Source organism: Notolepis coatsorum (genome assembly GCF_963971535.1).
Source record: "Notolepis coatsorum genome assembly, chromosome: 14".
In the NCBI taxonomy this organism is placed as follows: Eukaryota; Metazoa; Chordata; class Actinopteri; order Aulopiformes; family Paralepididae; genus Notolepis; species Notolepis coatsorum.
The window spans coordinates 60,405,997-60,685,047 of NC_140178.1; the positions used below are offsets into that span (position 1 = coordinate 60,405,997).

The 279,051-nt window shown below is 43.6% G+C and overlaps 2 protein-coding genes across 4 annotated transcripts; both read right to left on the reverse strand.

The window, feature by feature from the left end:
• Positions 1 to 13,521: 13,521 nt before the first annotated feature.
• LOC311240540 (uncharacterized protein) lies at positions 13,522 to 16,696 on the reverse strand (the record flags this gene model as incomplete). The annotated part of the gene is made up of 5 exons (XM_084329119.1): positions 16,493 to 16,696; positions 15,980 to 16,080; positions 15,616 to 15,775; positions 15,125 to 15,248; positions 13,522 to 14,728 (listed from the first exon to the last, which is right to left on the reverse strand). The coding sequence occupies exons 2-5, from the start codon at positions 16,070 to 16,072 to the stop codon at positions 13,522 to 13,524; spliced, it is 1,584 nt and encodes a 527-aa protein (XP_084185245.1). The 5' UTR covers positions 16,073 to 16,080; positions 16,493 to 16,696.
• A 4,555-nt stretch (positions 16,697 to 21,251) lies between these two features.
• ap2a1 (adaptor related protein complex 2 subunit alpha 1) lies at positions 21,252 to 229,916 on the reverse strand. Of its 3 annotated transcripts, XM_084329591.1 has the most exons (22): positions 229,092 to 229,916; positions 218,850 to 219,061; positions 169,295 to 169,488; positions 168,760 to 168,889; positions 154,444 to 154,545; positions 152,660 to 152,919; positions 120,150 to 120,318; positions 113,014 to 113,151; positions 112,653 to 112,835; positions 101,618 to 101,715; positions 100,983 to 101,214; positions 98,795 to 98,983; positions 74,846 to 75,000; positions 71,991 to 72,053; positions 71,403 to 71,474; positions 70,950 to 71,032; positions 70,705 to 70,796; positions 55,051 to 55,172; positions 34,920 to 35,036; positions 34,086 to 34,155; positions 28,587 to 28,721; positions 21,252 to 23,631 (listed from the first exon to the last, which is right to left on the reverse strand). In XM_084329591.1, the coding sequence occupies exons 1-22, from the start codon at positions 229,156 to 229,158 to the stop codon at positions 23,554 to 23,556; spliced, it is 2,961 nt and encodes a 986-aa protein (XP_084185717.1). In that variant the 5' UTR covers positions 229,159 to 229,916; the 3' UTR covers positions 21,252 to 23,553. The 3 variants fall into 3 exon arrangements, with proteins under 3 accessions (XP_084185717.1, XP_084185718.1, XP_084185719.1); XM_084329592.1 differs by lacking the exon at positions 71,991 to 72,053; XM_084329593.1 differs by lacking the exons at positions 71,403 to 71,474; positions 71,991 to 72,053.
• Positions 229,917 to 279,051: the final 49,135 nt, after the last annotated feature.

Here is a 279,051-nt window from a genome sequence, read left to right on the forward strand (position 1 = left end):
GGTAGTAAGTATCATATCTAGTAATACAGTCAGGGAATTGTACCCCTCAGTTACAATTGGTCCTTCGAGCCGGATGGTAATTAGTGTAATATTAATATAGTGTTATTAATATTGAAATGGCCTATGATGAACACTCCACGAAACGATCCTCCTAACCAACGCCCGCAGCGCGAACGACGGCTCCCTCAGTACTTAGAGGCTTACGCTGTCAGTCAACAACCTAGTCTTCTACTAACAGTAAACGCGGTAAAACTAGAAAGTAAAAGTATGTCTAACCCCAACGCCCAGACTACCCCGACCATAGAGGCCCCTACGGGTTCTAATGTAACTGACCAAGTTCACGGTGGGGACCAGTGGGAACCAGACATGACTTCACACCCCGCCAGTACTGAAGAAGTAGTCCCCGATGAGTCCCGGGAGGAATACAACGCTACCGAGAGAGAACTCGGCACGGAAGAAGACGGGGAGAGCACCGTGGAGATAGAGCTCCAAGGCTCCGCAAGGAGTACCCCGAGGGAAGGCTCCCCTATACAACCGCCTTCTCCCAGCGAGGCAGAGAGGACCCTACAGCAGGCCTTCCTCATCAGCCTGAACGCCGCTGCTGAACGCGACCGACTGCAGATCCAGCAGCGGAGCGAAGAAGAGCATATACGTCTAGAAATAAGACGCATTCAGATGGAAGAGAATGTGGCCCGAGACCGAGCAGACAGCCAGCGAGCATCTGCTGGTGCTCTACGGGACGCAGAGCGCGACAGACAGCAAGCGCAACTAATAGAACAGCTGATCAGACGGACAACACCCTCTCCCTCCGCCAGAGGCTCCAGGAACTCGTCTAGACACACCTCCAGGGCGGCATCCCCTAGCCGAGTAAACAACCCTGAACTTGACCAACAGACGAGGTCTATACCCCCCACAGACCACCTCCCCCCACCGGTCCAAGCGAGACCTAGCAACCGGGAAGGAGCAGCATATCCTGTGGAGAGGCTAAACCAGAGACTACAAGCACTGGATGACCTAACTGAAGACGAAGAGGAAGAGGAGGAGAACCACGCCCGATGACAGCACAGTACTCTACCGGACCAGGAGGTCCGGTACAGCCCAGGCTATACTCCCGCGGAGCTGCGCTACAGACCCCCGACTCTATACACGGGTGAGCACAACGCACGACCCGCACCGAGGAACAGCACCTGGACAAGCGGGCCATGGTACACTGCCGGTACCAGCCCATACCAAGGAGCGGGAGGAGACTCGCCTAGGAGGCCTCTCCCCCAACGCTCGCCGATGTATCCACAGTCAGCGTCATACATTGGCATGCCTATGGTACCCGACTTCACCCAAGAGAACCGGGCCCAGTATACAGAACTCCGCATGTGTCTGGAGACCATGTTGGTGGATGTATTGGATGAACGCCATAAATACGCCATCCTACTGAAGCACTTAAAGGTACCCCGCGCACATAATATAGCGCTCGCCTACGCGACTTCCACCACCCCATACACAGCAGCGCTGGTAGCATTGGACCAGAGGTATGGGCGCATATGGGATTACGTGATCCAGGAGATCCGACACATCGACCGCTTACCCCCAGCAATAGACAATCGAGCACTGGACGACCTGTCCATCAGAGTGCAGTCCCTGGTAGGGATGTTGGGAGCGCAGAGAGAGAAGGGGAGGCATGAACTTTACGCCAACTCAAATGTGGAAAGGATCTTGGAGAAGCTGCCGCCCGCTCGACAGGAGCGTTTTAGGCGGCAGAGAGACCACCGAGACCCGAATGGCCCCGAACCGAACCTCCTCGATCTAGCAGACTTCCTGGCGAGAGAAGTCAGCAGCCTACGGCTAGATACATTCGGACGGAGCACCCCTGGCTCCAGAGAAGGAACCAGACGACTAAATGATGGAAGAAGATCGGTGACTGTGATGCACCACTCGGAGTCAGTACCGAGCAGCAGGAGCCACAGTACCCCCTCCAGAACGGAGAAGTGAAAGATAGTGTGCCCCTACTGTGAGAAAGAACACTGGCTAGCGCAATGTGACTCCTTCCCCAAGCTGAACGCGGAGGAAGCAAGTCAATGGATAAAGTCCAACAAGCGCTGTTTTCGCTGTGCGCGCTCACACATGGCAGCCGAATGCCGCTTAAAGAAAAGGTGCACCAAGTGCGATGGAGCCCATCTGGACATACTTCACGACAGTAACAGACGGCGCCCTTCACCCGCACCATCCAGCAGCAAAGCGAGCGTCATGTACATCGATCCCGCCAGCAGCAGTGGAGCCCGAGTACTCCTAAAAGTAGTGCGTGTGACACTAAGCTACCAGAATAAAGTCCTGGACACTTACGCCGTCCTCGATGACGGGTCAGAGAAGACCCTTCTGCTCGCCTCCGTTGCGGCCCAGCTAGGGCTGCGGGGAAGCGAAACCCAAATGACAATTCGGACAATAAGACGAGATTTGAAGACGATAAAGGGCGAGAATGTCTCATTCTCTATCGCAGCAAGCGGCCAGCCTGAGCGACGGTACCAGATTACAGACGCTTTCACCAGCCAAGAAATAGGACTGTCGCGGTACACATACCCCGTCGCCAAGCTGATGGAGAAATATGCACATCTGCGCAAGTTACCGATCCCGCTCATAGACAATGCTATGCCGACCCTGTTGATAGGCTCCGACCATGCAGACCTCATTGTCCCGATAGACCGGGTTCATACCGGACCCCGAGGCTGTCCTGCAGCAGTCGAGACCCGTTTGGGATGGACTCTCCAAGGCCCGCTCGCCAAATCTCTCAACCGAAGTACAGCCACTAGATGTCTCCACTCCCGAGTCACAGAGGGAGAAACCGCACTCCTGCAACACGTAGAGCGGTTATGGACCTTGGAACAAATGCCCTTTAAGAACGGAAAGAAAGACATTCGCTCTAAAGATGACATTTACGCCATTCACCTCCTCGAGACAGGGACCAAGAGAGTCCCGGTCAACGGCGTGTTGAGATACGCCACGCCACTCCTGCGGCGAGAAGGAATGCCTACTTTCCACGCCAAGACAGACGCCACAGAACGGTACCTGCTGAACACGGAGCGGCGCTTAGCCAAGAACCCCACCCAAGAGAGTGTATACCGCGCCGAGATTGAGAAGCTCATCACAGCGGGACACGTCACAAAGATGGACATTAAAGAGGCTGACCAGACCACTGAATCGTGGTACGTGCCTCACCACAAGGTCCATCACAACGGTAAAGACCGCATAGTATTTAACTGCAGCTACCAGATCGGATCCCAAAATCTGAATAAAGAGTTACTGCCCGGTCCCACACTCGGCCCCTCCCTACTCGGCGTTCTACTCCGCTTCCGCCAGGAAAAGGTGGCCATCAGCGGGGACATTAAAGGAATGTTCCTGCATGTGAGATTAGTAGAGGAGGACAAGCCCCTGTTGCGGTTCCTATGGAGAGAGAAGCCAGGAGATGAGCACCCAGCCATCTACCAATGGGAAGTCCTCCCCTTCGGAACGACGTGCAGCCCCTGCTGTGCTACATTTGCACTACAGAAACATGTAGCAGAGGACCCAGCAGCGGACGAAGAGGTCCGACACAGCGTAAAGAACAGCTTCTACGTAGACAACTGTCTACAAAGCCTTTCAACCCAGGAAGAAGCCGAGGCTCTCCTGATTAAACTCCGCGCCTCATTGATCAAAGGCGGCTTTGATCTCAGGCAGTGGGCCAGCAGCGATCCGCAAGTACTGCGCAGCCTCTCCTCCGAGGACAAGGCAGCCAGCAGCGAGACCTGGATGGCTACAATCCCGGGAGAAGCCCAGGAGATGACCCTGGGATTGGTGTGGCGATTCAAAACAGATTCGCTTCACTACAGACACAAGCCCCTGACTACGGAGCAGGGAAGGCCGGCGGCGGCGCCGACCACCAGACGGAGTGTGTACACAACACTCGCCCGACAATATGACCCGCTAGGATGTATTCTACCGTACACCACCAGGGCAAAAATGATTGTACGAGCATTGTGGGACAAGGACCAGGGCTGGGACGACCCCATTCCCGCACACCTTAGATCCACCTGGAGAGAGTGGGAGATGGAGCTCCACTCACTCCCAGGCGTTAATATGCGCCGACGCTACTTCCCACCCACGGTGAGGCCAGAGACATGTAAAATGGACTTACACGTCTTCAGTGACGCCTCAGAGGTCGCATACGGATCAGTAGCCTACTTGCGGGCCCAAGAAGAGGGGGGAGAGATCTACACAGCATTTGTCCTCGCCCGCTCGAGAATAGCCCCACGCAAGCAACAATCTATCCTACGCCTAGAGCTCTGCGCAGCCCTAGCCGGAGCGCACCTAGCCACGCTCATCCAACGTGAGCTCACCATACCGGTGTCTAGAACAATCCTGTGGTCAGATTCCACGACAGTACTCGCCTGGATCAAATCGGACTCATGCAAGTACAAAGTCTTCGTGGGAGTCAGAGTCACAGAGATTCAAGACTTAACCGAAGAGTTAACCGGAGAAACAGAGTGGCGCTACGTTGATACAAAACAGAACCCAGCTGACGTCATCACCCGGGGAATGCCCCTAGATGACCTCACCCGTCGCAATGTCTACAGTGACGGCCCAGCATTCCTAAAGCTCCCGGAAGGAGAGTGGCCCACGCCTATCGCGAGGGAAGCCAGTCAGGAGGAGGCTGAGAATAAGAAGCCTGTGTTCTGTGGATTGAGCACTGTTATCTCCGCAGACCCCAACATAGATGGTTGCACTACCATAGAGAGTGCACAACAAAGGACATTCCTGCGGCACCACCCGGAGTGTAAGTCCCCCGCTGAAATGTCAGCAGCTAACTACGAGGAAGCAGAATTGCTTCTACTGCAGCGAGCCCAGAGAGACTCGTTCCCCGATGAATTGGCCTGTCTACAGGGAGGAAAGCCCGTCCCATCCGACAGCAGATTAATTCATCTGGCCCCCGAGAGCGACGCTCATACCCTCATCAGAGTGGGTGGTCGCCTACGCAGAGCCCCCAATCTACCGGATGACATTAAATACCCGATCGTATTGAACAGCCGACACAAGGTCACAGAGCTGATTATAAAGAAATACGATGAGGATGTACATCACGCAGGAGCAGAAAGAGTCTTCGCGGAAATCAGACGTCGTTACTGGATCCTACAAGGAAGAGAGGCGGTACGACGCTTCCAGCGAACATGTCTAGACTGCCGCAAGTGGCGCGCGCAGCCCAGCATACCAAGGATGGCTGACCTTCCTCCATGTCGCCTCCGAATCGGTGACAAGCCATTCCACTCAACGGGTATGGACTGCTTTGGCCCGCTGCACATAAAGAAAGGAAGAGGAACCGAGAAGCGGTGGGGTATTGTATTCAAATGCATGACCACCAGAGCGATACACATCGAGCTTCTCCCGACCATGAGCACAGACTCATTCCTTATGGCCTTCCGTAGATTCACATCACGGAAAGGAAGACCGTCTACACTATTGTCCGATCATGGGACAAACTTCAAAGGCGGCGAAAGAGAGCTGAGAGAGAGCTTCCAAGCTATGGGCCCAGAACTTAAGACCCACCTCGCTCCAGCACAGATTGACTTCCAATTCAACCCCCCAAACGCACCCCACTTCGGTGGTACTTGGGAACGGGAAGTGCGTTCCATAAAGACAGCCCTGTACGCAGTACTTGGGGCCCAGACTGTGGCGGAAGAAGTCCTAATGACAGTCCTCACGGAGATTGAGGGAGTAATGAACTCTAAGCCCCTCGGCTACGTCTCCAGCGATGTGGCGGATATCGACCCAGTTACCCCCAACACACTCCTGATGGGGCGGCTAGATCCCGCGTTACCCCAGACAATGTACCGGCCTGAAGAAGCGAACGGCCGACGAATGTGGAGGTACAGCCAAGTATTAGCCGACAAGTTTTGGAGCAGTTTCCTACTGCACTACCTACCGTCTCTACAGACCCGCCAGAAGTGGGTAAAGGAGAGAGACAATTTGACAGAAGGAACAGTCGTCATGATTATTGATCAATCACTGCCCAGAGCTATGTGGCCGGCCGGCCGCGTAAGCAAAGTGATCACCGGTGCCGACGGCAAGGTCCGAGCAGCTGAAGTGCTTGTCCAGGGTCGCACTTACACCCGTCCCGTGGCGAGGCTCATAGAACTGCCCCGACTCCCAGACACAATCGATGATGACCATGACCCTATAACCCTATGACTTTGTGAAGTTGACTGACCCCTACAGCAAACCCTTATGTGTAAATAGACAACGCGATTAATCTGTCTCTGCTTAACTGATTAGGTCTGGGACCAATCAGGGGGTGGCTGTTGTGAAGGGCCAGATTAAACCGAATATATATATTTATTTATATATATATATTTAATTGTATTTGTATATTCTCTAATATTCCCTGATATCCCTTGTATATTCCTTGTACAATATGCATTGAATATCCATTCTAGCCTACTGAACATCCCATAATAGTCTCCATTCTACTATTGGTCGAGACCTTGGTGCCAGGCTGCCATACCCCCCAGACCCAGTTCAAACGTACCGCTCAACATGTACGAACAAGTCCTAGTTCCGCGTAGGAATCTGGCTACCGCACCACTAATGGGACTATTTGTTCATAGTGCGTATATATACTGCGCTACTAAAGTAGGACTTCCTTTTCAGTCCAGTTTCTTACCCTCCAATAGAGTCACAGACGTAAAGCCTCCCCGCGACGCCACGTGTGGGAGTAAGGCCAAGTTCGGCCTACCATCGGTATTGAGACATCGTGTATATTAATATTTGAATAGTCATATTTGGCACTATATCGTCGAGTTGGACGTAGTCTATTAAGCTAATAATAGTCTGTTAATATATAGTGCTTCGTGCGGTGAGAATACTACCGTAGTCAGTACCCCATCGTTTCGGGCAGAGAACTGGCTGCTTATCCAGGATGGTCGACCCCATGTGAGACTGCATCCGAGGAGCCCCAGAGCCGACGAGCGAGTGGACCTGTATACCGGATTATTCTACCGACGACAGCCCGCCTTCCCAGGCACGGATTATGCTTTGTGTACAGTGATTATTCCATGGATAAAGACCCCCGACACTGCCGTGTGTTGGAACCCCCCCCCCTGGAGAGGACGCAAGGTGAGGAGACGCTCTGCAAGACGAGGTCGCTTCACGTCTCTCCCCCGTGGACCGGAGAGAGCCGGCTCACAGAGAGTCCACCTGCTTTCATCTGTGGTCCAAGGATCGCTGGCGCACCGAGCTGCACAACTGTGGGTTCACCCAGGATACCCTTGGCCGGACGAGGCAGCCAGACTCTACCCCCCCCCCCTCCTACTCCTGTTGTCTTACAAGCGACCGGATTAACCCCCCTAGTGTATCCAGTTCTATAATCATTAAAGTATCATTGCTGTTATTCCTTAACTATTCCAGGTCGTATATTTACCACCTGCGCCATCAGAGATTGGACATTCTCTATTGATATACCGACGAATACTCTTTGCCATAAAAGTGCATACTATTTCAATTCATAAATGTAATTAAGTGATTAAGTGCTTGCTCTACACACCATTGCTGTGTAGTAATAAATACATACTTCGACTTCGTACATTTGTGTTGGATCCGTTTCATCTACGTGAGAGTGTTTATCATAATATATTTATGCCGAGTACTGGGTGGCCGAATATTAAGTACAAAGGTAGTGGTAGTAAGTATCATATCTAGTAATACAGTCAGGGAATTGTACCCCTCAGTTACAATGGTCATCTTCCTATCATTTCCCACTGGAGTCATGGATCCAATAAGACGCTCCCCACTCCGACCCCCCTCTAGATAAACCCCTGATTAAACCCCCACTAGTCCAATAAACACAAATAATAATAAAAATAAAATTCAATAAAGATATCGGTCGAAAACCACCTGAGCCTTGGCCCTAACATGAGATAACCATAATGGAAAAAATAGCCATTATTATATAATAACTCAACATCACCCCTGCAACCATCTATTTCCGAGTCTGCGCATCAACGTCGCAATGTTATAGCACAAATGGATAAAGGAAAATTCAAAACAAAATTAAATTAAAGCATACCAGCAGATAGTCTAAGGCAGGATCAGATCACAGGTAAATTGTGCAAACAGATGTCATTTAAACAACGACAATAATAAGAAAGGGAAAAAAGGGGGTTATGGTCAAAGTGCACACCTGTAACAGCCCCTCTGAACAGGCACAACGGTTGGAATGACATAACCTATGTAAGAATAGAATTAAACACATTCATTAACCCGGGAATGGTAATAAGCAATACCTGACACAACCTGTTATCATATATTGTTTCAATAAAGATATCGGTCGAAAACCACCGTGAGCCTTGGCCCTAACATGAGATAACTATAATGGAAAAAATAGCCATTATTATATAATAACTCAACATCAACCCTGCAACCATCTACTTCCAAGTCTGCGCATCAACGTCGCAATGTTATAGCACAAATGGATAAAGGAAAATTCAAAACAAAATTAAATTAAAGTATACCAGCAGATAGTCTAAGGCAGGATCGGATCACAGGTAAATTGTGCAAACAGATGTCATTTAAACAACGACAATAATAAGAAAGGGAAAAAAGTGGGGTTATGGTCAAAGTGCACACCTGTAAGTGCCCCTCTGATCAGGAACAACGGCTGGAATGACATAACCTTTGTAAGAATAGAATTAAACACATTCATTAACCCGGGGATGGTAATAAGCAATACCTGACACAACCTGTTATCATATATTGTTTATATATATATTCAACCGATCTTCTCCTACCGGAGCCCAAAGCTCAAAACAGCCTGGATATAAAAATAAAATAATACAAGAAGTTAGTTAAGGACCCGATCACCGTTGAATTGTGCGAACCGATGACACTTAAACAGCAACAACAACCAAAGTACGTAAATATTAACGGGTCTCGAATGTCTCAGCGCAGACGTTAGACGCAGCCCGCTAGCTAGCCCGAGGCTAGCGCGTAAACTAGTGATGAATCCAGATAGCACGTTAGAGTCTGTTATGTACATTGTTCAGCTAGCTCGTTAGCTTCCAAAGAGGCGATACACAAGTACGACCATGAGGTCAGCATTAGCAAGTAACAGAAGTCATTGGGAAGCCCCGCTAGTTGGATGGGCAGTGGACAGTTAGCATGTCTAGGCATGACAGCATGAATAGCCGGCCCTATCAATGTATTCAGGCCCACATCGCCAAGTCACTCACCCGTCATAGATATCAAGCTACAGTCTCGGCTATCCCCTCGAGATATTCCTTCGCTTTAGCCAACGACCAAAATGAACGCCGACCATCGACCTTATCCAACACAGATAATTTCGCAGGAGCGAATAGTGTGGGCCTCAGGCCTAGTTTCCATAGCTTGGACAGGACCACTTTGTATTCGCCTCTCTGTGCTTGAACCTCCGGCGTAAAGTCTTCGAAAATGGCCACTTTGTGATCGCCCAGCCTTAGATTACCCCTTCTGGCACGAGCCGACCGCATGATGAGTTCTCTCTGCTGTAGCCTGTTCAGCTTGACAATGATGGGCCTCGGTTCCTTGTTCACTCCAGGAGTGGTCCTGCCCGCTCTGTAGGCCGATTCACATACGGGAGGGGGGGGGGAGGACGTCATTCCCCAGTATTACTTGCAGCAATTCCGGCATGGTCTCAGAGAGACGGCCTTCCCCGCTGCTCTCCGGTACTCCAACAATCCTGATGTTGTAGCGTCTCTCCCGGGACTGTATTTCCACAATTACCGACTGTAGTTTGGCAACTTCGGCCTGCCTAGCCAGCAGGGAGAGCTCCAGATCCGCCATCTTCTCGCCCTGTAATGAGGCCTCCGTCGTTAGCGCAGCTAGTTCGATAGCATTAGCCGAGGAGACAGCGTGCAGCGACTCCATCTTGTCTATCAACGGGACGACCGCCAACCTTATTTCCTCTGATATCTCTCGATGAAGGTTATCACAAAAATCCGCCAGCACTTTTCTTTGTGTTTCAGCAAAGCGTGTCTCAGATTCTGCATGGAGCTTGGTCATGACCGAGAGCACAGCTTCGCTTATCTCCCCGACACCGGGCGATGGTGCGGCCAGGCCCGGTGGTGGTTTTCTGGCTGGAGCGCTCATGGATCTGGTTTCCACCACCGACATCACAGAAAGTCGAAAAAAGTTGACGACAGTAGTTGAAACTTGACGACTTAACAAGCAGACAAAAAACAAATAAAAATAAAATAAAGACTAATGGGGAAAAACGTATATTCCGCACGGTAGAAGGGAGCTCACGTGAAACACGTCTACTCCATAATCGCCAAGCTCCGCCCCCCCAATTCTAAGGTAGTTTTAAGTTATTTCTCTGGCAGCGTGCGCATGGCCGTAGCCAGCTATGAGGTCACCGAGGTCCGGACCTCGTTAACTATTTGCGAGTGGGCCGTTTGGTCAACGACCGGCCCATTTGGTACTGACTGACACTCGGCCGGCCCAATAATCACATCTCTTACTAAGCCCCTCCCCCACTAGGCTGGGAACAGCGGCTCATTATGTGTGCTGCGGCCCAATCACATCTCTTAATAAGCCCCCCCCTCTCTCACCTGTTTCTCGTGTTAGAAGAACAGATGCGGAAACAGGAAAAATGGATAAACTGCCGGCAGAAAAAATCTGAAAACTAGAGGTGGATGGATGCTGAAAAATATAATAAAATCACAGACATGTTTGCTGCTTCAACGTCGTCATCCACAATAATACTAGTGCAGGTGCAGCAACAAGTTCAACACAGCCTCAGGTAGCCAGCCAGGCAGAAGGGCCGACGAGGGACGGTGAGCTGGAGGAACCTGAGGTAGTTTGTGTGTGCCATCTCTGCCATGGTGATGTCGATAATAATATTAATTATAATGTTATTTGGTGAGCATCGCGTTGGCTAAAATAAGCCCAGGTTACTGTGAGTGACCGTCACAGTGATCAGCACTACTAATGAGACGCTGCCCCCTAGTGGCCGGCTGTAACAAACAAGCACACCATTGATTTAATTGCCATATAACTCACATACAAAGATCTAACTTACTCCTAAGCATGAATATAAAACAAACGGGTGATAACTGTGTAAACCTTATGCAATATTCATCATTGATATTTGGATACTTGAAATCTGTATGAACTGAGTAGTTAGTACCAAATGAATGAATTAATGAAGTTAGTATAAAATGGAACAGCTCCATGCATTAATTGAATAAACAACTATTTGCTCATTACCAGTATGGTATTGTTTAAATTGTACAGCTTTTTGCACATCTTTGTCAGGGAATTCCAACAATTCTGGACCTGAATGTACCAGTTCATTGTAATCATCTCTCTCTCTCCTTAATGTCTAGTCAAGCCAGAAATGGACCTCCCTAATTTCTAAACCCTGGCTGGGTGGTGTCCGACCGATTATAGTGGGCCGGTCTGGGCCAAAAAAAATAAATGGACCTCCCTAATTTCTAAACCCTGGCTACGGCCCTGAGCGTGCGCTAATATGGATTCCGGCAGAGTGCGCGCAGCACAGCACCGTTGTTGAATTTTTTTTCAGGGGAAACACTGGATGTAGTATACAGTGTCTATATAAACAGGAATATATATATATTTATATTGTGGCACCCCTGTGTTTCTGGCAGAGGGAAATGGCCTACATCAGAGACCCTTCCCCCAAACCAGGCCACTGGGGAAGGTAATTGAGGGCAGGTACCTCCCCAATTACCTGCTCACACTGTGGAACAGGTGAGCTGCAACACCAATTAACTGGTGGGGTTTTAAGCAGGGGCAAACAGCAAGAACGGGGAGACTCTAGACGACGGTCATGCAGAAGGAGCTCTCCACCACCCCTGGAAATAACCCCCCCACCCTTGGGTCGCGAGTAAATGCTGGGCATTGTCCTTTAAATGTTTGACTTGAAGATGGAAAACTATATTACGTGTAAAGACTGTGCAGAATTGGGGAAGATTATCAAGAGGATTATTTTAATGAACTGGAAAGAACGCAAACTGAACTGCTTCAGTTTGGAGAACTGAACATGGACTTGATATCAATGGAACAGGCTGCTCTATCTCTTCAAGAAAGTGATAGGCCCGATGGCCTTCTAGGTCCCTGGAACTTTATTAGATCACTATCTTGAATGTTTGTGTACTACTGAACCTTTGTAACACTCTGCAACCCCCCCCCCCCCCCTTGTTGTTATTATTATTATTATTATTTTTGTCTTAGTTTGTCTTGTCATGTATGTATTGTCTTGCTTGTGAAAAATAAAAACTTTAAATATGAAGAGGATTACTTTGCCACACCTGAGTGTTGGAGGACCTGGATACTTAGTTTTTTCTGTCTAAAGACTATAGAAGGACCAGAGCCTGGCTTAAACCCTCACCGTGTCTCCTCTACTTTCTCTATTTAGGCCAGGTGAAGCCAATACCCCGGACGGGAAGGATTTGTGTTGCGTTACGTCTCCCACACTCCCATTCCCCTCACAATAAATATAATTGGGGTCTTCTTATTTTTAATTGTTGGTTTAACTTGCCTCCAGCTAGGCCAGGTGCCCCACACTATAAATAGAATAGAAATACTTTATTTATCCAGAGGGAAATTCAGCTGGAATATATAATATATATAAACAGGAATATAAGGCAGATATAGACACATATATATATATATACTTATACGGTATAGTGTTATTGAGCATGATTACAGTGTAAGGCAGTTGTAGTGAAGGTAGTCAAGGCATAAATCCTTATCTTGGAATTATGAGGTTCCATCTGACATGGTCAACATGAGACGAATGTAATTCTACAAAACAGGTCTTTACATGTGGTTGAAGTTAATATTTTGAAATCATTATACTGGATATACGAACACCTTGAATAGCAAGTGGTATAGTGGAATAGCAACAGACAAAAGACAAGGCTTGGGCAGATTAAAATAAGTCATCTTTAATGAACACTGGGATCTCATTACAAGCCATAGTGCTAAAATACCATCCTCAAAATATTTGCATCATATAAATAACATGACAAACACTTGACCGACGTCAGCCAATAAATAAGAGATGGAGAGGATCAAGACTATTATGCAAGTAATAGTGGGCATAATCTGCTTCATAATCAAGTCAACAACAAATAAATAGGCATTAGACAAAGCATTCCTTCTGAGCTCCTGATGAGCACAGGGTCAAAGGTCATAGACAATACAAATGTTATACATGCAGTTTGGTTCTTCAGATGGGTCACACACACACACACACACACACACACACACACACACACACACACACACACACACACACACACACACACACACACACACACACACACACACACACACACACACACACACACACACACACACACACACACACACACACACACACACACACACACACACACACACACACACACACACACACACTTCATGAGTTCAGGCCCTTTCCACAGTCCTCACAAGCAATATCCTCCCACCCCTCAGTTCTCCTGTTAGCCATAGTTTCCCCCACTAGCACCTGTACGGCAGCGCGGCCTGTCCCATTTTAATTCGGGGTCCAAGCAGCACCCCCATGAGCATTCTCTCGCCCCAGCCCAGCAGCTTGTTGACAGTTAGGTTGAGAGGGGACAGGGACCCCTGGTCCTCCACCGAACTCTCCTCGGCCTCCACGGCAGACGGGGCCGGCTTGCTCTCTGGTGCCGGCTGCTGGTCCACCACGGCACTGCACCGGCTCTTGCTACAGCTGCCGTGCTGTCCGTCACCCTTCCCTCCACTGCGATCCCTCCCCGTCTCCTTCTTCCTCGCGCCGTGCGGGCAGCTTCCGTTCCTCTTCCCCCGGGCCCTCCCCTCTCTCTCTCCCCTCACCATGGCTTGGGATGAACCACCGTGAGACGGCCTGGCGGTCTTGGTGCGGGATGAACTCATCACCATCTGCTTCGCCTCAGCCTGAGCGGAGGAGTCGACGCTCACTGAAGGCTTGCTGCTGTGCCTCTTTGCTTCACACTCGGCTCCCATCTCCCTCCTCTGGACAGTTTTGGAATTGGCTGTGCATGCTGACAGTTGGTTAGCAACACTGTTAGTATAGTTGCTCAAGGGGCTTCTCTGTAGGTCGGTGGGGGAAATGCTTCCCATTGGGGACAAGGAGAGGGTGAGGCTCTTGCGTTTCTCTGACAGAGAAGCGTGGCCTGTTGGGATTAGTAACTGCATGGGCTTTGGTACAGGTGTAGCTGGCTCATCTGGCCTCGGGAGCGCTGCCTCTCTAGGCACCTGGGCTTCCCTTTGGTTCTGGTTGAGTGTGAGGGTGAGAGTCCTGAGTTTGCCAGAAAGAGACAGCATCAGTGGCGAGGGATTCCTCTGTTCGTGCTGCAGGTTTCCTGACAAAGTGGAATTGTTCACAGTTTCACCTGAACGGGAATATCTGGGCTCTACTTTGTCTGCACTGTGATACGAATTCTCACCGCACACTTTCTCGCCCGCTGTAAAATCATTAGTAACACAGTTGCCCTGATAATTTACGCTCTGATTGGTGGACAGCAGGCCCGTGGAATAGCGGTTTATGTTTTCATTGGCAGACTGCAGGCTCGTGTCCAGAGATTTGCTTGACCGGATGATGGGGTTACCGTCGGAGGCTTTCTGACTGAGCGTGCCCTGGAAAAGCTGCAGTTGGCCCAGGAAGTTAAAGTTTGGCGAGATGGAGGGTCTGCGCTCTTTTACAAACCTTTGAGATGAGGGGAAAAACGAGATGAGGTCAGGCTCTAGTTCCACAGTTCTTATTCTCTAATGTCACACCCCATTCATACTCTCTAATGTCACACCCCATTCATACTCTCTAATGTCACGCCCAATTCTTACTCTCTGTCACACCCCATTCTATACTCTAATGCCACACCTCTAATGTCAACCCCATTCAATGCCACACCCCATTCATACTCTCTAATGTCGCATACCATTCGTGCACCCCACAGTTGTATGTGACATTAGAGAGTATCTCCAATGTCACATACAACTCACAGAGTAGGTTGAATAAATATATATATTCCTATGCATACACACAATGGTATACTACATGCACGCGCACACACACACACACACACCTCCCCCCGGCCCTACCTACCTGTAGGCATGGTCAAGGTCCATTCCCAAGCTATACATAATGTAGGCCACAGCCAGGGCAGGGGAGCGAGAGATTCCTGCAGCACAGTGAACCAGCACTGAACCACCAGAAGACATGGCCCCATCTGAGAGAGAGAGATAGTAGAGAGAGAGAGATTCAGATAGTAGAGAGAGAGGGAGTAAGAGATAATTGACGTCAATGTTGTGTAATTGTTGTAAAACTATACTAGAGTGCCAGGCAAAATCAAGCAACAGTGTAAACTCAAGAGGTGTATAGGAAACTGATATTCTATATGTAAACGCATAATACAAAACATGTTCTTCTAATTGCAAGAATTCCTGCCAAGCATGCAAGGTCAGTGGTGATGAATTCGAATCTTTATTGTCACACCGCCATACTTTTACAGCACAGAGTGAAATTATTTGGTTTTGTATATAGGCTACTACTAGGCTGTTGCGCTGAAAACGCGATGTAATTAGCGCCATCCTCACCGATGAAGCGCAGCGCCTGCGGGATCCAGGGCAGCAGGTCGTCTCGGAGAGAGTCGTCGATGGGGATGCGCAGGTACTGTGACCGAGGCAGGAACGTCGGCTGCGGGCTGCAGCGGCTCACACTCAAGACGTAGCCGATACCCCGGGCACCGAGGCAATCCTGCATATACCAGACAAGGAGCTGAATGAATCATTCATTATTTTCATAAAGGAAAGGAATACCCTTTCTTTTGGGTATGGTATGCAGGGGGCGATCCCAATAACCATATGCAGGGAGGTATGTGTGTGTGTGTAATGTGTGCGTGTGACTGTGTGTGATTAATATAATTCAAGAGGGCTATCAACTGAAGATGATTGCTGCTACCTGCGTAACGTCACTCTCAGCTCCCAGGTACAAATGCGGCAGAATGAGGGAGAGCGGCGGCCGCTCGTTGTCCCTCTCTCTGTAGAGCACCATCTCTATTTCTGAGACAAATACATTCCAACATGTGATTAACTTTTTTATTATTATTATTATTATTATTATTATTATTATTATTATTATTATTATTATTATTATTATTATTATTATTATTATTATTACTAGATCTATATATTTTTTTCTTTGACACAAATGTACCTTCAACATGTTTACGATTCCAAAACGTTGCAAGTATATAGGCTATGGCAAATAATGCAAAGTAATGCAATTCATATGTAGCGAATAGACTTGTTATCAACATTGCAACAAAGTAACGATACATTGATATGCATGGATTGGATACATTGAGATATGATACATTGTTGCAGTAAGACTTTGCGTCATATCTTTCGCCACATTACCATAACAATCAGGGCAAAGTTATGGACCATTTGTTTATTTTAGATTCATACTTACGGTTGAGAATTTCCTTTGACCAAAACTGGAAATGATGCACAGCTGAATACTTGCTTGATAAATGTTATAACCGGATCATGCAACCCATGAACGTTTGATAGCAAATGCAAAAAAAATAACTCGTTCCGGAATTCACAGTAAAATTCCGTGTTTGCAGAGAAGAACAGCGAATATCTTGCAACGAATCCAGCTGGACTCCGTGTCGTTCTGTCCCTTCCCCTGCCTGGTCCTTTCTGCGACTGTGGCTGGGATTTGTTGTTGTGCGCCTCTATACCTGCTGAGGGGAACAGATGAGGTAATGCTCTTTCTGGACGCTAAGAATAGTGCCGTTGGATGTGATGTCATTTTCAGCCAATCGGTGCCCGTGACGGACTCTGCCACGCGCACTCGTGCACGCGCTCCATTTGTCCCCATCATCAATTCGCCCCGAGAGGACCTCGGCGGCACATTATTGTGATGAATCGTACCTTTTGATTGAGCACCGTATTTCCCTGACACTATTGTTGCAGAGGCATTTCATTTATAAAAAATAAATAATCAATCCACCCACCGACACCCAAAAACCTGTATCTGACATGGCCGAAGTCCTTTGGCTTTGTTTATGTTTCACTTCACAGAAATCCTTTGTTTTCTCATTGCATGGGCAGTCAACCTAATGCATTATTAAAGTGTGACGATTGCACTCGCTGCTCTATTTTCAAGGACGTTTGTCATGTTTCTATTTGCAGGATAAGTGCAACACGACTGCATAATTTTAATCAGCTGTCAACGACATCCATCAATTTATCAAACCTTCATTGCATGCATAACAGATTAGGTTAAATTATGATCACAGATCGCATTCCTCCCATCGATACATTTGGTTTCCACCATCGCACATTTTTTTTATTAGACAGGTGCTCGGCCGGTGTTCTGAACACCGGGCGTCCTGCAGAAATGGCCTAGTCCCTAGTATAGTTCATGTGCCTTGTTGGGGGTTTGGACCATAGATATATAGATATCTATGGTTTGGACAGGCCGCTCCTCCCCCAGGAAAACGATTCCCATTCGGATTGGACATAGGATACCGGGCGTGGAAGAAGTAAGAACCAATCGCGTGGAATAGGGCTTATATAATTATTGGTGCTGTCAATCGATTAAAATATTTAACTCGATTAATCGCATGATTGTCCATAGTTAACTCGCGATTAATCGCAAATTAATAGCATTTTTTCCCTACCTTAAACAGATCTTTTTCAAGTTCCAAGTTTTAATACTCTTATCAACATGCGAGTCAACAAATGCTTGCTTTATGCAGCCATTTAACACAAAAGGATGACCCTCATGCATTGCAAATTTGCATCAAATTCAAAACAGAGTGATGCACAAAATAACTTAAAAGAAAATAATAATTTAAAACAATGAATAAAGTGTGCTTGAAATAATAGGGGAAAGAAAACGTTAGGAACTTGTTACATTCACCCACACAAGGGCTGATTAATCACACTCTCCCAGCTCTATTTCTTGCCCCTTCCTCATCTCTCTCACCCCCCTCTCTCTCTATATCTCTCTCACACACACACACACTTCAGAAACAAACATGGTATGAATGAGAGCATCAATAATACACCTGAGTGAAGTCTAGTTAAAAAAAAAAAATCTTAAAAGTTAATCGTGAGTAAAAAAATATATGGCATTAATAGAATCGGGCGATAACACGTTAATACCGCGTTAACAATTATATGATGCTGACCTGTCGCCGTGTGGTTGCTGTTCCTCAAGGGGTTAAGACCAAAGTGTGCAAGAGTTATGAATAAAGTACATAGTGCTCACACATATTTTTAGCAGTGCAAGCTTGAGTTGGTGGGCAGCAAATCAACCTCTCCTGCATACTAGAACCGTAGCGTTCCAAATAATCACGACTGTAGTAAGGTTGCAGAGTGAAATGTCTCGTAAAAAGGAATGCGCCTACCGTCTTCCCCAGAGTCATACAAGATAGATACCAATTCCCTGTGTTCAGTAGAAAGCTATCCGGTTGCAAGCTAGCCTAGCACAGCACAAATGAGTGCGTATCTCTTACACACACACCAATTTCAGCTTTTCACCTTGCGAAGTTACAGCCACATGTCCTCAGTAGAACGGTAGGCTCAGTCCTTCATAAGTACAACTGTACCCTATAGTAGTGGTTCTCAACCTGGGGTCCAGGGGTTCTTGAGAGGGTTCAAGGAGGTCACCAGAGAAATGGAGACACGTTTTATTTCACTACGTTATTCGTTGAGAAGTAAGGAAAATGAGAACATACAAGTGACTACTCCCATCATACAATGGGGGAAATAAGTATTGAACACATCAACATTTTGTTCAGTAAATGTATTTCCAATGAGCGTATTCAAGCGAAATTTGCACCAGACGTTTGTATTAACTCAAGAAATCCAGACAAGAAATCTAAACATTAAAGTCCATATGGAAATAAAGTTATGTGTAATAAAGTGGAATGAAACAGGAAAAAAGTATTGGACACACTAAGAAAAAGCAGTACACCACAGCAAGGAACTGTTACTAGCTGAAAACCAAAACGAATTAGGAGGCAACTCTACCTCCTATCTGTGCTAATAATGTCAACTGGGTTAGAATATATTGATGGATTATTAAAAAAAAAAATTGTTACCAAGGTGCCACACAAGAAACATCAAATGATGGGTAAAAGAGCTCTCAAGACCTTCACAAACTGATTGTTGCAAATCATGAAAATAGAATGGGCTAAAGACATATTTCACAACTTCAGAATCTTCCAGTAAGCACCATTGGGGGCATTATCCGTAAGTGGAAGCAACATCACTCCATCATCAACCGGCCACGCACAGGTGCTCGTCGCAAAATGTCTGATCAGGGAGTCAGAAGGATACTTAGAAGAGTAGCCAAAGAGCCATGGACCACTAAAGAGCTCCAGAAAGACTTGGAGGCAGCAGGTACAACTGTGACAGAAAGGACCATAGGCAATGCAGGCTATACTATGCTATACTATGTTATTTGATACTATGTTGTCTAGCACAGTCTCTGGAGCGTAACAGTAAGAAGCATTTTGTATGAAAGTATTCTGTACTTCTGTATGACAACTATTAAAGAAACTTGAAACTTGAATGCACTCCACGCTCAGCCCGCAAGACTCCACTACTGAAGAAAAGACATGTTGAAGCTTGTTTAAAGTTTGCCAAACAACATTTGGACAAGCCAGTGAACTACTGGTAGCATGTACTCTGGTCAGATGAGACCAAAATTTTACTTTCTGGCTGTCACACAACACACCATGTTTGGAGGAGAAATGGCACGGCACATTACCCGAATAACACTATACCAACAGTGTTTGGAGGTGGAAGTACCATGGTGTGGGGCTGCTTCTCCTCTTGTGGTACTGGCAGACTTCATATCATTGAAGGAACAATGAATGGAGCCATGTACAGAGAGATTCTTGAGAGGAACCTGCTGCCATCCACAAGGATGCTGAGGATGACACGTGGGCGGGACCTTCCAGCAGGACAACGATCCAAAGCATACAGCAAAGGAAACTCGCAGTTGATTTCAGAGAAAGAAAATCAACTTGTTGGAATGGCCCAGTCAATCACCTGACTTAAACCCAATTGAACATTTGTGGAAGCATCTGAAGATCCAGATTCACAATCGCAATCTTCAAGATTTAAAGACAATCTGTATAGAGGAATGGGCCAAAATCACACCTAAATACTGCGGGTGATCATACAGAAAGCGTCCTTGAAGCTGTCATTACAAACAAAGGCTTCTCCACTAAGTATTGAATTAATTTCAGTTAGTGTGTTCTTTTTCATCTACTTTTTCTCCCCATTTTTCTGTTTTTTTTCTCCCATCCCCAATTTTCGTATTGTCCAATTCTACCCTCCCGTCTCGAACGTTGTTAGGTCATGCCTCCCACAAGCCGGCTGCAATGTGGACGAAGCCTTGCATCACGTGTCCCCTCCGGTACACGAGGAGGCAGCCGTCGCATCTTTTCACCTGCACAGCGCGATCTCTCAGCGGCGAGGGTCTGCGTGGGAGGGTCACACCGCCCCTGTTGCTTCCTGATTCTGCTGCGCAGGCGCACCAACCGACCTGTAGGAGTCACTGTCCACAACGTCCGATCCCCACCCACCAGCTTCCCACCCCTAACACTGCCAATTGTGTGTTAGTATGAACGACCAGCCAAGCTGGTAGCAATGCAGAGAGCTGGGCTCGAACCCAGCATCTCCTGCATTAGTGGCGAGGGCCTTGCCCACTGCACCACTTAGCCGCCCTCAGTTAGTGTGTTCAATACTTTTTTCCTATGTGATTCCACTTTATTACACATAACTTTATTTACATACTTTACTATTTACATACTTTATTATGTATGGGCTTTAATGTTTAGATTTTTTGTCTGGATTCCCTGAGTTAATACCAAAGTCTGGTGAAAATGTCACTTGAATGGCCACATTGGAAATATATTTACGGGACAAAATGCTGATGTGTTAAATACTTATTTCCCCCATTGTATATTTGATGTTCTACACGGGTATCTCGGCTATAGAATTCTGGATTAAATAATATCTTATCTAATAACAATTTTTATCAGATGGGAGTCCCTGAAACAAAATCTTATCAAACAGGGGTCCGTGGTCTAATGCGTGACAAATCGGGGGTCCTTCACATGAAAGAGAGAACCATTGCTCTAGAACTCTGAGCTATACCTGTAGGTACACACACACCAAAGAAAGGGAAAGGAGACCTTGCATGGAGTATATGGCATAGTTTTACTTTCACATTATTCAGTACAGAGTAAATCTTAAATCTAACAGGTATCTGACAGTTTTTTTTAACACCGATACACAGGGCTGCATTAGCTAGCGGATACTGCATAGACACACACACTCACACAGAAGACAAATTACTACATATTCCACTACAATGATCAATGTCCTGTGAGTGACACACAGGACCTGATACCGGCTGAACTAAGATGCCCATGTCTCATAAATGTCATTAGGTTTTATTTCCCCCCAAAACGCTATTACATAGACAATCGCTCACATACTTCCACACACACGCACGCCAACACACACACACACACAATGCCCACCATTAACAAGAATCCCCTGTAGTTGCGATTGGGTGCCACATTGGATCTTGTGCCCTCTCCTCACGTAAGAGGGTATGTGTGTGTGTAATGCATGAGGGGTTGAGATCAGTCTTAAACCAGTCTGAAATGTTTAATAGAAATAAGTGCTGTAAGGTTCGCAGATGAAGAGGTGCAGAGTAAAAAGAAAAGAAAATTGCTTCATTGCATTGATGCACTGACTTCTCCAACACCCGTCTGTGTGTGTGTATGTACTGTATGTATGTGGCTGTGTGTATGTATGTATGTCTGTGTAGCGGTTCATGCACATATAGAGATCATATTCTACAGTACTGTTTTTTATCAGTCTGTTCCTTCTAAGCCTTCAGCGTCAGCCAAAACTAATGTGCAACACAGACCATAACTCAGTCCATGCACTTTCGCTCCTTTCAGCTTTATCTCAGCGCCGAAGCCCGCTCAACGGTCTCTCTCTCTCTCTCAATACCCGACCTGGAATATCACGGCTGAGATCAACTTGTGACCAACGACAGTGAAAACTTTGTTGTTGCCTTCCCTGCCCCCCCCCCCCCCCCGACACACGCCAGCTGCACCAATCTGGTTTTTAACACTGTAAACCCAGGCCAGAACTTCTTCTTCCATCCTCCCCTTCAAAAGTCAAACTGGACGGGCACACCTGCCTGCCGGCCCTAATCATAGACACTAGGGACAAGCCTGACAGTCATGTCCACGAAAAAGCGACATGATACACCGATTTGGAGACACTTTTACAAACACATCAATAACACATCAATAATTCCACTACGAACCCCGCCCAATAAACAAACAAAAAAACATGTATAAAAAAAAAAAAAAAAAAAGGCTACTTAATTACACGATTTCATAAGATTTTCACAAACACGAACGGAATCATTAAGAGTTTCTATATAAAGTACTATATAATATATATATGCTTGCGGGGGACAAGGGTGTAATGTTGGGATTTAAGGATTTATGGAAGTCTCCGAAAGCCACCTAAAGTGCACTGGCCATTTCCATTGGAATTGAGGCGGTAGACTGGGAATGTAGGGCTTTGGAACTCTTTCAGAATATCTCTGTGTTAGATGGTGGACCTATGTACAGTCTGAAAGGGTAAGGAATGAGACGTAAACCTAGTGGATAAGCAGGAGAGTACAAGTGCGTACATTTTGGACCTCTGAAGTCCTACTTCATTAATGTAATTATTTAGTCCCCCACCCACGATCATAATCCAGCATGTAAAAAATATACGCCCAATAGTAAGACTATATATAGACTATGTGTGTGTGTGTGTGTGTGTGTGTGTGTGAGCATTTGTGTGCGTGAAACAAGTTCTCCCAAACGTCTTCAAGGAATGGTTCACCATTGAAATGATGTAGACTCTACAAACTAAATGAAATATGCCCAATACCTGACTCTAAATGTGCGTGCATGCTCATACACACACACACGCACACGCACCAGCTGTCGTCACAACTACAGGGAGTGCTCGGGACAAGTGGGACGGAGCACGACAGGACACACCGGCTACGACTCGAGGGGAAGGGGGTGGGGGGGGGTGGGAGACACATACGCACACACTCATGGCCACACACGCACGCACGCCACAGGTAAACACCGATTAAAAACAAGAATCGTAGCGCAGATGATAATAATAAACAGGAATAATAGGTAGAACTGGATTCATAATTTTGTGACAATAATAATGACAATAATAATATGGCCGCCACGGCTAGACGGCTGCTTTTCCCTTATTTAGGCTTCTTATTTTTTCTTCTTCTCATAGATTCTTTATAGGGGGAGAGAGGGGCGGGTGGAGGGTAGAGGGGTGGGGGTCATGGAACTTGAAACGCTGGTCTTGTGGTTGGTTTTGTTGCCAGCGGAAGGAGGAGGGGTACAGAGTGTGATGGATGCACAGGGCAGGGGGCAGTGGGGAGGAGGAGCTCTAGAACTGTTCCGCCAGCAGCTCACACAGTCGCTTGGAGACCGAGTCCTTACTGCAGCGCAGTGTCAGACGGTACATCTTAGGAGAAGAGAGAGACAAAAAGGAGATGGATACGTTAAGAGAGGTAGTGTCAGACGGTACATCTTAGGAGAGAAGAGAGAGAAAGGAGATACGTTGAGAGGCAGCACGCAGGTGGGAGCATGGCTCAAGGTGGACACTTGTTTGTGAATATTCAGGGATTTTAGAAAGCATATCCTGCTGATATCACCTACCAAGGACCCCTCTTAAGGCATTTCAAAGTTTTCATGCAGTTTGGTTTAATATCACACTTTACATTATCGTGCAATTAAATGCGATGATGATTTTCACATTAGTGTATCTCGAATAGCTTTCTTAATAATTAATGGGTGTGTACTTTGATAGAAAATAGTTCCTACATGAAAGTGCTCACAACAGGGTTTGTGGATTATCTTGAATAACCTGGTCATGATTTCAGGTTTATTTTCCAAATAAACCTTGTTGGCACTTGATGCGCCACAAACCGAGTGCCATTCAGCACCATTGTATTTGAGTGATGGCAGACATCTTTACAGCAAATATCTCCAAAACTAGATAAATCACACTGAAACCATTTGGATGGATAGATAGTAAGGGGGAATATATTAAAAAAAAAATATTTTGTGTGAACTGCCCCTTATAACTAGCAGACTGGGGTACACCACCCAAATGTACTAATCACAGCTTTAATTTTGGTAGCTCAAAAGTGTAGTATAGCATGTAGTATGTGTAAGTGTAGTATAGCAAAGCTAATGCTAACTGTTTCATGTAAGTGAAGGGAAGGTATAGTTAAATCAAAACTAGTTTTCTAGTTAGTAGATTAGTCAAGTTTTCTAACCAGTAGGATTCATTTGATAGATTTGGGAGTTTATAGCTAAATACGCTATAACGCTAACGCTAATGATTTTGTTTTCATTCGAAGTAGGCCAAGCATTCCTAGCATTTCACAGAAACAACACCGGCATGAAAACCTTTTCCAATCCAATAGGAGGGAGTCTGGTCATCAGTAGGATAGGCTTCTAAACGATCACCTTCACCAACCCACATTTCATACATATTCCCCATCCGTTTACAGCCATACAGGATAACACCACAAAATATGCATGGACTGGAAAATAGTTTGAAAGAATATCAAATATGGAAACAGTGGGAAAGGGATAGGTACAATATATATATATATATTCTCCTTCATACATTCATTAATCTATGGGTGGTCAGTTCAGTTTAAACACTGGGACAACTACCATAAAATTACACACCGACATGGAATGTGAGAGAGAGAGAGCGAGAATGAAGTAGGGAGTTTTTTAATTTAGGGTGTAGAGTAGACCAATGAATGAAGAGGTGACTAGGGGAGGTACAGGGTGGGTGTGGTGTACTTTTCTGTTATTCAGCCACTTTGGCAGTTCATCTACATTAAGAGGCCCCATTCTATTCCACTGGTGAACTTGAGGATTTAGCAAACACTGTGGCTAGTAGATAAAAGAAGTAATTTGTGAGGAGAAATAACGGTTTGACTTTAAATCTAGGTTCAGTCGAAAGTAAAAAAAAAAAAAAAAAAAAAAAAAAAAGAAGGAGGGCCATGGGCGTACACATCGCTTTCCTTTTGGCTCAGGCATTAAGGGACAAGGGTGGGAGCTAGCTTTCCGAGATTCACGTTGATAGCGGCACCGTGTGCACTTATATACACATTCATTCATATCTTAAGATAAGATATTCCCCTTGGGGAAATTCGCAAGAGAAGCTAGCTAGGTAGCTAACTTATAGACAAAGGTCATAGACAGAATAAGGTGTTTGTTAAGGGTAGACCGGCTGCTGATATTGGGCCGATATTGGCGTTTTTATCAGTCCACTGACATCGTCATGTTTTTCCATGGGGAAATATTTTCCAAATCCAAAACAGGCAATGCACAATTAGGCTGCAACTATCATCGTTGGAATAATCATGTATCCGGATTAGTTTCGTTTTGAACAATCAATGGATTTCTGGAACGGTGTTTGAAGCTAGAAGATACCTAAAAGGTCACTATTTCACTGTCAGGGTTAGAACAATATGTTTCTGGAACAGTGTTCATAGGTAAAAGCTACCTAGAAGGTCACTATTTCACTATGTTAGGGTTAGAATAGGTTTCTAGAACGGTGTTTGAAGCTAGAAGCTACCTAAAAGGTCACTATTTCACTGTCAGGGTTAGAACAATAGGTTTCTGGAACAGTGTTCATAGGTAAAAGCTACCTAGGTCACTATTTCACTGTGTTAGGAACAGTGTTTGAAGCTAGAAGCTACCTGGAAGGTCACTATTTCACTGTGTTAGTGTTAGAACAATAGGCTTCCGGAACAGTGTTGAAGCTAGAAGCTACGTAGAAGGTAATTGTTTCACTGTTGTTTCTAGTTGTAGCACTGGGAATTTAGGGACACACGATTTATGATTTATGTATTTTCATAAATGGCGGTTTTATGTATTTTCCCTCCCAAAATGTTCAGTATAATAACAAAACAAAAAAATTCAAAAAGAGTGAGTTTTCGCCTCATTATTTTCTTTCTGTATTGACATTAGGACGGCTGAGAGGGAGACAGAGAGTAGGGGAGACACAGGAGTGAAGCTTATAGCAGGATATCATCCTCTGCCAGTAGTGAAATGTGTAGTTCCTCAGGGAGGGGAGGAGGTTCTTAACCATCTCTGGACACCACTTTTTAAATCATTCATAATTTAGTCTGGACCAAAACAAACACAGGAGAATAGAAATATGCCCCTTGTTTAACTGGGTAAGCTGGCTGTATTGAGACAACAATAGCCTGGTGTATGGATGGACTGGAAGCTACTGTAGGTATGACCGGGAGCTACAGCGAGGTGTCGAAAACACAGAGTCATTGTGGACAAACAACCATCCCCGGGACGCCTGAAACCAGAGGACTAGGACTCAATCTTCTGATAAGAAGTGTTGAAACTGCTCCACAGAGATTCATTGAGAAAAGGCGGGGTTAAACTACCCAGGGGGATTTCCTGGTTCAGGAGCTAGGAACCCGACAATGCTAGAATAAAAGCACATTTTGTGATCAAAACCAAAACATTCCGTGGGTCCACAAATCAGTCTATGGAGCAGCTCCAGAATTTCATACCCGATGTCACAAGTTTGAGTCTTTGTTCTCTTGTTGTTTTCTGGCTCTGGGACAGAGAGAGAGAGTTGTTCATACTCCCACATACTGATTGGACTGTTCTACACCATGGGGGGGGGGGGGGGGGGGCAACAACGACGATGACACACAAGGGTTCTTAAAGTGGGTGGTACCCCCCCGCCCCGCTAATAAGACTGTGTATGAAATGTGACACAACAGCTGGTGGGGATAGGGGGGAGTGAGTTACCTGCACGCCAGGCTGGATTTGCAGCAACACAGAGAGACACATACACACACACACACACACACACACACACACACACACACACACACACACACACACACACACACAGCAGTGAGTGATGCCATGACAACAGACAAGGACAGACAGACTGTGTCCACAAGAGCTTCTGTGTGTGTGTGTGTGTGTGTGTACAAAAAAAATAAAAGGTATAGTCCACATTTCTATGAAGCCTGATCTGATTTGTCACAAACTAGCGAGTGTCTTCCATCCACCCAACATTTTATACCAATCTACTGCCTTCACTGTAATCATAATACCTGCATCAAACTATAGTCTACCCATATAAGTGTGATAATAGCAGAGTACAATAATACTGTATATATATATATATAATTATATATATTTAAAGTATATATACCTATCCACACCTGTCTGAATATATTCCTGTTTACATACCTGTATATACTCCCTCTATAATATATATATATATCCCTTACCGACTCTGGCCAGTATGGCTTACTACCATAGTGCATTTATACCTGTATCACTGTATCAGATTAGCATTATTACCCTGTAGTACACATTTATATATATTCCAGTTTAATCACTTCTTAAACTGTATATTGTTATTGCACTTTATTGTTACATTTGCACTCTGGTTAGATGCCAACAATATTTAGTTGTACTGTACTTGTGGTGTATGATGCCAATACATTTGAATCTAATCTAATGTAGGTTTTGTGCGATATCGGAAGCAAACATTTTTAGCATTTGTTAGCATCATGCCAACACTGCTAGCGACAGCGAAGTCAATCAGCGTCATAAAGCATAACAAATAATTTTGACCATTGATGTCCACTGGCTTGCTTAAACTTAATCTGACAAATGCAAAAGAATGTCTGCTTCGGATATCTCAAAAACACTGGTGGAAGAGTCTAGATGAATTGTAATTGTCATCAGACAGGCTTCCTATAAACATGCACTATCCCTTTAAATGCCAGCAATCAGTCAAATGTTGATACAGTACATGTTCAGCTGTTGCTGGTCTACTCTTACTGTGTGAGACACATCCAACACTGAGTAGGTGGCATGTAGTCATACATTGTGTTTACAAGGGATGTGCAGAAAAACTGGATTTGTCTAGTGGACTGTTCTGTACGTACTCTGATGCAATAATTGATTATTTAGCATGTGTCTGTGTTTGATGGTCTGCTGATTATTTAGCATGTGTCCGTGTTTGCTGGTTTGATACTCATTCCAGACATTTCCCTTTTCATGATCTAGTCAATTATATACACTATTTTATTTGTAGTCTAATCCGTTTGCATTTACAATAAAAAAAAACACGGGAATACCCCCCAAACACACACAGTATATCTATTTATATATTTTTAGAGGTCGACCCGTTCATTGATTTGGCTGATTAATCTGCACAGTTAGGATGATTTACAAACTATCATTATCATATTGGCCTTTAAAAATCCACTATCGGTCGACCTTTACTTATTTCGAACAGTAAGGCTAAAATCAACCTTAGAATCTGAAAGAAGATTGAATAATAAATGATCCGGACACATCCCTTGTGTTTGTGTGTATATGTTGTGTGCATGTCCTTACCTGAGCCTGTGCGTTGGGCTCCAGTCGGAGCAGACAGCCCACCTGTTGGCCCTTAGTCTGGATGACCCCGGCACACACATAGTTCTCTGGGTTCGGATCCACGTTCTCCAACAGGGCCGTCCCCAGACCCAACAACTACACACACACACACACAATGAAATTGGCGCTATAGAGCACAGTAGGAGAAAATGGGTTCCTGAAAACTGTATCATGCGTTCTTCGGCAAGCGCAAGAGGACGCACAAGCACACCATGAGCATGGGGATGAGGTAGAACACAGAGAGGGCGCTAGACTCTGCTAGAGGCTTGTAAACATGCCCTTGTGCTTCACATCGATTGGTCTATGATCTTCCTTGAAATCTAACAAGCTAACTGCTGGTCAATCAAAAGAGGTCCGACTCATTATAACTTTGCAAAAACCGAAACTTCACACGGATGGGATATAAACATTAAGAAAAGGGGCACAAATGTACATAGCAAAGGTTATACGAGGTAGGAAATGTATTCAGAACACTGTCTATTTGGGTGGAGATGGGAATATAAACAAAAGTTAACAAGAAAACTCCAGAAAACTGTGTGTTTAACCCTTTCACTACCACTCTACGAAAGGGTTAACCCTTTCACTGCGACAATACAGAAGGTTAACCCTTTCACTACCACACTACAGACAGTAGTGAAAGGGTTAGGAAGGTATGTTGAGGTCAGACAAAATGTACTACAATGCATGCACATACAAAGAGAGAAGCCTCACTCCAGAAAACAGTGTGTGTGTGTCAGTATGTAGTGTTAGTATGTACTGTGTCAGCATGTACTGTGTGTGTCAGTATGTACAGTGTGTCAGCATGTACTGTGTGTGTGTCAGTATGTACAGTGTGTCAGTATGTACAGTGTGTGTGTGTCAGTATGTACTGTGTGTGTCAGTATGTACAGTGCGTCAGTATGTACAGTGTGTGTCACTATGTAGTGTTAGTATGTACTGTGTCAGTATGTACTGTGTGTGTCAGTATGTACTGTGTGTGTGTGTCAGTATGTACTGTGTGTCAGTATGTACAGTGTGTCAGTATGTACAGTGTGTCAGTATGTACAGTGTGTCAGTATGTACAGTGTGTGTGTGTCAGTATGTAGTGTTAGTATGTACTGTGTCAGCATGTACTGTGTGTGTCAGTATGTACAGTGTGTCAGCATGTACTGTGTGTGTGTCAGTATGTACAGTGTGTCAGTATGTACAGTGTGTGTGTGTCAGTATGTACTGTGTGTGTCAGTATGTACAGTGCGTCAGTATGTACAGCGTGTGTCACTATGTAGTGTTAGTATGTACTGTGTCAGTATGTACTGTGTGTGTCAGTATGTACTGTGTGTGTGTGTCAGTATGTACTGTGTGTCAGTATGTACAGTGTGTCAGTATGTACAGTGTGTCAGTATGTACAGTGTGTCAGTATGTACAGTGTGTGTGTGTCAGTATGTACAGTGTGTCAGTATGTACTATGTGTGTCAGTATGTACAGTGTGTGTCAGTATGTACAGTGTGTGTCAGTATGTAATATGTGTGTCAGTATGTACAGTGTGTGTCAGTATGTACTATGTGTGTCAGTATGTACAGTGTGTGTCAGTATGTAATATGTGTGTCAGTATGTACAGTGTGTCAGTATGTACAGTGTGTGTCAGTATGTACAGTGTGTGTCAGTATGTACAGTGTGTGTCAGTATGTACTATGTGTGTCAGTATGTACAGTGTGTGTCAGTATGTACTATGTGTGTCAGTATGTAATATGTGTGTCAGTATGTACAGTGTGTCAGTATGTACTATGTGTGTCAGTATGTACAGTGTGTGTCAGTATGTACAGTGTGTGTCAGTATGTACAGTGTGTCAGTATGTACTATGTGTGTCAGTATGTACAGTGTGTGTCAGTATGTACTATGTGTGTCAGTATGTACTATGTGTGTCAGTATGTACTATGTGTGTCAGTATGTACAGTGTGTGTGTCAGTATGTACAGTGTGTGTCAGTATGTAATATGTGTGTCAGTATGTACAGTGTGTCAGTATGTACAGTGTGTGTGTCAGTATGTACAGTGTGTGTCAGTATGTACTATGTGTGTCAGTATGTGCAGTGTGTGTCAGTATGTACTATGTGTGTCAGTATGTACAGTGTGTGTCAGTATGTACAGTGTGTGTCAGTATGTACAGGGTTCCCACGCTTGCCTTGAAATTTTTTTCCATACTACCTACTGATTTTCCAGGTACCATATTAAGTGATGATCTATAGGCCCCTGAAGTTTTCCGCCCCCATCCGCGCCCCCCTCCCCTCACACACACAACCCCCTAGGACACCTGACTACTTACTTGATTTAAAAGATGTGCCAGTCAAGTCTACATTGTAAATGCTTAGAGATTATGTCTTATTGATAATATCAATGCATGAAATAATGCAACAAGCTGTAGATGAACAACAATTTATTGAACTGGAACACATGAGCACTGGGATTGATATATGTTCTCTCTTCCACTCCTCTCCTATCTCATCCTGTCCTCTTCTCTCCACACCTCCCCTTGTGTCCGCTCCTGTCTTCTCTTCCTACTCTTCTCAACTCCTCTCCACTGTTCTCCCTTTTCCTCTGTCATCCTTCTCTTCCATCTTCGCGGCCTCTTCTCTTCATGGCTAACTGGCTCGTTATGAGAGCTAACGTTGGCTAGCTACTGTACCCGGGGCTGGCTAACTGGCTATCGTTATGAGAGCTAACGTTGGCTAGATAATGTACCTGGCGCTGCCTAACTGGCTCGTTATGAGAGCTAACGTTGGCTAGCTACTGTACCCGGCGCTGGCTAACTGGCTATCGTTATGAGAGCTAACGTTGGTAGCTACTGTACCTGGCTCTGGCTAACTGGCTCGTTATGAGAGCTAACGTTGGCTAGCTACTGTACCTGGCGCTGGCTAACTGGCTCGTTATGAGAGCTAACGTTGGCTAGCTACTGTACCTGGCACTGGCTAACTGGCTCGTTATGAGAGCTAACGTTGGCTAGCTACTGTACCTGGCGCTGGCTAACTGGCTCGTTATGAGAGCTAACGTTGGCTAGCTACTGTACCTGGCGCTGGCTAACTGGCTCGTTATGAGAGCTAACGTTGGCTAGCTACTGTACCTGGAACTGGCTAACTGGCTCGTTATGAGAGCTAACGTTGGCTAGCTACTGTACCTGGCGCTGGCTAACTGGCTCGTTATGAGAGCCAACGTTGGTAGCTACTGTACCTGGCACTGGCTAACTGCCTCGTTATGAGAGACAACGTTGGTAGCTACTGTACCTGGCGCTGGCTAACTGGCTTGTTATGAGAGCTAACGTTGGCTAGCTACTGTACTTGGCACTGGCTAACTGGCTCGTTATGAGAGCTAACGTTGGCTAGCTACTGTACCTGGCGCTGGCTAACTGGCTCGTTATGAGAGCTAACGTTGGTAGCTACTGTACCTGGCGCTGGCTAACTGCCTCGTTATGAGAGCTAACGTTGGCTAGCTACTGTACCTCACGCTGGCTAACTGGCTCGTTATGAGAGCTAACGTTGGCTAGCTACTGTACCCGGGGCTGGCTAACTGGCTATCGTTATGAGAGCTAACGTTGGCTAGATAATGTACCTGGCGCTGCCTAACTGGCTCGTTATGAGAGCTAACGTTGGCTAGCTACTGTACCCGGCGCTGGCTAACTGGCTATCGTTATGAGAGCTAACGTTGGTAGCTACTGTACCTGGCTCTGGCTAACTGGCTCGTTATGAGAGCTAACGTTGGCTAGCTACTGTACCTGGCGCTGGCTAACTGGCTCGTTATGAGAGCTAACGTTGGCTAGCTACTGTACCTGGCACTGGCTAACTGGCTCGTTATGAGAGCTAACGTTGGCTAGCTACTGTACCTGGCGCTGGCTAACTGGCTCGTTATGAGAGCTAACGTTGGCTAGCTACTGTACCTGGCGCTGGCTAACTGGCTCGTTATGAGAGCTAACGTTGGCTAGCTACTGTACCTGGAACTGGCTAACTGGCTCGTTATGAGAGCTAACGTTGGCTAGCTACTGTACCTGGCGCTGGCTAACTGGCTCGTTATGAGAGCCAACGTTGGTAGCTACTGTACCTGGCACTGGCTAACTGCCTCGTTATGAGAGACAACGTTGGTAGCTACTGTACCTGGCGCTGGCTAACTGGCTTGTTATGAGAGCTAACGTTGGCTAGCTACTGTACTTGGCACTGGCTAACTGGCTCGTTATGAGAGCTAACGTTGGCTAGCTACTGTACCTGGCGCTGGCTAACTGGCTCGTTATGAGAGCTAACGTTGGTAGCTACTGTACCTGGCGCTGGCTAACTGCCTCGTTATGAGAGCTAACGTTGGCTAGCTACTGTACCTCACGCTGGCTAACTGGCTCGTTATGAGAGCTAACGTTGGCTAGCTACTGTACCTGGTGCTGGCTAACTGGCTCGTTATGAGAGCTAACGTTGGCTAGCTAGTTAGCAAGATTGCACTGCTTACTAACTAACGTTGATAAACCCAGGTTTACCACACAGTTAAAACACAGCTACTTACATTTGAGGATAAACTTGCATAAGAAGTTTCACTCAAGTTTCACTGTAGATGCCAAGGCTCCCTTGGCTCACCAAGTTGCCTGCATCAAATTCCAACATATAGGATGCCAAGAGCATGCTCTACAACATGGGATCATCCATTTCTATCTACAGTAAAAGCTGTTCACGTGTAAAGGGTTTTTATAAACTCATGTTAATTCTGTGCTCAATAGTTACATTTTATTACACATCATCCAATAAAATTTTCCAGGACAACTGTTTCTATTTCCATGTAATTGGTCACTTTTGCTCAGTTTCCATGCCTTTCCATACATGGAAAATGAAAAAATGAATCCCATGTTTTCAATGTTTTCCAGGTACCGTGGGAACCCTGATTGTACTATGTGTGTCAGTATGTACAGTGTGTGTCAGTATGTACTATGTGTGTCAGTATGTACAGTGTGTGTCAGTATGTACAGTGTGTGTCAGTATGTACTATGTCTGTCAGTATGTAGGGAGTTCACATATTCATCCTTTCACCTAATGTCAATAATAGAATGAGGAGAAGAAACGAATGCATTAGCTGCTTGGGGACATAAATATTATGGATGATACTTGTATCAGATATCAGGTCAATATAAGAATCTAATACCGACCAACCGCTATGTGCAAAGCAACGCGACCCGATATTCTGCCCTTGTCCACACAGAGATGGATAATAGATGGCTTAAATGGAGAAATATGCTTTCCATCTCAATAATCTTAGTCCAATGACCCTAAACAAATGGCTAGAGTCTTAACTGCTCGGTGAAAGTAATGGATTCGATCTGGTAATCGGCTGGTCCTTAAAAGTTCCTGACTCAAGACGAAGATAATAAAGAAAGAGATGATACATTAGGCCGAAAACGCTGTGCGGGTGTGAAAAATTTGCATAACTTGGCGAGTGTGTGTGTGCGTGCGTGCGTATACCTTGGCCTTGAGCACTTCTGTGTCCATGCCGTGGTTGGCTTTGAAGATCTTTTGTGCTTCTTGCTGGGGCCTGAGGAGAGACGGTGACAGAGACATTTACCAACACACTCTGTCTCCCTCTTTTTAACACGCATGCACACATTATCTCTCCCTCTGTCTCTTATTATCCCACATGTGCGCACACACACTTCACTCATATCTATATGTTATTCCCAATCATATCTATCTCTACATCATTATCCAAATCTCTCTGTACATCATATCTATAATTCATATTATGTACATCAATGTTCCACTTAGTTTTGTATTAATGCTTTGTTAGCTCGCCATTCTGCAGAGATGCGGGCTATAGGGCCATTGCTGTAACCTAGGTCTCTCCATGTTGCAACATGTAATTCCATCAGTAAACTCTATGCTTAAACAAGACTGTGTTGTCCGCCTCTGAATAATCTGGTCAAATTATTCCACATTAGACAGTAATAAAATGACTCCAGCTGCCTTCTCTGCCCTGGGTTTAAGTTAGACTTCCAGGTGTTCTACAGTAGTCCAGACCACCCCTGTCAAGACTTAAATTAGTTTGAATATGGCTACCAATGATTGGATCCATGTGTTGTGTATAATTACAGCTCAATGAAATGATAAAGTAGGAGTCCCTAAAACGAGATATTCTTTTAATCTACATACTTTTACGGAGCTGTAATTAACACAAGATTTGATGTCCCCAATGACATTGAAGAATTCAGATCTTGGGTCAGTCTGTGTATGAGGTTTCATCAAAATGGGATTAGAACTCAGTTATGGCTGGTGCAGACAGACCCACCCACCCACACTTACTGGCTAAGCTGTTTCCAGCGCTGGAAGAAGTCGTGGGAGGCCATCTCAGTGGGCTGGAAGAATTTGTTGATGGTGACTGGCAGCTTGAGGGTCAGATTCTGCAAAGCTCCTCCATATCTACAGGAGGGAGGGATGAACACACGGACACACAAAAATTACATTACTTTGTGTTGTACAATACATGACTTCTCTAATAAACATCTTGATTCATTACTATAATGGAGGAAGCAACAAGAGATTCACGAGGAGAAGGACCGTGGGAGCTGCTTTATGCTGATGATCTAGTGCTGACGGCAGATTCGGAGGATCTGGAAGTGAAGAGAATGTTTGTTGAGTGGAGGGATGGAATGAAGAAGAGGGGAATGAAGATAAATATCAACAAGACAAAGATGATGATAACAGGGAGTGATGGAGAGAGAATTCAGTCAGGAAGATACCCAAGTGGAGTCTGTGGAATAGGAGTGGGAGTAAACTCTGTGTGGTGTAGAGAATGTGACAAATGGTGATTGATTGATTGATAATTGTATTAAGAGATTGCAGAATGGGTACAGTACGGTACAGCTCAATACATACAATTGTTAAGGGGATGCAGACCAGAGAAAGACTTTCGTCTTGTTTACATCAGGGTCCCCCATTTTCAATTCATCATAACATATATGACATACATGACATACAGATAGACAGTACTGCTACCTCTATACATTTATGACATACCAGATTTGCAAATACAGTACTGTTTGAGATACGAAAAGAGTCCAGAAAAGAGAGTATATACATTTGACATAGAAACTGTACATTAGAGGAGGTTGGGTGGGGGGGAGGTTGGGTAGGAGGAGTGGGTGGGGGACACTGTACAACTGAACAAGCAAAACTGTATATTGGAATATTGACAAGACCATACTTGGTCATTTACTGTACATGGGGGGGGGGGGGGGTTGTGTTAGGACATTTACAGGGGCCAGTTTAGAATTGCAGTCTCCCGTAGGTGTTTTGAGTGTTTTTGAAAGTGGGTAGTGATTCTCATTCCTTTACAGCTTTGGGTAGGGCGTTCCACATTGATGTGGCATAATTGCGAAACGTGTTTAGTCCCTTGTTTGAGCTGAATCTGGTGTTGTGATCGTGGTATTCACTGACCTTTGGGAAGTATTTTGACATGTACATGGGTACCTTGGTCGTGTAGTGTATCTTGTAGACCAGGCCCATTGCAAGTTGCTGTACTCTGTCGTCTACTCTAAGCCATCCTAGGTTGTCAAAGTGGGCAGGGGTGAGGTGGGTTCTAGGAGTAAGGTCAAGCAGTAGTCTGACCAGTTTGTTTTGAGATGTTTGTAATTTTGTTTTTAGCGCCTTTGAGGTGCTTTGGTACCATGAGGTGCATGCATAGTCGTAGTACCCTTGAATGAGTGCTCCTGCCAGAGTCTTCAGGGTATTCTCGTTTACCAGTGAGGAGATCCGGTACAAGAATAGTGTTCGTTGGTTGACTTTTTATTACATTGGATGCCATTTTGTCACAGGAAAGATTTGCCTCTAGGATGGCGTCACCAAAGATGTTCAGGTTTGGAAAATCTGAGGGGAGTGAGGGATTTTAGATGCCCCACGTGTGAAAGGGAAGAGGAGGAGGTGGTTGGAGATGGTGGTCTAGTGGTGGGAGGGGAGGTGCTGGAGGAGGTGAAGCAGTTTTGCTATCTGGGAGATGTGATGGACTGGGAGGTGGGAGTGGCGGCGGCGAGGAAGTGGCAGAAAATTAGTAGGCTACTGGTGAATCGAAACATGGAGATAAAGATCAGAGGAGGGATATATGAAGCATGTGTGAGATCAGTTCTCCTGTATGGTTCATAAACGTGGGCAATGACAAAAAGGGTGATGGTGGTGTTAAGGAGCTGCGATCAGAAGATGTTGAGGTATGTGACGGGAGTCAGATGGCAGGACGGGAGGACCAGTGCCGAGGTGGATGAGATCTGTGGTGTCAGGGAAATTGATTTCAAGGTGAGATATGGACGTCTCAGGTGGTTTGGACATGTGAGAAGATCGGAGGAGGGGGGATGTTGAGAGGGGTGGAGGAGATGATTGTGGATGGGCGGAGGCAGAGGGAGACCGAAGCAGACGTGGAGGGGATGTGTGGGAAATGATGTGAGGGATCTGGAGATACATGAAGACATGGCACAAAAGGCGTGGAGTCTTTGCCCGGTCCAACCTCACTGTAGTGGGGAAAAAAGGACGTAAAACGAAGATGATGATGAGAAAGAATAGTCTCTAATCAGATGTTGAAATATTTCTCTGCAAATGGACTTGATTCCATATCTCAGCACACCAAAAAGAAGGTCACTCTACATGCACTGCACTATCGCAAATGACGGATGATTGGCTCAGTCATGCCGGGTGCCATTTGGCTGGATTTCAATGCAGCGTTTGATGTCATTGATGAACCTTTATTGAAGAAATTGTGGACATGGTTTTAGCAGTAAATTTGTTGGATGGATAGTTACCCGTCTTGTGGAAGGCAAAGAGTGTATTGTCTTGCTACGATATATAACTTAGAATCTGGGGTTCCACAGGGTCCACTTACCTGGGTCCACTCCTATTTTCAGTTTTTACAAATGACCTGCCACTTGCTTTAACCTGTTAAGCCCTAGCCCTATTTTCAGAAAATTCGCCTAAAAGTACATACCCAAATAAACAGAAGATTTCTGTATGTCGTGTATGTCATAAATGTTATGAATTGAAAATGGGGGACCCTGATGTAAACAAGACGGAAGTCTTTCTCTGGTCTGCATTCCCTTAACAATTGTGTGTACCCATTCTGCAATCTGTTAATACAATTTTCAATCAATCAATGCTCCACTTCTACAAGGTCCATCTGCATGTTCTTGGTATCTAGGGACATCTATCGACCTCAGGGAATATATTCCCAGTGTCAGAAATATTGTGTCTGTTACTATGCTTGAGTAAATTGTAATGAACCAAAGGAGAATACACATTGTTATTATTAAATTATTTTCTTCCATCTTTGACGGTGAATAACACCATGCTAACATTGACCAGACGTGAGAAATTAGCTGAGCTCATTCAGCACCTTCTTGAGATCAAGTGTACAAAAAATCTAAGTAAATGAATAAAGGGCAGATGATTTACAGGTTTTATTTTAGATGCAGTACTGAATTTCACCATCCGGACACATGCTATTTTAAATATGAATATAGAATATCAGGCCTATAAATTACCTTATTATGGCCAAGTCATACATCTATGGATCGGGTCAAATCTCCTCTTTCCAATGGCATAGTTCAATCTAGATTTAGTACCACTACTAGAAATGGTGACTCCTTTATCTCAGAACAAAAAGACGTCTGTTTAGCCATCAACAAAGATTTTATCGAAACTGGTCATCTATTTGAGAATAACCATGTAGGGCCACCTGTAAGATCATGAATAAGATGTGGAGCATATGCAATTTGTAAATGCTGGCCACCTATTAGAGAAAGATTACGCAGGTCCGCTTTCTGGTGGAAGGGAGACCTGTACATTCCCTGTGCAGATAGGGAATGATTTTCAGTTAATTTACTTCAAGCCATTGATACCAGGAAATCAACTGGAGGGGATGGAATGGATCCTTTTTTCCTCAAACTGGCTACACCATTGGTTTAAGAGCAAATAATACATATTTAATCTTTTTTTTTTTTTTTTTTTTTAATGTTTTTCCCCCTCCATTTTCCTCCGATTTTCTCCCATCCCAATGTTAGTCGTATGCCAATTCCCAATCCCCTTCCTGGTCGCTGCGCACTTACCCCCCACAGTCAGATCATCTGGGAGAGTGGAGGCTATCACGTGCTTCCTCCGACACACGTCCAGCCAATCAACCGCTTCTTTTCACCTGGCAGCGCGGATCCTCCCTGAGAGGGCGTAGCGTGTGGAAGGATCACACTATCCCACTCAGGTCCTATCCGCGTTTAGCAGGCGCCCCGACCGAACTGTAGGAGTCGCTGTTTACAACGACCCGGACCCACCCCGCCAGCTTCTCCCACCCTCTAATACAGCCAATTGTATTAGTGTGAACGGCCAGCCAAGCTGGTGACAACCCCGGAGCTGTGAGCTGGATTCGAACAGGCGAATCCAGCTCACAGCTCCGGGGTTGGTGACGAACGCAATCTCCGCTACGCCACCTAACCGCCCTTCATATTTAATCTTTCATTACTAACAGGTGTGGTTCCTGTTGCCTGGAAAACGGCCCATGTGACCCACTTGCATTAAGTGGGGGATATCTCAAAGTATATAGGGGGAGCTCTAAAACATTGTACATTTGTGTGTCACACAGGTTATAGATTTACTGTAATAAATAATAAAAAAGAAATATGACATGTGTGGTGATTCATGTGTGCCGGTGCTGCACTCAAACCTCCAGTTGCGACCCCCTGGCGATGCAACGTTACCGTTCAACTGGACAACAAAGCACCAGGGAAAATGCTAGTAAGTCAGCAAGTCTGACCTTCTTACCCACCTTTTCCCTTAGGAGTCACGCTGGAGCTTTGAACCCGTCGGCGGACAACAAAAGAAATTCGAATCCCTCTTAAATACTCAAAAAGGACATCTTTTCAGAAATCGATAAAAATAGAAAAATTGCCATTTCTAGTGGGTTGACATGTAAGGTATAGGTCCCCCAACTTGCTAAACCTAATACGACTTGTAAATACGTTAAATTCTTGCTAGATGGTATGCTTGTAATAATCTCCATTTGCGATAAAAACTACATCGCGCGTCACATCCATGGACGCGCGCACACACCAACAGCGCATAGGTGTTAATCACTGAGTGATCTAATATGCATATTCTTCAGCGCGAGAGGGGGGGGTTGTGTTTCTCACTGTCTGTCGTTGATAATATAATCTGGTCCTGCATTATTATTATCATTCTCTCTCGAGAATACACGGGACCCGACAGAACGTTAATTTATGTATTAAAAGTAGTCTTATGCTTTTCATCCTCGCCCGTGTATATACCCACGTCGCGCTAAAACAACATAAACTACTGTATGGCAGACAGAGTGCGTGTGTGTACGAGTTATGAGTTATCTCGCAGTTCATTCAAGCGCGCATCACGGTCATGACAGCTCTCTAGAGTAGAACGGTGCGCTCACAGGGGCGTAGCTGGAGATTCTGGGCCCCATGAAAGAAACAATTTGTGGGCCCCCCAATCTATTAAAAAATGTGGGGCCCCCAATCTATAAAAAAATTTGGGGCATTTGCTGGGCCCTTGGAATCATCCTAACCCCCCCCCCCCCCCCCAGCTACTCCCCTGCACACACACACACACACTCTCTCTCTCTCTCTCTCTCTCTCTTGTTGATTATTATTCTCTATGTGTTTTTAATACAATTGTGTGATATTCTATTCCAGTTGTCTTTGGTCTTGTTTTCTCTGGTTATGATCATGTTATTAGTGTGTGTGTAAAAAAACTAATTAATAATATAATTATTATAAATGTCGCTCTCTCTCTCTCTCTTGAAATCTACAGTTACACATTGCTGTATTTAGTGAGGTAAATGAGTACAAGACATGTTTCACAGACACACACACACACACACACACACACACACACACACACACACACACACACACACATACAGACAGACAGACACACACACATTTACATTTACACATTACATTTACATCTAGTCTAGTTTGCTTATTTTTTTTTGATATGGTACAGTACTGTAAATACAGACACAGACACACACACACACACAGAAACACACACACACAGGCTAGGCCTCCTGCTGGGTCCATTCACTGGAATAACAAAGGAATGACTGGGCCTTTGCTCCAGGTGTGAAATGGTTCTAGTGACAATGATCACATTGAATTCTGGGAGTGTAGTTCTCTCATCAGATAGCTGAATGATCTTGGATCTACTTCAAGTCCTATACTGAAAAGGTGTTAGGATTTTACCAGAATGTTTGATAGGACATTGATTGAAAACTATCGTCTCAAATTTGACAATTGATGGCTTATTTTGAAGGTATGAATCTGTAATTTTATATTATGTAACAAAAAAAAAGGGGGAAATTCTCAGGAGGAGGAGCTCTTTAGGTTAGACTCCTTAAGGGGGGTTTGTGCCGTGAATTTTACTGATGGCAAGTAGCGCAACAAGGTGCGTGAGCAAAGCCACTCCTTGCTTCTCTTTGTGGATCTGAATGGACCCCCTTTGGAGTGAATCGACCCATCTGCGTTTTGTATCATCCTGGATTAAAGCCGGGCCAGCGACCCTCAACATCCTGGGTTACAGGACGGAAAGCAAAGACAGAAGACCCCAGGCCCCTATGGTCGATTCTGATTTAAACTGAGAATAAGTTAATTACTTGTTTGAGCTGTGCGTTTAAAGACTGGATCTTGTCCTATTTACTATTGATGTATTTTTTTTTTAAGATTGTTATAAGTCTGTTCCGTCACAAGGATGTAATTGATCTGGACAGCGCTGGTTTGTTGTGTGTAGGTGCTGCAGCAACAGACAGACCACTTCACTTAGTTTGGTTTCTTAGCCTGCTTGCTTTTCGTGGTTCTAAGTAACATTCATTTTCTCACCATTGTAGCAATCCACAGACAGAAGGGAAATGACAGGGAAGTGAAAGGAGTCGAGAGAGAGAGAGAGAGCGTGAGAGAGAGAAAGAGAGGGGGGGAGAGAGCGAGAGAGGAAGAGAGGGGGGGAGAGAGACAGAGAGAGCTGTTGTTTTACTCTTAGGAAGTTAACAGCTCATGTGAGGATAGTGCTAAAAAGCCCTTCTGATCAAAGAAGAATGCAATATGACATGTTAATATTATACTATTTACATGTGTGGTATATATATATATATATATATTTTTTTTTTAATATTTGTATTGGGTTATGTGTGGTATGTGTGGTATATTAACTGAATTCATGTACTAGGGCTGAGCCCGAACCTTCGGACCTTCGTTCGTTACGTTGGCATTCGAATCTTAACACATTCAGTGCAATGCCCCTTTGACCATATTAGGGCTACTGTGCCAATAAGGAAGTCAATGGGAGGTCGGGGAAATTTGCGAAGGCTTAAACTATATCTTAAATTATGGCTATGGGTCTAAAACACCCCTCGCTTATCAATTACTTGCTTGCAGTCAACATGTATGAAACGGATTGTTTTTTCATTGGTACATTTCCGTTTTATACAGTTTTGAATACGAGCATAGTTTTGGAGAGTTCTAGTAATTCCAGAGAAATTCTGCGATAATAGCTCTTTAGTGGAATACACAAAACACGTTGTCATTTTTCGGCTGATTTATGAATCGTTTTCAAATAAACGCTAGATTATCGATAGTATATGTGTACTTATGCACGCTAGAGAAGCGGGCTGAAAAATCGATTATCCATGCCGAGCTTAGCGCTAACGTTACGCACACACACGTTGTGATCGCTGTGAAAAAAACATGTGATTAACCCAAAACTAGTCAAATAAGAGTCCTTACCTCACATCAGATGTTCTGCAAAAAGATTAATCCAATTCCTGATCGCCATTCGAAATATTGATCGCGTTTATTGATCCCAACGTTATAGTCCAAAACACATAATCGAAAGCTGCTCCCAGCCTCCCCAGTGAATGTGGTAACAGATACTGCTTGCCAGAGAAGGGAAAACCCCGGACCGGACTTTTCTGATGCACATGCCCACTCAATCCAATCCAATGATGTGCAATACCATCCGGGAGAACCTATCGGTTTTATGTAGAAAAATGCTGTTTTTAATCTAGATTAATCTAGATTGATTACAGAAAATTGTGAGATTGATTAGTTAATTTTTTTTTATCTATTGGCGGCGCTGGTGTATATATTATATATATATATATATATGTATGTGTATATATGTAATGTGTGTATATATGTCAGAGAATCAGCCCCTTGCGTCCTTAGTGTAAAGCATATGACATGGTGTATGTTTGTTCATTGATGTGACAGTGTCTGGCAACATACTATTGTTCTTTTTATTTCTTTGTGTTTGTGATTTGTCTTGATGTGTTTGTGAAACTATAAAAGCAATCAATCAATGTATTACCATAGTGTCTTTATACCTTCATCACTGTAGGCTACATATTAATACAACTCGTTAAAGCTATAAAAAAATACCTATGGTCATTAATTTAGCAGTGGGAATATCATTTTGGAACAGTGTGTGTCTACAGAGAAATGTGAGATTGAAAAAAAGCCAATGCGATTTTGTGTTTTTCCTCAATATCTCTGCAATGCCTGCGAGTTACCAGTAACTGTATTTGTCATACCATGACAATTCACGACAACTGTTAAAACAGATAAATTATTATTTATAAATCACATTCAGGAAATTGGGCGCCAGAGTGAAGGAGGGGGACGCGTGAAACTTACAGGGGAGGCGCAGAGCAAACGGCTGTTCACCAAGACATTTACACATTCCTGCATCACATACACAGTAACTTTGTATTGTTTTATCCACAGAAGATTTGCAAACCCTTTGTTCCAGAGACAAAAGCCACAGAGTGGGCAATCAAAAGACACTGGCTAAGTTGATTTGACACCCTCGGTGCCGCATCAGTCTCTCCCCTGAGCTCTGAGCAAATCCGCTCGCTGTTCTGTTCTTATTCTTCTTCGGCTCGCAACCGTCTCCCGGTCTGACTTCCTGTGATAACGGTCTAATCTACACTGCTGCCACCTGTCGTCACGGAGGAGAATTGCAGCCATTTTGTAAAAAATAATAAGTACAAAATACGTACCAATCCGTGAGCCGTGAACAGCGCGTGAAGAGGGTTGAAAAAACAGGAGAATACCGGAAAAACCGGTAGGGTTGACAGCTATGATGAGGGGTCACCCCCTAAGAACCACCAGGGTTAAAAATCACGCTGAGCCATGGATGCACTCTGGATTTCATAGCAGTCAGTATTTCAGAGACAAAAAATGCTCTGAACTTCATAAAAGTCAGTCAAAGCTTGCCAAAAGCACAAACGGAGATCTCCAAGCCCACGTGGTAGAACTCAAAATACAAAGAAACAGACTAAGAAACGATGTAAACACCATGATCAAATCCACAAAAGAAACTTTCATCAATGACAAAACTGAGGAACAAAAACAAACCCAGTGAACTTTGGAAATGACTCAACAACCAACTAGGCTGCAGCAAAAAACTAAAAACCAGATTTACAAACATAAACATAAAGACAGACAACACCCTCATCACAGACAAGCTGGATGTGGCCAAATACTACATTTTCTTCACAAACATAGCCACAACACTGGTTAATAAACGACCCTCCCACTCAGGGCATTTTGGGGTAGAACACATCCTAGCCTAATACAAAAACCTAGGGGTCCGCAAAGACGACTTCAAACTTGAAATGGTAACAACAGCTGAGGTACTCAGAAAACTGAGCACCCTCCAACCTAACAAGGCCACTGGCCATGACAATATCCCATCCAAGAGACTCAGCAGCCGCCATCACCCCAGTCATCACACACATAATAAACCTTTCCATAAAACAGGGACACGTCCCCAAAGACTTCAAAATTGCAAGAGTGACCCCCCTGCACAAAAAAGGCAGCAAATTAGACCCAGGCAACTACCGGCCTGTTTCTATTCTTACCTCCATCTCGAAAGTTATGGGAAAAAAATAGAATCTACGAATTCCAATCTGGCTTCAGAACATCCCACTCAACTGACACATGCCTTCTATATTTGAACGAGCACATCAAACAAGAGGTGGACACGGGCAAATACTGCGGCATGGTCATGCTGGAGCTACAAAAAGGCATTCGACATTTTGATTGACAAGCTAAGAGCAATAGGTTTTGATAGTTTATCAGTGAGCTGGATGCAATCCTACCTGGAGGGGAGAGAACAGATGGTGGAGGTAAACGGTACACTACCCACCCCCCCTCCCAGTGAGCTGTGGTTTTCCACAAGGAAGCATACTAGGACCGTTACTGTTCCTAATTTATGCAAATTACATGTCGTCAACTTGTGACTGCAACTTGTTCCTGTTCGCGGATGACTCAGCCCTGCTGGTCTCTGACAGGGACAAGTTGCAGGTAGAAAAAGCCCTCAGCTCGGAACTCGGCAGAATCTGCACCTGGTTCGCTGATAACAAACTATCTGTTGTGAAGGATCAGATTAAACCGAATATATATATTTATTTATATATATATATTTAAATAGTGTTTGTATATCGTTTGATATCCCCTGTATATTCCTTGTACAATATGCACTGAATATCCCTTTAGTCTACTAAACAGCCCATAATAGTTTCATTCTACCATTGGACGAGAACCTGGCGCCAGGTTGCCATACCCCTAGGTTCAAGTTCAATCGTGCCGCCCAACATGTCGTGGCAAGCCCCGGTTCCGCGTAGGAATACGTCTGGCGAAATACGAATGGTACTATTTGTTCATAGCGCATATATATATGGCGCAAGTAAAGTAGAACTTTCTTTTTAGTCCAGTTCTTTACCCTCCAACAGTGACAGACGCGAAGCCTCACCCACGACGCACGTGTGGTGTAGTAAGGCCTACTTGGCCTCAGAATAGGCATTGAGATATCGTGTGGATTAATAGTTGAATAGTCATAGTTTGGCACTATACCGTCGAGTTGGACGTATTCTATTAAGCTAATAATAGTCTATTTATGTATGGTGCATCGTTCGGTTAGAGTTATAAAGTTATCAGTACCCCCATCGTTCCTGACGTTATCTGGACGCTTAACCAGGCTGGGCAGACCCCTAGTGGTGCTTGCATCCGAGGAGCTCCGGGCCAGGGCGACTGGACCTGTATATTGGATTACTCTACCCGGACGACGGCGAGCCTTCCACGGCTTGGATTATGCTTTGGGTGCTTTGATTATTCCATGGATAACGGCCAACACTGCGGAGTGTTGGAACTACCCCCCGGAGAGGACTCCAGGTGAGACGGCGCTCTACACCAGTGAGGTCGCCTCACGTCTCTCCGTTGTGGACCGGCAGCTACCGTCCACCAGAGGGTCCAGCTGTATTCGTCTGCGGACCGAGGTTCTGTGGGCACCGTGTTCAAGACTTTGAATTCTCCCAAGAAATTGTCGGCCAGATGGGATACCGCCAGCGGCTTCTCTAACCCCCCCCTCCTACTGTCTTACAACCAGCGGGACCCCCCCCCCCCTTAGTGTATCCAGCTATAATCATTTAAGTACCATCGCTATAGTTCCTAAATATCCAGGTTGTATACTTACTCCCTGCGTAACCAGAGATTGGACATTCAATGTTGATTTACCTACGAATACTCATTTGCCATACAAGTGCATATTTCAAATCATAAGTGTAAACAAGTGAACGTTGTATATACCTTTTGCTATATTAAATATTCGATTTGTACATTTGTGTGGACTTCGTTTCATCAGGTGGGAAAGTGTTCATCATACTTACAGTATATCATGTACTGGATGGCCAGAAGTTAAAGTACAAGAGGTAGTGGTATTAAATACCATATCTAACAATACAGTCAGGGAATTGTACCCCTCAGTTACACTATCATTACACCTGGGTAAAACAGAGTCCATTCTCTTCGGATCAAATAAACTCAGCAAGACAAACGGCTTCTCTGTTACAGTGGGTGACAATATTGTCACAAGGAAAGATGAAATTACATACCTGGGGTCCATCCTAGAGGCAAATCTTTCCTGTGACAAAATGGCAAACAATGTAATAAAAAAAGTCAACCAACGAACAAGATTCTTGTACCGGATCTCCTCTTTGGTAAACAAGAATACCCTGAAGACTCTAACAGGAGCACTCATTCAAGGGTACTACGACTATGCTTGCACCTCATGGTACCAAAGCACCTCAAAGGCACTAAAAACAAGACCACAAACATCACAAAACAAATTGGTCAGACTACTGCTTGACCTTACTCTTAAAACACACCTCACCCCAGCCCATTTTGACAAGCTAGGATGGCTTAGAGTAGATGACTCTCGTATGTATATATTTACTGTTAGGATCTCTGTTTAACAGTACTGTATTATTTGCATATCTTGTATGTCACAAATGTAACAGTACTGTATATCTGTATGTCATGTATGTCATAAATGTCATGATTAGATTAGATTTTTATATCTGTATGTTTTTTTTAACAAATGTTTTTTATTTTCCCTTTTTTAACATAAAACTAGACACACAATACATTAACAGTAGAAATCCACAATAAATCACAGGACTATGACCGACATAATAACAATAATGACTGTCCAGTACTTAAATCAAAATAAATGTAGATTAAAAGATATACACATAATAAATACAATACATAGCTCTTGCTTGCTCTTCCTCACTCTTTCCTTCTCATTCCCTTCCCCCCCACCCCCCCCTCAGGACCCCCTCTTGGACTATCCATCCATTATTCCGTTTAACGCCAGGGATTACAAATTCATATGCTATCCTTTATCTTCTCCACCACATCTAAGATTGCTATGCTGGCTTCATTAACACCTAAAATTTGTGTGGTAGATATCTCTAGATAAATCACATCGAGTTAGGTAAGAACCCATACCTTCCGGCACATTTTATCCGGTTGAATCCAGCGTGATGCTATCAGCTTTTTGGCAGCCGTGAGACCGGACAAAATTACATACTTTTTACATGTACAGAGGTTGATAACTGAGAAACATCATTCAACAACAATACAGAAGGCAGTACAGGTATGGTCAGAAATAAAAAAAATCTGATAATTGAGTGGTTACTTCTTCCCAGAATATCTTAACAGGAGGGCATTCCCAATACATATGCATAAATGTACCAATATCACCGTTTAAACACAAGGAGCATCGAGGGTCTTGTTTAAGCCCCATTAGGTGCAAACGTCTAGGAGTTAAGTAAGTCCTATGAATAAAATTAAGATGAATCTGTTGATGATCCGGGTTGCGTGACAGCCGAACGTTTGCCCAGACTTCATCCCAATCAAAATCTACTTTTCAACTCCAAGACATCTAAAGTGTTCTACCATTGGTATATTTACTGGGAGGGAGGTAGCCTTCGCAGTCACATTAAGTGGAAGGAAGGCTGATTTTGGCCAGTTTATCTTAAATCCTGATAGATTGCCAAAATCATCTATTACCTTGAGAAGATGAGGCAGTGAGGTGGTAGGGTTTTGCATGAACAATATTACATCGTCCGCATATAAACTAATATGATGCTGTGTGCCCTTAATTGATATCGGCTCTATGGACTGAGATTGTCTTATATACTGTGCCAAAGGCTCTAGGGATAGAGCAAATAGTCCGGGACTAAGAGGACAACCCTGTCTGGATGAACGCGAGGTGGGGAGGTGAATTTACCTGTTATAATCATGGCTGACTGATCTGTGTATAGTACTTTGATCATATTAATGAATCCATCTCCTAACTAGGGGTGGGAATCACCAGTTTCATCATGATACGATACGATATCGATTCTTTGGACAACGATACGATATTTGCCGATATCACAAAGTCTCTCACGATACAATACGATTAGATTAGATTCAGGTGCCTGCAATCGATATGAGATGATATCATATGCCCATTCAACACAATCAGTAACATTTAGATCAACTAAAAAAAGGTAACGAAAATATCATTTGACATTTGTATTTTTGAGCTCTTCCAGACATTTAAAGGAAAATCAATCTATTGTTTTTAATACAAATAGACCTCCTGTTCAACCTAAAACCCCTCCCTACCTCCCTCTCCCCAACCGTTCCTACAACAATTTGTTGATGTTGCATGATCATGTATAGGCCTACATTTATTATGTATTATATTGTTTATGTTTAAATAACATTTAAACATCAAACTCCTCTGACCTCATCTGGTCTTTCCAAAGACGCGCGCACACACACACACACACAGAAAGGGAGAATGCTATGCTGTAACGTCTACACACACGGAGCTACTGCTGTTGTTCTTGGGCGGATATGAGACTCGCCACAGGATTTTCAAAATAAGAGTATCGATATGAATCGATCTTATTACATTGCATCGATCCGATTCGATTGTTGATAATTACATCGATGTATCGATCTGGATCGATGTATCGTCCCACCCCTACTCCTAACCCCATCCTTCCAAGTACTGCCATTAAATAAGACCATTCCAACCTATCAAAGGCCTTCATCGCATCCAAGGATAATACAGCTATAGGAGGCTCGGCATCCTTGCTGGCGTCTATCACATGCAGTAACCGTCTAATATTATCCGTGATCAGGCGGCCTCTTATGAAGCCTGTCTGATCAGGATGAACTAAAGATGTCATGCTTTTGAAGTCTGATGGCTAGTACATTTGCGTACAGCTTGAGATCGGTTCCGAGGAGGCTTAAGGGTCTATAACTACCGCATTCGGTGGGGTCTTTGTCTTTTTTAAGGAGGACATGGTGTTGAGCTGTAGCTAGCAAGCTATGCTATCAATATTAGCTAAATAATTAGCGTCACATAGCTGGCCTTTTTCTGAAAACCCAAGCACATATTGTTCCATAGCATACGCCTTCAGTTGATCATGACAAATCCTCTCTTACCTTGACGATTAAAAAGCCGCCATAATTTAGTAAATAAAGCTGTAGTCAGCCAGCTAGCATTGATGCTATTCAAAATGCTATCCACATTAGCTAAATAGCTAACCAACAAAATACAGACAACGTTTGCTAGTCGAAATGACTGGACACACAGGGACAAGTTAAACATCAATCAATTAATTTATTCCAACAGGTAGTTTGAGCCACGGTCTCCCTCTCTCTCCACTCCCGAAGTACGTTGTGCCGTGTGTCTCTGGAAAAGTAGGTCAGCTCACTTCACTTCTTCTGTTTTTATTGGCGGTAGGTAGGCGCAGGTAGGTGCAAACTGTGCATGCTCCATTCTTCTCTGCTTTGTGTTTTTTTGCGGCAGCGTTTCAGCGGTTCAGTGTTCTCATTAGGACGCACTAGTTTTTTTTAAAGGGGAACTATCTTATAAATGGCCTTTTTGAGTGTTTAGCATTGTTTCCTAGCTATGTGAACTTATATTAATATGATCTATGTCTCAAAATTCTCATATTGGCGCATTCTTCCAATTCTCCTCTCACAATATTCACCCTCACTGAACTGAGTCGTTTGAAAATGTGCCTATATGTGATGTCATATAGTCACTGCTGCATGTTAATGTTCAGGCGCCGCCGCCGCTCCGCAGTGGTTTAGGAGCCGCCCTGCAGCCCAGGCTCAAAACAGGTCGAAATCTTGAGGTAGAAAAAATGCTGTTTTTGAGGACTTGATTAGAAATACAAAACAATGAATAAAAAAAATATATATATTACAGAGGTGTTCCATAGACTCACAGGAATTGTGTAAAAGTGCCCAAATAGTGAAAGAAATAGTAAAATAGTTCCCCTTTAAACGTTTGTGTTTATGGAAAACTTTTTTTAAATGAAAACGAAACAGACCAAAATCGTTTTAGTGTGGACATGGCCTAACATTGGGATGGGAGAAAAACGGAAAAAGGAGGGGGGAAAAAGATAATACAAAAACGAAAAGAAAATGGGGGACCCTGATGTAAACAAGACGAAAGTCTTTCTCTGGTCTGCATCCCCTTAACAATTGTGTGTATTAAGCTGTACTGTACCCATTCTGCAATCTGTTAATTAAAATGTTCAATCAATCAATCAAACAGTCATACATTATCAGGAAATTAATCAATCATGCAAAAAAGAGAGAGTTAAGTGACTCACACTCACCAGTCTTATTTCACAATACAACGTTTCCGAATGGACGTTTGGATTAAATCCACAAAGAATGGATTGCACGGTGCTAATTGCATCCTTACTTACAATTCATTATGCGCGGTGATTGATTGAATGAAAAATGTATTAACCCTTTAATCGCCAATGACGTGTTACGACGTCATTCTCCGCCATGCGTAATATGCCAATGACGTCGTACAGCGTCTTTGAGATCAATATTTCAAAATTTCTGTCATGGCAATCATATTTCACCCACGGAGACTTGACGGGTGCTGTAGATCTCCTCTCAACTCTCCAACGGTTCAAGACCGCCACCTGGTGGCGGATCTGCGAGTTGCCAAAACCGGAAGTGAGCGGCCGGAAGTGGTGCTCACCCATATTTCGTCCGGCCACTCGCTGTCGCTCGCGGGACTCCATCTTGACACACTGGATAATCGATCGGTTTCCATAACTCAATAAACAACGTTATTTGGACGTATATATTATTATACAACCCGGAAATGGTTCATCTAGATCAACATCCCATAATAGCGAACTTTTTGCTCCACTCTCATCACCCAACGGTAAGAGGAGACTGGGGTGAGTTTCAGCATTTTTCTTTACCATTTTCGATACAAACTGCTCTGATCTATATATCACCCATACTACATAAATGATTTAACGTTGGCCACGGAATTATAAACGACCCCCCCCCCCCTCCGGTCAACATCAGATGATGAGTCATGACGTTTAGGACCTTGTACAATTGAAATTTTTTATCTGACGTCAATCGCTAGCAAACTGCATTTGATGATGTAATATATGCATAAATGGCTATATCTCACGTTCTAGGAATTACTGCAGAAAACGATAAAAACATATTTATACTCTAGTCTAGACAGTATTTTTATATGAATGTGTGAATGAAAAAGTAAAACGTTCCTACACCCTGAACAATAGCTAATCGATGTTGAATGGGCCATAGTAATGTCAATTTAGCAATACAATTAAAAAAGTTATAGCCCTGCAAAGTAGGTGAACATCTCCATAGACAAATAGAGCTGGCAGTGATCAAACATTGATGGATATAAGCGTGGCAGAGAAAGGTTAACAATACAACGTTTCCGAATGGACGTTTGGATTAAATCCACAAAGAATGGATTGCACGGTGCTAATTGCATCCTTACTTACAATTCATTATGCGCGGTGATTGATTGAATGAAAAATGTATTAACAGATTGCAGAATGGGTACAATACAGTACGGCTCAATACACACAATTGTTAAAGGAAAACTCCAACATTTTGGGAAAGTAGCTTATTTGCCATCTACCCTGGAGTTAGACAAGATTTTGGGTTCCCAAAATGTTGGTGTTAAGATACATACCTTTTTTCTTCTCTGTGCATGCAGTAGGAGTAGGAAGACGTTGGGAACTAGGCTAATGGAGAAACCTACTTCCAGTGACTGATGCTAAGCTAGGCTAACGGTGCACGTCTTCCTACTCCTACTGCATGCAGAGAAGAAAAAAGGTATGTATCTTAACACTCCAACATTTTGGGAACCCTGGAGTTAGACAAGAAGATGCATACCTTTTTCTTCTCTGTGCATGCAGTAGGAGTAGGAAGACGTTGGGAACTAGGATAATGGAGGAACCTACTTCCAGTTAGGCTAACAGTGCGCGTCTTCCTACTCCTACTGCATGCACAGAGAAGAAAAAAGGTATGTATCTTCTTGTCTAACTCCAGGGTAGATGGCAAATAGGCTAATTTCCCAAAATGTTGGAGTTTTCCTTTAAGGGGATGCAGACCAGAGAAAGACTTTCGTGTTGTTTACATCAGGGTCCCCCATTTTCAATTCATAATGAATTGTACGTAAGTAAGGGTACAATTAGCACCGTGCAATCCATTCTTTGTGGATCTAGCCCCAAGTGTATGCAGTGATGCTGAACTTTCCCAGCGGAACACAAGTTACTGACCACTTTCACTGCCACACGACAGAAGGTTAACCCTTTACTATCACACAACCGACGGTCGGTTAACCGGCTGTTGTGTGGCAGTGAAAGGGTGAACCTTCTGTGAGTTGTCGCAGTGAAAGGGTTAACCGTTTTGGTAGTGCGGCAGTGAAAGGGTTAACGTTACACAGGTATGTTATGCACGTTAATTAAGTTAGACTAACACGTTTAGCTTGCTAACGTTAAGATAGCAGGAGCCGTCGGCCAACACAGACGTTTCAACAAATGTTTTCACAAAATGGATTATCATCCAAACGTTATTGAAGCCTCCTGTGACCAGTAAGTAGGTACTACTACTCTTAATAACCGCAGCAATATGCGCTACATTATATGCGTAAATGTGCCTAAAGTCAAGACTCGACAGTACAGAACCAGAGCAAATTTCTTGCATGATTAAAAACGATGGTTCGAACGTCCGTTCGAAAAACCCTGGCGAAGTTCGAATCCCCAAAACAGGAGTCGTGACAGCTCCATCATGTACACCGTTACTGTATATGATAATGACAGCGGTTGCATTTAGCATGTAATATATACAATGTTTTTCACAGTAACCCTGCAATTGACCATGCTGTCACGCACTTCCATGTATGTGCATCCATTCAGAGTTCAGAGTATCGGGGAAGATACTCCAGTCCTTCTACTCAGGAGCTGTAGAGAGCATCTTGACCGGAAACATCACTGCCTGGTATGGAAACAGCACGGCACAGGACAAGAAGGCCCTACAGAGAGTGGTGCGCTCAGCCGAGCGTACCACGGGTATTGCACTACCTCCCCTGCAGGTTCTATACAACAAGAGGTGCAAATCCAGAGCCTGCAGGATAATGAAAGACCCTCACCACCCCAATAACAGCCTGTTCCAGCTGCTGAGGTCAGGCAGACGCCTGCGAACCCCAGCTACTAGGACAGAGGGGCTTAGGCTCAGCTTCTTCCCCCAGGCCATCAGAGCCCTGAACAATGAACATTGAGTGCCACAGAACACTGAACTATCCACACACAAGCACACATGAACACACACACGACACGCACGCTGTGCACGCTCACACACTAGCAGCCACTTAACACTTTAACATGAGCGGGCACACACTCATGCCGCACACACGCACACTTATGGCCAAAAGGAAAGGCCACTTTAAATTAGAATAACAGGAACAGTGTATTGCACTACCAAAGCTACCTAGCATGTCCTATATGCTCTGTAAATAACTATATGCTCTGTAAATAACTATGTACAGATACCGAGATGTCACACCATGTTACCTGTTTATTGCACAATGTTGTTTTTTATTGGATTCTATTATATGTTGTACCACTGTATTGCACATCGTTGTGGGCAAGACCACCCGCATTTCATTGTATACTTGCATGCCGTGACAATTAAAACTCTTGACTTGACTTGATCCATGTGACATGTTTAGTAGCGGTGCGCACTGGAGAATAGGGCTCCCTGAAAGCCACTGTGAATTTTTAAAATTTTTTTTAAGATGTATTTTTTTGCGTTTATCGCTTTTTACTACTGGGCAGTCCAGTAGAGAGAGAGAGAGGAAGAACGGGAGACAGAGTGGGGGGAAGACATTCGGCAAATGACGCCGGGTCCGGGAATCGAACGCGGGTCGGCCGTGCCGCGACGCAGCGCGTTACATGGTTCGCCACTTGGGCGCCCCCACTGTGAAATTTTAACCCTGGCAAGGACCCAACAGGACCAGACAGATCGAGTTGTATTTTTACCAATATACAGGATATAATGTCATTATCCCTTGTACACTCGTAGGAACCTAGATCTGATGACAAGCTGAATTTCTCAACCCACTCAGGGTTTGTGAGTGGGATTCAGGTTCAAAATATTAAATTGACAATTACTAATAGCAATTACTGAAGTATGATCAATCAGGGCTTTAGTTGGGTTTTCACCAACTTGGTTGACTTGGTGGTTTGCATTGAAATTTCAGACCATAAGTGAAGCTATAGTGCGAGTGAAAATCTATTTGAGATACAACTGACAGCTGGTGGTGTGTGTGTGTGTTTAAATTTCGGCTTCCCGCAAATCATGAAAACAAGATTATCAAAATAAAATGATAATTGTGCCGCATGCCATGTTGTATCGCATTTAGTCTTGTGTTGAAAATGCAGGGCACCCTTCCTTCCAAAACAGTGTATTCCTCCACCCCCCCCCCTCCCCCAGCTCGTGTTGAGAGGGAGGAGGGAGCCACAGCACGTTTCTCCAGTTATTTTGAAACGACTTTGGCAACTTGTAGAAGATGACAGAAAGGCAGCCTTCGGTCAAGAAGGTCAAACTAATTCAGTTGTCATCATATGATGTTTGTGATTATAGTTGTGATTGTAATTTTTGCCATAATCTAGCAGCCCTAATGTGTGTGTGTGTGTGTGTGTGTGTGTGTGTGTGTGTGTGTGTACCTGAACTTGATGTTGAGCAGCGGGGCCTCGCAGAAGTCCGTTATACACTCGATGTTGAGGACCTGTTGTACCTGTGCTCCTCCCTCCACCAGGGGCTCCACTGTCTTGGTCTGCACATTGAGCTGTGGCCACCGGCCGTCAAGGAAACTCACACCAACACTAGGGGTCAAAAGGGGGGGGGGGGGGGGGGTCTGATTTGGGATGGGGCTTGGTCTTGTTTAGGTCTGATTTGGGATGGGGCTTGGTCTTGTAAATACAATAAACATTAGTGATCGACACATTTTTAATTTAACCATTATTTCTCTACTAGTATAATCAAGCTAAAAAGTAGTTTTTGGATACTTTTTTTTTTATTTATTTTTTATATTTGTATTCATTATTCATCCAGGGACCTTGGTGTTACCATAGGGCAGTGTTTCTCAAAGTGGGGGGCGCAGAGGCATGACAGGGGGGGCCTTGAGATTTATAAAAAAAAAAAAAAAAAAAAAAAAAAAAATGTATAACTTTTTTTTTGGATTACAGAAAATGATCACTAAAGTGCTATCTGTTGCAGCTGCACAGTTCTCCATGAAAATATCATTTCTCAAAATCTGAAAATCATTATTTAATAAAACACAGAAAAGGATCACCAAGTTACTCTGGATAAAAAAAACCTTTACAGACAACATTGAGACAAAGCTTCCTGACACATCTCCATCCAAACTCTTGGAAGAACTCTTTGAAATCTCATCTGATACCACCTGGAGAGCTAGTTTCAGAGTGTGGTGCTGAGTACCAAGTATCTCATCTCATGGCCCACCAAGTATCTCATGATGCAGCAGTTAAGGTGTTGATACCATTCAGCACCACATACAGTATCTGTGTGAAGCTGGATTTTCATCCATGACAGCTCTGAAAACAAAATATAGGGCCAATTTGAAAGGTCACGATATAAATTTCAATAAATTTAAACATGGCCCATTTCATGACTATTTTGTTGGGGCGAGGGGGGGCCCAAAATATTTTGGTCCGCCAAAGGGGGGCCTGACAGAAAAAGTTTGAGAAGCACTGCCATAGGGAATGAGTCTGAGATCGCCAAAGTGCAATACCGGCCGCATCCAGTTAGATGGCGGTATCGAGCACCCTTTGAAACCTTATATCTTGGCCTGTGCAACGGTCAAATGTCACCGGTGCAGTTTTCTGGGTCGGGCCAGTCGAGCGGTTCTCCCTGTTCCATTGAAGCTCGTCAAATATCCCCGATCCATATGTTGTGGTGGGTTATGCCATGGACCAAATGGACATCGGATGTAACAGATGGCGATCAAACAATTGGAATATTCTTTTTGGAATACTCCCGATCACAGGTAAGGACTATCTGACGTACATTTTTGCTTGATCGTGCAATGCTTTTATACTGATCGGGCTGATAAGCGTTTTTAGTGTTCAATACGAATGCCGTTACTGGTAATCAAATAATGAGAAACGACGCCCCCCCCTTTCATGCATTCATGATGAAACATAATACCTACTATATAGATTTGATTTGGGAATAGTAGCGTGTCCAGGCAAGAAACGCCAACGCTTATAATAGAATTGACGTATAAGGCTATTACTCAGCCTTTCGGGAATTACCCCAGACCACTCTGAAATTATACTTATATTCACCACGGGATAACGCACGAATGTATGCATGGACAAATGATCTCTTTTTTGCATCTTGACCGGAAGAAAGTCACTGTCAAAGGACCATAGTATTGTATCCATGGCTATAATATAGAATATAGATTTAGCTCTACAAACAAGGTGACGCACTCCTATCTTTTAAAGTGTTGGCATTGCTACAGGGGGTCCCGTCTAATAGCTGGCACTGAATGTGTTAAACAGTGTCACTAAACCATGTTTCTCCAAGGTCAGAGTAAGGCCATTGTTCTGCTTATTTACATTGGATCCTTGAAAACAGATGAACGACAATTGTCACAGACATACAGAACATATGTGACCGTGCCCAGCGGTATCGCCCGCAAGTCGCGGAAGTGAAATGACGGAGAACCCCTTTTTCCCCCTCATATTATCACAGTTTGAATGTTTAAGAAGATTTTTACTATACAAACAAACAGTTATAGTATCTCTAATAGTAACAATTCTTTGTTTAAAAAAGGCTGTTTCCGTGTGACTTGGCCATTGCATGGGGGCGGAATTAAATTTGCATGCGAATCAAGACGAGTGCTTTCGTTGGTGAGTTGAAGTTGGGAGAGCGACGCCCAATACACATGGCCTCTGTTGATAAACTTTACATCGAATTTAATGAACAAGGTATTGGACTTTGTTAATCGTGTCAATGACTGCCTCGGATGGTATATCGGGTCCGTCTGTATGCGTTTTTATGGGCAAGTTGTTGACTAGTTGTTTATTTAAAATGTTTGTATGTGGTACAACCCTGTTGGACTGTGAAACGTAGCGTTCAAATAACGTTACTGTCACCGCATTTAAACTGCATCATAACCTCCTACAATTCTGCAAATATTTAATAAGCTTGGCGCATTGGAACGGAAACCGGGCGAATTAGACGTGAGAAGAAGAAATCGTAGTCTAAAACAAAGGAGACCCAGGGCTTTCGATTTGCGATTAGATAAAACTACACTACCGACAGCGGAAGTCCGACCATATCACATTTTTCTGAAGTTTTTCGTGTTTATATCTCACGGGTCGAACAAACCTAAACGTTATTGCCATAATCCGGACCCATCACACTCACCATCAACGACTCCACCATCACCCCCTCCCCCCTAGTCCGCAACCTTGGTGTCCTCCTTGACCCCACCCTCTCATTTGACCCCCACGTCCGCTTCATCGTGAAAACATCCTACTTTCACCTCCGCAACATCGCAAAAATCCGTCACTGCCTCTCCCCCCCCGCTGCTGAATCCCTCATTCACGCCTTCATCTCCTCCCGCCTGGACTACTGCAACTCCCTCCTCACTGGTATCACCTCCCGCTCCCTCCATAAACTGCAAATGGTCCAAAATTCAGCCGCCCGCCTCCTCACTAACACCCGGTCCCGCGAACACACCACTCCTGTCCTCCACTCCCTCCACTGGCTCCCGATCAAACACCGCATTAACTTTAAAACACTACTCCTCACCTTCAAAGCCCTCCACAGCCTGGCCCCCCCCTACCTGACTGATCTCCTTCTCCCCTACCGCCCCACCCGTTCCCTCCGGTCCTCCTCCACTGCCTCCCTCACTGTCCCGACATCCAAGCTTAAAAACTTCGGAGATCGGGCCTTCTCTCGCACTGCACCCCGACTCTGGAACTCCCTCCCCCAGTCCATCAGAGACTCCCCTACACTCTCCACCTTCAAAGCCCGCCTCAAAACCCACCTGTTCTCCCTTGCCTTCAACCCCCCCCACCCCTAAACCCCCCCCTCCCCTCCAACCTGATTGATATGTCTCCAGTCTTTTTTTTGTGTGCCATCAGGCTGTCTCCCCCGTTCCCCCCATGGTCTCATGTTCCTTTTGTTTTTGTTTCTTTGTTGTTTTGTTTGTTTCTTTGCTTTCGTTTCTTTGTTTGTACCCCTGCTCCCGACTACCGTCAGCGACTTCGGGTTATTGAGAAGCGCTATATAAATTAAATTAATTATTATTATTATTATTATTATAAAATACAACATATAGTTTCTTTACCTTTCTGTGAACATATAAAGTAGAAAAAAGTTGTTTTAACATCCTCAGAAACCAGTCTTGAACACACACACACACACAATATACATAACTGATTATAGTTAGTGCTCTCACCACTATGTAACTGTGATTATAGAGTGCTCTCACCATCATGTAACTATGATTATAGTTAGTGCTCTCATATGGTAACTCAGAACATTGTACATATGTCTATACCGAACACTGTGACCTCATTTTTTTCTTCTAAATTACATGCTATACTATGTTATTTGATACTATCTTGTCTAGCACAGTCTCTGGAGCGTAACAGTAAGAAGCATTTTGTATGAAAGTATTCTGTACTTCTGTATGACAACTATTAAAGAAACTTGAAACTTGAAACTATGTAACTGTGATTATAGAGTGCTCTCACCACCATGTAACTATGATTATAGTTAGTGCTCTCACCACTATGTAACTGTGCTCTCACCACTATCTAACTATGATTATAGTTAGTGCTCTCATCACTATGTAACGATAGGTTATGTATATAACCTAGTTATACGAGTACTGGCTGAGCGTCCTGCTCTTCGCCATCGAGATATACCTCATCTCCAGTACCTACTGTACTTCATTAACGAATAAACAAATGCACCCAGCATCTGACCAGGCCCCGCCCTAGTGACATACTATAAAGCACTAGGCGTGGTCACCACTCGCCCTTCCTCGGAAAACAGTTTCCATCAGAAAAGTTTCCCAAGGGACCTCAGGGCACGCTAAGAGCAGGACGCTCAGCAAAGTCGTTGAAGCGAAACGTGGGGCCGCATGCGCTTCAATGAAGGCTCGCGGCCCGCAGCCAAAGGAAAACTATCAGAGCCCCTTTTCCGCTGGTGACGGGGGAGGGGAGTGATCGGGGAGCGGGCTGCTCGCGGCAGGACGGCGACGGCTTGTATATTCCAAGCCGAGCACATCCAACATGGCCGATCCCTCGGCCGCCAAGGCTGTCGGCCTTGTGGACACCTGTTGACTCGACGCCCAGGGTACCACTGGCGGGGGAAACATGGCCGCCTGTCGAGGGCCTCGCCACAGTCGCTGACGAGGCCGTGCTCCAACCTCTGGCTGCATAGCGTGAGGCGGTGTGGGACCTAGGTCAACAACCGCCCGCGTCTCCGCAGAACGACCAAAGAGTCCTTCAGCGGAAAGAGGAGCCGTGAGGAGAAGAAACCTTTCTTCCTCCCCAAGAGGAGACTGCTCCAACCAGAAATGCCTATTAACAAGCGTTGATAGCATCCTAATCCTCCCCGCAGTTATAGCTTGCGACTGAGTCAAGATCTCTATATATCTCTATAACACCAAAAACATGCAAAATGTTTTCAGCGTCGGCTGGTCCTGTAGCCCCACTACCCGACGCTAATGTGGACAGAAAAACAGTCAGCTGAGCCACAACACTGGCCGCCGCTAAATTCCATCCTGTAGCAGTATAACTCTCATCAGTCCATACTGCCACCTGCCGGGCCGACCTGCTCTCAAGCGTCGGCTTCCGGGTGAGACACCGTTCAACCCCCGCCAGGCACAGGATCGATGCTACCTGGCTCTCTAGCCACGGCACACCCGCCCTGCGCCCTGTTGTCAACCCATTCACCCGTAAAAAGGGTAAATAAGACTCAGCAAAACCCCCCACATTAGCTACCGACTGACCATCAATGAACCGGTTAAGAGGAGGGAAAAGCAGTGACATCCCACGGCGGGGAACATTAAAACAGTGACCAAGCACTATAGCATTAGTGTTAGCAGCGCGCTCCAAGATCGCCTGGAAAACATCCAACTCAGAGGGACGTTCACCCAGACATCCCACCGCTGGCGCCGACACACAACTCGGTTGTGTAACAAAACAACCAGCAGCATTACTAACACCAGCGTTAATGCCCGATGACAGAGCCTACCTGTGTACGAGTCGGCTCGATAGCCAAACCTCGCACGCTGTCCCTCGATCTGCTGCCACAAGACGAGGAAACACCAGGATAGACCCGACGTGTCGTTGGAACATGCCGCGAAGATTCCAGGGGTTGGCAAATCTCCGGTAAACACTCAACATTGCGCAATTTCTCTAAACTTTATTACACTAGTTCACAGGGTGCAAGCATCCGCCATGATGGAAACGAAATAGAGGAAGGGCGAGTGGTGACCACGCCTAGTGCTTTATAGTACGTCACTAGGGCGGGGCCTGGTCAGATGCTGGGTGCATTTGTTTATTCGTTAATGAAGTACAGTAGGTACTGGAGATGAGGTATATCTCGATGGCGAAGAGCAGGACGCGATTCGCCAGTACGACTATATAACTATGATTATAGTTAGTGCTCTCACCAGTATCTCACTATTATAGTTGGTGCTCTCACCACTATCTAACTATGATTATAGTTAGTGCTCTCATCACTATGTAACTATGATTATAGTTAGTGCTCTCACCAGTATCTTACTATGATTATAGTTAGTGCTCTCACCACTATGTAACTGATAATAGTTAGTGCTCTCATCACTATGTAACTATGATTATAGTTAGTGCTCTCTAGGGCTGACCCCTATTAATCGATTAGTCGACTAATTGGTCGAAATTGGCCGTAGTCGACTGGCCAACCTCTTAGTCGAATATATAAAAATAAAAAATAAATAATAAAAAATATATTTTTTTTTATCATTTTTTTCAAAAGAAAAGAGGCATAGAAGCGTGGCTAACGCTAATGGCACGCATACCAGAGGCTAACTGCCTACGAAAACAGGCACAGAGGCACTGAAAGAGGATTTCACCCATCTAATGAACACACTATACTAGACAAATATCAAGATGTATCCATCAGTGGACCAATTGCATGCTTTTGCAGAGGACAAGAAGCCTTCAGTCGACTCCTTCAGACATTAAGCACCCCCACAGCCCAAATGGAATGATACAAAAAAAATATATATATATATATATTTAAATAATTAAAAATATTATACGTTTATTTTTTTATTTTTTTTTAAGTCGACCAATAGTCGACTAACGGCAAATTTTGTCCAATCCTAGTCGACCATCCAAATCCTTAGTCGGGGACAGCCCTAGTGCTCTCATCACTATGTAACTATGATTATAGTTAGTGCTCTCACCACTATGTAACTGTGATTGGTTAGTGCTCTCACCACTATCCAACTATGATTATAGTTAGTGCTCTCATTACTATGTAACTATGATTATAGTTAGTGCTCTCACCAGTATCTCACTATGATTATAGTTAGTGCTCTCACCACTATCTAACTATGATTATAGTTAGTGCTCTCATCACTATGTAACTATGATTATACTTACATATAATAAGGCCCTCGACCTGGTGCGGCAAAGGGAACAGCTCCCGCCTACCTCCGGTCAATGGTCTCTAACTACACACCCTCAAGACCCCTACGCTCTGCATCTTCTGGCCGTCTCAGACCCACTCCTATCTGAGCTCCGGGAGGGTCATCAAGGATAACCTGCCTTTTCTCAGTCCTTGCCCCACAATGGTGGAATGAACTACCCATCCCAGTTAGGACAGCCGAAACCCGTCCAATCTTTCGCCGTCGACTAAAGACGCACTTCTTCAACCACTATCTGAAATAATAATAAAAAAATAAAGTCTAACCCTAACTAACCTAACTGTCATGCACTTGTCCTAATAAACAAACCTACACTGTAGCACTCAACAGTTTGATGAACATTGTTACTCAGCTGATAGAGTTGTGCCCTTCCTGATGACTTGTCATACAGAACTTGTAAGTCACTTTGGATAAAAGCGTCAGCTAAATGACTAAATGTAAATGATTATAGTTAGTGCTCTCACCAGTATCTCTGTTGAAAATCTGTTGAAGTCCGACATATTTAAATCTCTCAGGTCATAATGTCCTGCACGCATTCAGGCCCGAATGGAAAGGCAAATTCTCACGATTTTTAGAAAGCAGGCAAATGCAACCAACCAGAAGGCGAGATTGTTCCGAGTTTACAGCGCTTTCACCCGCCTCTGCTGTGCTCCCCACCAATGGGAAGTGGCTATTTGCTTTTTCAGTTTCTGAAAGTCGGCCATTGCTTTAGCTCTACACGAGAGTAAACTTGACTCAACAACACTGACCTGCGGTAACTTTTTCGAGACAGTAAGTTCATTTTACTTATTCTAGTCTAAATTTACTATTGCTATTGATAAATCTAGGTAATGTGAATGCCACAAAACGAATACCGTTGTTAATCAGAACGTTATTTACGCGACAACCAGTGTGTGTGTGTGTGCTTGCGCCGCTCGCTTTCAGTGTATGATACATGTACATATTGAAGGATTTGGGGTGCTTTTTCAATGTATGTGATGTATAGATTGGGGGGAGATGATCACAGCTAAAACGGTGAGATCGAAATGTGCATGGAAGACGGTGATAGAAGAAGCGGTTCAGAGGCAGTAGCCAGCAGAATGTTTAGCAGCCAGCCGAATGTTTTGCATTCCTTGCAAGAACAAATTGATAAGAGCGAGTGTACTGTAGGCACAGAGCGAGGGAGAAGGGTGACCTCTTTAATGCAACAGTGAATGAAACGTTTAATGGTGTGAAAGGTTATTAACGCAGTTGTCATGACAACGCGGCACATGACAACCAGAAAGGGGTGGGCTATCATAGTTATGACGAAGATCCTATAAAGCTGACAGTGGTTCCGGGTAGGGCAGACTAAAATCTGGCTGAGACTAAGAGGGAAGAAACCAGGAGAGACTCTCTCAATCCTCTTATCACAGAGGAGGGGGGGGGGGGGGAGAATGTTGGACTGAGAGACAGAGGGACAATAGACTGGACTGAAAGATCATTAGATAGACTGAACACACCGAAAGATCATTAGAATAGACTCTTCAAGGACAATACAATCTGTTAACATCTGAGCTGAGGTTTCTGTTTATAGCAATAAAACAACGCTTTTCCTCATAAGGTATTTCACGGTGTCGGAGTGTCGAATTCTTACGGAGGTGGAGAATTATTATGGTTTGCGGATTGTACTAACGGGGGAGATAAGGATCTTATCAGCCAGTGTCGGAGAGACGTCAGGACCATTAAAATGACACAACGCAGAGGAATTGGATGGAGAGCCAAAACAGATGAAGACGTGATACTGGCCAGTTTGATCAGGATCTAACAATATGAATGTTGATAAATCTAGGTAACGTTAATGCCACAAAACGAATGCCTTTGTTAATCAGAACGTTATTTGCGTCATCAATTGTTTTTAAGCTCAATAAACTCTGACCGGAATTTCTCCCATTTGTCCGGGAGATTGAAATCTTCCAGGACACGGAGGAGACTGGCACAAATTCTTTCTAATGGAAACCCTCACTATGATTATAGTTAGTGCTCTCACCACTATGTAACTGATTATAGTTAGTGCTCTCACCACTATGTAACTGATTATAGTTAGTGCTCTCACCACTATGTAACTGATTACAGTTAGTGCTCTCACCACTATGTAACTGATTATAGTTAGTGCTCTCACCAGTATGTAACTGATTATAGTTAGTGCTCTCATCACTATGTAACTATGTAAACGACCCTCCAGGTAGCGTCATTCAGTTTGTGTGTGATAGGGAACCTTTATTTTGAAGCACCGCCAAACCGGAAGTAGCTAACCGGAAGCAGATACCGCGAGCATGAGCTCAGCTTTACGGTCCAAATGAACGTTACAAGGAAATAGAGTTCTCCGTGAATTTCTTCTGTATTCTTTTGTTATATGGAAATGGTCTACAAGGTAACTGCTGTGCACTTTCTATGGTTTTAATGTTGTTTTGAATTCACTTTTGTTTGTGTTTTGACAACTTAAAGTTATTCCTACTACTGTGAAAATACGTTGTTTTCTAGCTAACTTGGTCATTGCAAATTCCTAGCTTGTCTACACATTTAATAAGGTCCAGAGTACCAGCATTTTAAGAGTTTTGTTTGATTGTAGATCTGGAAAAGAAGACTTTCATGTGGGTTATGGTTAAGCCCCTGTTGGAGAGAGAGAGGACAAGGTACTGGGATGTCTATTTGTCCTATTTATTGATATGGGCTGTTTACTTTATATTTGTATTCATTTAATGTATTGGCTATGTCACTGTTATTGGAAGCCATTTGTGTCAAGTGTTATGTTAGCTTATTGAACAATGTGAATGTGGCACTAATGTATATAATGTATATATTTCTGAGTATCTTTTCTTTGTCTTTCTCTGTCTTTTCACTTCAGCTCTTACGTTGTGAATTGAAATAAACATTCATGAAACACCAGTAAAGGAGTCCATCCATCACTCTCCCAGGGTTGCTACAGTAAGAGCTTACTCTATGGTGAAGTGGAACATCGGATATTCGTCTCCCGGACCCTGCACTGAACTTCACCCTCACTTGAGTTGTTAAGAGAAGGAACCGTTTCATTACCTTACTATAGACCTGATAATTAATTACCTTTTTTGTTTTAAAAATGCACACTTCATGTAGAGCTTCCTTTGTTATTGTGTGTATTCTAGTCATTGCTTTGGCATGAACACTGATGTAAATGCCCTAGATAACACATTCAATGCTGGTTATTGGCCCTAATTTACCATTCAAAGTGTATGCTGTGCTATTTCTCCGTCCATGTCTATGCTGCTCTGTATGAAGGCGCAACCACATTCACTTTATTCTAACGTTGAAAGGTGCAATAATTAGCTCATCATGGCATCCTTAGAAGGGAAAGGAGGGTTATATAAGGAAACTAGCTCCCCAGATGAGGTCAAAGGCTTAGGAGAAGAGCATCATACAGAGGTAGGCCTAGGGTTGGAAGAGTCTGAAAACCCACAGAAGGAAGCTAGTGAAGAGGAAAAAGGTCCCACTGACATCCCTGAGGAAGAGGATGACCTAACTGAAGGTCTCCGACGCTCCCACCGTACACCGCGCCCAACAGAAAGGATGCGTGCGCACCAAGAGGAAGAAGCATGCAAAAGGGAGAAAAGACTGCTGTACCTGTATGAAAAATGGAAGCGCGACATTTGCAAGGCAAGACACGAGATGAAGACATACATGTCAGAGGAGGAGCTCTGGACTCTCATCGACAAACTAAATATGTCTAAGACGGACGTTTGTATGATGTATGTCGAAATCAGAGGTCTCACCGCGCCCCCCAATGACATAAGACGACGAGTGGATACGTGCGAGACAGTAACCAGGGAATTAGTCAACATCGCTCATGATAGAACCATAGGTACAGAAGACGATTTCAATGTCCAACGGGAAAGGAGCCGACTTCATGAACTGCGTCGCCATGACTACGCAAGGTCGGTCTATGGAGCTGCCTCTGACGTCTCTGCATTAACTCAGAGCAGCAGGTCTGTACAAGGCTCGTCTATAATAACAACGAAGCGTGTGGAGGCAGCGGCTGAACTAGCCGAAAAGGAAGCCACCTATCAGATGATGCAAGTAGAGGAAAAACAAAGGGAAGTTATACGCGAACTAGAGGAACAACAACGAAAGGCTCTGGAGGTACAACGGCGTGAGTTGGAGCGACTGCAGGCCAAGAAGGAAGTGTTCGCAGCCCAAGCCAAACTAAAGGTCTACGACGATCAGATCAGACATGAAGCTGCCGAACACATCAATGAAAGCAATACAGAGATGAGGAACACACCTGCTGCCACACTCTTTCCATCTCATGCTGCACCAACCTCTCATTCTGACATCACTGCTCTCGCACAGGTCTTCCATGACAGCATAGCCTTGAGTAGGCTTCCTGCACCAGAGCCATTCGTTTTCAATGGTGATCCTATACAGTTCATCGAATGGAAGACAACGTTTACCTCACTCATCGACCAAAGAGCAATAACCCCAGCTGAAAAACTCTACTACTTGAAGAAGTATGTTGGTGGCCCAGCACGCCAGGCTCTAGATGGCACGTTCTATCGTAACGACAAGGAAGCCTACAAAGACGCCTGGGATAAGCTGAATCATCGCTTTGGCCAGCCATTTGCCATTCAGAGATCATTCAGAGAGAAGCTATCCAACTGGCCGAGGATTCAGCCTAAGGATGCAGAGGGACTCAGGAGTTTCTCTGATTTTCTCAATACCTGTCGGGATGCCATTCCTCATGTCAAGGGTCTTGACATACTCAACGACTGTGAGGAGAACCGAAAGCTTATTTACAAACTGCCAGACTGGGCAGCCGCTCAGTGGAACCGTCAAGTCACAAAACGCTTGAATGAACGTCAAGAATTTCCAACTTTCGAGGACTTCACAAAATTCATGTCAACTGAAGCGGAGATTGCCTGCAATCCAATCACGTCTTTCCAAGCTCTACACTCATCAGCCACTAGTGCCGATAAAGGAAATGTCAGAGACTCTAAGCGAAACAACGCCAGCGTTCTTGCCACTCAAGCAGACACTGACAATGAGAACCGGAAGTTTAGGACTATGGCTCCATGCATTCAGTGTGAAGATGACGGACACCAGCTCCATGCATGTGAAAGATTCACAGAGATGTCACTGGATGAGCGACGCAACTTCATAAAGGAGAAGAGACTATGCTATGGATGTCTAAAGCCAGGACACAATGCGAAAGACTGTCGCCATCGTCACTCCTGTGACACCTGCAAGAGAAAACATCCTACAGCCCTCCATGATAACAACTATCAAAGAGAAGAAAGGCCTGCACCTGATACAGAATCAGATCAAGACCCTGAGGCAAGATCCCTCAGTGTAGCAGTTGGAGGCTCATCCAGCACTTCAATGATTCTACCAGTATGGGTTTCCTCCAAAAGTAACCCAACTATGGAGAGACTTGTCTACGCTCTTCTCGACACTCAAAGCGATACTACATTTATCGACCAAGAGGTGAGTGACGGTCTTAATGCAGACAAGCATCCAGTTAAACTGAAGCTGACAACCATGAGCGGAAAGGACACAATTCTCACAAGTGAGAGAGTCTGCGGCCTTCGTGTAAGAGGATATAGCTCTGCCACTCAAGTCGATCTTCCAGTGGCCTACACTAAGGACTGCATACCCGTAAACCGTGCACACATCCCCACTTGTAAGACGGCTAAGAAATGGAGTCATCTAGCAGGAATAGCAGACGAAATTCAAACACTAAAAGACTGCGAAGTGGGTCTTCTCATAGGTTATAATTGCTCGAGAGCCATGGCTCCAAGGCAAGTCATCCTCGGAGCAGATGAGGAACCATACGCTGTACGGACAGATCTAGGGTGGAGTATCGTGGGGCCCTCAGCTCAAAGCCAGGATTCGTTGAGCACCAGTCGCATGTGCCACAGAACCACAGTTAAAGAGCTACCCCCGGCCACACCGGCCGATGTTATCCGCATTCTAGAGTCAGACTTTAAGGACGGCAGTGAAGACGGAAAACCAGTGTCTCAAGATGACATCACGTTTCTGAAAGGGATGGATGAAGGAATACGGAAACCCAAACAAGGCCATTACGAAATGCCCCTGCCCTTCAAAAACAGACTCCCCAACAATAAGAACTCAGCCCTGATTCACCTTAAAAGGAAACTGCAGCGCGACGAAGGGTACAAGAAGAAATACGTCAAGTTCATGGAAGAGGTTATTGGAAAGGGGGGCGCAGAACCAGTCGAAGATGGTGGGAGAGAAGGCGAAAGGTGGTACATTCCCCATCACGGCGTCGTTCACGCAAAGAAACCCGACAAACTTCATATTGTGTTTGACTGCTCAGCAAGTTACAAAGGAACAAGCCTCAATGACCACCTCCTTTCTGGGCCCGACATGTTGAACAACTTGAGTGGAGTGCTCATCCGCTTTCGCCAGCACCCAGTTGCTCTGATGTGCGACGTTGAAAAATTTCACGTTCAGGAAGCTGATCGAGACTACTTGCGCTTTCTCTGGTGGAAGCAAGGAGACCTGAACTCACCGCCCAGGGAGTTCCGCATGAAGGTGCATCTGTTCGGTGCGGCCTCCTCGCCAGGGTGTGCCAACTACGAACTAAAGCACTTAGCTAAGGAGAAGGCACACACCTACCCGCACAGATCACGATTCATCATGAGAGACTTTTACGTGGACGACAGGGTCACAAGTGTTGAAAACACGAGTGCAATTCAGTTAGCCAAAGAAGCACGCAAACTCTGTGCCACAGGTGGCCTCCGTCTACATAAGTTTGTGTCAAACAACAGAGATGTCCTCGAGAGTATCCTGCTCTCTGAACGAGCAACCAACGTAAAGTGCATGCGCCTCACCTTTGATGAGCTGCCACTTGAAAGAGCTCTCGGGATTCAATGGGACACAGAGTCTGACAACTTCTGTCTCAACGTCAACCTTAAAGAACAGCCTCCTACACGCCGCGGCATCCTGTCAACAGTAGCCTCCCTGTACGACCCCCTCGGGTTTGTGGCACCGGTTCTGCTCAAAGAGGAATTTGGCTCTCCTGGTGCTGAGGAGTTCTTCTGGACTGATTCGAAAGTAGTCTTGGGATACATGAGGGAAGTCAGAAGTGCTTTGCACTTAGCACAATGACCAAGGAGCAAAGCACTATAGTTGATCACTTGTCTACGTTTTCTTCTTGGTCACTCGCTACTCGAGCTATCGCACGCATTCAGAGACGCGTCCACAAGAATAAATCTAACTCACTAACCTCTCGAATAATCAGAGATCATATAGAATTAGCGGCAGTGGCTAGTCCGTAATGAACTAGAATGGAGAAGTAAGATGACTCCTTCCATCCACTGGTCTGGGGGTCCACTTTGGGCAAGTGGTAGCACCCCCTAAGCCTCCCTACCTGGGGTTACAGGCCAACTAGGTTATTCCTTATTATGGAATCAGTCGGATTTACAGTGTAATATAAACCACTCCTGATTGGTGGGAGTGTAAACGACCCTCCAGGTAGCGTCATTCAGTTTGTGTGTGATAGGGAACCTTTATTTTGAAGCACCGCCAAACCGGAAGTAGCTAACCGGAAGCAGATACCGCGAGCATGAGCTCAGCTTTACGGTCCAAATGAACGTTACAAGGAAATAGAGTTCTCCGTGAATTTCTTCTGTATTCTTTTGTTATATGGAAATGGTCTACAAGGTAACTGCTGTGCACTTTCTATGGTTTTAATGTTGTTTTGAATTCACTTTTGTTTGTGTTTTGACAACTTAAAGTTATTCCTACTACTGTGAAAATACGTTGTTTTCTAGCTAACTTGGTCATTGCAAATTCCTAGCTTGTCTACACATTTAATAAGGTCCAGAGTACCAGCATTTTAAGAGTTTTGTTTGATTGTAGATCTGGAAAAGAAGACTTTCATGTGGGTTATGGTTCAGCCCCTGTTGGAGAGAGAGAGGACAAGGTACTGGGATGTCTATTTGTCCTATTTATTGATATGGGCTGTTTACTTTATATTTGTATTCATTTAATGTATTGGCTATGTCACTGTTATTGGAAGCCATTTGTGTCAAGTGTTATGTTAGCTTATTGAACAATGTGAATGTGGCACTAATGCATATAATGTATATATTTCTGAGTATCTTTTCTTTGTCTTTCTCTGTCTTTTCACTTCAGCTCTTACGTTGTGAATTGAAATAAACATTCATGAAACACCAGTAAAGGAGTCCATCCATCACTCTCACAGGGTTGCTACAAACTATGATTATAGTTAGTGCTCTCACCAGTATCTCACTATGATTATAGTTAGTGCTCTCATCACTATGTAACTATGATTATAGTTAGTGTGTTTCACACGATATTCAGGTGAGAGGAGGCTGGGGGTATTGTCCACGCCCAGCCTAAACTGGCAGACGTGTTAAAATCTGGCCTGCCTTTGAGAGGCTATTTCTCTGCTTAAATGTTCAAGAAAAAAAAGACTGCTTTACAAGATTTAAATTAGCACATCATCTCCAAACATTCTCAGATTTCAACGCATGACAATCATTTGAAAGCTCACATTCTGTACTTTCACAATATGTAAAAAATGAAAATGGACACATGTGGCCACAATCGCTGGTCAGGGACACATATACAGAAGGTGTGTGTGTAGAAGGATATCAGACTGTAGCTCTCCAGGGCAGGTGACCGTTGTAGTGAAACTGGCGAACTGCGCCGATGTCTTATTACCGTAGAACAAGTACATCCTCCCTGAGACAGAGACACAGAGACACGCACACACATACAAAAGAAAACATGTGACGACATCACAGATATAACCATAAATAAATAAATAAAAGGTCAGTGCCTTGCCCAGTCACTAATTGACACTCCCAGAGGGGTGGGGGCTTGAGAAAAACTCACCCAGGTTCTGCCGATATTCTGACTTGATCCCAATCTGCAACAGCTGGTTCTCAAACAGCACCCCGTTGTTCTTGCACACAAACCTGAGGAGGCAGAAGAGGCAAAAGAGGGAGTGGGAGAGGGAATGGGGGTAAAGAGGAGTTATAATGATAGAAGGCTTATTAGGGACTTCCACTTAGAAGAAAGAAAAAAAGTGTGAAACTGGATGATAGCAAAACCTGATAGAAAATGGGCACGAGGAAGGGCACGAGGAATCTGATAATAACTGACTCTTTGTCATGACTTAACAAGTACAAAAAGTACACCAATTGGGGTGGAAAAACAGAATGTATGTACAGTTAAACGTTACCTTTTACTTGGGAGCTGGGATAGATAAGATTAGATGCCCAACACAAGCTTGCACGGCCCAGGGGAGGGGGGGAAGGGAGAGAAAGAGCGAGAGAGAGCCCTTACTTGTTCAGAAGCTCGTCTGCCTCAGGCAGGGGGGGGGCGGGGTCCTCAGAAGACGCAGAAGTGGGAGCAGAGCTGAGACCGTAAGATGGAAGGATGGAAGGATAGATAGTGAGAGAGGAATGATGGTTCCAAAAGAAAAAGGCAGGAGAACGAGGATTGGGTGGCAAAATGGTGAATGTAGACGGCGTGATGGAGAGTTTAGAAGGAGGCCAAACCGGTGAGGCGTGAGAGAAGAGGAGGAGACAGAGAAAAAAGGCAAGAGTTGGTTAGTGAAAGCATAGTCATGTCAAATATGTACACAATGAAAAAGTACTCAACAACACAGTGACAACAAGTATTTGCTGGCTAGCAAAAGCGTGGTTTAGTTATCTTTTAAGTAATTAAGTGTAATAATACCATCAATCAACAACCCACGCAGTATATGGTACTAATGACATGGCTATAATGTAGCAAGGAAAAACTACTTTTTCAGCCTTTTAAAATGGCTGTGTGTGGATATTCACAAATATGTGGATGTGTGTTTTAGACTACAGCAGCCATGTTTGTAGTTTTCTGGGTGACGTTGTGGTCTATCACTAGGCCCCTTACTCAGAGTCACCAGGACCCTCGACCAATAGGGAGTCAGAGGTCTCGGTGGGCTGTTCCAGCTCTCTGCCAAATGTCCAACCACAACAGAGGACAGGAGGACGGACAGGCAGACGCACATACACAGTCGAAACCAGACGCACAAATGCACACACAGGCACACGCACACATGAGGGAAGTGGAGAGAGGGGAAAAAGAGGGGGGGGAAGCAAAGAGAAAAGAGACAGTCACATACACAGCAAGATCAACAGAGAACAAGATTACACCAACACAGAGAGCAGACAAGATTACACACCAACACAGAACAGACAAGATTACACACCAACACAGAGAACAGACAAGATTACACCAACAGAGAGCAGACAAGATTACACACCAACACAGAGAGAAGACAAGATAACACCAACACAGAGAGCAGAAAAGATTACACACCAACACAGAGAGAAGACAAGATAACACCAACACAGAGAGCAGACAAGATTACACCAACACAGAGAGCAGACAGAGAGAGAAATTACACAAAACAGATGAGCAGCATGGCTAACAAACAGCAACAACAACAGCCACTAAACCAGCCAAATGACTTGGACTTGGTACTTCAAGACAGGACTCACATTTTCAAACAGTACAGTACGTCACAAAACAAGGGGATGGACAACCCCCCCCCATTCAGGAATTCAGGCCCAACATCAGCATTGCATTGACTGTTGGGAGAGACACCTTGACATTTAAAATGTTAAGCATCTTATTTTAATTGGCTATGCACTCCTTCGGGGGGGGGGATCCTGCGGATTGCTAATGATCCCCTCGGACAACATGCAACAAGTCTTGTACAAGTCAATAGGCTATGAAACGGTTTAGGTAGAATCTGTAATAGTGGGAAACTACTTAATTTACTTGAGTATGTACTTTTAGGCACATTTTGTGATATTATGGCTTTAACAGGTTAACACTTTGGACGCCAACAACAAGTATACTCGTTATTGCCCGCCATGCGTTGTGCGCCAACAATGAGGGAACTCGTTTTTGGGATCAATATAAAAAATTTTCGCCATGGCATTCATAATTCATCCAGCCTCCCTCCGGGACGCAGCTGGACCCTGTTCTCAATACCGCCGCCTGGTGGATTTCGGGCGAGTTACACTCCACGCCAAACCGGAATTGGCGCTCGGTGCATCAGGGAAATTCCTCCGCCAGAGACATATTGTAACGTGGGTCGAGATACACACTCTAGTGCATTGGATCGCTTTCTAAACGCAATAATCAATATGATTTCGGCGTTTATTGAGTCATACAAACGGGAAATGGATCTAGCAGATAGACGTCAAATAATTGGAATATTTTTCCTCCAGTCTCATCGGCGAACGGTAAGAGGAATCTAACGTTATTTTCAGCCCAATTGATTATTTCTTTCACTGCAATCCATCTGATCAACGTATCAACCCATACTAAAAAAAGACACTACTGACAATCAAGGAATTATAAACGACCCCCCACCCCCCCTTTCCTTCACGCATGATGAAGCATAATGTATACCGATCATATACATTTGAATTTTTTAATATAGCGTGTATAGGAAAGAAACGCCAATCGATAATCTATCATATGCGTCTGGGCCTATACTGTAACTCGCGTTTTAGGAATTACTGCAGAAAACCTTAAAAACATACTTATATTCACGACGGTATTACTATTAACACAACAATGTATGAATGAAAAAATATAATGTTCCCACATCCGGAACGATAGATACCCGATGTTGAATGGGCCATAGTAATGCCGATATAGCTATAATATTAAAAAGGTTATAGCCCTGCAAAGAAGGTAAACATCTCCATAGGCTTACAGCACTGGCAGACTGGGCCAGTGGTACAATGCATGGCGGCCAATGTGTTAAGGCTTAACATTCTGATTATTAAATGTAAGACTCTTTAAGACCCTGCAATGAGGAAGGCTAACTGTGCTACAAAGATGTTTTAGGGTAGCTGAAAGAAAAAAAACACACCATAATGTACACCGTCAAGATATCCCTAAAAGCCTCAATCCAGTATGAGTGAAAAAACAACTGTAGTTCTCTTGTTATCTTGGTCTGAACCAAGGATGGGATCAATCAATACTTCCATCCTCTTATTCATAATTGCATTCATCCAAATCATCTTTGTAGATTAAAACAAGACGCATTCCTAAAACGAAATGGCCGGATGTTGCAATTTTCGTTACGCTCCCACTATGAGAATGCACTGAAGCTAGTAACGTCGGGTGACTTGAGCTGTGATACTTTTTTTTATTTATTATTATTTTTTTTTAAATTTTAGGTAAAGAGCCTGCATGAACCACAGACAAAGCTAGTTTAATAACCCATTAATTTTCCCATGCCCACTTATTTGGGCAGAAGGGTTATGATATGTGAACTGCCCCCTCAGAAAACTCTTAAAAAACAGCTAAAAACACATGTTCAGACAGGCTTTTGGTCATATATAGGCACCCTTTGTCCTCACTGTTCCTATAGTTTTTAGTTATTGACTGATGATTTTATTTAAATTCTTTTTATTCTATTATTTTATTTGGTTCACTGTTTTTAACTGCCGTCTGTTGTTGTCATTTATCTCAATTAATTCATTTTATATGTTATGCTATAGTGTAAAGCACCCTGTTGTACATTCGTGCTGTGAAGGGTGCTATATAAATAAAAGGTCATTCATTCATTCATTCATTCATTCATTCATGTGTTCAAGGTCTATTGATTTTGAGCTTCAGATCGGTTGTGGGGCCGTTTCACTGACACGAGGACTGGCGCTTTAGGATGCCCTAGATCGGCTTCTGGGAGGGAAGCTCTCATCACAGAGTTGAAAGTTCACCTCAGGAAGCCATCGTCGTTCACAACGGCAGAGGACGCGGCAGGGCCAGCCTCTGAGAAGACGTCCACCAATAAGCTGCCGGCGCTGGGCACTGCAGAGCCGACGGGAACAGCGGAGCGAAGCCCGAGAAGATCGGCCGAAGGGGACGGGGTGGACTGGAGGAGACACAGAGACACTGGAGTGAGAGGGTGTGTGTGGACAAGTATGAATAACAACCAACACATAATAATAATAATAATAATAATAATAATAATAATAATAATAATATAAACTAGGGCTGTCAATTGATAAAAATATTTAATCAAGATTAATTGCATACAATGGGGGAAATAAGTATTGAACACATCAACATTTTGTTCAGTAAATGTATTTCCAATGAGCGTATTCAAGCGAAATTTGCACCAGACGTTTGTATTAACTCAAGAAATCCAGGCAAGAAATCTAAACATTAAAGTACATATGTAAATAAAGTTATGTGTAATAAAGTGGAATGAAACAGGAAAAAAGTATTGGACACACTAAGAAAAAGCAGTACACCACAGCAAGGAAAGGCAAGGAACTAGCTGAAAACAAAAACGAATGCGGCAACTCTACCTCCTATCTGTGCTAATAATGTCAACTGGGTTAGAATATATTGATGGGCTATAATTTTTTTTTTGTTTTGTTGCCAAGGTGCCACACAAGAAACATCAAATGATGGGTAAAAGCAAAGAGCTCTCAGGTGGAGCTCCAGTAGCTCACCACGTACCGCGAGTGCTATTTCAGCGCCGTGGACAACCGTGCTCGTCACGGATCTGGGGCTGAGCGAGTTCGAATCCCGGACTGCAGCCGTGCCTTTCCCAGAGTGTCTTCCCCCCCATCTGAACCCTTTCAGCCTGCTTCTGTCGGTCTAACTTGACCAGGTATAAATGCGATAAACATATAAAAGAGCCAGGGAAATGGCCAAAGTAAAAAAAAAAAAAAAAAAAAAAGCAAAGAGCTCTCACCTTCACAAACAGATTGTTGCAAATCATGAAAATAGAATTGGCTAAAGACTTATTTCACAACTTCAGAATCTTCCAGTAAGCACCATTGGGGGCATTATCCATAAGTGGAAGCAACATCACTCCATCATCAACCGGCCATGCACAGGTGCTCCTCGCAACATTTCTGATCAGGGAGTCAGAAGGATACTTAGAAGAGTAGCCAGAGAGCCAAGGACCACTAGGAAAGAGCTCCAGATGAAGCTAAGCTACGCTAACGGTGCAGGCGTTCCCTAAGCCTAATGCATGCAGATAGACAAAAAAGGTATGCATCTTCTAGTCTAACTCCAAGGAAGATGTTAAATAAGCTAATTTCCCAAAATGTTGGAGTTTTCCTTTAAGTTGGTTTCTGTCCTACCTAACCGACCGGAGTTTCTCTGTGCAGCTAGTTGACTTCCTCTCTTCTGTGGCCCCCCTTACCTGTGGGGTTCCTCAAGGGTCAATCTTAAGTGCCATCCTCTTCCTACTGTACATGCTACCTTTAGGTGAAATGCTGGCCAAGCACAATATATCCTTCCACTGTTTTGCTGATGTACAGATCTACCTACCTGAGTCTTAGGGCCACAGGACAGGTCGCACTTCAGCCACTGCTCGACTGTCTAACTGACATCAAAGCATGGATGAGTGCTAACTTCCTCAACCTTAACACATTCCTGGCCAACCACGTATATATATGTTATTGGGAGCTAGAGGTTGACGGCCAAAAACGTATATATATGGTGGGTTATATCGTATATATACGTTTTTGACTTGTTTTTTCTTTTATTCAATTTTAATACCCTATTCAATGTCAGGGAGCTGTATTTTGCCTGGAAAAGGCATATTGGGACTCCGGTGCAGTACCGGCCAGATCCCACTAGTGGCGCTGTATCGAGAATGCAGTAACCCCTGTTCCAGACCGGGTGCCACACTGAAAACGCTGGGTGCGGACTTTTCTACTAACGTGAACCTATGGCTTCACCCGATCGCATTGAATAGTTTTCAGGACCCCCGATTCATTATGCTGTGGTGGGTTATATCGTGGGCCAAATGGACATATGATCTACCAGATGGCAATCAAATAATTGGAATATTCTTTTTGGAATCCCACTGGCCACAGGCAAGGACAATTTAACGTCAATTTCAGCTTGATCATGCAAGGATTTCATAGCCATCCCCCCGATCAGCATATGTTGTGGTAATAACGAATGCTGTTGTTGGCAATCAAATAATCGAAACGACCCCCCCCCCCCCCTTTCATGCATTCATGATGAAACATAATACCTATCATTCATATGCATTTGATTTTTTAACTGTAGCGTGTGTAGGGACAAAACGCCAATGGATTTGGTATAATACACGTTGCGGCTTATAAATAGCCTCACAGGAATTAGCCCCGATCATTCCGAAATAACACTCATATTCACCACGGTATAAAACGGGAACGTATGGATGGAAAAAATATTTCTTTTTTGCATCTTGAACGGAAGGTTGTTAGTCAAATTACCATGATATTGTATCCATAACTATAATATAAAATATAGATTTAGCTCTACAAACAACGTGATGCACAGTGAAAGTGTGTAATGGAAAGCTGGCGTTCCAGCCATATTCCAGCCACATTCCAATGGCCGTGAATGTGTTAATGAGAGCAAGACCGAGATCATAATTTTAGCAGATACCTCTCCAGTCCCGTTTGCCAATGCTCTAGGTCCTCTGGGCTCTAACATCCGGTCCTCCGTTAGAAACCTCAGAGTGATCTTTGATAGTGCCTTTAAAAATTCACTAAACAGGTCAGTTCAGTGGTTAGAAACTGCTTTTTACTTCTCAGAACTCTAACGAAGACCAAGGCCTAGGGGTGTAACGATGCGACCTCACAACGATTCGATTCGATTACGATTATTCAGGCAACGATTCAATGCATCATGAAATCTTCATTTGAGCATGCACGATTCGATTCGATACATTTTCGATAAATTTTCTATCAGTTAATTCCCCAAACATTTTTGAATACACAAATATGGCTGGGGGAACTGATTCACTCAGCATGAATGGACTATAGGTGAATAAAAACAATACACACAAAAAAAACATTACAAAATAAATAAATAAGAAATTTTATTTCGATTCATTTCGATTATAATCGATTCTAACATATTCAAATCGATGCATCGATTCTAACACATTAGAATCGATGCATTTCGATGCATTCTTTTTATCCTCTTTTTCTCCGCCTGATTTTCAAATTTTTTCTCCCCATCCCAATTTAGTCGTTATGCCAATTCCCCGCCTCCCCTACCTGGTTGTTGTGCGCATGTTCCTCCTACTGGTCGGTACAAGGGAACCCTGAAGTCCACCACATGCTTCCTCCGACACATGTGGAGACAGCCAGTGGCTATTTTTTCACCTGGCAGCGAGAACTCTCATTGGTGAAGCGTAACGCGTGGGTGGTCACGCTGCCTTCACCATTTCCTGCCTTTCGCTGAGCAGGCGCCCAGACCTGACCTGTAGGCATTGCTGTCCACAACGCCAGATTACCACCCACGACTTCCCTCCCCCTAACTCAGCCAAACGAGTTAGTATGACGACCGGCCCAAGCCGCAGGGCAAGGCTGACTCCGGGAGTCGAGACCGCAGCCTCTTGCATTGGTGACGAGCGCAATCTCTGCTACGCCACCCGACCGCATTGATTTTAAACTACTTTTAACTGTTTTTAAATCCCTAAATGGCCTGGACCCACAGTACGTGACCGAGCTCCTGCGTCTCCACAACCCATCCAGATCCCTAAGGTCAGCCGACCAACTGCTGCTAAATGTACCCAGGTCAAGGCTCAAAACCTTTTCCATAGCCACCCCTAAACTGTGGAATAGCCTCCCCTTCCACATGAGGTCAGCCCAGACCCTCGAGGTCTTTAAGTCCCAGCTAAAGACTCATCTATTCTCCCTGGCATTTGACCAGAGCTGAGCCTGCCTCCTAGCTCGTTAGTTTTAGTCCTTTTATGCCTTATTTTTGTAATCTGCTGCACCTTTCTTTCTTTTATTTCTATCTGAACCCCTGCCCTTATTTGTATTTGCACTTTTTAGTATATGTATTGTATATGCTTTTATCTGTGAAGCACTCTAGTAGAGTCACAACTCTTGTAAATGTGCTATATCAGGGATGTGATTGCGCCTTAAACTCATTCAGAGCCACGCCCATATGATCAAATTAGGGCTTGTATGCCAGCGCTTTAGTCAATGAGAGGACGGGGATATTTGCAAACGCTTAAAATATATCTTAAATTATGGCTATGGGTCTAATACACCCATCGGTTATCAATGACTTGCTTGCAGTCAACATGTACTAAACTGATTGTTTTTTCATCGGTACATTTCCGCTTTATACCGTTCGGAATACGAGTATAGTTTGAGATTTCTAGTAATTCCAGAGAAAAACACGATAATAGCCCTTTAGTGGAATACACAAAACACGTTGTAGTTTGTCGGCTGATTTATGAATCGTTTTCAAATAAATGCTAGATTATCGATAGTATATGTGTCCTCATGTACGAAGAGAAGCGGGGTCTGAAAAAATCGCTTTTCCGTACTTTGGTCGGCACGAACCTCACACACACACACACGATGGCGGAGAAAGAAACATCTGATTACCCCAAGATTCCTAACATAAAGGCCTTACTTCACATCTGATGACATGCAAAAAGATTAATCCAATTCAGGCTGGATGGATGAAAAATGTATGGATATTGCTAATAAAAGAAATAACGATTAAAACCGGACTATACTCGTGATTGGCACTGAATAAGTTAAGAAAAAAACCTGAACATTTTCAAACCCATTCTTTTTTCTTGGGACCAAGTAAGGTTTCGTCGATATTCCAACGTACAGTTTCCCCCACCCGGCTTCCCAACCACCCAACCACCTCCAATGTACAGTTCCCCCCCCCCCCCCACCTATCCAACCTCCTCCAATGTACAGTTTCTACGTCAAATGTTATACTCTCTTTTTTAGACGCTTTTTGTATCACAAACAGTACTGTTTGTAAATCTGGTATGTCATAAATGTATAGATGTAGCAGTACTGTATCTGTATGTCATGTATGTCATATGTTATGAATAAAAAATGGGGGACCCTGATGTAAACAAGACGAAAGTCTTTCTCTGGTCTGCATCCCCTTAACAATTGTGTGTATTGAGCTGTACTGTATTGTACCCATTCTGCAATCTGTTAATACAATTTTCAATCAATAAATCAAAGAGGAAGGTGGGAGAGGGGTTGGAGAGGGACAAAGAAAATGAATAAAATATCTCTCACTAACCTCCAGGTATCTCTCTCTCTCTCACCTCCAGATATCCCCTTCTCTCTCTCTAACCTCCAGGTATCTCTCTCTCTCTCACCTCCAGGCCTCTCTCTCTCTAACCTCCAGGTATCTCCCTCTCTCACACCTCCAGGTATCTCTCTCTCTCACACCTCCAGGTATCTCTCTCTCTATCCTCCAGGTATCCCTCTCTCCAACCTCCAGGTATCTCTCTCTATCCTCCAGGTATCTCTCTCTATCCTGTAGGGGTGGGACGGTTCACAAAATGGACGGTTCGGTTCGTATCACGGTTTTGGGGTCGCGGTTTTCGGTTCGGTTCAATATACGTTAATTTGTATTAAAAAATTTTTTTACTCAAAAATCTAAACATGCTTCATTTATAAAAAAATAAATAAAAAAAGGTTTACAGTGTTACAGTGTTTACAGCCTTAAATAATGTTTGGCACACAAAGACCGAACTGACTGAAAAATATAGGCTACATTTGTCAAAGTATTAACTGGCAGCATACATCAAACTAACACACACACACACACACACTGTACCGTTTAAAAACAACACTGCTCTGTTCATTCTATTTTTAAAATACGTACATTATCTGTCTACATTTATTTAGACTAACATTATTTAAATATTGAGTGCAACTGTGGTGGATTACGTAATTCGGTGAGTTGGAACTATCTATGGGTTGGCGGGTCCCCACGGACATTTTAGCGTGTGGGACCTTCAGCTCCGGTAACGTTAGGAGGAGTTCATAACATCAACAAGCAGCACGAAAGTGGCAATAGTCCCGGTTGGAGTTAGTAAAACGCAGTTGTATGTTAGCCTTCTTGGATGTTGAATAAACGCCTATCATTGTCTTTAAACACCCCACCTCTGAGACTCATTTCCTCCTCTGCTAGCTAGTAGCTACGGTAACATTTGGTTGACTGTATTAGCTGGGGCTAGTGCTACCATAGTTAAAACGTGCGTTGTGTTGTACAAACTGCTAACGCTATGGCAAGATGTGTGTGGCCTATGTAATGGTAATGGCTATGTTTTTAAAGTCGTAATGAAGATTGATTTATATTGTGCTTGCCATTTTTACACAAACGGACTAGCACCTGGCTGCAGTGCTGCTGCTGCTGCCTGCAGCCAGTGCTCACCTCTCCCGGCTCCGCCAAATGATTTTTTTAAATTTGCGTGTCATCTGAACCGTGTGATGCCACTAACGCGTTACTAAGTAACGCGCTATTGTAATCCGATTACTTTTCTTTCGTTTTCGACAGTCAAAAAATACGTTTGGAGCTGTATTTCCTTGTATTGGGGGAGTGACGTCACAGCACGTAACCTCACGTGTTGTTCCATGCTGGTGGGCGGTGGCTGTTATTGTTATTATCAGGATAGCGAGCTAGCAGGGAGACGCTGCGCGCGGCTCAGAGGAGCCTTCCCTCGCGCGGCTCAGAGGAGCCACTGGTCTACTTCACGTTTGTGTCAGCTAACGCGCGGCTCAGAGGAGCCTTCCCTCGCGCGGCTCAGAGGAGCCTTCCCTCGCGCGGCTCAGAGGAGCCCCTCTATGTTAAGCCGGGTGAAAAAAAACATTCACTATGCGCGCGGAGGAAACAAAATAATGTCTACCGCATCTGTAATCACAGCACGACCAAACGGATAGAGTGCAGGTATGTTCCACCTTTGAGTTAAACATCTTTTGCATTGCACTATTCATGAACATGGAACACCATACTGCAGTATGTAGGTTGTCAGTAGCCCACAATAATACATAATAATAATAATAATAATAATAATAATAATAATAATAATAGCATAGGAGGAGCAGTACCGTTTAATAGGCTGTTTTTTAAGATCATGAGCTTCAGATACTGGATAGGTATTCAAACATAAAGAACATTTTCTTGAAGTATAACACTCCAACCCATCAAGTGCTCCTGTGGAATGGCTTTTTAGTCTGAGAGGGTTGGTGCTCACGCCTAGAAGGAACAGACTTTCTGACAAGAGGTTTGAGAAGATTCTGTTACTGAGATATAATCACTGGTTTACTCACCCCTCTCCCCTGTTTCACTAGGAACATTAGAACCATATCTGAATAGGGCAGGCCTCAAAGGTAGGGTACATATCAGCCTACGGTGTTATTGACCATTTATCTTTTGTGAAATCTATAGATCTATAGATAGGCCTACCTGCCCTATTAGTACATTTTACTCAAACGGAGTACATTTTACTCAAAAAATGTTTGTCATTCTTATGTTGTGGCAGCAGCAGGGACGACGACTTCGTAACCTAGTTACTTTCAAAATAACTAAGTTACTCTGATAATCAAGTAATCAGTAAAGTAACTTGGATTACTTTTTAAAGGAGTAATCAGTAATCAGATTACTTTTACAAGTAATCTGTGGCATCACTGCGTACGATACACAGACGCCCGAACCGTGGGGGTCGTACCGTATGGTACACGGTTCGAATGCGTACCGTCCCGCCCCTACTATCCTCCAGGTATCTCTCTAAGCTCCAGGTATCTCTCTCTCTCTAACCTACTATTAAACACTTTAAACATGTTTCTCAATTCACTTGGTTTAAAATACTAATTTTGAGATAAAATAGCTGTTATTCTAAGCTTTAAGATTAAGGGCGAGTATAAAGAATAAATACAAGGTAATAAGATGCTGAAAGCTATGAGTGACAATTATTAATCATAGCTAAATGGTTATTTCTTTTACACTTTTTATTTTAATTTTTTTTATAATTTTGCACAAATCTTTTTTTTTTGTATTTTATTTTTTTATTATTTTTTAAACAAACATATAAACAAACATGACAACACACGATAAGATATACAAGCATTAATTGTCAGGGCACATCCAATGAGATCACATTTTAGTTAGTTGTCTTATATAAGATATACCCCTAATACCTGTTATCTAAAAAAACCTACACACATGCTCAGCTCGAACCCCCCCCTCCCAGACCCCACCTTGAGAAGTACCTCCACTATCCCTCGCACCTAACCAGACACTACCATTATAAGCTAGCTTTTATTCTCTCCACCACTTCTAACCACATTGACATTTTGGATTCATTGAGACCCAGAATTCTTGCTGTAGATATTTCATGGTAAATTACATCGAGATATGTAAGAAACCAAACTTTACGGCACATTTTTTCCCGGTTGAAACCAGCGTGATGCGATCAGCTTTTTGGCTACTGTGATACCCGATAGAACCAATCTCTTTAGCTGTGGATTCACTGCAAACTCAAAAACATCATTCAATAATAATACCGAGGGGTGTACAGGTATATTCCAAGATACGAGTTTTGATATTTGTTGGGTCACATCTTTCCAGAATGCCTTAACTGGTGAGCAGTCCCAATACATGTGCATAAATGTCCCTTCGTCCCCATTTGCACATTGGGTGCATTTGGAATCTTGTTTAAGCCCCATTCGGCACAGTCTTATAGGAGTCAAGTATGTCCTGTGAATATAGTTAAGATTGATTTGTTGATGATCCGGGTTCCTTGATGTAAGTCGGACATTTGCCCAGGCTCCTTGCCAATCAAAGTCATTTTCCAGGTCTGGTATATCCCTCCTCCAGACAGAGTCAAGTTGGAGGGTTTCATACGAGGACGTTAGTAATTGATGATAAAATTCTGAAACAAAACCTCTCGATGTCTCTCTTGCGTAGAAGAATTTGTGGTATCTGTGGTGTTCAATTGGTCTGTCTAATGGAACACCGTGAGACTTCAAACATAGCTCTAACTGTTTGTGAAAAAGCCATGTGGACTTGGTGAGATTAAATTTTTTGCGTATTTCTTTATCACTACAAAAACCCTGTTTGTTAAAAACATCCCCTAATGAGTGTATGCCTTGCTCTTCCCATATAGGGAATCTTATAGGTCGTTTTCCAATTAAGAGTGCATTGTTATTGAATAAGAGAGTATGATTGTGCCATTTTTGTGGGTTAGGATTTTTTTTTTGTGATTCACGCCATATCCGGATCGCATGAGTAATTATGGGGCCAAATTTTCGTTCACAGTGCTTGATTGGTATTTTAGTGTATGCTATGTCCTTCAGTCTATGTGGGGCTACTATGTTTTCTTCTATTTTTCTCCAGGATGCTAATGCTTGGGAGTCAAACCATGTTGTCAATGGACTTAATGTGTACGCCTTAAAATATAGGAAAAAATCTGGAAATGCCATGCCACCATCTGCTTTATTTCTCTGTGCGGTGGATCTTTTTATACGTGGTGGTTTGTTATTCCAAATAAATTTGTATGTGGAGGAGTGTAATCTTTTCCAGTAACCCTCTGGAGGGGGTAACGGTAGCATTGAACTGAAGAAGTTGATTTTAGGTAGTACATCCATCTTAACTATTGATATCCGTGCTTGTACTGTGTTTTTAAGTTTTGCCCATCTATCAAGGTCGTCTTTGATTTTGTTTTGGATTTTTGTGTAGTTGTGCTTCACCGTTTGTCTTATGGTAGGGAATATTTCCACTCCCAAGCATCTGAAATGTTTTACCATCGGTATCTGTCCAGGGAGGGTTGTATCTTTTTTTGCAGGGGTGTTAAGTGGAAGGAAAGCCGACTTCTGCCAATTTATCTTATCCCGATAAATCACCAAAGTCCTCAATCAACTTGAGCAGATGAGGCAATGTGGTGTTGGGGTTTTGCATGAACAATATTACATCGTCCGCATATTTGTTGTGTGCCCTTGATTACGATTGGTTCTATGGATTGGGATTGTCTTATATATTGTGCTAAAGGCTCTAATGATAGATTGAACAGTCCGGGACTAAGAGGACAACCCTGTCTGGCAGAGCGTGATACCGGAAATATTTGGGAGATGATTGTGCCTGTTGTAATCATGGCCGATGGGTCTTTGTATAATACTTTAATCATATCAATGAATCCTTTTCCTAACCCCATCCTTTCTAGCACTGCCCACAGATACGACCATTCCAGCCTGTCAAAGGCCTTCATAGCATCCAGGGACAGCATCGCCTTAGGTATGGTGTCCTCCTTGTCGGCATCAAGTACGTGCAGTATACGTCTTATGTTCTCAGTGATCAGGCGGCCTCCTATGAAGCCAGTTTGGTCCGGGTGAACTAAAGACGTCATATGCTTTTGTAATCTGATGGCTAATACCTTAGAGTACAGTTTGATATCTGTTCCGAGGAGGCTTACAGGTCTATAACTACCGCACTCGTTGGGGTCTTTGTCTTTTTTAAGGAGGACTGTTATGAGTGCAATATTGTCATTTTTATGGAAGTTCCCCTCCTTGACTGAGTATAAGATCATATTTAGTAATAAGGGGCCAATTATGTCCCAACAAGAAAGGTACATTTCTGATGGGAAACAGTCTCTTCCAGGAGCCTTACCACTTTTCATTGCGGTTATGGCCTTCTTGAGTTCCTCTAGTGTGATCGGTGTTTCTAACTGTTTAGCGTCATCCTCTGAAAGTTTAGGGAGAATAATTTGATTAAGAAATGTGTCCATTTTGTTTTGATCGAAGGTCATTTCTGATTTATATAAGTCGGAGTAGAATACTTTGAATGTATCGTTTATTTTTACAGGATCTGTTACAAGTACTTGTTGTGCTCTAATGGTAGTTATATCTGCAAATGTTGCATTAATTCTTAATCGCATGGCTAATAGGTGGCTGGGTTTGGAACCATGGGAGTACTGCTGTTGTCTTGTGCTGCGTATTTGTATTTCCGATTGTTGTCTGTATATGGCATTGATCTCTATTTTTAGTACGTTAACTTGATTTTCTAGTCTGGTTGAGTTGTTGTATTTCAGAGAATTAAATAACGTTGAGTAAAGCGTTTCCAGCTCAGCCAGTTTTGTGCTTTGATTCTTGCGCATTTTGGAGGAAAAGCTATCCGTGAAGTCTTTGATCATTCCCTTTACCGACATCCATATTATTCTGGGGTCTTGCACCGAGTTTGCATTCTCCCGTTGGAATACTATAAGAGCTTCTTTGAGTTGTGTAATGAATTCCTTGTTATTAAGCAGCAACGAGTTAAATCGCCATCTTGGGGCTCGGGAGGATAGTATACCAAATGTACCTTTAAGGAGTAAATAACAGTGATCTGATAGTGCGTTGGGTATCATTTCCACTTCATAATTATCAAATAGTCTCTGTGATGCAAAGACATAATCTATTCTGGATAGTGTATTATGTCTCGCAGATCGACAAGAGTACTTTCGGGTCGTGGGATTAAGTAACCGCCATAAGTCATTTACACCTGTAATCTTTGACCAATCCTTTAATGCCTTCGATGAATTCTTTTGTTCGCTGGAAAAGGCGAGGTAAGATTTGTCCATCCTTGGGTTCCAGATGGCATTAAAATCCGCTCCTATTATAAATGAGTAATCGGGAATGTCTAACATTGCATTGGTTAATGTAGTGAAGAAATCTTCGTACAAATTTGGGGCGCATACCGCTATCAACGCTATTTTCCTGTTCTTATGTTCAATCTTAGCTATAGTTATCCGACCTTCTACATCAGACCATACTCCCTTTAGTACAATATTCAACTTACGTTTAACGACTATTGCTACACCCCGAGTTTTCGTACCAATAGAGGAGTGACTGATATTATGGTATATGTTGTCCGCTAATTTATCTATGTCTTTCCCTAGAATGTGCGTTTCGATTAGCAGAGCAATGTCGACATGTTCTTTTTTCATCAGTGTGAGCACGCTTTTGCGTTTGAGTTGGTTATTTATTCCCCCGGTGTTCCATATCATTATATTCAAACTAGCCATAGTCTATACATGTTGCATTGTAATTTTTGGTAATGCTTCTAGAGTGCGAGGCAATAATAGATATACATCCCACTAGTGAGGTCCCGTTGAGAGCCGAGCTTAAAAACATACATATATACAAATAAAAATCCCCTACCCTTCCCTCCCACCGAGAGTCGTACAGGATTGTGTTCCATGAACACAACCTTTGCGTATGACTCCCTCCCTTGCACCACCGGATATCCCAGAATGATCCAATTATCCTTAACATTCCTATGTATACCATAGGATCTAACACTCTAAATTCTACCATAAGTAGAATGTCGACTGTGGCTTGGCCACTTTCCCGTAAAAAATAAATAAATAAAAATTTAAATGAGATAAAACTAAAAATAAAGACCAAAAATAAGCTTCAATTGTCATGCCCTAATCACTTACATTTTATATGAACTTGTGTAATTTATAGTAACCCATGAATAATATGAAGGTATTGAACTGAAGAGAGAGCCTCAATAAATCAGAGAGCGGATGAAAAAGAAAAAAACAAGTAAAAGGAAGAGAACATTAACTTAGATCTTAAAAGAGCATTGCTATGCTTAAACATCTAAAGTATAAATTGGAGAAGTAGTGGAATTATTTCCCATTAATAAAAAACAGTTTTTAAATACGTATATGCAGCATTTCCCCTGACCGGGGTGGGCGATGATCGTTGTGTAGAGTGATATTTCTGCCGGCCGGCTATGATGGCTCTGTGGTTCTGCATCTAGATAGCTGTTGATTATTCCCCCGAGGGGCTTCTGGTAGAGTGAATGACCACGTATTGCTGATATTCCAGAATGTTCCAAATATCAAAGAATGCTTCGATGTTCTAGATTATTCCAATATGTCATTTTTACATTGTTTGAATGTTCCAGTATGTTCTGGAGTGTTCCAATCTTGAATCCAATATGTCCGCAATAATATAAACACGTCGGGGAAAGCATTCAAAAACTCTGAGCACGTAGGTCTCTCTGTCCCAAATCCTCGGTTATTAAAGATTGCACTATATGGTGACCTTGCATAACTGAGATTAAAAGGCCATTTATACACTATTCTGCGTGTTGTGCAGACAAGAATTTGGCTGCATCTTCAGGCGAGTTGAGGAGAACCCTTGCTCCTTGTTTATCGACAATGCAAAGTATTGCAGGGTATATTAGTAGGGGTCTGTATTTCTCCAGGTATAGTTGAGACATCACCGTCTTGAACTTGGCACGCAGTTCCACTACATCATGACAATAATCTTCAAAGCAGTGTATTGGTACCTCCATGTATTTCAGATTGCCTTTCATCCTGCGAGTTTCACGAATAATCATTTCTTTTATTCTGACTTAGCGCAGTATAACCAATATCACTCTGGGCTTAGCGTTATTGCCAATGGAGCGGGTCCCCAATCTGAAGCACTGTTCCACCTCTGGTACATTAGGAAGGATCTCTGTTCCCAAGATTTTCTGTAATTCTGTGGCAAACTCTTCAGGGTTTGCACATCTCACTGATTCGTCCAGACCGACAATACGAATATTCAGCTTGCGTTTTTGATATTCCATCTCGAATATTTTGGCTTTCTGTTCTTCATTGCTTCGCTTAAGCTCCAACGTTATTTCGCTGAGCTCCGTCTTGATTTCTTTGTAGTTCCCCTTCATCTCAGCAGTTAGGTTAACATTGTTAACCTCTACTTCATTGTAGATGCGAGTGAAATTGTTTTCGTGGGCTTCCATTACTTTTTCCAGAGCCTCGGTGCGTTTAATCTGTGCGTCGGCGTCCGCTCTCAACGCATCAATTTTGCCTTCAATAGATTCTTTAATATCATCTACTTTTTGAGTTATTATGCTAGTTATTGTCTTCCCCATTTCCTCCATTTTCCAGATGATATGTTCGGTATCTGCGGAGGTGTTTGATGGGGTTGGACTTGAAGCGGCCACTGTCAAGTCTATATTTCCTGCTGTCCGCTGTACGAATCCTGATTCCTGCGGCGGGACCTCTACGACTGTTTTTGGACTCGTTGTGGCTTTCTTTGGTGACATCTCGATTATTTTGGTCAATATAGTTAGTTGATAGTCTCAGTTGATATATGCGTCAAGTTTTAAACGCATTAATGGTTTATAAATATGTTTTTAAAACGAAAAAAAAAATAACGCACAAAAATTTTTGCACAAATCTTACAAATATTCAAGAGACATCTTTCAACAGCATAATATGCAAAGTCCAAGATTTGTTTTTTTCTTTTTCGTATTGACATAAAACATACAAAAGACTTATACAGACATACCAAAAACAGACATGGAAATTAAAAAAGTACTTACAAAAAAAACAAAAACACATTACTATATGTGCATATATAACTAAGATGCATATACGTTAATGCATATACATACATAATACAATATAAAGTATAGGTACCATCAGGTCAGATCCCATTTTTCACCTTCATCATTGATAATACTGAAACCCCACCTTAATCATTCGTCCCCAGACCGTTCAGTCAGGTGTAGAAAATTGTCCCATACCTCAGCAAAGATATCCTCTCTCCCTGCGACTCTATATGTTACCCTTTCATATGATGCTGTCCGGAACATTAGTTCCATCCATTCTTTAAAAGTAATATCAATGGGTGATTTCCAATGTCGTAAGGCAATTCTACATCCCGATATCATGGCCATTCTATACCACATTCCCTGGTATTTAGGCAGTTTAATCTCTTTCGGTACTATACCCAAAACACATGCCATTGGGGAGTTATTCACCTTTACATTAAAAACTTTACTTAGGAATATCACAATTTGATCCCACATTTTCCGGACTTTCTCACATTATTTCTTTTACACTGTTAATTAAATAACGTTACATTCGGTCCAATATTTGTGAAGGATTCGGCAGAATATATGCGATAGCTGCATTTATGTGTAAATGTAAACGCATTCATATGTACATTAAGTCATAGATGGAAAGGGAGCGGTGCGAGCGAGCATGCGCGCACAGTGGTTATCGCGTAAATAACGTTCTGATTAACAAACGCATTCGTCATGTTACCTAGATTTATCAATAGCAATAGTAATATATATGTTTCTTTAGACTAGAATAAGTCAAATTAACTTACTGTCTCGGAAAGGTTGCCGCAGGTCACTGTTGTTGAGTCAAGTTTACTCTTGTGTAGAGCTAGAGTAATGGCCGCCTTTCAGAAAAGTAAAAAAGCAAATGGCTGCTTCCCATTGGTGCGGAGCACAGCAGAGGCGGGGAAAAAGCAAATAGCCGCTTCTCATTGGTGCGGAGCACAGCAGAGGCGGGTGAAAGCGCTGTAAGCTTCGGAACAGCCTCGCCTTCTGGTTGGTTGCATTTGGCTGCTTTCTAAAAAGCCGGTTCCGTGGCTCAATATTGACCATTATTAGCCAACAGCTGCAAAAACGAATGGTGTCAATTATGTTATAAGACATATCAGGAGCTATCTGTAGCCACTGCTAGCCGGCTAGAGAACTCGACTATTGCCAGAGCATTTGTTGATATCAGGAGCTATCAATAGCTAGCCAGCTAGATAACGTTAGACAATGCCTCATGTATTAAAGTTTAAACTAAAGTGAATAGTTTACTGGGTCATTTTGTTTAAAGGGGACATGTACTGCTATTCCTAGCACTATTTGGGCAACTTTACACAATTCCTGTTAGTCTATTGAAGACATCTGTAAGGTTTTTTTTCCAAAAAAATGCATTGTTTTATATTTCCAATCAAGTACTCAAAACCATCATTTTCCAGCTTCAAGATTTCAGGCTGTTATGGCCTGGCTCCGCCCATAAGCACTTTGAGTGACAGTCAGTCCACACGCGAGAGGGAGAGAGAGAAAAAAAATACAGGCCGTCTCTTCCTTTCGTTTTTTCTCTCCCTGCTCTTTTTTTTCTCTCCCTGCGGCAGTTTGTGGGGGGGGGGGGCCTCCCTTCCTCCCCTCTCCCGTGTGGCGCGGCAGGTCCACCCCCCCCCCCCCCCAAGTGCTCCCTCCCTCTCTCTCCCTCCCTCTCTCTCTGCCTCTCCCTGTCTCTCCCTCTATCTCTCTCTCTCCCTCCAGAGTATGCAGAGGTGTCGGGTTTCACTGCCTCGCAGTATGAGGAAGTGGTTTTCCACTCGCTGTCTAGTCTAGGTAGAATGGGGGCGGGCATTAGCTACAACCACAGAGCCAATCACATCACTGTCTTCTACCCAGAGCCTGAATGACGTGACTCAGACCTTCAAATCAGGATGGACTAATTTACTGGAGCAGGAAATAATCTGAGCTGAATCAGAGCAATCCGCCAATATGGTATTTAGACACTAAAACACATTGCTACTAACTCCTATTACTATAATACAATGCTAGAGACTGAAAAATGACATTTATAGTACATGTCCCCTTTAAACAGTAACGTTAGCTAGGCAGCTAACGTTAGCTCACGGAACGATAGCTAGTTAGCCAACAACTGTGAAAACAAATGCCAAAATGATGATATCAGACGTTGATATCAGGAGCTATCAGTAGCTAGCCAGCTAGATAACGTTAGACAATGCCTCATGTATTAAACTAAAGTGAATAGTTTACTGGGTCATTTTGCTTAAACAGTGAGCTAACGTGAGCTAATGTTAGCTACCTAGCTAACGGAGGTCTCATGCACTCGACTATTGCCGGAGCATTTGTTGACATGGGTCTGGGAGGGGGAGGGGCAAGGCGTGCAGCAGCCAATAGCCTTGCAGCTGGAGGCTACTCACAGCAGCAGTAGCTGTGTGCGAGAGAGAGAAGAGAATTGGATCATGTTTTTCGAGTGTGTCATCGATCGGTTTTCACGATCGGCGAAAAGAAAGTATTATCAGAATTCACCAATCTCATATTTATACTGAATATCGGCCGATACCGATCGCTGGCCGATCGATCGGGCAATCCCTATTCACGACACTCCATATTTACGTAGCTATCTAACCAGCAGTGTAAACCGGGAGCCAGCCCAAACCATCACCGTGACGTCACCATCAAAATGGCGCCGCCCATGGCCAAAAGGGGGAAATTACATTTTAGTTTTCAGACAAATAAGCAGGATTTCGGATTTCGAAACGGATTGTTTTTTCATCTGTACATTTCCGTTTTATACCGTTTTGAAAAACTGACGTTTTTGAAAATGTCCACACAAAAAAAGAAGAAAAGATTCCGTGATAATAGCTCTTTAGTGGAATACACAAAACACGTTGTCATTTTTCGGCCTATATATGAATAGTTTTTAAATAAACGCTAGATTATCGATAGTATATGTGTCCCAATGGTAACATGAGGCTAGATTGATGAAAAATGAATGGATATCGCTAATAAAAGCAATAACGATTAAATAACGAGTTTCTCGTCATTGGCACTCAAAGTGTTAATAGGACATTTATTGTACATTTGAGGGGGTTGTGTTAGGACATTTACAGGGGCCAGTTTCAAATTGCAGTCTCTCATAGGTGCTCTTTGAGAGTGGTTTTGAAAGTGGGTAGTGATTCACATTCCTTTACAGCTGTGGGTAGGGCGTTCCACATTTATGTGGCATAATTGCAAAACATGTTTAGTCCCTTGTTTGAGCCGAATCTGGGATTAACATGATTTGTGGAGCTCCCTCTGGTGTTGTGATCATGGTATTCACTGACCTTTGGGAAGTATTTTGACATGTACATGGGTAACTTAGTCGTGTAGTGTATCTTGTAGACCAGGCACATTGCAAGTTGCTGTACTCTGTTGTCTACTCTAAGCCATCCTAGGCAGTAGTCTGACCAGTTTGTTTTGAGATGTTTGTAATTTAGTTTTTAGCGCCTTTGAGGTGCTTTGAATGAATGAATGACTTTTATTTATATAGCACCCTTCACAGCACGAATGCACAGGGTGCTTTACACTACAGCTTAATATAAAAACACAATAAAACAAAATCAGAAATAAATAACAACAACAAACAGTAGTTAAAAAAGACAGTGAAACCAGATAGAAAAAGTAGAATAAAAGAATTTGGATAAAATCATGAGTCACTAATTAAAACAAAACTATAGGAACAGTGAGGACAAGAAAAAGAAAAAGTGCCTATGTATGACCAAAGGCCTGTCTGAACAAATGTGTTTAGTTTAAAAAAAATAAAAAAGTTTTCAGAGGGGGCAGTTCGCAGGTCCAGGGGGAGAGCGTTCCAGAGCCTTGGTGCTGTCACCTCGAAGGCTCGATCACCCCTTGTTTTCAGCCTGGACCTGGGGACCACCAGGAGGTGCTGATCGGCAGACCTGAGTGAGCGGGTGTTGGTGTAGGGATGGATGAGTTCAGTGATGTAGATAGGGGCCTGACCGTGGAGTGCTCTGAAAGTGAAAGTGAGGACATTGAAGTGAATTCTATAGTGTACCGGGAGCCAGTGCAGGGATACCAGAATGGGAGTGATGTGACATGATTTTTTTGACCTTGTGAGTAGCCTGGCTGCAGCATTTTGGACCATTTGTAGTTTGTCTGTGGATGATTTGGTGAGACAGGTGAAAAGTGAGTTGCAGTAGTCAAGCCTAGAGGAAATAAAAGCATCCACGGACAGTTCTAGTTCAGAGTGAGATATGATGGTGCGTAATTTTGCAATGTTTCTGAGGTGAAAGAAGCAGGTGCGTGTGAGTGTTTTGACATGTTTGTCTAGGTTCATGGCCTGGTCGAAGACAACACCCAGGTTTCTCAGGTGGGGACGTATGTTGTCTTTAAGGGACCCCAAGTGAGTGGCCACTCTAGCTGCAGTCTTTTCAGCTGCTACGATCAGCACCTCCGTTTTTTTTCATTTAACTGGAGGAAGTTACTCCCCATCCAGCTCTCAACGCCGAGCAGGCACTCCTGGAGAAGGCTGAGTTTCTCCAAATTGTCGGGCTTAAAAGAGCAGAGTATGTCGTCTGCGTAGCAGTGGTATTTAATGCCGGTGAATTTATTGATGAGGAGGCCTAGGGGAAGCATGTAAATGGCAAAAAGGAGTGGTCCTAGCACCGATACCATGAGGTGCAAGCATAGTCATAGTACCCTTGAATGCTCCTGCCAGAGTCTTCAGGGTATTCTTGTTTACCAGAGAGGAGATCCGGTATAAGAATAGAGTTCGTTGGTTGACTTTTTTTTATTACATTGGATGCCATTTTGTCACAGGAAAGATTTGCCTCTAGTATGGAACCTAGGTATGTAATTTCATATTTCCTTGTGACAATATTGTCACCCACTGTAACTGAGAAGCTGTCGGTCTTGCTGAGTTTGTTATTTGAACCGAAGAGAATGGACTCTGTTTTACCCAGGTGTAATGATAGTTTGTTATCAGCGAGCCAGGTGCAGATTTTGCCTAGTTCCGAGCTGAGGGTTTTTTCAACCTGTAACTTGTTCTTGTCAGAGACCAGCAGGGCTGAGTCGTCCGCGAACAGGAACAAGTTGCAGTCACAAGCTGACGACATGTCATTTGCATAAATTAGGAACAGTAGCGGTCCTAGTATGCTTCCTTGTGGAACACCACAGCTCACTGGGAGGGGGGGGGGGGGGAGATAGGGTACCGTTTACCTCCACCATCTGTTCTCTCCCGTCCAGGTAGGATTGCATCCAGCTCACTGATAGACTATAAAAACCAATTGCTTTTAGCTTGTCAATCAGAATGGAGTGATTGACAGTGTCGAAGGCCTTTTGTAGGTCCAGCATGACCATGCCGCAGTATTTGCCCGCGTCCACCTCTTGTTTGATGTGGTCGTTTAAATAGAGAAGGCATGCGTCAGTGGAGTGGGATGTTCTTTAGCCAGATTGGAATTCGTAGATTAGATTTTTTTCCGCAAGGTACTTTTCGACCTGTTCGTATACTATTTTTTCCATGACTTTCGAGATGGAGGTAAGGATAGAAACAGGGCGGTAGTTGCCTGGGTCTAATTTGCTGCCCTTTTTGTGAAGGGGTGTTACTCTCACAATTTTGAAGTCTTTGGGTACGTGTCCCTGTTTTATGAAGAGGTTTATTATGTGTGTGATGACTGGGGTGATGACGGCTGCTGAGTCTCTGAGGAATTTGAAGGGGATATTGTCATGGCCAGTGTTTTTGTTAGGTTGGAGGGCACTCAGTTTTTTGAGTACCGCAGCTGTTGTTACCATTTCTAGTTTGAAATCGTCTTTAGGTTATTGTAGTAGGCTATGATGTGTTCTACCCCAAAATGCCCTGAGTGGGAGGGTAGTTTGTTTACCAGTGTTGTGGCTATGTTTGTGAAGAAAATGTTTAAGTAATTGGCTACATTACGCACTAGCTTGGTTTAAATCCTATTTAACTGATAGAACACACTGCGTGGTCTATAATGATTTAACATCCGAGACCCTCCCAGTGCAATGTGGTGTCCCACAAGGCTCTGTCCTGGGCCCTTTGCTATTTTCGATTTACATGCTACCCCTCGGCGATATCATACGCAAATTTGGCATAAACTTTCATTTTTACGCTGATGACACCCAATTATATATACCTATTAAGCCAAATGATTCCTCCCAACTACAAAACCTTGAGGCCTGCTTGTTTGCCGTCAAAAAATGGATGTCGCAAAACTTTCTACTCCTTAATGCAGATAAAACTGAGATGTTAATTGTTGGCCCCCCAAACCAGGCCTGTTTCAGGACATCTCCCTCAACTTTGATACCTGTCATGTATCCCAGAGCTCCACCATAAAAAACCTCTGAGTCATTTTTGATTCCTCCCTCTCATTTAATGCACATATAAAAAATGTCACCAAAATTGCATTCTTCCATCTTCGTAATATCGCAAAAACTCGCCCCATTTTAACTCTGGCTGATGCTGAAACCCTGATTCATGCTTTTGTCTCATCACGTCTGGACTACTGTAATGCACTTTTTTCAGGCCTACCTAATTCAAGCATCAAAAATCTTCAACTCGTGCAAAATGTGGCTGCACGGATACTAACTAGAACTAGAAAATTTGATCACATCACACCAGTTTTGTCCGCCCTACACTGGCTTCCTATCCAAGCCCGATCTGACTTTAAAGTGCTACTCCTCACCTACAAAATTTTAAATGGGCTTGCACCGCTCTATCTATCCGATCTCATCTCCCGATACTCGCCCGCTCGTGCTCTGCGCTCACAAAATGCGGGGCTTCTATCGATCCCTAGGGTTAAAAAGAAATCCGCCGGCCACAGAGCCTTTGTCTACCGCGCTCCCTACCCGTGGAACAAATTACCTGCCGTCATCAGGGGCGCCTGCTCTGTCGAAGCTTTTAAATCCCTGCTTAAGACTCATCTTTTCTCTCTCTCCTTCAACCTACCCTGATCTCACCTGGTCGGGGACTGACATTTAGATTAATCCGTCTAGTTTAGTTAGGGTACAGGGTACTACATGGTACTACATGGTACTACATGGCACTACAGGGTACTACATGGCTCTACATGGTACTACATGGCACTACATGGCACTACAGGGTACTACATGGTACTACAGGGTACTACAGGGCACTACAGGGTACTACATGGCACTACAGGGTACTACATGGCACTACAGGGTATTACATGGCACTACAGGGTACTACATGGTACTACATGGCACTACAGGGTACTACATGTCTGCTCTTTTGCAGCACCACAAACATGGGAACTCTCTAACCCTCCCCCCCCCTTCCCTCCCCCATCTCTCTGAGTGCCCGTCTCCTGGCGCTGACTAAGGTGATGGATGCCTCGGGGTCTTGGCCAAGATTGTAGTGACTGCTCTACATGCACCTCCGAGGCCTTGGATCAGTTATTTACCGTCGTTTGTCCGTGGTCCTGTCAACTGATTAACAGTATTAACAGACTGTTAACAGATTAACAGTCAACGCGGTTTCATTGCTGGGTTAAGTACTTCTATTCTATTCACATAATATGCTTACTTCATATATCTACTCCATTCACATATATGCTTACCACTTGTATCTATTGCTATGTCCGCCCACTACAATCACATGAGCTGTCTAACGCCTGTCCCGTCTCCCTGTCCCCCTATGACTTGCTGTCCTGGAGTGCTGACCGGAGTGTCGGACGTCCCGTGATGAAGGCCGGGAGGTTGCGACCCCCTCTGCGTGCCCCCGTCTCCGGAGGTCTCGTAGTGGTGACCGGAGTGCCGGACGTCCCGCGATGATGTCGGGGAGTTTGCGACCCTCTCTGCGCCGCCCCCTATCTCCCTGTCTCCGGCTGTCCCTGAGTGTTGAATGTCCCATGACTAAGACGGGGAGGACGTGACCCTCTTTGCGCCATTTTGATCTGGCGGTCTGTAAATTCTGCCGACTAGAACAGATTTAGCCCTTTCAAATAGAATTTCCACCCATACAGTTTCAATAGCCTCATGATATAGGTCAGTACGGTTAATGAATTTGGTGTCCTTATGAATGTACATGCAGACACCACCTCCATACTTGTTCCTTCACAGGGAAGAGGAAGGTGGGAGAGGAAAGGGACAAAGAAAATGAATCAAATATCTCAGTGTCCCCCTAAAATATTTAAAGGGTGTCATCTTGACCCCTCCCAAGTCATCCTGGCTCAAACACTAATGTTAGGACCTTATCTTTTCTTCTTTGCAACCAGATTGTGCAACACCTGTAACCGCCTCCTCTGGAAGTCTTGCCTACTGCGAAGGGCTGCAGTTGGACTAATGGACTATTTTGCTTTTCTTTTGCTCTCATGTCGATTTTGAGAATGAAGGTGGTGACATTTCTCCATCTCAGCTTCTTGGTTATGTCTAGGTTGGCTTCTGTACCTCATGCTTGAGAGTTTGATGTTTCTACAGAGCTTCACATTAACTGGACAATGATTGCATTGAGTAGTGTTGAGTGGCAGACTGCTGCACTGCTTGCAAGTAACCTTCCCTGGTTGGTCAGTTTTACAAAAGCAATCCAGTGTTTCCTAGTGTGTTGACGTCTTTACAGCATCTCGCGCCACTCAACAAAACTGCTAACATTATCGATAGCCAAAGAAAATCTGTTATGCATGAATAGCAGGTCTGATAAATGTTGCTTTCGCGTTTCGCTTAGACCAGGTGGACAAATAACCAAAACATACGTAAAGCTCAATATTATAATAATTTTTTCTTTTTATATATATATATATCTTTTTTTGATCCACTTTTTCTCCCCATTTTTCTATTTTTCTCCCATCCCAATTTCGTATTATCCAATTCTTCCCTCCCCTGTCTTGAACGTTGCTAGACTATGCCTCCCACTGGTCGGCTGTAGTGAGGACTGAAGCCTTGCATCACGTGTCCCCTCCGGTACACGAGGAGGCAGCCTGTCGCATCTTTTCACCAGACAGCGCAGACTCTGTGGCGAGGAGTAGCGCGTGGGAGGCTCACGCTGCCCCCGCTACTTCTGCTTCCGCTGCACCGGCGTCACCAAACCGACCTGTAGGAGTCGCTGTCCACAACGTCCAATCCCCACGCACCGGCTTTCCCACCCTCTAACACTTTCCAATTGTGTTAGTATGAACGACCGGCCAGCCGGTAGCAACGCCGAGAGCAACGCCGAGAGCTGGGCTCGAACCCAGCGTCAACTGCGTTAGTGGCGAGTGCCTTGCCCAATGCGCCAATCAGCCGCCCTTATATTATGATTCTTTTTTTTTAATCCTGATTTTAGGTCAGAAAAACCGGAAATCCGGTTAAAAACGGAGAAATCACATCCCTGATAAATAAAGTTGATTATGATTATGGTTGCGGGAGCTCAGTAGGCTCGCCTACCGGTGAGCTATAGTTGAATATTCAAACAACCGTACCCATCCCTACCTAGTAGGTGTACTGGGTGTAGACCTACACACCTATAACTAGCTGTCATCAATTGAGGAGCAGTCTATTTCACCCAGACGTCCCCTCACCTCCACCCCTATACTTACGGCGTTTGAGGATGCCAAGGCAGACGCGTCCGCACCCCGGTCGCCTCCTCCGTTCAGCTCCCCTCCCTCTCGCTTGCCGTCCTCCAGCTCCGACACCGACACGGACCCGGGTCCCTTCTTCTTCTTCAGTTTGGCCAGGATGGAGGACTCCCTCTCTGGGAACGGAGGCATCTCCTCCAGAACCGTGGCCTGGGGTGTGGACAGAGGGACAAGGTGGGAACAAAACTGTGATGCCATGGCAACAGAATGTCACACTCAAGTGTACATCTGTGGTGTCCCATCTAGAGGTCTTAATTGGTTCTCCTGGTGCATGACTGTAATGACAAAGTTCTGGGATTGAAACCCACCCATGTCAACCTTTGTTGCGCACTGTCCCCCTTCTCTCTTCTTCTTCGCACTTCACCAAAATACTTGAATTATTTAGCACATAATCTCACACACATCCAAAAACTCTAAACAGTTGCACATATTAATTTAGTTCGACAGTAATTGAGAGTAAATTAGTTTGAATATGGCCACCAGTAACACGGAATCTTTAATTACAGCTCCATTAAATGATGTAGATGAAAAATAGCAATAACTTGTTTTATAGGGACCGCTACCTTATCATTTAATTGAGCTGTAATTAACACAACGCAAGGATTCAATGTCCCTGATGACATCACGGGTGGCCATATTCAAACTCTAGAGTTTGGTGGAGATTATGTGCAAAATAAATCTGCATTGTTTTTTGGTGAAATGCCCTTTTAAACCTCTTAACACATTGGGTGCCACGCCCCTTCCGGGAAGTGCATCTGGCCTTGCCGTCCATTAACCCCATGTAAATAATCACCTTGTTTGTAGAGCTAAACCTATATTTTATATTATAGCTATGGATCTAATAACACCGTTGATTGTCAGTGAGTTGCTTCTGGTCAACGTGCAAAAAACTGATAATTTTTTCATCCGTACATTTCCGTTTTATACCGTTTTGAATATGAATATAGTTTGGGTGCTTCTGAGTAATTCCAGGAAAAAGATGCGAAAATAGCGTTTTAGTGGAATCCACTAAATCCACTTTTCACCCGATTATCGAATCTTCCTGAAATCAACGCTAGATTATCATTATTATGTCTCCTTGTGCATACATGAAATGGGCCCTAAACAGCCACACACAACACACAGACAGCTTCAATCGTGGTAAAAAAAAATATCAGAGCAACGCAAGGTTGGATATATAGAGTCCTTACCTGGTCTCTGATGTAATGCAAAAAAGATTATCCAATTATCTGATCACAATTCCAGTTATCCACAGAGATCCTGTCTCCGACGTTATTGGGCATTGCACATGAACGGGCGGGCGGGGTCAGTTGTCCAAGCCATCCCTACAAGCGCGTGTTTTGCCGGAGTGTTTAGGACCCGCCCCAACGCCGCAGCTCGGTAGAGAAAATAAACGACATTGTTTCTAATGGAGTGCAATAGCGGCCGAAGACGTTAGAGGGCGGTATAAGACCGTCTGCCAGCTCAGACACATTCAGTACAGCATGCACAAGGTGCCCCGCTGAATTATGAATGGCAATAGCGAATAAAAGAAATACCGTGAGAAAAATGTAGATCTACGTTTCTGGCACTCAACCGTCGGGCGACAGAAACATAGTTCTACGTTAACGGCACCCAAAGGGTTAAGAAGCGTGTCCCCAGAGGACGGTCACATGACTGGATTCTTTTTTAATGTATGTTTGATCTTTTGTGAGTCAGCCTGTGTTCAACCTCTAAGCAATACAACCATGCTTGAACAGCTTGCATTAGAGTAATACAGTAATCTTACATCAAATAAAGTGCAGTGACTTTCAAAAGGGTGAACGTTTTACCTGGCAAGTACCGTTTTTACACACCGTTTCGACGTGAATGGCAAGGAATGACGTTTATACACTGTATATACTATGTACACAAAATGCGTTGAAAACACGGGCAACATCTGCTAATGGAGAGAAGTCAAACGTAAGACTGGTATGGTCCTTAAAAATATGCAGTCTGATCAAGCATAAATGTCCTCATAAAACAACCAACCTACCTATCTACCCATAATCATTTTAATGCTGTGCCAATCTGCTATGTCTAACTTGTAAGACATGGCAGTAGAAACAACGTCCGACAACAACTTTGCAGTACAATCCCTTTTTGAGCAAGAAAAGATGTTTTTACAAACCAGGACATCGGTGCTGGCGATGGATGACAGCTTGAGATACTCCACGGCACGCTGCTGCAGCTCCACGTCCGAATTGCGGATCTGGCTGTCAGACCGCAGCACCTCCTGGATGGTGGCCTTGGTCTCTGGGAACAGGTTAATGAACTTGATGTAGGCCGAGAGCAGCAGGGCGCGCGTGGGCACCGAACACAGGTGGAACTTAGAATGGAGTAGGTTGAACTGAACCAGGGGGCTGGAGGAGGGAGAAAGAAGGAGGAGGGAGAAAGAAGGAGGAGGGAGAAGGAGGAACAAGGGAGGAGGAAATGTGGGGGAGGAGGAAATGTGGGGGAGGAGTCGAGGGAAGGAAACGGGGGAAAAAATTATAATGGGAGGAATGAACAAGAGACGAGAAAGAAGTGAAATGGTAGCTTGCTCTGTCCAGATACATTCTGAGTTAAATGTTAAATGGTAGCTTGCTCTGTCCACGATATATTCTGAGTTAAATTATGTTAAAATGGTAGCTATAATCCTACCAACAGTCGAGTTTCAAACAAAATACACTTTTCTTTCCAGGATATTTGGTCATTTTAGTACATTTTCCAGGTTTTCCAGGACAAGTGGGAACCCTGTCTGTGGATGTAACCAGTAGACTCTACCTGGACCGTGGGTCTCCAGCGATGAGGTTACCAAACTCTCCCAGGATGTAGCCTCCCACCTTCACCATGTTCTCATGACAGGCTGGAGCCTGCAGGGCCTGGATAATACAAGAACCATTAGAACAGGGGTCGGCAATTAGGTTTGGCCGCGGGCCAATTTTTCCCCAAGCCATTGCATGGCGGGCCAGAGCCAAAAACAATGGCTAATTTAATATGATAGTGAATTTTTTTTAACTGTCAAAATAAACGAGCTGCATAGGTGGCATAATAAACTGTAAACGACATATACATGCACTGAACATTATACCTTTGTCTTTTTTCCATTGTATTATAAAGCGCCTCTCTATCGGTCTATCCTACATTACGCGCGCGCAACAGTATGACGGTCACGGACCGGTTTAATGTTGAATGTTTAATGTTAAAACTATCGATTTATATGGAATTCGTTAAACTTATCCGTTGTCTTACTTATTATTATTGAATCTCAAACAAGCCTCGTCTTGTTAAATGAGACGGTCTGGTCTACGGAGGAGACTGGCCGGGCTGACGCATCCAGATTGGGGAATCCCCCGCGATCGATTATTGACACTTCCGCTAAATATATTAATCTAGCTACTAACTGGGAAGACTGATCAATTACGGATAAAGGAATATAGTGGGACGATCGATTATGATAGTTAACCTTGTTAGATAAGGCTGCACTGGAAATGGAGCTAATGGACTTCCGAATGTCTCGTAATTCAAATACCTATAGCGCCGTCATTTCATGAGCTTCTTCAAGCACTCTTTGTTTAAAGTTTAATTGCATTGTTTTTGCATTGTTTTTAATTGCATTACTGTTCACAACTTCACATGCATGTGTGGTGCCGTCAGTCATGAGTAAAGATAAAGCTTGAATGACTTACTGAACTGGTGTTTTTATTTCATGGACTCGTGTTTCCCATTTCAGCACCACGCGCTGTCCACCTCACCACGCGCTGTCCAAGCCTAGTATACGGTACATTGCACCTCACTGCCTATACCCGTTATTCACTCTCTCAACATGGATAAAAGATAAAGTATGCATATAATAAAAATAATATGATGAAAATAAAATAAATATCATATTCTCAAAATAAACTGATGGGCCAGAAATGATTGCTGGCGGGCAATTTTGGCCCGCGGGCCGCCTATTGCCGACCCCTGCATTAGAAGAATCATCAATGATGAACATGTGATCTGCAGAAAGTATGAGCTACTACGGCAACTAGAATGGGTGCTCATTGGAGCACATATTATGTCCGCAGCATGCTATAGTGGATCAAAAATAGTTCCCCCCAATGAATAAAAGACATATGGCAAATCATGTTATGATTTCTCAAAACGTAACTTAAACTCTTGAGTCTGATGAGTCCGGTACCGGACCCACAATAACATCACGCCATAAATCCATCTCTACAGACTATGAATTAATGTTGCGTTTCTTTTTCAAATGTAGCCAAGAATAAAGACCCTAACCCTGTCAAAACAGCAGTCAAAGTGTATATTTTCAGCAATACGTTTGTTTACCAATAGGTTAAAGTGTTATTAGTGAAATATGAGTTTTGGAAATCTAGTCGGAAACAGGCGAATATAGACACTAGGAAATGCGCACCGCCATTTTGTTTGTAGTATGAGGAGAGGAGACCCAGGGCTTTCGATGAGCTTTGGCATTTTGAAAGATTACACTACCCAGCTCAAGCCAGCTCCTGTCAATTATATGACTTGTGGATTTACTTTTTTATTTATCTTATTTTTCGGGATTATCTCCCACAAACCTTAAACGTTATTGGCATAAATTAGAACGCTGTTAGTTTCTCTACCTATCTGTGAACGTCTAGCAAAAAACGGTGTTGCAATCTGATGAAAAAATGGCGGAGAAATCTACATTATAAACAAGTAACTGTACTTACAGTAGATTTCATTGTTTTTTTTATATTTTGTTTTTTTATTATTTTTTAAACATAACAAATTAGACACAAGCATTAACAGTAAACATCCAATGAAATCAACATTTGAATCATTATAAATGTAGTTTACGAGATATATACCTAATACTTGCTATCTAATAACATACATACATATGCTCCTGCTCGCTCACCCCCCCCCGGACCCCCACTTGGATAATCCATCAATTTTCATTCGTTTCTAACCAGGCACTACACTTCATATGCTAGCTTTTATTCTCTCCACCACTTCTAACCAGATTGCAATGTTGGTTTCACTGACACCTAAAATTCTTGCTGTAGATATTTCTAGATAAATCACATCGAGATAGGTAATTTTCCGGTTGAATCCATCGTGATGCTATCAGCTTTTTAGCAGCTGTAAGACCGGATAAAACTAGTCTCTTTAGCTGTATAGGGGCTGCAAACTGAAATACATCATTCAACAGCAATACAGAGGGATGTACAGGTATGTTCAGAAATAAGAATACTGATAATTGCTGGGACACTTCTTTCCAGAATATCTTAATCTGTTCAATCTTATAGGAGTCAGGTATGTCCTATGAATATAATTAAGATTAATTTGTTGATGGTCCGGGTTACGTGACGCAATTCGAACGTTTGCCCAGACTTCTTGCCAATCAAAATCTATTTCCAAGTCTGGTATATCCCTCCTCCAGACTGAGTCTAGGGGGAGGATTCCATACGAAGACGTTAGTAAGTGATGATAGAAATCAGATACGAAGCCTCTCGATGTCTCTCGTTCATAGAAGAATTTGTGATATCTGTGGTGCTCAATTGGTATCCTTAATGGGACTCCATGAGCCTTCAAACAATCCAAAAACTGTGCGTAAAAATAATATGTGGAACTGGTGAGGTTACATTTTTATGTATATCTTGATAGCTACAAAAACCCTGTTTGTTGAAAACATCTCCCAATGTGTGTATGCCCTGCTTTTCCCATTTGGGGTATCTTATAGGTCGTTTTCCAATAAGGAGTGCATTGTTATTATAAATATATAATATGGAATAGCTATGCCATTTATGTTGGTTAGAATATTTTGTGTGTGTTTCACGCCATATACGGATCACATGGGTAATAAGGGGGCCAAATTTCAATTCGCATTGCTTAATTGATAATATGGTGTACCGTGTATACTATGTCCTGCAGTCTATGTGGTGCTACTATATTTTCTTCTAAGTTTCTCCGGGATACAGATGCTTGGGAGTCAAACCAGGTTGTCAGTGGTCTTAAAGAGTACGCTTTAAAATAGTGGTAAAAGTCTGGAAATGCCAAACCTCCGTCGGCTTTGTTTCTCTGTGCGGTGGATCTTTTTATTCGTGGTGGTTTGTTATTCCAAATAAATGTATATGCGGTGGAGTGTAATTTTTTCCAGTAACCATCAGGAGGGGGTAACGGTAACATTGAGCTAATGAAGTTGATTCTAGGTAAAACATCCATCTTAACTATTGATACTCGTGCCTGTACTGAGTTTTTAAGTTTGGACCACCTGTCAGCCATACTTCACCGTTTGGCTTATAGTAGGGAATACCTCAATTCCTAAACATCTGAAGTGTTTAACCATTGGTATTTTTTCTGGAAGGAGTATATTCTTTGCAGGGGCATTAAGTGGAAGGAAGGCCGACTTTGGCCAATTTATCCTAAATCCTGATAGATTGCCAAAGTCATCAATCAACTTGAGAAGATGAGGCATTGAGGTGTTAGGGTTTTGCATGAACAATATTACGTTGTCTGCATATAAACTAATATGATGTTGTGTGCCCTTAATTGTGATTGGTTCTATGGATTGGGATTGCCTTATATATTGTGCTAAAGGCTCTAATGATAAAGCGAATAGTCCGGGACTAAGAGGGCAACCCTGTCTGGAAGAGCGCGATACCGGAAAGATTTCGGAGGCGATTATACCCGTTGTAATCATGGCCAATGGGTCTTTGTATAATACTTTAATCATATCAATGAATCCTTTTCCTAACCCCATCCTTTCTAGTACTGCCCATAAATAAGACCATTCCAACCTATCAAAGGCTTTCATCGCATCCAGGGACAGCATCCCTATAGGTGGGGTGTCATCCTTGCTGGCATCTAGCACATGTAATAACCGTCTTATATTATCCGTGATCAAGCGGCCTCTTATGAAGCCAGTCTGATCAGGATGAACTAAAGACGTCATATGCTTTTGAAGTCTGATGGCTAATACCTTGGAATACAGCTTGATATCGGTTCCGAGGAGGCTCAAGGGTTTATAACTACCGCAATCGGTGGGGTCTTTGTCTTTTTTAAGGAGGACTGTTATGAGTGCAATATTGTCGATCTTATGGAAGTTCCCCTCCTTGATTGAGTATAAAATCATATTAAGTAATAGGGGTCCAATTACATCCCAGCATGAGAGGTACATTTCTGGTGGGATACCGTCCCTTCCAGGAGCCTTACCACTTTGCATTTCAGATATGGCCTCCCTAAGTTCATCTAGTGTGATGGGTGTTTCTAACTGTTTAGCGTCATCCTCTGATAGTTTAGGAAGGTTAATTTGATTAAGATATATGTCCATTTTGTTTTGATCGAAGGCCATTTCTGATTTGTACAAGTTGGAGTAAAACTCTTTGAATGTCTCGTTGATTTTTTTAGGGTCTGTAACAAGTCCTTGCTGTACCTTAATAGTAGGTATATCTGCAAATGTTGCGTTGGCTCGTATCTGCATAGCTAGTAGGTGACTTGGTTTAGAACCATGAAAGTAATACTGTTGTCTTGTGCTACGTATTTGAACTTCAGATTGTTGTTTTAAAATGGCATTAATCTTTTTTTAACACATTCATTTGAGATTCCAATCGAACCGAGTAGTTGTATTGTAAAGAGGAAAATAACGTAGAGTAAAGCGTTTCCAGCTCTGACAGTTTTGAACACTGATTCTTGCGTATTTGAGGAAAAGTTCCTGGTAAAATCCTTGATAAATCCCTTTACCGACATCCATAATATTCTGGGGTCCTGTACCGATTGCGCATTCTCCAGCAGGAATACAACAAGAGTTTCTTTGAATTGTGTAATGAATTCCTTGTTTTTCAGCAATATCGAGTTAAATCGCCATCTTGGGGCTCGGGATGACAGTATACCAAATGATCCTTTTAAGAGTAAATAACAGTGATCTGATAGTGCATTGGGTACCATTTCCACGTCATAGTTATCAAATAGTCTAGGGGATGCAAAAACATAATCTATTCTGGAAAATGTGTTATGTCTTGCAGATCGACAAGAGTACTTTCGGGTCGTAGGGTTGAGTGATCGCCATAGGTCATTTACACCTGTATTCTTAGACCAATCCTTTAATGCATTAGATGAATTTTTCTGATCATTGGAAAAGGTGGGATAAGATTTATCCATCCCGGGATCCCAAATGGCATTAAAATCCGCGCCAATTATAAATGAGTATTCAGGAAAGTTTAACATTGTTCTGGTAAGTGTAGCATAGAAGTTAGGCTCGTACAGATTTGGGGCATATGCCGCTACCAACACTATTTTCCTGTTCCTGTATACAATTTTAGCTATGGTTATCCGACCATCTGTATCAGACCATACTTCCTGCAATTCAATATTCAGCTCCACGGGATCTCGTTCCAAAGGAAGAGTGGCTAATGTTATGATATATGTTGTCCGCTAGCGTTACTTTGTCTTCCACTAAAAGGTGCGTTTCGCTTAGAAGAGCCACATCAACCGGTTTGTTTTTCATCAGTGTGAGCACGCTTTTGCGTTTATGTTGTTTATTTATTCCCCCAGTATTCCAGATAATTATATTCAAACTAGCCATAATCTATACATGTTGTGTACTTGTTAGTAATGCGTCTGGAGTACGAATTCACAATGGATATATATCCAATTATTGAGGTCCCGTTGAGAGCCGAGCTTAAAAACATACATACCGTACTTTTCGCACTATAAGCCGCACCTGACTATAAGCCGCAGCAGCTAAATTGAATGATGTGTACATATATAAGCCGTACTGGACTATAAGCCGCAGGTGTTTTAATGTTTAATTACCATATGTAATTAGCATTGGGACACAATACTGTCGGACAAATAACAAGAATTAACTCATTTACAAGTTGTATTAAGTTTAGCAAATAAGGGAACATATAAATAACATTTCAATGCAGTCAAAAAAGCAATATTTAGATTTTAACATTTTCGGGTTTGGTCACGTCGAGTCACATATAAGCCGCACCGTTATATAAGCCGCAGGGTCAAAAAATGGGGGAAAAAGCCGCGGCTTATAGTCCGAAAAGTACGATATATACAAATAATCCCCTAAACCCCCCTCCCTCAAAGAGCTGTACAAGGTTGTGTTCCTTTGACACCCCCTTCGCGTACAACTCCCTCCCTTACACCACCGGTTAGCCCAGAATGAGCCATTTATCCTTAACTTTGCTCTGTATACCATAGGATCTAACATTCTAAATTCTACCATAAGTAGAATGTCAACTGTGGCTTGGCCACTCTCCCGTTTTTTTTTTTTTTTTTTAATAAAAAAATATAATAATTCAAATATCATACCATAATCACTTACATTTTATACGAACTTGTGTAAGTTAAAGCAACCCAAGAATAATAGAGGTATTGAACTGAATAGAGAACCTACAAAAAAGAAGAAAAAAAAAGAACATTTGCTTAGATCTTGAAAGAGCTTTGCTATGCTTAAACACCTAGAGTATAAAGTGGAGAAGTAGTGGAATTATTTCCAATTAATAAAAAGAAGTTTTTAAATACGTATATGCAGCACTTCCCCTAGCCAGGGGTGGGCGATGTTCCGTTGTGAAGAATGTTATTCCCCCGGAGGTCTTCTGGCTGTATGTCTGGCCACATATTGCTGTTATTCCAGAATGTTCCATGTATCATAGAATGTTTTTAATGTTCTAGATTATTCCAATATGTCGTTTTTACAGTGCCAGAATGTTCCAGTATGTTCCAGAATGTTGTTAGAAATCCATATTATTAAAATAAGGAACACTTCATGAATTTGCGTGTCATCCTTTCGTCATGCTAATCTTCTCTGTATCGTTCCAATTTTAAGTCCAATATGTCCGCAATAATAAAAGTCCAACAGGGAAAACATTCAATAACTCAGAGCTCGTAGGTCTCTGTCCCAAATCAGTTCATTAAAGTTTATACGATATGGTGTCCATGCCTAGCAAAGATTAAAAGGCCGTATATAAACTATCCTGCACGTTGTGCTGCCATGTATTTGCCAGCCTCTTCAGGCGAGTTGAGGAAAACCCTTTCTCCATGTTTATCGACGATACGAAGTCTTGCAGGGTACATCAATGTGGGATTGTGTTTCCCCAAATAGAGTTGAGACATCACCATCTTGTACTTGGCCCGCAAGGCCACCACTTCCCGACAATAATCTTCAAAGAAGTATATTGACACATCCTTGTATTTCAGATTGCCTTTCATCCTGCGTGTCTCCCGAATGATCATTTATTTTATTCTGACTTGACGTAGGACAGCCATAATCACTCTAGGTCTGCCGTTATTGTCGTTGGATCGGGTCCCCAATCTGTAACACTGATCCACCTCAGGTACCATAGGAAGGATAGTTGGTCCCAGGATTTTATGTAATTCTGTCGCAAACGCTTCAGGATGTGTGCAGCTCACGACTCGTCCAGTCCGACTATACGAATATTCAGCTTACGAGATTGATATTCCATCTCGAATATTTTAGCTTTTTGTTCTTCATTGTTTCGCTTAAGCTCAGCCGTTATATCGTTGAGATCCGTCTTGTGTTCTTTGTAGTTTCCCTTCATCTCAGCCGTTAACTTATCGTTGATCTCAGCTATGTCTTTGTAGATCAGACCGAAATTATGTTGATGTTCTTCCAAACCAGTTTCCAATGCTACGGTGCGCTTAATATGTGCGTCGGCAGCCACCCTTCGATATTGCATTCGATAGATTCTTTGATAGCATCTACTTTTTCGGCTATTTCAGTTATTATTATTATTATATCATCCATTCATTTCATTTCCCGGATGATATGTTCTGTATCTGCGGAGGTGTTTATAGCGGTTGAGGAGGAGGCCATCTCGTCAATATCCTCTGCTACTTTACGCACGTATCCCGCGACCATAGGCAGGTCCTCTGAACTTGGTTTTCGTTTTGGGTTTTCTTTCTTCGGTGACATCACGAATCTTTCAGTCAATATAGTTAGTTGATAATCTCAGTTGATATATGCATCAAGTTTTAAACGCATTGGTGGTATGTATATAAATATGTTTTTAAAACGAAAATAAAAGAAAACGGGTGAGCAGCTCTGTCACATGCGACTACTCCATGGACGGGCTATTCCGGAAGTCCAGTAGATTTCATTCGCGGTTTTTGCTGCACGCCTGGGCCCAGGAGTTCAAAACTTGTAATCCCTATCTGATTGGATCAGATTTGTATTCATTCATTTCAACTCATTATGAATTGAAAATGGGGGACCCTGATGTAAACAAGACGAAAGTCTTTCTCTGGTCTGCATCCCCTTAACAAGTGTGTATTGAGCTGTACTGTACCCATTCTGCAATCTGTTAATTAAACATTTCAAACAATCAATCAATCAATAGGGATTCAATGTTTTGAACTCCTGGGCCCTGGTGATACTACCGTACTTTTCGGACTATAAGACGCTGCTTTTTTCCCCATTGTTCGACCCTGCGGCTTATATAACGGTGCAGCTTTTGTGGACAAAACCCGAAATATTGCTTTTTTTACTGCATTGAAATGTTATTTATCTGTTCCCTTATTTGCTAAACTTAATACAACTTGTAAATGAGTTAATGTTATTTGTCCGACAGTATTGTGTCCCAATGGGAGTCATTCTCTGTAGAGGTGGGAACTTAAAGCTCAATATAAGAACGGCCATGCACCACCACTTACAGAATCGAGAAAGAGCAATCAATCCGTCAATCCTTTCCGTGTCGGGTGAGGTTTCCCGTGTTGAGTTAAATGAAGCCGCAGGCTCCACTCCTTACATATGGTAATTAAACAATAAAAACACATGCGGCTTATAGTCCAGTGCGGCTTATATATGTACACATCATTCAATTTAGCTGCTGTGGCTTATAGTCAGGTGCGGCTTATAGTGCGAAAAGTACGGTAAATCCAGATTGAACTCTGCCATTGGAAAGGGGAGATTTGGCCCGATCCATAGACCTTGGCTATAATAAGGTCATTTATAGGCCTGATATTCTATAATCATATTTCAAATTGCATGGTCCGGATGGCAGAATTCAGTACTGTATCTACAAAACCTTCTGATTAATCATCTTCACTTTATTCATTTGCTTAAATTTTTCTGTACAGAAGGTGCTGAATGAGCTCAGAGGCATGGTGTTATTCATAAAAACAATTATATAATCGGGGCGTCAGGGTGGTAACGCACTGTGGTGCAACGCTGCCGTCCCGGGTTCGACTCCCGGACCCGGCAACCTTTTCCGCATGTCTTCCCCCCTAATCTCCTCCCATCCTTCCTCTCTGCCGGACTTGTCCAATAAAGCAAAAAGAATCTACCAAAAACATAATCTTAAAAAAATGTATAATTATATTCTCCTTTGGTTCATTACAATTTACTCAAGCCTAGTAACAGACACAATATTTCTGACACTGGGAATACATTCCCTGAGATCCATAGATATCCCTAGATACCAAGAACATGCAAGTGGAGCAATCTTCCATTTACTTAGGTATGTATTTTAGGCGGATTTTCAGAAAATAGGGCTAGGGCTTAAGAGGTAAATGACTGAAACACTAACTGGTTATGCTGTACAAATCGGTTTACTTCTCAGTTTCTGAGAAAATAGTGAAAATCGCAACATAGAATTAACTTCGTAAACCTTTGAACTGCTGCGGTCACGCAAGCGATACCGGAGTCTTAAGGCGAGCACAGAAAGACTCAGAAGAAGCTTCTATTCCCAGGCCATCAGGCTGCTAAACGAACAATAAACACTATGCAACAACCATCAAATGCACACAGCACACACACCCACACGCACACACTCACTTAAACAAACAACACACTGCAGCACCCACTCTCCACACTTTAGATCACACACACACTTTATATTTATTGATAAAGGATTTGCACTACAACTCGTACACCTACTGTAAATTGTACCTCATCCCATTTCTGCCTTGCACTATATAGTATTGTATATTAGTACACTGCATAGTATATTGTATATTATATGGTAACTCAGTTACGTCTATTCTGCATCGAACATTGTACATATGTCTATACTGAACACTGTGACCTAATTTTTTTACTTCTAATTTACATGCTATACTATGTTATTTTATTTCATACTTATCTTGCACAGTCTCTGGAGCGTAACAGTAAGAAGCATTTTGTATAAAAGTATTCTGTACTTCTGTATGACAACTATTAAAGAAACTTGAACTTGAAACAATACACATACAAATTATATTTAAGATCTTTTGAAGGCCAAAAGTTCAAAAGATTATATCAAATACTTTTTAAGACCCTGCGGGAACCCTGTATTCTCAAATGTTTCTGAATGGATGATGCTGAAACTTGCTTGACACCTAACTAGCTTGGATAGATAAATGTTAGGAAAATCAGTTTTTAGCTTCTGTGCCCCTGTTTTACGATGCACTTTAAAACTCAATACTTTAGTATCTATTGGTCAGTTTAAATCTTTAATAGCCAGCCATTCACCTCAGTCTGTAGTTGTTGTAATTAATTAAAATGGTTTAATTGATCGACTTTTGTTTCTATATTGTTATATAGAATTATATATGTTATATATTCTATATCTATTATGTATTGTACCTCTAGACGTCACTGTAAATGAGAGCTTGCTCTCAATGATCTTTCGAGATTAAATAAAGATTGGATGAATGATCAATTGCCATCAAAATGTGTTACTGTCCCTGTATCATCATCTTTAGTTTCTCACATATAAAACTTTTGAAAAACATTTTTCCTTTCACATGATACCATAGCCCCACTATCCGTGACTAGAACACAGTGACCCGACTTCAGCTGCGTGGCTGGCGATCCTACCTCGAACACGGTCTTGGCGGCGTAGCCTTGCACGTCGTCGCGGTTGATGACGATCTGGATGACGCGGTACCACACCTCCTCGCTGACGTAGTCGCCGGCGATGCGAATGAGGTTGAGGATGGTGTCCACGTACCATGAGTAGTCCACGGCATACTTCTCCGCCAAGATGGCCACCTTCAGCACCTGGGGGAGGGAGTGCAGTGGATCTGCTCACTGGCGGAATCTACCACCATAAAACGACTGGGAAAATCAAGTTGATTTGATTCGTAATACATTTTATTTATTACACAGAGCGGGACGGCAATAATTAACTTGCACACATGCTCCATGATGTATACAACACACAGACAGACACACACACCATCTCCTCTCTGATGGAGTAGTCGGCCGTCTCCAGGTAGCTGAGCATCTCGGAAACGATCTGCTTGGCATTGCTACGGTCACACATGGCGTAGAGCAGGTCAGCGGCCCTCTGACGAACACTGACATCCCTCTCCGTCTGACGGAGGAAGAGTGGAGAAAGAGAGAGATTGAAGATTTTCAAACTTCGACTTTTCCAGACCTCAGTTGTTAGGAAATTGCTATAGCAAGTTGTTTTAACCGCTTAAGCATCGGATGGCCCGGTGGCGGGTCGTCACGCACTCGCGGCACTTTGCCTTCGTCTGTTGGCTCCAGGCTGCATTTTCGCCCATCAACCAATACATTGTTGGATAGTTGAATTTGCCACCTTTCGATCGTCACCCCACTTAACCTATTGCGTGCTTCCAGTCTCAATTTACAAGACGAAACATCTGACGAGCGTCATTTGACAAGCCATTCGCACAAGTGACCACGTCCGGTTTGGTCGGGTCCTGTAACAACACCGCTCCAGCCCCTGACTTTGTGTCTCCTTTTCAGCTGGAGGTCGACGCGAGTGCTGCTGGGGCTGGTGCGGTGTTGTTACAGCGACGTGCATCACCCGGTTTGCTACTTCTCTGTGAAGTTCAAGCAACATCAGCTTAACTATTCCACCATCGAGAAGGAGACGCTGGCGATGCTCCTCGCCCTCCAGCATTTTGAGGTGTACGTGGGGTCCAGCTCTATTCCGGTGCTGGTTTACACTGACCACAATCCGTTGGTGTTTTTAGCCCAGATGTATAATAGCAGGGCTGTACGTTAACTTTTTTTGCACATAGCACTGGTGCTACAGAGGTTGATAGTTTTGTAGCACAGGCCAAAATCTTGTAGCACAAGTATACAACGTGTTATATTTGTAACAGTCACAAATGTGCCTATTGTATTTGTGTTATTTAGTTGCAGTGCCATGTTTGGCTGTCATTTTCATGCTGACAAGTTCACGTCACACAGCCAGACATGTTACGTGTAAGGAATTATGGGATTTGATGTTGGATGTATGGACTCTACTAGGGGTGGGAATCGCCAGTTTCATCACGATACGATATCGATTCTTTGGACAATGATACGATATTTGCCAATATCTGCCACGATACGATGCAGGTGCCTGCAATCGATATGAGACGATATCATAACTTCATAAGCCCATTTGGACTGTGGGGGTGCTTAATGTCTGAAGGAGTCGACGGAAGGCTTCTTGTCCTCTGCAAAAGCATGCAATTGGTCCACTGATGGATACATCTTGATATTTGTCTAGTCTAGTGTGTTCATTAGATGGGTGAAATCCTCTTTCAGTGCCTCTGTGCCTGTTTTCTTAGGCAGTTAGCCTCTGGTATGTGTGCCATTAGCGTTAGCCACGCTTCTAGGCCTCTTTTCTTTTGGAAAGAATGATAAAAAAAACTTTTTTTATTCGACTACGGCTCCTTTCGATCGATTAGTCGACTATTCGACTAATAGGGGTCAGCCCTATTTGGAACTCACAACACGCAACCTAAAACCCCTTCCTCTCCCAAACTGTTCCTGCAATTGTTTTATGTTGCATGATGATCATGAATACATTTATTATGTATTGTATTTTTTATGTTTAAATATCAACATTATCTGTCCACCCTCAGTACATTTACTATCAATATATTATAATCGTCTGACTTCATCTGATCTTTTCAAACACGCACACACACACACACAGAAGGGAGAATGCCTGCCCCCCCCCCCCCTCACTATGCCCGTCTGCTGTTCTCTCTATGGCTCTGAAGAGGGTTAGCTTGGTGTTAGCTTACGCCAACGTAACGTTAATTTCGGCCTTTAACATAACGTGGTCATAAAGGAATGGCAAGGATTGCAAAGCATGTTAGATGCATTTGACCCGTTGCGGAATAAAACAGCAGGGACTTGTTTTGGGTCACAAAATAGGCACACTAGCCTTGCTATGTTGCAATGTCCGCGTTCCAGACGCTACTGCTGTGCTGTGAGCCGAGCGGATAAGAGTCGACTCCACGGGATTTTCAAAATAAGAGTATCGATATGAACCGAACGTTGCTAGCTGTCGGAGCCATAGATGTTATGGCTGGAGATGCGCTTCTGAGGTCTGGGGGTACTAATCTGATGTTGGTTAACCTGTTCCACCCGTGCGGTCCATTGGCGGACCGCAAATGACATCTGGTCATAAATGTTGTATAAAAGTAGCGATTTTTATTTCAAACGTATTCAAGTATTATCATAAACATGTCACAACCGCATGTATATTATATAAAAATAAAAAAGTACAGTAGATTACAGTAGATTTCATTATCTGTTCTTATGCACGCCTGGTGATACTAAATCCAGTGCTTACCCTATATGCATTCTGCAGCGGCGCTATAAACTAGACTATTAAAAAATTATTATTATTTAGGGCGGCTAAGTGGCGCAGTGGGCAAAGCACTCGCCACTAATGCAGGAGATGCTGGGTTCGAGCCCAGCTCTCGGCATTGCTACCAGCTTGGCAGGTCGTTCATACTAACGCAATTGGGGTGGGAAGCTCGGGTTTTAATTGTTATTTCTTTTATTAGCAATATCCATTAATTTGTCATCCATCCAGCCCGACGTTATCATTGGGAATGGGTCTGAGCTCGAAAAGGACAAATACCGCCCCCTATCGTCTCCCGGATGGTATTGCACATCATTGGATTGGATTGGGTGGGACTGTGCATCAAAAAATAAGTCCGGTCCAGGTTTTACTTCTCGGGCATGCAGTATCATTATAACAGATGGACTGAGGACACTCAGAGCAGCGTGGATTATGTGTTTTGGTGCTATAACGTTGGATCAATAAACGCGATCAATATTTGGAATGGCGATCAGGAATTGGATTAATCTTTTAGCAGAACATCTGATGTGAGGTAAGGACTCTATTTTACCAGTCTTGGGGTAATCAGATGTTTTTTTCTCCGCCATCGCAGCGTGTGTGCGTAACGTTAGGCATATCCACGGCATGGATAATCGCTTTTTCAGCCCGCTTCTCTAGCGTGGATAAGTACACATATACTATCGATAATCTAGCATTTATTTGAAAACGATTCATAAATCAGTAAAGGGCTATTATCGCGGAATTTCTCTGGAATTCTCGAAAATCTCCAAAACTATACTCGTATTCAAAACGGTATAAAACGGAAATGTACCAATGAAAAAACTATCCGTTTCGTACATGTTGACTGCAAGCAAGTCATTGATACGCAAAGGGTGTTTTAGACCCATAGCCATAATTTAAGATATAGTTTAGGCGTTCGCAAATTTCCCAAACCTCCCATTGACTTCCTTACTGGCAATATGGTCAAAGGGGCGTTGCTCTGAATGAGTTAATGTTTGGTCATTATTAGCATGGTGTTATTCACTGTCAAAGATGCAAAGAAAAATCATAATTCATAATCTCCTTTGTTTAATCACAATTTAACACATTGACTGCCACGCTTCTATCCATCAATGTATGCTCACTGCCACCAGTCTAAGCCTATGGAGATGTTCACCTTCTTTGGAGGGCTATAACTTTTTAAATTGTATTGCTAAATTGACATTACTATGGCCCATTCAACATCGATTATCTATCGTTCAGGATGTAGGAACGTTATACTTTTTCATTCATAGATTCTTCCAAAAATAGCTTCTAGAATATAAGTATGTTTTTATCGTTTTCTGCAGTAATTCATAGAACGTGAGTTATAGGCATAAACGCATATATAGATTATCAGCTGCCGTTTATTGCCGATACACGCTATATTAAAAAATTCAATGGTACATGATCGTATACGTTATGATTAATCATGCGCGGATGAAAGGGGGGGGGGTCGTTTATAATTCCGTGATAGTCAGTAAATGCTTTATGTAGTAATAAACAATCAAGCTGAAAGTAACGTTACTGTCCTCTTACCGTTCGCCGATGAGACTGGAGGAAAAAGATCCGACTTATTTGACGTCGATCGACTAGATCCATTTCCGGTTTGTATGGCGCAATAAACGCCCAAATCATATCGATTATTGAGTTATGGCAGCGATCCATTGCACGCCAGTGTGTGTCTATAGTCCCGCAACGATATGTGACTGCCGGACGGATTTCCCAGATGCACAGAGATCACCAGATCCACTTCCGGTTGTAACTCGCCCGATCATCCACCAGGCGGCGGTATTGAGGCATTGCACTGTTGTGCAGAGTCCCACTGTATCAGCAGAGGCTGGGTGGAGGAATTATGAATGCCATGGCGAAAAAATGAAATATGATCTCAATAACGTCGTACAGCGTGGTCTGGCAGAATTAGCATGGCCAGCAAACACGTCATAAGCCGTTTTTGGCGGTCAATGTGTTAAGCAAGCCTAGTAAGACACAATATTTCTGACACTGAGAATACATTGCCTGAGGTCCGTAGATGTCCCTAGATACCAAGAATATGCAAATGGCCCTTGTAGAAGTGGAGCAATATTCCATTTACCTAGGTATATATTTTAGGCAGATTTTCAGAAAATATTCCACGGGTGGAAGAGGTTAATAGGTAATAATGTTTTGCTCACGCACTGGGTTCGCTTCTATATTGCCATATTTGTAACACCATGTAAACATCAGGTTAGTATGTAACATGTGTTATTTGTATATGGTGTGTGTCACCCTTTTGATCCCTTTTTCTTTCTCCCCTTCCCAGATGCCACTCGTCTTGCTAATTGGGCTGATTGAGGAGTGGCACCTGCGGGCAGTCAGCACGGACGAGTGGTTATAGTCTGCCTGGTTCCACACATACAGGCGCCTCATTCCGTCATTGCCACTGTCCAGAGTGGAATGTGAGGTCACCTGTTATATACCACTTTGTATGAATTTCCCGTGTGGGATTCTATATATATTTGGCCTCTGTGCCTATTTTTCACTACTGTGTGGAATAATATATCTTGTTGGCCTCTGTGCCTATTCTTCCCTATTAAGGGATTACTATACATATATATTGTTGGCCTCTGTGCCGGCTACCCCTATTAACACATCCTGCACCAAAAACGAGTTTACTCGTTATTGCCCGCCAGGTAATAACGTCAACAACGAGTTTACTAATTTTTATGATAGTTATTTCCTTTTTCGCTATTGGCATTCATAATTCATCCAGGAAGGCTCCGGGATCCAGCTGGACCCTGTCTGATATTTCAACGCCTCAATACCACCGCCTGGTGGATTTTGGGCGAGTTGCACTCCACTCTAAACCGGATGTGGCGCTCTGTGCATCGGGGAAAATCCTCCGGCAGCGCTATCTTGTTATGTTGATCAAGACAAACACTCAAGTGCATTTGATCGCTTTCGAGACGCAAGAATCAATATGCTTTCGGCGTTTATTGCGTCATACAAACGGAAAATGGATCTAGCAGATCAAAATCAAATAATTGGAGTTTTTCTTCTCCAGACTCATCGGCCACAGGTAAGAGGAATCTAACGTTAATTCCAGCTTGATTGTCAATTTATTTCATTGCAATCCATCCGATCAACGTATGATGTCGTACTAAGGAAAGCCGTTACTAACAATCAAGGAATCATAAATGACCCCCCCCCCCCCTTTCCTTCACGGATGATGGAGCATAATGTATACCGAGCATATGCATTTGAATTTTTTAATATAGCGTGTATAGGAACAAAACGCCAATTGATTATGTATAATATGCGTCTGGGCCTATAACTCGCGTTCTAGGAATAACTGCTCTACAGTCTAAAAACATACTTATATTCACGACGGTACACTACTAACACAACAATGTATGAATGGAAAAATACAACGTTCCCACATCCGGAACGATAGATACCCGATGTTGAATGGGCCATAGTAATGTCGATATAGCTATAATATTTAAAAAGTTATAGCTCTGCAAAGAAGGTGAGCGACTCCATAGGCTTACAGCACTGGCAGAGAGTGGTATAAGATGGGCAAACTGCGTGGCACAGAATGTGTTAAGGGGGTATATATATATTGTTGGCCTTTAGGCCATTTTTGCCACCGTTCCCCCGTGTGGAACTTTATACTGTGTTGGCCTTTGCCGATACTTGCGTTTATCATATTACCAGTTTGTTCTCCCCTTACCTTTTTCCCTGTTTGTCAACTTGTTGTGGGTTTTATTCCCCTTTTTCATTATATAATAAATATCATTTACTTTTTGGAAAAACGCATTGGTTTGTTTCTTGCCTACCGGGACCTGTGCTAAAGCACCTTACTGGACGGGCTGGTTTCATGTACAGCCCGCTCCAGGTATATTTATATGGTCATCAGACCTTTGTACATGACACCAGTCACTGCTGATGGTGAAGATAATTAACCAGTGACCACCTTTGTAGCCAATGAAATTCTGGAGCCAACGCTATCCCATGCAGGGGCTGATTGCAACGAGAAAGGGGAAGAAGAAGTCAGGGAAGTCCTTTGTTTTGACTATAGTCAATGGAAGTGGGTGGCCATTTTGGATAATCATGCCGAATTAACGCGGGTACACACATTACAAAAACCTTTGTAAAACACACATTTTCTGTGGGATTGTTATAAAGCTCCTACCTCTCAGCTGGAACTTAAAAACAGGCATCTGGCAACAAGTAAAAAGAAATGTAAGTAGTTTACTTCAGTGTGTTCAAACCGCTTTAGCTCCATTTCATTAGCACTCGGAGTGATTCTTCTTTGTTGTGGAAGAAAGATCAGAATGTTTCCTTTCAAAAGAGACCAGACTCATGCATGTATAAAGTATAATAAATAGCTAATTACTTTGGGTATGCAATCGTCAGGCGTGTTGTGCAAAACTAGCCACATTTTTGCTCAATGCATATGTGGTTAAATGAGGCCTTCAAAATGTGGTGTGTCTCCGCTTTCTTCTCAATATTTTCGATGTCTCAGACTTTGAATATACCCGTTTTATACCTTTGACTATATGTTAGCAACATTTACTTAGCAACATATCTTTCAGGGGAAGCATTTTGTAGCACTATTGCAAGTATTTTCGTTTTTCCATACATTTACAAAGATATAAATGATAAAAAAAAATATTTCCCCCCCATCCTTTCCAGACTCCACAGGCCTGCACCTTACATATGCGTGTTTTGACTGGCCAATGATGACGACATACCTTGAGTGCATTGATGACTGTCTCGATGTGCGTCTTGACGGCCTCATGGGAGAACTCTGAGCTGGCCAGCGTACACATGCTCTCCAGGGCCAGGTAGCGCAGGTTAGTCTCCCGGTGCTGCAGGAACTGACCCAGCTGGTTACAGGCCCGCACCAGCAGGTTGGGCTCACTGGGGGAAGGTGGGAGGGGTTTGTTAGAGCAGTGGTGGATGGTCACTCTAAAGTGAAAACTCAAACTTGAAAGTGGTGCCGAGGGTAGCACCGCTAGCGGTGTAGCCAAAGAGCCGACTGGCTATGTGCAGCTGGCCAAAACATGTACTTACATTGTAATGTTCAAATGTTTTTGTTTTGGTCTGATTTGCAGGCCACACCTCAGGCTCTGCCATGAGAGGTCTATAGGTTAGGGCTTCCGTGGTTACCGCATTACCGCTATCATGTCACACAGAGTCACACAGAGTTAAGCTGAATACCGCATCACCACTGTTTTTTTTAATTGAATTTTTTATAATAATTATTATAATTGTGTATAGCCTATTTTCTTCACACCATGTGTTCGAAAGTTTCCACTCGCAGTTGTGCAGTTAACATTCTGATCGAACCCCAGAACGTGCGTTGCTGCTATACGGAAAGTTTTCGCTTTGAATTCTGCTCTTCAATCAACTCAAAACATGGATATTTTTTTTTGTATTTTATTTTTTTATTATTTTTTAAACAGACATATAAACAAACATGACAACACACGATAAGATATACAAGCATTAATTCAGTGCATATCCAATGAAATTACCATTTAGTCAAATGTCTTATACAGGATATACCCCTAATACCTGTTATCTAAAAACCTACATACATATGCTCCAGCTCGAACCCCCCCCTCCCGGACCCCCCATTGGATAATCCAAACATTATAACTTGTTCCTAACCAGACACTACCATTATATGCTAGCTTTTATTCTCTCCACCACTTCTAACCACAATGTCATTTTGGATTCATTGAGACCCAAAATTCTTGCTGTAGATATTTCTTGATAAATCACATCGAGATATGTAAGAGTCCAGACCTTCCGGCACATTTTTTCCGGTTGAAACCATCGTGATGCTATCAGCTTTTTAGCCACTGTGATACCGGATAAAACCAATCTCTTTAGCTGTGGAGGTGCTGCATGCTCAAAGACATCATTTAGCAGTAATACAGAGGGGTGTACAAGTATATCCAGAGTTAAGAGATTTACTAATTGCTGGGTCACTTCTTTCCAAAATATCTTAACTGGTGGGCAGTCCCAGTACATGTGCATAAATGTCCCTTCGTCCCCATTTATACATAGGGAGCATTTGGAGTCTTGTTTAAGACCCATTTTGTTCAGTCTTATAGGAGTTAAGTATGTCCTGTGAATATAGTTAAGATTGATTTGTTGATGGTACGGGTTACTTGATGCAAGTCGTACATTTGGCCAGGCCTCTTGCCAGTCAAAGTCTGTCTCCAGGTCTGGTATATCCCTCCTCCAGACTAAGTCTAGATGGAGGTTTTCATACGAGGCCGTTAGTAATTGATGATAAAGATCCGATACAAAACCTCTCGATGTCTCTTTCATAGAAAAATTTGTGGTATCTGTGGTGTACAATTGGTATATTTAATGGAACACTGTGAGCCTTCAAACATGCCAATAACTGTGCGTAAAAATAATATGTGGACTTGGTGAGATAAAAAAATTGCGTATTTCATTGAAACTACAAAAACCCTGTTTGTTGAAAACGTCTCCTAATGAGTGTATGCCTTGCTTTTCCCATCTAGGGAATCTTATAGGTTGTTTTCCTATCAAGAGTGCATTGTTATTGAATAAGGGAGTATGATTATGCCATTTATGTCGGGTAGAATATTTTTTTTGTGTTTCGCGCCATATCCGGATCGCATGAGTGATTATGGGGCCAAATTTCCGTTCGCATTGCTTAATTGGTAATTTGGTGTATACTATGCCCTTCAGCCTATGTGGAGCTACTATATTTTCTTCTAAATTTCTCCAGGATACTAATGCTTGGGGATCAAACCATGTTGTTAGTGGTCTTAAAGTGTACGCCTTAAAGTAGTGGTAGAAATCTGGAAATGCCATACCTCCGTCTGCTTTGTTTCTCTGTGCGGTGGATCTTTTTATACGTGGTGGTTTGTTATTCCAAATAAATTTGTATGTGGAGGAGTGTAATTCTTTCCAGTAACCCTTTGGAGGGGGTAACGGTAGCATTGAGCTGAAGAAGTTGATTCTAGGTAGGACGTCCATCTTGACTATTGATATCCGTGCCTGTACTGAGTTTTTAAGTTTCGACCACCTGACAAGGTCGTATTTGATTTTGTTTTGGATTTTTATGTAATTGTGCTTCACCGTTTGGCTTATGGTGGGGAATATCTCAACTCCCAAACATCTAAAGTGTTTTACCATCTGTATCTCTTTTGGGAGGGTTATATTTCTTTTTGCAGGGGCGTTAAGTGGGAGGAAGGCCGACTTCGGCCAATTTATCCTAAATCCCGATAGATCTCCAAAGTCCTCAATCAGCTTGAGAAGATGAGGCAATGCGGTGTTGGGGTTTTGCATGAACAGTATTACGTTGTCCGCATATAAACTAATTTTGTGTTGTGTGCCCTTGATTATGATTGGTTCTATGGATTGGGATTGTCTTATATATTGTGCTAAAGGCTCTAATGATAGATCGAATAGTCCGGGACTAAGAGGGCAACCCTGTCTGGCTGAGCGTGATACCGGAAAGATTTTGGAGATGATTGTACCCGTTGTAATCATGGCCGATGGGTCTTTGTATAATACTTTAATCATATCAATGAATCCTTTTCCTAACCCCATCCTTTCTAATACTGCCCATAGATACGACCATTCCAACCTGTCAAAAGCTTTCATTGCATCCAGGGACAGTAAGGTGTGTTGTCTTCCTTGTTGGCATCTAGTACGTGTAGTAATCGTCTTATGTTATCAGTGATCAAGCGACCTCTTATGAAGCCAGTTTGGTCCGGATGAATTAAAGACGTCATATGCTTTTGTAGTCTGATGGCTAATACCTTAGAGTACAGTTTGATATCGGTTCCGAGGAGGCTTAAAGGTCTATAACTACCGCACTCGGTGGGGTCTTTGTCTTTTTTAAGGAGGACTGTTATGAGTGCAATATTGTCATTCTTATGGAAGTTCCCCTCCTTGACAGTATAAGTATAAAATCATATTTAGTAATAAGGGTCCAATTATGTCCCAACAAGAGAGGTACATTTCTGGTGGGATACCGTCTCTTCCAGGAGCCCTACCACTTTGCATTTCAGATATGGCCTCCCTAAGTTCATCTAGTGTGATCGGTGTTTCTAACTGTTTAGCGTCATCCTCTGAAAGTTTAGGGAGGTTAATTTGATTAAGATATGTGTCCATTTTGTTTGGATCGAAGGTTGTATCTGATTTGTATAAGTTGGAGTAGAATTCTTTGAATGTCGTGTTTATTTCTTTGGGTTCTGTAACAAGTCCTTGTTGTGCTCTAATGGTAGTTATATCTGCAAATTTTGCGTCGACTCTTAATCGCATAGCTAATAGGTGACTTGGTTTGGAACCTTGGGAGTACTGCCGTTGTCTTGTGCTGCGTATTTGCATTTCAGATTGTTGTCTATATATGGCGTTAATCTCTTTTTTTAGTATATTGACTTGATTTTCCAGTCGAACGAGTTGTTGTATTGTAAAGAATTAAATAACGTTGAGTAAAGCGGTTCCAGTTCATCCAGTTTTGAGCATCGATTCTTGCGTATTTGGGAGGAAAAGCTATCAGTGAAATCCTTGATCATTCCCTTTGTCGTCATCCATAATATTCTCGGGTCCTGCACCGTATTCGTATTCATCCGAAGGAATACCGTAAGAGCTTCTTTGATTTGTGTAATGGATTCCTTGTTATTGAGCAGCATCGTGTTAAATCGCCATCTTGGGGCTCGGGTTGATAGTATACCAAATGTTCCTTTTAGGAGTAAATAACAGTGATCTGATAGTGCATTGGGTGTCATTTCCACATCGTAGTTATCAAATAGTCTCGGGGATGTAAAAATGTAATCTATTCTGGAAAAAGTGTTATATCTCGCAGATCGACAGGAGTACTTCCGGGTCGTGGGGTTAAGTGATCGCCATAAGTAATTTACACCTGTAATCTTCGACCAATCCTTTAATGCATTTGATGATTTTTTTTGTTCGCTGGAGAAGGAGGGGTTTGATTTGTCCATCCTTGGATTCCAAATGGCATTAAAATCCACACCAATTATAAATGAGTATTCGGGAAGGTCTAACATTACTCCGGTAAGTGTAGTGAAGAAATTAACTTCGTATAAATTTGGGGCGTATACCGCTACCAGCGCTATTTTCCTGTTCTTGTGTAAAATCTTAGCTATAGTTATCCGACCATCTGCATCAGACCATACTCCCTTCAATTCAATATTCAATTTCCGTCTAACGACTATGGCTACTCCCCGAGTTCTTGTTCCAAAGGAAGAGTGACTAATGCTATGATATGTGTGATAATAATGAATCTGTCTCTCTAAAATGTGCGTTTCGCTTAACAGAGCCACGTCCACCTGTTCTTTTTTCATCAGTGTGAGCACGCTTTTGCGTTTGTGTTGATTATTTATTCCACCAGTGTTCCAGATCATTATATTCAAACTAGCCATAATCTATACATGTTGTTATGTAGTTGTTGGTAATGCTTCTGGAGTGCGAAGCTACAATAGATGTACATCCAATTATTGAGGTCCCGTTGAGAGCCGAGCTTAAAAACATATATATGTACAAATAAAAATCCCCTATTCCCCCCTCCCACCGAGAATCGTACAGGACTGTGTTCCATGAACACAACCTACCCGTATAACTCCCTCCCTTAAACCACCGGATATCCCAGAATGATCCAATTATCCTTAACATTCCTATGTATACCATAGGATCTAACATTCTAAATTCTACCATAAGTAGAATGTCAACTGTGGCTTGGCCACTTTCCTGTTAAATTAAAATTAAAATAAGATAAAAATAAAGACCAAAAATAAGCTTCAATTATCATGCCATAATCACTTACATTTTATAAGAACTTGAGTAATTTATAATAACCCAAGAATAATATGGAGGTATTGAGCTGAAAAGAGAACCTCAATAAATCATAGAAAAGAGAAGAAAAAAGAAATAAAAGGAGAACATTAACTTAGATCTTTAAAGAGCTTTGATATGCTTAAACACCTATAGTATAAATTGAAGAAGTAGTGGAATATTTCCAATTAATAAAAAGCAGTTTATAAATACGTATATGCAGCATTTCCCCTGGCCATGGGTGGGCGATGATCCGTTGTGAAAAATGTTATTCCGATATGGGCCCACCGGTCCTCAGCCGGTCGCTGCTGTGGTGGGTCTGTGATTCTGCAGCTAGATGCTGTTGATTATTCCCCCGAAGGGCTTCTGGCTGTACGTCTGGCCATGTATTGCTGTTATTCCAGAATGTTCCCTATATCAAAGAATGTTTTAGATGTTCTAGATCAGTGGTTCTCAAACTGTGGTACGCGTACCACTAGTGGTACTTGGTGGTACTGCTGGTGGTACTTGAAAACATTTCCAAAAAAGCTAAAAAAAAAAAAAAAAAAAAAAAAAAAAAATTGCAGTCAGGCCACTGAACTTAGAAGCAGGCCAGGCCAGTGTTTCTGGTTGCGGCAGCGCGATAGTTAGATAATCTAAGTGGGGAACAACCAGGAGATCACTGTGACAGAGAGTAATGCAGTCTAAACAGTCATAAATCTTTAATTGAACTTCAGCCCTGATCATAACCATTTATTTTTAGATTTCTTGTAATGTCAGATAAAAAATGAAATACTCCCACTTTTCTGAAAAGAGTTTGTGTTAAATCTGACATTACAAAAAATCCATAAAAATATGTGTTGCTGCTAATCATTGACACATGCCTAGCCTGTAATAATCCCCCCCAGAAAAATGTACTTTGCATTTGATATATTGTAAATATTTTACTTTTTGTGTGTTTTTTTTAACAATAATTTGTGATGCCCATCACAAACACTGGCATTTAAAGGGTAAAAATTCAAAAATTCCTGCACCAGAATGCAGGAAATTAAGTTTTTGTAACAAAATAATTGTGTGCGTGTGTGTGTGTGAGAGAGTGTGAGAGAGAATGACGGACAATTGCTTGCTGTGTGTGAGAGAGAGAGAGATAGAGAGAGAATTAAGTACATTTGCTGAAATACAGTTGTTCTTAATTTTCTCACTTGCCATGTGAGAATGTTAGTTATTGTGTTCTCAATGCCCCTTGCATTGTATGAGTTGTGTGGAAGCGTTTGCTAGTTCTAGTGCTATCCCTTTGTACATTGTGGCTGTGTCTGACAAAAGTTAACAATAAATAATGGTATTAGGAATACATTTGCCTCCTGCGTGAACTGTGCATAGCTGAATAGACTGTATTTTAACGCCGGTCATATGGTGGTACTTGGAGAGCCAGCTACGTTCTCAGGTGGTACTTGGTGTAAAAAGTTTGAGAACCACTGTTCTAGATTATTCCAATATGTCGTTTTTACAGTGATAGAATGTTCCAGTATGTTCTGGAATGTTGTTAGAATTCCATACTCTTAAAATAAGGATCACTTCGACGCCATGTTCATCTTCTCTGTATCGTTCCAATTTTGAATCCAATATGTCCACAATAATAGAAGCCCAACGGGGAAAACATTCAGTAACTCTGAGCTTGTAGGTCTCAGGAAGGATCGCTGGTCCCAGGATTTTCTGTAATTCTGTCGCAAACTCTTCAGGGTGTGCGCAGCTCACCGACTCGTCCAGACCGACTATACGAATATTCAGCTTGCGACTTTGATATTCCATCTCGAATATTTTAGCTTTCTGTTCTTCATTGATTCGCTTAAGCTCAACCGTTATATCGTTGAGCTCCGTATTGAGTTCTTTGTAGTTTCCCTTCATCTCAGCCGTTAGATTAGCGTTGATATCAGCTACGTCTTTGTAGATCCGACCGAAATGTTGTTGGTGTTCTTCCAAACCTATTTCCAGTGCCACGGTGCGCTTGATATGTGCATCGGCATCCACCCTTAGCGCTTCTATTTTGCCTTCGATAGATTCTTTGATAGCATCTACTTTTTCGGTTATTGTCTTCTCCATTTTTTTCCATTTCATTTTTCATTTCCCGGATGATATATTCCGTGTCTGAGGAGGTATTTGTAGGGGTTGAACTTGGGGTGGATGACATCCCGTCAATATCCTCAGCGATTTTGCGAACGTGTCCCGCGGCCATAGGGGGGTCTTCTGCGCTTGGTTTTGGAAGCGTTTTATGATCTTTCCTTGTTGTTGGCATCTCGAATCTTTCAGTCAATATAGTTAGTTGATAATCTCAGTTGATGTATGCGTCAAGTTTTAAACGCATTGGTGGTTTATAAATATGTTTATATATATCAAAACATGGATCTTGTAGCTAAACCGAATGTTACTTCACCTGTTTGGGAACACTTTGGCTTTGAGCCTGATGAAGAAAAAAGCCAAAGAATGTAGATGAGGCAATGTGCCGCATTTGCAGCAAGAAAATAAATGTGATGTGAGGAAACACGACGAATCTGGCATCGCATCTTAGGACCACTCATCACCCTGTATACGATGCAATGAAAAGGCACCCCATCTACCTCGGGAGGTACCGGCTTGGCACTGCATCAGTTATGAGTTTCCGAGGCATTTGCCAGAGTGACTAAATATAACCGGGACAGCAACAAGTGGCGAGCACTTACTAGGGGTGGGAATCACCAGTTTCATCACGATACGATATCAATTCTTTGGACAACGATACGATATTTTCCGATATCACAAAGTCTGCCACGATACGATACGATTCGATTCAGGTGCCTGCGATCGATATGAGACGATATTATATGCCCATTTAACACAATCAGTAACAGTTAGATCAACAACAAAAAGGCAATGGAAATATTATTTGACATTTTTATTTTTGAGCTCTTCCAGACATTTAAATGAAAAACAATCTATTGTTTTTAATACAAATAGACCTCCTGTTCACTGTAAAGTGCCACGTTTTGATATATTTAGCTTTAAACTTTAAGTAACTCACAACACGCAACCTAAAACCCCTTCCTCTCCCAAACCATTCCTGCAATTGTTTTATGTTGCATGATGATCATGAATACATTTAATATATTCATACTTCTGTGCTCTTATTGCTTGATCTCAGTGCTGCCTTTGACACTATCGATCACTCGATTCTTCTAGGTCGGCTTGAGAATCATGTTGGCATTCGGGGTCACGCACTAGCTTGGTTTAAATCTTATTTAACTGATAGAACACACTGCGTGGTCTATAATGATTTAACATCTGAGACCCTCCCAGTGCAATGTGGTGTCCCACAAGGCTCTGTCCTGGGCCCTTTGCTATTTTCAATTTACATGCTACCCCTCGGCAATATCATACACAAATTTGGCATAAACATTCACTTTTACGCTGATGACACCCAATTATATTTACCTATTAAGCCAAATGATTCCTCCCAATTACAAAACCTTGAGGCCTGCTTGCTTGCCGTCAAAAAGTGGATGTCGCAAAACTTTATACTCATTAATGCAGATAAAACTGAGATGTTAATTGTTGGCCCCCCAAACCACAGAGGCCTGTTTCAGGACATCTATTTGATACTCATTTTTTATTCCTCCCTCTCATTTAATGCACATATAAAAAGTCACCAAAATTGCCTTCTTCCATCTTCGTAATATCGCAAAAATTCGCCCCATTTTAACTCTGGCTGATGCTGAAACCCTGATTCATGCTTTTGTCTCATCATGTCTGGACTAGTACTACTGTAATGCACTTTTTTCAGGCCTACCTAATTCAAGCATCAAAAATCTTCAACTCGTGCAAAATGCGGCTGCACGGATACTAACTAGAACTAGAAAATTTGATCACATCACACCAGTTTTGTCCGCCCTACACTGGCTTCCTATTAAAGCCCGATCTGACTTTAAAGTGCTACTCCTCACCTACAAAATCTTTAATGGGCTTGCACCGCTCCATCTATCTGATCTCATCTCTCGATACTCGCCCGCTCGTGCTCTGCGCTCACAAAATGCGGGGCTTCTATCGATTCCTAGGGTTAAAAAGAAATCCGCCGGCCACAGAGCCTTTGTCTACCGCGCTCCCTACCTGTGGAACAAATTACCTGCCGTCGTCAGGGGCGCCTGCTGTCAAAGCTTTTAAATCCCTGCTTAAGACCCATCTTTTCTCTCTCTCCTTCAACCTACCCTGATCTCACCTGGTCAGGGACTGACCTTTAGATTAATCTGTCTAGTTTAGTTAGGATGTCTATTTTCTCCCATCTCTGCTTTTCCGCAGCACTACAAACATGGGAACTCTCTAACCTCTGTCCCCCCCCCCCCCTTCTCTCTGAGTGCCTGCTGTCCTAGGTGATGGATGTCTCGGGGTCTTGGCCAAGATTGCAGAGACTGCTCTACGTGCACCACGAGGCCACGGATCAGCTCCTTACAGTCTTCTATCCGTGGTCTGTCAACGTGGTTTCATTGCTGGGTTAAGTACTTCTATTCTATTCACATAATATGCTTACTTCATATATCTACTCTATACACACATATGCTTACCACTTGTATCTATTGCTATGTCCGCCCACTACAATCACGCAAGCTGTCTAACGCCTGTCCCGTCTCCCTGTGAGTTGCTGTCCCGGAGTGTTGACCGGAGTGTCGGACGCCGCGCGATGAAGGCCGGGAGGATGCGACCCTCTCTGCATGCCCTCCTGTCTCCCTGTCTCCGGCGGTCTCGTAGTGGTGACTGGAGTGCTGGACGTCCCGCGATGATGTCGGGGAGGTTGCGACCCTCTCTGCGCCGCCCCCCGCCCCCCCCCCCCCATCTCCCTGTCTCCGGCTGTCTCGGAGCGATGACCGGAGTGTTGAACGTCCCGTGAGTAAGACGGGGAGGACGCGACCCTCTTTGCGTCGCCCCTGTGCCTCAAATAGATTCGCTATCAGCCCTATCTTTAATCTCTCAAAATGTTCAGTTGCTATCGCTATCAGCTCTATCTTTAACTTTTCAAAATGTTCAGTTGCTATTGCATGCACTCATCTGTGTTTCACTACACACAAGTGCATGCTTACCAACTGTCCGTCTGCAACACTACTATCACCGACATCTAAGAAGGGAGATCCCCCCTTGAATGGCCCTTCTAAGGTTTCTCTCCTCCACACTGCCTGTGGAGCATTTTTCCCCTATTGTTAGTGTAACTGAGGGGTACAATTCCCTGACTGTATTGAGAGTATGGTATTATTAAACCACTACTTAGTTATGTACTTTAATTACTGGCCATACAGTACATGAATATATATGGTGAACACCCACACAAGAATACGGCAATGACACATAAAGTTCTATTTAGAGGGTATTTATTATTATCAGAGCAAGCAACGTTAGGTTACAGATTGAGAATTATACTCGCGCTTGTAAGGCGAAGAACACACGTAAAGTAGGTCAAGAGCGCAAGTCAATGAGAATAGTAAGATGGGTCTAAACTGACGCCACCTGTAGCATAGCAATTACATAAGGCACACTAGTACCAGCTGGAGACACTGGGGGGTAGAGGAATGGGTAGAGGAATGTTCGGGCACAAAGTCTGGGTCAACGAGGAATAAAGAAGCTCCAGCTACGGGAGTCGGTACATATACTCCCTTGATCGGCAGACAAAGCAGCAGTTGTAATCCAAGTATGCTCGACAGCATGGAAGACAGCCAGCCAGCCTCTTCCTAGAGGCGGGCTCGAGTGATGATCCTCACGGGGGGTAAATCCCAAACGATAGTGGAATCCACGGTACTCTCCTCCAGCGGCAACGGTACCAAAGCAATATAATCCAACCAGAAATGGTGCTGCAATCGCCGGTGTAGATTCTCCTGTGCACTATACTTCACATTAAACTAGGTTGAACTTGACGTTACTTCACTAAACTCTGACACTTTTACTATCCTATTCGCACATGTTCTAAGTGCTCTATTTAGACGCAAGGTTGCTCACTTCACTTGGTCGTTGACTCGTGGTGAAGGCTGTACTAGTAATGAACGAACTGCTGCCGTTTCCACCTGCGCCGTATTTATACGTAAGGTGAATTATCTAGTGCCAACCTCAGTTCTGTCTCGTATTACTGCGCAAACCTGGACATGTTGAGACATGCCTTGGCGTTGCCTTTGAACTTGCCATTGGGGGTATGGTCGTTGGCGCCTAGGGGTCGCTGTCCAATAGGAGAGCGAATATTATGGTCTGGTTTGTACCCAGGTAAAGGGATATTCCGTGTATATATACAAAGAATATACAAGGGATATCAAACGATATACAAATATTATACAAGGGATATCAAGCAATAAATATATATATTCGGTTTAATCTGACCCTTTGTAACAGTTAGGTTTTAGTGAGTTTTTCCTTACCTTCGTGTGAGGTATGTCTGGGAGTGCTTGCATTCTATTATTTATTTGCATTTATTTTAAATTAGTTGGACCTTATGGTGTTCTTGACTTTGTCATGTTTCTTCTTGACTTGTTTAAAGAAGACGTGTCCGGCCCATGGGGACATTAACGTGTGTTGTCGGGCCTTACAAATAAATTTGATTTGATTTGATATGTATTGTATTGTATTTTTTAAGTTTAAATATCAACATTATCTGTCCATCCTCAGTACTATAAATATACTACCGGTATACTGCATCTGGTCTTTCCAAACGCACACACACACACACACACACAGGGAAAGGGAGCATGCCTGCCCCCCCCCCCCCCCCCCCCCCCTCCTTCCCAGTCCCCACTTCTCTCTGCCTATGGCTCTGGGTTAGCTTGTTGTTAGCTTACGCTAACGTAACGTTCATTTCGATCTTTAACGTGACGTGGGCATAAAGGAATGGCGAGGATTGCAAAGCAGGTTAGATGCATTTGACCCGTTGCGGAATAAAACAGCAGGGACATGTTTTGGGTAGCAGAATAGGCACATTAGCCTTGCTCTAGTGATGCTCTAGACCAGGGAACAAAATTAACTTAGATTTTAAAAACTACCAGCCAGGCAGATTTTTTACCAGCCAAAAATTATAAATAGCTTTTTAGTATATCACCATGTGTTATTATTACTATATAATACTCTCATATGCTATTTTCAATTAATATCATAAACAACAAGAAATATTAGCATAAATTTGAGTGGACTGAAGGAATGAGTCAGCGTTAATAGTTTTAAATGCAAATAATTTATTGAAACATAGAAGTGGGGTCGGGACACATCATATATGTTATGATGAATTGAAAATGGGGGACCCTGATGTAAACAAGACGAAAGTCTTTCTCTGGTCTGCATCCCCTTAACACTTTGAGTGCCACGAGGTGGCGCCAGAGGTAGCGCTTCAATGCCACCATCGGCGCCAATGTTACGCTTAATATCGCCTAATCTATGTTTTAAATGATGGCTATGTGTCTAATCTGCCCGTCGCTTATCAAAGAATCCTTTTCCAGTCAGTGCTGTCAAAGCAGATTGGTTTTCCATCGCTTCATTTCCGTTTGAGAGCATTTTGAAAAGCACCCGTTTTGAGGTAAAAAACAGTTCATTCTAGACCATTCTATGAATAATCGTCTTTTACTGGAATATTCCAGAATGTTGATATTTGTCGGCCTATTTATGAATCGTTTTCAAATAAATGCTAGATGATCAATATTATACGTGCACGCAAGCACATTCGAGCCGCGCACGGATAATCGCCGTGTTCATTTCCTCTTGGACTTTTACAGTGAAACCGAAAGAGCCCATTTCACAAAACAGCTTATATCTTCATCAAAATTAGTCTGATTATCCTAACACTGATAACATAGATTCCTTACCTGACATCAGATGGTATCCAACTGGTATATTCCAATTCCTGATCACCATTCGAAAAAATCGATAAGTGTATGGATCCAACGTGTGTACAGTGCAGTACATGATTCCGCGGGTCTCAGAGGCTCCAGAATGAACTGTGATAACCCCGGCTGCATCAGTGGACTGGAAAATGTGGAGTACAGGATTTTTTTCCCCATCAATTTTCATTGAGTCCATTCCAAAATCCCTTATGTCATCTGGGAGACGATAGGGGGGCGCTTTTTTCCACATCTGATCGCCGGCGGCGCTCGGGTATACTAGGGTAGGCTCGCGTGATGCAATATGATTTCAGATCGCTAAAAAAAAGAAGAAAAAATAAATAAAATCCGAGAAATCTCGTGAGTGGCTTTCAACATAACTATCGGAAACCCGAGATATCTCGTGAGTGGCAGTGAAAGTGTTAACAATGTATGTATGTATTGAGCTGTACTGTACCCATTCTGCAATCTGTTAATATACTTTTCAATCAATCACACTGTTTCAACTCACTACCCCCGCATCATATTGTAGTCTAGTCTGTCTTTAAACTTCCACTCCTCTCGAAACTTTTTTATATTTGAATATCAACATTATCTGTCCATCCTCAGTAATCCTCAGTTTACTATAATATACTCCTGTCCTGAGTCCTGACTAGTGACTTCATCGTCTTTCCAAAACGCCGCCCCCCCCCCCCCCCCCCCCTCCTTCCCAGTCCCCACTTCTCTCTGCCTATGGCTCTGGGTTAGCTTGTTGTTAGCTTACGCTAACGTAACGTTCATTTCGATCTTTAACGTGACGTGGGCATAAAGGAATGGCGAGGATTGCAAAGCAGGTTAGATGCATTTGACCCGTTGCGGAATAAAACAGCAGGGACATGTTTTGGGTAGCAGAATAGGCACATTAGCCTTGCTCTAGTGATGCTCTAGACCAGGGAACAAAATTAACTTAGATTTTAAAAACTACCAGCCAGGCAGATTTTTTACCAGCCAAAAATTATAAATAGCTTTTTAGTATATCACCATGTGTTATTATTACTATATAATACTCTCATATGCTATTTTCAATTAATATCATAAACAACAAGAAATATTAGCATAAATTTGAGTGGACTGAAGGAATGAGTCAGCGTTAATAGTTTTAAATGCAAATAATTTATTGAAACATAGAAGTGGGGTCGGGACACATCATATATGTTATGATGAATTGAAAATGGGGGACCCTGATGTAAACAAGACGAAAGTCTTTCTCTGGTCTGCATCCCCTTAACACTTTGAGTGCCACGAGGTGGCGCCAGAGGTAGCGCTTCAATGCCACCATCGGCGCCAATGTTACGCTTAATATCGCCTAATCTATGTTTTAAATGATGGCTATGTGTCTAATCTGCCCGTCGCTTATCAAAGAATCCTTTTCCAGTCAGTGCTGTCAAAGCAGATTGGTTTTCCATCGCTTCATTTCCGTTTGAGAGCATTTTGAAAAGCACCCGTTTTGAGGTAAAAAACAGTTCATTCTAGACCATTCTATGAATAATCGTCTTTTACTGGAATATTCCAAGTTTCAAGTTTCTTTAATAGTTGTCATACAGAAGTACAGAATACTTTTGTACAAAATGCTTCTTACTGTTGCGCTCCAGAGACTGTGCATGACAAGATAAGTATGAAATAAAAACATAGTAAAAATTAGAAGAAAAAAAAAGAGGTCACAGTGTTCAGTTTAGACATATGTACAATGTTCGTAGACGTAGTTACCATACAATATACAATACTGTGCAGTGTACTAATATACAATACTATATAGTGCAAGGCATAAATGGACGAGGTGCAGTTTAGGTACAATTCACAGTAGGTGTACGAGTTGTAGTGCAAATCCTTTATCAATAAATATAAAGTGTAAGTGTGTTTGTGTGATCTAAGTGTGGAGAGTGGGTGCTGCAGTGTGTTGTTTGTTTGAGTGAGTGTGTGTGATATTTGTCGGCCTATTTATGAATCGTTTTCAAATAAACGCTAGATGATCAATATTATACGTGCACGCAAGCACATTCGAGCCGCGCACGGATTATAATCGCCGTGTTCATTTCCTCTTGGACTTTTACAGTGAAACCGAAAGAGCCCATTTCACAAAACAGCTTATATCTTCATCAAAATTAGTCTGATTATCCTAACACTGATAACATAGATTCCTTACCTGACATCAGATGGTATCCAACTGGTATATTCCAATTCCTGATCACCATTCGAAAAAATCGATAAGTGTATGGATCCAACGTGTGTACAGTGCAGTACATGATTCCGCGGGTCTCAGAGGCTCCAGAATGAACTGTGATAACCCCGGCTGCATCAGTGGACTGGAAAATGTGGAGTACAGGATTTTTTTCCCCATCAATTTTCATTGAGTCCATTCCAAAATCCCTTATGTCATCTGGGAGACGATAGGGGGGCGCTTTTTTCCACATCTGATCACCGGCGGCGCTCGGGTATACTAGGGTAGGCTCGCGTGATGCAATATGATTTCAGATCGCTAAAAAAAAGAAGAAAAAATAAATAAAATCAGAGAAATCTCGTGAGTGGCTTTCAACATAATTATCGGAAACCCGAGATATCTCGTGAGTGGCAGTGAAAGTGTTAACAATGTATGTATGTATTGAGCTGTACTGTACCCATTCTGCAATCTGTTAATATACTTTTCAATCAATCACACTGTTTCAACTCACTACCCCCGCATCATATTGTAGTCTAGTCTGTCTTTAAACTTCCACTCCTCTCGAAACTTTTTTATATTTGAATATCAACATTATCTGTCCATCCTCAGTAATCCTCAGTTTACTATAATATACTCCTGTCCTGACTAGTGACTTCATCGTCTTTCCAAAACGCACGCACACACACAGGGAAAGGGAGAGTGCCCCCCGCCCCACCCCCATTTCCCTTTCCTCAGTCCACACTGTCTGCTGTTCTCTATGGCTCCTCTGCCTCTGATCAGGATTAGCTTGTTAGCTTACGCTAACGTAACGGTCATTTCGGGCGATGTGGGCATAAAGGAATGGCGACGGTGCAAAGCATGTTAGATGCATTTGACCCGTTGTGAGAAAAAAAAACACCACAGACTTATTTCGGGTCGTGTAGGCGCACTGCTGTGTAGCCCCGCTCGGCTTTAATGCGAGCAGACAGCACGGACTGGGCGGATATGACTCGCGGAGTTGCCACAGGTTTTTTCAAAATAAGAGTATCATATGAACCGAAAGTTGTTAGCTGCCGGAGCCATAGATATTATGACTGGAGCTGCGCTTGGGGCGGAAATGAGACCCGCACAGGATTTTCAAAATAAGAGTATCGATATGAACTACACGCCAGGTGGTGGGCAGACTTCTCATTTTTACTCGCCAAACCTTAAATCTGCCCGCCATTGGCGGGTACTTATTTTGTTCCCTGCTCTAGACGCTACTGCTGTGTGCTGTTGATCCGAGCCGAGCGGATACGCCACTCCATGGAATTTTCTAAATAAGAGTATCGCAATATGAATAAATCTTTTTACGTTGCATCGATCCTATTTGATCATTGATAATAGATCGATATATCGATCTGGATTGATGTATCGTCCCACCCCTAGCACTTACACCAACTGTAACAGTATTTGGTTGCGGAGATGGTGCCCTTCCGGACTGTAGAAAAGCCGTCATTCAGAGCTATATGCTTCAGTTATTCGACAAGCAGTATGAGCTGCCGGGCAGAACCTATTTTTCGGAAAAAACCCATACCAGAAATGTACTTTAAAGTAAGAAACAAAATCGTAGCAGAGATAAAACAAGTGGACCATTCTTCTGTCACAACGGACATGTGGTCCAGTGTAAATATGATGCCCTACATGAGCCTAACGTTGCACTACCTCACTCCCAACTGGGAACTGAAATCCAAGGGCTTGGAGACCGTTTTTACACCAGAAAGCCATACAAAGGAATATCTGGCCGAAGCCCTTCGCTGCTCATTCCGAGAGTGGTCTCTGGAATCCACAGTGGTCTCTTGTATCTTTGTGTGTGTGTGTCTGTGCGTCTGAGCGTGTGTGTCTTTGCGCACGTGTCTGTGTGTGGGTGTGCGTTGTCACACTGAAATGTCTGGGTGTGTGTGTGTGTGTGTATGCGTGTGCCTGTGTGTCTATGTGTCCATGTGTGAGTGTGTGTGCGTATCTCTAGGTGTGTGTATCAGGGTTTCCGTTAGAATTTTTTATTTGCAGGTCTGAGTGGGAAATGGGATAAATTCCGGTCAGAGTTTATTGAGCTTAAAAACAATTGATAGGCCTATATAAAGAATGACATCATCAAGGCATTTATAATATTTTAACTTAAAACTAGGCTACTTTTGCGTATACAGTCATTAATATATTCCAAATAAAATAAGTCCCTCGAGACTTCGTGCTGCTGCCGACTTGTGGGCAGTCTGCCCGACATTAAACAGCAGTCTGTTATAATCACATTTTTATGAGCTAACGAATTCCGTTATATTGGACATTTGTATTAATTATATCAAGCGAAGAACTGAGAAATTTGGCAGAGAGAGACGGCAACATTATCGTGGGTTTGCGTGATGACTCCACCTCCCAACGACTTGGTGCTGGTCATAATGTCCTGTGAAAATAATTCCCTCTAAGCACAATTTGATTATTTGAATTGTATTAAAATAGACTAAAATTAAATAGCCTATGCGTGAACGAAACAATCATTACATTTGTTTCATCGTTGCTTCACCAAGCAGCCGGTCTAATAATGACACCGCTGTGTCAGCGCGAGCTGGCTGTTGTTAGATTTACGTGAAGCATGGAGCTGCAGACCGACAGAGCAGCAGTGTTTTTAGGTCCGGTCCGGTCTGGGCTCAGCAGCGCCGCCCACCCAACAGCTGAATTGCCAATGGCTGGATTGGAGTACTGCATTCTGTGGGGCTGCAGATGGATGCTTCTCACAAATCTAGGAGCAGCAAGCTCGCGCTGACACAGCGGTGTCATTATTAGACCGGCTGCTTGGTGAAGCAACGATGAAACAAATGCAATGATTGTTTCGTTCATCGCATAGGCTATTTAATTTTAGTCTATTTTAATACAATTCAAATAATCTAATTGTGTTTAGAGGGAATTATTTTCACCGGACATTATGACCGGAGAGATTAAATATGTCGGACTTCAACAGATTTTGCCGGTCAAATACCGGTAATTACCGGCTAACGGAAACGCTGGTGTGTATCTATGCGTACGTGTGTGCGTGTGTCTGAACAGCGCGAACAACACATATACATCTATATATCTCCTCCCTCTTAGCGATAAAAGAAAAGAGAAAAGAAAAAGAAAATATTTGATTATTATTACTATTGTTTTCTTGAGATATGCTTTAGAACTAGCTGGTGTGTGGGGCGGCTGAGTGGCGCAGTTGGCAAGGCACTCGCCACTAACGCAGGAGACGCTGGTATCGAGCCCAGCTCTCGGCGTTGCTACCGGCTTGGCCGGCCGTCATACTAACACAATTGGCAGTGTTAGAGGGTGGGAAAGCCGGTGGGTGGGGATTGGACGTTGTGGACAGCGACTCCTACAGGTCGGTTGAGTGATTTTTTTTCCGTAGCCTATGTTTGCAAAGACGCTCTCTGATTGGCTAGCCGCGTACAGCGAAGACCCTCTCTGATTGGTTTAGCGCCGAAGGGTCTCTTCCGCATATTCAACAACAATTGATATGTTGTTCCCTAACCCTAACCTTAACACTTTCAGTGCCAGCCATAAAGTTGATTAATGTCCTTGAGTGCCATCATCCACTTCAATGATAGCGTTAAAAACGCAGCGCCGAAGGGTCTCTTCCGCATATTCAACAACAATTGATATGTTGTTCCCTAACCCTAACCTTAACACTTTCAGTGCCAGCCATAAAGTTGATTAATGTCCTTGAGTGCCATCATCCACTTCAATGATAGCGTTAAAAACGCATAATCGATGGTTTAAATTATGGCTATGTCTCTAATCTGCCCGTCGCTTATCAATGACTTGTTTGCAGTCAACATTGTCAAAACGGAGTGTTTTTAATTTTTAATTTTTTTTTAATAATCGGTTCATATCCTTTTTATAGCATTTCGAAAAGCTATAGTTTTCTCAAAAATTTCCGGAAAATAGAAAGATTCCCTCATAAACGGCATTTATTGGAATATTCTCGAATACACTGACTAGACACGTTGTCATTTGTTGGCCTATTTATTAATTGTTTTCAAATAAACGCTAGATTATCGATAGTATATGTGTACTTATGCACGCTATAGAAGCGAGCTGAGAAATCGATTACCTCATTTCCTCAACATCACACACACACACACATACGGGACACGCTGTTATCTCAGTGAATACAGCTCTGATTATCCTAAAACTGGTAACATAGACTCCTTACCTTAGATCAGATGTTCTCCAAAAAGATTATTCCAATTCCTGATCGCCATTCCAAATATCGATCGTGTTTATTGATTGATTATTGGCTGCTGTAAATATATATTCCAGGCTGCTTTCCAACTCGCGATCACTTCCATGTTCATCAGATCCCTCGCCAGCATAGTGGAGCGAGGAGGCTCCCCCTCCACAGATCAACAGGTATAATCGAATGGCCTGCAGTTACACAGGGATAGACGATAGGGGGCGGTATTTTCCCATCTGAGCTCCTAGAGGGGCTGCTGTACCAACGGGAGACTATGTTGATGAAATATGAATTCAGATAGCTAATAAAAAAATCTAACGACAATTCGCGTCGTCGGCACTCAACGGGGGGCATGAAAAGACGACATAACACGTCGCTGGCACTCAAAGTGTTAACCTTAACCCTAACCCTAAGCATAACCCACTTCGAAAGAGGGCCAAAGCATAACCCTCCACTCAGCTCTCAGATTTATAACTGGTGACAGATATGATACTCACCATTGTGTCCTGTATGATAGGGTGGGTTGGCCTTCTCTTGCAGAAAGGCGCAACAAACACTGGTATTTATTTATTTTTAAAGCCCTTATTGGTAAACAACCTGTTTATATCTCCTCACTGTTAAATTGGAATATTGGAACCTATTCAACTCGATCGAATGACTGGATGGTTCTTAGGGTTCCTCAGATTTGTTCTGAGCTAGGGAAGTCAGCCTTTTCCTTTGATGCCTCTAACTCATGGAATGTCCTTCAACTCACGCTAAAATTGGAGGTTCTCCCTTCCCTTGGAATGTTTAAATGTATGATTTCAGACCATTGTGTGACTACCTGTAACTGTTTTAGTTGATATTTTAAAATTATTTTTAAACGTTTTAATTTGTTTTACTCTGGTGTTTACATTTCTGTGAATATTGTTTTTATTATGTACTGTACAATCGTCGTTTCTGTAAATGAGGGAAACCTCAGATGCTTACGATTTTAAATAAAGGTTGAAATGAAATAACGACTTTGAAGCGATATCATACGCAAATTTGGCATAAACTTTCATTTTTACGCTGATGACACCCAATTATATATACCTATTAAGCCAAATGATTCCTCCCAACTACAAAACCTTGAGGCCTGCTTGCTTGCCGTCAAAAAATGGATGTCGCAAAACTTTCTACTCCTTAATGCAGATAAAACTGAGATGTTAATTGTTGGCCCCCCAAACCACAGAGGCCTGTTTCAGGACATCTCCCTCAACTTTGATACCTGTCATGTATCCCAGAGCTCCACCATAAAAAACCTCGGAGTCATTTTTGATTCCTCCCTCTCATTTAATGCACATATAAAAAACGTCACCAAAATTGCATTCTTCCATCTTCGTAATATCGCAAAAATACTCCCCATTTTAACTCTGGCTGATGCTGAAACCCTGATTCATGCTTTTGTCTCATCACGTCTGGACTACTGTAATGCACTTTTTTCAGGCTTACCTAATTCAAGCATCAAAAATCTTCAACTCGTGCAAAATGCGGCTGCACGGATACTAACTAGAACTAGAAAATTTGATCACATCACACCAGTTTTGTCCGCCCTACATTGGCTTCCTATCCAAGCCCGCTCTGACTTTAAAGTGCTACTCCTCACCTACAAAATTTTAAATGGGCTTGCACCGCTCTATCTATCTGATCTCATCTCCCGATACTCGCCCGCTCGTGCTCTGCGCTCACAAAATGCGGGGCTTCTATCGACCCCTAGGGTTAAAAAGAAATCCGCCGGCCACAGAGCCTTTGTCTACCGCGCTCCCTACCTGTGGAACAAATTACCTGCCGTCATCAGGGGCGCCTGCTCTGTCGAAGCTTTTAAATCCCTGCTTAAGACTCATCTTTTCTCTCTCTCCTTCAACCTACCTTGATCTCACCTGGTCGGGGACTGACCTTTAGATTAATCTGTGTAGTTTAGTTATGGTACAGGGTACTACATGGTACCACTGGGTAGTTTACTATAGGGTAGTTTAGTTAGGGTACAGGGTACTACATGGTACCACAGAGTACTACTTGGTACTGCATGGCATTACAGGGTACTACATGGCTTACACAGCTCTACATGGCACTACATGGAACTACAAGGCACCACAGGGTACTACATGGCACTACAGGGTACTACAGGATACTACGGGGTACTACATGGCACTATGGGGTACTATAGGGTACTACATGGCACTACGGGGTACTACATGGCACTACAGGGTACTACATGTCTGCTCCTTTGCAGCACCACAAACATGGGAACTCTCTAACTCTTCCCCCCCCCCCCCCCCCCCCCCTCCCTCCCCCTTCTCTCTGAGTACCCGTCTCCTGGCGCTGACCAAGGTGATGGATGCCTCGGGGTCTTGGCCAAGCTTGTAGTGACTGCTCTACATGCACCTCCGAGGCATTGGATCAGTTATTCACCGCCGTCTGTCCGTGGTCCTGTCAACTGATTAACAGACTGTTAACAGATTAACAGTCAACGCGGTTTCATTGCTGGGTTAAGTACTTCTATTCTATTCACATAATACGCTTACTTCATATATCTACTCCATTCACATATATGCCTACCACTTGTATCTATTGCTATGTCCGCCTACTACAATCTCATGAGCTGTCTAACGCCTGTCCCGTCTCCCTGTCTTCCTATGACTTGCTGTCCTGGAGTGTTGACCGGAGTGTTGGACGTCCCGTGACGAAGGCCGGGAGATTGCGACCCCCTCTGCGTGCCCCCCTGTCTTCGGAGGTCTCGTAGTGGTGACCGGAGTGCCGGATGTCCCGCGATGATGTCGGGGAGTTCGCGACCCTCTCTGCGCCACCCCCCTTCCCCCTGTCTCCGGCTGTCCCTGAGCAACGACCGGAGTGTTGAATGTCCCGTGACTAAGACGGGGAGGACGTGACCCTCTTGCGCCGCCCCTGTGCTTCAAATAGATCCGCTATCAACTCTATCTTTAATCTTTCAAAATGTTCAATTGCTATCGCTATTAGCTCTATCTTTAATTTTTCAAAATGTACAGTTGCTATTGCATGCACTCATCTGTGTTTCACCACACACATGAGTGCATGCTTACCAACTGTCCGTCTGCAACACTACTATCACCGACATCTAAGAAGGGAGATCCCCCCTTGAACGGCCCTTCTAAGGTTTCTCTCCTCCACATTGCCTGTGGAGCTTTTTTTTCCCTATTGTTAGGTTTTAGTGAGTTTTTCCTTACCTTCGCGTGGGGTATGTCTGGGAGTGCTTGCATTCTTTCATTTATTTGCATTCATCTAAAAAATGTTTGGACCCTATGGTGTTCTTGTTCTGTTCTTGACTTATTGTTATGTTGTCTTCTTGACTTGTTTAAAGAAGACCTGTACGGCCCATGGGGACATTAACGTGTGTTGTCGGGCCCTATAAATAAATTTGATTTGATTTGATTTGATTTGAAGCAGAGAATATATATGTACAAGGTGGAAGAGACCCTTCGGCGCTAAACCAATCAGAGAGGGTCTTCACTGTACGCGGCTAGCCAATCAGAGCGTCTTTGCAAACATAGGCTACGTAAAAAAATCATGCAGCTCGGTTGGGTGACGCCGGTGCGGCGGAAACAGGAAGTAGCGGGGGCAGCGTGAGCCTCCCACACGTTACTCAAGTTCAAGTTTCAAGTTTCTTTAATAGTTGTCATACAGAAGTACAGAATACTTATACAAAATGCTTCTTTCTGTTACGCTCCAGAGACTGTGCTAGACAAAAGATAAGTATGAAATAAAATAGTATAGCATGTAAAAATAGAAGTAAAAAATTTAAGTCACGTCCGTAGACTGTGTTCAGTATATACATATGTACAATGTTCGATGCAGAATAGAAGTAACTGAGTTACCATACAATATACTATGCAATACTATACAATATACTATATAATGCAAAGCAGAAATGGGATGAGGTACAATTTAAGTACAATTTACAGTAAGGTGTACTGAGGTATGGGTTGTAGTGCAAATCCTTTACCAATAAATATAAAGTGTGTTTAGGTGTTCTAAAGTGTGGAGAGTGGGTGCTGCAGTGTGTTGTTTGTTTAAAGTGAGTGTGTGCGTGTGGATGTGTGTGTTGTGAGTGCATTTGATGGTTGTTGCATAGTGTTATTGTTCGTTGAGCAACCTGATGGCCTGGGGATAGAAGCTTCTTCTGAGTCTTTCTGTGCTTGCCATGAGACTCCGGTATCGCTTGCCTGACCGCAGCAGTTCAAAGAGGCAGTTGTTTGGGTGGCTGGAGTCCTTGATAATTCTCTTGGCCTTACCCCTGCACCGCTTGTTGTAAATGTTCTGGAGAGTGGGGAGCCCCCCTCCAATTGTGCGTTCGGCTGAACGTGCCACTCTCTGTAGTCTTGTGCGGTGCTATTCCCAAACCAGGAGGTGATATTGCCAGTCAGGATGCTCTCTATTGTACATGAGTAGAAGTTCTTAAGGATCTTCTGACTGACTTGGAACTTCCTTAGGCGCCTGAGGAAGTAGAGGCGCTGTCGTGCCTTCTTCACAACACTGTCAATGTGTGTGGTCCATGTCAAGTCCTCGGATATGTGGGCTCCGAGGTACTTAAAACTGTTCACTCTCTCAACCGGTGCCCCGTCGATGCTGAGGGGGCTGTAGTCCCTGACCCCCGACCTCCTAAAGTCCACAATCATCTCCTTTGTTTTGCTGACGTTCAGGGAGAGGCTGTTCTCCTGGTACCATCCCGCCAGGACCTTGACCTCTTCCAGGTAGGCCCTCTCGTCGTTTGCAGAGATCAGGCCCACCACTACTGTGTCGTCAGCAAATTTGATGATTGTGTTGTTGTTCCGCTGAGCCACACAGTCATGTGTGTACAGGGAGTAGAGGAGGGGACTCAGAACACAGCCCTGGGGGGCCCCTATGTTGAGGGTGATGGATGAGGAGGTAGAGTTGCCTGCTCTCACCACCTGGGGTCTGCCCGTCAGGAAGTCCAAGACCCACTGAGAAGGTCCAAGACCCTCCTCGCCACTGAGAGTTCGAGCTGCTGCGGTGAAAAGATGCGACAGGCTGCCTCCTTGTGTACCGGAGGGGATACGTGATGCAAGGCTTCTATCCTCACTACAGCCGACCAGTGGGAGGCATAGTCTAGCAACGTTCAAGACAGGGGAGGGAAGAATTGGATAATACAAAATTGGGATGGGAGAAAAATTGAAAATAAGGAGAAAAAGTAGATTAAAAAAAAACTAGCTGGTGTGTCTGTGTGTATCTGTGTGTCTTTGTGTATGTGTGTCTGTGCGTGCGCGTCTATGTGTGTGTGGATGTGTGCGTGTGGTCACACTGCTATGTGTTGTGCGTGTGCTTACGTGTGTGCCTATCTGTCAGAAGTACTGTACTGTATGTGACCAGTGGGTCACCTATTAGTTATCCCCTGACAAGTAAGCTGTACAACTTAAAGTGGAAATGAAGCAGTGCGATAAATACATATTCATAGCATCACATTAGTATTTAGATAAGCCACAGAAGAAATCACGTTATAAAAATAAGCAGTTTCTAAGAAAAAACGATTTGTTGTGTGCATTTCTGAAGCATTTAGCATTATGGGCGCGGCCATTTTGTTGCTGACGTCATGGAGCTTGTTTGGTGTATACACTGCTGGTTAGTTGCCTATAGTGAATGGGTCAGTCGGTAAATAAAATGTTGCCTACAAAACAACGGGACCGCGGTGGTTCTGTTTGTATTGCTCCTGGCTGTTCAAACTAATTTTACCATGTGAGAGAGAGGAAAGTTGGTTAATTTCCACAAACTACCAGTGAAAAAAACAGTGTTGTTGGCATGTTGGCTCAGGCTGGCTGCACTCAGGCGGCGTGATCAGCCTGTTGGACAGGGAATGAAGATCCCCAGAGAACACTTCATTGCCTCGGATTATGTTGTTGGGGGTGGAAGGTTTGTCCAGAAGACCACTAATCAGCTGAAGCCTGATGCGGTTCCCTCGGTCTTCGACAGACAGACCGGCGTTAGCTCTCGGGAGCGATCGCTAGCTAGTTGGCACCAGCCGGGGACCGGCGTTAGCTCTCGGGAGCGATCGCTAGCTAGTTAGCACCAGCCGGGGACCGGCGTTAGCTCTCGGGAGCGATCGCTAGCTAGTTAGCACCAGCCGGGGACCGGCGTTAGCAACCGGGAGCGATCGCTAGCTAGTTAGCACCAGCCGGGGACCGGTGTTAGCAACCGGGAGCGTCGCGGAGCATTCAGCCTGCTGGCTACACAGCTTGTCGGTGTGCTAATAGCCTCTGCAAGCTAACGGTAGCTGGCTACACAGCTTGTCGGTGTGCTGGAGCCTCTGCAAGCTAACGGTAGCTGGCTCCAGGCTATTAGCACATCGACAAGCTGCTGGAGCTCCCGACGCTCGGCTGGTTGAAGTGGATCTAGGTAGCCAGCAGGCTGAATGCTCCGCGACGCTTCCGGTTGCTAACGCCGGTCCCCGGCTGGTGCTAACTAGCTAGCGATCGCTCCCGAGAGCTAACGCCGGTCCCCGGCTGGTGCCAACTAGCTAGCGATCGCTCCCGAGAGCTAACGCCGGTCTGTCTGTCGAAGACCGAGGGAACCGCATCAGGCTTCAGCTGATTAGTGGTCTTCTGGACAAACCTTCCACCCCCAACAACATAATCCGAGGCAATGAAGTGTTCTCTGGGGATCTTCATTCCCTGTCCAACAGGCTGATCACGCCGCCTGAGTGCAGCCAGCCTGAGCCAACATGCCAACAACACTAATTTAATAATAATAATTTAGGACCTGCTCCGAGGTCATCAATTGGCACACATGCGATGCATGCATGCAATTCGTATCTGCGATTAACCCATCCCGTCGTCCTTCCCCCCCACGGGCAGCCGGGAGCAGACAGGCGTCAACGTGAGCCGCGCCAGGGGACCAATCCAAGTGCTCCTGTCCGTCTTCGTCAAGGACGCCACAGCGTTAGCGATCTTGTTGTTGTGCATGTTTTTCCATTGGGTTTATCTTATCGGGGGGGAAACCCTTGCGAGCACGGGGAGAACATGCAAACTCCACACAGAAGGGCCTGGGAGATACCCCACCTGGGTAACTGGCATCATGGAAACCTGGTCCCCAAGCGGGAATCGAACCCTGGACCTTCTTGCTGTGAGGCGACAGTGTTAACCACTACACCACCGTGCCACTGTTTTTTTCACTGGTAATTTGTGGAAATTAACCAACTTTCCTCTCTCTCACATGGTAAAATTAGTTTGAACAGCCAGGAGCAATACAAACAGAACCACCGCGGTCCCGTTGTTTTGTAGGCAACATTTTATTTACCGACTGACCCATTCACTATAGGCAACTAACCAGCAGTGTATACACCAAACAAGCTCCATGACGTCAGCCATGACGTCAGCAACAAAATGGCGGAGCCCATGTTGAAAACAGGGATATTATATTTGATTTTTCAGACAAATAAGATAGATTTCACATTTGATTATAGAACCCTGTCTTACACAAGGTACACAACAAACAAACTAGGATCACATTGCTCACTGCTTCATTTCCACTTTAATATCCAATCATAGATTCAATTGTTACATGTCACACTTTACAGTGATGTTTAAGTAAGCAGTATCCTGTCGAAGTTAAGATGACACAGCGTCCACAGCACAAACAATACACTGATAAATATATCCCTTCTTTTCAAGCGCCAGTTTACAGTAATGTCAGTTAGAATATCATCAGACCCAGAGTGCCGACACGCACTGAGTTCAGCCTACCCGACAGGATATTTAGTTGTTGTAGGAACAATGAACTAGATAGAACTGTCCGTGCATGCTTTTATTTCCTCTAGGCTTGACTACTGCAACTCACTTTTCACCTCTCACCAAATCATCCACAGACAAACTACAAATGGTCCAAAATGCTGCAGCCAGGCTACTCACAAGGTCAAAAAAATCATGTCACATCACTCCTATTCTGGTATCCCTGCACTGGCTCCCGGTACACTATAGAATTCACTTCAAAGTCCTCACTTTCACTTTCAGAGCACTCCACGGTCAGGCCCCTATCTACATCACTGAACTCATCCATCCCTACACCAACACCCGCTCACTCAGATCTGCCGATCAGCACCTCCTGGTGGTCCCCAGGTCGAGGCTGAAAACAAGGGGTGATCGAGCCTTCGAGGTGACAGCACCAAGGCTCTGGAACGCTCTCCCCCTGGACCTGCCCCCTCTGAAAACTCTTTTAAAAAACAACTAAAAACACATTTGTTCAGACAGGCCTTTGGTCATACATAGGCACTTTTTCTTTTTCTTGTCCTCACTGTTCCTATAGTTTTGTTTTAATTAGTGACTCATGATTTTATCCAAATTCTTTTATTCTACTTTTTCTATCTGGTTTCACTGTTTTTTTTTAACTACCGTCTGTTGTCGTCATTTATTTCTGATTTTGTTTTATTGTGTTTTTTATATTAAGCTGTAGTGTAAAGCACCCTGTGCATTCGTGCTGTGAAGGGTGCTATATAAATAAGTCATTAATTCATTCAATGTTCTTCCTGACGTATCGCATCGCTTCACCTGCATCGACAAACTCTTTATCTTCTCCATTGTACGTGATGCGTAATCGGGCCAGGAACAATATGCCGTATCTGGTGTCGGTACGGCCTCGTAGAAGTCTTCTCACCTCCATGAATGTCGCTCTGGCCTTCGAGACACTTGCTGCGTAGTCCGGGAAGATCGCAATGTCCACTCCGTCGAACTGTAGTGGGGTCTGGGTGCACGCTCTGCTCAGCACTTCGACACAATCTTGGTAATAATGTAGCCTAGCTACGATTGCACGCGGCTTTCCATCTGATCTTTTCGGCCCCAGGCTCCTGTGTGAGCGATCAACCAGAATCTCATCCTTGATCTTCAGTACGTCCTTAACCAGCTTGGAAACGGCGGCTGTCGAGCTCGACCCATTTGTCTCCGGGACCCCTATTATCCTCACATTATTTCTTCTCATTCTTCCCTCCATGTCCTCACTCTTCGTTCTGATCTCAGCCACCTCAGCTTTTAAAGGGGAGATGAAGCATTGAACAATATGAGCCTAGTTTGTTTGTTGTGTACCTTGGGTAAGACGGGGTCCTATAATCAAATGTTAAATCCTGCTTATTTGTCTGACAACTCAAATGTAATTTCTCTGTTTTCGCCATGGGCGGCGCCATTTTAGATGGTGATGTCACGGTGATTGTTTGGTCTGGCTCCTGGCTTACACTGCTGGTTAGCTGCCTAGTAAACATGGAGTGTCTTGAAGGTCAGTCAGCAAGTGCAACGTTACCTAACAAACAACGGGACCGCGTGGTTCTTTTTGTATTGCTCCCGGCTGTTCAAACTAATTTTACCGCGTATAAGAGAGGAAAGTTGGTTCATTTCCACAAACTACCAGTGAAAAAAACAGTGTTGTTGGCGCGTTGGCTGGCTGCACTCAAGCGGCGAGACCAGTCTGTTGGACAGGGAATGAAGATCTGCAGCGAACACTTCATTGCCTCGGATTATGTTGTTGAGGGTGTCTTTGAAGAGGATGGGAGGTTTGTCCAGAAGACCACTAAGCAGCTGAAGCCCGATGCGGTTCCCTCTGTCTTCGACAGACAGACCGGCCCAGGAAGTTCAACCAGCGTCAGCCCTGCGCCGGACCATTTAGCGTGCTGGCTACCTAGGATAAAAAAGCATTCCATGTGAAGGTATTCTGTATCTTTGCATGTCAACTAATAAAGAAACTTGAACTTGAGAAACTTGAAACTTGAGCTAACTAGCTACATGCAGCATTTAGCGTGCTGGCTACCTAGCTATTGTTCAGCTAACTAGCTACATGCAGCATTTAGCGTGCTGGCTACCTAGCCGGGATTCAAAGCCAACTAGCCGGCTAACCCAGCTCGCTAAATGCTGCATGTAGCTAGTTAGCTGAACCGTAGCTAGGTAGCCAGTACGCTAAATGCTGCATGTAGCTAGTTAGCTGAACCGTAGCTAGGTAGCCAGCACGCTAAATGCTGCATGTAGCTAGTTAGCTGAACCGTAGCTAGGTAGCCAGCATGCTAAATGCTGCATGTAGCTAGTTAGCTGAACCGTAGCTAGGTAGCCAGCACGCTAAATGCTCCGGTGCAGGGCTGACGCTGGTTGAACTGCCTGGGCCGGTCTGTCTGTCGAAGACCGAGGGAACCGCATCAGGATTCAGCTGATTGGTCTTCTGGACAAACCTCCCACCCTCAACAACATAATCCAAGGCAATGAAGTGTTCGCTGCAGATCTTCATTCCCTGTCCAACAGACTGATCGCGCCGCTTGAGTGCAGCCAGCCAACGCGCCAACAACACTGTTTTTTTCACTGGTAGTTTGTGGAAATGAACCAACTTTCCTCTCTCTTTCACGCGGTAAAATTTGTTTGAAGAGCCGGGAGCAATACAAAAAGAACCACCGCGGTCCCGTTGTTTGTTAGGTAACGTTGCATTTACTGACTGACCTTCAAGACACTCCATGTTTACTAGGCAGCTAACCAGCAGTGTAAACCAGGAGCCAGACCAAACTATCACCGTGACGTCAGCAACAAAATGGCGGCGCACATGTTAATAAATGCTACATAAATGGACATAACAAATCGTTTTTTCTTAGAAACGCCTTATTTTTATAACGTGATTTTTTTCTGTGGTTTATCTAAATACCAATTTGATGCTATGACTATGTTTATATCGCTATGCTTCATCTCCCCTTTAAATCCTTGACTGTAGTCTGCAAAATCACGACTTCATCCGACCACGCTGATAGTCCTGTCTCGATTTCACCAACCGTGGTTTTCAGCATGTCTATCTCGCCGTGTATTGCGGCTATATCATTACGTATTTCCATTTTTACCTCCTGCAGCTCCTTTCTAATAAAGTCCTTTAGGTTCTCGGAAAGTGCATTCTTCATTTCTACCTTTATTATCGCAGAAATGTCCGCTTTTAGCGTGCACAGAATCTCCGTCTTCAGAGCTGTGGCATGGCTGGTATTCTTGGAGGAGGATTGGCTTCGGTCTCCGGTGTGTGTGCCAAACCAGACTTCGGGGGTGTGCTGGGCCTAGGGATGGAAGAGCCTGTGTACTTATATTAACGCAGATTCGCCGCCATCTGTCCACACAAACATTGTCCACTGGCTTAAGTAATATATCCTGAGTGAAATTCACAATGTTTTATGAAATAAGAACGCTTACTAACATAAAAATCTCTCTCTCTCTCGTGCGGCGTTATGACTTGTATAGAAACAACTCACCAAAATGGACTATTGCACAACTGATTAAAAAAAATATAACAAATCTACCCCCCGCGACCAGCCGCAACAGCCACCCTCCCTCCTTGCCATACCTTGGCTTTTACTGAAACGACGCCACTGCCACCAACCACAGGTAAGGACTAACTGACATCAATTTCAGCTTGATCCAACAATGTTTTCATATCCATCCAGCTGATCGGCTTCTTCAGAGCCTTGAACAATGAACATTGAGAGACACAGAAACTGAACTATCCACACACAAGCACACACAAGCACATACACGACACGCACGCTGAGCACGCTCACACACTAGCAGCCACTTTAACACTCATGCCGCACACACGCACACTTATGGCCAGAGGAAAGGCCACTTTAAAGTAGTATAACATCAGGAACAGTGTATTGCACTACTAAAGCTACCTAGCATGTCCTATATGCTCTGTAAATACTAATGTACAGATACCGAGATGGCACACCATGTACCTGTTTATTGCACTGTTTTATTGGATTCTAGTAATATGTTGTACCACTGTATTTTTATTGGATTCTATTATATGTTGTACCACTGTATTGCACATCGTCGCGGGCAAGACCAGCCGCATTTCATTGTATACCTGTATGCCGTGACAATTAAAACTCTTGACTTGACTTGACTTGACTTGTAGTGTTCAACACGAATGCCGTTACTGGCCATCAAAGCACAAAAAAACAACCCCACCCCCCCCTTTCATGCATTCATGATGAAACATAATACCTATTACCGTAATTCCTCTAATAGTAACCGGGTCTCAAATACAAGCCGGGTCTCTATTAATGGCCGGGTGCGCTCTTGAGCTAAGCAATTATAAGCCGGCCTCCTAATACAAGCCGGGTTACTAATATACTGAGCTGCATACTGAGCTAGTTACTTGATTTCACTTTGAAAACGTTGAAATTACCAGTGACCACCTGTAATTGCACTGTTTACTATTTCATACAGTACTTGGTTTCAATAAATGAACCCAGTACATTTTACTGGGTTCAAACTGACACAAAATGTTGATTTATTCATTATGATCCGTTTGAAATTAAATTAAATATAGGCCTCCCTCTTATACAGGCCTCCTCCTAATACAAGCCTGGTACCCGCTACAGTTGAAATAAATACAAGCCGGGGTTACTATTAGAGGAATTACGGTATATACATTTGATTTGGAAATAGTAGCGTGTCCAGGCAAGAATGGCCAACACTTATAGTAGAATTCACGTTGCGCCCTATTACTCGCTTCCCAGGAATGATCCCAGATCAGTCTGAAATTATACTTATATTCACCACGGGATAACGCGCAAACGTATGCATGGAAAAATTATCTCTTTTTTGCATCTTGGACGGAAGAAAGTCACTGTCAAATGACCATAGTATTGTGCCCATAGCTATAATATAGAATATAGATATAGCTCTCCAAACATAGTGACGCACAGTGAAAATATGTAATGGAAACCTGGCACGTTAGCTACAAGGCCAAGCCTAATAGCTGGCGCTGAATGAGTTAATAATAATGTAAAAAAATATACATTTTAAAACATGCACAACATGTCATCTAACTAGTGCACAATTAATGAATTAAATCACATTTGAACTTCTCTTAAACCACCGTTTGTGATTCTGCCTAAAGCCAGGACGTGACAGTAACCAAGAGAAATTCCTGTTACAAGACCAATATTCATTGTATTTGGTGAATACAAATATAGTATTATTCAAATAAAGAATTAAGATTCCGGATTAATTTAAATAAAATAATAAAGAACCAAATTCAGATTTTTTAAAAATAAATAAACTGATTATGTGGGGAGAAAACATTTATTGTAAAAAATAAAAACAAAAAAATAAAGAAAATAAAAGCCCCTACCTGTCATAGTGGATGATGAGGGAGATGGCCTCAAACAGGATGGCATTCTTGGCGTTCGAGTGCTGCACCTTCTTGGATTTGGGTGGCTCCTGGGCCTTGTTGAGGATGGTCTCCAGGCACTCCACCAGGCGGCCCTTCACCGCCCCGTCCTCCGGTGGAGGGTAGCACTGCAGCAGGCGCAGCAGCTTGCAGGACAGCCACGGTGCAGGGACAAAGTAGTAGGTGTAGTCCTGCAGGTCGGTGGAGGCTGACGACACGATCTGGATGAGGGCGAGCACAGAGGTTGTAGGACCGGAGCAAGACAGAAGCAGCTTGGTGAAAATGTGAGCTTTTCGCATGGCGTGATGGAGCAAATGTGGATATATCTTAATGAATAGTATTAAATACACTGCTATGAATGCTCTGTAGCCTATAGATATTGAATAGGTTACATGTAGAAATGTTTTTCTTTTTGCCACTGTCGAGACTAGGGGTGCAATGGATCACAAAACTCATGATTCGGATTTTATCACGGTTCGGATACATTTCAGATCAGCAAAATACTTTATCTGAGTGGCATAAGGAACACACACTTGGTCTATTATCAATTAGGCCTATTTTGTTAATTGTAGGTGGCTCTCATGTTACGCTAAATAATAAATTTTTGTTTGCTATGCCTTGCAGTGCGCAATTCTCACAGTCACTGTTTAATGCGTCTCTATGATAGACAAAACTAAATGTGTAATGCGCCCAAACAGCAGACCTAAACAATGCTGGAGAATATCATCTGAAGGGGCGGCTAGGTGGCGCAGTGGGCAAGGCGCTCGCCACCAACGCAGGAGATGCTGGGTTCGAGCCCAGCTCTCGGCGTTGCTACCAGCTTGGCTGGTCGTTCATACTAATACAATTGGCAGTATTAGGGGCGGGAAGCTGGTGGGTGGGGATCGGACGTTGTGGACAGCGACTCCTACAGGTCGGTTGGTGCGCCTGCGCAGTAGAATCAGGAAGCAACGAGGGCGGCGTGTCCCTCCCACGCAGACCCTCGCCGCTGAGAGATCGCACTGTGCAGGTGAAAAGATGCGACGGCTGCCTCCTCGAGTACCGGAGGGGACACGTGATGCAAGGCTTCGTCCACATTGCAGCCGGCTTGTGGGAGGCATGGCCAACAGGGTTCGAGACAGGGGAGGGTAGAATTGGACAATACGAAATTGGGGAAGGGAGAAAAATAGAAAATGGGGAGAAAAAGTAGATAAAAAAAAATAGAATATCATCTGACATAGCTCACTATGATGGTTAAATTTTTTAATTAATCCATGCTTCAAACTGTGTGCCAAACTGTGGGGGGTGACCTGTACGGATCACAGATCAACTATGATCCATTACACCCCTAGTTGGGACCAAAAGCATGTTTTATGCCAATTTTGATAATTATGTGATCCGAGTAAAGCAAGACAGTATTTCTATCTGTATTTGAATGTACCATTAGAATTATATCAGATCATGAAACAATATCAAGATCAAAAAACTATATATTGTAGATGCAGTGTGAATTAAGGTGGTAAACTCTCTAGGTAGTCTTCTACATTCTGAGGTTAGAACGCCCCTCCAAAACTAAATAACTTCCAAATAGCTTTGAACTACAATAATTGTTTTATAGTTGTTTGGTGACAGTGTGGCTGATCCAAGACTGGAGTTACCAGCTGCAATTGGGAGAATTTTGTCTCTGCTACCAACACACACACCGGGCTGCTCGATATGGCCATAATACTCTGCCCCCGCCCACACACACACACACACACACCCACCCTGCTGAGGCGGGAGACAGCCAGGGAAACACAGGTCTTGAACTCATCTGGGTTCTTCTGGCTGAGACAGGTGATGAGAGAGATGGCTGCTGTCACTACGCCCTGGAGTAAGAGAGAGAGAGCGAGAGCGAGAGAAGGGCAGACAAAAAGAGATAATGATAAGAGAAAGAGATGGAAAGACAGAAATAAAGAAAGCAAGGGAGATAAATATTAGGGGAGGGGGATAATAGAAATAGGTTACAGTACAATACAAAAATCAACAGAACACTTGGCATCTAAGAATCAAGTGACAGCATAGGGCTGGGCGATAAAACGATAACGATAATTATCGCGATATATTTTAATAATCAATATCGATTGATAATAAAAAAAAATCAACATATATATAGTTTTTTTTTTACCTGCAACAGGGCAGTTTTAAAACCAGAGACAGTGGACAGACTTGTCTTTCTTGCCTGCAACGTAAAGTAATGGCTTTGCTTGTCCAAATGACAATACTGACCAAATTGAGATTTATTGTTTGCTTTCTAATTTAAAATACAGTTTGAAACCGTCTGTACACAGTAGGCTATGTGTGCTAGCAGAGCTAGTCCAGTCGCTAGTCACGGTGCACATGTGCAGTGGTTTGTCCACCAAAAAAGCGCCAAATGATAGAAAAGAAACTAGCAGAGCCAGAACTATTAAACTCCCCTGGAGCCACAGCCGAGAAGACTGTTTACTTTCGCTGTCCACAACGTCCAATCCCCACCCATCGACTTTCCACCCGCTACCTCTGCCAATTGAGATAGTATGACAACTGGCCCAAGCTGCAGGCAATGCTGACTCGGGGAGTCGAGACCAGAGTCTCTTGCATTGGTGACGAGCGCAATCTCCGCTACGCCACCCAGCCGACACATACAGGTACTTGAGGTGCTGTCCGTGCTGAAGCAGAGCAGAGCTCATCATAGTGGAGAGAACGAAACATTCGAAAAAAGCATGCATAGCGCGACCTGTGTAACATTAAGTTACACTGCTATCTCCTATCTTAACGTTAGCAAGCTAAGCATGCATAGCACGACGTGTGTAACATTAAGTTACACTGCTATCGTTAGCAAGCTAAGCATGCATAGCGCGACCCGTGTAACGTTAAGTAACTTGTGTTCCGCTGGGAAAGACCGGTCATCACTGCATACAACTTGGTTTAATCCAAATATCCAATCAGAAACTTTGTATTATGAAATAATTCTGGGATGTCTGACTATTTCCCTATGCCTTGTTTGGTGCGAGTTCAGCTGACACTGTTGACACACCCACTACGCAAAGCTTGCGCTCTACAGCATCAGGCTATTGTTCTAAAAGTATCTCTACTAAAAGTATTGAGTATTGAACCGTTTTTAACAGCTGGGTATTGGGTGGGACATTCTGATTTAAGAACTTTCTAAATAAAATAGAAAGTCCCAAAATAGTTAATTTATCTGCTTGTATTAATTGATCAAAAAGTAGCCATGTGCAGTAATAGTTATATAAAAGAATAATAAAGTAATGTCGATTATGTTCTTAATAAAAAATAAATTCTTGCAAAATAATCAAAAAGAACCGATAAGAGTATCGATAAAGTACCGAACCGTTAAGCAGTATCGAATCGATAAGAGTAGTAGTAGTATCGATAAAATCCTAACGATACCCATCCCTAATGAACACTGTTAATACACTGTTATCAATGAAAGAAGAAATTTTGCAGCTGTGGTAATACTTCAGTTGGTTCATTATAAAAGATACAAACCTGAAAACAAAAGCACTTAAATGTTAAATAAAAGGACCACAGTAATGAGGCAGGAGGATTTTTTTTGCACTATAATGGTAAAATTGTTATTTAAAAAAGTGCCCCTAAACAAGATTCTGTGCCCCTAAATTTTTCATTTTGGGGCACCTGCGCCCTAGTGAAAAAGCTTAGCGTACAGCCCTGCCAAGATATCAGAGACTCCCCATGAAATGCAAACACCTAAAGAGAGTTTGAAAACATGTATTGTGCCGTTGACATTAACGTGCGGTTTATCATATCGTTGTCCAAAGAATCGATATCGTATCATAAACTGGTGATTCCCACCCTATGAGGAATAGCATCGGTTGCACAGAAAAAGAGCCACTGATAAACATCATTGGTTAGTAGGAAATAGGACTAGGAGCTGGGGTGCAACATTCTGAACTCTCTCTTTAAGGCGAGACACCCCAGGTGAATAGGCAAATACACCTTTTTTTTGTTGATTTTGAGATTGTTATATTTTGCTTCCTAAACATGTCTTCTAGAAGGCGCTTTTCCACTGCATGGTACCTACTCTACTCTACTCTACTCGGTATTTTCGGTTTTCCATTACCAAAGTACCTGGTACCAGGTACTTTTTCTGTACTTTTTGGGTACTATTTTAGTCCCTGCTCTGTCGTGGTTCCAAGCGGGTAGAACTGGTACTAGAAAAGTCACGTGAAACACTGCAGACCACTGATTGGTCAGAAGAGAGATGCGTCACTCGTTGGAGAGTCTGAACGAAAACAGAAAGCCGCCATCTTTAATGTCTCGCATAGGATTTCAGTATGTTTGCAGCAGGCACAAGTGCAATAAACAAAGGATACAGTCACTGTGTATTCTGCCTCATTTATTTATTAAACAAAACCGACATCAACACAATTTGCCACTGAGCGGAGAGTTTAGTCTCGCAAAAAGATCGCCGACTTGTTAAGGCTTAAGCTTGTTGTTAGATTAGGTGCTAATGTTGTGCTAGCGTTTTAGCATGGCTATCGTACATAGCGTGATCAATATAACTCGCTATTGATTGTTTGTATGAGTAACGTTAATGCTAGTAGAATAGACACAACGTGAGGTAATCACCATCCATTTTAAACCGGTTATTACCTAATGCTAACGTTAGCAAATAGACGCGACTGGTAACGTTACAGCTTGTTAGCCTAATGCTAACGTTAACGTTAGCATAGACAGCCTAGCTAACGTTAACGCTTGTAGAATAGACACAATGAGAGGTAACGTTAGCGTTAGCAGAATAGACACAACGAGAGTCTCGTTAATGTTGTTATTGATTGATTGATTGATTGAAAACTGTGTTTTACTCTGGCTTGCGCCTAGCTCACTGACATAGCTATGCTGGAGGCTCAGCTCTCAGTCACAGAGCTATGGTCTGGAGCTGGAGCTCTCAGCTCAGGTAGTGATGGGTCGGTCATGAGCGACTCGTTCATAAGAGCCGATTCATTGCCGTGAGCGTGAGTCGAATCGCTCACGTCTGGCAATGAGTCGGTCCCCCCCCCCGCACACAGACACACACAATGAACTCAACGGATATCGTCGATCGGGGGCTTTGAAATATTATAGTGAAATATTTTGCAATGTTATGTTTATCTTGTTGAAATCCTCCAACAGCCTCTTTTTTGTAAGTTGACTTGTTTGCACACCAATAATACAGTGCAATAATAGAATAGTAGAATAGATAGTAAAATTATGCAATAGAATGGCCAGAGTAAAATAGTGCTACAGTACAATCAACAGCGGGGTGTATTAGAAGGCTATGGTGAAGAGGTACGTTTTTAGCTTATTTCTGAAAATATTAAGAGATCTAGCTTCCCTAATGTCCATAGGTAGTGTGTTCCATAACTTTGGTGCATAGTTAGCAAAGGCTGCATCCCTGATTTTCTTTAGACTGTGGCTTGGAACCTTCAATAGTAGATGATCGCAATGTTTATACTTTGTTACCGATGATTACTGATGTAAACAGGGGGACCCTGATGTAAACAAGACGAAAGTCTTTCTCTGGTCTGCATCCCCTTAACAATTGTATGTATAATTGTATGTAATTGTATGTATAACATCGGCCAAATTTTTTTCTACGTTTTTGGCTCGCTGCAGGATCCGGAAGCGCGACTGAACCGTGAACCGTGAGTCGAATCAGTGAATCGGTTCATTGCCGTGAGCGTGAATCGAATCGCTCACTCACTGAAATGATCCGTTTGGGCACATCAAACATGTACCCACATCAAATGGGTACACCAGCAGCCCCGCCTCCCCACACGGAGACAAACTGAGTACTTTATTTTAGTACCTGCAGTGGAAAAGGAACGAAGTACCAGGTACCTAAAGCGAGTAGAGTAGAGTAGAGTAGAGTAGAGTAGAGTAGGTACCATGCAGTGGAAAAGCGCGATATGAAACGTCAATAACACACTTTTTTTTAAACAATATATTTATTGGGTTTTTAGTTTGCAAATTACAACATGTATATCAGCAGAGCAGTATTCAGCAAACATTTTCACCCCGTTCTCCCTCTCCTAACCCCACCCCACACAAAATAATAATTAACTTCAAAAACAGGTTCACATAGGAAAGAACGATACAGATTTAAATAAAAAATAAACATAAATAATAATACAACCAAAATGTTTTACACATTAAGTAAAGTGTGTTTCTTGTTGTTTTTACACAATAATAAGCGTTGTCCCACAGTACTCCCCCTAATCCTGTTCTTGTTGAAGCAAGTTCCCAACATTCGTATTATGCTTTAAGAAGTACACAAACGGTCCCCAGGCATTATCAAAAATGTTTTGTTTACATCTAACAATATACACCATCTTTTCCATTGACATGTTTGAAGCCATTTCTTTAATCCACATACCAATTCTTGGTCCATCGACATTTTTCCAATTAAGAGCTATTACATGTTTTTCTTGTAATATGCACATATCTATAAATCTAAACTCTTTGCTTTGTATATGTGGGGTGGTAGGATATAAACCAAGAATAAAAAGCTTGGGATTCAATGGCAACTTCTTTGATCGATCGATCAAATCGATAACATCTTGCCAGAAGGTTTTCACTTTCACACATTCCCATATGCAGTGGAACAGTGTCCCCCTTGCCTCACTAAACTTAATACAAGTATCTGGAATATTATCATTAAACTTATGCAATTTAACAGGAGTTATATATGTACGCATCAGCCATTTATATTGTATACGTTTTAGGTTGCTGTCTGACTCTGCCTCTTTACATGCCACGCTCCATTCTTCTAAAGATATTTCCTCCTCTACAGTATATCTTCGTTCCATTGATTCAGTTTTGATTCGGATGATTCAACTGAACCAGATACAAATAAGTCGTATAGCATTGAAATTAAACCTTTACCATAACAGTGTCTAGTGACTGCTACCTCTAAGATGGAAATGTTCGGTATATCCAATGAATGGTTCCGAGATGATATAAAACTCCTTAGCTGAAGATATTTAAAAAAAAGTGATGTTTCGGAATATCATATTTTGTAGATATTTCCGCAAAGGACATGAATACTTCATCCTCCTCCCTGTATACGTCTTGCACTTTCCTTAACCCCTTTTCAGCCCATACTTTAAATCCACTATCGTTTTGCCCCGATTTAAAATTGGCATTGCCCCAAATAGGACTGAACCGGGATCGGGACGTATTTATATTCAAATATTTAAGTGTGTCAAACCACACATCTATCATATTTAAAATAATGAGGTTGTATGTATTTTTCTTCAGATATTTACGGTCTGCAGAGTACAAATACAGGTGCAAGGGTAATCTCGGTTTAACAGAGCAGGATTCTGAATGGATCCAAGCAGGGGGATTTTCCGATGAGAAGTAAAACATGATCGTCCGCAATTGTGCTGCCCAGTAATACCATTGGATATTTGGGCATTTCAGGCCTCCTCGGTCATATGGTAGATAAAGTAGTGATGGACGTAATCTGGGGCGTTTATTTTGCCAAATAAAGTTGGTAAACAGTTTCTTGATTCGTGTGAACGAGGGAGGAGGTAAAGGGATATTCTGGAATAGGTAGAGAAATGTAGGGAGTATATTCATTTTTAGAATATTAATCCTGCCGATAATTGAGATAGGTAGGGATGTCCAACGCTCTATTGAAGAAGTACTAGCTTCCAGAATTGGGTCATAGTTTATCTGAGAAATCTTATTCACCTCAGGGACAATTTTTATTCCCAAATACGTGAATGTATCTGTTGAGTTGAGAGTAGAAGCACAAACAAGCCCATTTTCCCTCTCTCTTTCATTGAGTAACATTATAGATGATTTGGAGTGATTCACTTTATAACCAGATATTTTCCCAAATGTTTCAATAAGACTTAGGAGTGCTGGGATAGATCGGTGTAGATTTTTTAGCATTAATATTACATCATCTGCGAAGAGGGCTATCCTATGTTCTATATGACCTTCTCGAATCCCATGAATATCGCTGTGCGTCCTCACTGCTATAGCAAATGGTTCGATCGCAAGAATGAAAAGCAAGGGCGATAAAGGGCTCCCTTGTGGGCAACTTCTACTAATGTTAAAGGGTTTAGAGACCTTGCTATTCGTCAGAACCTCTGCAGTAAGCCCTGTACAAAGCAATCTAACCCATTTGACGAATGCGTCTCCAAAGCCAAATCGTGTTAAACACCTCAAACAGATAAGGCCACTCGACACGGTCAAAGGCCTTCTCTGCATCCAGTGAGAGTAAGGCAGTGTCTGTCGCCCCCTTGTGGTTATATAAAATATTGAGCATGCGTCTGAAGTTATGAAAACCCTGTCTCCCTTGAATAAATCCATTCTGGTCTTCCCCCACCACCCTAGGTAGAAGGACCTCCAGCCTTCTTGCAATAATTTTACTAATAATCTTGGTATCCGAATTTTGAAGGCTGATTGGACGCATATTTTCACATTTTGTATTAGGTTTTCCTGGTTTTGGAAGTAAAGTGATTAGGGCTCCCCTCAGATGTGGGGAGAAGACCATTCTCGAAGGATTCCTGAAACATCTCCAAGAGGGGTGATATTAATTTAGTTTGGAATTTCTTGTAAATATCTATGGGGATGCCATCTGGGCCTGCTGCTTTTCCAGCCTGCATACAGCTGATTGCATCAGCAATTTCAACGTCAGTTATTATTTTGATCTAAAGCCCTACTTTCCTCCTTTGAAATTTTGGGAATATCTAGGTTGTCTAATAATTGTGTTTGCATGTCCAGATTAGGAGAGCATTCAGAGCTGTATAATTTCCCATAGAAGACTCTAAAAGCCTCATTAATCTCTGTTGGGTCCACTATATTTCTACCATTTGGGGCTTCAATACAATTGATGGACCTTTCTGCTTGTTGTTTAATGCGCCAGGCAAGAAGCTTTCCAGGCTTTTCCCCCTGATCATAGTAGGACTGTTTGAGTCTCATTAGGTCGGCAGCGGCTTTGTTAGCTGCTAATTCATTGTACTGTGATCTAAGCAGTAGTAGTTTTGAATGAGCATCTGTAGTCGTATGTTTATTATGATACATTTCAGTTTAAATTTTTTTTTTATATCCTGATCTAATTTCTCCATTTCAAGTCTTGTAGCCTTTTTCTTTGAGCTGAAAGATATTATTTGTCCCCTAATAAAAGCCTTGAAAGCCTCCCACCTCACGCCAGCAGAGGTCTGGGACTTGTTGCATTCAAAATAAGGTCAATCTGTTTCTCCAAAAAGTCTATAAATGTGTGATCCGTGAGCCATCCTGGTTGAAAACGCCATCTTGATGGGTCATTCACTAGGTTAGTATCTTCATAGTTCAAGGATACCGCTGCGTGGTCTGAGAGAACTATACTGCTATACTGACATTCACCTACTTTGGAGGCAAGCAGTGCTGAAACTAAAAAGTAGTCTATGCGTGAGTGTGTTTTATGAGTGCTGGAATAGCAGGAATACTCTACTGCATTTGGTTTGCCATGCCTCCAAATATCCAACAAATTTAATTCCTTCATAAAATGATGTATCGTCTTTTTCGACTTATTGTGAGTACCTTCTATACCAGTTGACCTGTCCTTTGAAGGGTCTAACGTACAATTAAAGTCACCAGCTATTATGTATTGTCCAGGAAGAGTTGAGGCTGTCAAAAATAAATTATCATAGAATTTAGGGTCCTCTTCATTGGGACCATAAACATTTATCAGCGTTAACGTTACAGACAGTAACCTACCCTGGACCATAATATATCTACCTGCAGTGCTCGGCCGTTTTGACCTTTTTCTTTTTACAGCAGAATCAACTCGACTCGACTTTTGACCGTAATATGGATCTAATAAGCTGGGCTTTTACAGCGATTGATCGCATATTCTCGACGAGGAGGCAAAATGCGGATGACCCATTATGCCCTCTTGGGAGCTATCAGGCGGGATACACCATAATTTCATACGGGACCTGGCTTGTGATATGCTTTTTCCTGTTAGAGATAAACGATGCTGAAGACTTATATCTTCTAATTGGCATGCTGCTCGGCTTGGGCTCCGTCAGCTGTTGGATCTGGTACTGTCTGAATCTAATTCGGAAGAAGTTGATTCCCATGGCCAGGGATATGGCCGGGATCAAAGACAACCAAATGGAACTGTATAAAAGGATCGCTGACCTCAATACCCTGCGGGGTGATGAACAACTGAGCTCCAAGACCATGTTGGAACGGGGCGAGATCTACCATGTAGATGAACAATCGTGCTTGAAGACAATTCTTGAGAGACTTGCTTCTAACCACGCAGAGGAACTGTCGCGGTCTCAGGCCATTCTGGACATCACGTCGGAAATTAGAGACGTGAAAATAAAGATGCCACCGTACCGTGCTAATAGGGGGTATGATGATGGTGATGATGATTAATTTGATTAATTGATTTAATTAATCAATTTTGACCATATGCAGCAATTTGCCTTAAGCTGCATGTATCACCACCCCCCCCCCCCCCCCCCCTATCCCATTCTGCTGTGAAACCAACCAAGGTCGAGGTCGGCGCGGGGGAGCAATTCCAGGGAGGCGATTCTGGGGAAGGAGGATCGAGCTGTGCTGTCTGGGGGCGATAAGATTGATGAGGCCCCCACCCCTCCCCCATTCTCTACCAACTCCCCCCTCCGCGAGTATGTCTGGCGCCTACGCCTTATCTAGGACGGCTACCTCCGACGCGCGTTGGTGGGGGCCCTAAGACTGTTTCATTACCAAATTCCTGTCCCCCAGTCTCCCCCATCCCATCCCTCCCGCCACCTGGTGCGGCGATGCCTTGTTTTACTACTCTGTGTTGATGCTGCCGACTATCGCATACGGCGTCTCAGGCCTCCTGTAGATGAGATGTGTCAACAAATGTACATGTCTGTTGAATTTATGCTGTGCCATTGTTACTGTAAAAATGTAATGATTGTGATGTGTTATTATTAATGAGACGTTGAGCTGTATGTGTGTGTCATGAATTTCCCCAAGGGGATTAATAAAGGAATATCTTATCTTATCTTATCTTACTACATTATGTACCTGTAATGGGACAGACTTATGGATTAGTATCATAACCCCCCTGGCATGAGTGGTGTAGGGGGCAGATAACACTTGGCCCTGCCACCTTTTTGCTACTTTAGAAACATCTTCGTTCAATAGATTTGTTTCTTGTAAGATTTTTTTTCTTTTTTTTTTTCAAATATTTTAACCTGCTCATTACCCGTTTCTCCTTTGTAATTTTGTTCAATCCCCTGCAATTCCACGAAGTAAATTTCACCTTGCAGTTCTGACTTTAGTTAATTAATATATCCCTTATGAAAAGATACATAGACAGCCACACCCATATGAGAGAAGAAAAAATTATAAAACACAACAGGAAAAAACACCCACCCCCCACCCCCTACTAACCTAAAGCCCATGCACACTGTACATCCCCCCTCACCCCACATTTCACTACTGGCCAAAAGAGTTTCTCTAACTTGTCTTCCTCCTAAGCTCAAACTAGCTTTCATTTTTTCTAAATACTAATCACACATAAAATATCTAGTGTAGTATTTGAACTGCGCAATGCTTGCAACTTGTAGGTCTAGTATCCATTAGGTCAGGGGCTTACTTTAAACGCCAAACACTTTTAGTACAAACCTGGAACGCGCGCACGCAGGCTGGGAGACGAGGAAACTGTAAAAAGTTAAACGTTTGTAGCCTGCCCCTGAGTCTGCAATGCGTTGTAGGAAAAGTCTAAACCAGTGCTGATTTTGTCCGTTGAACTAGACTCAGTCCTGTCCGAATAATACAAATAAAAATCAGAGAAAAACTAAACAGTCATAGTCCAATCACGCCTCATTTAGTGGAAATGGCTATTTTTTCTCTCTTTTTTTTTAACTTTTTTTTTAGCGTTTATCGCTTTTCTTTGTAGTTCTGTTCAGTTCAATAACATCATTATTATTATTATTCAGTTATCAGGCATGTGTTTAGGTTGTCAATTACTAATGGTTTGATTAGGTATTGTGTTTGTAAATATCTGTTTAAAAAAAAAGTATGGCATTTTACAATACAGAACATTGAAGGCGTTTTCCCAAAAATGAGTTTTTCCTCATACTCCGAGCCAGAAATCTCCACTTCAGTAGCACTCACATACACCAAAGCTTCCAGTTCTATTCATATCTATGTTCTGAAGGTATTTACAGAAGGGTTAGTTGATATCGCATTCATACCCTGATTTATATCACATTTTATTCCTAAAAACATGGCGAAATATGGAATTTTACCATAAAAATGGACTGAATGGAGTATTTTCTGATTTATGGAGTGATAAAAAGAGATATCCAAAATCCCCTCTGTAATAACCTTTGGCTCTATGTCAACCGGCTCAGTGGCCTCGTGGGTAGAGTGTCCGCCCTGAGTTCGGGAGACTGGGAGTTCAAGCCCCGGCCGAGTCATACCAAACTATTTAAAAATGGTACCCATAGCCTCCCTGCTTGACACTCAGCATCAAGGGTTGGTTTGGGGGGGGAAGTCCTTGCGACATACTAGCGTCATGTCCAAGGGGTGTACTTGTACATCAAGCTGCCTCACGCTACGAAAACAGGAGATAGGCTCCTGCCCCATGTGCCGTTACGGCTCGAGAACCATTGGTTCTCAAAGGCAACTTCTCTTCTTCTTCTAATATGTCAACAAAATGAAACTATAATTTATCCAATGTTCAGATTTCTGTCCTGGAATTATATGCAAATTAGTGCATATTTAAGTAGATCATGCCTCATTTGCATATTTAAACATACAATTTCAGAAAACTTGTAATACAAAAAAGTATCGTCTTAATATAAGTAATCAACTGGGGAAGTTTCATTGTGATATCTATTAGTAAAACATTTTACCCTATTCACCTGTAGTGTCTCGCCTTAACACTTTGACGACCGCTGGGACCCGTCTAATATGGTGGTAGAGGACCAAGGTTTGTCAACGAACACACCGATGTCTTTTTGTAGAGCTATATCTATCCTTTATAGTATTGCTATCCGTCCATTCTCATTGTCACTTGAGTTCATAAACCGTCCCTTCAAAATGGCTTAAAGAAAAAAGAATTCCATCAATAGGTTGTCATTTTATAGCGCCGTGAATATAAGCTTTATCGCAGATTTCGTCTCATCTATTTTCTGGAAAGCTAGTTATGGAGCTAAAGGCTACTAACGTTATATTCAACGGCATTTCCGTTTTATATATGCTAAAGAAATAACACAAACTGCATATGATCCGGGCTCTCCCAGAGCATGTATGGATGAAAGAGGGGGGGGGGGGGGGGGCGGGGGACGTCGTTTAGTGTTATTGATTACCAATACAGTGTCCGTGTAACTAGCCACATTCACTGATCGACTGCTTGCGTTGCACAGCAAGGTCCGATCCGGCTGTAAATTAGGTGATAAAGGTCTTACCGTGTGCCCGTGGGATACCCCCCAGCATTTCCCCGTTATCGATCGGCATCTGGTAGATCGATATGTCCATTGGCTGATGATAAATCCCCTTATTCCATGGTGAAATCTGCGATTCCAAACGTAATCAACGGTGCATGCTGTTGGTTCGGGATCAGGGTAATATGAAACGCCTTTGGAAGGTAAAAAATAAAATATTTCCATTCGCCCCCCATGGTATACTGCAGTGGAGCGCGATGGCGCCCCTAAGAGGATCTGGCCGGTATTGCATGTTCGCGATTCCACAGACGAGGGTAGATCTGCAGAACCGGTCGGGGATCTTGATCCGGTTATTAATATGGAATAAAACAATTACAACTTGCCACGGCTATATACGTGCCTCTGGTCCACAACGCATGGCACCGAAACCCGTATATATACGTGGCCGGTCCCCATTGTGTTAAGGAGCACATGAATGCAGCATAATACTGTGGCTGCTGAACTATACGCCTACTATTTAGGACACCTAGTGGACAGGCGAAGGAAGAACAGAAGCCTGGCTCAGGCAGTGGGGAATTTAGGGGCCGTCTACACGAGCGCTGGGTTTAATGTAACCGTGATTATATGTGCGCAGTTGCACTGTTCGCCCACACACAACCGGGGTTTTGCTACACTGCAACCGCGGTCTTTGAAAACCGGAATCCAGGGTGAAGTTTTGCGCACATCACGGTTTCAGTGGGTGCGTGTGGGCATAGCAACCGAGGTTATTCCCAGTGTTTACAGCAGAGCTGTCCCAAGTAGCGTTATATGAAAATGATTGTAACAAACTTTTGTTCGAAACGTATCGTCTGTGTTGAAGAGTGTTGTGATTGACTGATGATGTCTGTTGTCGCATTCCTGACCTGACCAGAGTAAACCTGTAGCTGCAGCTAAACTCAACTCATGTGTTGTCAAGTTATTGTTATAAGGAACCCACTACCCAGTCCAGACTGCATCCCCTTAACAATTGTTTGTATTGAGCCGTATTGTACCCATTCTGCAATGTGTTAAACGTTTGCATCCATTCATTCTACTAGCGTTAACGTTACCACATTATTACGTTAGCATGTAAGCTAACAAAATCGCCTCAGCTAGCCTCGATGCTAACTACATGGAGAATGCCATTCACATTAGCATGTAGCTAACAACACCGGAGATCTTTTTGTGAGACTAAACCAGGGGTCAGCAACCTTTTTGACATTGAGTGCCTGTTTGAAATATAGTTGTAACTAGTGTGCCTCAACAATATTCCATGCATCGTAATTTTTTTCTTCTGATAATCAGGTATTTTTAATGATAATTTTTACATTATTACATCATTATTGTTATTGTTATTATTAACAATATTATTATGATGGTTGTATCAACCCTAAATCTGAGTTGGGGGGGGGGGGGGGGATGCAATGCACACAAACAGCTGCATACAGTGCGACCATTTCACTCACATTTGCCCATTCATTTTTGGACACATCACACACCATCGGTGTGTACTGTACGTGTGCTGTCATAGCTCCACCTACAGGCCTAATGGAGAACACCAGGAGAACACCAGGATGTGAATGGAGGGTGAATGTGAGGTATATCGTGTAAATAAGTTTTGATTGATCGCAAGACTACACTGTAAAAAAGATTATAATAATAAGTTACCAGAACTTAAAAATATTGAGTTCAGTTACTGTGCATTAAGGTTTTCAGTTTTCAATCCATAATAAGTCAACAGAAAAATAAGTACACAACCACATTATTTCAACCTAATAAAACTATGTTTATTGTCATTGTTTTAAGAACACAAGTTGACTTGGTAATACTCACATTTTGAGTAAAAAGAAATGGCTTTTAACATGTGCAATGTTCAATGAAATAGAAAAATAAATAATAAAAATTGTTGATTAATCCCACTGGTCACAATGGTGAGTGACCGTAATAATGTTTTTGTTATAAGGCTCTGCAAATGTTACTGAATGATGTAGCAATGTATTTCCAGATAAATTGAAATAATAAACAAATAAAGGGTCTCAATTAAATATGTGGTAGTAAAAAGAACCTGTGGGAGGATTTCAACAAGATAAATGCGACAACAGTGCAAAATATTTCACTATAATATTTCAGAGCAAAAAAAAAAAAAAAAAAAAAAAATGTTTTACTGCTGCCCCCTGTGCCTACGCGTGCCTAGGGTTGCCTACCCCTGGACTAAACTATCCGCTCTTGGTGGTAAATTGTGTTGATGTTGGTTGTTTCATCAACAAATGAGAGGCAGAACACAGTGAATGTATCCGTTTTGTTTATTGCACTTTTATTGCACTTTCTTTGCTGAAAAATAATTGCTACGTTGGCTAAATGGCTAACGCGAGGTATTTAAAGATGGTGACTTTGTTGTTTTTAAGCAGGAAGTGTAGTGAGCGTTCAACCTTTTCTGATTGGTTGAAATGGCCTTCATGTCTGAACAACATCGCCCCCTACTGCTTTGGCATTGTACTACATGCATATGACTTCACTCTGTGCGGGGTTTAAACCAGTCGTGTGGACAGAGTTTTATTTGTTTGCATAATTTAAAAAAAAAAAACGGTGTCATTAATACCAGTGATCGTGTGGACAGGGCCTTAATCTCACCATGTGCTGGTCGTTGAGGAGATGCACCACGCGGGAGGTCCACTCTCCCATCAGCACCAGGTCTGGGGAGGTCTTGTAGAGGCGCAGCAGACACAGAGCAGCAGACTGCTTCACGCTGTCCATGGTGTCACTGTGGGGGACGTTCCAGATCATACACAATGAGCATTCTGAAACAGGCTGGCAGATCCCTGATGGTACTAGACCCTCCTTTTCATACTCAGCCTAAGTATTCAATTCATCCATGAAAATCGTGACCCTTTTTTAAATTGCATTTAGACATTTAGCTACTTTTGATTTGTTGTTGAATGTCAAATGAAAGTTGTGTTTGCTCTTTTATATTATATTCCTCTCACAGCACCCCCTCTATTACTGTGAGACATGGAGACTGGAACAAGGACAATAATATGACTACAATAGATGGCCAAGAGATTTCATGACGTTTAGTTGGCTACAACAAAATAAATATATATATTAACGAAAAATACATTAATGCAGTTACACTGACCACCCCCACCCCACCACTCATACAGCTCACCCGGCCACCAGGATGCGTGGGATCTCTCCAGCGAAGGCCTCGGCCATCTCACGGCTGCCCACGTTGGCGATGCAGTGCAGGGCCAGGCACATGAAGGTGGGGTTGCGGCTAGCCAGGTCATTCTTGATGGCATTGTTAATGAGCCGGATCAGCTCACTGTTACTGTTCACCAGCACTGAGATGAACAGGTAGCCCTGGGTGAGACAGAGGGGTGGAGTTAGTTCACCAGCACTGAGATGAGCAGGTAGCCCTGGGTGAGACAGAGGGGTGGAGTTAGTTCACCAGCACCGAGATGAACAGGTAGCCCTGGGTGAGACAGAGAGGGATGGAGTTAGGACTAATTGTGATGATTAAAATACCATCTGCTGTTGATAGGCCATTAGCAAAAAAAATCGAATCAATGCACGCATTGAACCAGAAAGGCGCTATGGAAAGCAATGACTTCATGAACATAAACGAGGAAGTACACACACAGAGAGCGAGGAGAGAGAAGTAAGGAGGGATGACAATACGTGATGTGACAAGGTTATCCCCCCCAAGAATATTTTGTATAGACCTGTTGTATACGCAGGGCTGTACGCTAAGCTTTTTCACTAGGGGCACACTTGCCCCTAAATGAGAAATTTAGGGGCAAAAAATATTTTTTAGGGGCAAATTTTTAAATAACAATTTTACCATTATTAAAAAAATATGTTCCTCCTGCCTCATTACTGTGGTCCTTTTATTTAACATTTAAGTGCGTTTGTTTTCAGGTTTGTATCTTTTATAATGAACCAACTGAGAAAGTGTGTAAATCACTAATAGAACAAAAACAATGTGTGTGCGCGCGCTTGTGTAGTGCTCCTTGAATGAGATCACCACAACACACACACACACCATTGCATTAATCAGGAGGACAAGAAACTCTGCATACATTTGTTTCACAATGAAAAGTGCTTTAGAAATCAAATGAATTATTATTGTAAATAACCCCATGAAAGGTTTATTATTTGTATGGGTAATTACCTGCTTCATATTTGTGATGTTACTGGTTTCAGTGTGTGCCTAAAGTGATCAATGTGTTGGGCCGTTTATAGAGATCTATGCCAATTAATGTTTATGTATATCCGGGACTTTTTTTTAACTCTTTCAGTGCCACTCACGAGATTTCTCGTGTTTTTTTATAGGTGGTTGCTAGCCACTCACGAGATTTCTCAGATTTTTTTATTTTTTTTTTTTTGTGATCTGAAAAATTATTGCATCACCCGAGCCTACCCGAGTATAGCCGAGGGGCGCCGACGATCACTGTGGAAAAAAGCGCCCCCTGTCGTCTCCCAGATGATATAAGTGATTTTGGAATGGACTCAATGAAAATGAATGGGGAAAAAAATCCGGTACTCCACATTTTCCAGTTCACTGATCCAGCCGGGGTTACTAGAGTTCATTCTGGAGCCTCAGATCCCCGCGGATCATGGAGTTCTACTGTATCGCGTTGGATCCATACACGTATCGATTTTTTCGAATGGTGATCAGGAATTGGAATATACCAGTTGGATACCATCTGATGTCAGGTAAGGACTCTATGTTATCAGTGGTAGGATAATCAGAGTAAGTTTGATGAAGTTATAAGCTGTTTTGTGAAATGTCTTCTTTCGGTTTCACTGTAAAAGTCTGTGAGGAAATCAACGGAGCGATTATCAGTGCGCGGCCGTAATGTGCGTGCGTGCACGTATAATATTGATCATCTAGCGTTTATTTGAAAACGATTCATAAAAAGGCAGACGAATATCAACGTTGTGGAATATTCCACTAAAAGACGATTTTCATAGAATGCTCCAGAATGAGCTGTTTTTTATATCAAAACGGGGGCTTTTCTAACTGCTCTGAAACGGCAACAACGCGATAAAAAAACAATCTGCCTTCACAGCACTGACTGGAAAATAGTCTTTGATAATGCGATGGGCAGATTAGACACATAGCCATAATTTAAAACATAGATTAGGCGATATTAACGTTAACATTGGCGCCGATGGTGGCATTCAAGCGGTAGAACGGAAAACCAGGCGTGGCGCTGAAAGTGTTAATAAGAATTGAGAGGTATTTGTATATGTGACCTTTATTTTGAAAACAGTGTTGCGACGCAACCTTATTTACATTTGCGCTTTTGACAGTGAAATGTTCAGTCCAACTTAGCTCAAAGGAAAGACTAATCAAAAAGGATTAATTGACCCGTATGAGGCTCTTACGGTAGGACTTTGATTGTTTATAGAAGTGGAATGTAATACTATGCTAAACGAGAAATAAACTGATTTTACCAGCAGTAAAGTTGCAAGCCACTTTCATTTCATATAGGGGAACCGTGACAATTATTAGTATTATCTTATTTGCATATTGTCTCATTATTAGATAGATAGATAGGTTGATATTTTATAAATTTAAGTAGACAGTATTTCACATCCTAATAGTGGGCTACTACTACTACTCACCTAATGCATGGCTGAACCTGAACGTTAGAAGTGTCCGTGTCCCCGTCAATCAATCATCACATCATCACGTCAATCATCATCATCTTATCATCTCTCCACATCGGACGTGGTTGTCATAAGATGGACTGATATCCACTCCGTTGTTCTTGCAGAGCAAAATTTGCGTCTTAAATGTATTGAAAGGAGGTGCTTCTTTGGCGATGCAATAGCCCATATTGAAAGGAAGAGAGGCCACATTCAGTTTCGTTTTGCTAGGAATTATGGGATTTGGTGTTGGATGTATAGACTACGCAGATAGGGACATGGTCTTTAATCGCACGATAGACTACAAGTACCAAGTATATAGCGTGACCCAGATTCACACCACACGCAAATCTTTTTTTTCACTCAGGCTATCGGTGATCGCAGTAAGTTCATTCATTGCCGACAGATTCTTTCATAGCACCACGACATTGTGTCGCACTGTACAGCCTTGTTTTTAAAAAAATGTATCCAATTAGTATGGATTAATTTAGGAGTGAAATGCGAATGAAGGGTTGAAATCACAACTTGCAACGTTGCTCCCAAATAATATTTCCAACTCGCAACGGCCAAATTAAGGGGCAATTTGCGACGAGATCGTCGCAGTGTACAGCCCTGATACGTCAGACTCCGTGTGCGGCGCGCGCATCAAGTGGGCAAAAGGAACGTAATCCTGGTCAGAACAACGGGGTAGACTACAATATATTTGCATTTGTTAGCCTAGCGATCTAAACAATCGACCCATGCCAAAGTTAGATATGTAAAAGGTGAAAGACTCACACTCACAGCCATGCTGATTTGGCTAAATTACATCCACCCGTTGTACTTTTTTAGTGCAGCAGCTCACACAGGTAGTGGGCAATTTAGTTACGTGACTCAGTTGGTATTGCTGATTGGCTCGAACACGGTATGTTTGTAAAAAGCAAATTTGTTAGCCTCATCAGGAAATACTTTTTGTATATATATTAGGGGTGTAAGTGTAACGATGCGACCTCACAATGATTAATTTCGATTACGATTTTTCAGGCAACGATTCAATGCATCATGAAATCTCTTCATTTGACCACGATTCTATTCGATTCATTTTCTATCAGTTAATTCCCCAAAAAAAGTTGAATACAAAAATGTGGCTGGGGGAACTGATTCACTCAGCATGAATGGACTATAGGTCAATAAAAACAATACACACAAAAAAAATACATACAAATACAAAGAAAAAATGTATTCTAACATTTTCAAATTGATGCAGTTGAATAATCACATTAGAATCGATGCATTTCGATTAATCGATGAATCGTTACACCCCTAATATATATACAGTACACACACAGTATACATTAGGGCTGTCAAAGTTGGCGTGTTAATAACGCAAATGCATATTAACGCCACTCACATGGCACATTTTAAAATACAATATTGTGATATACAATATGGTGATTCCCACCCCTACCAGTTATGAGTACAGATGCAATATCCAATACCCGTTATGAGTACACTACAGATACAATATTAAATACCATATCCAATAGCAGTTATGAGTACAGATACAATATCCAATACCAGTTATGAGTACAGATACAATATCCAAAACCGTATCAAATACCAGTTATGAGTACAGTTACAATATCAAAAACCATATCCAATACCAGTTATGAGTATAGACGCGGGGGGGGGGGGGTGTAGGACACAACAAAAGAAAGAAGAGAAGGAAACAGGTGAAGACAGAAGGGGGAGAGGAAAGGATGACAAGAGAAGGATATGAAAGCCGCCGCAGGGGGAGGAGGGCGAGTAAGGAGTGAAGACAGGAAGGAAGACAGAGGGATGAAAAGGAGAGGATAATGACAAACGGGTCAAGTGAGGTCATGCAGAATGGACACATGCAGAGTAGAAAGGGTGGAAGGGGCGAAAGGAGGGGGACGATAAGAGGAAATGGGAAAGGAGTGTGTGTCGGTAATATACACGGTCAGGCTCGGTTATGATGTATGCTGGAGTATGTGTGTGTGTTGGTATGAGTCACCAGTGTGTGTTATATGCAGGGAGGGGAATGGCAAACTTAAACTGTATCAGGGCATGTATATATGTGCTGTATGTTCATTGACTAAAATAGTTAGTTTTCTTAAGACTTTAGATTAGACTAGAATGTCAACAGTTGAGCACGCTGTGGAGGGATGATAATATGTGATCTGACAAGGTTTTTCCCCAAATAATGTTTTCTGTATCATGGTACAGTAGATGGACAGTATTATGTAGGGGTAGCATGAGAAATTAATTACTAATACAATTCTTAATAACCAATTATTAATAAGAAATGACTGCATCGAGGAGGGCGGAGCTAGGCGTTCATGGAGTGAGACGTGTTTCACGAGAGCTCCCTTCTATCGTGCAAAATATACTTTTCTCCCCTTTAGTCTTTATTTTATTTTTATTTGTTATTTGTCTGCTTGTTGAGTCGTAGAGTTTCAACTACTTTCGTCGACTTTTTTCAACTTTCTGCGATGTCGGTGGAGACCAGATCCATGAGCACTCCAGCCGGCAAACTGCCACCGGATCTACCCTCGCCGTCGCCCGGTATCAGTGAGATAAGTGAAGCTGTTCTCTCGGTCATGACCAAACTCCATGCAGACTTTGAGGTACGCTTCGCTGAAACACTATGGAAACTAGGCCTGAGGCCTACGCTATTCGCTCCCGCGAGATTATCTGTGCTGTGTAAGGGCGATGATCGTCGTTCATTTTGGTCGTTGGCTAAAGCGGAGGAATATCTCGGGGGGATAGCCGAGACTGTAGCTTGATAACTATGTCGGGTGAGTGACTTTGCGATGTGGGCCTGAATACATTGATAGGGCGGACTATTCACAAATGCTTGTTGTCATGCCCAGACAGGCTAACTGTCCACTGCCCATCCAAGCTAGCGGGGCATCCCAATTACTTCTGTTACTTGCTAATGCTGACCTCATGGTCGTACGTGTGTGTCGCCTCTATGAAAGCTAGCAAGCTAGCTGGACAATGTACATAACAGATTCTAGCGTGCTAGCCGGATTCATCACTAGCTTACGCGCTAGCCTCGGGCTAGCTAGCAGGCTGTGTCTATCGCCCGCGCCGAGACATTCGAGACCTGTTAATGTTTACGTATTTTGGTTGTTGTTGCTGTTTAAGTGACATCGGTTTGCACAATTCAACGGTGATCGGTTCCTTAACTAACTTCTTGTATGCTTTAATTTTTTATATCCAGGCTGTTTTGAGCTTTGGGCTCCAGTATTAGAAGGTCGGTTGAATATATATATACAATATATGATAACAGGTTGTGTCAGGTATAGCTTATTACTATCCCCGGGTTAATGAAGGTGTTTAATTCTATTCTTATATAGGTTATGTCATTCCAGCCTTTGTGCCTGACCAGAGGGGCTGTTACATGCGTGCACCTTGACCATAACCCCTTTTCCCTTTTCTTTTTATTGTTGCTGTTTAAATTACGTCTGTTTGCGCAATTTAACTGTGATCCGATCCTGCCTTAGACTATCTGCTGGTATGCTTTAATTTAATTTTGTTTTAAATTTTCCTTTATCCATTTATGCTATAACATTGCAACATTGATACGCAGATTCGGAGGTAGATGTTTACAGGGATGATGTTGAGTTATTATATAATAATGGCTATTTTTTTTCCCTTATAGTTGTCTCATGTTAGGGCCAAGGCTCACGGTGGTTTTCGACCGATATCTTTATTGAATTTAATTTTTATTTTAATTTGTGTTTATTGGACTAGTGGGGGTTTAATCAGGGGTTTATCTAGAGAGGGGGTCGGAGTGGAGAGAGTCTTATTGGATCCATGATTCCAGTGGGAAATTATAGGAAGATGACCATCCTTAGTGGATGGGGCATAGGGAGGGGATTGGAGAGTGGGTATAGGAGGGTTAATATTAGGACGGGTGGGTTAGGGTTTAGAGTAGAAGGAGGGGGGGTTGTAACTGGGGTGGTATTTTTCTGTGTTTTATGTACTGTTGTCCTATATGTGTGTAATTGTTCCTCCTCTGAACTCCTGGGATTGACCGTCTGGGCCCGCCTGGATCAGCGCCTCTGTCCTCAGCCTGGCTGCACTGGTATGTTCTCTACGCATTTAGACAAATTCAACCATGGCTAAATTGAATATTTTAATTTGGAACGCAGGGGGTCTTAACGCCCCACACAAGCGTGCCAGTGTCCTTTGGTTATTGAAGAGAAGAAATATTGACATTGCTCTCCTTAGTGAGACGCATTTATTGGTGGGTGATGTGTCAAGGCTAGCAAATCGACAATATCACGTTATCTCCTCATCCTCAGCCGATGATAAGACGAAAGGAGTCGTCATAGTTACAAGACGTAACCTTGATATCAAAGTCCTGGATGTGTGGTCGGACACAGAGGGAAGGATTACTATAGCAAAAGTTGAGTTCTCTCATAGGAAGATGGCAATAATGGAGGGCGGAGCTAGGCGATCATGGAGTAGACGTGTTTCACGTGAGCTCCCTTCTACTGTGCGGAATATACGTTTTTCCCCATTAGTCTTTATTTTATTTTTATTTGTTTTTTGTCTGCTTGTTAAGTCGTCGAGTTTCAACTACTGTCGTAAACTTTTTTCGACTTTCTGCAATGTCGGTGGTGGAAACCAGATCCATGAGCGCTCCAGCCAGCAAACTACCACCGGGCCTGGCCGCACCATCGCCCGGTGTCGGGGAGATAAGCGAAGCTGTGCTCTCGGTCATGACCAAGCTCCATGCAGAATCTGAGACACGCTTCGCTGAAACACAAAGAAAAGTGCTGGCGGATTTTTGTGATAACCTTCATCGAGAGATATCAGAGGAAATAAGGTTGGCGGTCGTCCCGTTGATAGACAAGATGGAGTCGCTGCACGCCGTCTCCTCTGCTAATGCTAACGAACTAGCTGCGCTAACGACGGAGGTCTCATTACAGGGCGAGAAGATGGCGGATCTGGAGCTCTCCCTGCTGGCTAGGCAGGCCGAAGTTGCCAAACTACAGTCGGTAATTGTGGAAATACAGTCCCGGGAGAGACGCTACAACATCAGGATTGTTGGAGTACCGGAGACATTGACAGTGTTGTGAAGAAGGCACGACAACGCCTCTACTTCCTCAGGCGCCTAAGGAAGTTCCAAGTCAGTCAGAAGATCCTTAGGAACTTCTACTCATGTACAATAGAGAGCATCCTGACTGGCAACATCACCTCCTGGTTTGGGAATAGCACTGCACAAGACCGTAGCAGACTACAAAGAGTGACACGTTCAGCCGAACGCACAATTGGAGGGGGGCTTCCCACCCTCCAGAACATTTACAACAAGCGGTGCAGGGGGAAGGCTAAGAGAATTATTAAGGACTCGAGCCACCCGAACAACTGCCTCTTTGAACTGCTGCGGTCAGGCAAGCGATACCGGAGTCTTAAGGCGAGCACAGAAAGACTCAGAAGAAGCTTCTATCCCCAGGCCATCAGGCTGCTAAACGAACAATAAACACTATGCAACAACCATCAAATGCACACAGCACACAAACGCACACACTCACTTAAACAAACAACACACTGTAGCACCCACTCTCCACACTTTAGATCACACAAACACACTTTATATTTATTGATAAAGGATTTGCACTACAACTCGTACACCTACTGTAAATTGTACCTAAATTGCACCTCATCCCATTTCTGCCTTGCACTATATAGTATTGTATATTAGTACACTGCATAGTATTGTATATTATATGGTAACTCAGTTACGTCTATTCTGCATCGAACATTGTACATATGTCTATACTGAACACTGTGACCTCATTTTTTCTTTACTTCTAATTTACATGCTATACTATGTTATTTTATTTCATACTTATCTTGTCTTGCACAGTCTCTGGAGCGTAACAGTAAGAAGCATTTTGTATAAAAGTATTCTGTACTTCTGTATGACAACTATTAAAGAAACTTGAGAAACTTGAGGGCAGCGGGGAAGGCCGTCTCTCTGAGACCATGCCGGAATTGCTGCAAGAAATACTGGGGAATGACGTCCTCCCCTCCCCTCCCGTATGTGAATCGGCCTACAGAGCGGGCAGGACCACTCCTGGAGTGAACAAGGAACCAAGGCCCATCATTGTCAAGCTGAACAGGCTACAGCAGAGAGAACTCATCATGCGGTCGGCTCGTGCCAGAAGGGGTAATCTAAGGCTTGGCGATCACAAAGTGGCCATTTTCGAAGACTTTACGCCGGAGGTTCAAGCACAGAGAGGTGAATACAAAGTGGTCCTGTCCAAGCTATGGAAACTAGGCCTGAGGCCCACGCTATTCGCTCCCGCGAAATTATCTGTGTTGGATAAGGTCGATGGTCTGCGTTCATTTTGGTCGTTGGCTAAAGCGAAGGAATATCTCGAGGGGATAGCCGAGACTGTAGCTTGATATCTATGACGGGTGAGTGACTTGGCGATGTGGGCCTGAATACATTGATAGGGCCGACTATTCACAAATACTTGCTGTCATGCCCAGACATGCTAACTGTCCACTGCCCATCCAACTAGCGGGGCTTCCCAATGACTTCTGTTACTTGCTAATGCTGACCTCATGGTCATACTTGTGTATCGCCTCTTTGGAAGCTAGTGAGCTAGCTGAACAATGTACATAACAGACTCTAACGTGCTATCCGGATTCATCACTAGCTTGCGCGCTAGCCTCGGGCTAGCTAGCGGGCTGCGTCTATCGTCTGCACAGAGGCATTCGAGACACGTTAATATTTACGTACTTTGGTTGTTGTTGCTGTTTAAGTGTCATCGGTTCGCACAATTCAACGGTGACCGGGTCCTTAACTAACTTCTTGTATGCTTTTATTTTTATATCCAGGCTGTTTTGAGCTTTGGGCTCCGGTAGGAGAAGATCGGTTGAATGTATATATACACAATATATGATAACAGGTTGTGTCAGGTATTGCTTATTACCATCCCCGGGTTAATGAATGTGTTTAATTCTATTCGTACATAGGTTATGTCATTCCAGCCGTTGTGCCTGATCAGAGGGGCTGTTACAGGTGTGCACTTTGACCATAACCCCCTTTTTTCCCTTTCTTATTATTGTCGTTGTTTAAATTACATCTGTTTGCGCAATTTACCTGTGATCCGATCCTGCCTTAGACTATCAAATCAAATCAAATCAAATTTATTTATAGGGCCCGACAACACACGTTAATGTCCCCATGGGCCGTACAGATCTTCTTTAAACAAGTCATTTACATTTACATTTAGTCATTTAGCTGACGCTTTTATCCAAAGCGACTTACAAGTTCTGTGCGACAAGACAGCAAGAAGGGTATAACTCTATCAGCTGAGTAACAATGTTCATCAAAGTGTTGCGTGTTACAGTGTAGGTTAGTTCAAGAAGAAAACATAACAATAAGTCAAGAACAGAACAAGAACACCATAAGGTCCAAACATTTTTAGATGAATGCAAATAAATGAAAGAATGCAAGCACTCCCAGACATACCCCACGCGAAGGTAAGGAAAAACTCACTAAAACCTAACAATAGGGAAAAAAGCTCCACAGGCAGTGTGGAGGAGAGAAACCTTAGAAGGGCCATTCAAGGGGGGATCTCCCTTCTTAGATGTTGGTGATAGTAGTGTTGCAGAAGGACAGTTGGTAAGCATGCACTCATGTGTGTAGTGGAACACAGATGAGTGCATGCAATAGCAACTGTACATTTTGAAAAATTAAAGATAGAGCTAATAGCGATAGCTAATAGCTATCTGCTGGTATGCTTTAATTAAATTTTGTTTTGAATTTTCCTTTATCCATTTGTGCTATAACATTGCGACGTTGATGCGCAGACTCGGAAATAGATGGTTGCAGGGTTGATGTTGAGTTATTATATAATAATGGCTATTTTTTCCATTATGGTTATCTCGTGTTAGGGCCAAGGCTCAGGTGGTTCTCGACAGATATCTTTATTGAATTTTATTTTTATTATTATTTGTGTTTATTGGACTAGTGGGGGTTTAATCAGGGGTTTATCTAGAGGGGGGTCGGAGTGGGGAGCGTCTTATTGGATCCATGACTCCAGTGGGAAATGATAGGAAGATGACCATCCTTAGTGGATGGGGCATAGGGAGGGGATTGGAGAGTGGGTATAGGAGGGCTTATAATAGGACGGGTGGGTTAGGGTTTAGAGTAGAAGGAGGGGGGGTTGTAACTGGGGTGGTATTTTTATGTGTTTTATGTACTGTTGTCTTATATGTGTGTAATTGTTCCTCCTCTGAACTCCTGGGATTGACCGTCTGGGCCCGCCTGGATCAGCGCCTCTGTACTCAGCCTGGCTGCACTGGTATGTTCTCTACGCATTTAGACAAACTCGACCATGGCTAAATTGAATATTTTAATTTGGAACGCAGGAGGTCTTAACGCCCCACACAAGCGTGCCAGTGTCCTTTGGTTATTGAAGAGAAGAAATATTGACATTGCTCTCCTTAGTGAGACGCATTTATTGGTGGGTGATGTGTCAAGGCTAGCAAATCGACAATATCACGTTATCTCCTCATCCTCAGCCGATGATAAGACGAAAGGAGTCGTCATAGTTACTAGAGTTGTTCCGATACCGATACCAGTATCGGAAAAGCCGCCGATACTGGCTAAAATGCTGGTATCGGTATCGGCGAGTACCCTCTAATGCTGCGCTCCGATACCATATGACGTAATTTATCAACAACACTGTGGTCTGTTGAGTAAGCATTATAAAACAAACGGGTGCTTAATCGATTAAAGTGTCAATGCCATTTGTCATTTTAACAGCAGATACTTTCTTAAATGTCATCGTCCCGACAGAGCGGTGTGGACGGGGAGCTCATGGGTTCGCTTGGTGGCTGGTGTTATTAGCATTGAACAGCTAACCGAAAGCTAGCTTTAACATTACCTTGGCTAAAGTTGGGGCTATTCATATAATCCAGCAATAATGGCTGCAGACCTGCAAGCAAAGTACAGCAAGTTGGCAAAGGAGTATTCGTTAAATCACAATGTCACCAGTAACGTTACAGTCTTTTCATATACCGGCAGCTCATGCTATGCTAACTTAGCTCACGTTGCGTCGTCATTGAGACCACCTCGCGTACACAATTAATGACATGTTGCGGACAGCCATATCGGTGACAATGTTTAGCCTTTAGTGCCAAATGATAAGAGTCTGAGGCGGAGTCTCAAAAGAGAATGTTGAATATTTATTGTGCAAAAATCACAACAGATCCGACTGCTACTGAAACGGAGCCTTGTAGACAGACTGAGTAGGGTATATCTGCAGAGCCAGTGGGTAGCGAGTGCAGCAACGTATAATGTCCGTGTGGATCATTGGAGTAGGGTATATCTGCAGTGCTGAAGCCCCATACTCATTGATTAATGATACTAATACAAATCTATACAATCACCTGTTGTTGAATAAATACCATTACTTTCTAGTTATTACTAAAAAACAGTATATATAAAACAGTATTTGTTAAAAAAAAAAAAAAATTATATTTATAAAAAATTTATATAATATCGTTTTTTTTTTATTTTTTATTTTTTATGTATGCACTGGTATCGGATAAGTATCGGTATCGGCCGATACCCAAAGCTCAGGTATCGGAATCGGATCGGAAAGGAAAAAATGGTATCGGAACATCTCTAATAGTTACAAGACGTAACCTTGATATCAAAGTCCTGGATGTGTGGTCGGACACGGAGGAAAGGATTACTATAGCAAAAGTTGAGTTCTCTCATAGGAAGATGGCAATAATAGCATTGTATGCCCCTAACACATTTGATTCAGCGTTCTATAATACAATCACGAAGAATATGTTGGAACTTACTGGATACGCTCTCATTGTGGGTGGTGATTTTAATGCGTGCTGGGATGCGGAGATGGATAGGTCCGGGTCCTCTGAAACAAGCGACCAAAAACGGTCCTCTAAGGCCCTCAGGATGTGGGCCCAGGACACTGGGCTCGCAGACCTATGGCGCTTATCCAATCCCACCCTCAAGGATTACTCTCACCTGTCTGCCAGACACAAAACCTTCTCTCGAATAGACTATGCATTCGCATCCCCTAATTTGTTTGATAGTTTCGACGTCTCATTGGTTCCCCTGGCTCTCTCGGACCACAAGGGGATTTTCCTTGTGGCAACCTTTGGCAGGCTCTCCACGAGAGCTCCCAGGTGGCGTTTTAACTCAACCTTATTAAAGAACGATGATTTCTGCTCTGAGTTCGGGAGTAAACTAGCTGAATTCTTGCAGATCAATGTTGGCACGGCCGATGACCCCAGGGTCCTATGGAACGCATTGAAAGGATTTATCAGGGGTCATGTCACTTTTCTCCTCCAACTTACGTAAATCCCGATCAAAAAAACTAGAAGGACTGGAAACATTATATGCGGATCTATACGCATCTTTGCAAACTAACTATAGTGAACGACTAAACACACAACGTAAGATAGTCAAGAAGGAAATAAACTCCATACTTAAACAACAGTCTGAGTTCTTGATACATAGGACAAGGCAAAATTACTACTTTCACGGCTCCAGGCCTAGCCATCTATTGGCAATGAAAATACGCTCGAATGATCATTTCTCGGATATCCCCTCGATCAAGACGCGACAGGGTACAATCACTACTGATTCGAAAAAGATCAACAACACTTTTAAAGAGTTTCACAGTTATTTTTTTTTTGTATTTTATTTTTTTATTCTTTTTTAAACAAACATAAACAAACATGACAACACACGATAAGATATACAAGCATTAATTGTCAGGGCACATCCAATGGGATCACCTTTTGGTTAGTTGTTTTATATAAGATATACCCATAATACCTGTTATCTAAAAAAAAAACCTACATACATATGCTCAGCTCGAACCCCCCCCTCCCGGACCCCACCTTGAGAAGTACCTCCACTATCCCTCGCACCTAACCAGACACTACCATTATAAGCTAGCTTTTATTCTCTCCACCACTTCTAACCACATTGACATTTTGGATTCATTGAGACCCAGAATTCTTGCTGTAGATATTTCATGGTAAATTACATCGAGATATGTAAGAAACCAAACTTTACGGCACATTTTTTCCGGTTGAAACCAGCGTGATGCGATCAGCTTTTTGGCTACTGTGATACCCGATAAAACCAATCTCTTTAGCTGTGGATTCACTGCAAACTCAAAAACATCATTCAACAGCAATACCGAGGGGTGTACAGGTATATTCCAAGATACGAGTTTTGATATTTGTTGGGTCACATCTTTCCAGAATGCCTTAACTGGTGAGCAGTCCCAATACATGTGCATAAATGTCCCTTCGTCCCCATTTGTACATTGGGTGCATTTGGAATCTTGTTTGAGCCCCATTCGGCACAGTCTTATAGGAGTCAAGTATGTCCTGTGAATATAGTTAAGATTGATTTGTTGATGATCCGGGTTCCTTGATGTAAGTCGGACATTTGCCCAGGCTCCTTGCCAATCAAAGTCATTTTCCAGGTCTGGTATATCCCTCCTCCAGACAGAGTCAAGTTGGAGGGTTTCATACGAGGACGTTAGTAATTGATGATAAAATTCTGAAACAAAACCTCTCGATGTCTCTCTTGAGTAGAAGAATTTGTGGTATCTGTGGTGTTCAATTGGTCTGTCTAATGGAACACCGTGAGACTTCAAACATAGCTCTAACTGTTTGTGAAAAAGCCATGTGGACTTGGTGAGATTAAATTTTTTGCGTATTTCTTTATCACTACAAAAACCCTGTTTGTTAAAAATATCCCCTAATGAGTGTATGCCTTGCTCTTCCCATATAGGGAATCTTATAGGTCGTTTTCCAATTAAGAGAGCATTGTTATTGAATAAGGGAGTATGATTGTGCCATTCTTGTGGGTTAGGATTTTTTTTTTGTGATTCACGCCATATCCGGATCGCATGAGTAATTATGGGGCCAAATTTTCGTTCACAGTGCTTGATTGGTAGTTTAGTGTATGCTATGTCCTTCAGTCTATGTGGGGCTACTATGTTTTCTTCTATTTTTCTCCAAGATGCTAATGCTTGGGAGTCAAACCATGTTGTCAATGGACTTAATGAGTACGCCTTAAAATATAGGAAAAAATCTGGAAATGCCATGCCACCATCTGCTTTATTTCTCTGTGCGGTGGATCTTTTTATACGTGGTGGTTTGTTATTCCAAATAAATTTGTATGTGGAGGAGTGTAATCTTTTCCAGTAACCCTCTGGAGGGGGTAACGGTAGCATTGAACAGAAGAAGTTGATTTTAGGTAGTACATCCATCTTAACTATTGATATCCGTGCTTGTACTGTGTTCTTAAGTTTTGCCCATCTATCAAGGTCGTCTTTGATTTTGTTTTGGATTTTTGTGTAGTTGTGCTTCACCGTTTGTCTTATGGTAGGGAATATTTCCACTCCCAAGCATCTGAAATGTTTTACCATCGGTATCTGTCCTGGGAGGGTTGTATCTTTTTTTGCAGGGGTGTTAAGTGGAAGGAAAGCCGACTTCGGCCAATTTATCTTAAATCCCGATAAATCACCAAAGTCCTCAATCAACTTGAGCAGATGAGGCAATGTGGTGTTGGGGTTTTTCATGAACAATATTACATCGTCCGCATATAAACAAATTTTTTGTTGTGTGCCCTTGATTACGATAGGTTCTATGGATTGGGATTGTCTTATATATTGTGCTAACGGCTCTAATGATAGATTGAACAGACCGGGACTAAGAGGACAACCCTGTCTGGCAGAGCGTAATACCGGAAATATTTCAGAGATGATTGTGCCTGTTATAATCATGGCCGATGGGTCTTTGTATAATACTTTAATCATATCGATGAATCCTTTTCCTAACCCCATCCTTTCTAGCACTGCCCACAGATACGACCATTCCAGCCTGTCAAAGGCCTTCATAGCATCCAGGGACAGCATCGCCTTAGGTATGGTGTCCTCCTTGTCGGCATCAAGTACGTGCAGTATACGTCTTATGTTCTCAGTGATCAGGCGGCCTCCTATGAAGCCAGTTTGGTCCGGGTGAACTAAAGACGTCATATGCTTTTGTAATCTGATGGCTAATACCTTAGAGTACAGTTTGATATCTGTTCCGAGGAGGCTTACAGGTCTATAACTACCGCACTCGTTGGGGTCTTTGTCTTTTTTAAGGAGGACTGTTATGAGTGCAATATTGTCGATTTTATGGAAGTTCCCCTCCTTGACTGAGTATAAAATCATATTTAGTAATAAGGGGCCAATTATGTCCCAACAAGAAAGGTACATTTCTGATGGGAAACCGTCTCTTCCTGGAGCCTTACCACTTTTCATTGCGGTTATGGCCTTCTTGAGTTCCTCTAGTGTGATCGGTATTTCTAACTGTTTAGCGTCATCCTCTGAAAGTTTAGGGAGAATAATTTGATTAAGAAATGTGTCCATTTTGTTTTGATCGAAGGTCATTTCTGATTTATATAAATCGGAGTAGAATACTTTGAATGTATCGTTTATTTTTACAGGATCTGTTACAAGTACTTGTTGTGCTCTAATGGTAGTTATATCTGCAAATGTTGCATTAATTCTTAATCGCATGGCTAATAGGTGGCTGGGTTTGGAACCATGGGAGTACTGCTGTTGTCTTGTGCTGCGTATTTGTATTTCCGATTGTTGTCTGTATATGTCATTGATCTCTATTTTTAGTACGTTAACTTGATTTTCTAGTCGAGTTGAGTTGTTGTATTTCAGAGAATTAAATAACGTTGAGTAAAGCGTTTCCAGCTCATCCAGTTTTGTGCTTTGATTCTTGCGCATTTTGGAGGAAAAGCTATCCGTGAAGTCTTTGATCATTCCCTTTACCGACATCCATATTATTCTGGGGTCTTGCACCGAGTTTGCATTCTCCCGTTGGAATACTATAAGAGCTTCTTTGAGTTGTGTAATGAATTCCTTGTTGTTAAGCAGCAACGAGTTAAATCGCCATCTTGGGGCTCGGGAGGATAGTATACCAAATGTACCTTTAAGGAGTAAATAACAGTGATCTGATAGTGCGTTGGGTATCATTTCCACTTCATAATTATCAAATAGTCTCTGTGATGCAAAGACATAATCTATTCTGGATAGTGTCTTATGTCTCGCAGATCGACAAGAGTACTTTCGGGTCGTGGGATTAAGTAACCGCCATAAGTCCTTTACACCTGTAATCTTTGACCAATCCTTTAATGCCTTCGATGAATTCTTTTGTTCGCTGGAAAAGGCGAGGTAAGATTTGTCTATCCTTGGGTTCCAGATGGCATTAAAATCCGCTCCTATTATAAATGAGTAATCGGGAATGTCTAACATTGCATTGGTTAGTGTAGTGAAGAAATCTTCTTCGTACAAATTTGGGGCGTATACCGCTATCAACGCTATTTTCCTGTTCTTATGTTCAATCTTAGCTATAGTTATCCGACCTTCTACATCAGACCATACTCCCTTTAGTACAATATTCAACTTACGTTTAACGACTATTGCTACACCCCGAGTTCTCGTACCAATAGAGGAGTGACTGATATTATGGTATATGTTGTCCGCTAATTTACCTATGTCTTTCCCTAGAATGTGTGTTTCGCTTAGCAGAGCAATGTCCACATGTTCTTTTTTCATCAGTGTGAGCACGCTTTTGCGTTTAAGTTGGTTATTTATTCCCCCGGTGTTCCATATCATTATATTCAAACTAGCCATAGTCTATACATGTTGCATTGTAATTTTTGGTAATGCTTCTAGAGTGCGAGGCAATAATAGATATACATCCCACTAGTGAGGTCCCGTTGAGAGCCGAGCTTAAAAACATACATATATACAAATAAAAATCCCCTACCCTTCCCTCCCACCGAGAGTCGTACAGGATTGTGTTCCATGAACACAACCTTTGCGTATGACTCTCTCCCTTGCACCACCGGATATCCCAGAATGATCCAATTATCCTTAACATTCCTATGTATACCATAGGATCTAACACTCTAAATTCTACCATAAGTAGAATGTCGACTGTGGCTTGGCCACTTACCCGTAAAAAAATAAATAAATAAAAATTTAAATGAGATAAACTAAAAATAAAGACCAAAAATAAGCTTCAATTGTCATGCCTTAATCACTTACATTTTATATGAACTTGTAATTTATAGTAATTTATAGTAACCCATGAATAATATGAAGGTATTGAACTGAAGAGAGAGCCTCAATAAATCAGAGAGAGCGGATGAAAAAGAAAAAAAAAAACAAGTAAAAGGAAGAGAACATTAACTTAGATCTTAAAAGAGCATTGCTATGCTTAAACATCTAAAGTATTAATTGGAGAAGTAGTGAAATTATTTCCCATTAATAAAATTAATTAATTTCCCCCGACCGGGGTGGGCGATGATCGTTGTGTAGAGTGATCTTTCAGCCGGCCGGCTATGATGGCTCTGTGGTTTTGCATCTAGATAGCTGTTGATTATTCCCCCGAGGGGCTTCTGGTAGAATGAATGACCACGTATTGCTGATATTCCAGAATGCTCCATATATCAAAGAATGCTTCGATGTTCTAGATTATTCCAATATGTCATTTTTACATTGTCTGAATGTTCCAGTATGTTCTGGAGTGTTCCAAGCTTAAATCCAATATGTCCGCAATAATATACACGTCGGGGAAAGCATTCAAAAACTCTGAGCACGTAGGTCTCTCTGTCCCAAATCCTCGATTATTAAAGGTTGTACTATATGGTGACCTTGCATAACTGAGATTTAAAAGGCCATTTATACACTATTCTGCTCCTGTTCAGACAGGAATTTGGCTGCCTCTTCAGGCGAGTTGAGGAGAACTTTTGCTCCTTGTTTGTCGACGACGCGAAGTATTGCAGGGTATATTAGTAGGGGTCTGTATTTCCCCAGGTATAGTTGAGACATCACCGTCTTGAACTTGGCACGCAGTTCCACTACCTCACGACAATAATCTTCAAAGCAGTGTATTGGTACCTCCATGTGTTTCAGATTGCCTTTCATCCTGCGAATTTCACGCATAATCATTTCTTTTATTCTGACTTGGCGCAGTACAACTAATATCACTCTGGGCTTAGCGTTATTGCCAATGGAGCGGGGACCCAATCTGAAGCACTCATCCACCTCCGGTATTTTAGGAAGGATTCCTGTTCCCAAGATTTTCTGTAATTCTGTGGCAAACTCTTCAGGGTTTTCACATCTCACTGATTCGTCCAGACCGACAATGCGAATATTCAGCCTGCGTTTTTGATATTCCATCTCGAATATTTTGGCTTTCTGTTCTTTATTGATTCGCGTGAGCTCCACCGTTATTTCGCTGAGCTCCGTCTTGATTTCATTGTAGTTCCCCTTCATCTCAGCAGTTAGGTTAACTGTGTTAGCCTCTACTTCCTTGTAGATGTGAGTGAATTTGATTTCGTGGGCTTCCACTACTTTCTCCAGAGCCTCGGTGCGTTTATTCTGTGCGTCGGCGTCCGCTCTCAGCGCATCAATTTTGCCTTCAATAGATTCTTTAATAGCATCTACTTTTTGAGTTATTATCTTCTGTGATTCTGTGATCATTTCCTCCATTCTCTTCTCCATTGTCTTCCCCATTTCCTCCATTTTCCGGATGATATGTTCGGTATCTGCGGAGGTCTTTGATGGGGTTGAACTTGAAGCGGCCTCTGTCAAGTCAATACTTTCTGCTGTCCGCTGTACGTATCCTGGGTCCCGCGGCGGGACCTCTTCGACTGGTTTTGGGTCTTTCTTTGGGTCTTTCCTTGGTGGCATCTCGATTCTTTTGGTCAATATAGTTAGTTGATAGTCTCAGTTGATATATGCGTCAAGTTTTAAACGCATTAATGGTATATAAATATGGGGTTGTCCTCTGAGCCCTCTGAGCCCGGGACTATTTGCGCTTTCCCTCGAACCATTGGCGCAATTTATTAGGCAATCAGAGGACATCGTCCCCATAATGATCAATAATACACCACACAAAATTGCTCTCTATGCGGATGACCTACTGATTTTTATGGATGACCCTTCCCGGTCGGCCACAAAATTATTGGAAATAATCGACGACTTTGGTAAATTGTCAGGCTTTAACCTGTTCCACCCCACGGCCACGGTACCGACCCCTTTTTGACATTATTATCATATATTAGTATTTTTATGAGTGATGCAATAAATTAAGGTTTTTAAAATCAAACGTTTTCAAGTATTATTATCACTACTATGTCACAAATACATGTAGAATGTAAAACGTTAGGTTGGCAATAGTTTAGCAATAGGTTAAAAGTGAGTTTATATCATTTTAAGTTTTTATTTTTCACTCGCGTTTTTGACGCTGAAGCGTAAATGGAAATGTTGAACCATGGGAATTGTAGTTTTTTTGCGGCCATTTTGAAGAGCGCCTCGCCAGCTATCGCCAGTTATGGTCGTCCCTTCCTAACTCCTTACAAGCCCGAGCTTCCATAATGAAAATGAACGTTCTGCCTAGGATAAATTTTGTTAGCTCAATGCTCCCCCTGCCCCCTCCAATAGACCACTGGCGCAAGGTACAATCGATGGTATCTAAATTTATCTGGAATAACAAACGCCCGAGAATCAAAAGAGCTACTACTCAACGTAGGAAACAAGATGGGGGCCTCGCAATCCCTGATTTTAAGCTTTATTTCTGGTCCTTCTCACTGAGACCTCTGATGTGCTGGCTAGACCCTGTAGATGCTGTATCTTGGCGCTCCTTAGAAGCGGCGGCGGTCTCACCGCTAAGATTGCAGGATGTGGTGTACTCCACTGTCTCTATTTCAAAATGCCGGCTGAGGTATGGACCGATCATAACTCACGTGATCCAAACGTGGCGTAATGTACAGAGGTCGTGTGGGGTTAAATGCCCATGGCACCTGGACTCTCCAATTTTTACAAGCCGGTTAATATTCCTCAATGGCAGAGGAGGGGAGTTCATACTCTGGAGGATATTTATGATAAGAACGGCCTCCGTGCGTTTCAGGACTTAAGAGAATTTTATGATCTTCCCGGCGAGTCCTTTTTTCTTTACCTTCAACTAAGGTCAGCGCTGAGGGCGCATGGCGTGCCGTGGGCTCAAGCTTTGCACCCACACCCCTTCCTCAGGCTCATAGTGGACAGGACGACCTCCAGAGGGTTTGTCTCAGACTTTTATACGCTCTTAATTCAATCCACGTATAAAAATGTATCATTGGATACAATCTGGCGTGTGGATATCCCGGAGTTGGACCCCGAGTTTGACTGGGATGATGTTTGGGCAAATGTGGCATTATCTTCCCGCAACCCCAATCACCAGCAAATTAATTTTAATTATATTCATAGGACCTATCTTACACCTAGGAAGCTATTTGCTATGGGACTGATAACCGACTCTCTATATAACAACACTACCCGCGTCCGTACAACTGAAAAGGGTTGTCCTAGCGGGAGTCACAGCGGCGAAGAAGCTAATAGCAATGAGATGGAAGGAGCCGGAGAAGCTCACAGTGATTAACTGGTTCCTAACACTGTTGGATGTGATTTATCTTGAGATATCCACGGCGCGGGTGATTGGGGTAGGGCAGGCTGGGATTGACCTGTGGTTCGCAGCAGCTGAGAAGGTCAGGACCGCCGTGTGCGGCTGAGCGGGGTTGGGGTGCTTGTCCGGGGGAGTCCAGCGGTCTCATGGGAGGGGGAGGAGGAAATGTCTTGTCTGTCTAGTCTTTTGTTATGTCCTGAATTTAACTGGGGATCTATTGGGGGACAGCTATTTAACCATTTCTTCACTATTTGGTCATTTATTAGATAGCCCCCCTTGAAACCTTGAAGTTTTGAAATTTTGAAATTTAAAATTTAAAAAGGTTGAACTCTATTTTCTTTTCTTTTTGTCTTTATAATTTATAAATCGTTATTCTGTATTATTATTGTTTTTGTTATTTTCCTGTGAAGTTCTGTGTATTGTGATTGTGGTTAATGTGTTGTCTTGTTTCATGTGATTAATAATAAAAATAATTTGATAAAAAAAAAGAAGATGGCAATAATAGCATTGTATGCCCCTAACACATTTGATTCAGCGTTCTATAATACAATCACGAAGAATATGTTGGAACTTACTGGATACGCTCTCATTGTGGGTGGCGATTTTAATGCGTGCTGGGATGCGGAGATGGATAGGTCCGGGTCCTCTGAAACAAGCGACCAAAAACGGTCCTCTAAGGCCCTCAGGATGTGGGCCCAGGACACGGGGCTCGCAGACCTATGGCGCATATCCAATCCCACCCTCAAGGATTACTCTCACCTGTCAGCCAGACACAACCTTCTCTCGAATAGACTATGCATTTGCGTCCCCTAATATGTTTGATAGTTTCGATGTCTCATTGGTTCCCCTGGCTCTCTCGGACCACAAGGGGATTTTCCTTATGGCAACCTTTGGCAGGCTCTCCATGAGAGCTCCCAGGTGGCGTTTTAACTCAACCTTATTAAAGAACGATGATTTCTGTTCTGAGTTCAGGAGTAAACTAGCTGAATCCTTGCAGATCAATGTTGGCACGGTCGATGACCCCAGGGTCCTGTGGAACGCATTGAAAGGATTTATCAGGGGTTGTAACTGAGGGGTTACAAAACCCTGACTGTATTAAAGATTGTGATAGATTAAACCACTGCTAGTTATGTACTTTAATTACTGGCCAGACAGTACATCAAATATAGATGGTGAACACCCACAAGAACACGGCATTGACAAAGAAATAGTATTTGAGGGTAATTTATTATTATTAGGCAACATTAGGTTACAGAATGAGAATTAGGGTCGCGCTTGTATGGCGAAGAATATACGTAAAGTCAGTCAATAGCATGAGTCACTAAGAATAGCAGGAATCCTACGATGGGTCTAAGTTGACACCACCTGTCGTATAGTAGCAACTATATAGGGCAACACTGGTACCGAGTGGAGACAATGGGTTCCCTCCGGGGGTGTAAGGCCTGGAGGGTAGAGGAATGTTCGGGTACTCCGTCTGATTCAATGAGGAATAAAGAGACTCCAGGTACAGGAGTCGGTCCTTGTAAACTCCCTTGATCAGCAGCAAAGTAATAATTGTAATCCAGATGCTCGACAGCATTGATGACAGCTAGCCAGCCTCCGTCCACGAGGCCGGCCCGAGTTGTAATCCTCACGAGGTTGAATCCCAAACGATAGTGGAAATCAACGATGCTCTTCTCCGGGTACCACGTTCCAAATCAATATAATCCAACCAGTAATGGTTCTGCAATCTTGACGTTACTGCATTAAACTCTGACACTTTACTATTCTATTCGCACATGTTCTCAACGCTCTGTTAGACGCACTGCTTCTCACTCCATTAGAATCACACTGAACTTGTCACACTGCTTGCTTAGACGAACTGAATGAACTACTGCTGGGCACACCTGCGCCAGCATATATACTTAAGTGACAATCTAGTACCAAACCTCAGTTCTTGTCTGGTATCAATACACTGTCTCCGGGCATGTTCTGACATGCCTGAGACTCGCCCATTGCACCTGTCTGAGTGCGAGACTGCCTGGAGCCTAGGGCGCTATCCAATAAGGAGAGCGAAATATTACTATGGTTTGGACGCAGGTAAAGGGATATACCGTGTATATATATAAATAATATACAAAGTATATCAAACAATAAAGGTAGATTCTCAGTTTAATCTGGCCCTTCACAACAGGGGTCATGTCACACTTTTCGCCTCCAATTTGCGTAAATCCCGGTAAAAAAAACTAGAAGGACTGGAAACATTATATGCGGACCTATACGCATCTTTGCAAACTAACTATAGTGAACGACTAAACACACAACGTAAGATAGTCAAGAAAGAAATAAACTCCATACTTAAACAACAGTCTGAGTTCTTGATACATAGGACAAGGCAAAATGACTACTTTCACGGCTCCAGGCCTAGCCATCTATTGGCAATGAAAATACGCTTGAATTATCATTTCTCGGATATCCCCTCGATCAAGACGCGACAGGGTACAGTCACTACTGATTCGAAAAAGATCAACGACACTTTTAAAGAGTTTTACTCAGTTATATAGCTCGGAGGTTAATCTCGACAACTCTAAATTTGAATCGTTCATTGGCGGGCTTGAGATACCCCACATCTCTGAGGAAGAGGCTAAGGAACTGGGGAAACCGATCACTCTTATGGAACTAAGGGAGACGATTGCTGAAATGCAGAGGGGTAAGGCACCAGGCTGGGATGGTATTCCACCCGAGGTATATTTAGCTTTCTGGGACCAACTGGGTCCATTGATGCTCGATATGATCAATTACGCTATCGAACAAGGGGAGTTCTCAAGAGATGTCAACATGGCGTTGATTTCTTTACTTCTCAAGAAGGACAAAGATCCCAATGATTGTGGTAGCTATAGGCCCTTGAGTCTTCTCGGGGCCGATCTAAAAGTGTTTGCCAAGGTGCTGGCCCGCCGCCTGCAGAGATTTATGACGGTATTGGTACACTGCGATCAAACTGGTTTTATCCCGGGGCGCCTGGCTGCAGATAATCTTAGGAGGCTGTTGCATGTAGTCGATAACAGTAAAGACAATACAGCTCCGTCCACAGTTCTGTCTTTGGATGCCATGAAGGCGTTTGACAGACTAGAATGGTCATACCTGTGGAAGGTACTTGAGGTTATGGGTCTTGGAAAGAATTTTATTCATATGATTAAAGTCCTGTATGCCTCGCCGTCGGCAATGATACTGACAGGCAAAAACTGTTCCACACTTTTCCCAGTCTCCAGATCTTCTAGACAGGGTTGTCCTCTGAGCCCAGAACTATTCGCGCTTTCCCTCGAACCATTGGCCCAATTTATTAGGCAATCGGAGGACATCGTCCCCATAATGATCAATAATACACCACACAAAATTGCTCTCTATGCGGATGACCTACTGATTTTTATGGATGACCCTTCCCGGTCGGCCACAAAATTATTGGGAATAATCAACGACTTTGGTAAATTGTCAGGCTTTAAGATTAACTGGAACAAATCAGCCTGCCTACCTCTTAATGAGCTGGCCAAGGCGGTGCGACTACCAGCTGATATCCCCATAGTGGAACATTTTAAATACTTAGGTATAGAGATATTCCCCACGCTGAGTCAAACTACTAAGTACAACTTCACGGGTACTTATGATAAAATATGCCAGGATCTAGACAGATGGTCGTCCCTTCCTAACTCCTTACAAGCCCGGGCTTCCATAATCAAAATGAACGTCCTGCCTAGGATACATTTTGTTAGCTCAATGCTCCCCCTGCCCCCTCCAATAGACCAATGGCGCAAGGTACAATCGATGGTATCTAAGTTTATCTGGAATAACAAACGCCCGAGAATCAAAAGAGCTACTACTCAACGTAGGAAACAAGATGGGGGCCTCGCAATCCCTGATTTTAAGCTTTATTTCTGGTCCTTCTCACCGAGACCTCTGATGTGCTGGCTAGACCCTGTAATAAATATAATAATAATAATTTAGGACCTGCTCCTTAGAAGCGGCGGCGGTCTCACCGCTAAGATTGCAGGATGTGGTGTACTCCACTGTCCCTATTTCGAAATGCCGACTGAGGTATGGACCGATCATAACTCACGTGATCCAAACGTGGCGTAATGTACAGAAGTCGTGTGGGGTTAAATGCCCATGGCACCTGGACTCTCCAATTTTTAATAACCAGCAATTACTTGTTGGGCACAAGCCGGTTAATATTCCTCAATGGCAAAGGAGGGGGGTTCATACTCTGGAGGATATTTATGATAAGAACGGCCTCCGTGCGTTTCAGGACTTAAGAGAATTTTATGATCTTCCCGGCGAGTCCTTCTTTCTTTACCTTCAACTAAGGTCAGCGCTGAGGGCGCATGGCGTGCCGTGGGCTCAAGCTTTGCACCCACACCCCTTCCTCAGGCTCATAGTGGACAGGACGACCTCCAGAGGGTTTGTCTCAGACTTTTATACGCTCTTAATTCAATGTGGAAGGAGCCTGAGAAGCTCACAGTGATTAACTGGTCCCTAACACTGTTGGATGTGATTTATCTTGAGATATCCACGGCGCGGGTGATTGGGGTGGGGCAGGCTGGGATTGACTTGTGGTTCGCAGCAGCTGAGAAGGTCAGGACCGCCGTGTGCGGCTGAGCGGGGTTGGGGTGCTTGTTTGGGGGAGTCCGGCGGTCTCGTGGGAGGGGGAGGAGGAAATGTCTTGTCTGTCTTGTCTTTTGTGATGTCTTGAATTTAACTGGGGATTTTATTGGGGGGCAGCTATTTAGCTATTTCTTCACTATTTGGTCATTTATTAGATAGTACCCCTTGAATTTTGAATTTAAAATTTAAAAAGGTTGAACTCCGTTTTCTTTTCTTTTTGTCTTTATAATTTATAAATAGTTATTTCTGTATTATTATTGTTTTTGTTATTTTCCTGTGAAGTTCTGTGTATTGTGATTGTGATTAATGTGTTGTCTTGTTTCATGTAAATAATAATAAAAAAAATTGATAAAAAAAAAAAATTACTGCATCGATGCTTCAAATTATTTGCATTGCTTCATTCAGAAGCATTAAGATTGTTCAAAATGCTCTTTAACCTCTTAACTGGTGCCCAGAAAAGTGGCAATTTTTAAACTTGACTGCATACTTTTTTTGAAAAGCCTATCTTTATACTTATAGCACATGCATAAGCCTGGTCTCTTTTGAAAGATAACATTCTGAAGTTTCTGATACAATAAAGAAAGATCACTTTTAGTGCTAATGAAATAGAGTAACATAGGTCTGAACTTGAGTTGTAGAAAAACTTGTTACTCACATTTTTCTGTAGTAGTTGCAATATCCAAATATAGTATTTCCATATTGGTATGAGCTGTCTAAATTTCATAAAAATCCGTTGAGAAATGAGTGAGGAGTGATTTTGGTAAAAATAAAGAAAATCTCCAGTAAAGCATTTCCTCATTGACTTCAATTAATTCTGCGTTTCTTTCTCTTCCTGTTTTCGCTCGTGACTTCTCACCTAGATACCAGATTCGCAGATCGCCATGTGGGGTATCATTGGAAAGCCACACTCATTGGCTACAACCCTGTGCAATAATCTTTGAGATCGCCAAATGATTGACGGAGCTAGACCCCCAGGAGTCGGTGGTAATCGAAAGAAAATAAGCTCTGCCGTGTACTTTGGCGCACGCCTCACATATCGGCATGTAACTCGAGAACAGATTAACGGATTTTGTCGCCTGAAAGGGCAATCGACAGGCAACAAATAGGGCTTTAATTCTATATATATTCTATTCCGGGTCGGTGCCAGTTAAAGAGGTTGAATACTTAAATAATGGTTAGTAAGTAGCAGCTCTAGTATTATGGTAATAGCCCCATGTTTGTTTGTTTTTTGCAGTGGGGGAAGGGGAGGGGAATCCCCGTTACCTCAACGAGCACAAAACAAATCTATGTAAGACATGCCTCACAATCTCAGACAACCATGAGTTTCTCTGTTGCATAGTATATTGTAATAATAATTGTGTGACCCATCTTGATTTTCCCTAAAGGCTATAGCCATAGAGGAAAGAGCTCCAGAGTCAGAGAGAAAAGGCTGCACTGTGGTGCTGCTGGATACTTGGGTTCAGGCATGTGCACAGATTTCTATTGAGATTATATCAAATATAAAGAGGGAAATCTATAGTAGTATCCAGGACAAGTGGATAAGTGTGTGACTATGGATGGTGGGGTGTGAGAGATATCGGTGTTTTCAATGTATGTAATGTATATTGGGGGAGATGACAGCAGCTGGAGGGGCCGGGTCAGAGAGGTCGAAATGTGCATGGTTTAGCAGAGGGTGGTGGAAGCAGTCAGTGTGAGCAGCACACTGAGCAGCGAGCAGGGTGTTTACATTCCATCAAGAACATCAACAAGCTGATACGAACAGCAGGCACAGGAGCGAGGGAGAGAGGTTTGACATTAATGGAACAGACGGTTAAAATGTGTGTTTAAAGGTTAAAGCAGTTGTCATGGCAGCGGCACATAGTAACCAGGAGAGGGGCGAGGCCGTCGTTGCTATGACAAAGATCCTATAAATCTGACAGTGTTTCCGGGTGTAAGGCAGACCAAGAGAGACTAGGGCAGACCAAAGAAATGAATCCCACGGAAGAGAAGACACCATCAGAGACTTTGAGACGGCTCCCTCCTCTCATCACAGAGAGGGGGGGGGGGAGGCCACATCATCATTAGCTTCGGTTAACACGAGGAGGGTTTTGGCTCACGACAAAGCCTGAGCCACTATTGGACTGAATAGATAGCAATACGATCTGATAACATCTGATTATGAGGTTCTGTTTATTTAATAAACAACGCTCTTCCAAGAAAGGTATCATGCTGTCAAGGTGTCGAATTCTTACGAAGGTGGTGAATTATTATGGTTGCGGATTGCTTTAACGGGGAAAGATAAGGATTGTACAGCCAGTATGAGAAGATGTCGGAGAGAAACAAACACAACGCAGAGGTCAGTGGATGGAGAGGATAACACAAGCCAAACAGACGAAGACGTGATACTGGCTGATTGATCAGAATCCAACGGTGGCAACATTAGGGTGGTCACTGCCCCACATAATGTCTGTGCACGGCCATGCTTGGGTTTCCTCTAAAAATGCTTTTCTGTAGTAGCAGTGTTCATTTTGTTGCTGACTGAACAGAGGAAATGTTGATCAGCCTTGCTTTCTTCTGTGCTGAGTCAGGGAGACAGAGATCCGTCCCAGTGCATCCTCAGCATCTCAAAAAAACGTGTCGTCTGCTGCTGCTCCCCCTCCGATTACACAACGACAGAAAACAAGGAAGTGACATGGCTCAGAAAACACATCCAAACTGTCACTTTAACCAGCTTTTCTTTGCATCTTGTGTTTGTTTTGGCATCTAGACAATGCTCTTGTCCAGAGCAACATCCAGCAAATGCTGCATGTAAACTGAGCTCAAGTTGTCTGCGTATCACTGCGATAGCAAGCAGCCAGAAATTGTTTTTACTTAACAATGATGTTGATTAGTAGAATCCTTTCTCAGCACAATCCAAGCTGTTCCTCATACTAGCCGGTTAGCCACAAACCAATGCAAAGTAAATGTGGTCGAGCTCCTGTCTGTACAAGCTGACTGAAGACCCTTTCAGACTGCACATTAAATCAGAGCTGCATGTCTGAAGGCAAACGTTCAAATTATTCTGTGCAGAGTTTACCCCTCCAGCACTCGGTCTCAAGTCCGGGTAATTACAAACTGTGCTCATGTCCGAACGCAAGCAGACCATTGTTCCCACTATTCACACAGTCAGTGAGTAGTCTTACTGATTAATAATTATTAGCCTAACCCAGGGCTGTACGTTAACTTTTTTTGCACATAGCACTGGTGCTACAGAGGTTGATAGTTTTGTAGCACTGGCCAAAATCTTGTAGCACAAGTATAAAACGTGTTATATTTGTAACAGTCACAAATGTGCCTATTGTATTTGTGTTATTTAGTTGGGAACAAACTTAACCTTTTGACTTACCAGCCATTTGGCTGGTAGATTTAAAAAAGGCAGATTTTTTACCAGCCAAAAATTATAAATTGCTTTTTAGTATATCGCCATGTGTTATTATTACTATAATACTCTCATATGCTATTTTCAATTAATATCATAAACAACAAGGAATATTAGCATAATTTTGAGTGGACTGAAGGAATGAGTCAGCGTTAATAGTTTTAAATGCAAATAATGTATTGAAACATAGAAGTGGGGTCGGTTGGGACACACACACACACAATGGGGGACCCTGATGTAAACAAGACGAAAGTCTTTCTATGGTCTGCATCCCCTTAACAATTGTGTGTATTGAGCCGTACTGTATTGTACCCATTCTGCAATCTGTTAAATAAAGTTTTCATTCATTCACACCGTTTCAACTCACCACCCCCGCATCATCTAGTCTGTCTTCAAACTTCCACTCCTCTCGACACACACACACCCTTTCCCCAGTCCACACCGTCTCTATGGCTCTGCCTCTGATCAGGATTAGCTTGTTAGCTTATGCTAATGTAACGTTCATTTCGGGCGATGTGGGCATAAAGGAATGGCGATGATGCAAAGCGTGTTAGATGCATTTGACCCGTTGTGAGAAAAAAAAAACACCACAGACTTATTTCGGATCGCAAAATAGCCGCACTGCTGTGCAGCCCCGCTCGGCTGAGAGCAGAAGGCAGAAGCACGGTCTGGGTAACGTTCATTTCGGACTTTATGACGCGAGGATTGCAAAGCATGTTATATGCATTTGACCCGTTGCCGAATAAAACAGCAGGGATTTGTTTTGGGTCGCGACAACACTATCTACTAGCTCTGTTTCAATGTCCGCGTTCCAAACGCTGCTGAGACGAGTCCTGCAGTCACCTGCTGTGTTGTGAGCTGAGCCGAGCGGATATGAGTCACTGCTCGCAACTCGCGGGGATATTGTTCGCTAGGGATTATGGGATTTGGTGTTTGATATATGGAGTTTTACGCAGAAGGGACATTGTATTTAATCGCACAAGACTACAAGTACCAAGTGGATAGCGGGCCATCGCACCAGTGCTATTGAAGTCAATCCTTTCATCGCACAGACTGACGTCAGTGTCGCACGTGCAACATATATATCGCACTGTACTGCCCTGGCCTAACCATGTTCCATACACAACAATGTTGTGTTTTAGCCTCTATGAAATTCTTATTAGGTTAGAATAATTTGTTAACCCCTTAAGCCTGAGCGGTCCGGTACCAGACAGACAATAATTTCATGCCATGAATAGATCAATACAGTCCGTATTAATTAATATAGCATTTTTCCCCCAAATGTAGCCAAGAGTAAAGACCATAACCCTATGAAAACAGCAGTCAAAATAGTATATTTTCAGCACTGAATTTGTTTACCAATTATTTTAAGTGTTATATGAATACATTTAGTTTATGTTTAGTTATGCTATGTTTGCTTCATAGAAATATTTGCGCATCCCGACAGAAACCGGATGAATTCGACGGAAATAAAAGTAAGCCGTCATATGCGTGTGTAGTCCTATGAACGAGGAGACCTAGGGCTTTCAAATTTCATAAAAATACACTTCCCAGCTCAGGCCAGCGCCCGTCAATCATCCGATTTCCAGCGTGAACTTTCTTTTTTCGTACAAAAAAGTAACTGTACTTACAGTAGATTTCATTCACGTTTTTTGCTGCCCTGTGAAGTTATTCTTTTTATAGATTGGAAGCAAGCTATTATAATTATTCATATACAAATTACTGTAAATGGTGCTTATAAATGCAGAGTGCCCTATTGAGGGTTGGGTCTATGTAGCTGAGCATGCAGCGGCAGCAGTGGTTGAGTGTACACGCCAGCCACTATACAGGGCGCCGAGCCCCCAGGGCGCAAATACCGAAATGGAGAAACTAAAGCGTCCCTCCATAGCATTGGCCGGAACGGGCGAGGCCTGGTCATACTTCGTAACCCGCTGGGGTGAGTACAAGACAGGTACCAAGCTGGTCGGGCCAGACATAGTCTCACAGCTACTGGAGTGTTGCGAGGAGGATCTGAGGATGGACCTCACACATGCGGCGGCCAGGAGCCTAGCAGGCAACGACGAGGAAGACGTCCTCGCTGCCATGAAGGTGCTCGCCGTTCACGCAGAGAACACCATGGTAGCTCAGGCAGCCCTGTCTAACATGCGGCAGGGACAGGGCTCCAGAGTGCGACTGTTTTGGTCGTATTTTGCAACCAAATTTCAGTGCAGTGCGACTGGATGTTTTCCCTTGTTGCACTGGTGCACCTCCCAGCAGGTCTGTCTGTGTGTGTATGTGTGTGTGTGTGTGTAGCGTCTTTTTCCCCATGGCCCAATAGGGTAGACGTTGGGCTTGCGGCTCTGCAGATATACCCTACTCCCGTGGCCATGTGCGTTCTCAAAATAATTTAAATCTCTGCCTTTGATTGGCTATAACACGTGCATTATGCAAAGATCAGCCACGACCTGCCTCTGATTGGCTCTGATCATCACCCTGAATGACAAATAAACAAAATAGCCATCGTGAGCATCAACTTTCAAGCACAGTGTCTCATACTGGTTTCACAATACAACGTTTCCGAATGGACGTTTGGATTAAACAAAGTGTATGTGATGCTTTCCCAGCGGAACACAAGCTGCTTAACGTTACACAGGTAAGTCATACATGTTAATTAAGCTATGTAACGTTAGCGCGCAGCTACTGTAACGTTAAGGTAGCAGGAGCCGTCGGCCAACAAAGATGTTTCAACAAATGGATTCACAAAATGGATTACCATTCAAACGTTATTGAAGCCTCCCGTGACCAGTAAGTAGGTAGGACCACAGCAATGTTCACTGTGAATTGAAAATGGGGGACCCTGATGTAAACAAGACAAACGTCTTTCTCTGGTCTGCATCCCCTTAATTGTGTGTATTGAGCCATACTGTATTGTACTCATTCTGCAATCTGTTAATAAAGTTTTCATTCATTCATTAATTCATTCGCTATGTGCCTACAGTACTGAACTAGAAAAAACGCACAAGTCATTAGATAAAACATGTTGATAAAGTTTTACTTTGCAGTTGAAAAAAGGTAATAAATTAAATTTGAGCAACAAAAAAAAAGAAAAAAGAAATCGCAATATTTTCAGCGTATCGCGATACTATCGTATCGTGACGCAAGTATCGCGATAGTATCGTATCGTGAGGTCTCTGGCAATTCCGACCCCTATTTATGACATGTCATATGCAACATACAGATATCTCCTCCGATACATGTGGAGGCAGCCAGCCGCTTCTTTTCACCCGACAGCAAGGACTCTCATCATTGGGTAAGTGTAAAGTGGTCTGCACACGGCGGGCGACAGACGTCGCCTGGCGATGCGATCGCCTGTTGCTCAACGACAATCGCTTATCCCCCCACACCAGAGGCGACCGTCGCTCTGTCTAGCTGGGGGTGTGGTTACTTGTTTCCCCCCGGGAGATATAGGAGGACGGACCGCCGGGACCGGACGTCATGTTGTTGTGAAGTGAGCATATTAGCAGCTCTTCACTAGCACTAGCAGGTAGCTGTGTTGCGCGTTACGAGGGAATATTAACCTGTAAAACCCATATTGAGCTGGAATTAAACCACCATATACGAATACAACCTCTCCTCATTCTTCCTGACATTACTGCATGCCTGATCGCTACGATACGTTCATTACCAACGATTGGACAAGTATTGTTATGCAGCTGCTGAGAGAGTGTATTTTTCACGGAAGACGCAAACTGTTTTGTTCTCAACCTTAATTTTCTTTGGACAATAAACCTTACAAACTACATCAGCTGCAGCCTGGACATTAAACTCTGTCAACATCCACAACTTCTTTTGTTACCAGAGTATAAAAACACTAGTAGATGCATCGTGGCGCATTGTTCATTTATTAGTTAATGACAAGCGGCCACTACAGCTTCTCAAACTAACGTTATTTATTTAAATTGTTCCCATTAATAATAATGAACATAAGTAGCATGGTAATAATACGGAGGTTATTGATCAATGAATGTATTGAATGATACATTAATGGTGTACAAATGATACACCAGTAGAACTACTGTAGAAGTCGTTATTTCCTCATTGTCCTGCCTGCCGTCGCCTCCAAAAATAGGATCGAGGCGATTTTGAGCGAGGCGACAGAAATAGCTGCGCGACCGTCGCTTCAGAATCTCCTGCCGTGTGGGTTCTCTCATTCATAACAATGAAGGCGATACAATTCTGTCTGTCGGCTCGCTAAAAAAATCGGTCGCCTGGCTAAAATCGCTCGCCGTGTGGGGACCCCTTAACGCGTGGGAGGATCACACTACCTCACCCAGATCCCTTCCTCGCTGAGCAGGCGCCCCGACCGACCTGTAGGAGTCGCTGTTTACAACGACCAGGACCCACCCCACCGGCTTCCCACCCAAAAAATATATATAAAAAAATATTCAAACAAAAATAAATTCAAACGTTTATTTTATTTTTATTCCTCAAACTAAATCCTCAATTTGAATAAAGTGATTAAATTAGTATTTTTTTTATTTTTATTAAATCAACTTTCTTTAACTCAATCTGCGCCGGAGCGATATGCGTGATGTGTGGTTAAAAGGCCAGCGTCCTAAAGTATAGGAATACGTGGCTGTGTTTGCAGGGCTATAACTATATTCTATATTATAGCTATGGATACAATACTATGGCCCATTTGACATCGAGTATCTATCGTTCAATATGTGAAAAAGAAAAAAAAATGTCATCCATACATTCCCGTTTTATACCGTGGTGAATATAAGTATGGTTTTAGAGCGGTCTAGGGTCATTCCTGGGAGGCTGGAAATAGCCCGCAACGTGTATTATACTACATGCATTGGCATTTCGTCCCTACACACGCTACAATAAAAAAATCAAATGCATAGGATATTATGTTCCATCATGAATACATGAAAGGGTGGGGGGGGGGGGTCGTTTTTTGATGCTTTGATCGTCACCAACGGAATACGTTGTGGACTAACGTTACACACATACGCTCGGATCGCAATGAAGACATTCTTGGATCAACGCAAGATTGATATCATATAGCCCTTACCTTGACTAGGATGTACCCCAAAAAGAATATTCCCATTATCTGATCGCCATTCCAAGTATTGATGTCCATCGTGTCGCCAACATAATCCACCCCAGAACATGGATCGGGAGTACTTGATTCTTCTCAATACGAGCGTTATAACCGCTTCCCTTGCCCGGAGAAAAATAGCCGACCCGGACCCATATAATCGACGCACAGGCCAAGACACAAGGTTTCAAAGGGTGCTCGATAGCGCCGCCTGGTAGGATGCGGCCGGTATTGAACTTTTGCGATCTCAGACTCATTCCCTATGATAACACCAGGCTCCCTGGATGGATAATGAATGGAAATATCAAATAAAATAAATAACGATGAAAACCCGACTTTTCTCAGGTTTGGCATCCAATGAGTTAATGAATATAACTCAGTTTTTTTAATACTACAATATTAGTGTAGCCTATTCTTTATCTGCAACTGTGAAGAAAAACCCCATTGGTTTAAACAGAATGAATAGACACAAAAAAATTTACATTTAAAAAATATATATAATAATTTATTTTTTTATTAAAAAAAAATAATAATTTGAATGTTGCTTTAGAATTCGAATGCCAATGTAACGAACGAAGGTACGAAGGCCCGAACGTTCGGGCTCAGCCCTACAAGTGGATGAAATGTGCGTCTAGCCCGCAACCATACCAACCTCACTCTCACTGGGTTTTGACCTCCTCAAACGCACCCATGCAGTATCCCTGCCTGCCATGGCCGACACGGGATGCCAAAGCTGCCTGATCGGCATTAAAGTCACTAAACAAATGGGCCTAAGTACAGAGGACCTCATCCCCGTATCCATGACCATGAAGGCTGCCAACAATAAGGGTAATTCGGATCGTCAGAGCTTCAGTAGTCAGATTCGCCGGCAACAGTTGAAGGTTGGAGATGCACCAAATCACGTATGCGACGGACTCTTCAGACCGCATATTCCTCTCCCGCGCAGCCTGGGTGGACCTGGGTATGATCTCTGCCCAGTTCCCAACACTCGGGGAGGTGAATCTGGCGACCTCAGAAGTGCGTGACTGCCCGCAGCGTGTGGAGCTCCCCATGTTGGCGATCGAGGCTAACAGGAAGGCATTACGGAGACTCTTACTAGAACTGTACGCCCAGAGCACATTTAATACGTGCCCCCACCAGACACTACAGAGAATGACCACCACTCCGCCTCATGCTTAATGAGGATGCGACACCCCCATCCCTGTGGCCCTACACTGGCAAGAGGAGGTAAAGGCAGGCCTCGACCAGGACGTCCGCTTGGCATGTTGGAGGAAGTACCCATCGGTACACTGCTGACGTGGTGTCATCGCATGGTGATTTGTGCGAAGAAGACAGGCAAACCGCAATGAACCATCGACTTCCAGGCCCTGAACAAATATGCACTCCGCGAGACCCACCACACCCAATCTCTATTCCACCAAGCAAGACGTGTGCCTAAAGGGAAACGCAAGACTGTGTTCGACGCCTGGAACGGTCACCACAGCGGCCCACTACACAAGGATGATCGTTACAAGACAACTTTCATAACTCCATGGGGGCGCTACTGGTACACGTCAGCCCCATAGAGGTACATGGCATCGGGGGATGGTGACTCGCGATGGTACAACGAGGTTGTCGCAGACATAGGCAACAGGACTTAAGTATATAGACGACACGCTACTATGGTCAGACACGATCGAGGAGAGCCACTTCCAGGCGGAATGGCTGGACATATGCGGCCGGAATGGAATAATCCTCAAGTCTTTAGCGCACCCACGGTGGACTTCGCGGGCTTCACAATCACCATGACTGACGTGCGACCGTGCAGTCGCTACCTGGAGGCGATACACGACTTCCCACAACCGTGTAACGACACGGACATCAAATCGTGGTTCGGGCTGATCAACCAGGTGGCCTACGCATTCAGTATGGCCAAACGTATGCAGCCATTCTGGAAGCTCCTGAAGAGTGGAGAACGCTTCGAGTGGTCCCCAGAGTTCTAAGAAATATTCTGTGAGTCAAAGGACGTGATTATCCAGGAAATTTAGTGTGGTGTCTGCATCTTTGACAAGAACAAGCCAACATGCATCGCCACGGACTGGTCAAAGGAGGGCATTGGATTCTGGTTATTCCAGAAACACTGCCGATGTACGCCAGTCAGACACTTCTGCTGCACCAATGGTTGGAAGCAGGGCTCGAGACTAACGATGTCCCGTCGTCCCGGGGACGATCAAATATTGATTTGGGACGAACAGAAATCTTTTTTGGGACGCAAACGGGACGAGAGGATTTTATTTTTTTCACAGGAAATGTCAATTAGCCGACTGTCAGTGCGCGCATATATATATGAATTATTCTACGTTAATAAAACATACCTGGTGATCAACTACAGTTTGCTGTAAATATTATGATATGTGTGTAGTGTTCTGATAACGACGGCTGCAGCGGGAGCTGGCTCATGCTGGATTTGCGAATAGCATGCAGCTGCAGAGCCGCAGAGCCAGGGGCGGTTTCAGGTCCGGTCACAGGCCCGCTCAACAGCGCCCCCCACCCAACGGCTGAATTGCCAATGGCTGAATTGGAGTATTGTCTGCATATAGTCTGCAGTTGCATACTATTGGGATTCGTTGGAAGCAGCACGGAGTCTCGACTCGGGACTTATTTTATTTTATTTTAGCAGCAGTTATCAATATCGACCAGGATGACAGCGCGATCTAAGGGACATGTTTCATTACTAGTCAAGTGTCATTACTTTAGTTATCAAAGGTGGAATCTCTGGACGCAATGACATTAAATATATAGTTTAAAGCTAAACTACGTTTTTCTTTCTTGTTAGAAGGGATAACTTATTCAGTTAGATTTGATTTGATCTTTATTTATCTCTAACATTTTCAACCATAAACGCACACATTTGTAATAACAAAAAAAACTAAAACGAAATAAAATACAAATACATTTAAATATATTTTCCTATGGAAGGAATAATCAACATGGCTCCAATTGGTTGACTATAACAGCACCGTGACCAAATATCCCTATACTAGCACCTTGTTAAACACTTTTTTTTTATATATATATATTTATTTATTTTTAAATCATAATTATTCTTGTGAAATCATTCCACCTGGGAGCCTTTTGACTAAATCAATTTATTCTCCCCTTCTCTGAATGGTGTTTCTTATGGCAATAACAACTATAGACGACAAAACCAAAGTAAAGAAACGACATTTGATTTTTGGGACGGTTACATTCACTTTGGGACGGTTAAAATTGTATTTCGGGACGGTTCTGGGACGGTGGTGAAAAAAGTTAGTCTGGAGCCCTGGTTGGAAGATAACCCTGGTTGGCAGCAGATTCACACATGCAACAGAGTCCAGATACGCACCCATAGAAAGCGAGGCTCTCGCAGTCGCGGACGCATTGGATAAGGCACGCTACTTTGTGTTGGGATGCGAGGACTTGATCGTAGCGGTAGACCATAAGCCGCTGCTGAGACTCCTTGCAGACAGGGTGCTCAACGACATACCAAATCGCCGCCTCCGGAACCTCAAGGAGAAGACCTTGCGTTATCGCTTCTGCATCGTGCATGTTCTGGGCATGAGGAACAAGGCGGCGGATGCCATGTCAAGTAGGCCGGTTGGCACCACACCTCCCAAAACTAGAATTCTAGTTTTATGACACCACTGGCATACACTAGCTTACAAACAGACACATGTCCCTTTTACTGGCTGGGTGTGGCTACATGTTTTGACAAAGGCAGGTCTCACTTAGAAGCCGGGTCTACATTAATTGTTTATCTGGTTGCCACTGATGCTGCAAAGCAGTTAAAGGTCCCATGCATTATAAATGGCCTTTTCCAGTGTTTAGCATTGTTTCCTAGCAATTGGGGATTATATCAATGTGGTCTGTGTCGTTAATTATCATATTGACTCATCAGTCTAGTCTCGAGTTCACGAGATCTTCCCTGACTCAACTAAGCTGTTCTGAATTTGACAGTTTTGCTGACGTGAATATAGCACTGATTTGCAGTAACGCCCCCTCTATGGTTGTAGCGTATAGTGTAACCAGACACTTCCTCAAACGGGTTTTGACAGAGAACGAGCAAGACTCTCTTTAAAAATTATGCTTTTGAGTACTTGATTAGAAATATAAAACAATGAATTTTTTTGAAAAAAGACTCACAGGAATTGTGTAAAGTTGCCCAAATAGTGCAAGGAATAGCAATGCATGTCCCCTTTAAATAATTTTACATGCATTATTCAAACATCAGTCATATTTACTGATCACCATGGCTGCACAGAGAAATAGGTACAACCTGAAATTCAAGATGTTAAAAGGGCCAGACAGCATGGTGGGGGGAGAAAGCTTATTGCAAGCTAAAGTAAACGACATTGCAGTGTCATAATGTCTGGTGAAAAGAATTCCCAAGTGGCCCAAACTGGCCAAGGTAGCAGAGTTTGCTTGTCCGTCTCAGTGTGTCAGCAGCAGCAGTGTTCTGTCTGACTCGCTGCACAGTGAGCTGCTCTGTGTGTGTGTGTGTGGTTGGGCACTGTCCAGCGCTGAACTGAACAGCAAGAGGCAACTGAAAACAAAGTCTAATTTCTCTGTACATTCATTGGCGCAGTCTCTCAGAGCAAGATCAAATTAATGATTCGTAATTGATATATTATTCGATAAACTATTTGATAGTATTTCCCATCTTCACTGAGCACAAGTTTTGTGCAAAAGGAATTAAAGGCCTGTCCCATATAGACCCCTGTCCCTACTAATTGAGGTTTTGCGGTAATTCCAACTGTAATATCATGGTGATCAGTGAGGCAGAATCTAATTGAAATAGAAGACAGAAACATTTTTATATTTAACCTTTTTATATTCAAAAGTTAAATAACCAGTTTTGCCTAGTAGAATTATTAAAGTGTCTGGTCGACCAGCCACTGTGGCCTGTGATGAATGAAGGACTCGGACTCAGAAGGAGCTTCTATTCCCAGGGCCTAGGAGTTCAAAACTTTTAATCCCTATCTGATCCGATCAGATTTTTAAATCCCATTTTTTGTGATCCAGGATCAGACAACTCGGACAGATTTTGTCGCGGTATTTCTTTTTTTAAACTTTGACCAGTCAGCTGGTTCTTTTAGCGTTTATCGCTTTTTCATCGCATTCATACTTGGTCAAGTTCGACCGACAGAAGCAGGCTGAAAGGGTTCAGATGGGGGGGAAGACACTCTGGGAAAGGCACGGCTGCCGTCCGGGATTCGAACGCGCTCAGCCCCAGATCCGTGACGAGCACGGTTGTCCACGGCGCTGAAATAGCACTCGCGGTACGTGGTGAGCTACTGGAGCTCCCCTTGTCCCGGTATTTCAAAGCAATTCAGGGTAGGATCACCCTGATCCAGACTTTTCAAGATTACTATATCCTGAATATCAGTGCTTTAATTCTACCAATCTCCATCTAGTGGATATGAAAAATAATACAAGGATGACAGACTAATAATATTTTTAAATACATAAAACCATAATGGAATTGTAATAAAAAAAAAGACCCCCACTAGGGTAAAAACAAAAAAACATTAATTCGAAGACAGCTGGATCATCCAGACGTGCTTTGAGGAGCTGAATTCTAAGTGAGGTTTCAGTTTGCTGAAGATGATCACTTTTTTTTGTTGAAAATGTTTTCTTTAATCTAAATTGACAATCTTTGTTGCGTTACTTTTATGAGCATAAACATTTATGTCATCAACATTTGGTTGAAAACAAAATAGGCCACTACAAATGTGAATTATAAATCAAATTGATTTGCTATGAAGGTATTCTAAAAGAAGGTTTCAAGTAGATAGAGACAGATACATACACTTAACACAGGCCCTTGTGTTACCTTTGGAAGGGTAAGGGTTTATGTATTCTAAAAAATATATATTCTATTCTAAAAGGCTACAAATTGTGTATTATTTCAGTTAACAAACTTTGCCATCTTATTTATATTGAAACATGTGTTTTTATAAATTGTATAGTACATTTTTCTCTGGTAATCCACTTGAAATCCACCCCTCCTGTGGGATCAAGATAATCCAGTTTTTTGGGATCAAACTGATCCCAATCCTGTGTTGTCGGTTTGAACTACCCGTTTTTAAGATTTTATCCACTTTAAAGCTTGGATTTGATGTCCTGATCTGATCGGATATCAAAGTGATACTAATCCTGTTTTTTTGTTATGAACTACCCAAAATCCAAATCTGATCCGATCAGATAGGGATTAAACATTTTGAACTACTGGGCCCAGGCAATCAGGATGCTCAATGACTCCATGTAACAACCCATCCTCTACACTCATTGCACACACATCCACACACTCACTTTTAAACAAACACTCACCTTAACACTCACTTTAGACACTACATTATATTTATCTATTATTAAAAGTAGGGATGTCCCGATCCGATCACATGATTTTCAGAAGATCTGGAGACAAATCGGGAGTGCATTCTTTTTTTTTTTCAACAAACATGACCATGTTCACGTCTTAAACTCATACTGAGGCTTTAGTTTTGGTTTTAAATTACAGATCATCATTCATTTATTTATTGTCGCACAGAGCAGAAGAATTTGCCAAAACAAACGCATTTCCTTTGATTTACACCGTCGCACGACAGTGACGTATGCCGAAAATAGCAGACCTCACAGCGCGTCGCTCCCGCAACACCGGCAGGTCCACCTGATAGACAAAATGCTAGAAGTTTGGAAGCATTTTAAAATTGAAACCGAAGCCAGTCCAATAGCCAGTTGCAATGTTTGCAAGGCGGACGTTCCGCGTGGAGGAAAGAACAGAGCTGCGTTCAACACAACCAATCTAATACGTCACGTTATGCGACTAGAGCAAGCAAAGGAATGGGGGACTCAGCGGCTGGTGCTTTGCCAAACAGCTGTATTGATTGCAATGCCTCGCTTGAATGAAGAACGTTCAATTGGATGACGCCAACATTCGCTTTGTGAGGATTATTGTCTGCGTTTCAGACCAAAATGGAGCAAATCATTACATAAGTCGAACACTGTGAATGTATACTAATGTGCAAACAGTTTGAAACTTTGAATATTTCTCGTATGAAGCAGATTCTCAGGGGCTCAGGGTGAATGTAATGTGATCCTCCGCACTCGACTGGGGCTATTGAGGCAACAGAGGGGCTTGTCTCGCTTCGCCAGTTTCTGACAAATGCGTCAAATTGGTTACTAATGTGAAAGATCGGATCGGGAAAGATCAGTATCGAAAGATACTCAAAATCACATGATCGGGAGCAAAAAAATGCGATCGGGACATCCCTAATTAAAAGAGATCTGCACTACATTCATACCTCCTTTGCAATTGCACCTTACTGCAAGGTTTTGTACCTCATTTTCTGCATTGTACCTCACCGTTTACTCATCTTTACTCACTGTACTGTAGGTTGTACTTTAGATTGTATATTGTACTGTATATATGTATATTCATATTGTATATTCCTCTTTACTTACTTTCTTAATAATTTTTTTTTTTTACGACAAAATCCGTTCAGCGGTTCTCGAGTTACATGCCAATATGTGAGGCGTGCGCCAAAGTAGACGGCACTTTTTATTTTTTCAAATACCACTCCTGACTCTCGAGCCTCTACCTCAGTCAATCATTTGCCAATCTCAAAATGTATTGGACAGGGATGTAACGAATGAGTGTGGCTTTCCAATGGTTCCTCACGTGGGAATGAGCGAATCAGGGATCTAGGTGAAGTCACGAGCGAATACAGGAAGATAATTCTCCGTCGAATGCATTGGAGTCAATGAGAAAATCAGTACATCATATACAAGGTAAGGACTATATGTTATCAATCTTGCGTTGATCCAATATTTTTTTCCCACGATCGCAGCGTGTGTCTGTAATGTACTGTGTAATGTATGCCGTTGGTGCTCAAAGCATAGAAAAACGATCCCCCCCCCACCCTTTCGTGCATGCATGATGAAACATAATACCGATAATCTAGCGTTGATTTCAGATCGATTCAATAATCAGGCAAGAAATGGCACGATTTATAATGAAATGCAGTAAAGCGCTGTTTGCTGGAGTTTCCTGGGATTACACAGGATCGCTGTAAAACTATACTCATATTCACCACGGTATAAAACAGAAAAAATTATCTGTTTTTTGCATGTTGACCGGAAGAAACTCACTGACAATCGACGTTGTTATTAGATCCATAGCTATAATATTTAATATAGGTTTAGCACTGCAAAAAACTGCATTTATCCCCATTGAACAGAGCGCTGGCACTCACGGCCCACAGCGCCCCCTGCTGAACGGCACTTGATGTGTTAATAACTAATTCCTGAATGGATTTTTATGAAATTTGGACATGTACTACACAAGACTCCATGCTATGGACCCAGGGTATTTTTTCAGCCATATCCATTTTTGGGGAAATACTACTACTAACTACTACAGAAAAAACTTGAGTAACAAGTTTTTCTACAACTCAAGTTCAGACCTATGTTACTCTATTTCATTAGCACTAAAGGGAATTTTCTCTCTTTTTTTATCTAATATTTGATCAGAAACGTATCAGAATCCTCTTTCAAAAGAGACCAGGCTCATGCATGTGCTATAAGTATAAAGTATAGTATTTTGGTTTGCAAAAAATGTATGCAGTCCTCAAGTTCAAGTAAAAGAATTGCCACTTTGGGGGTGCCAGTTAAGAGGTTAAACAAACTTTTTAGCTTTAGATTTAAAAAACTACCAGCCAGAGAGATTTTTTACCGGCCAAAAATTATAAATAGCTTTTTAGTACATTACCATGAATTATTATATGTATTGTGTCATCTCTCCACGCTATGGTAGTGATTGTGCCATATATATAGGCTATATACATATTTAAATCAATATCTTCCTTTTGAATAAAATAGGCTCAGCAGGGGCGTCTGGGTAGCGCAGTGGACTAAGCACTCGCCTACCACCGCAGAGACTCTGGGATCGCATCCAGTTGTCAGCGGTACCTCCGGCTTGGTCAGTCATAGTAACTAGGGGTGTAATAGGGCTGGGCGATATGGCCTAAATATGATATCACGATATTTTCTGACCTTTCGGCGATACACGATACGCATCACGATGTTTTTCTTTTTTTCCCCCAAACAATTCATTATGAGGCTTACCAAGACAGTATTTGAGTTTGCAAGCTAACATTAAAGACAAAATAAAATACCCATGCATTTAGCATTTTTATATTATATATTAGATTTAGATTATTGGATTATTAGATTATATATTGCATATATTTAGCAATGAGATATTATATGATTTAGATACGAAATATGATGAATTGAAAATGGGGGACCCTGATGTAAACAAGACGAAAGTCTTTCTCTGGTCTGCATCCTCCAGTCCACTGTTGACTGTTGTTGTATTGAGCTGTACTGTATTGTACCTATGCTGCAATCTGTTAATAACGTTTATATTCATTCAGTCGGCAAACAGAATCAGTTTGATTGACAGTCGCGTCTGCCAATTACGTCACATCGCTTGCACCCGCCCTGCTGTTCTTAGCACCAATCGGCAAGCGCGTATTAATTTTTTACTTCCGCTATTGGAGAGCTCAATGAAAACAACACTGGCAGCGGTAGCTCGCCGCGGCCGACTTTTACCTTTTAGCTCTGCAGAATGACTAAACGACTGGAGGCATAATGATTTTACTGCAACGGATGTTATAATAAAAGCATTTCCATACATCTGTCTGATTGAAAACGTTATTAACAGACCGCAGAATGGGCACAACGGAGTCAGCACGGGCTGAGATATGAACGGCTAATGCTTGCTATATCTAGGTCGACCTCGGTCGTTGCTATGTAAATACGCTGATGTTATTGAAAGTGTAACTATATAACGTCAATGCCACAAAACGAATGCCTTTGTTATCATAAGTAGTAACTTTTGATGCAGTAGTGTGTGTGTGGGGCGGCGCTGTTCAAAAGTGTCAACGTGTGGACCAGATTGACGCAACACAAGCCTCTTGGGCAAAACATCACGATATCCACGATACGTTTAAAAAGTGTATCGTTAATGAACTGTACCCGATATTTATATAATATCGTCATATCGCCCAGCCCTAACGATGCATCGATTAATCGAAATGCATCGATTCTAATGTGTTCGATTCGATGCATCGATTTGAATATGTTAGAATCGATTATAATCGAAATAAAAAATATATATATATATTCTTTATTTTTATTCTTTTTTAGTATTGTTTTTATTTACCTATAGTCCATTCATGCCGAGTGTTCCCCATCAGTTCCCCCAGCCACATTTGTGTATTCAACATTTTTGGGGGAATTAACTGATAGAAAATCTATCAAAAATTTATAGAAAATGTATCGAATCGAATTGTGGTCAAATGAAGAGATTTCATGGTGCATTGAATCGTTGCCTGAAGAATCGTAATCGAATCGTTGTGAGGTCGAATCGTTACACCCCTACTACTAACACAATTGGCAGTGTTAGCGGGTGGGAAGCCGGTGGGGTATGTGTCCTGGTTGTTGTAAACTGCAACTCCTACTGGTCGGTCGGGGCGCCTGTTCAGCAGGGAAGGGATCTGGGAGAAATAGCTTAAACCTCTGCACTTGTTATGTTTAGGGATGCACCGATCCCGATATTGGTATGGGCCGCCGATATCACAACATTTCTATTCGATTTTTTTCCCCCTCTTTTTTTAATATTATAATAAAAAATAAAATAAGAAATAACAATTCAGTACATTTATATCTACGTGTTAATTTGTTACATTTAGTTTCACTAAGTTAGGAAAGTAATGTTTTAAGTCAAGCCTGATGATCCCAGTCTCTTCCACAGTGAGGCATAAGTCCAACGCACACGGCGGGCGATTTTTTAAGCGAGGCGACCGACAGAATTCTATCGCTTCCATTGTTATGAATGAGAGAACCCACACGGCAGGAGATTTTGAAGCGACGATCGTGCAGAAATTACTGTCGCCTGGCTAAAAATCGCCTCGATCCTATTTTTTGAGGTGACGGCAGGTGACACAGCAAGGACAATGAGGAAATTAACATGACTTCTACTGGTGTATCATTTGTAATATAAATTAATTTATCAATACATTCATTGATCAATAACCTACGTATTATTACCATGCTACTTATGTTAATTATTATTAACAGGAACAATTTAAATAAATAACGTTAGTTGGAGAAGCTATAGTGGCCGCTCGTCATTAACTAATAAATTGACAATGCGCCACGATGCACCTAGTACTAATGTTTTTATACTCGGCCGGGTAATAAAAGAAGTTGTGGATGCTGACAGAGTTTAATGTCCAGGCTGCAGCTGAGTTTGTAAGGTTTATTGTCCAAATAAAATGATGGTTGAGAACAGAACAGTTTGCATCTTCCGTGAAAAAACACTCTCTCAGCAGGTGCATAACACCGGTTCCTGACAGGGAGCGACGCAAGCGAGCGTGATTGCGAAAATGATTAAAATTTATTCGTTTCAATCAGACTATCCTGACCTACCGCGAGCGACAGCGAACGGAGCGGCGATGTCGCTCCCCCCTCAAATATTTGCTCGCTGTGTCTCTAGTTGAGCGTTTACGCGGCCGAGTCCCTCCCCTAAACACTTTTTATTGGTCGAGAATCGCAGGCTGCTTTGCCCCTGTGCTTCCAGGTAAATACACACACACAGACACACTCGGACAAGCGCCGCGTCATATCAGGACAGTGTCTCGCGCGATTTAGTCTCCAGTTCGCTCGCTCGCTGCCTGTCAGGAACCGGTGTAAGTTTAACAATACTTGTCGTCCAATAGGTGGTAGTGAACGTATTGTAGCGATCAGTCATGCAGTAATGTCAGGAATAATGAGAGGTTGTTCATATATGGTGGTTTAATTCCAGCTCAATATGGGTTTTACAGGTTAATACTTTCCCTCGTAATGCACAACACAGCTACCTGCTAATATGCTCGCTTCACGACAACCTAGCGTCCGGTCCGTCCTCAAATTTCTCCCGGGGGGAAACAACACCCCCAGCTAAACAGAGCTACACATAGCTTATTATACCCGTGAACGGTCGGGTCTGGTGTGGGGCGCTAAGCGATTGTCGTTGAGCGACAGACGATCGCATGGCCAGGCGACATCGGTCGCCCGCCGTGTGCATTGGACTATACAGTTTATTAATTGAATTGTGCTCCTTTACAATTCTTAAAAACTAAATATATTTTAATATAAATATATATTAAAAAAAAGTATTTACTTTTTTACTATTTTTTTCATGTATCGGAGGAGGCATGTGGTAGTTCTACACCTTCCCCAGGTCGACAGTGGGGTAATGCACACAACGACCAGGAAGGAAATTGGCATAACGACTAAATTGGGATGGGTGAAAAATACAGAAAGCCCAAAAATAAATAGAATAAACAAAATAAAAAATAGAATAGGCTCAGGAATCAGGATTGTTAAAGCTAATTAGCCTAATCAATGTCAAAAAGAGTAGCATATAGTAAATGTACACACACACTAGAGACAGGGGGAATAGCTTATGGATTGAATGATTTTACAACATTTTTGCTAATGAAGTGAAAGTCGTTTTCATAGTGTAACGCTACTAAATCATTGAACGTACAGAGAGAGAGGGAGAGGGGGAGAGAGAGGCGGGCTCAGCTAACTCCTAGTTAGTGTTAGCAGCTAATGTTAGGGGTTTTACCGCAACGTGGGCATACAGGAATGGCGAGGATGTAAAGCGACTCATGAGGAGTTGTCACAGGTGGGGGTATCGGGCTCAGTCCCTTACTGCTGGAGTTTACGTGAAAAACAGAAGTTATCAAATTCGAACGAAAGGCGCACTGTCGAGTCCTGGCTTTAGGCAGAATCACGAATAGTGGTTTAAGAGAAGTTATTTATATTTTGAACGTGATTCATTGTGCACTAGTTAGATTACATGTTACGCATGTTATGACTTTGAACATCCTCCATTTCCACCACAAAAGGCACATAACAGTAACAATACAATGAGTCATGAATATGCAAATCGACAAAATGTCATGGTCATTGCAGCCCTACAAATTACTCAAGCATAACAGACACAATATGTCCGACACTGGGAATACATTCCCTGAGGAGGACCATAGATGTACCTAGATACCAAGAACATACAAATGAACCTTGTAGTTGTGGAGCAATTCTTAATTTACTTGGGTATGTACTTTTAGGCGAATTTTCAGAAAATATGGCTAGGGTTTAACACGTTCAACTTTTCTTTTAGATGCTCAATAAAAAGTTATAATAATAAAACCCTTAAGTGAGACCCATAAGAGATGAATAGACAGGGGACAGCCTGAATAGCAATGTTGGGTTAAAACAGGTTTAAAAGGACATGCATTCAGCTGTGTGAATTATTCCAGGCAATACATGGATGCATGACACAAAGGTCATTGATCTCCAGTTGTGTCAACACACATTCAGTACCCTTGGATTGGCTTTGGCAAAGCAGCGCACAGACAGATATCCAGATGCATCATTCAAAAGGGGTGGATAAAAGGGGATATTAAAACACTCTCCTAAAAACAGAACAACACCTGAACCTGTGTGACGAAGATGTAAAACCTGGAGCTGCTCGATACAGACTGGCAAGCGGATTTTGTGGACCCACATCTTGACTTCTGATGGCCAGATGAGGTTTATTCTGTAGTAGTATAGAATACAATGTAGTATAATCTACTAAATATATATATAGTACTATATATATACTATTTATTATTCTATAGTAAGGCATCCTGTGTGCATGAACTGTTCTCCCCACTGTGGTCCAGCTGCTAGTATCGCAGGCTTTCGCAGCATCCAAACAAAGACCAGCAGGTTCAAGAACAGTTGCCTCCCACAGACTGTGTGCCTACTGAACACTAACTCATAACTTACATTTGTACCCAACTGACCCATCTGAGGCTCCACCCTCTCAAAGCTTGTTATAGGAGGATTCAAAATGTTTTTGTTTGACTGACTAAAGCAACAGCTGTGATTGGAGGGTCAAGAAAGGAGGACAATGCTTGGGATGGGCCAATGGCCCAATTGTACCTTGAACTTTCTTGTATTGTGAAAACTATTGATTTTCATATTATTTTATGCTGTGAGAGTGAGCATCTTGAATCTATCAGTACCCATTATTCCTATGATGTCCCCCTCTCTCACAGACATCTTTACCATCAACCCAAAACCATGTCCAAGTATAGACTGTTTCAACCAGCGGTGCATCGATCAGCCGGTCCGTAGGGGCCACAGGGCTTGTTTGGCAATGACCGGTGACTGAGCAGTCTCAGTTTAGTCGAGTAAACAGTTGACAACATATACATGCATTGTTTGCTAATACCAATAACTGGTCAGGAATAAACATGGGTCCACGCCATTCCCTAGAAACACAATTCTACTGGAACTGTCGATTTCTATTTATCAGGCTTGCCGCAGTATTCGGCGATACCGGTGTTAGGCCTACTCTGTGTTCAGGCATCGACAGAGTACATTACTTTCCCACTGCCCCCCATCCGTTTTATTTTTTTTATAGAAATAAACCCCATTTAGAAAATGTTCACATAAAATACTACTAAGCGTGTTATCAATACTTAAGTCAGACATTATAAACTGAACGTGTCTGCACGTACAGATCTATTGTATAGGTCTCTGTGCAGTCGAGTCACAGTACAGACTAGCTTAAGTTTCACTTTTACTGAGAGTAGATTTTACTTTGCGTGAAGGAGACTCTAGATTAAAGCCTCGACTGGAGAGGTGCTGAGGACCAGTCCAGACCAGCAACAGTATGTGCTAAATAAGGCTGCAGCTACATTGATCAGTCATTGATTTGTCAATTGGTTTATTTTTTTAATTAGAATATAACATCAACTCTGTCTGTCCAACAAATTAATACTAGTCATTGAAAATGCATTAAAAACAGATGTCGGCAGACAGATAGTGGATCAATGTAGCCGCATAACTTTAAATATCAAAGTAAGTGCTCTACAGATAGAGCATAATTTTGTAAAATGTCCAGTGTCACCGGTAATACTGGTGTTGTCATGAGTTTATTAGTCATGGGAAATTTCACATAACCGTGCAACCCTACTTTATATGGCTTGAAAATAGCTGTTATTTGTATACATATATCACAGAATGGAAAAAGTTGCACCCAGTGTCACACAATGACTTCGGTAAAATAATGAGTTTACATTGGTTTTACCCCCTCCGCCCCCCAAGAAGTAATACTATCCACCAGTAAGGGGCTACCACTACTGAATGAATGAATGAATGAATGAATGAATAAATAAATAAATTAATAAATAAATTAATTAATTAATTAATTAATTAATTAATAAATAAATTAATAAATGCACCACTGACTGCACACACACAAAGTAGTACACTTACAATCTGTTTCTCTGTGTACTTGTTGGAGCTGAGCAGGTTGACTGCCTCCATGTGTCCAAAGTCGATGTCATGGCCGAGCAGGAAGATGAAGAGCAGCTTGCACACGTACTTCTTCTTGCTGTAGCCGTCCAGCGCCTTGTCCCCCTTGAATTTGGAGCGGATGTTGGCCAGCTCCTTATTGATCCGCTTGATCTCAGCTTCCTTGCTCTTACCTGGGGAGGGAGGAAGTAAGAGGGAGGACACATTTTTCGTTGTTGAGCTTGCAAGAGGACTGACACTCTGGACGTGGCTTGTGGTCTCGAGTCTGAGGTCATAGCCTAGACAGGAATTTAGAGGTTCAAGACCCATCTCAATTGCCATTCAGAACCATCACTCCCCATTTCAATTTGAATATGCAAGTATATAATTCACAAGAGGCTAAACACAGGTTTGAAATTTAATAAAATGTTAAGGGCATTACATATCAGGAAATGTAGGGATGGGTACCGAATTCGGTACTTTTGAGGTACCGAACCGAAACACGTCAGTACTACCGAGTATCGATTCAAGTGAGATACAGAGAGAAAAAAAAAATTACCTTTTTTCTTTTAATGTCAACGTTCACACGCACAATATATGCTTACCTAGGATTTGACTTAATTCAACAACAAAGCAGTCGGAGCAATGGCAAGCCGAAAACGGTCGAAATTGTAGTTATTTGAAGTTTTGATTTTTTTTTACGACTGAGGTAGGTAAATTAAATTTCTTGAGACTAAAGTACCAAAAAAAGGTACCGTTGGGTACCGGTATCAATTCACACTTCACAGATACCGGTACCGTATCGGTTCAAATGTGAAAGGTACCCATCCCTACATATGAGCATAATTGTTTTATAAGTAGGTCATTTTACAGGTTATTAACACTTTGGATGCCAGCCACGCTTTTTGTCGTTAGTTCATGCCGACCTTTGAGTGCCCGCCAACGCTATATAGCGCTTGTTTGTCGTATTTTTTTTTATTGGCGATTTGAATTCATATTTCATCAATTGAGCCTCACGCTAGTGTTGCAGACTCTCTATGAGCTCAATTGGGAAGATACCGCCTCCTATCGTCTCTCCCTGTGTAACTAACTGCACCCCATTACTTTAGACTGACGAGGGGGGGGGGGGGGGGGGGGCAGTTTCCTCATTTTACTTTTCCGTCAAGGCCAACTGAAGAATCCATTGTGCTCGCCGGCCCGGAAAACGCGTGGATTATGTATTTACAGTACCCAACACTGTAATCAATAAGCGTGATCGATATTTGGAATGGCAATCAGGAATTGGAATAATCTTTTTGGATAACATCTGAGGTAAGGAATTTATTTGACCAGTCTTAGGATAATCAGAGCTGTTTTCACAGAGATATAAGCGTTTGCCCTATGCGTGCGTGTGTGGCTGTGCGAGCGATAAGGAAATGAGATAATCGATATTTCAGCCCGCTTCTATAGCGTGCATATTGTACACATATACCATCGATAATCTAGCGTTTATTTGAAACAGATTCATAAATAGGCCGAAGAATTACAACGTTTGTGTATCCAGAATATTCCAGTAAATGCCTTTTATCACGGAATCTTTATATTTTCCTTGAAAACGAGGGCTTTTCAAAATGCTATAAAACGGAAATGAAGCGATTAAAAAACAATCCGTTTCGACAATGTTGACTGCAAACAAGTCATTGATAAGCGACGGGCAGATTAGACACATAGCCATAATTTAAGACAGAGATTATGCGTTCACAACGCTATCATTGAAGTGGGTGCTGGCATTTAACCATGCTTTACCATGTTAATGGCCGGCACTGAAAGTGTTAAAAAGGTCCTCTACAAACCACGAGGAAGCCTAATATAATCAAAACCTAACCTAATATAGCCAGAACCTAACCTAATAAAGCCAGAACCTACCCTAATATAGCCAAACCTATTAACATAGCCTAATATAACCTAACCTAATATAAACTAACATAAACAGATATATCCTTAATATAGTGAAATATAACCTAATATAGTCCAATATAACCTAACAGAACCTAACAGAACCTAATATAACCTAATATAGCAGCCAACACCTTTTCGTTTTAAGGAATGTAGAAGATAATGTGAAGGTATAGCCAACATGTGGATTTAACAATGAGAGGAGGTGGGAGACAAGGACACTGGGGTGATGGGTAAAAGATGTGTACAAAATGGATGTGGCCCAGTCAGAAGCTAGCAGCCTATATTGTGATTTTGATATATTGGTAAATTAAGAAGACAGGTCTAGTCTAGAGTAGACCTGGGTCTAAAGTTGACCAGGAAGTTAAGGTATGGGGTGGAGGAGAGCCTAGCCCCAAATGAGCAATATACTGTTGGTGTCATTGATTGAAAACTTTATTAACCGATTGCAGAATGGGTACAGTACAGTACAGCTCAATACATACAATTGTTAAGGGAATGCAGACCAGAGAAAGACTTTAGTCTTGTTTACATCAGGGTCCCCCATTTTCAATTCATCATAACATATATGACATAAATGACACAGATATACAGTACTGCTACATCTATACATTTATGACATACCAGATTTGCAAATACAGTACTGTTTGTGATACAAAGAGTCCAGAAAAGAGAGTATATACATTTGACGTAGAAACTGTACATTGGAGGAGGTTGGGTAGGTGGGGTGGTGTTGGGGGATTGGGGGGGGGACTGTACATTGGAGGTGGTTGGGTGGGTGGGGTGGGGGGGGGGTTGGGTAGGAGGGGTGGGTGGGTGGGTGGGGGACACTGTACAAGCAAAACTGTACATTGGAATATTGACAAAACCATACTTGGTCATTTACTGTACATTGGAGGGGGTTGGGTTAGGACATTTACAGGGTCCAGTTTCGAATTGCAGTCTTCCGTAGGTGTTCTTTGAGAGTGTTTTTGAAAGTGGGTAGTGATTCACATTCCTTTACAGCTTTGGGTAGGGCGTTCCACATTGATGTGGCATAATTGCGAAACGTGTTTAGTCCCTTGTTTGAGCCGAATCTGGGTTTAACATGATTTGTGGAGCTCCCTCTGGTGTTGTGATCGTGGTATTCACTGACCTTTGGGAAGTATTTTGACATGTACATGGGTACCTTGGTCGTGTAGTGTATCTTGTAGACCAGGCCCATTGCAAGTTGCTGTACTCTGTCGTCTACTCTAAGCCATCCTAGGTTGTCAAAGTGGGCAGGGGTGAGGTGGGTTCTAGGAGTAAGGTCAAGCAGTGGTGGGTCTCATCATATCCCACCTGGTGGGTCTCATAAGACCTGGTGGGTCTCATATCCAGGGGGGACGAGTCCGCCTACAGGAGGGAGATCGAGAGGTTGCTGAGCTGATGCAGCTGCAACAACCTGGACCTCAACGCCCAGAAAACAGTGGAGATGGTAGTGGACTTCAGGCGGAAGGCAGCCCCCCCCACCCCGATCATTCTGGGAGGCACCCCGTGGCCTCTGTGGAGTCCTGCCGCTTCCTCGGCATGACACTCTCCCGGGACCTGAAATGGGAGCTGAACACCATCGCTCTCAATAAAAAGGCCCGGAAGAGGATGTTCTTCCTACGTCAGCTGAGGAAGTTCAGGCTGCCGAGGACCATGATGGTACAGTTTTACACCGCCATCATCCAGTCCATCCTCACCCTCTCCATCATCACCTGGTTCCATGCAGCCACGGTCAGAGACAAGGCCAAGCTGCAGCGGGTGATACGCTCGGCGGAGAGGGTGATCGGCTGCCCCCTTCCCTCCACCAGGGCCTTGAGGAGGGCGAGGAAGATCATGGCAGACCCCGCCCACCCGGGTCACAACCTCTTCAACATGCTCCCCCACGGCAGGCGGCTACGGCTGCCCAAGACACTAAAGTCCCGCCACAGACTGAGTTTCTTCCCCTCAGCAGCTCGCCTGGTAAACGAGTCAGGTGTCCCCCTGCTCCCCCCCCCCCTCTATGGCGAGCTGCTAGGGCTGGACTTCTGGACTTGAACTTTGTGTTGCACTGTAGGGCTGCACGATTTTGGGAAATAATCTAATTGCGATTATTCTGACAGATATTGCGATTGCGATTTGCGATGCGATTATAACATATTTAAAAAAAAAATTACAAGAAGAATGTTGCTGCTTTCTGTAGTCGGGTCCCAACTGCAAAATTACTGTATTACCCTGTATTATACACTTTTACTATCATGTAGACTATTCTGCTTTGTGTTTACATGTGATGTATTGTATACATGCACATTTATTATGTTCTTGTGTGATGTATCGCACATTTTATTGCTGTGTGATTTATTGCAAATGTTATTGCTGTCATCTTGGCCAGGTCTACCTTGCAAAGGAGATCTTGTATCTCAATGGGACTTCCTGGTTAAATAAAAAAAAAAAAAAAAAAAAAAAACGTTTTTTTTTTTTTTTTATTGCAGGCTTGGCGATTTGATAATTGCATCATTCCAAATCGCGATTTCGATTAAAAAACGATTAATCGTGCAGCCCTACACTGTATCCATGTCCCCAACCACTGCACTTTCACAGTCTTATTGTTGTCTCACTGTTCTGTCCTGTCTTGCACTTTACTTATAATTATTTATTTACTGTTGTATTGTTCTTAATTGTGAAAAAAGCATGCACTGTAATGTCAAATCACGTTCCATTTTGTACCTGTATAAAATGGCGAATAAAGTAATCTGAATCTGAAGCAGTAGTCTGACCAGTTTGTTTTGAGATGTTTGTAATTTAGTTTTTAGCGCCTTTGAGGTGCTTTGGTACCATGAGGTAGGGCTAGGCGATATGGCCTAAATATGATATCACGATATTTTCTGACCTTTCGGCGATACACGATACGCATCACGATGTTTTTCTTTTTTTCCCCAAACAATTCATTATGAGGCTTACCAAGACAGTATTTGAGTTTGCAAGCTAACATTAATGACAAAATAAAAATTCCATGCATTTAGCATTTTTATATTAGATTTAGATTATTGGATTATTAGATTATATATTGCATATATTTAGCAATGAGATATTATATGATTTAGATATGAAATATGATGAATTGAAAATGGGGGACCCTGATGTAAACAAGACAAAAGTCTTTCTCTGGTCTGCATCCTCCAGTCCACTGTTGTTGTATTGAGCTGTACTGTATTGTACCCATGCTGCAATCTGTTAATAACGTTTTCATTCATTCAGACGGCAAACAGAATCATTTTGATTGACAGTCGAGTCTGCCAATTACGTCACACCGCTTGCACCCGCCCTGCTGTTCTTAGCACCAATCGGCAAGCGCGTATTAATTTTTTACTTCCGCCATTGGAGAGCTCAATGACAACAACAATGGTAGCGGTAGCTCCCCGCGGCCGACGTTTAGCTTTTAGCTCCGCAGGATGACTAAACGACTGGAGGCATAATGATTTTACTGCAACGGATGTTATAATAAAAGCCTTTCCATACATCTGTCTGATTGAAAACTTTATTAACAGGCCGCAGAATGGGCACAACTGAGTCAGCACGGGCTGAGATATGATGAACGACTAATGCTTGCTATATCTAGGTCGACCTCGGACGTTGCTATGTAAATACGCTGATGTTATTGAACGTGTAACTATATAACGTTAATGCCACAAAACGAATGCCTTTGTTATCATAAGTAGTAACTTTGATGCAGTAGTGTGTAGTAGTGTGTTCAACGTGTGGACCAGATTGACGCGACACAATCCTCTTGGGCAAAACATCACGATATCCACGATACGTTTAAAAAGTGTATCGTTAATGAACTGTACCCGATGTTTATATAATATCGTCATATCGCCCAGCCCTACCATGAGGTGCAAGCATAGTCGTAGTACCCTTGAATGAGTGCTCCTGCCAGAGTCTTCAGGGTATTCTTGTTTACCAGTGATGAGATCCGGTACAAGAATCGAGTTCGTTGGTTGACTTTTTTTATTACATTGGATGCCATTTTGTCACAGGAAAGATTTGCCTCTAGGATGGAACCCAGGTAGGTAATTTCTTCTTTCCTTGTGACAATATTGTCACCCACTGTAACTGAGAAGCAGGGGGCGAAACTAGAGAGCGCCACCCGCCATTGGCGCTCAGTTTTTACGTTTGGCGCCTCCCACTGAGAGGTCTGCCCGCCGTGTGGCGGCCAATCAAATAGTCATGTGAAAACCGAAAATCATGATCCAATTCTGAGCGGAGTTCTCACTCGCTGTCTCAGCACAGACACGCAGCGCATTGCTGCTCCTACCCCTCCCCTACCTGTTTCTGTATGCTGCATGTAAACAGAGGACAGTCACCGTGACTGACGTTAGTCTAGTCAGAGGGACCTCCGTCCGTGAGCTGATGTTAGCTACTGTTACAAAATGACCCAGTCAACTATTCACTTTTAGTTTAATACATGAGGCATTGTGTAACGTTATCCAGCTGGCTAGCTACTGATAGCTCCCGACATCAACAACTGCTCCAGCAAGTGTCCAGTTACATCGCATGAGGGCTGCCGACTAGGGTCCAGGTGCAGCGCAGGAGAATCCTTTCATGCTGAATGTAAGAGTTTAGGGTCCAGCTGCAGCGCCGGAGAATCCTTGCTGGAGCTGGAGGCCACTCGAGTATACACACAGACAGTGGAGCTGTTTGCAGACAGCGAGGTGGCGATGTCTCGCAGATAATACAACTACAAGTATGATTATATAATATATATATTTTATTAAAAAAAAATATAAAATAATAATTTTTTTTATCAAAAAAAAGTTGGCAGGTAAGAAATCTGCTTGGCGGGTAGATTCTTCCCATCTACCCGCCACTGGCCGGTGAGTCAAAAAGTTAATTTAGCTCCCTGCTGAGAAGCCATCGGTCTGGCTGAGTTTGTTATTTGAACCGAAGAGAATGGACTCTGTTTTGTCCATGTGTAATGATAGTTTGTTATCAGCGAGCCATATGCAGATTTTGCAGATTTTGTCATCATCAGCAGCTTGTACAACAGCTAAATGATAGTTAACTGATGGAAACAAGACAAACGTCTTTCTCAGGTCTGCATCCCCTAAACAATTGTGTGTATTGAGCCGTACTGTACCCATTCTGCAATCTGTTAAATAAAGTTCTCATTCATTCAACACAACAGCCTTCATGAGATCAGAAACAACACCATAAGGGCAGCTGGGTAGTGTAGAGGTAAAACCTCGCCTAAAGCACTGCAGAGACCCGGGTTCAATTCCCGGTAGCAGTACTTCCAGCTTGGTCAGACGTTCCATCGAACACAATTGGAAGTGTTCATGGGTGGGGAGCCGATGGGGTATGAGTCCTGAACATTGTAATAGCGACTCCTACTGGACGGCCTGTTTAGCGGGGAGGGGATCTGGGGTAGATAGCGTGACTGCGTGACCCTCTGCACGCATTATGCTCCCGCAGTGAAACTACTCACTGTCAAGTAAAAAGAAGCAACTGGCGACTCCACATGTGTCAGAGGAGACAAGTGGTAGTCTACACCCTCCCCAGACTGACAGTAGGGTAGCGCAACGACCAGGACGCGTGTATCGCTTCCGCAACGGAATTCGGTTTCCGGGTTCCTCTGATTGGCCGCGACCCCCACGTGACCCGCCCCCCTATCCACCGCTGCCACATGCGGCAGTCGGCAGAGCGAGCGGCCGCGGACGCACTCGCTCGCTTCCTCAATTTATACGCATGGAAGTATTGACTGAATGAATGAATGAATGAAAACTTTATTTAACAGATTGCAGAATGGGTACAATACAGTACGGCTCAATACACACAATTGTTAAGGGGATGCAGACCTGAGAAAGACGTTTGTCTTGTTTACATCAGGGTCCCCCATTTTCAATTCATATAGAACGACTACGCCGTAACAAATCATTAAAAGAATATACCGAATATGTTGTGCCTTTACACATATGTTGGATTATGTAATTGGTTTGTCATGACAAACAAATAAAAAAAATCGCGATTTACCCGCTGGCTACAGCAACACAACACTCAGTGACTGCATGTAGTCAGAGCCAGAGCTCAGCGATGCCGCTCGTGGCAGCACATTCTCGCCGCAGGCTGAGCTCTGGTGTCCACTGGAGCAAGCCAGAGATAGCCGGCGGGTGCGATATTTTATTTGTTTGTCATGACAAACCAATTACATAATCCAACATATGTGTAAAGGCACAACATATTCCAGTTAACGGTATCTTTTTTTAATGATTTGTTACGGCGCAATCAATACTTCCATGCATTCGGGACCTCCATGTTTGGGGGTATTCATCAAACAAATCGGATGCGGGGATTCGGCTCCCATCAGGCGGGCAAGAACTGCGGGTTTTCAACCTCTCCCCTCTCTCCTGGAGCTTAAGGGGGAGCTTAGTATTCCTGCCGCGGAGGAGGTGGCTACAACATCAACACACATGTTGTAGCCAGCTGGTAAATCGCGATTTTTTTATTTGTTTGTCATGACAAACCAATTACATAATCCAACATATGTGTAAAGGCACAACATATTCCAGTTAACGGTATATATTTTTTAATGATTTGTTACAGCGTAGTCGTTCTATATGAATTGAAAATGGGGCCTAACAAAATTAATAGTTGGTTTCAGGTTGCCGACCGACCCTGCCGATTTAGGTGCGACCCAATATATTTTATGAGTTTTTAGAAAAAAGAAGAAGAAAAAAAACGTTTTTTTTTTTTTTTTTTTTTTTAATAAAGTTTCATAGAAATCTTAGTCAAACATTTAGTATTATGGATATTAAACATGCTGGCAGAGTACATGCATCCATGTTGTTGTGAACATTTTAATTAAATAAAGAAATTCCCTATCCATAGTCGCCGTGGGAAAGAATAAAATAAAAAAATAAAATAAAATAAATTCCCTACCTACCCATGGCCAAACTGACAACCAACCTGAAACCAACTATTAATTTTGTTAGGCCTGGGGGACCCTGATGTAAACAATCGCGCTGCCGCGGCAGCGGCAGAGCAGTGGATAGGGGGGCGGGTCACATGGGGGTCACGGCCAATCAGAGGAACCCGGAAACCGAATTCCGTTGCGGAAGCGATACACGCAACCAGGACTGTGAGACACACAGGGAATGAATTAACATAATGACTAAATTGGGGAGAAAATGGGAGGGGAAAAAATAAGAAACATACTACTTTGTCAGTCGATTTTTACCATTGTTGTTACCATTAATTTCCCAGAGTAATTTCCTTAAAGTATTATGAGCATATAACTGGTAAGCACTAGATTTTAAAAGGACCTTCCGCATTATTACATGTGGAAAACTCAATTATTTTTGCAGATGAAATCATCTAATCAATTAGTGTGAAAATCCTATGAATAATTGCAAACTAAGAATATCTTTATTTGAGGACAGTCCTGTCTTCAACAATATCCAACTAGTCATTTTGGCTACAGTGGCAACGTTAAGCCCCCTACATTGTTCCTGCCAAGTACTGAGGTACTGAGAAGCACCTTGCAAGGTCACTGTCAATGGTTGAGTGAAATTGAGACAATAACATGATAAACAACACATCAATTGGCAATGGTGTCAGTTATAGATAGGCCCATAAAAGAACATGGACAGACTGTGTGCGTTTAAGGCATGGATTTTTAATAACACTCGGTTGCCACAAAAGCACTGACTAGAACTAGACCCTTGTCAGTTGGAATTCAGCATAATGACATACAGAGTACTTCTAAAATGAGAACGGCTGCTTGTCTGTTTGGTTGTGGCTGAACACAGGTAACGTATGCTGCTATCACTCTAGTCTAGCCCATGGCTTCAGTTAAACAAGGCGACAGCCTGATAAGTGCATATCTAAGAAACAGAGGGCCTTGCATCCAGCATCCGATATCAGCGCTATCAGTTATGTCTGCAGCAGATGACGTTAACCCTGTACGAGATGAGAATGTTTAGAACGCAACATTTAATTGTAGCGTTGGCTAGCCACCTGCTTGTAGGGGGAACAGGTCACACAAGTGGCTAACTAGTCAAGATACTACGATCTATCGTAGACGTTTCGTGAAAGGGAAGGCGATGAGCAGCAACCGCCTGTCCACCCACAAATGACCTCTCTGTTCCGTGGAACCCCATCATCACACATAATATTATCGTTAGCTAGCAAGCGGACCAACAAGCACCAGCAGTAGGGCAACTAATGCCTGAAATTGAATGGCATACAAATGGTTATAGTATAGCGCAAACAACCAACATACATGCTTAAAATGAAAGAGGCACTTACAATTTCGAATGTCCGAAATGAACACCGCTAATCCGCGCATCCCGTCTCCCTTCGAAACGGCCGGCATGTTTGCTGATGTCTGTCCTCACTCCGGCCTTTCCAGTCAAGATGAACTGATGTCGGTCAACTCTCAAGTGGCCTTGTGTGGAAACAAACGTCAGCCAAGTAACTGCTCGACCCGTGGTGTGTGTTAGCTGGCTAGTAAAGCCAGCTAATCAGCTCCCTGATAGTAGTGGGTAGGTAAGACTTCCAGTCAATAGCAGGAACTTTTTAATTAGCTAACACGTTAGTAGTTGGCCAACCAAGGTAGCATATAGCTAGATTAGCTGGATGGCGGTGGATCAACTAGCTAGTAGCAGGGTATCCCCGTTCAACTAGCTCGCTTCCGCTGGCTAACGTAGCTATTTCATTCAATCCCTTCCCTCTCTCCGATCAGAAGCGACGTGTACTGACCGTCCGTGACAGTGCACAACACCGATCGATAACCAACGTAAACTACCCTCTACTGATATATGGGGAAAGCACAGTTCAGTCAGATATCCAGTGCTGGAAAATAAATGTCCGAAAATGTAAGATAGCTTCTTCGACTCAGGCACGGTCAAGCTAGCTAAACAGCTAGCTAGCTGACTAGCTTTACCATTCAAATGGTGGAACACATCACCAGTTGACCGTAATTACGTCTTTTTTTGTTAAACAGCCTTAATCCCCGTCCAATGACGTGAAATGATATTCCAGTATTCTTTTCTCAATTGGTAAAAGGTAAATATGAGGTCGTGAATAATTTACGGTGTGTCAATTGTAATTCGCCTGCCTCCTCGCCGTTGCTTGGACAGGGCTCGTGACAGCTGCGCGAGCAGCGGGACTAGTGGTCGGTGCAGTCTCTCTAGTCTCGCGCACGCTCGGCGTGCTCTCTCCTAAAACAATGCTGATTGGTTGAAACAATGTTGATTGGATTTTGTCCCTTTACTGAGTTTTCTGAATGTTCAGTGGCATGATGTCGTGGTAGATCATGGCTAAACTTACCACTCTAAAATACACTCTATAGTGTAAATAATAAAGATGAACATATTAGTGAGCGCAATCGCCCTTCCACGCCACCTACCAAGACTTAAGAGACTGGGGTGACTCCCTCCTCTGGCAGAGTGGCAGTGGACACTGACATTACCAAGGGTGGCTTTTCTGGGTTATGGACATCGCTTATCTTGTTTCAAAATGGTCACAACCACAAACTAATTTATCACATGTCGTGATTTGTTTATCTTTTACATACAAATTAATAATTAGAAAATATACCCATAGAAAAAAAGAAAGAGAGATTGACACTTTGTCCACAACGTCCGTCAATCTGTCTCACTGTAAATTGAGTGGCTTCAAGTGTCACCTATATCACAGTGTTTTTTTTTTTTTTTTTTTTACATTTATTCACCCAGGGTAGAGCAACACCCTGCTTCATGCTCATACAGTTACCCACATTCACACCTGGACACTTTCCATAATACAAATAAATATGCAGCATGCACATCCAAACCAAAGAGGGCAGGTGCTGAGTCGAAAGTGAGAAAATCATGAAATAAATAAAGGAATAGCTTGCACACTAGTGCAGGGCTCCAATGTCCACTTATATATTGCACCAAGGTGACGTTTTGTGCACACTTGTGTGAACTGTAATTTGTTTATTTCAAGGTTTCCAGTAGTCTTGAACAGCTACTGAACTGCTGAACAGCTTCAATGGAGTAGTGTCTTGCTTAATGGCACTTCAACGGTGGATGTTGAGGGAGGGGAGAGCGTTATTCATTCACTTCCCTGCACAGATTTCCCTATCCTAACTGGTAACCTTCTGGTCACTATAGCCCACTTCTCTAACCTTTAACCTTCTGGTTACTATAGCCCACCTCTCTAACCTTTAACCTTCTGGTCACTATAGCCCACTTCTCTAATCTCTAATCTAACCTCTAGGTCACTGCCTCCTAAAAATTATCTTTATTTTCTTGCTCAGCAATCATACCTGTTAGGCTGTTGTTCATGTCTTCAAAATGTCCAAGATTAGAAACAAATAGGATATAGTGTGAATTTGATTTTAGGGTGAAACTCAAATAAAATAAAATAAAATGTATTTGTAAGGCCCGACGACAACACATGTTAATGTCCCCATGGGCCGTACACGTCTTCTTTAAACAAGTCAAGAAGAAACATCACAATAAGTCAAGAACAAAACAAGAACACCATAAGGTCCAAAATGTTTAAAAGAAATGCAAAATAAATGCAACACTGCAGACATACCCCACGCGAAGGTAAGGAAAAACTCACTAAAACCTAGCAATAGGAAAAAATGCACCACAGGCAATGTGGAGGAGATTCTTAGATGTCGGCAGTGGTGTAGTGCTGGTATAACGCGGTATAACGGCGTTTTACCTCGGTCACTGAGGCTGAAGTACGCACAATCGCGCACGGATATGTTCCCGCGTGTACGCGCAGTCACGCACACACAAACGTTACACGCTACTTTCGGGAGAAAGAGTCTAGACTAGAAGATCTGCGAGGAGAAAAAGAAACCCACTATGATTGGTTGGTTTGTTTAGATATGAGTGACGACTCACGATTGGGTATGGTAGGCCAAAACTTTACGGGTAGGCCAATCAGAGGCAGGATAGGGCGGGACTCCAGGCCGCAAACCAGGAAGTGGAAATCGAAACGCAGACCACTGAATGAGAATGAATGGATCATGCAATTTACAATAACAGAACCAGTCAGGATTTGATGTTTCCACTGATGGCATTGATGAAGATGATGTCAACAACAATAACAACACTGCATCTCCATGGCCCTACCTGGACACGTTTATGAGTTTGACTGAAAAAACGCCTAAAACATATGTGTTTAGGTGTTTATTGTGTCAACCAAAAACGAAGCTGCTCTCGACGTCCCACACGTCCAATACTAACTTGAGAACACATATTCAGGTGAGCTGATGAAAACCCTTACTGTCTTTACATAAACATTGTCAACTGTTCCCAAACAGCACACAAGTCAGTGCACTTTTTATCAACAGCTTTAACTAACAGTCTGAGATAGGCTAGCTGCTATGAACAATATTATTGATTGATTGATTGATTGAAAAGTGTATTAACAGATTGCAGAATGGGTACAGTACAGTACAGCTCAATACATACAATTGTTAAGGGGATGCAGACCAGAGAAAGACTTTCGTCTTGTTTACATCAGGGTCCCCCATTTTCAATTCATCATAACATATATATGACATACATGACATACAGATAGACAGTACTGCTACATCTATACATTTATGACATATCAGATTTGCAAATACAGTACTGTTTGTGATACAAAAAGTGTCCAGAAAAAGAGTGTATATACATTTGACGTAGAAACTGTACATTGGAGGAGGTTGGGTGGGTGGGGGGCTGTACATTGGGGGGGGGGGGCACACTGTACATTGGAATACTGACAAAGCCATACTTGGTCATTTATTGTACAACTGGGTTTTGAGTGTTTTTGAATAGTGATTCACATTCCTTTACAGCTTTGGGTAGGGCGTTTCACATTGAATCCCTGCCCCTCATCAGGTTTGGTGTGAACGATGGGCTGTGTCTGTCATTGCCATGGAATGTTAACTTGCATCCCATCCATAGAGGCAATTAGTGTCATTGTCTTTCATACGCTGGGAATGTGTTTTGATGTTCTCTGCACAGTAGAGAACTTGCTCTTAATATGCTGGTTAAATCTAGTTTAAGTTGATTCAATTAAAGAAATTGTATCAATACATTTAAAACATTGTTTGTTTTTCAACCATATCTGTTGACAATATAGGCAACATCCTGCTACCTTTTTCAGCTTCTCTATTTCAAGGCAAAAAAATAAATAAATAAAAAATCTGTGCCAAAAAAAACTGTGCATGCGCGCGCACACATGTGCACGCACGTGCACATGCGCGCGCACGCGCACACACGCGCGTGGAGCGTTTGACCTACTGTCAATTTGCCACTGCACCACTGGATGTCGGTGATAGTAGTGTTGCAGTAAAAACAGGTGAACAGTTGGTAAGCATGCACTCATGTGTGTAGTGAAACACAGATGAGTGCATGCAATAGCAACTGAACATTTTGAAAAATTAAAGATAGAGCTGATAGCGATAGCAACTGAATATTTTTTCTTTTGTTTATCAATTATTTTTATTGCTTTTCTTTTTTTTCATAACAAGACACCACACAATACAGTAATAACAATAATAAACAACAATAATAGACAGGACTTCACATGACAACAACAGCAGCAACAATAACAACAACAATGACAATAAATTTAAATAACAAGAATAATAATAAAAACAGAGTATAAAATAAAATAAATTGCCACAGAATATACCCAGTAAAGGAATAGAAAAAAAAAAACATTTACTATATAATGAGCTTCCTGAGCCCCCTCCATCTCCAGACCCGGCAGCCGCAAACCCCAACCCCGGAGGACCCGGAGTCCGGCGCCCCCGCGAGCCAAAGCATCACGCCTCTTTAATGCCTCGACCCGCAGAGACCCCGAACCACGGCCCCCCCCAGTCCGAGCCCACGACCACCAGACCCACAGCTAAAGGGGCCCAAAAAATATACATAATTAAATATACAGAAAAAACAAAAAGAAAAAACAAGTGGACATGGGCGCAACTGAACATTTTGAAAGATTAAAGATAGAGCTGATAGCGGATCTATTTGAGGCACAGGGGCGGCGCAAAGAGGGCTGCGTCCTCCCGGTCTTAATCACGGGACGTTCAACACTCCGGTCATCACTCAGAGACAGCCGGAGACAGGGAGACAGGGGGCGGCGCAGAGAGGGTTGCATCCTCCCGGTCATCATCACGGGACGTCCAACACTCTGGTCATCCCTACGAGACAGCTGGAAACAGGGAGACAGGGGGGCACGCAGAGAGGGTCGCATCCTCCCGGTCTTCATCACGGGATGTCCAACACTCCGGTCATCACTCCGGGACAGCCACTCACAGGGAGACAGGGAGACGGGACAGGTGTTAGACAGCTCGCGTGATTGTGATGGGCGGACATAGCAATAGATACAAGTGGTAAGCATATATGTGAATAGAATAGATATATGAAGTAAGCATATTATGTGAATAGAATAGAAGTACTTAACCCAGCAATGAAACCACGTTGACAGACCACGGACAGAAGACGGTAAGAAGCTGTGGGATATCCTGAAGAATGTTCTCAGTCAACCGAGGTTCAGTTAATAACAAGGTTTATTAACTAGACAGATAGAAATATACATAGTAGTTAGAGAGAATGGCTGAGGGGCTCGCCCCAGGTGATCAGCTGAATTTACCCAGGTAGAGACCCGGAATGTTGTCGGGAGGAGCCTTATATAGTTAAAAAGGGGGAGGGGGGTCCCATTTGATAGGTCAAATGGGTGGGGGGGGACACAGGATAGGGGAGAAAGGGGAGGGGAGGGGGGTGTCTTTACATGAGAGTTAGGGGATCAATATATTATTCCACAGTTGGGTCCTTTTCTCTTTTATAATGTGACTGGGAGAAGTATAGAAATCATTGGCTTGTTGGTTCTCAGACACATGAATGGAATAGGAATTAATAAAAATATGACCATCAGATCAATGATAAAATATAAAATCATTTAAAGGATTGAAAAGAAATATAAGGCCAATGCAGTGGAGGCTGCTGACCATCTGCTGAGGTGAAGCACAAATTATTATATTATATATTAAATTATATTTTTTAAACATCCCCAACGCTGCAACACCCCCATTCCTCCCAGGTGTCAGGCTCCTCATTTGCTTCCATTCATTTTGGGGACCATGTTTAAATATCATACTTCTGAAGTATAAACAAACTATACTGCTGTGACGATTTCAATAAAACAGACCATTCTGGGTCAATGGTATGCAAAACTGTACATTGGAATATCTACCACCTTCCTCTGCACGAGGCCACAGATGGGTTTTATGTAACACAATGAATGAATGAATGAATGAATGAATGAATGAATGAATGAATGAATGAATGAATGAATGAATGAAAACTTTATTTAACAGATTGCAGAATGGGTACAATACAGTACGGCTCAATACACACAATTGTTAAGGGGATGCAGACCAGAGAAAGACTTTCGTCTTGTTTACATCAGGGTCCCCCGTTTTCAATTCATCATAACATGACATACAGATACAGTACTGCTACATCTATATATGACATACAGAGATATAGACAGTACTGCTACATCCAGACATTTATGACATACCAGATCTACAAATATACATTACTGTTTAAGAGTACAACGCCTGTCATATAGACCTATAGCGTTGGAAACTCTGATTAAGGAGAGGGAGAGGAGAGGAGAGGAGAGGAGAGAGGAGGAGTGTTACAGTAACGTTACACAAACTGACAAAGCCAAGACACTTACCCATAAAGACGGTATCTCAATCGATCTTTCAATCAATCAATCAATCAATCAATCTCATCTTTCGTTGATTAGTGCAGCTTCTCCATCTGACGAGTCCGAGTTGAGCCGCGTGCATTAATCCCATAGAAAATGTAAACAATAGCCATGTGCATCGCGAGCCAGCTTGTTGCATCAAATTGATGTTTGGCTTTTGTCTCCCGAGTGAAGTTAGAACTACACTACTGTTACGGACACGTATTGTTCTCTAAACAATTCGGCTGGCTAACGTTAGCTCACGTTAGCATCCAGGCTAAGCAGGCTTTCGTTTTATAAACACTACAACTTACTTTTTTCTGAGATGCATAAGTCCACTTCTTCATGTTGCTCAGTTGCTGGTTTATACTTCGGTCCTAATGTTGGCGCAAAGTTTAATTTAGCCTACCCTACTGTGTTGTTACAGCTGTACAGCTTACTAAACTAAAACGAGCTCTTTCAATGCTGCCTATACCTACACAGTCAAAACAGTCCAGCTGCAGTTCCGTAGGTTAGGTTTAGCTGGGGCCAATCTCAAGTTTCTCAAGTTTCTTTATTAGTTGTCATACAGAAGTACAGAATACTTTTATACAAAATGCTTCTTTCTGTTACATTTTGTATAAAAGTATTCTGTACTTCTGTATGACAACTAATAAAGAAACTTGATAAACTTGAGATTGGCACCAGCTAAACCTAACCTACTGAGAGAAAATGGTGGTTTTTTCAATGTATATTTGGTTATAAACTGATATAAAGAGACGCTTTAAGAGGGTAATATCATTATCATCACGGGATGATATTGACGGTGGTGGAACCAGTGGTTTCACAGGCACAGGCCGCGTCAGCGAGGGGGTTTGTTGACATTCCTTGTAAGAACACTGATAGCGAGTGTCTCCCAGAGCGAGGGAGAGCGGTTCATCTTAATGAAACAGTAGAAACTGCATTTTAATGGTGTGAAAGGTTATGCAGTTGTCATGACAGCACGTTGCATGACAACCAGAAGGCGGGCCGTCGTTGCTACGGCGAAGATCTATAAGTCGAACGGTGTTTCCGGGTGTAAGGCAGACTAAAAATCTGACTGAGACTAAGAGGGAAGAGACCAAGATACTCTCTCCTCTCATCACAGAGAGGGGGGGGGGGGAAGGATGCCACATCATCATTAGCTTCGGCTACCACGAGGATGGTCTTGGCTAACGAACAGGCCTGACCACTATTGGACTGAATAACAAAAGGACGATAGACGAACACACCGAAAGATCATTAGAATAGACTCTTCAAGGACAATACAATCTGTTAACATCTGAGCTGAGGTTTATGTTTATAGCAATAAAACAACGCTTTTCCTCATAAGGTATTTCACGTTGTCGGAGTGTCGAATTCTTACGGAGGTGGAGAATTATTATGGTTTGCGGATTGTACTAACGGGGTGAGATAAGGATTTAATCAACCGGTATCGGAGACGTCATGACCATTAAAATGACACAACGCAGAGGAATTGGATGGAGCCAAACAGACGAAGACGTGATACTGGCCAAATTGATCAGGAACTAACAGTTGATGTTGTTTGGACCCGGATTATTGCTTGCTTTGAAGTTGCTTGAAAGGAAGAGACTGTGTGCAGTGCCGAGGCGTGAAGGGGTAGCCATGGACGCGAGCCAAGCCAGCGAGCGAGCAAGGCCAGCGCCATGGACCCAGCGAGCGAGCCGAGCAAGGCCGGAGAGATAAACAGCGCCATGGACCAGAACAACTGACGGTGAAAAGATAAAGTGAGTCTCAACAACTTCACAAGCCAATAAGAAAACGAACGATAGTGCATCCCGTAAATAAGTAGCGACAGAGAAGCCAGCTGTAATAATATGAGCAGAGAGCCATGGTGAAAATCGAGGGTGTTATCTACAGAGAATGAAAGCAAACGAGGCAGGCTGCACAGTTTTGGTTTAAGGAGGGTAAATGCAAGATGAGGAAAGGGGGGGGGGACGCTTGAACCAGATCGAAAAATTGTTAATGGCGGGACTGTTCTCATAACAGAAGGAAAGTCGAAAGGAGATTGTACCAGTGTGTATTATGTCCGATCAGGCAAGAGTATTAGTCTGAGAAAGCGTCCCCTGATAATGGATAGGAAAGAGAGGAAAAACAGCTGTGTTTTTAGGCCTTGGAAGGAAGGGCAGCGGCCGTTTGTTGAGAGAGTAGCCATTTGCACCGAGTCAAGATGGCCACAAAGGAGCCACGAGGAGTTAACAACAGATAAAGAACCAGGAAGTGACACGTCAACTAAAACACCATAGAGGAGGAGTAGGTCGCCACCTAGTGGCGGAGGGGGGGGGTAGTGCTGGGGAGTTTCCATTACCCATAGGGGAATATTTAGAGTTTAATTTAATTAAGGAGTTTAATTGCGGAGGGGGGGGGGTAGTGCTGGGGAGTTTCCATTACCCATAGGGGAATATTTAGAGTTTAAGTTAATTAAGGAGTTTAATTTTTTCAAAATGACCAACTGCTTGTGTGTATACACGGTGGTGTATGTGAGAACTTTGTAAAGGAACTCAAAGTGTGGTATAGAGCGACGGGACAGCTCCAGGGCGACGGAAACAGCCCCGTAGGGTATATAGAGCGACGTGACAGCTCCAGGGCGACGGTAGACAGCCCCGTAGGGTATAGAGCGACGGGACAGCTCCAGGGCGACGGTAGACAGCCCCGTAGGGTATAGAGCGACGGGACAGCTCCAGGGCGACGGTAGACAGCCCCGTAGGGTATAGAGCGACGTGACAGCTCCAGGGCGACGGTAGACAGCCCCGTAGGGTATAGAGCAACGGACAGCTCTGTTGTATGTTAGATGATAGTACGAGTACGTATGTGAGTTAGGGGCAGGGAACCAACCTGCTCTGTTGTATGTTAGAGCGATGCTCGGTTGGATGTTATTATCATAATAATAATATCTATATACGGGTTAATTAAATAGTTTAATTCTTGAATGGGTTAAATAAGAATTGCAGAGAGAGATGAGATGCGGTTAATTAAATAAGTTTAATTATGAAATAGGAGGGAGTTCGATCTCCAGTGGGGCCTTCTCACACCTAATAAATAGGCAGAGTCTTGAGGGGACACGTCACCAGAAAGAACTGGGCGCGCTGGGGGTCACCCGTGGGACGAACAGATAGAGCGCAGAGTGGGTATTGTTTAGCTGCTGGTGTCACGCCGGAAGACAACAAAACAGGGAACAGCCCTGTAGGATTAGATATGGGTGTTGAGAAGGTGGGGGACTAATAGAGAACAAATAGCGCCATGGGCTGTAGGACACTCACACCGTCCAACAGTCTGAAAGGGCGTGGCCATGGCAGGGGCTTGCAGAGGAAAAAATATATAGAGAACGAGCTGCAGGCCCAAAGCCACGGTAGACTAATAGAAAACACAGGGTCGAGTGTACAGGAAAACTGCCGGCGTGGTGTTTCTGCTTTCAGAGTCTGGAGAGGGCCGACGGCGGTGGAGATGAGCCTCAACCAAGATGACCGACGGGGCGGAGACGGCCAACGGGGCGGAGACGGCCAACGGGGCGGAGACGGCCGACGAGGCGGAGTCCAGCGGTCGCAGGCGGTGTTGCCCAGGGGAGAACGAGGCGGACATCGGAGGGGGCTTCCCTGCGGAGACGCTGTTTAGAGAGCGTTTTGAAACAACAGAGCACGGGCGGTGAATCATGGACAAGCAGGGACTTCCTTTCAGAGTCAATCAGGAGATCGAGAGACGAGACAACAGCGAGAAGTCCTGTGTTCATTGATTAGGAGTATGAGATATAAATGGAGGATTCATATATAAGATATATGTATAGAAGGATATATATATAGAAGGTAGATAAGAGGGAGAACAGTAAAACAACAGGATATAATTATTGGGAGCAGACAGGGGGGCTCCAATGGTTATGAGTCGTTGGATGTTGTTGGTTTTGGTGGTCGGTTTCGGTTCCCTTTGTGCACGAAGGGGGGCGCAAACAGACATCAGGCAGCAAGATCACTGGGTTGACCGTGGGCCGTCTTCGTTTCTTGTGCACGAGAGATGAGGTTGGTTTGTTTCAACCACAGGCTATTTTTGGCATAATTAATTAAAAAAACAAATAATGATTTATGATTCTGAAGGGGTGATAAGAATCAAGGGGGGATTGAGAGAAAATGGTGGTTTTTTCAATGTATATTTGGTTATAAACTGATATAAAGAGACGCTTTAAGAGGGTTGATATCACGGGATGATATTGACGGTGGTGGAACCAGTGGGTTCACAGGCACAGGCCGCGTCAGCGAGGGGGTTTGTTGACATTCCTTGTAAGAACACTGATAGCGAGTGTCTCCCAGAGCGAGGGAGAGCGGTTCATCTTAATGAAACAGTAGAAACTGCATTTTAATGGTGTGAAAGGTTATGCAGTTGTCATGACAGCACGTCGCATGACAACCAGAAGGCGGGCCGTCGTTGCTACGGCGAAGATCTATAAGTCGAACGGTGTTTCCGGGTGTAAGGCAGACTAAAAATCTGACTGAGACTAAGAGGGAAGAGACCAAGATACTCTCTCCTCTCATCACAGAGAGGGGGGGGGGGAAGGATGCCACATCATCATTAGCTTCGGCTACCACGAGGATGGTCTTGGCTAACGAACAGGCCTGACCACTATTGGACTGAATAACAAAAGGACGATAGACGAACACACCGAAAGATCATTAGAATAGACTCTTCAAGGACAATACAATCTGTTAACATCTGAGCTGAGTTTTCTGTTTATAGCAATAAAACAACGCTTTTCCTCATAAGGTATTTCACGTTGTCGGAGTGTCGAATTCTTACGGAGGTGGAGAATTATTATGGTTTGCGGATTGTACTAACGGGGTGAGATAAGGATTTAATCAACCGGTATCGGAGACGTCAGGACCATTAAAATGACACAACGCAGAGGAATTGGATGGAGCCAAACAGACGAAGACGTGATACTGGCCAAATTGATCTGGATCTAACACTACGGAACTGCAGCTGGACCCGTTTTGACTGTGCAATGCAGCAACTCTGATTGGATTTGAAGGTTGTCAATCATTCAACCTCCGTGTATTGGATTGCAAGGCTGTCATTCTGTGAGGTTTTGTCCGCTGCTCACCAACTTTCTCTGTCTTCTTTAAGCCTACTGTTAGGAATTCCCTACTCACTCTCTCTAGCCCCCACCCTCTCGTTCTTTACTCTCAGTGGCCACACCTGTTCGATTATCAATTACCTCTCGCACCTGTGGTGGCAGGCTAATTAGTTCCCCTGTGGGCTTTAAATACCAGGGCGCTTCCCCTCGTTTCGGCGTGGGGTCGTGTTGTATACTTGCCGAGTCATATTCTCTAAACATCTAGACTCTTTCGGGAGATCCTCTGTCTGCCTATGCTGTTTTATCTCCGGCGTGAGACGAGGTGCAAGCTTTGGCCACCTGTCGCCGTTTGCCTGGAGGGAGACATTGTACTGCGCTCTCTAATCCTCTACGGGAGGTATTCCAGTGTTCCACTCCAGACCAGCGCGCCAGATGCGCTCAAGCCTTCGCCACCTGTCGCCGTTTGCCTGGAGGGAGACACTGTACTGCGCTCTCTAATCCTCTACGGGAGGTATTCCAGTGTTCCACTTCAGACACCAGCGCGCAGACGCGCATCTCCTAGACCTTCGGGCTTGGCACGCTCTCCAGTCACCATCGCGCAACGCGCATCTGCAAGGGCTTGGCACGCTCTCCAGTCACCAGCGCGCAACGCGCATCTTCAAGGGCTTGGCACGCTCTCCAGTCACCAGCGCGCAACGCGCATCTGCAAGGGCTTGGCACGCTCTCCAGTCACCAGCGCGCAACGCGCATCTTCAAGGGCTTGGCACGCTCTCCAGTCTCCAACGCGCATTTTCCAAAGATCCTCGTGCTTGGCACACTCCTCCTCGCAGACGCACCCCGATGCGTCTCTCGGTTCCGACGCGCACACCAAGGTGTGGCGCGCCACTCTGTTCCTCGGCTCCGACAGCGGCTACCCGGTGGACGACACCCTCGCCACCGCCGTTGTTCCAGCACTCTGTTCCAGCACTCTGTTCCTCGGCTCCGACAGCGGCTACCCGGTGGACGACGCCCTCGCCACCGCCGCTGTTCCAGCGCCCTGTTCCTCGGCTCCGACAGCGGCTACCCGGTGGACGACGCCCTCGCCACCGCCGCTGTTCCAGCGCTCTGTTCCTCGGCTCGGACAGCCAGCTACCCGGTGGCGACGCCCTCACGCCGCTGCTGTTCCTGCACCATTACGCATACGCCTGGGTGAGTTTTGATTGTGATGTCACTCACCCAGCGTGATGCCTCTTGCCCCCGTCCCGCTGCGTTTCCTGTACCATTGCGCATACGCCTGGGTGAGTTTTGATTGTGATGTCACTCACCCAGCGTGGTGCCTCTTGCCCCCGTCCCGCTGCTGTTCCTGCACCATTACGCATACGCCTGGGTGAGTTTTGATTGTGATGTCACTCACCCAGCGTAATGCCTCTTGCCCCCGTTCCCGCTGCTGTTTCCTGTACCATTACGCATACGCCTGGGTGAGTTTTGATTGTGATGTCACTCACCCAGCGTAATGCCTCTTGCCCCCGTCTCGCTGCTGTTCCTGTACCATTACGCATACGCCTGGGTGAGTTTTGATTGTGATGTCACTCACCCAGCGTATTGCCTCCTTTAGTTCTCACTTAGTTAGTAGTTTGGACATTTCATCTCCCACTCTGTTTTTGTTCTCACTTGGATAGTATTTTTGGACATTACATCTCCCCCTGTGTGTTAGTCACACGAAGATATTATTACTTTGTTACTTTGTTTATTTGGACTGTTCTGCATCTGCTCTGTTTGTTCCCTTTTGAATATTAACCCTCTCCTCTGTTCTGCAGAGCGGCCCAGATGTTTTCCCACCAGTCCCCAGTTCCTCCCTGTCCCCAGCCCGCCTCCGCGGGTCTCTGTCCCCAGTTCCTCCCTGTTCCCCAGCCCGCCTCCGCGGGCCTCAGTCCCCTCTGTCCCTAGTTCTCCCCTCTCTAGTTCCTCCTAGTCCTCCCGTCCGGTCCTCCTAGTTCCTCCCTGTTCCTTCCCCTAGCGTTCCCTTAGCCTTCCCTTAGTGTTTCCCTTAACCTTCCCCTAGCGTTCCCTTAGCCTGTTCCTTCCCCTCTTGTTATTTCCAGTATTTTGTGTTTCTCCCTTAAAGGGACAGTGCCGGTTTCCCTTTGTTTCAATAAATGCCCGTTTCTTGGCTTACCCTCATACCTGTCTTGTGTTGTGCGATTGGGGTCGGTTACAAACCATAACAGTACGACCCCACCAAATCGACGACCCCAGCCAGCACAGACGGTGTATGTTGAGTTTGCCTTTTTTTTCTTGTTCCCTCTAGTTCCCCTCTAGCTCCCCTGTTAGCTCCCCTGTTAGCCCTGTTGGCTTCCCTGTTAGCCCAGTTTAGCTCCCCTGTTAGCCTGTTAGCTCCCCTGTTAGCCCTGTTGGCTTCCCTGTTAGCCCTGTTTGACCCCCCTGCAGCTTGTTAGGCCTCTACTACCAGCATGGCCCCTGTCTGCTAGCCTTGCCCCGGCTGCTAGCACAGCCTCTATGTTTATGCAGCCCTTGCTGCTGGCATAGGCCCTGTAGCTAGCCTTGCCCTGGCAGCTAACCCAGTCCCTCAGCAGAGCCCCAGTCTGCTAGCTTGGCCCCGGCTGTTAGCACAGCCTCTATGTTAATGCAGCCTTGCAGCTGGCATAGGCCCTGTAGCTAGCCAGGCCCAAGCAGCTAACCCGGTCCCTCTGCATGGCCTCCACTTTTTTGTGTAGCATCTCACACTGCCAGGACTGCCCCTTCAGCTAGCAGGGTCAGTTTATTCCCATTGCTAGGACTGCCCTTTCAGCTAGCAAGGTCAGTTTTATCCCCACTGCTAGGACTGCCCTTTCAGCTAGCATGGTCAGTTTATCCCCACTGCTAGGACTGCCCTTTCAGCTAGCAAGGTCAGTTTATCTCCCACTGCTAGGACTGCCCTTTCAGCTAGCAAGGTCAGTTTCTCTCCCACTGCTAGGACTGCCCCTTCAGCTAGCATGGTCAGTTTGCTCCCACTGCTAGGACTGCCTTTTCAGCTAGCAAGGTCAGTTTATCCCACTGCTAGGACTGCCCTTTCAGCTGGCAAGGTCAGTATTCCCACTGCTAGGACTGCCCTTTCAGCTAGCAAGGTCAGTTTATCTCACACAGCTAGGACTGTCCTTCCAGCTAGCTTGTTCTCTCATGCTGGTCCAGCCCTGTCTGCCAGCCTAGCTCCGGCAGCTAGCGCAGCCTCTATGTTTATGTAGCAGTACAGCTGGCATAGGCCCTGTAGCTATCAGTGCCTTGGCAGCTACCCTTTCCCCCTGCTAGCCTAGCTCGGCAGCTAGCGCAGCCTCTATGTTGATGTAGCAGTACAGCTAGCATAGGCCCTGTAGCTATCAGTGCCTTGGCAGCTACCCTTTCCCTCTGCTAGCCTAGCTCGGCAGCTTGCGCAGCCTCTATGTTGATGTAGCAGTACAGCTAGCATAGGCCCTGTAGCTATCAGTGCCCTGGCAGCTAACTTTCCTTCTGCTAGCCCTTTCCCGGTGCTACCATGGTTACCCCTTAGCTACCCTGCTTGCCCCTCAGTTCCTCTAGACCAGTTCTCTAGACCAGTTCTCTAGACCAGTTCTCTTGGCCAGTTCTCTAGGCCAGTTCTCTAGACCAGTTCCTCTAGACTAGTTCTCTGGAACCAGTTCCTCCTGACCCGGTTCCTCTAGGCCCGGTTTCCTCTAGGCCAGTTCCTCCTGTTGCCCCTCTGCTACCCTAGTTACCCCTCGGCGACCCTGTTTCTTTTGCTAGCCCCACTCTTGTGGTGGCTTCCCCTGCTGGCTTGGCCAGTACCTTTTGTTTTTGTCTTGTTTTGCCCCCTGCCACTCTGTCTGTATTTGTTTTGGGTCGCCAGGTGGCTCCCGTTGAGGGGGGGGTACTGTGAGGTTTTGTCCGCTGCTCACCAACTTTCTCTGTCTTCTTTAAGCCTACTGTTAGGAATTCCCTACTCACTCTCTCTAGCCCCCACCCTCTCGTTCTTTACTCTCAGTGGCCACACCTGTTCGATTATCAATGACCTCTCGCACCTGTGGTGGCAGGCTAATTAGTTCCCCTGTGGGCTTTAAATACCAGGGCGCTTCCCCTCGTTTCGGCGTGGGGTCGTGTTGTATACTTGCCGAGTCATATTCTCTAAACATCTAGACTCTTTCGGGAGATCCTCTGTCTGCCTATGCTGTTTTATCTCCGGCGTGAGACGAGGTGCAAGCTTTGGCCACCTGTCGCCGTTTGCCTGGAGGGAGACATTGTACTGCGCTCTCTAATCCTCTACGGGAGGTATTCCAGTGTTCCACTCCAGACCAGCGCGCCAGATGCGCTCAAGCCTTCGCCACCTGTCGCCGTTTGCCTGGAGGGAGACACTGTACTGCGCTCTCTAATCCTCTACGGGAGGTATTCCAGTGTTCCACTTCAGACACCAGCGCGCAGACGCGCATCTCCTAGACCTTCGGGCTTGGCACGCTCTCCAGTCACCATCGCGCAACGCGCATCTGCAAGGGCTTGGCACGCTCTCCAGTCACCAGCGCGCAACGCGCATCTTCAAGGGCTTGGCACGCTCTCCAGTCACCAGCGCGCAACGCGCATCTGCAAGGGCTTGGCACGCTCTCCAGTCACCAGCGCGCAACGCGCATCTTCAAGGGCTTGGCACGCTCTCCAGTCTCCAACGCGCATTTTCCAAAGATCCTCGTGCTTGGCACACTCCTCCTCGCAGACGCACCCCGATGCGTCTCTCGGTTCCGACGCGCACACCAAGGTGTGGCGCGCCACTCTGTTCCTCGGCTCCGACAGCGGCTACCCGGTGGACGACACCCTCGCCACCGCCGTTGTTCCAGCACTCTGTTCCAGCACTCTGTTCCTCGGCTCCGACAGCGGCTACCCGGTGGACGACGCCCTCGCCACCGCCGCTGTTCCAGCGCCCTGTTCCTCGGCTCCGACAGCGGCTACCCGGTGGACGACGCCCTCGCCACCGCCGCTGTTCCAGCGCTCTGTTCCTCGGCTCGGACAGCCAGCTACCCGGTGGCGACGCCCTCGCCGCCGCTGCTGTTCCTGCACCATTACGCATACGCCTGGGTGAGTTTTGATTGTGATGTCACTCACCCAGCGTGATGCCTCTTGCCCCCGTCCCGCTGCGTTTCCTGTACCATTGCGCATACGCCTGGGTGAGTTTTGATTGTGATGTCACTCACCCAGCGTGGTGCCTCTTGCCCCCGTCCCGCTGCTGTTCCTGCACCATTACGCATACGCCTGGGTGAGTTTTGATTGTGATGTCACTCACCCAGCATAATGCCTCTTGCCCCCGTTCCCGCTGCTGTTTCCTGTACCATTACGCATACGCCTGGGTGAGTTTTGATTGTGATGTCACTCACCCAGCGTAATGCCTCTTGCCCCCGTCTCGCTGCTGTTCCTGTACCATTACGCATACGCCTGGGTGAGTTTTGATTGTGATGTCACTCACCCAGCGTATTGCCTCCTTTAGTTCTCACTTAGTTAGTAGTTTGGACATTTCATCTCCCACTCTGTTTTTGTTCTCACTTGGATAGTATTTTTGGACATTACATCTCCCCCTGTGTGTTAGTCACACGAAGATATTATTACTTTGTTACTTTGTTTATTTGGACTGTTCTGCATCTGCTCTGTTTGTTCCCTTTTGAATATTAACCCTCTCCTCTGTTCTGCAGAGCGGCCCAGATGTTTTCCCACCAGTCCCCAGTTCCTCCCTGTCCCCAGCCCGCCTCCGCGGGTCTCTGTCCCCAGTTCCTCCCTGTTCCCCAGCCCGCCTCCGCGGGCCTCAGTCCCCTCTGTCCCTAGTTCTCCCCTCTCTAGTTCCTCCTAGTCCTCCCGTCCGGTCCTCCTAGTTCCTCCCTGTTCCTTCCCCTAGCGTTCCCTTAGCCTTCCCTTAGTGTTTCCCTTAACCTTCCCCTAGCGTTCCCTTAGCCTGTTCCTTCCCCTCTTGTTATTTCCAGTATTTTGTGTTTCTCCCTTAAAGGGACAGTGCCGGTTTCCCTTTGTTTCAATAAATGCCCGTTTCTTGGCTTACCCTCATACCTGTCTTGTGTTGTGCGATTGGGGTCGGTTACAAACCATAACACATTCATTCAATCCCCCATTCAATGGCAAGAGTTTAAATGCACAGACCGTGCTTAGATGACGTTAATAGCCTATTTTGATTGGCTATTATTTATTATTTATTTAATCCTGGGTCAACCTGTGCAGCCATCTGCACGAATATTTACTGCAGTCATTACTGCAGTGCAGGCCTGCTCAGAGCTGTCAATTTTAGCCATTTTTGAAGAAAAAAAAATTCACTGGCATTTCTAATTAAAAAAAAGAAATGATAAGGATCATTACAAGCTTTCGACATGGACAGTCGCATTATTCTCAGCTCCCAACAACGGCGCCAAAGTAAATCAACAACAAGGTTTACTATACACTTTCTACTCACCCTACTTTGGATTACGGATCAGTACCTTAATTCAACATGGAAATACCACCAGACAGGAGTGGATAAGGTAAAAAAAGAGTCCCATTGCGACTTTTACCTTCTAAATGGCTCGGAGAGGAAACATCCATCCATGGGGACTGCAGCAATACACAGCGTGTTAACGTCGAATCCGGGACGAAAGAGTTTACCCCCGTCGGGCAGGTTTGATAGAAGATCAATGATCTTCTTATACCTGCTTCTTTCGGGAGACATTCCTCTGAACCCAGGTCCAGTTATCACTCGGTACCAAGCGAGACAACTCGGACGACAGACGCAAACAGCGACGACAGCCGTTGCGACCAACTCATCATCCAACATCAACAACCCTCCACCGCCCACTACTGGATCACCGGCGCAACTACAACGGAACGCCCGAGGGACCAGAACGAGACGGGATGAACCAGAGGCTACAACACCGGTGCAAATCACAAGAAATCCAACCGGCAACCCCACGGTCAAATCGCCTGCTAAATTAGCCAACCTAGCCAGGCTGGCTATGTTTACCAGCCCAGGAGGACAAAGGGTTGCCGCCAGAGAAGACACAGGACAAAGGACCCCCCCTCCCCCCTCCCCACACACCAACACACAGACCTCACGGAGACAACAACAAAGCCCCCCCCACCCTCCCCCACAGCAGCACCAGACACAGACGAAGACAATTACCTGGAACTTGACGACATCAATACCACAGCAAATAAAAACGGACTACACATTTTTCACCTGAATGTAAACAGCATAAAGCATAAGCTGGATGAAATAAGAAACCTGTTTATGAGCGGTAAGACATAGATAGAGCGGTAGACATAATATGCTTTACTGAAACTAAACTTGACCCATCTGTAACAGACCCTGAAATAGAGTTAGAGAACTATACTATAGTCCGTAATGACAGAAACCAGTATGGAGGTGGTGTTTGTATGTACATGCATAAGGACACCAAATTCATTACCCGTACTGACCTTCATCATGAGACAATTGAAACCGTATGGGTGGAAATTCTATTTGAAAGGGCAAAATCTGGCAAATAAAAATTGAGTTTAAAAAAAAGAAAGGGCAAAATCTGTTCTAGTCGGCACAATATACAGACCGCCAGATCAAACTGGCTTTTATGATACTCTGGATGTGTGCTTAGCTGGAGCTGAGGATGCTGAAAAAATTCTTATTGGGGATTGGAACACGGATATGCAACAAAAAGATGCACCCGTCTTCAAATCCTTCAATAGGTTTTGTGATCTGCACGGCCTCAGCCAGCTAATCACCCAACCCACAAGGGTATGTGAATCAACTCAGACTACCATTGACCTCATACTGACCTCTGACAAGTCCAAGATCTCCAATAAAGGGGTTATAGCATGTGGGTTAAGTGATCATTATATGATATTCTGTACCCGCATAAAGCTAAAACTAAAGGCTGGCTGTCACAAAACAGTCACATCTAGAGACCTCAAAACCTACTCTAGCGAGGCCTTTAACCTTGAACTGGAGAGTCTGGACTGGTCAGATGAACTCAATGGTACACTGGTTGAAGAAACTTGGCTTGGCTTCAAAACCAAATTTTCATCAATACTAAACAACATGGCCCCCCTAAGAACCACCAGGGTAAAAAATCGCGCTGAGCCATGGATGCACACTGAAATACTGACTGCTATGAAAGCCAGAGACAAAAAATTCTCTGAGTTTCGTAAAAGTCAGTCAAAGCTTACCAAAAGCACGAGCAGTGAACTCCAAGACCACGTGACTGAACTCAAACTAGAAAGAAACAGACTAAGAAATGACGTAAACTCCATGATCAAAACTGCTATAAAAAAAAATCATCAATGACAAAACCGAGGAAAACAAAAATAAACCACGTGAACTTTGGAAATTACTCAACAATCAACTAGGCTGCAGTAAAAAACTTAAAACCAGGTTCTCAAACATAAACATAAAGACGGACAACACGCTCATCACAGACAAGCTGGATGTAGCCAATTACTTAAACACTTTCTTCACAAACATAGCCACAACACTGGTAAACAAACTACCCTCCCACTCAGGGCAGTATGGGGTAGAACACATAGTAGCATACTACAAGAACCTAGGCGTCCACAAAGACGACTTCAAACTGGAAATGGTAACTACAGATGAGGTACTCAAAAAACTGAGCGCCCTCCAACCAAACAAGGCCACTGGCCATGACAACATCCCCTCCAAATTCCTCAGAGACTCAGCAGCAGCCATCACCCCAGTCATCACACACATAATAAACCTCTCCATAAAACAGGGACACGTCCCCAAGGACTTCAAAATTGCGAGAGTAACACCCCTGCACAAAAAGGGCAGCAAATTAGACCCGGGCAACTACCGCCCTGTTTCTATCCTTACATCCATCTCGAAAGTCATGGAAAAAATAGTATACGAACAGATCGAAAAGTACCTCGCGGAAAAAAATCTAATCTACGAATTCCAATCTGGCTTCAGAACATCCCACTCCACTGACACATGCCTTCTCTACTTGAACGACCACATCAAACAAGAGGTGGACGCGGGCAAATACTGCGGCATGGTCATGCTGGACCTACAAAAGGCCTTCGACACTGTCAATCACACCATTCTGATTGACAAGCTAAAAGCAATTGGTTTTGATAGTTTATCAGTGAGCTGGATACAATCCTACCTGGAGGGGAGGGAACAGATGGTGGAGGTAAACGGTACCCTATCCCCCCCCCTCACAGTGAGCTGTGGTGTTCCACAAGGAAGCATACTAGGACCGCTACTATTCCTAATTTATGCAAATGACATGTCGTCAGCTTGTGACTGCAACTTGTTCCTGTTTGCGGACGACTCAGCCCTGCTGGTCTCTGACAAGAACAAGTTACAGGTTGAAAAAGCCCTCAGCTCGGAACTAGGCAAAATCTGCATATGGCTCGCCGACAACAAACTATCATTACACATGGGCAAAACAGAGTCCATTCTCTTCGGTTCAAATAACAAACTCAGCAAGACCGACGGCTTCTCGGTTACAGTGGGTGACAATATTATCACAAGGAAAGATGAAATTACCTACCTGGGTTCCATCCTAGAGGCTAATCTTTCCTGTGACAAAATGGCATCCAATGTAATAAAAAAAGTCAACCAACGAACGCGATTCTTGTACCGGATCTCCTCTCTGGTAAACAAGAATACCCTGAAGACTCTAGCAGGAGCACTCATTCAAGGGTACTACGACTATGCTTGCACCTCATGGTACCAAAGCACCTCAAAGGCACTAAAAAACAAATTACAAACATCTCAAAACAAGCTAGTCAGACTACTGCTTGACCTGACTCCTAGAACCCACCTCACCCCTGCCCACTTTGACAACCTAGGATGGCTTAGAGTAGACGACAGAGTACAGCAACTTGCAATGGGCCTGGTCTACAAGATACACTACGCGACCAAGGTACCCATGTACATGTCAAAATACTTCCCAAAGGTCAGTGAATACCACGATCACAACACCAGAGGGAGCTCCACAAATCATGTAAAACCCAGATTCGGCTCAAACAAGGGACTAAACACGTTTCGCAATTATGCCACATCAATGTGGAACGCCCTACCTAAAGCTGTAAAGGAATGTGAATCACTACCCACTTTCAAAAACACTCTCAAAAAACACCTACGTGAGACTGCAATTCGAAACTGGCCCCTACAAAAGTCCTAACCTAGTTGTACAGTAAATGACCAAGTAAGGCTTTGTCAGTATTCCAATGTACAGTGTAAAATGTGTGTGTGTCCCCTACCCACCCCCCCCCCCCCCCCCCCCCACCTTTTTCTGGACACTTTTGTATCACAAACAGTACTGTATTTGCAAATCTGATATGTCATAAATGTATAGATGTAGCAGTACTGTCTATCTGTATGTCATGTATGTCATATATGTTATGATGAATTGAAAATGGGGGACCCTGATGTAAACAAGACGAAAGTCTTTCTCTGGTCTGCATCCCCTTAACAATTGTATGTATTGAGCTGTACTGTACTGTACCCATTCTGCAATCTGTTAATAAACTTTTCAATCAATCAATCAATCAATAATAATAATAAAAAAAACACATATATATATATATATATATATATATGTAAATTAATAATAATTATGAATTATGAGTGAATTTGTGTTTCACGTGTTGTCATAGAGAAACCTCCACTGGGCCAATGTGATCTGTTGGTTTACCGGATTAATGAATGAAAATCAATTCAAATCCGTGGTTGGCATAACAGTTTAAAATAGAAATATTTACATACGTGATTCATGACATGATTGACTGGACTAATGTCTGTGTTATTTTGATATCAGAGGTGTGGGAATAGATATCACCCTTTTCTTTTATTAATAATGGTCTGATTTAACCACTCAAATACCTATATCAATGAGTGGTCCTCAACTCTGATATCAAACACCAAACAACATAATCATTAGAAGCTCTAGTTGTGCCTATATCTTGGCCTGGCACTTACCTCCAGTCATTCACGTCGTGAATCAGACATTTAAGTGGTAACTATGTGTCTTCATGATAATATCTATGGGAGCTAAGATCATGGTTGTACACATACAAACATAGTAATATTTACAATAGACATTACCTTAGTGGCTAATGTATATAAAGAGAACATTTGAAAAAAAACTGACATAAAAGATGATTATGGTACCCGTGTTAAACTATAATTTAGATAAAAGGTTTTATGCATTGTTCTAGTATATTGTGCATATACTATCAATGGTCAAAAACAAAACTTGGTGTCTTCTTTTATGAGACAACAACCCAACTCATCCTGCCCTGTTTAACAATATAATTTGGCACTTAAGGTTGTTCGAATGTGATGCACTGTGACTCTGTGATCATTCTTCCCTTTAGCACTCCATTGTTGCTTGTTATTCACATTCTTAGTTCATAATTTTCCAGATACATATGAAATTTGTGAAACAGTTCTTGTTTGTGAGGGCATGAATCTGACTGATGCCGCGTCGCTGTTGACAAGCTGTTATCTGTCTGTCGTGTGGCAGGGCCAAACAGTAAGACAGTAAAAAGTAATTAAATACATAACAATGTGGACAATGTGTGTTAGGCATTTCTCGTGTGTTCAGATGCCTTTTGGTCCACAGGTCTCTGATGATGTCTCTCTTCTTGACGATGCAGTTGGAAACATTCACTCCTCCATCATTCAGAGGGGGCCTACAGGAGGTCGTCATCCACTCCCTGTGTGTCTCGTCAAAGGTCACAGGGTTGTTGGGAGTAGTGGGGTGGCCGTCCACGGGGATGCTGCAGATTCCCCTCCCGGAGCCTGTGTTGCTCTCCATCTGCCGCTGTGCTCACGCTTGGCCTTCATCAGGCCCAGAGACATGGCGGTAGGGTGTTCTTGAACGTGCTGTGTTGGTCGGTCCGCCGTTCCCCGTCATCGTGGTACCACTTGGTGGAGGGCGAGGGTTTGCCGGTGTAGTGGCCAGTCAGTAGGACGCTCTCTCCCACACGGATGGTGGAGATATACGGCGTTGGCCTTGGTCTGCAGTGCCGGGGTGGCACAGCAGGCTCAATCTCGTTGATGGTGATAACTCTGAACTCGTAGGTGTCTTCTCTCAGGCCGTCGAAGGTTGATCTCCTCTCCGTCGGTGTCTCCTTGGTCAGTCTCCTTCGTCGTCCTCTGCTCCCCTTCCTTGGGGATGTCTGTGTCGTGTGGGCTGGGTTGGATGGCGGCTCTCCCACGGTTGTGTTCGCAGCTCCCTGGCGGTGTCGTTCGTGGTTCAGGTCAATCATGACGAGTCACTCCTTCTCACTCGTCGTGTCCTCTCACCAATATGATCTGAGGATGATAAAAACCGTAAGGTTATGTATATAACCTAGTTATATGAGTACTGGCTAAGCGTCCCGCTCTTAAGCCTATCGAGATATACCTCATCTCATGTACCTATTGTACTCCATCAACGAAAAAAACAAGTACACCTACACCTGCCGGGTCCCGCCCCTATGGAGGCATAGCCTATAAGACAGTAGGCATGGTCACCAAACACTCTTCCTCGCCAAAAATCCCGTTTCCAGTAAAAGATCCCTCAAAAGGGAACTCAGGGCCGCTTAAGAGCGGGACGCTTAGCCAGTACTCATATAACTAGGTTATATACATAACCTTACGTTATATTATCGTACTTGGCCATCGCGTCCCGCTCTTAAGCCTATCGAGATATGGGTTAGAGCGGACGCGAGGCCCGACAGATGCACCCCCTGAGGACCCGTAAGCCCACATCAAGGGGTTTGGGGAGCCCCGTCACCCCATCCTTCCTAATGAAGGGGGGGCGCAGTCAACTCCACCTGAGTGCGAGCAAGAGGGAACTAGAACCCCTTGAACACACAGCACAGGCGGAACCACGTGTGACCTAACACACTGTGGCCCATACCCACACACTCCTGCTACCATACCAAAGGACGGGAAGCAGGAAAGGCCACAGACCCCAGAACAGCCTGGGAGACAGAATCCCCGGTCATGTCCATGAGGAAAAACCTTACAAAGGGGCCCGGGGAGGATCATGAAGCTGCAGCACAGATGTCCTCCACAGAGGCCCCACCCAGCAGAGCGGCAGAGGCAGCCACCCCACGAGTGGAGTGCGCCCTGACGCCCCCAGGGGGATCCAGCCCGGCCAACGTGTAGCAGAGGGCAATGCCCTCGCACAACCAATGGGACAGGCGTTGTTCGATAGTGCCTTACCGGCATGAGAACCACCGTGACAGACAAAAAGCTGATCGGTGACCCCGAGGTCCTCAGTACGGCTGAGGTAATTCCCAAAGCACGGACCGGACATGACAGGTGAAGGCCCGCATCTAACTCACTAGCGTGAGGAGGCGGATGAAACGCCTGAACCACAATATCCCTGGAGTGGAAGAACTCCGGATATTTACAAGCACGAAGGCAGGATTAGGCCGCAGAGTGGCACCGCAATCGGAACGAAAGACAGGCACTCTGGTCGTACCGAGAGAGCACAAAGCACACCCACGCGTTCAGCGGAGGTGACGGCCAGCAAGAACGCGGTCTTGAACGACAGCTGTTCCAACGGCGCTTGCTCAAGAGGCTCAAACGGGGCCAAGGACAACCGACGAGGACCAATTGAAGATCCCAACTCGGAGCCAAAGAGCGTTGCACCGGCTTAACGTGTCGAGCGCCAAGCAGGAAACGCTTCACAAGAGGGTGGCTGAACAAGACATCCCCCTCAAATCCCTCATGATAGGAGGATATAGCTGCTGCATATACCCTCACCGTCGAAGCCGACAGTCTACCAAGGAGAGACTGGAGGTAACTAAGGACAGCATCCAGGGGGCAGGAGACTGGGTCCCGGCCCCCCGCCTTACACCACTCTTGGAACATATGCCATCTGCCCGCGTAAGTGCGACAGTGGCGTACCCGCCCCAACAACTGCCTAACAGATGTATGGGGGAAAGAATCCCAGGCGGCACGGCATCGGTCCCAGACCTACCTGGCTATGTCCGGACGTAATCCCCACCCATCAGGATGAGGACCGCCCCGCGACAGTACACCTGTACCCACATTCACCCTGCCGGGGATGTGGGGAGCCCTCAGGGCGCGCAGATGGATGACGCCCATAGCCAGCCGCCCGCCGCCTGGTGCAGACGGGGGGAGCGTACTCCTCCCTGTCTGTCGATATACGACACTGACGTCGTATTGTCCGTCCTGATCAACACCGATTGAGGACCAGAAGGACCGCTTTCAATACCAACACATTGAACGTAGCGCAGACCGGGCAGCATGGTTTACCAGCTGCCCCCTACTGCGTTGGCCCGACGCGTCACCAGCGAGGGAGGCGTCGGTGAAAAACGTGATGTGAGACAGCGCCGTAACCGTCCCAGGACGGAACCTCCCGAGCGTGTCGACAACACGCTCTGAGAGGGATGCCCATAGCCCTCCAACCGTTGACTGGGAAGAGGAGTACTCTACTTCCAGTCTACAGCAAACCCCAGGCTGGTAGGGACCTGCCTGGTACGAGACCCGACGATCCACCTTGACCGCGAAGGACCAGAACGTCATCAAGGCAGAATACACTTCGTAACCCCTGACGACGCAGAGGCCCCAGTGCGGCCTCCACGGTGAAGATGCGGGGAGCCAGAGAAAAAACCGAACGGCAGCCTCTGGTACTCATACGCTATCTCTGCAAAGGAAGCGTAGGTAAGCCCTAGGATGGAAGATCGGAGATGCGAATACGCATCCTACAGGTCTATGGAGGAGAACCAGACCCCCACCTGACAGTGTTCAACAGGTAGGAGACGATCCAAAAAATGCTGAACCTTCCCATGGGACAGGTCCAGCATGGGTCTGACACCCCCCCCCTCCCGATTTCTCAGGCACCAGAGAACACCGGGAGGAGAACGCCACGACGATGGCTTGCTTCGTCCACAGAGATTGGATCTCGTTGACCAGAGCTGTCACTGCTGGTGACCCTGACAATAGGGTCTGTACCAAACCCGAAAACGGGCGGGGTTGTGTAAACCAGCGTTCTCTCCATCCACCTCGACATATGGTACTGCCGTAGTCATATGTGATGACACTCCCAACGCACCCGCCGCCATGTGGCGCAGGTCCGCCAGGAACTGTAGATAGTCGGCCCAGTCCCACCCGCTGTGCGTAGCCAACCCCGGACCTTTGCGAGCAGAGCGTTCCGTGGAGTCGGGTCGGAACCCACGAGGCAATCGCACCCAAGGGGGGGACCCCGACAGAAAGGCGGGGGAATCTGACATCAATCCAGGTGACTAAAGCCCCCCCACTGAACACCCCTCCAGAACATGCTGAGGAGTTGTTCTGCAGCCGGACATGCAAGGCGTGAGGACCCCATGGGCCTACACACCGTAGCCCTGCAGTGATATTACTACCACCTAAATCACGCGCACCTCTTCATTTCAGACCACTGCCGATCTCGCGGGAGTGGGAGGTACCAACATGATACCTGGCCTGGCGAAGGCGAGGCCGGGGAAGCCCGCACTGTGTGCCTTAAAAGGTTTCGAGCCCCCCTGCTGACAACACTTATAGTTGACAGACGTAACACCAGACTCAACCAACACAGCTTACGGTGTGGGAGCCGCTTGACAGCACAACATTCTCACGGACAGACCCAGGCTCAGCCATCAACTGGGTGTCAGCCCCTGTCCCCATGAGAAGTGAAAAGTGGGGCCGCCCGCGCTTCAACGAAGGGACGCGGCCCGCAGCCAAAGGAAACAATCAGGGCCCCCTTTTTCAGCTGGTGTTGGGGGAGGGAGTGATCGGAGATTGGGCTGCTCGCGGCAGGATGGTGACGGCTTGTTGTTCAAGCCGAGCCCATCCAACATGGCCGATCCCACGGCCGCCAAGGCTGTCGGCCTTGTGGACACCTGTCGATTCAACGCCCAGGATACCTCTGGCGGGGGAAAAACATGGCCGCCTGTCGAGGGCCTCGTCATCGCCGCTGACGAGGCCGTGCTCTCTCTTCTTCTGGCTGCGCGGTGTGAGGCGGTGTGGGGCCTAGGACAATACCGCCCGCGCTCCAGCAGAAGACCAAAATCCCCTGCGGAGAGGGGAACCCTGAGTGGTTATAGCTTGCGGCTAGGTCAAAGCTAATAACGTCAACAACCTCGCGCGATGTGTCGACGTCGGCTGGCCCTCAAGGCCCCGCCACCTTTTGATAGAAAAAACAGCAATTCGAACACAGTTCTAATCGCTGCCAATTCCATACCGTGGCGGTACAGGCTTTAGCAGCCCACCAGCCACTCGCCAGGCCGACCCACCCATGGCGTCGGCCGGGCGGGGCACTGTTTCAATATGTCAAAGGCAAAGGACTGATGTTAACACGGAGCACCATTGGTGGTTGCAAACAGTAACCTCCACTGTGGTGTGCACTAGGGCTGCACGATTAATAGTTTTTTAATCGAAATCGCGATTTGGAATGATGCAATTATCAAATCGCCAAGCCTGCAATTAATTAATTTTTTATTTTTATTTTTTTAACCAGGAAGTCCCATTGAGATACACGATCTCCTTTGCAAGGTAGACCTGGCCAAGATGACAGCAATAACATTTGCAATACATCACACAGCAATAAAATGTGCGATACATCACACAAGAACATAATAAATGTGCATGTACAGTATACAATACATCACATGTAAACACAAAGCAGAATAGTCTACATGATAGTAAAAGTGTATAATACAGGGTAATACAGTAATTTTGCAGTTGGGACCCGACTACAGAAAGCAGCAACATTCTTCTTGTACATTTTTTTTAAATATGTTATAATCGCATCGCAAATCGCAATCGCAATATCTGTCAGAATAATCGCAATTAGATTATTTCCCAAAATCGTGCAGCCCTAGTGTGCACCATGAAGGGGTTAAATGAATAAAAGAACTAACACCACAAAATACTGTAGAATGAGCAAGCCTATATACACAACGTTAAGGGGAGGCGGACCAGAGAGAACCAGTCCCGCATTCATTCAAAATATTCACAACAGCACACCAGCCCCAGCTTAGCCCATTTACCAAAAAGGTAAACAAAGCCCCCCCCCCGCACTACTCCCCCAATAGACACCGATTGACCGTCAGCATGAATGGTTGAGAGAAGAGAAAGCTGTAGCATAGACAGACCTTCTCTTTTTTTCTTTTTTTACTTTATTTTTTCTTTTTTTAGCGTTTATCGCTTTTTCTGGTCAAGCATGACCGACAGAAACAGGTTGAATGGGATGTAGAGTAGGGGAAGACACTCTGAGAAAATACGGCGGGTCCGGGAATCGAACTCGTGTACCCCAGATCCGTGACGAGCACGGTTGTCCCCGACGCAGAAATAGCGCAGAGGTACGCGGTGAGCTACGGGAGCTCGTCAAGACAGACCTTCTCATAGCAGAGAGACAGAACAAAACAGTAGCCCACTACACTACTATAGCATAGCGTTCAACGCTACTATGGACAGAAACAGTCAGCTGAGCCACAACACGGGCCGCCGTTAAGTCCCATCCTGCAGTAGTATAGCTCTACTGCTACCCGCCGAGCCTCAAGCATCGGCTCCCAGGTGGGAACACCGGTCAACAAAGCCCGCCGGGACACAGGAGTAACGCTACCTGGCTAGGCTACCTAGCCACGGCCTACCCTGTTGTCAACCCATTTACCCGTAAAAAATGTAAATAGGATTTTTTACAATATTTTAATGCCTTCACATTAAGACCATTGAAGAAGATATGGTTTGACCCCGAGGCTTTGGTATCTTGGAGAAAATTAGAAGAAAACATAGTAGCCCCACAGAGATTGAAAGACATAGCATACACTAAACTTTCAATCAAGCATTGTGAGCGAGAATTTGGCCCAATAATAACCCATGCAATCAGGACATGGCGGGAAACACAAAGGAAATTTCCTAACCCTCAAGTATGGCATAATCACACTCCCATATTCAATAACAATGCTCTCTTAATGGGAAAACGACCTATAAGATTCCCTATATGGGAAGAAAGAGGCATACACTCATTAGGGGATATTTTTAATAACAAGGGCCTCTGTAGTTATGTCGAAATATGCATAAAGTTTAACCTCACCGAGTCCACATGGCTTTTTTACATACAGTTACGACTTTGTATGAGATCTCACGGTGTTCCATTACACATACCAATTGAACACCACAGATACCACAAATTTTTCTATGAAAGAGATACATTGGGAGGTTTTGTATCAGGTTTTTATTATCAATTACTGACGTCCTCGTATGAAACCCTTCAACTAGACAATGTCTGGAGGAGGGATATACCAGACCTGGAAAATGACTTTGATTGGCAAGGAGCCTGGGCAAATGTCCGACTTACATCAAGGAACCCGGATCATCAACAAATCAATCTGAACTATATTCACAGGACATACTTGACTCCTATAAGGCTGTGCAAAATGGGGCTTATACAAGACTCCAAATGCTCCCAATGTACAAATGGGGACGAAGGAACATTTATGCACATGTATTGGGACTGCCCACCAGTTAAGGCATTCTGGAAAGATGTGTCCCAACAATTATCAATACTCGTATTTTGGAATATACCTGTACACCCCGCGGTATTGCTATTGAATGATGTTTTTGAGTTTACAGTGAATCCACAACTAAAAAGATTGGTTTTATCGGGTATCACAGTAGCTAAAAAACTGATCGCATCACGTTGGTTTCAACCGGAAAAAATGTGCCGGAAAGTGTGGTTTCTTACATATCTCGATGTGATATATCAAGAAATATCTACAGCAAGAATTCTGGGGCTCAATGAATCCAAAATGTCAATGTGGTTAGAAGTGGTGGAGAGAATAAAAGCTAGCCTATAATGGTGGTGTCTGGTTAGGAGTGAGGGATAATGGAGGTACTATCCAAGAGGGGGTCCGGGAGGGGGGGGTTTGAGCTGGAGCATATGTGTGTAGGGTTTTAGAAAATAGGTATTAGGGGTATATTATATACTAACATTTATATAATTGTAACTTCGCTGGATATACACTGTATACGGTTAAAATGTTATTATTGACTATTTTTGTTTTATCCTGTTTCTGTACTTGCATATATTTTAACCACCTTTACTGAAAGTTTCATTATACATTGTGTGTTGAGTACTGACTTTTAATAAGTTTTGTTTTGCAATAATAATAAAAAAAAAAAAAAAAATGTAAATAGGACTCAGCAAAACCCCCACATCAGCTACCGACTGACCTTCATTGATGAACCGGGCAAGAGGAGGAAAAAGCGACAACACCCCACGGCGGAGACATTAGAACAGCGTAGCAGTAGTGTTAGCATGTAGCATTAGCATGTAGCTTCATTAGTTGTTTAACAGCACGCTTCCAGGACCGTTTGGAACCCGTTCACTGCAGTGAAACGTCCCCCAAACCATCCCGCCCCTGGCGCCGACACACAACATGGTTGTGTAACAAAACAACCCAGCATTACTAACACTAATACCCATGCCTGATGACACAGGGCCTACCTGTGTACAAGCCGGCTCGATAGCCAACCTTGCACGCTGCTCCTGGATCTGCTGTGACCAGACGAGGAAACATCAGAATAGGCCCGACGTGTCGCTGAAACATGCCCCGAAGATTCCAGGGGTAAGCAAACCTCCGGTAACTTTCAACATTACGCAATTTCTCATAATCTTTTCATAACAACTAGTTTACATAAGGTGCACTGCAACCGTTATGATGGAAACAAAAATAGAGGAAGAGTGTTTGGTGACCATGCCTACTGTCTTATAGGCTACGCCTCCATAGGGGCGGAACTCGGCAGGTGTAGCAGGGTTTCCGTTAGAAAAAATTGTTGCCGGTCTCCGTGACCTGCAAGATTTCAATCTACCGGACAAATGAGATTAATTCCGGTCATAGTTTATTGAGCTTTAAAACAATTGATAGGCAGGCTATATAAAGAATGTCATCCTCAAGGCATGTAGATTTATAATATTATTACTAGGCTACTTTTGCGTATACAGTCATTAATATATTCCAAATAAAATAAGTCCCTCGATACTCTGTGCTGCTGCTGACTTGAAATAAAATAGACTGCGTATGTGGGCAGTCGGTCCGACACTAAACAGCAGTCTGTTATAATCACATTTTTATGAGCTAACGAATTCCGTTATATTGGACATTTGTATTAATTATATCAAGCGAAGAACTGAGAAATTTTGCAGAGAGAGACGGCAACATTATCGTGGGTTTGCGTGATGTATATCTCCACCTCCCAACGACTTGGTGCTGGTCATAATGTCCGGTGAAAACAACTCCCTCCAAGCACAACTTGACCACCCGAACCGTACCAAAACAGGCCAAAATTAAATAGCCCATGCGACGAACGATTCATTACATTCGTTTCATCGTTGCTCCACCAAGCAGCCGGTCCAACAATGAAAGCTGTTATCAGCGCGAGCCGGCCGCAGTTAGTTTGCAAGAAGCATCCAGCTGCAGACCCGCAGAGCAGCTTTCCAGGTCTGGGGACCGCACTGTGCCAGCAAAGCTGGTGGGTTCTGTGGGTCTGCAGCTGCATGCCTTCCGCAAATCCAGCAGCAAGCTCTCGCTGAGCGAAGCAACGACAACAAACGCAATGATTGTTTCGTTCATCGCATAGGCCACCCAACTCCAGCCCATCCAAATACAATTCAAATAATCAAACTGTGCCCAGAGGGAACTATTTTCACCGGACACTATGACCGGAGAGATTAAATATGTCGGACTTCAACAGATTTTGCCGGTCAAATACCGGTAATTACCGGCTAACGGAAACGCTGAGGTGTAGGTGTACTTGTTTTTTTCGTTGATGGAGTACAATAGGTACATGAGATGAGGTATATCTCGATAGGTTTAAGAGCGGGACGCGATGGCCAAGTACGATAATATAACTGCCTTAGACAACTTCTTATATACATGATTCAACGCCTTTCTGCTAAAGAGGAAAATCATTTAGGATTAGTTCAATTCACTGTAACACCATCATGCATTTTATATCATCTGGATCTGATCTTTGCATGGAATCAGACAAAATAGCTTTTTATCTTTATAGTCTGTGATGTTAAATTGAAGTTGATCTTACCTCAGGCCGCGTATGATGTTGTGCTTGGATACTTACCTCGCCATGGCTTCTCTGGCGTTCTTCATATCTCAGTGTGGCTCATCATAATTTAGCATGGGGAAAAAAAACATAAAATCTAGGCAAAATCTAAGTGTTTACCTCTAGGCGGTTTGATATTTGCAGTCATGGAAAGTATTTGAAATAGCAAGGATTTAGTGGTTATAAGCAGAGAATAGAAGGAGGAGATAGTATGCAAGTTAAGTTGTTTTCATCATTAATCTTTCATCTTGGGCACTTCTACTTTGTCTGGTTTTCTTCAGAAATCATATCTCTAATTCGTGTGCCTTCTTGAACAGAGAGATGATGAAAACAACTAGTTAGTTATTCTGTTAGTATGGGAAATAGGTAGCCTTTCATGACTGCAATATCATCACCTGTGTCTAATTCATGTTAAATAAATGAACAAGGGTATGTTCATTTTAAAACATTGCATTCAATGCATTTTGTGGTTCTCTGTTGTTGTCCATTGTCAGGTGAGTCTCGGTGGGAACAAAGAGAAATTCTGCATCTAAACTTTAAGCGATACTTTAGTGTTCTCTAAGTCGAGCCCCTTCATGTGGTCAGAGTGTAGGCTTTTGCATAGTCTTTCAGCTCCACACCTTCCTCAGCTGATTTTCGTGTTCAAATGTAGATTATTTTGGGGTCTCAATTTACATGACTGCAGTTGGTATCTCTCAGTCTGTGTCCTGTTTGTGTTCAGATGCAAATCATTGGAGTTTCAGTCTTTTGTGATACAATTTGAGTGTTTACACTGTTCTGTAATTCAATTTAGAGTTAAATCTGTCTGCCTCTTGGTTCCTGTAAACACAAAAACATGTTAATTTCCCACTCTTTTCTTTTGTTTTCCTCTGGGTGAATTCTCTTTGACTGCCTGTGTGAGTGTTTAAACAATGCAAATCAGTCTGTCTTCTTGATTGTCTGCTTGCTTCCGGACAAGCTGTTGTGCTGACGTCGTCCTCATAGTTCTTCTCAGTTATTGAATAACCTTATAATTTACCCCCTTTTTTTGTTTATATGTATCTTCAATCGAATACGTTCCATCCTCTATTCGGTTGAAGATAGTTTAAGATTAGTGGTTGAGGCTATAACGTGTCGTCAATGCAACGCTCGGCGCATTTCTCCGGTGGTCTGAGACAATGCAACCTTGGAACTCTTTTGCATCTCACTAAAGTAATATGACAAGTTCCAATAGCAGCGTGTACATACACATAAAAATAAAACAGATAACTAAACGTGGATTTCATACACCCTGGGCCTCGGGCATATTAAACTTCACGTTAGCCCACGGATAGTTTCATATCAACTCATAACTTCATGGCGCACACCGTGTGACGTCATCGCTCCAAGCGACGTTCACGCGTTCCCATTCACCTCGGAAATAACGCTTTGCAATCCATGCAGTACTTTTCCGCGAGCTCTCAATAGCCTGGAATTCACCTAAAACCAGCGTTTTGTAACCGAATGAACAAGCCTGTGCATCATATACGGTTCCATGTGAAACGTAAACAAACAGACAAGAAAAAAACGATAAAAACTACAATTCCCAAAATGGTCGTTCCTCGTGGCGTCACTATGCTGTTGTTGTTGTCTGATTCTTCGTAAACCCGGAAGTCTAACAGGGCCCGAACGCAGAACTGAAAGTGGGTTGGTAAACTCTACACGTGGGTCGGCTTTGTTGATACCGGAAGTCACTTTCCTAGCATGACACAAGAGTTGCACCCCAATGTTATTTCCTGTATAACGTTAACTCTTCGCCCAATGCTCGGCGCGATATCGGCCGGTTCTTAACTCAATAAAGCAACGCGACGGGTTCTATAATACTGTGCACATACAAACGAAATGTAAACAGACAAACAAACAAACAATAATACATAAAAGATAACGTGTGCGTATACCTGGTCTGTATCGGATCGCTGTTCGTTTAATCAACCAGCTCCATGCTGCGATAAGGCTTGGATACCCTTGATATACACTATACATCATCATTAAAGCATAACGACCGAACCTGAACTTCGAAATTGAATAGCGATATCTTTGTAGATTCAATATACCATTTAACCAACACTCACGGTCTCGAAACACACGCGACTAATGTCCCGTTTAATGTAGGACTGACGTCCTACCGGAACGTCCCGTAGTCAGCTACCTGCCTATCTGTACTGATCCATGCAGAAACCAAGCAGCAAGCTGCAAACAAGTTAACAGCGGTGTTGACATCGGTCACTGAATGGTTGACTAACTCATGTCTGCATTTAAACACCAAAAAGACTGTTTGCATGTTTTTTACAAAGAGGCTGATGAATACTGTCTCACCTGATGTCTATGTCAGAGGAGAAAGGTTGACAGTTGTATCCGAATATAAATACCTTGGGATAAAAATGGACTCCAACCTTACATTTAAAAAACAAATCAAATCGGTAGTAAACAATGCAAAGTTTCACTTATCAAACTTCCGTCACATCAGAAACTCTCTGTCAACAAAAGCAGCAGCACTGTATTTTAATGCCATTATTATGTCACACTTAACATACTGTCTGACTAGCTGGACACAAGCCTCCTGTACAACATTACGATCTGTACAGGTAGTTTACCATCAGGCTGTGAAAGTTCTGGACAGGAAAACAAACAGCCACCACCATTGTTATAGCATAGCAAACCAGAACCTACTGAGCTGGGACAATCTTGTCAAATTCAAAGATGCCTGCCTTACCTATAAAATCCTACATGGCTTGGCTCCTCCCCCCCCCCCCCTCTGTACTTTCATAAAACAGAAAGCATCTGCTGATAGGTATACCAGGTCTCAGTGGCGGCCGGTGGGTACTTCGCCACTAGGGGCGCTATACCAAACATTTTGCAAACATGTACAGTACAGTACCACGCAACAGACTCATGGCAAGACGTGAGCGATTCGACTCACGCTCACGGCAATGAATCGGCTCTTATGAACGAGTCGCTCAGCTGTTACTACAACAACACACAACCAGTCAAATAAAGTATAGTCTAGACTCTAATTCACAACTTGAAACACAATATATAAATAGAAAAGTTAGAAACAAAACTCGCCCGTCTCCAAACACAGGCAGATCTCTCCCTCTCTCCTTCTCTCTCTCACACACAGCGCAACGTGGAATCGATTCGTTACACAATCAGACCTATTATATACCAAGAATAACTTCAGTATGAGTACAGGGCTGTACACATATTTTGCATATTGTTAAACGAGCCAAGGCTAGCTATTAAACTATCGATATGAATCGTAAATCTGGGACCCTGATGTAAACAAGACAAACGTCTTTCTCTGGTCTGCATCCCCTTAACAATTGTGTGTATTGAGCCGTACTGTATTGTACCCATTCTGCAATCTGTTAATAAAGTTCTCATTCATTCATTCATTCAAACATAGACGATATTGAACAAGCCATAATCCACGTATTTTCAATCCGAGAGAGCTGCAGTAGTTAAATCAATGAGCCATCGACATAGTCAGTGTGGTGGTAACGTTATTATTGCATCCAAGATTGATACACGGCTGGCTAGGCAGTTGGTAGTCATAGTCTTGTGTTATAAAATAAATAAACAATCAGCAATGTCTCGCTTCATGAATGGCCAGCAGTAGCCTAACAGTACTGCTCCTAAAAAAAACTATTTACAAACGTTAACGTTAACCACAGAGAGAGAGAGAGAGAGAGAGAGAGAGAGAGAGAGAGAGAGAGAGAGAGAGAGAGAGAGAGAGACTCACTGTTTAGTTGAAACGTCCAGGGCAGGAGAGCTTGATAAACGTGTATAATCCACTGATGATGTATTCCAGACCACTGTCCACTGTAGTCTGTCTCCAGACTGCATCCGCCATATAGCTTGTTAGCCAAGTGTTAGCTCGTTAGCACAACACAAGTACATTCCTTTGTCCATTTCCGCTCGAACAGACTGCAAACTACCTGGCGTTCTATCGCCATGCTCTAAGACAAACTCTAACCTTAACCAACTTTGAAAGAGTGCCTAAGCTTAACAGTCTAAAGAACTTGCAGTCACGGCACGCTCGTCTAAGACAAACAGCTGCCTGCATCATTCTCACAACAACACAACTATCTCCACCGACCAACCTAGGAATAACCTAGAATTGGAACATTAGAAATTGGATTCGGCCAATCAGAGATCGTCTCTGTGAAATTCTGCTACGGAAAAAAATACTGGCGTCGGCCAATCAGAGAGCGTCTCCGCGAAATGCGGCTACAGATATTCTTGACGCTACTGGCTAGACCGCTTCAAATCGCGCCCGGATTCCAACATAATAGTCATATTTCAACGCACAACGCGTTATGCACTGATTGGCTGTGACGGATACAGCGATCAAACTGTGACGCGCACTCAGAGCGCTATCGCGTATAGCCCGGGCCGAGAAATACGAAAAAATAAAAAAAATAAAAAAAACGTGATGTCACTTCCTGCTCTGGAAAACGAGTGTTTTTTAATTGCGATAATAACGTTATATTGTGCATTGGAAATACAAACATACTTAAAATGAGTAAATATTATTCATTTTAAACATGTTTATATTATTTATAGGGCTATAAAACAAAAAACAAAAAACTTATTTTTCTTGTTCTCTCATAACCAGGGTAGTTCCTGAGGGGGGGCGGCGCCCGAGCGCCCCTAGTGGCGAGCCGCCACTGCCAGGTCTGTAGTCAGAGGGGACTGTGTAGTCCCAAACAGGAGGTCTGCTTTTAGTCAGACAGCCTTTTCCGTGAGAGCAGCCCACACCTGGAACAGTCTGCCAACACGGCTCAGGGAGTATCAAAGTTACATCTCATTTAAAACTAACTTAAAATCATGGTTGAGAGATGGTCAAGTGTGCGACCATTTTAACTGAGGGGTTGTATTTTAATGTATTTATTTGTATGTATTTTAGTGTATTGTAATCTATACTGATTCCTACTGTGTTTTAATTACTGTACTATGTTTTTTTAACTGAGGGGTTGTATTTTAATGTATTTATTTGTATGTATTTTAGTGTATTGTAACCTATACTGATTCCTACTGTGTTTTAATTATTGTACTATGTTTTAATTATTGTTGTGCTCATGTCACCTGCCCCAGAGACTACAGTTGAAAATTAGCCAACTTGGCTAAACTGGCATATTTACAGTCAAATGTTCCTTAATATGCACTGTCTCTGTATTTTAAACCAATAAATACAAATACAAATACAAATGGTTCACCTAATCCGAATACATCGTTTCAGGAATGGAAGAGATCGTAGGCTTAGTCTGAGGTTGAAACTATGAATAATACAACGTTACTCTGGTAAATCTAATTATGATTCTACCAGCTCTCGGTCGTTCTTCCCGCCTATTGCAGAAGAATCATAGAACAGTTTCTAACAGAGTAGCGTTTTCCACTAAGCCTACGTTTCTTGCCTTGTTGCCTATATTTTAGTCTGCACCAGCTAGACTAGGGATAGCAATCCAACAACCTATGGTGTGCCTTAACTTTTGGTCGGCACCAGCTCGATCCGGGAATAGCACTACAACCCAACAAATCCTCTCAGAACCGCCTGATAAGGACCGGGGTACACGCGTTTCCCCCGTAACGATTCTCAATACAGATCAGATATATTAATGCACATTACTCTCATTCTCAGCCATGATCTCAATATTGACAACATACCGTAACATTCACCTGGCACAGAGAAAAGCGGGAAGGTTTTAATTCCTTGCCATATATTTGGTCGACCATTCTATTATACTCACTTTTCTCTGTATAGATGAAACAATACATCACGCTGGGAGGACGCAAAGAGTCCGTCACAAGTTCGTAGACGCCAATTGTGGGATATCCTGAAGAATGTTCTCAGTCAACCGAGGTTCAGTTAATAACAAGGTTTATTAACTAGACAGATAGAAATATATAGTAGTTAGAGAGAATGGCTGAGGGGCTCGCCCCAGGTGATCAGCTGAATTTACCCAGGTAGAGACCCGGAATGTTGTCGGGAGGAGCCTTATATAGTTAAAAAGGGGGGGGTCCCATTTGATAGGTCAAATGGGTGGGGGGGGACACAGGATAGGGGAGAAAGGGGAGGGGAGGGGGGTGTCTTTACATGGGAGTTAGGGGATCAATATATTATTCCACAAAGCTGATCCATGGCCTCGGTGGTGCACGTAGAACAGTCACTGCAATCTTGGCCAAACTTGAAACTTAACGGAACATTATGAGAAATGTGCTTAGCGTCTTCTCCGGAGTCAGACAAGAAGATAAATGCAAATTTCATCTCTGTGCATTCAGTAGAATAGGCTGCAAGTTTGCCTATCTTGGCACAAATGAATGGACGCAGGTATGGACCACCAACCTAGCTTAACTCATTCACTGCCAACAACGATCATACTCGTTATTTGATTGTTATTTATTTATTTTTTTATAATTTTTTAAACAAACACATAAACAAACATGACAACACACGGTTAGATATACAAGCATTGTTAACAGTGCACATCAAATTAAATCACAGTTTAAATAAATGTCTTATACAAGATATGCCCCTAATACCTGCTATCTATTCCCCTACACACATATGCTCTTGCTCGCACCCCCCACCCTGGACCCCCCAATGGATAATCCATCCATTATCATTCGCTCCTAACCAGACACTACCATTATATGCTAGCTTTTATTCTCTCCACCACTTCTAACCACATTGTCAATTTGGATTCATTGAGACCCAAAATTCTTGCTGTAGATATTTCTAGATAAATCACATCGAGATATGTAGGAATCCAGACCTTTCGGCACATTTTTTCCGGTTGAATCCATCGTGATGCTATCAGTTTTTTAGCCACTGTAATACCAGATAAAACCTATCTCTTTAGCTGTATAGGTACTGCATACTCAAAAACATCATTCAGCTGTAATACAGAGGGGTGTACAGGTATATTCAGAATTAAGAGATTTGATAATTGCTGGGTCACTTCTTTCCAGAATATCTTAACTGGTGGGCAGTCCCAGTACATGTGCATAAATGTCCCCTCGTCCCCATTTGTACATAAGGAGCATTTGGAGTCTTGTTTAAGACCCATTCTGTTCAGTCTTATAGGAGTCAAGTATGTCCTATGAATATAGTTAAGATTGATTTGTTGATGGTCCGGGTTCCTTGATGCAAGTCGAACATTTGCCCAGGCTTCTTGCCAATCAAAATCTATTTCCAGGTCTGGTATATCCCTCCTCCAAATAGAGTCTAGGTGGAGGGTTTCATACGAGGCTGTTAGTAATTGATGATACAAATCTGATATAAAACCTCTCGATGTCTCTCTTTCATAGAAAAATGTGTGGTATCTGTGGTGTGCAATTGGTATCCTTAATGTAAGTAAGTAAGTAAGTAAGTAAGTAAGTAAAGTAAGTAAGTAAGTAAGTAAGTAAGTAAGTAAGTAAGTAAGTAAGTAAGTATTTATAAAGCACCTTTCATACATGTCATGTAGCTCAAAGTGCTGGAACACCGTGAGACTTCAAACATAACAATAATTGTGCGTAAAAATAATATGTGGAACCGGTGAGATTACATTTTTTTTCTATTTCATCATAACTACAAATACCCTGTTTGTTGAAAACATCTCCTAATGTATGTATGCCTTGATTTTCCCATCTAGGGAATCTTATAGGTCGTTTTCCAATCAGGAGTGCATTGTTATTGAATAAGGGAGTATGATTATGCCATTTATGTGGGTTAGAATATTTTTTTTGTGTTTCACGCCATATCCGGATCGCATGAGTAATTATGGGGCCAAATTTCAGTTCGCATTGCTTAATTGATATTTTGGTGTATATTATGTCCTGCAGTCTCTGTGGTGCTACTATATTTACTTCTAAATTTCTCCAGGATACTGATGCTTGTTATTTCTTTTATTCAATATTTCTATTCTTTACAGGCCCACTGACTCTGGGTTAACATTGGGAATCGCATTGAGAGTGCCTAGGTGCAATACCGGCCACATCACACCAGACGGCGGTATCGAGCACCCTTTCTACCCTTGTATCTTTCTCTGTGGGATGGCCACACATCTCGGGTTTCATTTTTCCCGGTTGGGCGGGGCGAACGGTTGTCCCGGTTCCATCGAAGCACGTCAAATATCTCCGATCCATATGTTGTGGTGAATTATGCCGTAGACGAAATGGACATTGGATATACCAGATGGCGATCAAATAATTGGAATATTCTTTTTGGATTACTCGCAGCCACAGGTAAGGGCGATTTGACGTACATTCTTGCTTGATCCTGCAATATTTTCATACCGATCGGGCTGATAACCGTTTTTAGTGTTCAATGCGAATGCTGTTACTGACAATCAAATAATCAGAAACGACCCCCCCCCCCCTTTCATGCATTCATGATGGAACATAATACCTATGATGTAGATTTGATTCCGGAACAATAGCGGGTTCAGGCAATAAACGGCAACGTCTACAATGGAATCGACGTATACTGCCATAAGCATTTCATGAATTACCCTAGACTGCTCTAAAACCATACTTATATTCACCACGGTATAACACGGGAACGTATGGATGGAAACATTATCTCTTTTTTGCAACTTGACCGGAAGAAACTCAATGTCAAATGACTATAGTATTGTATCCATGGCTATAATATAGAATATAGATTTAGCTCTACACTAAAAAAAACTGGGATTGGGGTTAATTAATATTTATTAAATAATTATTAGTAACTTATACATAATAAAAAAGACTATGTGCCGTATGCAATAAAATTGGGCTGAATTCAACGAATTTGAACAATTTATTAATTGCATTTTACACAATTTTAGTTGAATAAAATTAGCTGTGATACATTGAGTCTAATTTAATTATAATTATTTTATCAGCAATGTCAGAGATGCAGAAAATTGATAGATTTGACTCATTAGGAGGTCTTTGGTTTTAATCACCTGGCACTTTCGCCCAACTAATGGGACTTTATTTTGACACCACGTGGATGATGCGGCCAATCACATGCAAGGATCATGCTATTGCCATTATATCCAAAGACAGTGAGTGTGGCACTGGTACATGAACACGGACCCAGGTGAGTAATAATTACGAGTACATTTAATCTGTTGCCTGTTATCAAGTGAATGCAGTACCACTAAGTTTTTATTCATGTAACATGCTGCTAAAAGTAGCCTATTAAGTTCTACATTTCAGGAGAAAATGTTTTTCCGACTGTTGTAGGAATCAGAGTGCATGCAATTCCGACTCCCCCTTCACTATCTTATCTTGGTTCGCTAATGCGTCTGTGGCTTGCATGCTTGCTATAGCTAGCCTATACTAGCCAACCAGTTCTTGTTAAAAAGACGCTCGCCTGACATCGTCATGTAACTCGAGAACCGAGGCACGGAATTGGTAGAGTGAGGTTGCATTAGAACGGCAAAAAATAGATCTTTCGAACAGTATTTATATGTTGGGTGAAAAATGCAACCAGAGCCTCTAGACCAGGGGTGTCAAACTCATTTTCACAGAGGGCCACATCAGCATTATGGTTGCCCTCAAAGGGCCAAAGACCGTATAAATGTTAATGTAATGTAAAATAAATGTAGCTACCATACTCATTTACATATTGTTAAACATGTTGTTTCTGTATTTATTACTTATTCAAGTTATACATATTGCATATGCATTTGCATAGATGTAAAAATATATGTTAGCTTATGTTATTTTAACAAAAACTAAATTTTTGTTTATCAGAACCCCATATTACTCCATTAATCAATGATCAAACCATTCAAGTAAATAACAAAGAAGAATATCATCAAATACAAGCTATGACATTAAGTTTTTCAAAACCTTTTTGTCACAGTCAAGAGGGGCAGAACTAACAACTGTGAGCTGCAAAGAACACGTGGGACAGATGTAGCAGATGTTACAAAAACAAATGGCTGCACACAACCTTGCAGAGGCCATACATCCAACTAATGGAAGATAGTTTAATTAACTTTAATTAACAGATTGCAGAATGGGTACAGTACAGTACAGCTCAATACACACAATTGTTAAGGGGATGCAGACCAGAGAAAGACTTTCGACTTGTTTACATCAGGGTCCCCCATTTTCAATTCGTAATGAAATTGCTATTATGTGTCTGCATGAACACACAACTGTAACTGTACTCAAAAATAACAAAATAAGGGTTGTCTCAGTTCACAACTATATTGGTCAAGTTTTGGGTGGGACTTGTTTGCGTCCCTACAGCTTCTTATTCAATTGAGCGAGATGCTCGGTTATGTCACACAGCCAGTTTGCATCTGACAGTTCAGACAATATTTCTTCAACCCTTTGTTACCTATTCCGCCTGGATCTTTTTTGTATTTTGGGCTGTAAAATTGTCAAAGAATGTCTGAGGAGTAAGTGCTTTTGGCTTTTTTCCTTTGTTACTTCATCAATACCTCAGATGTTCAACATACATGTATGTGTAAGAATGTGTAATAATAACTAAGGTTGTCAAAGTTAAAGCTTTACTAACGCATTAACCCACAATTCTTTTAACGCCGCAATTTTTTAACCCAAGATTAATGTTTAAAATGTATCATAGCTCTTGGGGGCCACATCAAATGACGTGGCAGGCCACATTTGGCCCGCGGGCCATGAGTTTGACACCTATGCTCTAGACGCTCGCAAAGTTCCGCGACTTGTGTGTATGTTCAGTGCACGGGCCCGACACGGTAACCCACCTGTTAAGATTAAAACGTGGCAACAGCCAGGCACCATGCTGTCGGCTCGCATGCTAGCTAGCTAGCCTATACTAGCCAACCAGTTCTTGCTAAAAAGACGCTCGCCATTCGAAGTCTTCCAGAAACTCTTCCTGGAGCTGGATTGGACAAGGCTCTCTCCAAAAGTTACCAACCTCAAGAATAAGCTACTGGCTTAAGAAAGGTGACCCTTGCAGAGTGAAAGGGAAAAGTCACTGTCAAAAATAACATTGTTTCCTTCAAGTTTTGGTTAAATATGAGTTTCAGTGATCCGGTTACTGTAAGTAGTTGTTTCATCTCAGATTTGTCCAAATAGCCATACTCATTTGAGCGGAGAGGCTTCATGGTTTTGAATATTGGCACAGAACAGTTCGTTTATAATGTGCACCTTGTGTACACTTTACCTTGTGGGGTGAGGCAAGGTCAAGTGTTGGGGCATTTACAATGTTGTTGTGAGACTGTTGTCCATTTCATTTTAAGCACCTGACATTGGTTTTCTTCCTCTCTTTGGTCTCAGGTACACATTCAAAGTCTTCCAGAAACTCTTCCTGGAGCTGGATTGGACAAGGCTGTCTCCAAAAGTGACCAACCTCAAGAATAAGCTACTGGCTTAAGAAAGGTCAAGTGTTGGGGTTGGGGTGAGGGGAGGCAAGGTCAAGTGGGGGGTGTGGGGTTATGTTGTGCTTAATTTTTATGTTTAAACTAGCAATAAACTTGCAATAAAATGTTTTGATTTTGCATAATACATGTTTACCTGGTATTCTTTTTAATATGCATGGTAATCTGTTGACCCATTTCAAGTTCCAGGTGGCCAGGTATTGCTCGAAAAAGAGATCTTTGATCTCAAGTGACTACCTGGTAAAATAAAGGTAAAAACAAATAAAAAATTAACCAAGCACCGCAAGAAGACATGATATTGGGTATAGAAATGAAGAAATTATGGGAACAGTGACATTCAGTGTTATTGAAGTCCTATAATGCCAATTAAAACACATTTGCATTATTCATTAGAGCAGGTAAATAAGAATTGCCATGTGTTGTAAATAATGTGTATACACAGTAAATTTGAATAAATTTTACTCAAACTGACTCAGTTTGAGTAAAATTTACTCTGCAAAATTTACTGTGTAGTGTTTACTTAAAAAAATTAAGTTAACTAAGGGAAACTTCATATAATTGAATAGATTTACTTAAAAAAATTAAGGCAACAAAGGGACACGTCATATAATTGAATAGATTTTAATCACATAAGTTTGATTAAAATGTATTGAATAAGTGAACTAAATTTAAACCAAAAACTTAAGTGCATGTTATTAACAATAACAGTTAAAATGTGTTGGATTTAGTAATAACATGCCAAATCATGAGTTAATATAGCAAAAAAAAATTGCAAGTACAACTCAATTTTACAAGGGAAATTGATTTAAATTTACTTAAAATGTTGGGTTATATTAACTCATGATTTGGCATGTTATTACTAAATCCAACACATTTGAACTGTTATTATTATTAACATGCACTTACGTTTTTGGTTTAAATGTAGTTCTATATCGTATTAGCTCCGCTCAGCATCTACTGCACATATCTCACTTAGCGCATATGCACTGAATAAAAACTCACAAATGCACCTTTACATACCAACATCCGTCTGGCCACACCCAGGGGTGCAGTCGTAATATGGGCGAAGGCCAAACGCCCGTGCACGCGCGCTCCCGCACATGCACGCGCATACATGTTCCCTCGGTTGCGCACAGAACAGATGATACACCTTGTCTCATCCTTCGAGTCGAGAGATCAAGCAACCCCCCACCTACAGGGCTTGTATTTGGTTGTCGGTATCCTATTATTATGCAAAGTCTAGGTGATAAGTGCCGGCGACGAGTCATTTTTGTGTCGTCGCGCCGGCACTTACCACCTAGACTTTGCATAATAATAGGATGCGCGCACTTCGGCCTCAGTGACGAAGCCCAAACGTCGTTTGACCGCGTATGCCCAGCACTGCACCCCTGGCCACACCCCATCCGCTACCTACATAAGCAGGTGTGTGGCCACACACTTGCCTCCTTCTTCACTTTCACCACAAGAGAGTGCCTGTATACCAATCACTTGATAAGGGTTTTTAGCTGAAGAAAGTTGAGTAAAGTGTTCACATTATTTCTTGCTTTTTTCTTTCTCTCATACTTTTTAAAAGAAAAGGCTAAGCTATAATGTTTACCTCAGGGGGTCGTGCTAGCAACGTTACCCTTCACCAGCGATTCTCCATTTCCTCCTCTGCCGTGCGTCTTGGGGCGGGGTTGACGCCGCTGTCGTGGGCGGCATCCGCGCCCGGTAGGCGTCCGGTGGGTAGCTTGCCTCTCCAAGGAGCTGGTGCACCAGCGCCGTCTCCTGTGAGATGGCCTGGTTCCTGCTCTGGTTCCATTGCCGCCGGAGAGTCGTCTGCCGTTGGGCAGCCGGCTCATCTTGTGGCGGAGGATTTGAGACGCAAGCTTTTTGCGTCTGCTCGCTCCCGTCATAAGATGGTGGCTTGCAGACGCGTACGGCCTGGTTTCGGGGAGTTGCTGGAGCTGGATGAGGATGCGTCTGCTTCTCCGTGGCCGATGGAAACTGAGGATTACATGGTAGAGGCAGATGGGTTCTTGTTCGACGCCCCGGTGGAGACATGTCCGCCTCCCGTTCAGGATAAACTGGCAGGCGGTGATATGTCTCCTTGGGGTCCCTCGTATGCTGATGTTGGGTTAGAACCTCCGACTCAGCGACGGGATGCCCTGCTATCAGCCACATCGGAATGTGGCTCTGCAATGACCAGTAGTCTGCCACATGTGAGGGACGGGGGCTCGGTGGGGGAAAGTATGCAGGGGGAACTGTGTGCTTTGTTCCCCGAGCTCATGGCGGCGGCAGTCGCAAACGGCGTGCCGCTGCCGCAGCCACTGCCTGTTCCTGTCCCTGATGATCTCATAGGTCATTTATGGCAACGTCGTCCTGTGAGGGAGACGGGCGTTTTTCTGCCCATTTTTCCCCTCAATGGAGGCCTACGTCCGTCAGGGACAGGTGGTCTCCCACATCACGGGCTTCACTCCCGCCTACGTGCGAGTCACGAGGGTGGTGGGTCTGGTAGAGGGTATGAAGGAGGGGGTGCCTCGGCTTGATAGGCCGATGGCAGCTCTCCTTTGTCCTGAGGTGGTGTGGGAGCCTTTATGGAAGCCGGTTCCCCACGGGAAATTGGCGAGGCGGTTGGCCAACTGGAGCGACCAGTCGTTCATCGCCGTGACTCAATCCCTAGCTGCCACGTCTAACATCGCGCAGCTAGCGAGGTTCATGTCCGGGATAATGACGGGCGGTACGGAGCTGACCGAAATACAACATGATCAGCTCGCCCAGGCGGCCGGAGCCATCCTGTATCTGATCCAGGGGGGGGATGGTTTCCCTGACTCCGCACCTATCACAGGCAGTTGAGTCATGGGATTCCCCCCGTCATAGAATACGTCACTGGGCACGTTTCTATTGGACGACGGCTTCCGTGAGTTTTTTACAGACCCATGTGTGGTTCTCTGTTATTGTCAAGTTGTCAGGGCAGAGCGTAGGAACTTGGTGTTCTGCTACGCTCGATGTATGTGTAACTTGAGTCACATGGCTCAATGTTACCGTGACTTTTCAATTCATGGCTCACGTGGGAAGTCTCCTACCTGTGGTGAGGTTGGCGGGGTGTAAAATGAAAAGATTTTTTCCCTCAGCCGCGTCACATGGGATCCATGTCAGTCTGTGTTTTCTTTCTTTTTTAATAAAAAGAGGAGAGGAAATGAAGCGCGACGGCTTCTTGTCGTTCTCCCAGGCGACTTGGAGGAACAATGTCTGGTGTCTTGTTAGACTATCCATTGATGTGTTTGAGTCTCGACGCGTACATAGTGCTGGCTCTGGGTGTTTCTGATAGGAATCACGCATGAGGCTTGTGCGCCTTGGTTGCTCGTTATTAAAACGGCATTTTTATAGGGCAACTGGGATGGAGTTTGTCTCTTCCGAGCGCTAGTTTACTAGGTTTGTCTCGACGAATTCTCGTTCATATCTGGGGGATGTTAACGGAATAGATCAAAGCATAGGTAGAGGGGTCTCACGCCCTTGGGGTGGGCCACTGAGCGGTACGAATGGGACCGTCTGGGTGGCGCCCTCTATAATGTTTTAGATCGACACGCGTACCTACCCCCCCTCCTGGAGTTGGGGATGTCGGCGTGATTAGGGCACGGGACTGGTTCTGGTCACGCTGGTCCAGGTCAGTTAACCCGTTGTCCGCCGGGGACGCAGATCTTCTGTTCTGGTACCCTGAGGGACTTGTGCTTTTTTCAGGGGGATAAATGCCGGGTCGGCCCGGGTGTCACAGGGTTGGGCGTTATGGAGATGTTCGTGGTTGTGCTACGTTTACCCCTCACTGTTGCTTGGTCCATGTTGTACCTTGCGCTGTCATGAAGGGGCTGGTTTCTCCATTATTTTCGCCCCTCTCTTCTCCCGCTTACGCATGGCTGAGAGGGGGCTGTTGAGGTGGTCTTTATAGAACTCCTCTGGCATCCCTGTGTGCATCCCGGTCCGCCGGGCCCGGTCCGAAGTTGTTTTCGTCGACCCGTAGGCCTGGGATAACCCCTTTTTTGAAAACTGAAACACTTGTACTGCGGTATAGCCAGTGTGTACCCGCAGGTGTGTTTTGGAGTTTTTTCCTGAGGGGTTATAGGAACGACCACCGCATGTTGAACCAAGAGGGTGGTTGATTCCCTGGTGTGTTGGAGCGGAGTCAACTCCCGGGTTACCCGGTTGAGTGTGCCCCTGCACGTTCATGACGTCTGCCAATCATGTCAGCCTTCTCTGCCTCGGCCCCTCTAGAGCATCGGGGATTTTTGGTGGAGGCTTTGACAGGGTGCTCAACAATGCCAGCATTCGCCCCTTCCGCCGGGGTGCTGTTTTCAGTTGCCCCCTTTGGCACGTGTCTCGTTCGCAGTGCTCCAGGCTCGGGTCAAGTGCCTGCTGCCTGGATTGAGGGATCGGCCTCTTCTGGAGGTCATCTCCCCGGTGCGCTGCCTGCTCCCGCTGTAGTGTAGCCTCTTGAGTGCTTCGAGTTACGGCCATGCTGACTGCCTGAGTATGCCAGGGTCAGTGTGCCAGGCGGCGTGCTAGTGGGGGGAAGGGCCTGCTCTTGGATGGGCCCTGTCCGAATACGCTGGCGATGTGGGGGGCGGTGTCACTAGTGACCGCCTGGTGAGGTCTTGATGCTGTGGCGTCATTGGCCTCTCCGGGCCCTCTTTTTCCAGGGGGATCCAGTCCCTTCTGGGTCTGGGTCTTCCTTCGCGCTCTGCTGCTACGGCCTTGCCACGGGGTTGAGTTTGCTCTTGGCCCCGTGATTTTGGGGGCGGTAACAAGGTTTGTTCCTTCCGTTCGTTCCCTGGTGGCATGCGGGTTGTGCGTGTGCGTAGTCGTGGGGTCAAGCCACGATCTGCTCACCCTGTGCGTTGAGTTGCTCGAGTTCCTCTTCACACGGTCGGTTCCGTCTCCCTCTCGTCATCCAATAGGGAGGGTATCCCTCCATTAGGGAGGGTCGGGGGGCTCGGTCCTCCCCGGTTCTGATGGTTGTGGGGGGCCTCAGTGGGGTACATTTGTCGAGCATCAGCTCCCGCTCAGCTCCCGTTGTGCAGTAGACGCTGAGCGGAGCAAATAATATATATATCGAACGATATGTTATGAATATAACCGTAGTTCTATGAGTATTAGTGACGCTCAGCGTCTGGACGCCACTGCGGCCCTTGATCTTGCCTTGTGGTGAAAGATTGGAAAGGAGGCGAGTGTGTGGCCACACACCTGCTTATGTAGGTAGCGGATGGGGTGTGGCCAGACGGATGTTGGTATGTAAAGGTGCATTTGTGAGTTTCAGTGCATATGCGCTAAGTGAGATATGTGCAGTAGACGCTGAGCGTCACTAATAATCATAGAACTACGGTTATATTCATAACCTATCGTTCACTTATTCAATCAATTTTAATCAAATTTATGTGATTAAAATCTATTCAATTATATGACGTGTCCCTTTGTTGCCTTAATTTTTTTAAGTAAACACTAGTCACATTATTTACAGTGTACAAACAAGGTGACTAACTCCCATCGTTTACAGCGTGGCAATACTACCACAGGATAAGGCTAATCCCCGGCAGTCAATGAGTTAACACTCTGGTAGAGGTGTTTTTGGCCAACAGCTAGGCTATCTGGTCTGTATCCACTTACATTAATTTATGCTAAGCTACGCTAGGGGGGCTCCTCTAAGCTTGGTTATGGTCCTATGGACATCACACTTTGTTTTTGGGGTATCCACAGCATTTGTGGTGAAAGGTGTATTTCTACGTCCTCCAACCAATTTTCCCTCTGTAGTATCTGCAGCATCCATGGACCAATGGTTGGCTCTGCTAAGTCTCAGTTTGGGGCTGGCACACAACTAACTCATGATCGGAAGATCACCGGTTCGAGCCCCAGTCAAGGCCGTTGTCGGGAAGTGGTGTTGTTGTCTAGAAGGGGGCACTCTGTCCTCTGGACTAGTCAGTAACAATGCCC

What these genes read in the sequence shown, in the direction of transcription:
- ap2a1 (XM_084329591.1), bottom strand. Translation starts at nt 229,158, where the DNA reads ATGCCGGCCGTTTCGAAGGGAGACGGGATGCGCGGATTAGCGGTGTTC. An exon ending in ACTCCATCAGAGAGGAGATG is followed by an intron (nt 112,836 to 113,013) that starts GTGTGTGTGTCT and finishes TCCCTCCCCCAG; the next exon opens with GTGCTGAAGGTGGCCATCTT. An exon ending in AGCCCAACGCACAGGCTCAG is followed by an intron (nt 23,632 to 28,586) that starts GTAAGGACATGC and finishes TCTTCTCCTAAG; the next exon opens with ATGTACCGTCTGACACTGCG.